Source organism: Bombyx mandarina, chromosome 11 (assembly GCF_030267445.1).
Source record: "Bombyx mandarina strain Sakado chromosome 11, ASM3026744v2".
Lineage (NCBI taxonomy): Eukaryota > Metazoa > Arthropoda > Insecta > Lepidoptera > Bombycidae > Bombyx > Bombyx mandarina.
In genome coordinates, this window is record NC_143218.1 from 8,778,964 (window position 1) to 9,022,756 (window position 243,793).

At 37.8% G+C, this 243,793-nt stretch overlaps 4 protein-coding genes and 1 long non-coding RNA gene across 8 annotated transcripts; 3 read left to right on the forward strand and 2 right to left on the reverse strand.

Moving 5' to 3' along the window:
* Positions 1 to 58,526: 58,526 nt before the first annotated feature.
* Eip63E (cyclin dependent kinase Eip63E) lies at positions 58,527 to 146,641 on the reverse strand. 3 transcript variants are annotated; one of them, XM_028173243.2, is made up of 11 exons: positions 146,383 to 146,641; positions 114,058 to 114,144; positions 87,030 to 87,188; positions 73,409 to 73,611; positions 69,913 to 70,004; positions 66,797 to 66,971; positions 66,034 to 66,158; positions 64,702 to 64,838; positions 63,880 to 64,019; positions 62,235 to 62,493; positions 58,527 to 61,640 (listed from the first exon to the last, which is right to left on the reverse strand). In XM_028173243.2, exons 1-11 carry the CDS (start codon positions 146,450 to 146,452, stop codon positions 61,573 to 61,575), a joined length of 1,515 nt encoding a protein of 504 aa, XP_028029044.2. In that variant the 5' UTR covers positions 146,453 to 146,641; the 3' UTR covers positions 58,527 to 61,572. The 3 variants fall into 3 exon arrangements, with proteins under 3 accessions (XP_028029044.2, XP_028029046.2, XP_028029045.2); XM_028173245.2 differs by lacking the exon at positions 146,383 to 146,641 and adding an exon at positions 134,290 to 134,427; XM_028173244.2 differs by lacking the exon at positions 146,383 to 146,641 and adding an exon at positions 130,528 to 130,974.
* A 91-nt stretch (positions 146,642 to 146,732) lies between these two features.
* ICA69 (islet cell autoantigen 1-like protein) lies at positions 146,733 to 153,039 on the forward strand. Its single transcript, XM_028173246.2, has 4 exons — positions 146,733 to 148,047; positions 148,241 to 148,477; positions 149,335 to 149,586; positions 151,536 to 153,039. The coding sequence occupies exons 1-4, from the start codon at positions 147,478 to 147,480 to the stop codon at positions 151,749 to 151,751; spliced, it is 1,275 nt and encodes a 424-aa protein (XP_028029047.2). The 5' UTR covers positions 146,733 to 147,477; the 3' UTR covers positions 151,752 to 153,039.
* A 6,860-nt stretch (positions 153,040 to 159,899) lies between these two features.
* Positions 159,900 to 188,601, forward strand: iPLA2-VIA (calcium-independent phospholipase A2 VIA). The gene is made up of 15 exons (XM_089730868.1): positions 159,900 to 160,040; positions 160,122 to 160,332; positions 170,418 to 170,508; positions 173,196 to 173,363; positions 174,010 to 174,141; positions 175,400 to 175,568; positions 176,944 to 177,379; positions 179,198 to 179,371; positions 180,814 to 181,082; positions 181,914 to 182,057; positions 183,334 to 183,457; positions 184,243 to 184,388; positions 185,942 to 186,057; positions 187,012 to 187,228; positions 188,201 to 188,601. Exons 1-15 carry the CDS (start codon positions 160,028 to 160,030, stop codon positions 188,215 to 188,217), a joined length of 2,427 nt encoding a protein of 808 aa, XP_089586994.1. The 5' UTR covers positions 159,900 to 160,027; the 3' UTR covers positions 188,218 to 188,601.
* Positions 188,602 to 188,749: 148 nt separating this feature from the next.
* Positions 188,750 to 189,820, forward strand: LOC149502005 (uncharacterized). Its single transcript, XR_016323775.1, has 2 exons — positions 188,750 to 188,887; positions 189,747 to 189,820. It is a non-coding gene; the product is annotated as an uncharacterized LOC149502005 (long non-coding RNA).
* Positions 189,821 to 198,863: 9,043 nt separating this feature from the next.
* cue (Low-density lipoprotein receptor repeat domain-containing protein cueball) lies at positions 198,864 to 236,829 on the reverse strand. 2 transcript variants are annotated; one of them, XM_028173268.2, is made up of 8 exons: positions 236,592 to 236,829; positions 211,461 to 211,839; positions 209,555 to 210,214; positions 209,188 to 209,457; positions 206,819 to 207,010; positions 206,404 to 206,512; positions 204,639 to 204,715; positions 198,864 to 201,686 (listed from the first exon to the last, which is right to left on the reverse strand). In XM_028173268.2, the coding sequence occupies exons 1-7, from the start codon at positions 236,656 to 236,658 to the stop codon at positions 204,686 to 204,688; spliced, it is 1,707 nt and encodes a 568-aa protein (XP_028029069.2). In that variant the 5' UTR covers positions 236,659 to 236,829; the 3' UTR covers positions 198,864 to 201,686; positions 204,639 to 204,685. The 2 variants fall into 2 exon arrangements, with proteins under 2 accessions (XP_028029069.2, XP_028029068.2); XM_028173267.2 differs by lacking the exon at positions 204,639 to 204,715 and having other exon boundaries at positions 236,592 to 236,801.
* Positions 236,830 to 243,793: the final 6,964 nt, after the last annotated feature.

Consider the following 243,793-nt stretch of genomic DNA (forward strand, 5'->3'; position numbering starts at 1 on the left):
GAAGGTATCATTTGACCTCGCACGGATAGGTACTACCACTTTGTCTACTTTTGCCGTGAAGCTGTAATGCTTCAGTTTGGACTCGATAATTTCATTTAATCAAAATAAAGCCTAAACTTTGTAGGAGATCGATTCACTCAAGTATGAAATTTTCTAAGTCCTTTTTAAGTTCAGATAAATGACGTGCCACCTGAAATTACAAACGCTTATATCAACCTCAGTTGAATCTCTCTCCGGTTTCAGAGTAGATTTTTCATCTAATCCCCCGTTTGTGTTCAATTTGTACATGTCCCTTAGTTATTTATCAGTCCGTCGCAGCGTCCACCCGAATAGCGTTTCAATATTTACACTGCGCATTGACGTTACATAGATTCTAAGATCTGGCTGAGCCCATGCTCGTCCGCCTGTTCTACTGAAACTGTAAAGACATCGGGGACACAGGTAATCCTTCCTTCCTAGTATTAAGTAAAAGTACTGTTGGTACGACCTCTTATGAGTCTACTGGTGGCAGGACCTCTTATGAGTCCGCACGGGTAGGTACCACCACCCCGCTTATTTCTGCCGTGAAGCAGTAATGCGTTTCGGCTTGAGGGGTGGGGTAGCCGTTGTAACTATACTGAGACCTTAGAACTTATATCTCAAGGTAGGTGGCGGCATTTACGTTGTAGACGTCTATGGACTTCGGTAACCGTTTAACGCCAGGTGGGCCGTGAACTCGTCCACCCATCTAAGTAATAAAAAATAAATAAATAAAAAATAAATAAAAGCGAATAGAATTTTGGGTTAAATATCCGGAAAAACTGTCTTATCTATTTTTATAATATATGTTACGTCAGTGTTACCATATCTCAGGTTTCGATTCTCTAAGGACATTGCAGGTAATTAAACTTTGGTCACTGCTCCTTCTGCCACCCTCTGAAGCTGATATTGTGGTTACAACACTCTCGCTTCTACAGTTTAATAAGCGAATAAAAAAATATTTTTTTAAGTTAAATACCGGGAAAAAACGAACTGTATTTTAAAATATTATGTCATTTTTACTAAACTCAGTTAAACAAATATTTTTAAATGAATTACCTAATATGAAATTGCACATTATTTATTTTTTAGACACATCGATAAAAACTTAATTTGAGCCTTGAAGTCGACAATTAATTCATTCAATTTAATTAGTTCATTTTTTGTTAAAGTTAACATAAATTCGTTATGGAACTACAGCTCAGTTAGTCCTTTCGTTCATTGCACGCGTTAATAAATTAGGATAGACGCTTGTGTTTCCGGAATTTCTGAAGACTAAATAAAAATATCAGAAAATGATCATAAGTTTACATACATATACATGTTCAATTCATTCTTCAGGTGGTACGCGATGCCAACAAAATTGATTAAAAATTAATATTCTATCATTAAGTAAAAAACGCGAAAAATATTATTTATCCATATTTTTTAATATATGTTTATCCGCTGAAAGAGATTTAAAAAAAAACAGTAACTTTACTAATAAATTTATTTAAATGACCGTTATGATTCGGTTTGCATTCGAAATATAACTAACAAAGAGAATAAATAAATCGTTTGACTTTCATGTTTTCGATTTGTAAACAAAAACTTTCATAAATTATCACCTAATAAGTTATAACAGTAATATCTAATCTAATTCTAGATGCTCAGTGACCTACACGCACAGCTTTATTTCGTCCTCGAGCTAGCAGACGGTAAACAATAAATTATTTTGTCATAAAGAAAGTGTTTTATTGTTCACGGTCCACAAGTTTTACATTTGATTTGGTACGAAAGTCCTTTATGTATTTCGTCCGCGCGGCGGAAATCCTTTGATATTATATCAAGACAAATAAAATGTTTTTGCAAAAATAATGAATATTTTTATTAAAAAAAAATTATAATGGATTTTTGTGATGAATGCCGTTTGTTGAATGGGATTAAAATCGTAAACAGTTGTTGGGGTGTCTTAAATGAGATTTCTAACCCGCAACTTAAGTTCAATAGGTTAAAATTTATACATTACACAGCACCGCTCTATACATCTACAATGCTAAATGTGATAAGTGCTTAACACTGACTTGGCTCCCACGATATAGAGGACAGATTAACAGATTAAAGATCAGGCGACATAGCCATATAGATCGTGTTTATGCAAGTCGCAAGAATTTTTTATTCTATTATTATTTACGTATTGAAAGATCAGCTTACGTTCCACTCAGTATTCAAGGGTTATCAGAGACATAGGTACCACAGCCTGATTATTAAAATCAAGAAAGGAAGATGCCTCTTGCCCTGCAGTGCAGATGTGGTATTAAACTATCCCATGCGATGGACCGACTATACCAAGTCTGCAGTGGGGGAACTTTTAAATGAGTGCCGCGGGATGGTCTCGAGTAGGGGGAAATGGCGGGACATCGCAAAATGCATCAATTCTGCCCACTCCAATGCAACATAACGATCAAGGTGAGACAGTGAAGAGTGAAGTGAGTAAGGATATACCGTAATGTATCTTCCAGTGTGACGAAAGTATCAAATAATATCAATACGTAATGTACATACGATAGGGCTATAAAGAAAATGTTGAAATTGGTTGCCGTGAATTATTTGGGCGACTACTTGTCCTTGGATGACACAAAATGGCTTCCTGATAAGATCGCAGCTGATTTATAGACTTATTATGTTCGAAATGGACGTCTAATAATAATGGGAATAGTAGAAGGACTCGAATCGATTTTTCGAAATAAAGGAAACAGGATAATTTAACAGAATTCGTGATTTTTCATTATTGACTTGGTGATTTACAAATGGTAGTTTTCTTACTATGTGTCATCCTTTTTTTCTTTTTTTTGTTGTTGCAGGGATCGTGAATATCTAATCAATTAACGAGTATGGACTTCCACCTAAATAAGGCGACAGACATTCGGGTCGTGGTATAGAGTGTCAAACATATTGTGTCCGTAGGTAACATGTATTCACGAACGATCTCCACGATGAATGAATAACATGATGTAGTTAAAATCCAAGCCTTAAATTGTTTAAATCTGTTTAATTATTGAATTATTTTAAGGCTGCACGGGCATCCGTATATTTTTATCGCGACACATATTATACGTTCTGCTATGCAGTAATATTTAGGCTGACCCTATTTCTCGAGATCTGTGAGTTCTATGGGATATGGACTTAGCAGTAATTAGACCGTATGCTTGTACACCTATGTAAATAACTTGCATAAATATGACAATATGCGGGTTGTAGCTGCCATCAAACCTACGTTCTCTTGAACGAGTGCTATCCACGATACCGATACACCGCCAGCACAACTTTATTCAGATTCACTATAAAAACACGAAGCAAACTTTATTTGCAGCTCAACGTAGCTATTTTGCATTTTTAAAAGCGCGTCCTCGTCGAGAACGCCTCTCGCGGAAATCAAGCTTTATTTTATTTTAAGTAAAGCTCAACTAAATCTCTACAGGCAACCATTTCAAATAAGAATAATAATGTTCCTTTTTATAATTTCAGTGAAAAACATTAAAAGGTTTTTTTATAAAACATACTACTGTATATTATGTCAGATGGTCATGCTCACTTTTCCTTCATATAATAACATTGTATGAAGTTATTTGAAGTTGTCGTTTTACAATACTGACCATTTGATACGTAATTTATGTCTATAAATTATAAATTCAAACGAACTTGATTTAATACATGTGGAATTTTATTTTGAATCTGTCATTTGTTTATTGATTATCAATATGGAACACGATAAAAAGGCTCTCAACATTAATGAGGTGTATGGAGTGAACACTGCAAACGAACACACAACTCTTTATCGGTTTAAATGCTTCCAACGTGGAAATTTTGATATAAAAATGAACCCCGTCGTCGCCCGAAAACTAAAGTCAACAACGACGAATGAAAGGCGATAGTTGAAGCTGACGATACTCAATCTAATGCTGAGTTAGAAATTAGAAGCAACATTCAACTATTGTTTTGATGGTAATCAAAATGATATTGGTCCATTTGCGTCAAACTAGCAAAGTAAAAAAAACATTACCAACGTTACGAACGCGTTAAGGGATAGTTTGCATTGCTTAACAGACAAAGAAACTAAGGGATTTTTAATTGCATTGTCACTTGCGATGAAAAACTGAATCTTGGTCATCATGTTGGTTAGACTCTAGTTCAGTGCCTAGGCAATGCCCCAAACCAACACTTACCCTTAAAAAGTTATGTTCACTGTTTGGTGATCGAGTGTCCGTTATAATTAAGCACAGCTTCATACCAAATGACACCAAAATCACTAGGGATGTGTAGTGTGAGGAACTGAACACAAGGATAGAGATGTTCACACATTTTCGGCCAGTCTTGGTTAATCGCTCGTCCCCGTTGCTCCTACACGAAGTTATTTTTATTGCTTAGACGAGAGGGTGGACGAGCTCACAGCCCACCTGGTGTTAAGTGGTTACTGGAGCCCATAGACATCTACAACGTAAATACGCCACCCACCTTGAGATATAAGTTCTAAGGTCTCAAGTATAGTTACAACGGCTGCCCCACCCTTCAAACCGAAACGCATTACTGCTTCACGGCAGAAATAGGCAGGGTGGTGGTACCTACCCGCGCGGACTCATAACAGGTCCTGCCACCAGTAATTTCGCAAATTTTAATTTTGCGGGTTTCATTTTTATTATACGATGTTATTCCTTCACCGTGGAAGTAAATCGTGAGCATTTGTTGAGTACGTATTTCATTAGAAAAATTGGTACCCGCCTAAGATTCGAACACCAGTGCATCGTTCAACACGAATGCACCGGACGTCTTATCCTTTAGGCCACCACGACGATAAGACATACGGCACATCAGACATACATATGTACCTACAAATAAACAAACATACTAACAGAATGAATAACGGACTGACTGACGGTAGTCGCTTCACTTAATATTACACACTTACAAACAACATACAACAAACATTAGTGAGAACCTTATTCTAATACCTATTTCAATGAAATCAATTGACAAATAAAGAAAGTTATTTAGTGTCTATTGCTCACGGTCCCCAGTGGTTATCTAAGCACATAGCTCATTTGTTACTGGTGGTAGGACCTCTTGTGAGTCCGCACGGGTAGGTACCACCACCCTGCCTATTTCTGCCGTGAAGCAGTAATGCGTTGCGGTTTGAAGGATGGGGCAGCCGCTGTAACTATACTTGAGACCTTAGAACTTATATCTCAAGATAGGTGGCGCATTTACGTCGTAGATGTCTATGGGCTCCAGTAGCCACTTATCACCAGGTGGGCTGTGAGCTCGTCCACCCATCTAAGCAATAAAAAAAAAAGGTATACGTTGAGACGTTAGGTCGAAATCGTAACTGAACTGTATTTAAAAATTTCAAAACTTTTTCCAGGAAGCTGATTGTTTTCGATTTAATTAAAATCTAAACCTTAATTACAAAAACAAAAACAATTTTGTACACAACTCAACCGTAAATTTCTCTAACAAAATCAATTATATTTAATATTTAATTTTCAATCTCTATTAACACTTTTGTGGTGCCCTCAACTCTATCAATTTTCATTAAACCGTCTGCAAACCCAAAGCAACGGTAGCAGGTAATTAACTGTGCAACACAGTACACTAGCCGGCAGTCGAACAAAAGCCATTAATTTCACTAATTCACCGCTATGATACTACGAGAGAGCGTCGGCACTGACATTTGTCGTCACGTGAATTCACGTGACACTTGACGTGTAGGTAAGCTCACGGGGCTTAAGCCGGGAGTGTTTCTAACACTGGCCCCAGCAAGAGCAGTGCTTCGCAGAATCTAACACCGGATCGGAAACGCGACCCACTGACAAGATCCGGCGAGAAACTCAGTGGGCTGTGTCTATGGGTTAATTCACTCGTCGAGCCCTTCGTCGTAAGCGACGGGTTCTACGAGGACGGTGACCAGTGCTTGTGGTAACTAAAAACACCGTTAATGGATCGGGAGGATCCGCAATGACGTGTTTAGGGCGACGTCGACTGTTTACCATTCGGTCTACAGGATCGAGTATGGTTAACCGCTATACAAGTCTTGATGAATGAGGAATCTCCGTGCAAAGAGTTGTACGATTGAGGTTGAGGGAAAGTTGTGAGCATTTCAATGTAAGGTCATTTTGTGAGCGGAAAAATTCGTTTTTAGTTGTACCGATTGATATTATAAAATTAACTATTATTTTTGGCTTTAACAACATGATGCGTTTGATTTTCTGCTGGATTCTAATTCTTCCCTGCTTACTTGTTGGTAGCGTAAGGGGCTATTCCAACTACGCGTGAACTAATAAGTAAGTTCACGGGACTTAATTTGAGAGGACCTGCTAATACTAGTCCTAGCAAGAGCAGGAATTCACTGAATTTGAGGAGATTCGGCGTGAATCTGTACTGTTGCTCAATTCGTGAGTGGCCCGTTACTCGTCTGTCGATAAACAAGTAACAAGAAATGACCGAGAGTATATAAATTTTAGCCCAATGAGTTTCTCGCCGGATCTTCTCAGTGAGTTTCGATTCCAAACCGGTGGTAGGTTCTGCGAAGCACTGCTCTTGCTAGGGCTAGTGTTAGCAAATTTCTCAGGTTGAGCCCGTAAGCTCACCTATCCGTTCGGGCGTAGCTTGAATAGAATCTTAGGCTACCAGCGAATAGGTAGAAAAAAAGCTATATTTATATAGCTTTTTTAACAATGATTTTTTAAAATCATTGTTAGTCTCATAAATAGTGGTGGTAAGTCGCATCGAGACACATAACAAATGTAAATAATATATTATTATAGCATAATTATGTATTATATTGTATGTATATTGAATCTAAAACAGTCATCGATAATTTGTCTACGCATCTTTTTTTCATAGTGACGTCAGCTCCTTTACTTGTTTAAGTGAAACTGTTTTTCAGAATTCTCGCTGTAACTAAAGCCCCGACCTAGTAAAGCGGCCCTCACACTATCAGGCACGTACTCAATCAGCGTATTGCTTGCGGCCGCGCAGTCGCTAGCTTTTATTTATTTTCTGAAGTATTCTACTACAATACAGACGTACGGAAATAAATATTTCGATTTTATTTTCTATAGTATTGCAGCGAGCATCGGGCGACATTTGATCTTGGCTCGCAGCGGATGGAATATATGTTTTTGTATCGTTTTTTGAATTCGAGAGAAATTGCTCGTTGATTTTTATATGCATTATTTTATTTTGCTTGTAAAATTACGATGTCAATGAACCAATATGGTTAATGTAGGTAATATTATGAACACGAAAAACGGTGAAGCGAAAACTGTTTATTGAATGTTTACTTATTTTAAATTTAAAATTTCAAGCTTTTACTTACTAACAATCATAAAAGAGTGTGAACTTATATCTATACAATGTCTGTAAGTTCTAATTTTACATTTTTATTAATAAAACCAAATGTTTTCTTGAAAAGACAAAGAAACGACATTCAAGGTCTTTCTCATTCTCGACATTCATTTTATTGTAATTCAGTACGACCATTATAATAATCATCGACAGAAAACAATTTACACAACACTTTACTTCCCTAAACGCTACTATTTGTTTTTTTTTTTTAAATGGGTGGACAAGCTCACTGTCCATCGGGTGTTAAGTAGCGGTTTAGCGGTAGGCAGCGGCTTGGTTCCGCGCTTGGCATTGCTGAAGTCCATGGGCGACGGTAACCACTCACCATCAGGTGGGCTGTATGCTCGTCTGCCTACAAGGGCAATAAAAAAAAAGTAGTTACCGGAGCCCATAGACATCAACAATGTAAATACCGTTATAGATGCTGCACCGGGTGGAAGCCGTCGCCTAAAGGGCCCGAGACGTATGCTCGTACTGTCTCCTCCGGACCCCGGAAGTACTGCCTCCTGCCTGTTCCTGTGATGACGCAATCTTGTGTTCAAATTTGAACGATGGAACGGTCGTATCAAATTGAGACTTCCACTTAGTGTTGAACTGCGGTAATAATAGCCGCGAGCCCCGACGATCTATTAATTATTTATTTTAATTTTCACAAGTCACTTGAAAGCGGCGAACAATTTATAAAATATCGTAATGTCCGGGCGTGAGGGCCATCGTTAGCGAAAGTCACGTACAGATGGACGCACAATAAGGAAGTTTTCTCGACCAACATACTTTTTGCAATTATACGACACGAAACTATTGGATTTTGAGTCTTATTTCTTAAACTGTTGGATCGTAGAATCGGAACCCGGTGATTTTAAGTCGGAAATGGAAGCAAAGGCCGTTGATGGCTTTTGAATGTCTAGACGAAATAGGATTTCATAATTTTATTATTTAATTGTATAGTCTGTCATTGTGGTCAGATGAACAATGAGGCAGTAAAAAACTCAAATGTACCTAGATGCAAGCATACATATGTATGTATCTATATGTGTTTTTAATTTTTCATAAGCATTACATATTTACTCGAAAATATACTTGAAGCTTTTGATGATGTGTTTTATACAAGAAGCTTTTAATTAGACAGGTGAATGAATTCACGGCCCTCCTAGGGATAAGTGGCTACGGGAGGCCCTACACATCAATGACCTAAATGCTTCTTATGACGGTATTTTTATAATCATCTTAAGACGGCTGCTCCACTATTCAAACCGCAAAGCATTATTGTTTCGCTGCTGAAATAGGTAGGGTGATAAGTCATACCCGTGCGGGCTCACACGACGCACTACCGCCAGTGTAAGTCATTTGTGAACAGGTTTAAATACATGTTTCATTAGAAAAATTTGTACCTGCCTGTGGGATTCGAACACCGGCCAAGTCGCACCGCTCAGTATGAACCGGGCGTCTTATCCGTCAGGCCACGAAGACTTTGAAACGACACGTACAGATAAATTAAGAATGATGTTGCAGGAAAGACGTTGTAGCTTGCAAAAATCTGATATCCTACTTTTTATATAGTTTTATAGTTTTATATAGTTTTTCACACACAAAGGGAGATATTTTCTATTTTCATATTCGTTACTACATACTTCGCAATATTAATATAGCTTCTTAAAATTATCTGCTTTAATTGATGAATAGAAAATAATGAGGATTGATTCTCAGGGGTGCACCTCTTTGTGGAATCGTTGGCAGAGCTACTACCATTTGCTATGTAAATTATAGACAGAAATTTGATTTAAATTAAAGTCATCTATTATATTTTAATGATAATTTAATGTACAACGATAATGTAAAGTGTAATCAAAGGTTCCCTTAACGCTAATGATAATGATGAATACTTCTACGACTGCCAATTTTAATTAGAATGAAAGATCTAATCAAAATAATAATGCGCTAAACAAAAAACTACTACATATTACAACTACAGTGAAGTTAGCGTTTTATTTCGTAGATGGCCTACGGGGTTACGACAGAAAGCTCTACGTAGTTTTCGTAGCGGATTTTCGCTCTACGTTTCGACTATTACAGTAAAAGTTTGTCTTCGATCATTAATTCGAATTTTAATACCGAAGCCGAATTTTAATATCGAGGCTTTCGTGACTTTAAATATAAATGCTGGAGAAACTGAAATAATTCCGACCCTACGCTTGATAGTATTTGTACATGTTTGATTTGATTTGATTTGATATATCTTATAGCAGGTACTTATAATAAACTGTTTGTACCACGATGCTCAAGAAGGGATGGCAGAATCATCGGAAACAAATCAACTGAGAATCTGTGCCGAGGAAACCATCGATATCCATGGACAATCAGTCTCTTTGTACAGGCGATAGTAGATACGAGTGATCCGTGAATTTCCACAATTCAAATAGTTCTCTTTAGTTTCAAGTCAAATGGAAGTAGTTCTTATTTTGAAACTATAAGATACTAATTTTCAAAATTCGGTCATGAAGTCTACTAATCTTTAATCAATAACTTCAATTAAAAAACTTAGTTTTAAGTGATTGCCGTGGTCAAATGTAGAAAATACTATTAAAGTTGTTTACGCTTCGCTATCAAAGAATATGAAACCACATAGTTTGTCATCACGACATGGTTAAACAAAATTAATAGATGCCACAATTATAAAGTGAAGCTCACTTGCCGAGCTGATGTGTATATCGCCACATTATATAAAATAAAAGTAAATGAAAATAAATAACTTTTCCTTTTAATTTTGCAGTATTAACCGACTGATACTAATCGTGTAGAGCAGATGTAAGCTGACCCCTATGGATCATATCACACGAGTAATGAAGGGTTTTTACTTAATTGCTCTTTTCTCGTTACGTATTCATACAAAAAACCCTATGATCCGATTTTGTTCATGTTTTTAAAAATAATATGTTGATATTTGTAAAAATTTAAATAAATATGTAGAGAAAAACCTTTATTATTTCAAACTCTTTAGTTTTTAAAAAGGATTTTTGTCAAGTGCCATTCAGTGTCACAGAGTGAAATCTGTCGTTGACTAAAAATAACGTTCAGTTTTGTTTAAAATATTAATTTTAAAAGATAATCTCTTTTAAAAGTTGTTTTCTTATTATATCACAGAAAACACAATTAAGTCTTTTATTATTTATTCATTCTAAAATACTCCATAAATCATTTTTATTTTTTTCAGTGCTCAGTTATATTATAATGCAATCAAGGCTGTCGTCCTGTGGTTTTTTTTGTTCCAACTTCAGCCTAACAATATAACATGGCTCGAGTTTTCGCGTTACATCCCAAATGTTGTTTTTATTTCAGAGATCCATACTTCTGCCAAGTTTTTGTTGCGAAAAACAGAGTAACTAAGGTACATACAGCCTTCCCGACGCCGGCTTAGAAAATATCCGACAGGCGTTATCTTTACCTTATTTATCACCATTTACGGGCTTAAAACGTCAATATAAATAACACGGGCCGTGCGTGCCCCCGAAAATCTGGACACGGCCTATAAATCAACGCGTCCAAAGATGCACCTGTGAAAGTTCGACCTAATTCTACACCTACGTTCGGATTACAGTTGTTATAGGAAAATAGACTTTAACAAGTAAGCCCAGGGAATGTTTTTTTGTTTTTACGTGTTACTTCTGTTCTGGCGGCTCGCCATTCGGGCTTCTGATATCCCTCGAGATAAATATGGACGTCATATTATTATATCGTTTGCTACGACAGCTATTCTCATTGGAGCAACTCGATATGTTATTGGTTTCAATGTACCAAATATTTAAACCTAAATTATAAAAAAACTCGTAAAATCATCGTCTTCCCAATAATTATTTAAGACAATTTTACTCCAATTTATTGGGCGCAATTAAAACTATTCAAGACATTGAATTGCGAAGGCCATTTTGTTATGGCGCTGTAAAACCAAAGCATATATCTGAAGTTTGATCTAGTCTCCCACCACTGCACAAGTCCGATGACACGCGTTAGCGCAGTTGTTAGCTCAGGGGCGCACGTTTTCAGAACCACTGCGGGGATACCGTCTGGCCCACTCGACTTATGGACGTCCACCTAGCTGCACACTGTGTGAAGCAGATCGTTTGGAGCCTCTGGGTCTGCGGAGGGACTTCGGTTCCGTCTGTATTTTGTACCGTATGTTCCATGGGGAGTGCTCCGAGGAATTGTTCGAGATGATACCGGCATCTCGTTTTTACCATCGCACCGCCCGCCACCGGAGTAGAGTTCATCCTTACTACCTGGAGCCACTGCGGTCATCCACAGTGCGTTTCCAGAGATCTTTTTTGCCACGTACCATCCGGCTATGGAATGAGCTCCCCTCCACGGTGTTTCCCGAGTGCTATGACATGTCCTTCTTCAAACGAGGCTTGTGGAGAGTATTAAGCGGTAGGCAGCGGCTTGGCTCTGCTCCTGGCATTGCTGAAGTCCATGGGCGACGGTAACCACTCACCATCAGGTGAGCCGTATGCTCGTCTCCCATGGACTTCAGCAATGCCAGGGGCAAAGCGAAGCGGCTGCCTACCAAATTCCATAGGGAATGCTCTGATATCAGATTCATTTATGAATTCCCTTATTCTATAATTTTTATTGCTCTATTAATCTCCTTGATCGTTTGTTCCTTTTCAAATAACTGTCCTTAAGCATTAATCCAGTAACAAGCAGACGGAAACGAAAGCCAGCAATCAAATTTATCGAAACTCGCTCACTCAACAAAAGGAAAGTACAAAAAATAGCGTCAAAACGCATTATTGTTAGGGCGGAGAGGGCCGTTTAAAATGATTGAAAATCTGATTGGAATGATTGGCGCGAACGCTCCACCCGCGTGGTCGTCTGTCGTCGATTTATTCAAGTAAATTGTTCGCATGTTCGGAATACCTACGTCAAAATGTTTGACGGACCCGAAGCTGTGTGTCGGTTTTGATTCAAGTACATTTATGTATGTGGTGAAGTCATACCTATGATTTATTTTAACTAAGCACTTCATTTATATTTCAAAGACTTTGAAAGGGTGCGTGTCTAAATGTACCTTAAGGCGGCATGCAAAATCATAAACTGCTGGCTGCCCTTCTGTCCTACCGGTCAGTTTTATTACATTTGCAGACAAAATAGCAATACAAATAAAACATAATTTATAAAACTGAAAGAAAAAAAAAAAATAACGAAATTTAATGTGTTACTCTCCTCACATGGATAAAGACAAAGACAGAGACAGAGACAGACTTTATTAACAATCTAATTTAAGTTACATTTTTTTCCATCTTATTTTAGTAACTAGGTCACTAGCGCGACACTGGTATTAAAAATGTAAATATGTAAGTATACACTTATTATCGAGTTTTATTATTCGGCACCGGTTCCTTGATTGTCTTGCTGTACAGCATAGGCCTCCCCAAAGGTTCTCCATAAAGTTATATCTTGCGTTTTTCTCATCCAAGTCGTTCCTGACACTTTTTTGCTGTCATCTTCCCTCCCATCTACATTGTTGTCTCCTTAGATTGGTATTTTCGAATAACCATTAACAGCTACCAGTTTTCTGAGAAGTGATTACCAAATATTATTGTCATACGTATTTTCCTTGTTTTTTTTTATGTTCTCGCTTTTGATCCTTACGAGAAAAGATAAGTAGTACATAATAGTAGTTGCGCTGCTTTCCCCGATTATTCGTAGATGTCTCTTTCGGAGAACGATGTTTAAGCGTGCAATGTATGCTGTAATAAGATTACATTTGTGAATATAAAATTAAAAACATTTTTTCTTGTTTCTTCTACTCGACTAGTATCGGTAACTATACATAATATGTTCATAGCGCGTTTGATGTTTGTTGGGTACTGGAACCGAAGTCACTTTATAGGAATGCTCCAATCATATTTCCGATGAGGGCGAAAACTCAAATAAATAGATTTGTAACGATTACTCTTCTACCCTCCAACCTGACCTAAAGATCAATGTTTTAAACAACTTTTTTGTGACCTAGCATTTTTTTTTCGGGTATCGCAATTCGATGACATTTAAAACTACTTTAATACGATGATAATCTCGAATTTTTATTGAAATATAATGTTTCGAATACATCACGATTTTCGAAAATCGTAAAAGCAGTTTTAATTATATCGTACTGACATGTCAATCAAAGGTGATGGAAGCCGTGTAAAACGGGGAAAGTGGTAATTAACCCGTTGACGGATTGCGTCCGGCTTTGACGTCACGAACAGATTTCATGTTACTTTTTTTTATATTTTTCAACTGGACCAAACGTGCTGATCGAAATAGGTTTTATATGAAAGGTAAACGATAAATTTTTGTATCAAATCGAATTTAGAATTTTGGTAAATGATCGGATACGTAGGTTTCGCTGTTCTTGTCAACCGAAAGCAGTCTTAGGTTTTCTATTTTTTTTGGATATTCAAAATCCCGCTCACGGTCTGACTACATTATTATACATATAACTAGCTGACCCGGCAAACATTGTTTTGCCATATATAAGATTTCTAGGGAATTTCTAGTGTAGAAAAAAAAACTAACTTATTGTAAGTGTGTAAGGATGTGGTAAATTAGTGAAAGAGGTATGTAGTGCTGTGAACGATGAGGGAATATATAATAAAAATAACAAAACCTCATTCAACCACATAATACCTCATTATAACAAAAAAAAATGTCCAAATAAAAAAATATATGTTAGGGGTGGACAACTCTAATCACTTAGGGGTATGAAAAATAGATAGTAGCCGATTCTCAGGCTTACTGAATATGCATAAAAAATTTCATGAGAATCGGTCAAGCGGTTTCGGAGGAGTATGGGAACGAACATTGTGACACGAGAATTTTATATATTAGATAATATATGTATTAAAGTATTAAAAACACCCACAATTCATAAAAAGTATATAATAATATTACTTTATTTATTAATTCTTAAGTAAATGTTCAATATTCTAGTAACCACTATACTGTACTAATGGTAGGACGTGTTGTGAGTTCGGGAGGGGCTGCCTCAAGGCGTGAATCTCGTAGTCAGGGATGTAACCATTGCTGTTCAATCGAAGCTTAAATATTTGGGCCTTGTGCTGGACAGCAAATGGAGATTCGCACACCATTTTAAAATGCTGGATCCGAGGCTGATGGGGACGGTGGGTGCGCTGACCCGCCCTCTTCCCAACAACGGCTGCCCCACCCTTCAAGGCGAAAGGCATTACTGATTCACGGCAGAAATAGGCAGGGTGGTGGTACCTACCCGTGCGGGCTCACAAGAGGTCCTACAGCCAGTAATGAACGAATGCTAAATGAATGTTATGAATGTATGAATGAATGTTAATAAATATGCGACTACAATGTTATGAATTTATTTATTTATTGGTTTTACTTGAAAGTAGAAAGGTTCGACCTTTTACGATTTTATGAGATGCTCGTAATGTTTGTGAACGAACCCGACATAACTAGACGGAATGGTGGAACTGAAAATGGTGGAACTATTGGTGTCGTCTCATAAGTCACGCTACCATTGTTTTTCAGTAGTTGAGTAGTAACTTAAGTGTATGTACAGAGAAGACAAAGCCATTTTATTTCTGTTTATTTCAACCATAGAGTTCTTTTAGTGGCCATATTCCGACGTAGTTTTATTATAAACATCGCACTAGAGTACTTGTGAAAAACACGGGCTATACGTTTGAATGTGAACGCTTGAAAATAAATAAATAAAAAGTGTGTGTGTCCGCTCCGACGCACGACTGGAGTTTACTGGATATAAAAAATTAAACGAAACAATACGAGAAATAGTTCTATATTACGACAACACGATACACTACAGATTATTAACAAATTAACGAGACACAAAACAAACGACTAACAAATATATGAAAATACAATAATGAGAGAAACGCGCGATCAGTACGAGGCTTTGTGGCGGACTGCCGGCGCAGCAGCCCGGCGCGCATTTCGTGTGACATGCGCATAACGCATTTCGTGTGACATGCTAGTACGATTTTGGTCCCCATAATTTTCATACCCCGGGCCTATATATGTAAATCGATTCTAAAGGAGTAAACTCCAAAATATGTTAAGTTTAACTGTGTGCATTAATTAGCATTGAAAAAATAATTAAATATAATAAATTGCTTAAAGATTAGTTTTATTACCGAAGAAATATTGCACGAAATTCAGTGCGGTACTCAAAATTTCACGATCATTTATGATTTTCAATTTTTGATAATATATTGTTTCGAGTTGGGACTTAGGATAGATTAAGCTCTTCACCGAGATACATATCAAAACTCTTATATAATTGTTACGACATTTAAAGGTAAACTTCAACTATCGTAATTCACTTCTTTCGTTTTTCTTCAGATGATCCTGTGGCGGGTAGCCGTCATACAACATAAGCATTCCGATAGAGGCACCCGTCACGTGCGGACGTGCTCATCGACCACTCGTTCGCCCGGTCTTTGTTCGCCCGGCTTTTGTTAGCCCGGCCATTGTTCGCGCGGCCTGTGATCGTGATACATCTGCCGACCAAGTGTTTTTCCTGGAAGCTTTTATTTGTTTCGTTTTAGTTATTTTTGTGTTCGTGGTACATTTGCCGACAAAGTGGTTTCCTGCAAGTATTTATTTGTTTTGTTTCTTTTTGTTATTTCTGATTTGTTTTGCTTTTTCTTTGTCCTGTAGTAATCGCGCCGCATTGCCACCTGTGTTCAATAGAACCGCTCAGGTCCGAGAAGTTGGGGCCTCGCCGCAAGGCGAGTGTTTTCAAGACCCGGGGCCGCCCCACCTGGGTACTCAGCGATCATGGACGCTGTATTCGCGGAATTCCTCCGACTTCACCACCCACAGCTCGCCTCAGAGTTTCTGGCCTTCAAGGCCAATCACACTGCGAGCCCTCTCGAGGACTCCGCCGCGCTCGCTGCTCCTGCGTCGCCTGTACCTGCGTGCAAAGCTTCTGCATTGAGCAACGCAGCCTCCGTCGTGCCTGCCGCTCCCGTGTCGCCTATACTGGCGAGTAAAGCTGCTGCGTCGTCCGCTGTGACCATCGTTTCAGCTGAGCGATCATCCGCGGCCTCCGTCGCGCCCTCTAAAGCACCTACACTTGCTCGTAGGTCGCCTGCACCCGCCTCCTCGTGCTCCGACTCTGACTCGGACATGGAGGTTGACCTCGCTCCCGCCTCATCGACGGATGGATTCACCCTGGTACAGAAGGGTAAGAAGCGTGCCGCGGAGTCCCGAGCTCCCGCGGCCGCTAAAATTAGCAAAGCCGCGAACGCGTCGCGCCCCCGCCCTCAGACTCCCGTTGCGCCCCCAGCCCGTGTCACTCCGTCGCCGCGCCCGGTGGCACAAAATAAAACCAAGACCCCTCCCCCGGTTATCCTTCAGGAGAAGGCAGCTTGGGATCGAGTTTGCCTGGCCCTTAAGGCTAAAAATATAAATTTCACGAATGCCCGTAACCTCGCGAACGGCATTCAAATTAAGGTTCAAACACCCGACGACCATAGGGCCCTCTCTTCTTACCTCCGTAAGGAACGTATAAGTTTCCATACGTATACGCTCCAGGAGGAGCGCGAACTCCGCGTTGTAATACGCGGAATCCCTAAAGAGTTAGATGTAGAGCTCGTCAAGGCCGATCTGTTAGAACAGGGCTTTCCAGTGAATTCTGTGCACCGTATGCACACCGGTCGCGGTAGGGAGCCATATAATATGGTTCTAGTCACCCTCCAGCCTACCCCCGAGGGTAAGAAAATCTTCAACACACAGGCCGTCTGTAGGCTCTCCGGTATCGCCGTCGAAGCCCCCCATAAAAAAGGCACTCCTAGCCAGTGCCATAAATGTCAACTGTACGGGCACTCTTCCCGTAACTGTCACGCGCGCCCCCGATGTGTTAAGTGTTTGGGCGATCACGCCACGGCCCTCTGCGCTCGCGACCAAAAAACCGCGACGGAACCGCCTAGCTGCGTCCTGTGTCAAACACAGGGTCACCCCGCAAATTACCGCGGATGCCCCCGAGCTCCGAAAATAAATCGCCGCGTCGCCCGCCAAAACCGCCTCCGAGCTTCCGGCCCAGACATCAAAGCCTCGGCACCCTCTGTGTCGCAGGCTGAGCCAGCGTTCGTTCCGGCGCCGGTGCCCAGTGTCTCGGCCTGGGCGAAACCGCTGCCGTATATAAACACGGCTACAATTCCCTCCTCCGCGATTCGTCCCGCCCCCGCGACTCGTCCCGCCCCCGCGACTCGTCCCTCTCCCGCGACTTGCCCTCCGACCGCGTCCGACAATCTCACTTTAGCGATCGACTTCTTTCAGTCGATCAACTTTGAGCGCGTTAACGCTTTGGGCGACGCCATTCGCGCTGCCTCCACTGCACAACACTTTATCGCCGTTGTGCAAGAATACGCCGACGTATACGCGTCATTAAATACGTACGTCCTCCCCTCACTCCGCCGGTAATCAATGGCGTATATAAGTAGAGTAAAGTCCCTATCCGTAACGATAGGATTTTTTAACGCTTACGGTCTCGCAAATCAACGTGATCAGGTTTCTGACTTTTTGCGTGACCATCAAATTGATATATTTTTAGTGCAGGAGACCCTACTTAAGCCCGCGCGCCGTGACCCTAAAATCGCGAACTATAACATGGTCAGGAACGACAGGCTCTCTGCTCGTGGTGGTGGTACCGTTATTTACTATAGAAGAGCCCTGCATTGCGTCCCGCTCGATCCTCCCGCGCTCGCTAATATCGAAGCATCAGTGTGCCGAATCTCACTGACGGGACACGCGCCGATCGTTATCGCGTCCGTTTATCTTCCACCGGATAAGATCGTTCTAAGCAGTGATATCGAGGCGCTGCTCGGCATGAGGAGCTCTGTCATTCTGGCGGGCGACCTAAATTGTAAACACATCAGGTGGAACTCACACACCACAACCCCGAATGGCAGGCGGCTTGACGCGTTAGTCGATGATCTCGCCTTCGATATCGTCGCTCCGCTAACCCCGACTCACTACCCGCTAAATATCGCACATCGCCCGGATATACTCGACATAGCGTTATTAAAAAACGTAACTCTGCGCTTACACTCGATCGAAGTCGTTTCAGAGTTAGATTCAGACCACCGTCCCGTCGTTATGAAGCTCGGTCGCGCTCCCGATTCCGTTCCTGTCGCGAGGACTGTGGTGGATTGGCACACACTGGGCATTAGCCTGGCTGAATCTGATCCACCATCGCTCCCGTTTAGCTCGGACTCTACCCCGTCTCCTCAGGATACCGCTGAAGCCATAGACATCTTAACGTCACACATCACCTCGACATTAGATAGGTCATCGAAACAAGTTGTAGCGGAGGACTTCCTTTACCGCTTCGGGTTGCCCGACGATATTAGGGAGCTCCTTAGAGCTAAGAATGCTTCAATACGCGCCTACGACAGGTATCCTACCGCGGAAAATCGTATTCGAATGCGTGCCTTACAACGCGACGTAAAGTCTCGCATCGCCGAAGTCCGAGATGCCAGATGGTCTGATTTCTTAGAAGGACTCGCGCCCTCCCAAAGGTCTTACTACCGCTTAGCTCGTACTCTCAAATCGGATACGGTAGTAACTATGCCCCCCCTCGTAGGCCCCTCAGGCCGACTCGCGGCGTTCGATGATGACGAAAAAGCAGAGCTGCTGGCCGATACATTGCAAACCCAGTGCACGCCCAGCACTCAATCCGTGGACCCTGTTCATGTAGAATTAGTAGACAGTGAGGTAGAACGCAGAGTCTCCTTACCACCCTCGGATGCGTTACCACCCGTCACCCCGATGGAAGTTAAAGACTTGACCAAAGACCTACGTCCTCGCAAGGCTCCCGGTTCCGACGGTATATCCAACCGCGTTATTAAACTTCTACCCGTCCAACTCATCGTGATGTTGGCATCTATTTTCAATGCCGCTATGGCGAACTGTATCTTTCCCGCGGTGTGGAAAGAAGCAGACGTTATCGGCATAATATAAACCCGGTAAACCAAAAAATCATCCGACGAGCTACCGCCCGATTAGCCTCCTCATGTCTCTAGGCAAACTGTATGAGCGTCTGCTCTACAAACGCCTCAGAGACTTCGTCTCATCCAAGGGCATTCTCATCGATGAACAATTCGGATTCCGTACAAATCACTCATGCGTTCAACAGGTGCACCGCCTCACGGAGCACATTCTTGTGGGGCTTAATCGATCAAAACCGTTATACACGGGAGCTCTCTTCTTCGACGTCGCAAAAGCGTTCGACAAAGTCTGGCACAACGGTTTGATTTTCAAACTATTCAACATGGGCGTGCCGGATAGTCTCGTGCTCATCATACGGGACTTCTTGTCGAACCGCTCTTTTCGATATCGAGTCGAGGGAACCCGCTCCTCCCCACGATCTCTCACAGCTGGAGTCCCGCAAGGCTCTGTCCTCTCACCCCTCCTATTTAGCTTATTCGTTAACAATATTCCCCGGTCGCCGCCGACCCATTTAGCTTTATTCGCCGACGACACGACTGTTTACTATTCCAGTAGAAACAAGTCCCTAATCGCGAAGAAGCTTCAGAGCGCAGCCCTAGCCCTAGGACAGTGGTTCCGAAAATGGCGCATAGACATCAACCTAGCGAAAAGTACTGCGGTGCTATTTCAGAGGGGAAGCTCCACACGGATTTCCTCCCGGATTAGGAGGAGGAATCTCACACCCCCGATTACTCTCTTTAGACAACCCATACCCTGGGCCAGGAAGGTCAAGTACCTGGGCGTTACCCTGGATGCATCGATGACATTCCGCCCGCATATAAAATCAGTCCGTGACCGTGCCGCGTTTATTCTCGGTAGACTCTACCCCATGATCTGTAAGCGGAGTAAAATGTCCCTTCGGAACAAGGTGACACTTTACAAAACTTGCATTAGGCCCGTCATGACTTACGCGAGTGTGGTGTTCGCTCACGCGGCCCGCACACACATAGACACCCTCCAATCTTTACAATCCCGCTTTTGCAGGTTAACCGTCGGAGCTCCGTGGTTCGTGAGGAACGTTGACCTACACGACGACCTGGGCCTCGAATCTATCCAGAAATACATGAAGTCAGTGTCGGAACGGTACTTCGATAAGGCTATGCGTCATGATAATCGCCTTATCGTAGCCGCCGCTGACTACTCCCCGAATCCTGATCACGCAGGAGCCAGTCACCGTCGACGCCCTAGACACGTCCTTACGGATCCATCAGATCCAATAACCTTTGCATTAGACGCCTTCAGCTCTAACACTAGGAGCAGGCTTAGGGACCTCGGTAACCGTACTCGTCGAACTCGACAAAGAGTTCGCCGTGCAACCTAACCCATGAATCAGCTCGCTGAGTTCTCGCCGGATCTTCTCAGCGGGTCGCGATTCCGATCCGGTAGTAGATTCATTCGCGAAGCAGCTACTCTTGAGCTGTTAGGTCTCCTTCGGAGGCGCTCGGGTAGCTGTTAGCAAATCCCACCCCTCCTGGCTGAGCCTTTGCTCGCCCACGTGTCCTGGTGAAACTGGAAAGGCCTCCGGGCCACCAGTAATCTTTCAATAATAAAAAAAAAAAAAAAAAAAAAAACAACAACATAAGATATTTGACAAATGCCTGAATCTCACTTACGACATTTCTCAAGATACGTTTGCATGTATACTTTTTTTTCCTACCTAAGCTGGTAGCCTGGAGCGGTTATTCCAGCGTAACCGTAACTAGTAGGTGAGCTCACGGGGCTCAAACCTGACGACGATGCTAACACGAACCCTAGCAAGAGCCGTGTTTCGCAGAATCTACTACCGGATCGGAAACACGACCCACTGAGAAGATCCGGCGAGAAACTCAGTGGGCTGTGTCTGAGAGTTAATTTACTCGTCGAGCCCTTCGTCGCAAGTGACGGGTTCGACGAGAACGGTGACCGGTGCTTGAAGTACCTAGAAGCACCGTTAGTGGATCGGGGGGATCCGAGATGACGTGCTTTGGGCGACGTCGACTGCTTTCCATTCTGTCCGCAGGATCGGGAATGTAGTTACCGGCGGCCACGATGAGAGGGTTCTCGTGCCGTGCCGCTTTATCGAAGTGGCGCATCGACGCCGAGGCATGTATACAAGTTCTGAACAACAACATTCGGACCACATCACTCCCCTCCCTACTCCTTATTTCCAAAATACGTTATTTGCTTTGCTTCGAATAAAACTAAATACTAATTAGCTTCATTTAATTTTTTTAACTGTCTTCATTCCGTCTATGCAACGCTTTTATAGTCGATATTGGTTTACATTTTTCCCGAAAATTTCTGAGAGTACTAGTTGTTTTGATATCAGTATCAGCTATTCGGCTGATGGCGTTGAAACAGTATGAAAGTTAATGCCTTATTGAATTTTTAATCTAAAGAAACGCGCATTGATGTAGTTTAGAAAAGCAGATTGTCGATTTTAAGAAAGATCATACAAAGGCTTGTTTTGAAAATTGCTTGGTTACTATACAGAATCGTGTGTTTCTATGTCCTCAGGTAAGGACGTACACAAGACCCGTCGATTCGGTAAATAACGTGCGGAGTCCTTCCTGGTGCAGTGACCATAAATACTTTGTACAAACAGGATGATGTATTTGCTTCGCTTGCCTCCAAGTTACATAATGTTAGTTTGGCACGAATGAAGCTTGAACTAACTCATCGTACCCTGTTCGTGAATAAGGGAATTCATATTACTAGTTTTTCATACTCATTATATGTTTTTTTCTTTTTCTTTTTTTATTGCCCGAGCAGGCAGACGAGCATACGGCCCACCTGATGGTAAGTGGTTACCGTCGCTCATTGACGTCAGCAATACCAGGGGTAGAGCCAACCCGCTGCTTACCGCTTAATACTCTCCACAAGCCTCGTTTGAAGAAGGACATGCCATAGCGCTTAGAAATCACCGTGGAGGGGAGCTCACTCCAAAGCCGGATGGTATGTGGCAAAAATGATCTCTGGAAACGCACTGTGGATGAACGCAGTGGCTCCAGGTAGTATGGATGAACTATACTCCGGTGGCGAGCGGGGCGATAATAAACACGAGATGATGGTACATTCTCAAACAATTCCTCAGAGCACTCCCCATGGAACATACGGTTCAAAATACAGTTTGAAGTATCTATTCAAATTTCCATTTATTGGCTTCTAGCTAGAAAATGCCAGGGACCTCGAATAAGTGTCTTATGTACGCATATAATAAGTATTTTTCACGAGATACTGAATTCGATCGGGAATCGAACTTGGATTCAGTCGAACACGTAGCACTAATCAGGGCCGCTACCGCATATATTAACGAGGCGATTAAATTATAAGACTAAAGATATTGTATTACGTTAAATGATTAAATTAGCTGATGTTCCAAATTACATTTCAAGTATATTTTAGAAGTTGATTTCCTGAAAATTGCCTGAGCCAGTTTTCATTAAGAGAACAATTAAATTATTCAATTTAAATTCAATTTACAAGTTGGAATCAAGATGAGGCGTGTGTCTAGTCTCATTAATCTTGTTGTGACAGGTGCTGTATTTGGCGTTTCAAATGAATTGAAGAATAGGTTTAGTGAAGATTTTAATGGTAGAATTTATTTGAAAAGAAAGATCAAAAAGTAAATACGCTTCAAGAAGCCGAAAATATACTCGTGTATTTCGAAATCGTCTTTGTATGTGAGAAGATAATAAATGGTGGCAAGCCTATTGACGCTGTTCATTTTTGGACGACTGCCAGAACGCGACAGGGCAAATGACATTGTAATTTATCAAATATTTTTACGAAACTGGAAAGAATCCGTCAACTACGTGAACTATTGACATAAAAATGGCGAACCGGTCTTATTTTGAAGATATAAGTAATATAGACATAATTACTTAATTTGCAATATTTTAAGTCTGCATTTTTTCGGATTTGTGTTCGGTCATTTAATTTTAGATTATTAAATAACAGTAACAATGGAGAACTTTTAAATAGTTTTGTGAGTATAATTACTTAGTTGTCTGACAAGGAATTTGTCAATTTTTTGCGTTATTTTGTCTTTTAGTTTCGTTAGTAATTTAAGCGCTCAGGGGCGAGCAATTGGAGAAGCCTATGTCCAGCAGTGGACTGCTGTAGGCTGATGATGATAACGAACATGATGATGATAGTAACTTAAAAATAATGATTTCTATTTATTGATATCTGTTTTCTATTAATATGAACTTAGGTATTAAAATCATTATGTAACCTATTTAACGAATGGCCTCTTGTTCTTGCATTTACGTCCCGTTTTACGAGTCGTCAGGGTCAGAGAGGTTCTATCAATTGGCACACATTTTCAAAGGCTGTTTTGTACGTAAGGCGCCCTGTAATCACGAGTGTGGTTTGCAATCTGCTCACTTTACTGATGATCTTTGCTTCCTCTGCGAACGCAATGTAAATAGCTTTGAATAATTTAAGAATAATTTATGAGAAAGGTCTCAAACTGCAATATTCCTTAAAGTGTTGACAATTCAACAAGATACATATTCTTTAGGAATTAGGTAAGGATATTTGCAAAAGTCAAAGTTAACCTATTATCTGACCAAACATTATTTATTTACAGTAATGATGAATTGTGTTTTAGTTCATTATTAGCTCCAATGAAGACTTCATTTATTGTGACAAGTATCAATATCTGTAAATACGTACCCGGAAATTGGATTCCCAAAGAGTGGTGTATAATGAAAACTAGTTTTACGATTTAATCTCGCGTTTTTTATTGTCTTTATTTTATTTTCGATATTTCTAATAATTTACAGTTTTCGTGGATTATTAACGACGTCATTATAAAAGTAGCTTTAACCGGACACCGGCTTTACACCACCGGTGGTGATACTTACCGCATCGCAATACTTTAGCGGTAGGCAGCGGCTTGGCTCTGCCCTTGGCATTGCTGAAGTCCATGGGCGACGATAACCACTCACCATCAGGTGGGCCGTATGCTCGTCTGCCTACATGGGCAATAAAAAAATAAAAAAGAACTTACGCATTGTTCGGAGCCTCTGGGCCTTCGGTTCTCTCTGTGATTGGTACCGTATGTTCCATGGAAAGGGCTCTGAAGAATTGTTTGAGATAATCCCATCATTTCGTTCTTACTGTTATACCGCCCACTACCGGACCATAGTTGATACATATTACGTTTCTAGGTAGAAACCTTACCATCTTACCTTTCTGGAGAGATAGCAACATTTCCGTAAAGACCAAAACCAAACTGGTACGGACTCTGGTCTACTCGGTTTTTTCATATGGTGCTGAGACCTGGTCATTGAAATCTGCAGACCGCAGACGCATTGACGCCTTTGAGATGTGGTGCTGGAGAAAGATGTTCCGTATTCCATGGACAGCATTTCGGACTAACGTATCAATTTTGCAAGAACTCAAAATCTCCTCGCGGCTGTCATCCGAGTGTCTTCGCAGAGTCCTTGAATACTTCGGTCACATTGCACGGAAGGACGAGGTAGTAATCACGAGGAGCTCATCGTGACCAGTAAGGAAGATTGGAAAAGACCTCGGAGGCGCAGCTCGATACGTTGGTCCGACCAGATCCGCAGCGCTCTTGATGCCACATTTCACAACGCCCTCCACACCGCCAGAGACAAGAATAGATGGAGAAAGATCGTGCGTGCGAAGGTGGTACAAAAGGGTGGTCACGGTCCTCAGCAGTGAGGAATAAGACGCAAGGAGGACCTTTCTAGGTAACTCCACTGCATTCATCCATGATTGAACTTCCCTCCTCGGTGTTTCCTGAACGATATGTTATGTCTCTCTTCAAACGAGGTTTGGAGAGAATACTCAGCCTTAGGCAGTGGCTTTGCCGAAGCTACGGTAGCCATTGAGCTACGGTAACCATTCAACGTCAGAGGGGTCATATGAGCATGTATGACAGCCTATACGGGCAAAAAAAAAAGTAGCACTACTAGTAGCGAACGGATATACCGTGTATGGAGGCAGCCTTTGAAATAAAGCAATTTTTTGTAGTCGTTCCAGTGAATTTGTAGATACGATGTATTATTGAATACGGTAAACAATAAACCCTCTTCACAAAACCGTAAACAATGACACGTACTGTGGATCCTATGATTGAGTGTCATAGTTCAATTGACCTACAGCAATATAAACAATAATACTTCGGTTTATTGTCTGAACGAAATTTGAGACCTCAGTCACATGATTGATGACTTTTGGGTGGGTCAAAATAAGTATGCCAAACATTAACATAGCACCAATAATGATAGATCTTGGATTGTTAAATCTAGATATCTAGACAATATATGATTTGTGAGAGTCAAGTTGGAGAATAATAGACAAAGTGTTGCTAAAATTCGTTCCTTCATCTGCTAACGCTTTAGATTTTTGGTTGATGAAGCAAAAGGAAAAAAAAAAATTTGTTGTTGTTTGTGTTTGTCCTTTTATGAAATGAAGATTAGATTAGCGTTAGAAATTTGTTATCAGCTCTGTGATTCAGAATAACGTGTTCTACTTGCACAAGGCAAAACAATCTGGAACTCCGAAGTAGGTGTTGTGAAAATTCCGCAGAAGTAGGGATGGTAGGAGTAAAAATATATTTCATTACAATACAGACAGCGCATGATTCGAATTCAAGATTAAATTCAAACATTTTATCATTTGAAAATCATAAAAAAATACATATTCGAAGCAAAACTGAGTTACTGAAAACTGCTACAGTTCGTAATATACTCATGGTAGTGTACACAATCTCATGGGGTTTGCCGTTCGACCCGCATTTGTGACGTAAATCGATGGGGGTGTGACTCTAAGCCCTCTTCTGAGCCTTATTATTATATATTTTCTTATGTATATTTAATTCCGGACTTGTTGTACAGGTCTGCAAAATCTTGGGATTGAACTATTCCAGGTTTGTTCTTCTTAATTCGGAGTAACATGATTGAAAATTTAATATTGAAATAACAGATATTAAGAAGATTTTCCTAAGGACTGCTAGAAAGCTGGTGAGTCAACCGCCGAAACTGAAAAATCAGCCATGCTTGAAGAGATATTTGATAAACTCCAGAAACGGAACACGTGATTGATTTGTGTATTAACAAACAAACACTTCCGGGCTTACAAAAGGCCCTGTCACTAGTACTAAGTAAGACAGGAATATCGTAAAGATACTAAAATACTACGCACGTACTGTGAGGCAGAAGTAGTAATGATTTGACGAGACTGGTAGCTCGGTAGTATCCTCTGCCTTGCGATTCGAGTAATTTAAAAAAAAAAAAAAGACTCGACTTCGAGTTTGATAAAGTGGACTTTATAGTCGGCTGTCTATTTTCTTTTTTTTTTTGCTTAGATGGGTGGACGAGCTCACAGCCCACCTGGTGTTAAGTGGTCACTGGAGCCCATAGACATCTACAACGTAAATACGCCACCCACCTTGAGATATAATTTCTAAGGTCTCAGTATAGTTAAAACGACTGCCTCAGCCTTCAAACCGAAACGCATTACTGCTTCACGGCAGAAATAGGCGGGGTGGTGGCACCTACCCGTGCGGACTCACAAGAGGTTCTACCACTAGTAATTACGCAAATTATTATTTTGCGGGGTTGATTTTTATTACACGATGTTATTCCTTCACCGTGGAAGTCAATCGTGAACGTTTGTTAAGTACGTATTTCATTAGAAAAATTGGCACGGGATGTCTTATTCTTTAGGTCACGACGACTTTAGACTATCTATCACTTAGGACAATTTGTACCCTTCTTAAGCAGTAAGCTTCGCAATAATTCAGTACGAATACCCCGAGCGTCTTGCCAATCAAATCAGGGACGGCTTTAAATTTAAATAACCGCTTCATTGATTATGAACAAACTTTTGTCTGGAGGGCATTCATATATATAGATTTTTCAGAGTTCAGTGATGTTCATTTACCCGGTTCAATGACGTGCGAGTTAATTGATTTCATTACTAGGAGGGTAAAGCCACCTGACATTCAGGCTGACGCGTCGACTCCTGGGGCCAGTACGAGGTCTACACGCGAACTTGTGTTGTGGTGGAATACAATTAAATTGAATACACGAGGCGTATGTAATTATTCCTTTACGTCAGCGGTCGGGGAACTTTTTTAATTATTTCCCCAAAATATTTTTGTGTAAGTTGATATTACCCCATGGCGAACTTTTTAGCATCTTTCATATCATAGCCCCCATGATAATTTTGAAAAAATATATTATTTTTTCGTATCGTTTCATTTCGTTTCATCGAGTTTGAAATCACAACGATTCTAAAGAAGTTTCACTTCAATATATACTTGTTGGCACACGTCAGGGATGGCTGAGCGGTAGTTTCGTCATTACTCGTATTCGATTGAACTCAGTTTAGTCAATAAAACTTTTCAATAATAATTATTGAAACTCAACACACACAACTTTCACAATGACAGGATAAACCGACAGTTTCGTTGCACATACCGACAGACCGACTGACTGACTGACTGACTGTCTGTCAGAGACTCACTGCTGAGACGGACGGAATCACTGTCTGACACGAATGCCACGACTCTTTTTTTTTTTTTTATGATTGAAAGTTTACTGGTGGCCCGAAGGCCTTTCCAGTTTCACCAGGACAGGTGGGCGAGCAAAGGCTCAGCCAAGAGGGGCGGGATTTGCTAACAACTGCCCGAGCGCCTCCGAAGGAGACCTAACAACTCAAGAGCAATTGGTTCGCGAATGAATCTACTACCGGATCGGAATCGCGACCCGCTGAGAAGATCCGGCGAGAAACTCAGCGGGCTGATGCATGATTTAGGTTGCACGTCGACCTCTTTGTGGAGTTCGACGAGTACGGTTACCGGGGTCCCTAAGCCTGCCCCTAGTATTAGAGCTGAAGGCATCTAATGCAACGGTTATTGGATCTGATGGATCCGTAAGGACGTGTCTGGGGCGTCGACGGTGACTGGCTCCTGCATGATCAGGATTCGGGGAGTAGTCAGCGGCGGCAACGATAAGGCGATTATCATGACGCATAGCCTTATCGAAGTATCGTTCCGACGCTGACTTCATGTATGTCCGAATTGATTCGAGGCCTAGGTCGTCGTGTAGGTCAACGTTCCTCACGAACCACGGAGCCCCGACAGCTAACCTACAAAAGCGGGATTGTAGGGATTGGAGGGTGTCTATGTGTGTGCGGGCCGCGTGAGCGAACACCACACTCGCGTAAGTCATGACGGGCCTTATGCAAGTTTTGTAAAGTGTCACCTTGTTCCGAAGGGACATTTTACTCCGCTTACAGATCATGGGGTAGAGTCTACCGAGAATAAACGCGGCACGGTCACGGACTGATTTTATATGCGGGCGGAATGTCATCGATGCATCCAGGGTACCCAGGTACTTGACCTTCCTAGCCCAGGGTATGGATTGACTAAAGAGAGTAATCGGGGGTGTGAGATTCCTCCTCCTAATCCGGGAGGAAATCCGTGTGGAGCTTCCCCTCTGAAATAGCACCGCAGTACTTTTCGCTGGGTTGATGTCTATGCGCCATTTTCGGAACCACTGTCCTAGGGCTAGGGCTGCGCTCTGAAGCTTCTTCGCGATTAGGGACTTATTTCTACTAGAATAGTAAACAGTCGTGTCGTCGGCGAATAAAGCTAAATGGGTCGGCGGCGACCGGGGAATATCGTTGACGAATAAGCTAAATAGGAGGGGTGAGAGGACAGAGCCTTGCGGGACTCCAGCTGTGAGAGGTCGTGGGGAGGAGCGGGTTCCCTCGACTCGATATCGAAAAGAGCGGTTCAACAAGAAGTCCCGTATGATGAGCACGAGACTATCCGGCACGCCCATGTTGAATAGTTTGAAAATCAAACCATTGTGCCAGACTTTGTCGAACGCTTTTGCGACGTCGAAGAAGAGAGCTCCCGTGTATAACGGTTTTGATCGATTAAGCCCCACAAGAATGTTCTCCGTGAGGCGGTGCACCTGTTGAACGCATGAGTGATTTGTACGGAATCCGAATTGTTCATCGATGAGAATGCCCTTGGATGAGACGAAGTCTCTGAGGCGTTTGTAGAGCAGACGCTCATACAGTTTGCCTAGAGACATGAGGAGGCTAATCGGGCGGTAGCTCGTCGGATGATTTTTTGGTTTACCGGTTTTATGTATGCCGATAACTTCCGCTTCTTTCCACACCGCGGGAAAGATACAGTTCGCCATAGCGGCATTGAAAATAGATGCCAACATCACGATGAGTTGGACGGGTAGAAGTTTAATAACGCGGTTAGATATACCGTCGGAACCGGGAGCCTTGCGAGGACGTAGGTCTTTGATCAAGTCTTTAACTTCCATCGGGGTGACGGGTGGTAACGCATCCGAGGGTGGCAAGGAGGCTCTGCGTTCTACCTCACTGTCTACTAATTCTACATGAACAGGGTCCATGGATTGAGTGCTGGGCGTGCACTGGGTTTGCAGTGTATCGGCCAGCAGCTCTGCTTTTTCATCATCATCGAACGCCGCGAGTTGGCCTGAGGGGCCTACGAGGGGGGGCATAGTTACTACCGTATCCGATTTGAGAGTACGAGCTAAGCGGTAGTAAGACCTTTGGGAGGGCGCGAGTCTTTCTAAGAAATCAGACCATCTGGCATCTCGGACTTCGGCGATGCGAGACTTTACGTCGGTCGCGTTGTAGGGCACGCATTCGAGTACGATTATCCACGGTAGGATACCTATCGTAGGCGCGGATCGAGGCGTTCTTAGCTCTAAGGAGTTCCCTAATATCGTCGGGCAGTTTGAAGCGGTGAAGGAAGTCCTCCGCTACAACTTGCTTCGATGACCTATCTAATGTCGAGGTGATGTGTGACGTTAAGATGTCTATGGCTTCAGCGGTATCCTGAGGAGACGGGGTAGAGTCCGGGCTAAACGGGAGCGATGGTGGATCAGATTCAGCCAGGCTGATGCCCAGCGTGTGCCAATCCACCACAGTCCTCGTGACGGGAACGGAATCGGGAGCGCGACCGAGCTTCATAACGACGGGACGATGGTCTGAATCTAACTCTGAAACTACTTCGATCGAGTGTAAGCGCAGAGTTACGTTTTTTAATAACGCTATGTCGAGTATATCCGGGCGATGCGCGATATTTAGCGGGTAGTGAGTCGGGGTTAGCGGAGCGACGATATCAAAGGCGAGATCATCGACTAACGCGTCAAGCCGCCTGCCATTCGGGGTTGTGGTGTGCGAGTTCCACCTGACGTGTTTACAATTAAGGTCGCCCGCCAGAATGACAGAGCTTCCCATGTCGAGCAGCGCCTCGATATCACTGCTTAAAACGATCTTATCCGGTGGAAGATAAACGGACGCGATAACGATCGGCGCGTGTCCAGTCAGTGAGATTCGGCATACTGATGCTTCGATGTTAGAAAGCGCGGGGGGGTCGAGTGGGACGCAGTGCAGGGCTCGTCTATAGTAAATGACGGTACCACCACCACGAGCAGTGAGCCTGTCGTTCCTAACCATGTTATAGTTCGCGATTTTAGGGTCGCGGCGCGCGGGCTTAAGCAGGGTCTCCTGCACCAAAAAGATGTCAATTTGATGGTCACGCAAAAAATCACAAACCTGATCACGTTGATTTGCGATACCGTAAGCGTTAAAAAATCCTATCGTTACGGATAGGGGCTTTATTCTACTTATGTACGCCATTGATTACCGGCGGAGCGAGGGGAGGACGTACGTATTTAACGACGCGTATACGTCAGCGTATTCTTGCACAACGGCGATGAAGTGTTGTGCAGTGGAGGCGGCGCGAATGGCGTCACCCAAAGCATTAACACGCTTAAAGTTGATCGACTAAAAAAAGTCGATCGCTAGAGCGAGATTGTCGGACGCGGTCGGAGTGCTGGTCGCGGGGGAGGAACGAATCACGGGGGAGGAACGAATCACGGGGGAGGGACGTATCGCGGGGGCGGGACGAATCGCGGGGGAGGGAGCTACAGCCGTGTTCGTGTACGGCAACGGTTTAGCCCAGGCCGAGCCGCTGGGCACCGGCGCCGGCACGAAGGCAGGCTTAGCCTTCGGCATAGAGGGTGCCGTGGCTTTGATGTCAGGGCCGGAAGCTCGGAGGCGGTTTTGGCGCGCGACGCGGCGATTTATTTTAGGGGCTCGGGGGCATCCACGGTAATTCGCGGGGTGACCCTGTGTTCGGCACAGGACGCAGCTAGGTGGTTCCGTCGCGGTTTTTTGATCGCGAGTGCAAAGAGTCGTGACGTGATTGTCCAAACACTTGACGCATCGAGGGCGCGCGTGACAATTACGGGAAGAATGCCCGTACAACTGACAATTGTGGCACTGGCTCGGAGTGCCTTTTTTATAAGGGGTTTCCACGGTGATCCCGGAAAGCCTACAGACCGTTCGGACGTTAAAGATTTGCTTACCCTCGGGGGTAGACTGGAGGGCGACGAGAACCATATTGTATGGCTCCCTCCCGCGTCCTGTGTGCATGCGGTGCACGGAGTTTACGGGTAGGCCTTGTTCGAGTAGGTCGGCCTTTACGAGCTCGGCATCTAACTCCTTGGGAATGCCACGTATGACTGCACGGAGCTCACGCTCCTCCTGGAGCGTATACGTATGATAACTTATACGCTCCTTTCAGAGGTAGCTTGAGAGGGCCCTATGGTCGTCGGGTGTTGCTACTTTTATCTGTATCCCGTTCGCGAGGTTACGGGCACTGACAAAATTTATGTTCTTGGCCTTAAGGGCCAGGGAGACACGGTCCCAAGCAGCCTTCTCTTGAAGAATCAACGGAGGAGGGGCCTGATTTCTCGTTTGTGCCACCGGGCGCGGCGACGGCGTGGCACGGGGACAGGGAGCGACGGGGGTCGGAGGGCCACGACTCTGTCCACGTACCGCCGTTTTATACTGTGGCGTTACGGAGTCTACCCTTCATTTTGTGATATTTATCAAAACAACATTTCATCATTTAAAATAATAATCAAAACCACCGTCTTAATATTACTAAAAGTCGTTATTCACGACAACTAAAAGTCGTTATCCACGACATACTTTTTACTCACAAAAGTTTCAGTTTTACCCCCAAAATTTTATTTTAACCCATTTGGGGTAATTTACACCGGTTCCCCGACACCTGCTTTACGTGAACAAAGACGAATTCCACGAACGTATTTCAAATGTTGATCACCATGCCATGTGAATCGATTATAATGATGAGATCTGTTTTGTAGTGGCGATTTATGATCTTGTGAAATATTAACTAACCAAGATAGCAATAATAATTACGGTAGTACATTTTGTGAGCCCGCAGGGGTAAATAGAACTATTCTCCCTATTTCTGCCGCAAAGTAATATAATACAAAATCGACTTTGACCTTTGTTTCAATGTCGGTCGAGGCATTTACGTTATGATCTTTATCGGCTCTAGTATTAATTTAGTACCACAGTTGGACTGACTAGCTTTTTTTGTATCAACTCTATACAAAGCAAATTATAGTGAATAGGCTAATTCGTAAGCGGAGTTGAGTTATAAGCGTAAGAGTGCAGGGGAGTCGTTTAGTGGGTGGGCCCTAAAATCCTTGGGCCCGCGGTCTGCTCTCAACACCTGCAGATCTTTGAGTCTCACATACCCCGCGCGCCCCCTAGGCGCGGGGACCTCGTAGGAGGTTCGGCCGCCGGCTCGGAAAAAAAAAATGCATTCTAGTGTGCTAACTACATTGCAGCAGCCAACTCGATTAACATAATTCAAAATCTAAATCTGATTACTTTAAATACAGGTATCAATTTAACTTTATTAATTTGCTATTTTTACCACAAACGTAGGTATTTTTTTGTTTTTTTTTTTCTATTGCTTAGATGGGTAGACGAGTTCACAACCCACCTGGTGTTAAGTGGTTACTGGAGCCCATAGACATTTACAACTTAAATGCCGTCACCCACTTTGAGATATGAGTTCTAAGGCCTCAGTATAGTTACATACTTATAGTCAATAGACCGTTAATACAGATTTATCTACTCTGGAAAGGCTTAACGTCGTTCGCAGCACATTTCGATGGATTCGTTTCACGACTGCGTCCCACATTCGAGGAATGATTGACGTGGGTACAGTGACGAAATTTTTAATAAGCCTGGGTCCTGATTTATTGAAAAGTTAGAAGTTATTGATACGTTTTGACGTAGGTCATATGAAAAATGGACTATGTTTGTCACTGTCACTTAGCCTTAGTCAAACCAGGCCAAATCAGGTATATACTACGTGTGTATTGCATGTTCCTAAAAATTTCACAAACCGGAAATCTATTTAACGAATAAATCCAAGCTGGTCTTCATAGTTCATATAAATAATAAATAAATAAATATTTACTAACAATCACGCCACGTTAGCTGGTCCCGTGATAAGTTCGTAAAGAACTTGTGTTACAGGTACCAGATAACGAATATAAATGTAAGATTTTTATTATACACATACATATATTTAATATACATCCATAACCCTGGAAAATACATTTATATTTATCATACAAATATCTTCCCTTGGCGGGATTCGAACCCGCGACCCCCTTGTGTAGTGACCATGTCACTTACGAATTTTTACGATTAGCTTAATCGGCGAACTTACTCAACTTTAGCCGTAACTTCAACCGGTTTTGAGCTAAAAGTTAATGTCGTGGAAATAAACCATTTTGAACTCCACAACATACACTTTCAAGCCACACAACATATCTCATGTTTATTGCTCGGGTCCTTCACCTCACTAATGTACTCGTATGAAACAGATAACAATAATGGCGAGGCTCTGTTAAAGCAGTAGTAATCCAATAAAGGGCCTCGTTAACTCGGTGTTCGAGGTGATCACGACTCGTTTTCCCCGACCGCTAACAATTCACCCCGTTATAATGAGAAAAATAAACGTGTACACGCCAATGATTGACTGTGGCAATTTTATTTTCGCCCGTTATATATTTTTTTTTGGGTTAAATGTTATAACGTTAGCAGTCTCCGCTTCTTTTGTATTGACATATTGATGGTCGTATTTCATGGTATTTACTATCGAATAAACCTTTTTTTTTTGCTTTTAAGCGTTTCCACCTGGATCTAGTTTGTTTTACAAGTTCCATCGATAATAAGGAGAGATGACTTTTTCCAAAAAGTATTGGGAATGGATGATTTGTTTATGGTTCCAAACTCATTTATTTTCTTCTTGTTGTTGGATTGGCACAACTGTTTTTCTTTTTGGTACGGAGTTTGAGCTACAGGTGTTATTTAGATTAAATGTAGTGCTGTTTTAAATTATATCATATCTAGTGTATATGTATATGTATTTTTTTTTAATTGCCTTTATAGGCAAACGAGCATACGGCCCACCTCATGGTAAGTGGTTACCGTTGCTCATGGACTTCAGCAGGCACAGAGCCAAGTCGCTGTCTACCATTTTGCCATATTATTGCGAATTTCATTATGGAATAAATCGAACAAATAAATTTGTCTTAAATTTTGTATCGAAAATGAAATTTCGTGTACGGGGTCATCAAAAATGTTACAAAAGACTTACGGTGAATCAACTTTATCATAAACACGTGCTTATGAATAGCAAAAAGCGTTCAAAGCAGTCGAGAAGTGAGGGAAGATTTGCCTTACTCTAGTAGGTCATAATACCTGCCCACAGCAATGATACTGAATGACGACCACGACCACTTTGTCAAGAATTAAACGACAAAAGAGAAAGAGTAAGAGTAGGCCACCAAAGAGTTAATCCGTGCCATTTGAAATATTCACTAGGGATGAAACTGGCTAGTGCTCGGCTGATTTCAAGAGATCTGAATTTTCTCCAAAAACTCGATTGCATAAGAGTCGCCAAGAAAATACTAAAACGAGTCAATTCCGATCCAACATTCATGAAACACTGTTACTGGTGACGAGAGGTGGGTTTACCACTTTGACACGCAAACTAGTCAACAAGTATTGGAGTGGCGCCTTCCAACTGAACTGAAACCGAAAAAACCACGCCAAGTTGAAAAGTCAAAGGAATGTTGACTGTATTCTTCTATCGCGGTGTGCACTCGGAATTCTTGTCGAAAGGTCAAACGGTAAATAAAGAATATTATTTGAACGTTATGAAGCATTTATGAGAGTAAATTCGACAAGAAAGGCTTGATTTGTGGAAAGAAACTTCTTGGCTTTTACACCACGATAATGCGCCTTTGCATAAGGCTATCACTGTGAACGATTTTTTACCAAAAACTCTACTGATACCATCAAGCAACCACTTTATTCATCAAATAAGCCACTTTTTGAAGTTATACTTCTTTAGGCACGTTATGAAAAATTGATGAGAGTGAAATTTATTATTTAATATAATTCATACTAAGTATTATTAAATTATTAACGTTAAATATTAATTATTAATTATTTAATATTAAAAAAAATAAATAATAAAAATAAAGTATAACTTCTTACGCGCGTACATAAGTACACGCATCCTTTTTCTTTTTCCTAAACTCAAATTATTACTTCGTGGCATCCGTTTTTATTTGCTAGAAGACGTAAACGAGAATTCGCGGCAAAACTGAACTCAATTCCGGAAAAAAACGTTTAAAAAATGCTTTGATGATTGGATTATTCGTTGGCGTAAGCTTGTCATTACTGAAGGAGCATACTTTGAGGTTGATAAATAAATTTTGATGAATACCTAACATTTTGTGTTATATTGATCTTTTTCTGGTACTTTCTTGACAAATAAAGCAATAAAAAAAAAAATTGTATGTACTTAATGTATATGACCTAATTTTACAACTACGAGTATTATATAAGTGCAATAATATATTTTAATTTATCTTGATTTAAGTGCTGTATCTGTATTCTTTTCATTGTTTTAGATAGGCCGTCGAGCTCTCTATCCAATTGCTGTTAAGTTGTCACTGAAGCCGATATACCTCACACCGTAAAAGGCCTTGGAACAGGCCTTAGCCTTAGCCTTAGATAAAAGGTGGAATTCTTGATTGCATTGTATAACAGCTTTATCTCTCTTCAAAACCTTAAGCTACGATGCTTAAATCAATATTTAAAAGTATCATGCAAGCCCCTCATTATCTCTGTGTCTTTATTTTATTTCATTCCAAAGTAATCGAATTAGCGTGACTGATTGAATAGTAACCGGCGTATCTACGTTCGTGTATTTGTATGTATATAAACATGAAGAATTAAGGCAGACCTGCCGGGTCTCGGGGGAAGGACTCGACCTACCCGTTGTTTTATTACATCCTCAAAACACGGTACAAGCCCGAAGAACGTATTTTCAAACGTACTACGAAACTAGCTGTCTGTTTGTTGAGCGTAAATTAATCAAGCAACGCCTAACATTTGAATTTTATATGCTTAATTGAAAATTTAAGTGGACCGTTGATGTAATTTTCGTATAGTTTTATTTTTTTTGTGATTGAAATATATTATTTAATGCGATATTAAATACATGTTTATCGTAATTCCATTTATACATTGGATTTGATTTCCGAAAACGAAGACAAATAGCAGCCGCAACTGTCTTAGGCGCTAAAATAAAGGTCATCAATAAAGGTCAAGATCAACGCCTTTTCAGTAAGGATTTTTTGTATTTTTTCCGTTTAAGACCCGCTTCACGCGTAGGTGATTTAGGCCCAGTTCTTGGCCTAATTGCTTGAAATGAGGTGAACTCGACCACACTGCCTCAGTCTCATTAGGCCGGTTTTTGCTTGGCTCTAGTCTACTAGATCCTCGTTTGTGCAACTTAAGCATATGAGACATATGTATGTACGTAAGTGAATACACATAAGAATTTCATAGGTTTTTCAGTAGATACGAGTAGATCAGAGGGTCTTCGGTTCTATAGGGAGTTCTCTGAGGAATTATTTGTGATGAGCCCGTCATAACGTTTTTGTTATCGCACTGCCCGCAATTAGAGCAGAGGTCATCCATGCTACTTAGAATCATTGCGTTTAGACACAGTGTATTTCTAGATTCCGAATACCAATCGAATTAACCAATTAAGAATGGCAACCGAATTCGGAGTTATTCATTATCTTATTTAAATAATTCTCGTAACACGTTTTAAACTTCAAATATAACTTTGATGACAGTACGTCAATACTTTTATCCAATGAAAAATGAAATTGCAATGAAAAAGTTAAACTACTTATCGGAAATATGTTTGGGATAAATTACCATGGTCAGAAACAAAGTTAACACATTGCATTCTTATTTTATTTGTCATTTATAGTTGTTTTGAATATTGATGCTTCTCACGCGACAACGTAATTAATATATAGACTTGAGAACGTACATAAATATGAATTATATTGCTATTATGAAAATCAACATTCAACATTCATAATTTTTACTGTAAATGATTCACCATTCATAGTAAGTGAATTAATAAATAATAATTAAGGACCACTGGTGTATTATTGTGTGTTTATAAGGTTCAGCGAATTTACAAAGAAGCTAAAACGTCCTTTGTAAATTTGAAGACTATGAATCACTCCATTACGACTATGGGATTTTATCACGCGATGTCCGCACGACCTTAGACATAAGGCGCGCTACAAACGGGTATTTTTTCTTACCGTATTATGAGATATTTATTATGTATTTTAAATACGTATATGTTTTACATATACATTTTAAATAACATGTGTGTCTCAGAACTAATAGCCTCCATGAGCTATTAATTCGTTTGCTCTATGGCAGACGTGACGAGATGAGATTCGGATCGAGATTAATTGATTCACCCCTTCCGAAACCAATGTGAGTGAGTTGTGGTTGCGGTCTGAAGTTTTCTCGCGATGAAAGACGGCCAGAATCTGTGCCTACTGGAGTAGATGACGACCATGTCTTCGGCAAAGACGTTGAAAAGTAGTTAGTATTAAATATACTTTGTCTAATAACATATTATTTTATCATCAGCTAATTATTAGATAGCCTTCTAAAAGAGCTCCAAGTATTTATTTGAAATATCCTCCAACATTAATTTAAACTCAATTTTAGGTTAGAGCAATATTTACAGAAATAAAATTCAGAAATAAAATTCAGAAATATTCAACAGCTCTTAAACAATACTAAAAAAACGGTACTACAATTGAGTCAAAGCCGAGCTATTATTATCAAACCGTAATCAATTTAGTTAGGAAGAGAAAAAACTTACATAAAAAGTCATACCTCTCTGACTTAGTATTTTGCATGCACAACACATAATTAATCTATCCATTAAAGCTTTTTACTGTCTTGTGTCATTTTTAGTACAAACACTTAAATTAAATTTCAATTAGATATTCGGTGGTTAGATATAGAATGTGGCACACCTAAAACTATTTATACGATATTAGCATTCTCCGACGAGCCCACGGTTTAGGGTCAAGTGCTTTGTAACTTAACAAGCTCGCTTTAAGTTGCGCTCGTTATGGAAAGTTTTCGTATTAAACACGCTCGGAAACATCGTTGTCTGTAACTCATAACTTAAGCTGAGGCGAACAGTATCAACCAACTAAAAGTGTGCTAGCTGTGGGTCGTATTTTAGGGGACTATTGAAATCGTATTAACCAAAATTTCAACTTTAATTATTTCGCAGGGTGAGTGTAACCCAAATGATCTTAAATTTCCACGGGTGTGGCAAAAACAATATTCTAAACGCACGTTTTAAAGTTATCGATTAATTACGAGATTTACAGTAGTTGGTGGAAATGAGACGTTTCGGGATTTATACTATAAATGCTAGTGACTATTGTCGCACATTGCTTTCCAACTCGAGCAGCCGAACGAGGCGGAGCTCTCTGTTGTTATTGTTGTACGCTTGAAATTAAATAAATGACATTCATTGGAAAAGTGAGTCTTAATTACTGTCACTATGGAAGCAATAACAACAACGAAGAGAATGACGTAAGCGACGCTGGCGTCATCATTTGTAATAACAACGCGCCGACATCAGTCACTGAAGTCTTCGGCAATGGTGACGTCATCATTTTAAAAACACCATGGAACCGGTCACTCCGTCATATATAATGATACAATAAAACTATATGTTTTTGACTATCACAAATGGGGTGTGAAGTGAATCGTTTGGCTTTCACAACAAAGTACTGGCTGTTTTTAGCAAAAGCGTGCCGATGTTAATTATGGTATTTGTATGTTTACAAAACAAGATTATAGTCGAATGCTTTGAATGCCGTAGTCATTAATAACAACTTGCTCCACGAATGGCCTTGACGATCGCTGTGAATAATGTAACGTGACCTTCACAAGTCGTGAACAACATGGCGGTATTCCGTGAGGAAATGAGATTGCATCGCATTTAAATATTACACGTGATCGTTTCAACAGAGAAGAAAAAAATTACATAAAATATTAAACGGGAACAAAACAATATAATAATATGGTATTATTATTAGTAATAGTTTACTTTGAATTATTATTTATTATGTCGGTGAAAGAGCTCTCGGGCCTTGAGAATTGGAAATCGCAATTTGAATGTCGCGGCCACATTGATGGACCATTGATGGCGACATGATCATGCTTATTATTTGCCATGATGCGGTCTAGTTTGAGCGGCATGACAGTCGTTATAAAATACAATTGATACTAAACGACCTTGTTTTCAAAAGGTCGAACTTTTTGGAAAGGTCAAGGTCGTATATTCAAGGTAGTTCGAGGCGTTGACATCGTGATAACGGTTCGGATGACCACTTAACTTGTCTAGTGTCAAATTCAAATTCACACTCTAAATTTATTTAATTATTTAGCACCGTTAAGCCAAAACACTTGTAATTAATTCATGGAAGCCTAAATATATTTTTGTATAATAACAGCTACAAATTAAACATTATGGAATATTTCCGTATAAGGAGCACAGTTAGTCTGTGCTGCTTGTGTTATGTGTGGCGGTACACAGCATAGAACAAAACATATTTGACACATGCCTGAATCTCACTAGTGACATTTTCAAGATCAGCTTACATACGAGGGCGGCACTGAAAATTTCGGGAATTAACGAAGTGACACAACATTACTATTTAAAAATGTATTTATTGCTTTTCGAAGTATTCTCCGCGAAATTTTACACATTTTTCCATACGATGGAACCAATCATTGAAGCAACCATTCCATTCGGAAGTTGGGGTCTCCGAAATTGCCGTTTTGTAGGCGTCCACAGCTTCTTCAGGTGATGAAAATCTCTGTCCACGCAATTTATTCTTTATTTTAGGGAAAGTATAGAAATCATTAGGGCTTAGGTCGGGGCTGTACGGCGGATGGTCTAATAATTCTATGTTTTCTTGCTCTAAATACTCTTTTGTTCTGTGCGCGGTGTGAGAACTAGCATTGTCGTGATGGAGGATGATGCGGCGGTTGCAGTTCTCTTTACGGAGTTCAGAAACGACCTGTGGCAAACAAATGCTAGCATACCATTCTGCATTAACCGTTCTTTGTCCCTCAAGAGGAATAGACGTAACATGGCCGGTTTTGGAGACAAACGTGGCCACCATTTTTTTGCAACACTCCGTGAACGAACAATTTTTGTTGGCTTTAACTCATTTTCGAACACCCAAACTCGTGACTGGTTTTTTGTTTCGGGTTCGTACGCGTATATCCAGGATTCGTCACCTGATACAATGTTGTATACAGCATTTGAGGATCCTGCGTGGAATCTTTCGAGAGTTCTGACGCACCAAGTAACGCGAGCCGTTTTTTGCTCTTCACAGAGCGAATGCGGTATTCATCGGGAAAACAACTTTTTTACACCTAATTAATTGTTCATGCAAGATTATTTGTATTTGACTCATGCCAATGTCTAAAGTTGCCTGAATTTCGCGGTATGTCACATGTCGATCTTCCTCAATCAGCTTACGCACAGCATCAACGTTTTATTGGGTGACTGCAGTTTTTGGACGACCTTGACGGGGATCATCACTGAGGTTGACACGTCCACGTTGAAACTCAGCAAATCAGCGATAAATTGTGGTTTTGGATGGAGCTTCATCACCAAATGCAGAAATCATCCGGTCAACACACTGTTTTTGTGTTAAACCACTTCGAAAGTCATAATAAATCATCGCTCTTGAATTTTCTCGAGTCAATTCCATTTTCTCAACGACTAAACAAGTTTGACAAAACCTCGTGACAAGACCGAGAATCTTTTTTTAAATAAATAAATGGTATTCGATTTTTAAAACCAAGGAGTTTTCAATTAAAAAGATTTTAATATGACAGGAACAGTGGAAATATTCCATTCCCGATACTTTTAGTGCAGCCTGGTATCGACGCTTGAAAGGCAAACGTGACTAAGCGACAATGCATGAACTTTACAGTAGACTAATTGAAAGTTGAAATACCTGAAAAAAAATTATTTTAACGAATCTAGCTGTAGGATTGAAATGATTTTAATAGAACTAGAAATATATTTTTTTTGCGCATCGAATACGGTTATTGCCTATCAGTTATGTACAAATCAGTTATTGTCGCTTAGTCACGTTTGCCTTTCAAGCGTCGATATAGATTTTCCGAACAACATCGTTTTTTATCATCGGTCTACCGAGCAATTTCACCCGTTCGGTGGAAGATCTTCCCTGTGGTGTTACCTCCCGAATGTATTCCCTGTGTTAGACTTCCCGTGGCATTTTCCACGAACAAAGTTTTGCAATAGACTGTGAAGTAAAGATTTAATTACTTACAATCAAGTCACTTCAGTGCACCGATGCTATCGAACGAGACTTTTGAAGTTCTTTTTGTAGACGAGAATCGTTAGCTGTTAACTTTGTTTGCGAACTCCGGAAACGTATTTTGTTTGCTGATCACAGTTTGTTTAACTGTTACTTAAAGTTTTAATACTCAATTTGAATAAAAAAAAGGTTTTTTATTTTTTAACTTGTCTTAACGTGAATTAAAGTTTCATTAGGTTTATGCTTGATGTATTTTAAATATAAAATTTGAAATATATTTAAATTTAAATATATTTAAGGTTAAGGTATATATTTAAATTTGTTTTTTTGACGACATTGTGAGGTTAATAATCCAATGCTTAGTGAAGTATTTTACGATATCCGGAATCCATTCCTGATCGAAGCCGGTATGTTAGTGAATTTATTTGGGTATGCGGGATCTGGACGTGCATGTGTCTCTTATTTACAGCATCCGCAACACAGACTTATGCCGCTGAATTGACTTGAAAGCCCTTACTCCTATAGGTAAAATTATATTTAACTCTTTTTTCAAAAATCCTTTAGTAATATACACTCAGATTAATGAACCATACAAAGCTTCAGTTTTCAAAATAATAATACAGAAACATAATTCCATTAATGTCTTCTAGGTTCTTTTCTTTTCGATAAAACAAACAATAACACTACAAAAGGCGACAGGAGCCCAGTCCAATAAAAGAGAGCTTTAACAAAAGTAACAATCAATTAACGGGGACCCACCCTTAGATCGTTTTCTCCACAATTCCATTTTAACGAAACGCAAAAAGACACTCTAGCGTCCCGAGTTTAAAGTTCAATACTAAAAATCACGAAATGAAAATTAAGATAATTTTATTCATTTAAATTGATCGCCACTGTACTGTAAAAGAAATTTACACTTGATAGGTACTGAGGTTAACGACCATTCTCTAATTATTTGAAAACCTCACTTTTGAATGCATAGCTTTTAACCGTGATTTCACTGCTTGAATTACAATACCTAGTAAAGTTACATATCGAGGGGTGAAATGCTATTTGGGTTAAGCGATATTTTTGAAACAATAGAGGAGAGGAATATATGTTCGAATCCCGCAGGCGGGTACCAATTTTTCTAATGAAATACGTACTTAACATATGTTCACGATTGACTTCCACGGTGAAGGAATAACATCGTGTAATAAAAATCAAACCCGCAAAATTATAATTTGCGTAATTACTGGTGGTAGAACCTCTTGTAAGTCCGGAAGGGTAGGTACCACCGCCTTACCTATTTCTGCCGTAAAGGAGTAATGCGTTTCGGTTTGAAGGGTGGGGCAGCCGTTGTAACTATACTGAGACCTTTTAGAACTTATATCTCAAGGTGGGTGGCGCATTTACGTTGTAGATGTCTATGGGCGCTAGTAACCACTTAATATCAAGTAGGCTGTGAGCTCGTCCACCCATCTAAGCAATAAAAAAAACTTTTAAAATTTGGAAAAAATATCATAACTAATAAAAAACTTCTTTAGCTATTTCTATGAAGTAAACTTAATTGAAGTTCTATTAAAAACATCGAACTGCTAATCCCAAATAAAACGCATCTTTAATTTCAAAGATAAATTTCGCATATTAACACGTTGACTACGAGACTATTTGAAGGATTTTTAGCTAGTGCTTATGAGGTCTTTCCAAGGCAAGATGGACTTGTTTACGCTATCAGACCTTATAGGCCTCAAAAATGTTTTCGAATATACCCATACTTATAGCAATGTCGACTTGTCACCTTAGGCGCCAAGCGAAAAGTTTTGACTGTGGTATCAGAGAATAGTCGCGTGTGGAACTTTTAAGTCTCATAACGCAGTCAATGTGTTAAGCAAAATGTCTCTTAAACCAAACAGCATTTCACCCCTCGATATGTATTTATAGTTCTTTGAGTGCTAAACTTTAAATGTTTTTTGAAATATTAATTAATAATTTGCCCCGATCGGACCACTTTATGGAAAGTGTTTGACTAGTAAGAACTAACTAGAGTAAAAGTACTAAAGTAAAATGTTTGAGGGCATTACGAAGCAATTGAACCCTCACACTCACCGGCGGCCGAGTAATCTGAAGTAACTAAAACCACAGAGCCAGCGTCTTGTCAACACGCTTTGATATTCTAATGTTAGTCAGGGAAGTCAATTCCAACTATATTCGCCTAAAATAACACGCTTTTCGGTAATTAGACGTATGTATAACGGTGAACTTGAGATTTATAACTATGAAATGATTTCTTGTGTCATATAGTTGTTAATTATAACGGTGCCTCGCAAGACGTTTGACGATAGCTGATTCATCTTGTATTTGTTTTATTAAAGTGTTTATTTAAGTAGGTATTATGTATTATTATACATATATCATTTTAAGTTATTTGGTTGTGACTATTGTTCTGTAATTTTTTGACTTCCATGCTATTTTCTTTTTGCGACGTACCGGCTTTCGAATGAGCTCCACGGTGTTTTCCGAGCGCTAGGACATGTCCTTCTTCAAACGAGGCTTGTGGAGAGTACATAACGGTAGTCAGCGGCTTGGCTCTGTTTCTGGCATTGCTGAAGTCCATTAGCGACGGTAACCACTCACCACCAGTTGGGCCGTATGCTCGTCTGCCTACAAGTGCTATAAAAAACTTTGATATCTTTACAAGTTTTAGGCTATTATCTTTTTTTTCGGCAATATTAATACGAGGCGAACAAAAATTATACTAAAAAAAAAAATTACGCTTATATTCGAATATTTAGTATAATTTTGGTTGAACCATTGTTGTTCACTCGCCCGTGACAGACGAAAACGAATGTTAAATTAAATTTGATCAAATAAGTAATTTCAGTCACGTTCAGTCTCTATGTAACGTTCCCAAGAATATTTGTGTTGCGGCAACCCTAATTTTTGAATAAAAGACTACTGAAACGATGTACTTATTATATTCATTCTATTTCGGGTTCGCAAATTACGGAACAACGTTTTCTTTGTCTTGAGAGTTTGCCGGGATCCTCTTATTTATTCATTATGTTCTTTCTATACCGTCAGAAATTGTAGACAGATCGTTACGAAAAAAAATAATACCTATCTGTTTACATTTATTGTGTAGGTCGTTCACATTTATTGCGGCTCGAAGGAACATAAGAACAACTATAACGCACCAACCGTAAATACCAATTACAAGTCCCCAAAGATAGTGTTTGAGAATCGACAGAGCCGTAAAGACGTCTTTAAATACACTTTTAATAAGCCTATATAGGCGAATGATGCATGGAAATCAGAACATTAATTACTAGGGTTGGGACACATTGTACCTAATTGAAAAAAAATCAAGTGGCTATGAACGAAAGAGGTCATATTTAAAAACAGTAACTATAATTAAGAATGATACGGTTAAACGAAAAAAAAAAAACAATGAAAGAGGTAATGTTCACTGGTCCACTGAAATCGATAAAATCTACAGGATATTGTGGATATTATTCGTCTGTCCAGACTCTGCAGCTTGAGTGAGGCTGTGTTGATGATATTTAAATGTGTATTATTAAACAAATTTATTGTATTATTGACATAATTTAGTTTTATTGAGATTTCTTCATTTGAACTACTTCTGAGGTTCTTATCAACGTTGGCTAGGTAAGGAGAGGAATGCGGAGAATGGAGGTGATCGTAATGCGCATTGATTGGGGCCCCTTTAACCCACACCAGGGTTGTAAGTCCGCTAGCATTCTTCGTATAAATTCCTCTCTGTGCAACACGATGGACCCGGCAACCGCACGGTGAATGAAATTACACGGTATTGATACATTCATAGCATATTAAGGCATAGAGATTAGAGCTTTAAAAAAAAAACATTTCGGCTATTCTTAGCTACTTAGATGTTAAAATATGTAGTGTTTCCTAAATAATTCTTCGTTCATATAAAAATAAAAATCCCCAAATATTTTTCATACATTCATTCGGTACGCGTTGTTTCGTTAATACGACATTAATATTCGTATCACTCAAGGACTTTCATATGTAAATTCTTTCGAACCATTGGATCGCAGGGGCGGTCTCCTGATGTAATAAAATGCAATAAAAACGATTTACTGCACTTTTTCCACCCTTTCGAACACTCTTGCTTACAGTGTTAAGCAATGTACGAATTCTCAGTGTTTTAGTAGAAATACAAAGTAAATATCAAAACTGTCGTTATTAGTAATAACATCTATCGTATCTAATCTTTAATAAAATACATAATAGAAATAATACATTAAGGAAATAAAAATATTATAATAAAAATATTGTAGCTAATGAATACAGTAAAATCTTCTATCCCAATCCTAAATATAATCAGTTAATTTACTTTTTACCGACCTCTACCCGTGCGTACTCACAAGACGCTCTACCACCAATAAGACTAATAACAGAAGCAACTTTACAAATATTGTTTTCCGGAAAATATTTATAAGAATAATTTCCTTAAAAGTTAGAAAAACAAATTTACAAATCTGGTAACACTATACGCTAACACTCAGATATTTTGATTATTGTGATTTTTCATACTTGATCGCATGCGGGATTTATTTGGTAAAGTTTCACCGCGGGCGTTTTCGCATATATCACGGGATGTTAGCAATCCCGCAGATACACGCAGAGCGTTGAGATATTATTTAAGCAGCGCGTGTTTTCGTTTAAAAAAAGCTAGACTAAGTTTGCGTAATATTTTGGATTGGGAGACAGTTTTTGTGTATTAATTAATCAATGAACGATGAAATTTATGGAGCTTTTAATAGTAAAAAGAAGAACGTATTGCGAGAACAATCTTTGTTACTAAATAATTAAATCAGGAAAAAATATTATTACAAATAGAATATTTAATACTTCTGCCAAAATTGTTACACTTGTCTATGGTAACCAGCGGTACGTTTAACAAAAACAGGCGGGCTACCTGTCGACACGGACGCTTCTTTGCAATGTTCCGAGTTTCCGTCCGACGAATCAGAATAGTGTTGATATTCATATATTTTAAAATTTCAATAATTCTATTTCTCTTCTCTTTTCTTCGATGGTAAAATTACAAATTAGTCTTCCAAATATAAACATTACCAGCACCCGGCTTCTTAATATTTTAGCACAAATGTTTCTCTCGCCTAAATGATTTACCGACGGCCTGAACTCAGAAGCTTCCTCAAGACTATAAAGTTTCCTCGACTTATTTATTCAAGATACACTTCCTAAAGTTATTAGTTTGTAAATTACCGTAAAATATAACGAAAACGCTTTTTGAAAGCTCATAAATGTATCTACCGGACTGGAGATCCGTGACTTTGTGAGTAAAAGCGAATTTTCATGCTTAATATGTAGTATTTTGTTCTTATTTATACCTCAATTTTTTGTAGATTTGGTAAAAGAATTATAACAAAGTAATAAAACATTTAATTTTATGAATTAATACGAAAACATAAAAAGGGTGCGTGTACTTATGTACGCGCGTAAGAAGTTATGCTTTATTTTTATTAAATTTATTTCTTTTTTTTTTAAATAATTAATAATAAATATTTAACGTTAATAATTTAATAATATTTAGTATGAATTATATTAAATAATAATTTTGTTATTTATATTACTAAAAAATGAATGCTAATAACACTTTCTTTTACGAGTGTACATGCGCGAAAGTTCACCTGCGGCTATATTCAGACTCGCCAATTTACGTCGGTCGTATTGTAAAGAGCGATTTAATGGACAACTTCATTTCTGTTAATTTTGTGTCACGGTGCGCGCGCATCGTAAAATTTCACTCTCATAAATTTTTCATAACGCGCCTAAAGAAGTATAAATTCAATACAAACGTTCTATTTAATATATTACACGAAGTATGCCGCAGAAATAATCTTAAAATGCCTCGTTGCAGCGAATTCCAAAGGGGTACCAAAATACTGCAGCCACTCGAAAATAATGATGCAAAATGGAATTTTATGCACACGGCAGTCTTCCAGACTGCCTTGCAGGACAGATAATATGAAATATCGAATGCACCAAGATACGTGGTTAGGTCGTAAGAGACCGATACGATTACTTGGAACGTGTATTATATATTAACATAAATAGTTTGACGATAAAATAATAATATGGCAACGACAATACTTAAAGCTAACTAACTAAAATAACATAACCAATGAACTTGGTGTGACGAGAGAAAGAAGTTACTCTTTTTCAGCAAATTTTCCCTCCACATCGGAACAAAAACGATAGTATACAGTCATCAGTCACCGAAATGTCTCATTAAGTAAGATGGTAAGCATTAAACAAGCATTGCTTTTTTTTCATACCTATTCGCTGGTAGCCTAAGAGGCTATTCCAGCTACGCCGCTATTCCGGACGGGTAGGTGAGCTCACGTGCTCAACCTGAGAGAATTTGCTAACACTAGTCCTAGCAAGAGCAGTGCTTCGCAGAATTTACCACCGAATCAGAACCCACTGAGAAGATCCGGCGAGAAACTCAGTGTGCATTAAGCAAGTATGGTAGGCAGCGAGTTGGCTGTACCCCATGGCATTCCTGATGTCCATGAGCGACGGTAACCACTTATCATCGGTTGGGATATATGCTAGTCTATCACAAAAGCAATAAATAAAGAAAAAGATCATTTCGATTTATTACAAATATTTCAAAAATTCCCTAAACTGACTGAACTTCGTAGGAAAGATTACTACCCTCCAATCAATGACAAAAATACAAACGAAACCTAAAATTTTTTTGAGAGAAAACCTCATAAATTGAGGGATCCCTATAATGAATTTATGCTCTTGAACAGCAATTGTGACCTCCTTGGGCCCTCGGCAGTGAAGAAATTTGTTTATACACAGTATTGTAGGATAATAACACGATTGTAAGTTTTGTTTGATTGGACAATCCAAAGGCTTACTTCGAATTGGTGTCTTAATCAAGAAAGTTCACTAAGGCAAAATAATTTTTCAGTGACATTAGAGAGTCGCTGTTCTTAAACTAAACTTAAATAACGTAAGGTATTACCTAATTTTAAGTGGGCTGGCCACGTAGCACGACTCGGGGATGGGAGATGGACATCGAAAGTAACTGCATGGGACGGTCCACAGGACAAGCGGCGCGTCGGTAGACCGTACACGCGTTGGGATGATGATATTAGAAAGGTTGCTGGACCACACTGGATTTATGTCGCCAGAGACAAAGCAGAGTGGAAATCTTTGGAGGAGGCCTTTACCTGAGAGGGGTCCATACATATATTATATAAACTAAATATACAAAAAAAAAGGGTAATTGCATGGAATAAATGACTTTTTTATTTATTTATTTATTTTATTTATTACCTAATGAAGTTCTTAAAAATGTCTTCGTGTTAGTTTCAGATTCATTTTATTATATCGTTAGATTTGATCGGACCTTTTGTCGTCTCACGAATGCCATCGTAGCGCGGCATTGTGAAGCTATTCTCAAGATATTCATGAGACTCTCAAAAAACCGTTTATTATTTCAAGAAAGACGATTGAGAAATGTAGTATTTTTGGCTTAAATTTCACCCTGTATTCTTATTGTATGTTGTGATTTTATAGATAATGGAAAATAATTTGTGAATATAGGCAAAGAAAAAACAATTAACAACCATTTTCAACCACGTTTATCATTCGGTTTCACCTTTTTTTTGTTAATAGACGAACTGTAGTTACGAATCAATTTTTTTTACGGTAAGGAATCGCGAAATAGAATTCTACCAAGCGAGTGAAATTGCTCGGCAGACCGATGGTCCAAAAGTTGTTTGTTCGGTAACTTGTATGTAATCTTGTGTTGCAAATATTGTTAGCGCAATTCAGTAATTTGTTAAATATCTTCTGGTCCACAATAATTACCGTCATATACGAAAGACAGTTTAAAAATCTTGAAATAAAAAAGATAGCTCATATATATCTGGCGATCTTAGTGATTGATAATGTTCGTATTACGATCACTGAGCGAACATTTTAACAAACCTGTATTCTATTTAGAAATAAATATACGAAGAAGCTTCTAGAGGAACTCCAAAACGCAATAAAGGTGAAGAACAACAAAAAACTGCCCTGTCTAAAGCACCTGGTGGAACGCAGGTTCAAAAGATTTTAATTAAATTTTTATTTTACTTCTTTGAAACACAGCAAGCAGGTATAAAACGAAACGAGTGACGTTTTTATATTTCCCACTTTAACAGAGCTATAAACTGGGGCCGGCATTAGTGCAATCTCATGCCTGTGTCGAGCCATCATACTGTCGTCGTCAGGAAATTCTTGAGCCCCTCACCACCAGAGGAACCACCTCACACCATTGAGTATAATAAAATTGAAAATAATACTAAAACTTGTCGCATCTTGTGAGTTTCATTGCAAGAGTTTTAATCGTGTGTCATGTATTTAAGGAATTTCCATTGATTTTGAATGAAAGTATCACATTACATTTCCTCCATTTATAAGTTGTTTTTGTAAGTTGTGAGAATATCTAAGTATTGTATTGTATTACAAAAAAACTATTAAAATTTATAATACTATGATAATTTAGGCTTATATTATATTATTATACTACGCAAATACAAACTTTCAATTATGACGCAAAAACCCTCATCATTTATTTCATTGACAAATTGCAATTTTAATACCATCACAAATTACAATTTTAATACAAGTTATTGCATGAAAAACAGCGTGTAGCTGCCAATTTCAGAAAATACAAATAAAAAATAGAATATTTTAGCAAAAAAAATTAATGCAAAAGGACTTCTTATAGAGAAAATTTATTTTAAGCAAACTATCTCATTGCTTTGTTTGTTACTATACTGAAACCTAAATTCTGATTTCATTAATTGCAATAATTCAAATCTTATGTTTGAACAAAGTTTCATAACAATCATTCAGGCGCAGGTCGGCCTGCAACAGCAATAACTCGTATAAGATTACTAAACGTACAAATAACTGGAAAGATATGTATATAATATTATGTATGTACCTATGTAATCCGGCTGCGCTATAACAATTTGTTGCAATTTTTCCTTTGTTTGTTGAGTTTCTATACAATTTATAGTTCATCGAGCTTAAATCTCACAAACAATACTTGGATAATGCCGTGTCATGGTACACTGTGCACATATAAATATTTTTAATGTGAACATAGTACTTATATGCAACGGAAACCTCATTTTATTTTCGATATTCTGAATTAGTTTAGACTTCGATCTAATAAGGCGAACGACTGCATTCTGAGGCTTTACTAACCTCTTATGAACATAACCTATGCGTTTGTATGTTCATCGACAGTCATTAAATAAATGAAGTGCTCTTTAATAAAATACTAGAGCAGTTCTAACGAATTTTAACCAATTCCAGTTACACTAACTATTAAAAGTAGATTATGACCGAGCTTTGCTCGTTTTTTTTTTTTGATAACGCCATCTTGTTGTGTCTTTAAAGCGGTTAGTTGCCCTCAATTAAGAAAAATAGTATTATTATTCGCCAATAGATGTTGGAAAGAGTCATAAAGTTGGTTATCGATAAAGTTGATTATTGAAAACATGAATAAAGCATTTTCTGAAAATAAATCTTAGCTAGATCGATTTATCGCCCCCGAAATCCCCTAAATTTTATGAAAATCGTTGGAGCCGTTTTCGAGATTTAGATTATATATATATACAAGAATTGCTCGTTTAAAGGTATAAGATAAAAAACATTACCGATCGACACCTTTCGACTAAATTATACTACAATATTACAATACCAAATGCACGTAAAACCCTTGTAATGATTCACCATATTCCTTATAATACATAGAGGACCAAAAATTCGATATCAATATTGGAAAATACGTCTTAAGGTTCGCGATCGTAGTGCGCCAGACGTCTAGAAAGTGAATTTCCTGTCAGAGATCGTTTCGGCAGATGAATCCAATTACCTATATAATATGCTTGTGCCTAGACGAAGTTGTATGTTTATTAAATGAAATCTTCGATCTCACGCTCCGATACGTTTACAAGGATCCGCAATTTGTATACTGTTATTGATAAATGTATGGAATATACTTTATTTATAAAAAAAAATGTTTTTCTCCTACCTATGTTGATAGCCTTGAAAGGCTATTTCAGCTTCACCATAACGTTTGTAGGTGAGCTCGCGGGGCTCAAATCGGAGAGTTGCTAACACTGACCCTAGCAAGAGCAGTGCTTCGCAGAATCTACCACCGGATCGGAAACGCAACCCACTGAGAAGATCCGGCGAGAAACTCCGTGGGCTGTGTCTATGGGTTAATTCGCTCGTCGAGCCGTTCGATGCAAGCGACGGGTTCGATATATATACGTAATCCCTATTATAACACGGTACTCTTATAACGCATTTTCATATTACGCGATTTTATTCCCTCGTATAACACGGGTATTCCCCTATATAATGCGGGAATTTCACACGATACATTTCTGTACATACTGTGAAATTTATAATTTGTGCAGTTCATTATTAATTTCGCGTACCTTTGCACATTGTGTCAATTGTGTTGTTATAAAATGAAGTTAAATTATTTTATTAAATTTGTGTTTTAGTTTTTGAATTGTAAAAATCGTATTACATATGTATATATATTATATTTGTACATAACGCGTTATATGAGGCCATAGAAAATCGCTGTGCGAAAATACTACTACAACGCGTTTCCTATACCGCGGAACCAATCTACCGTGTTATCCCCTATAACTGTATTTCTCTATATTGTTATTAATGAAAGATATTTTTGCTGCCTAACATTCGGCTATGGAAAGAGCTCCCCTCCAAGTTGAATTTCAAAGCGTTATGACACGACTCTTTTAAAAAGAAGGTTTTTAAAGAGTAGTAATCAGCAGACAACGGCTCAGCTATGCCCTTAGTATTCCTAATGATCATGAACATCGTTGACCACTCACCACTAGGTACGACATATGTTCTTTTATACCCTCAAACGGAACGCGAAAAAGTATTTCATTGATTTTCTGATCTATCATGAGTTATAAAGTTATGTTTCTAGAAGATTTCGAATAATTATATTAAACTCCGTTTTGACCGGAAAGGACGCTTCGTAGCGTCCCGCAAACGGAAGCAATTTTTATTAATATTGGACGCTGCTTTCACGAATTTCGTTGAGAGTCGGAGGCAAAGAGAGATCAAATACTACGGAGTATTTCATGAAAAGCATTTTCAGTGGAAGCGAGAATTTCGGTGCACGGTATACCCTACCTTTTATCGAAAGGGATTTGCAAATTTCCGATACTTGAATATAGTTCGAATTACTATTTCTATATTCCTGATACTGTGTAGTATTCATATTCCTATACTAGGTAATATGTATGTCTCAAAATTTTGTCTTAAACTAACTGAAATATGTCTGCATTCCGTTGATGACAATTTTAAATTTTATTGTATTTCTACTTTAAGCATGCTGTGTGTTGATGCTTTATTTGAAATAATATTAAAAAACTTGTAAATAATAATGTGGACTTAGACTTTTAAGCCATTTACGGTGACTTTAGACTGTTTTTTAGTAAATAATAGTTTCGGAACAATCTGGAACTAAGCTAATAAACCTGATTTTATTGATATTTGTATCAAACACGACACGCCTATTTGTTCACAAACAGTATAACAGAGAATTTCAATTTGAATTTGTAAATAAAATTCTGTAATCTACAAATTCACATTTAATCTTATAATTCAGTATTAATCTCCTACGGCTACAGAAATACATATTATGTATGTATGTACCTTAACGCGGCAGTAATTATTTTACGAATATATTTATTTACAACAAATAACTAAAATTATGACACTAAATTATAGCTTTAAACTCAACCTCTCAGACTTCTGTTACAAATAAACGCGGTTTTTATTTTACTACTGTTTTTATTTCATGGATATTAAAGTAGGTGTGTCCGAAAAACACCCGTAGACCAAACGACCAACTACGAACAGAATCATAAATATATAAAGAGTGCCCGAACGTAACCCAGTCGTTTCATGTTACATGCACTAAAACCAAGCAATATTTGTTTTTAACAACCAATAGACGGGCGCATAGCTCATCATCAAGTCTTCGCTTAAAGAAAAACAGATACTACATGACTGTTGAATCCATCAAGGTGAATTTTATGACTTGTATGAATTCTCACACCTACTGAACATCCTCATGACTTATGAGTGCTCAGGAGTGCTCAATGGGTGCTCACGCTCGGGTTATGGAACCCGAACTTCCAACTGTATAAGAACAATGGATATTTTGCATTTTTACTTTACTCTTCAAACAGCAAAGCACTTTTTTTTTTAGAAAAGGGCATTCATTGGGTTTCAAAAAAAAAAACCCGAAGGGACGATCATGATCTCTTAAAACGCATTGTTGTTAAACGCAGTGGCTCTAAATATAACGCAATATGTCGGGATCATCTTGGAAAATTGAATCGCACGGTTGTAATGATAAAGGCTCTGTAATTGCTTCAAAGTTCTGTGACTTGAGTAAACAGATCCTAAGCAAATTATAAGCTATGGCATTAGTATTAAAGTTTACTTTAAGTTTGCAAGTTTGTTTTGCTTTGACTAGTTTCAACTAAATTTAGCGACCTAAAGTTCGGAATTACGATGTTAAAGTGAAAAGGAATTTACAAATTTTCTATTTTATTTATTCGAGGTAATTTTTTCAGAAATTTTAAACTGAAACTGGTTTTCTCTGATACTCTGGCGATCTAATTATAATTTTTAAAATAAAAAACATTCCATTTTTAGTAGACGTTTTAAAACTCAGTTTTTTTGGAGTTTACTCCTTTAGAATCGATTTACATATATAGGCCCGGGGTATGAAAATTATGGGGACCAAAATCGTACTAGCATGTCACACGAAATGCGTTATGCGCATGTCACACGAAATGCGCGCCGGGCTGCTGCGCCGGCAGTCCGCCACAAAGCCTCGTACTGATCGCGCGTTTCTCTCATTATTGTATTTTCATATATTTGTTAGTCGTTTGTTTTGTGTCTCGTTAATTTGTTAATAATCTGTAGTGTATCGTGTTGTCGTAATATAGAACTATTTCTCGTATTGTTTCGTTTAATTTTTTATATCCAGTAAACTCCAGTCGTGCGTCGGAGCGGACACACACACATTTTTTATTTTTTATTTTGCTTAGATACGTAAATATACTTTCTTATCAAGAATTGTTACAATGGACATAATTTTACTATCTATATTTATTAATTCCAAGTTACCGAAATAAATGAATAAAGTATAGAATTATAGAGTACGTATCTTCTTTGTCGTCAATTAAAAAGTGAAAATTACGCTTTTTTTTTCAAGGACGAAAGTTATCTTACATAAAAGCCGAACTCGTAATTATTCGTAGAAGTTTCATCGTGTCGGCCATTTTATGGATTAATAAGAGGGGTGCTAATTGGGGCGGAATATCATTTAACGTAGATTGTCCCCGGTTTGATTGATGCCAATTTTCTCTTAAACGTAGACGTTTGCGTGAATCAAATCTCTTTCTTTAATCGTCTCTAGACCGTAATTATAAAGTACACAATTTTGGAGTTTTCTCCGCGAGAAAACCACTCTGATCAATATAAAAGTGTGAATTTTTTTAAATAGACGATAAGTATATAATACTAGGCACGTTATTATACATGGAGGCAAATGCTAGCTTACGCATGTGTAAATGTTCTGTGTTTGAGAAATCCCAATCCGACACGTGTCTTTTAAATTGACAAAATAAATTTCTCGTTTATCGTTTTATTTTGTGAACCCACATTTTAACGTTTTAACTTTTACGTATAGGTACATCGAAATTTCAAGAATTATGCTCCGAATGCTAGCAAGCTTGGCGTTGCGCCAAAAACTGCGTGTTATAAAATGCAGCACGGGCTTATTTCGAAGCTTATTCCCGTTTGACAAATAAAATTGAAGATCAGTAACAATTAAGGTAATTATACAAAACTAGCTGACCCGTCAAGCTTCGTAGCGCCTAACAGTCAATGAATGTCGTGTTACAGATTAGCTGAACTAAATATTACTTTGCCAATAAAGCAGCACAAACCAGGCGTATCGTAGCTCGACATATTTTCCTTAGTTTACACAAAATAAATTTCTGATCGCACGCATAAATATTTGACAACCAATATATTATGTCAATCTTTTTTCACTACCGACATTATTCTATATAAAAAAAATCGAAAATGCGCGTTTATATGAATTTTTTTTTATTGCCCTTGTAGGCAGACGAGCATACGGCCCACCTGATGGTGAGTGGTTACCGTCGCCCATGGACTTCAGCAATGCCAGGGGCAGAGCCAAGCCGCTGCCTACCATGAATACTGTAGATATACGAGTATATCTTGTCGATTCGAAAACTTTATTTAAATACGTTTTTAATTTAAGGGGAGAATTTACTGTATAAATGGGTAGTACTTACCGTATCTATGGAACGAACTATGTAAATGTTTGACAGTTACGAAACCCATGAATATTTTGTATGGGAAAATTATTATTTTTCTTTTATTTTATTACTGTCGTAAATTTTCCAATGTTTTTGATTCTGCTATTCGGGGCAGAGACAAATACAAAAAATTTAAAAACCATAAAAATTGGTACAGCCTTTCTCGAGTTATAAGTTTTCGAAGAAACCGACTTTGTTGAACCGTTAACTGCTACATTATACTGTTACTTTTGTTTTTTTTTATTGCTTAGATGATTGGACGAGCTCACAGCCCACCTGGTGTTAAGTGGTTACTGGAGCCCATAGACATCTATAACGTAAATGCGCCACCCACCTTGAGACATAAGTTCTAAGTTCTCAGTATAGCTACAACGGCTACCTCACCCTTCAAACCGAAACGCATTACTACTTCACGGCAGAAATAGGCAGGGTGGTGGTACCTGCCCGTGCGGACTCACAAGAGGTCCTACCACCAGTGTTACTGTCTGGGTTTGATTTTTAACAACGTGCAAAACATTCGTATTGACAATTGAGTATGTATTTAATTAGAAAAATACCTGTAATAAAAGTACCTGCCTGCGGGATTCGAACATCGGCAGTCGCATCGCACCTTACGACACCGGCATCGGCTACATGTCCCTTGACTCAATGCGAGAAACCGTATTCACATTACGGCATGAGTAAATCGACCCTCCTGAGCGACATATATCACTGGGTTTTTTATTCCACCTATTTTAGTAGCCTCGAGGGGTTATATTAGATTCACAGAACAAGTGAGCTCACGGGGCCCTAACCTGATGACGTTGCTAACACGACCCCTAGCAAGAGCAGTGCTTCGCAGAATCTACCGCCGGATCGGAAACGCGACCCACTGAGAAGATCCGGCGAGAAATTCAGTGGGCTGTGTCTGTGGGTTAATTTACTCGCCGAGCTCTTCGTCGTCGAGAACGATTACCGAAGCTGTATTGAGAGGTATCTCTATGTATTCTAATTACTGAGCCGACTATGGCTTAGTGCTTGGCCTCAAAAAGTATTAATTACCTACAAGGGAATAGATACAGTGCATGCAACCTTAATATAACGAAACTCAATTTAACAATATCCTCGATTTAACTATTTTTTCGTAGTCCCCTTGAATTTTCCATAAGAGTCAATGTAAAATATACCTTTACATTGCAAGACTTCTTGCGAACAACCTCTTTATAACGAATTTTCAACTATAAAAAAAGTGTAAATACCTCTAATTAACTAATTTGGCAAACCAAAACCTTTATATAACGTTCCCACCAATATGACCCTTAATCCCATAGAATAGTCTCGACGCGTTTTATTTGCGGTGTGTTTTGTTTGATGGGACGTAATGTAAATAGTGCTGATCTAGTTGATTTTTTACCTTTAATTCGTGAGTTATGTTGTGCGAATCTTTATAATTAACATTAAATTACCTACATAATGTATGAACCCACCTTGATACCTACTTACATTTACGGACTTTGTGGCATTTATATAATTTTGATTAATCAAATTTTATTAAGGGATTTTATGACCTGGTAACTAAGACCATAATAGGTCAAGTCTTATTTTAATTGTAATGAACTTTTTTATTTGAAAAATTATATTATGAAATGAAATGAAGTTCTTTTTAAGAAGCATGGCATGAAATGAAAAAAAAAATGTTACCTATTTGTTTTTAAATAGTAAATACATAATGTAATTTGATAAAAATGTGTTATCATTTATTACTAGAAGTTATTCGCTATAACAAGATGAGTATGTACGCAGTGTTGAGGTGAATAAAACTTTTTTTTTTTACCTCGTTATAACAAATGGTAGACCAACCTAACCTTAATATAACAAACCTCAGTTTACCGAATTACTCGATATAACGAATATTTACTTGCTCCCTTCCGATTTGTTATATCGAGGTTGCACTGTACATATAGCTTAAAACAATAAAACAACAAAGTCATTAAGAAATAAAAACTTTTATTATTATCAGTTCAATTATCATATTTACATTCATTTCAATGATTAAAAGCACATTGTTTATACACAATACAAAAAAATAATAATCACTAAAAAAAAAATTGAATTCGTAATAAGCAATGTATTCATTATTCATTTATTTATTATTCTACGAATATTGAAAAGAAAACATAAATCTTGACTGAGCTATTACTATTATGAATCATTTAAACAGCATGGCAACTTATGTGAGACTGAAAGGATACTAAATAAAACGATTTTAAACTAAACGATTACAAATATTTACATGTCGGACTTTCAAAGAGTTGAACACGCAAACGGATTGGCAGACGGCCCATCCGACTAAAAGTGGCCGCCCTCACCGTGCCGTCCCGTCCTACCGTCGGGGACTCTTCTCAAGCCACGTTTGAAGAATGGCACGAACAACAAAATGAACAGAGTTTAATCTCAATGCGTCGTGTCATTTCGTCACGATTATATAAACATTAAACTTGGATCGGCACATAAAAATGTAAAATTAAACATAATTTCACTAGTAACAGAATTATAATGATGTTTTGTTTATAAATGCTCCGATTTTTATTTTTATTTTCTAACATATCTCTTTTCACATATCCCTAACAATGATGTGTTACAGCAAACGCTTTGTGCGTTAGGTGCCTGCCTCTCTTCAACGGGTGATTTAACGTATTCACTTTCCAAATATTTATAATTTCAATAGAATCGAGGCCTCGGATTCAAATCGGAACTCATCTAACGCGTGCCGACCGATCGAACTAATTATGTTTTACCTTCTACGCAGAAGATGTTCTACGCAGAAGATATTCTACGCAGAAGATGTTCTACGCAGAATATATTTCACGCAGAAGATCGTCTACGCAGAAGATCTTCTACGCAGAATATATTCCACGCAGAAGATCGTCTACGCAGAAGATCTTCTACACTTGTGCCCGAGAACCAAGACCCGACTCGAAACAACATACAAACAAACTCAACAAATCATTTACAATCCAAACAAAATGAAAATTATGCGTCAATTTTCACATTGAAACATTTACATTTTTTTACGTACTAAGTGTTTGGTGTTCGGAAACGTATTGATTAATTTAATTACATTTATCTACAATCGTATGAATGATAATGGCGGCACTTAGTTTCACATTTTTTATTTTTTAACCAATTTTAGTATTGTTATTATAATATGTTGACGATTAACTGTAATTACAGTTTTTACTGACAAAGTACTAAAAATTTACAATCATTTTACAATTAAATATTACCGCTGCAGTAACATAAAAAAAAAAAGCATTTATTTACTTTGTATAAAGTTAATTAAATTAGTTGCTTAAAAAATTGCTTAGATCAGTGAACGAGCTCACGGCCCACTCGTGGTTACCGCCGCGGCCCACGGACAACTCAACGTGAAATCTACTTTGAGATATGAGGTCGAAATCTGTTATTAACGATGGTACAGATGTGACCACAGTACAACCAAACACGAGTAACTCAATGGCACGAACAAGTGCCGCCTTCATCATCGAATTAAAATGTACTAAAGCTCGGTACACAAAGGTGTCTACCTAAGTTGTTCTACGCTAACTATTAGTACCCGTGCACACTGACAACTCGATACTAATAATAATCGATTTCATTTTCAAATAATCGATTTTATTGGCAGTGATATTCACGATATATTTAGTGTAGTTCTCGAATTAATATTACTAATATTGCGTACGAATATCGATAAAATGTGCGTTTAAAGACCATTTATGATTAAAATATTTACCCACCACACTAGCCGATGCCTACAAAGATATTGCCTCTAATTGGTTTTAATCTAGAATACAGTTTAAGCCTACCACACTATTAGACGCTGTTTCATTAAGCATTCATAATAAACGTTGGCACAAATTGGTGTTCTACAGTTTCGATACGGCTAAGACTATTACGAATCACAGACGATCAGCTAAATCTAATCGAGACGAGATGTTTGAGATATCGATATTTACTCTGGACTCTCTCATACAAGTTGCCAATGCGCCGGTGCTTCCAAGTAAGATACATTGCTTCCCTAACCTTACGCCGCGAGGGACCACTACGTTTCGCTAAACAGTTTAATTTCACTAATCTTTTAGTCTAGACGGAGCCTAACGTCCATTCCCTACCCTTCTCATCCACAGATAATAAAAAAAAAAACTCTAGTACTATAGTAATAAGTCATCGAATCACCTATCACTATATAATTTACAGTAGGACGGTCCCGCACTCCGATAATAATTTGAGATCTGTCTTTTGCTATTAAACAATTTTGTTTGTACGGATCAATTCACGTCGTATCACTCATTCGCATTACTGAACATAGATTTATGATGGATGCGCGGATGGAATGCGTGCAGTTACAATTAGACAAGTTTAATTACAACGATACTCGATACGGAAACTATTCGATACGCACGTATCGATATCGATAAATCGAATAGTCATCCCGGAAGAAGTATAGATAAAATTTCATTATCGTATCGCGTGCATCAGAACGACAAATAATCTCTAATGCGAATTATAAATAAACATCTTTAAAAATTCATACCAAAATTATGAGCGTATAAGTGTTTTCACAGAATAAAAATATTTTTTATTTATTTTTTTAAATTATAAGTCATACTCTTCTCGATTATAGATATAAAATGGCACTCTGCTCCGTTCATTATACATTTACAGATTTATGTATATATATATATATATATATTCACACACTCGTCACCTAACTGTTACCTTGTCACCATATAATAATTTATAATTGAATTAAATGGATGGATATTCCGTCGGAAGCTTAACAAGCGCTAGTCACGGGGAGCGATCCGAGGGGGGGTCCGGATGGGGGCGCCTGCGGGGGACGCCGCGGGGGCATTCGATGCCCATCTTTTATTCTAGACGAGAGAACTAACCCGAGTTTGGTCCGCGGAGACGCGTCGGTGCCGTTACGCAATTAAGACTATAGGAATAGGAGCGTCCCTTGCAGCGGGCGCTCACTTGACGGCGCCGTGGCGGGCCTCCGCGTGCAGGCACACGCCCTCCACGGTGAAGATCGATACCTCTGCAACAATATTATCATTTTTAATGCACTTTCCGTGACAATTTTCCATCACTTTTGGTTTTTAATCAGAACACACAAAAAATATTCTAAATAGCCAAGCAAGATGAACGAACAATCCTTCGGACATCGGCAATAGCGGGATCAAAGAAACTTTATCACCTAGAATAACCTAGATAGTATAGATGAACTTTGCTTCAGCGAAGGGTGTTGCACTAGTCAAGTAGACGTGAAGGAGTTTTCTTAGAATCTTATTTACACTACACTCCTTACAATACACAATACACTTACGAGTCCGCGCGGGTAGGTACGACCACCCTGCCTATTTCTGCCGTGAAGCAGTAATGCGTTTCGGTTTGAAGGGCGGGGCAGCCGTTGTAACTATACTGAGACCTTAGAACTTATATCTGAAAGTGGGTGGCGCAATTACGTTGTAGATGTCTACGGGCTCCAATAACGGCTTAACACCAGGTGGGCTGTGAGCTCGTCCACCCATCTAAGCAATAAAAAAAACTAGTTAAATGTATCATTAATGAAGAATGCTTAGAAGATAACTAAAGGATGTTCGTAGTGTAGAGTGGAGCGGGGTGGAAGTACCGTCGGGCAGGTCCCGTATCCTGGGCGGTATGGATGCGAAGTATGCGTGGTGTATGGCCCGGTGCGCGGGCAGCCGCCGCGCGGGGTCGGGCTGCAGCAGCGCCGCCGCCAGCCGCTCGGCGTCGCGCCCCGCCTCGCGCAGCAGCGGGAACGCCGAGCTGAGGGGGCGCGCGGGGGAGGGGCCGCGGGACAGGTGCACGCGCGCGCCCGGCAGCCGGGACACGCCGGACCAGCTCTCCTCCGTGGGCGTGCCCACCACCTACAACGAACGTTACCCGTTATGTCTCTCAAAGCGATTCAAAATTCTCGTTCCATGAAGTAAATTACTGGTGGACCTCTTGTGAGTCCGCGCGGGTAGGTACCACCGCCCTGCCTATTTCTGCCGTGAAGCAGTAATGCGTTTCGGTTTGAGAGGTGGGGCAGCCGTTGTAACTATACTGAGACCTTAGAACTTATATCTCAAGGTGGGTGGCGTATTTATGTTGTAGATATCTATAGGCTCCAGTAACCACTTAACACCAGGTGGGCTGTGAGCTTGTCCACCCATGTAAACAATAAAAAAAAATGTAAAATATTAAAAACTTATATATTTTTGGATACATTAAAACAAAGTTTGGCGGGTACCAATTTTTCTAATGAAATACGTACTCAACAAATGTTCACGATTGACTTCCACGGTGAAGGAATAACATCGTGTAATAAAAATGAAACCCGCAAAATTATAATTTGCGTAATTACTGGTGGTAGGACCTCTTGTGAGTCCGCGCGGGTGGGTACCACCGCCCCGCCTATTTCTGCCGTGAAGCAGTAATGCGTTTCGGTTTGAAGGGTGGGGCAGCCGTTGTGACTATACTGAGACCTTAGAACTATATCTCAAGCTGGGTGGCGCATTTACGTTGTAGATGTCTATGGGCTCCAGTAACCACTTAACATCAGGTGGGCTGTGAACTCGTCCAACCATCTAAGCAATAAATAATTTGCGCTACAATATAGTATGTTAAACCCTTAACACTCAAGATCAAAGGACTAATATCCATGATTGCAAAGTGACCATTTCAAATTCGTATTGATAGATACACATAGATACAAATTGATGAGGTTTATGAGGACAGGCATCATCACGACGATCACGACCTTCAACATTACAGTTCGACGCAAAGAAGAGGAAACGAGATTTATTTAAATATTTCATCTAAAAAAAATTATAAGCTAGAAGTCGAGATTCAAAAAAAAAAATTTCATACAAGTATACCGATATTATAGAGCGGTGTTTCTCAACGTGGGCCCCACGCCTCACAAGGGAGCAATTTGATCAATAAGCAGGGTAATCGCACAAAATAAATATAGAAAATTTGTATTAAAATGATTTTGAATTTGAATTTCAGTTTTCTATTATATGTTTTGAAATATAAGTTATTGTACTGTGTGATAATCTAGTGATTTCTTCCTAAAACCTATCATTTATGTTTCTTAAGTGAACAAATCAAATTTTTAATGTTAAAATTATAGGTGAGGGGTATTAAAATTTTTAGAAACGTTACAGTGGGGCATGCCACAAAAAAGTTTGGGAAACACTGTCGGGGTGTACACGCCGAGTAGTACCGAATTGCAACAAAGGAAACGAGTCGGTCTCGTACAGGCATACCTTGAATATTTTATCGAGCTGGTCGTGGGTGTCCCTGATGCCGGGAAACGTCGGCACGCCGCAGATCATCTCCACGAATATGCAGCCCACGCCCCACATGTCCAGCGACGTCGAATACTCCGTGCTACCTAATAAAACGTCTGGAGACGAAACCAACACGTGTAATTAAAAAAAATAACAAAACAAATTGAAAAAAAAGACTCAGAATTAACAACGTTACATCTTTTTGAACTACCTATTTAGACCGAGGGTAGTTTAACATTCTGTACAGTGACGTCATTGTTTAGCAGCGCTATACAAACGACGAATTGATTTGACGTTGAACTAATTAAATGTGACGTTTATAAATTTCGACTAAAAAATATTCGCATTAAACTGTTGTTTATCGTTTAGTAAAATACATCTTTTTGTAAACGTCCCTATTATTTTATTATTAATAACTACCCTATAACTCTTGATATTACAAACGAACGTAGTCCCACGATATCCTCAGAGTTTTAAGGTTGGCGCTCATTACTATTTATTAACTGTATGAAACCTATATCAGGAAAAGGAGGAATCATTTTAAGTATTGTGGAGATTAACATACAATAATGTACAGATAAAAGTCTAAATCGATATACATGTTATATATTTGAATGTCCGTTTTATGAGTCCGCGCTCGTGGATACCACAACCTTGTCAACTCTGAAGGGCGGGGCGGACGTTACACGACGCCATTGAAATTTCGACCTTACGCTTAAACGTGTGAGGTAGCATTCACGTTGTCCGGGCGTCTGTCCAGCTAGATAGAGCACGAATAGAATTTGTAGTTGTACGAACCTGGTGGTCGATACCATAGCGTGACCACTTCGTGCGAGTACGTGTGGCTCGGGACCGACTTGGCCCGCGCCAGACCGAAGTCGGCCAGCTTCAGCTCGCCCTGGGCGCTTATCAACAGGTTCTGCGGCTTCACGTCCCTGTGGAAATTATATTGTCAACTGGATTGTCTGTCACGTTTTAATGTACGTGTTCCGAAGTTTCCAGACGTAGTTTGGGAGCGAAATCTCGTACATTAAACAAGCCCGACGGAAAATTTGGTATGGTTTATATTGTACACGATTTGTATCTTTTGCGTTGAGAGTCAGTATAAAAAGCTATGGGAAGATAAGTCTAGTGTGAGATACACGATTCAATTAGTCCGCCTTTATAAACGATTATTATAATTATTTTTAGGATTTAATCCCACGATATTCTTTGTCATTACGTTATTTTGGACGTTTTCTTGAACCCGAACCACAATATGTTTAAGATACTGAAAATTATTTTAAGAGTCCCTTTCTTTTTTTAAGTTCTGGACTAGAGATAAAAGACTATATCCCGATTAGGAATAAAAATGACGCACTACTTTATGCGTTCTTAGGGATAATGAAGCAATTTACGTCTGAGTTGCTTTTCTATTTGAATGGCACCGCTAACGAAGACTTATAAAACGTACATGGGTTACATCATGAATGTCCCCACCCAGATTAAGACATGAGGTATAATATACAATTCACAAACACTCTTGTGTGTTTAATTAAACTAGACGACTTGGGAACACTAAGCCGCTAATACCTTCAGCCGAGCCGAGCCGAGGAGGAAAGAATACCTTCAAAAAAAATTAACCGACCATTGAATGCCTATTTGCATACCGCGAAATTCCTACGTTGGACCAAAGACTACATTACAATATAAACTCAATTATTTGAACAAAATTACTCCTAAATTAAAGGGAGATACATAAATATATTTTTTTCTGCAAATCGGAACAAATCTTGATGGAAAAGCGCATTACTATCGCTGTGAAGCGCTCACATCTGCGAATTTAGTTTAAATCAATTCCAAAACATTACATAAATCCAGGAGCCGCCTTAATACAATCAATAACATCATTTTAAACATCCAAGAATGACATAAATGTCAAATTTTCTTCAACACACACACTATTTAATTTCTTTTTACCAAAGAGTTACTGCTTAAATAATTAGCTCTCAAATTAAAACTCAACAACAATTAGATACTCGATATCAAAACAGTAATTATAGTATTTCTGTTCAAAATCGTATGGTAGGTTTTAAAATTGATATGTGAGCACTGATGAGGGTAGACGACACACAGAAACGGTAGTTGTACCTGTGTAATACTCTTCTCCGATGACAATACGAGAGTCCCCTCAGCAGTTGGAACATGAATAGCCTAACGTTGTGATGATTCAGTCCTCCGGGATGCCTCTCCATGTATTGTGAAAGATCCGTATCCTTTTATGAGAACAGAAAAAAAATATCTTTATTTTAACATTATTTCACGGACATTGTGAAATGAATTAAATTCACCCTTTCCACTAAATTTTCATATCAATATTTCCAAATATCACATGTGATGATCTATGTAGAATTTATTTTAATTTCAACTTCATTATTAGTACTGCATCATCCTATGGACAACAGTCCATCCCATCAGTACAGCAAACTCCCATCAGTACATTTGTTGCGATTTAAAATCAGATTGCAATTAATTTGCAGAATTAAAAACAGACATCCTGTAATTGAAGACATGAGTGGATGAGGGGGTTAAGTACCATTTTTAAGATTTTTGAGGCTTTACATGGAATGAAGGTATTATGTGCTTAAAAACCATATTAGACCTTAAAACTCCTAGTTTAAAGGCTATTTTCAGAAATTGCATGTGATGAAGGAGTTACGTACGAAAAAGTACAAGTACCTAACAAAAGTTTGTTGCCAGTTTTCTCAAAATTTACAAATCGTATCATATCCCCTTCGTCCACTCATGTCTTCAATTTTAATACACAGTAACACGAAAATCAGTCTTCTAGATTATCTGTCGTTACTGCCAATCGCAAAACAGGTGTGTTATTAAAAATTTCCTGTGAACTCACCACAAACTCGAAGACGAACGTCAGGGTCTCCCTAGTGTGAACTATATCGTGTAACGTGACTATGTTCGCGTGTTTCAGCTCTTTGAGGAGCGAGGCTTCCCTTATCGCGGTGAAGGGCGCGCCTTCCTCCTCCTGCAGTCTGATTTCTTTGAGCGCTACCACTTGTTGCGTTAAACTGTTGACAAAAAACGTTATCTGTTTAATAACCGTGTCTGTGTTTTTTTTTTCTTCAATAAATCATCAGCTATAATTGTTTGTTGATAAATAAAATTTGGGATTTCTCATATTGATGTTGAATCAATGAAAATTGGATTTGTCACATTGAAATCGAAAGTTGTGTAACGTAAAAGGCAATCCGAAGCGAGTGATTCATTATTCCTATCAGCACTTACACTTCTCGAAGATAGATTGTCGCTTCGAAACTTAATTGACTCGATACAGAATATTTATTATCTAGATTCGTTCATTTATTAGTAAGTACACTTATAGTAAGGGATCTGGTTTCGGTAACTAACGCAACCATGACAGGAAGGAAAATGTTTACTATTACTGACTTATAAAATAGCAGTAATGTACCATAAATAAAAACCAGATGACACGCTAGGTCAATGTAACTGCGCGATGCGGGTTGCCTGTATCAAGTTTAATTTCCATTGCTGGTTCATTAACCATTATTGTCTTTTTGTGTTGAGATAATGTATCATTAATTTGTCACCGTTGTCAGTAGCATTGTTAATAGCTAATAGCTGAGAGCAGTCATGAACGTTGTTGCATAATTTTAAATTCTAGACTAATATTATTCAAATGAATTAATTTAATAGCTTGTGCGTTATGATTTTGACATTCGCGATATTCTAGCTATTTATAGTTTACAGTGTATTTTTTTCCTGGTAAATATTTCCCTTATGCCTAAACACGAAGACAAATATCAATTTAATGTATAAGCAAATAGCTAAACTTAAATATTCAGAATCAATCGATGCGTTTTTAGTTTGGGTTTAAAATCGTTAAGCATCGCGCTTGGGGAAAACCTTGAAGTGAAATTGCCGGAATCGGTTTAATGACGCAACTTCTAGAGGTTTTCGCTTGATACGAGTAAACCTGGTACCTTGAATTTTTGGCCACGATGACTTTTGAAATAATAATGATTATTATTATTATAAATTATTAATAATTATTATTATTGACTTGCAGAAGTAGTGTTTCACAAATATCAAAATCCAATCGTTTTGCGTGATACTCGAACGAACAAATATAAAATCAAATAAACAAAAACAAATTAAGAGCGATCGATACACGTTTTGTTCATAAATTTTTTGCAAATATACCATCAATTTCTGCTACAATTTTGTAACAATATTACATACAGACAATTCGTAATGACGGTAATTGATAGCTATCGTTCGTGCCATCAATACAACCGTTCATTAAACAAGGCGAGATTCATCAAGTTTCCTCTCTGAATCACGACCGACAAATGTCTCGCATTCGATATATAAATCTTACACATAGCGAATCAAATTTAAATGAGTCGACTAGTATCAAAGCCGGCAATGTGACTTTTGGACAATTACTGGTAAATCAGAAAAACGAATTATTGACTTTGTATTCCATTGGCAGTCACAAAACTCTGAACGACATCTTAGATAAATAACAGGTTAAGTATTAACCTTTATTTAATGCAGGTTTTGAACCGTATTCTTTGAAGGAGACGATTATATTCAAATCAATCTGTATTGACATATCAATAACATTTTTTTGTCCAAATGCACAGATTGCCACCTTTGATAATAGACGACTCAAATATGGTATTTGCAAGGTAAAAAAGGTCTTATTCGTAACAACGTAATACACAAATCATTTACCTCTAAAGTTTCAACGAATGCATCTGTACCATAATTACCGGTAAAGCCAAAGTGGATGAAGTAATTGAAATACAAAATTCTCGAAAAGTGAACGGTAAAATCGTCCACTCGACCTGACCTCACTCTGTGAAACCGCAGCGAGTTTCGACAATTTGATTTAAACTTTAAACAGGTCAGTTCAAGAACGAAATTCGTTTAATAAGTTAATAAATACATATCATAATTACTATTTCGTTCGTTTGAAATTTATTCAGTGCATAATTAAAAGTTTACGCCAATTATTTTGTTTTAAATGATGTATTGCATGTGTGAAACTTACACAGGCACGCAAATGTTTTGTAGTCTGATTAATTCGTTTCAAGTTCTTATCGAATACTTGACCAATGAAGTTGTTTACACATTCTTTACTACTTTAACTGGTAGTATTTTAGTAGTTTTTTTTAGATAGTTTTAGTATTTTAAGTGTTAGTATTTAACTCGCAGTGGGGGGTTCCCCTATTTCTCCCCGTTTCTCCCGCGAAGCAGTCATACCTTTCGGTACTACCAGTGGACAGTAGCTATGATAAACACTTTGTGGTAAATTTGATAACTTTGCTAACCACTAACGCTACCTGGCCCATTTATTGACCCACACGTGGCCTAGCGGTATATAAACGCCCATAACAAAAAAAAAATGTGTGTCAGAGTATTACGACCTTTTCGATCACGGGTTTTTGCACTTTACTCAAGGAAATGTTCTACAATAAAGTACGAGCAGGCACCGATAAGCTTAGTTCAAACTATTGCTGCCCCGGTACAGTGATGGCTTTCAATTTGGGGACCTTATGTTTCAGGAAGCCTAGCGAGACGAGCTATGAGTATTGAGTATTATTTTGAGATATGAGTATTATTTTTACTGGTGGTAGGATCTGTTGTGAGTCCGCACGGGTAGGTACCACCACCCTGCCTAATTCTGCCGTGAAGCAGTAATGCGTTTGGGTCTGAAGGGCGGGGCTGCCGTTATACTGTAAAAACTGAGACTTAAAACTAATGTCTCAAGGTGGGTGGCGGCATTTACGTGGTAGATGTCTATGGGCTCCAGTTCGGCTGTGAGCTCGTCCACCCAGCTAAGCAAAAAAAAATATATATATTATGTTCGATGATTTACAACCACCGAACTCTGTTTAATCTGTGAATGTTTGACTGAATATTCGTCGAAGCCAGTGTAAGCTAAGCTAAAAAACAAAATATATAAGAAAATAATAAACTTACTTGCTATAACCTTTATATACTGTAGCGTAGGAACCCTCACCGAGCTGCTCCAGTTTAATGTAAGCTTCGGATTTACCGAACGGAGAGTCACCCTGTTAACAAAAAAAAACAATCTTTAATGTAAATTTATTAACGTACCTCCGCTGTTTAAACGCGTACTAAGAGTGCCGCAATGAAACGCAAAGTTTCGATCATCGCAAGATAAACTATTTTCAATAACGTGGGTGGGCAAATAAGTTCATCATTTTTGAAGTTGTCGTGGCCTTAAGGATAAGTCGTCCGGTGCATTCGTAACGAGCGATGCACCGGTGTTCGAATCCCGTAGGCGGGTACCAATTTTTCTAATGAAATACGTACTTAACAAATATTTACGATTGACTTCCACGGTGAAGGAATAACATCGTATAATAAAAATCAAACCCGCAAGATTATAATTTGCGTAATTACTGGTGGTAGGACCTCTTGTGAGTTCGCACGGGTAGGTACCACCGCCCCGCTTATTTCTGCCGTGAAGCAGTAATGCGTTTCAGTTTGAAGGGTGGGGCAGCCGTTGTGACGATTCTGAGACCTTAGAACTTATATCTCAAGGTGTGTGGCGCACTTACGTAGTAGATGTCTATGGGCTCCAGTAACCACTTAACACCAGGTGGGCTGTGAGCTCGTACACACGGCTAAGCAACAAAAAAAAATCGTATTCAGCGGTTACCAGAAGTCAAAGCGCCGCCCATTAGTATGACGGCTTTTCTTCTCTTAGTAAAAAGTTAGCCCACTGAGGTTCTCGCCGGATCTTCTCAGTGAGTCGCGTTTCCGATCCGGTGGTAGATTCTGCGAAGCACTGCTCTTGCTAGGGCTAGTGTTATCAAATTCTCTCATGTTGAGCTCGTGAGCTCACCTACCCGTCCGGGCATAGCTGGAATATCCCCCTAGGCTACCAGCGAATAGGTAGGAGAAAAAAGTCGAAACAGGGCAGACAGTTTGAGGTCACAACATACCCTACTTAATTCTGTTATTAGCTTTGACGATTTCAACTAGAATCCTATCAAGCTTTTCGAAAAAGAAAAAAAAAGATGTACAGATTCGAATTAAGAATAAACGTTCCACATCTTTAGTGTGACAACCAACTTGGTTTAAAATGAAAACAGTGGAAAATTATGACGTGAACACAACTCGAAATAGAATATAGAGATGTGTCGCGAGCACAGTTCGAATCGAAACACGCCACTCGAAATATTCGAGTTTCGAATTTAGCCACAGTCACCCGAGGCAGTATATACCGATTAGTTTATAAAGTATCGTCTGTTCGGTGGAGCTACATCGTTTCGCTTTCTTCGGGCACTCTCGAGCCGCGTATGTGCCGTCTAAATATTTGACTTGACTAATGCGTTCTCCGCCGGTTCGTCTGCCGATGCATGCGGCTCGGTGTGATACTTTCCGGGTTTTAATAAACAAACGTTAAACTTCTTTCAATTGCACTCTGATGTTCTGGTTTTAATCAATACGCCCGCGTTTTCTTCAGACGAATCTATTTACAACTGAAAATTTAAACTTATATTTTTGTCTCATGAAAGGCTAAGCATAAATATATCAACGAAAACAAATTAAAGTTCTCTTCAGTAATAACAAGGGTATAACGAAAGTTTTCATTTAATGCTGGACAGAGCATATTACATTGAACAATGACGTCAATGTTCATATCCGCTATACAAAATCTATAGCAAAACTATTGTTGCAAAAAGCATAAAACGTTGTTAGCTGATTTAATTTACTGAATAATTTAATCAGTATGAATATTCAATTAAAGTATCATTAAGCTTAGCCTAGATGTAGAATGACGTAGAATGCCATCAAAGATTCTTGACGTCACGAAGTTGAACAGTCAGCAACCACAAGCCATTTGCCAAGAAATAATAAAGCGGTCCGTAATATCTTAATTTGTAGCACGTCCTTGCGATGACTGAGGATTGCCTTTCCCATCCCGCGTCATCTGTCAACGTCGCGATGACTCCGTTCGCCTCATTTGTAAACTAACAATACTGCGCGGCTCGACGCAACGCCGAGGACCAATGAGGGATTTATATCACTTCTTTTATTTATATTACGTCTCGTTTTCCCAAAATAAAACGTAATAAGAATAACGGTCAAGTCGAAACCGGTCAAGTTGGCGTCAGGTCTATTTGAAATATGATAAAATTACACTCAAATTGTAAACATACTGGACTTACGTTTATATCAATTTCCTGGATATCTATACTAATATTATAAAGCTGAAGAGTTTGTTTGTTTGAACGCGCTAATCTCACGAACTACTAGTCCGATTTGAAAAATTCTTTTAGTGTTAGATAGCCTATTTATCGAGGAAGGCTATAAGACTATACTTGAGACCTTAGAACTTATATCTCAAGATGGGTGGCGCATTTACATCGTAGATGTCTATGGGCTCCAGTAACCACTTAACACCAGGTGGGCTGTGAGCTCGTCCAACCATCTAGCAAAAAAAACAAAAAAAAAGACCATATAACATCACGCTAAGATCAATACAAGCGGAGCACCAATAACGAATGTTTCAAAATCGGGTTTTTTTCCCTTTTGAGAGCTTCCGTTGCGTGCGCTGCAGAAACGGTTAAAGTTTCGCTAAAATAATGTATGACAGAATTGTTCGCCTTTAAAAGATCTTAAAAAAGTGCGCGACAGCATAATAATGTCTATATAAAGGTTGGCTCACTATAACGTTTTTTATGTTAAACAAATTTGTTCCAAAATAAAGCATTATTTGTGAACTATTATTCCACGCGGACGAAGTTGCGGGCTAAAGCTATTGAAGTATAATTTTGTTGACAGGAACTTTATACGGATTATTTTTAAGTTTCTTTATTATTATTTTTCTTTTCTATTTCTTCTTTTTCTATTTTTTCTTTTTCTTTTTTTCTAATTTTGTTTTTGTTTTCAATTTCCAATTTTGTTTATATGAACACATAATATTGGCATTTTGTATTATATTTTCAGGTATGCCAATATCGGGACCATTCAGTTGATTAATAAAGAAAAAAGAAAAAAATCTCCAATTGTGTTTGTTCAATTTGAATTTTTGAATAAATCACAAAGAAACAATTCACAGCGGAGTTTTAAACACTCCTCGAGGACTTTGTCAAGTGTTCTACTTTTTTATACTTCCTTTCTAATAATTTATTTTCAAATTACATGTTTGAATCAAAAGTTTAAGATAATTGGAAGAGGAATTCAAATAGGGATTACTGAATTACGTAATATAAGTGTCTATTAAGATTGAATGATTGGGATGCAGTAGAGGTACGTGCTTTGCTAAATTGTAATTTGCGTAATTACTATACAATTGAGATAATAGACCTCAAGTCTCAAGGTCTGTGGTGGCATTCAGGTTATTATGTGTATGGACTCCGACTTGATACGTGGGTCGTGGGCTGCGCAATCAATAAACAAAAATGGTTGAAATCGTGATGGATGCAGGAATGCTACTAACCCCAAAGGCACTAAATCGCTTGGTGCGTCTACTGGACTGCTCGTGAGGCCCGAGGAACGCTTCACTCTTGGGTCTAGGAGGTCGCTTCGGCCTCATGACAACTCGCGCCTCCTCCCTCGCACCTTCGTCCAGGAGCTTCGAATCTGAAGAGACTGACAACTGTCTTCGGACACGGTATTCACCGTTGCCACCTTCGCTCCACTCTACAACAAAATATAAACGTGTCAAAACGACCCATTACATAAGTCTTATTTCTCTTTAAAATTAATTCAAAACCTAAAACGTCAATCAACTAACAAGCAAACTCATGTGGTTCTTTTTTGCATAACAAATCCCCCTCAAGCGTAAACTCACTTGAAGAACGCTCACAGAGAAGCCACCCACCCTCGAAAACATTAAATAATATTCGTTTGCGTAAATAACTTGAGCAATATAATATTTTCTAATGTTTCCTTTATAAATTTTGTTTGAGAGGCAATTTAATGTTTTTTGACAATTTCCTCGGCTCCCCTTTTACATTTCATACTCGAATTTAAACGTAGAAAATTTACATGGCTTCTACCTACTTATAGCATTCGCGATACGAACGTTGCTGCTTTGCAATGCAAACAACCACTGAGAGCTTCGCGATTGACAGAATGAGGATCCTCGTGGAATGTCTCCGGCAAGCACTTAGTGAGCAAATTAATGAACGAAAATATAAAAATGTTACTTTGAAACGACGTCGTTTGAAGAAATCGTTTTGAGCGGCATCGGTATTCCAATATTCGAGGAGCACTCGAGGAAGCGTGTTAGCGTTACAAAGGTTCGATATCGCGACGGGTACGTCTCAATGCGAACGCGAAACGTATAAATCATTCCCGAACAACAAATCCGTAGATGACGGAACAAATCGATCACGAACACAATTTATCTTTTAGATTAACGAGGAAATGAAGAATTAACGATGAATGTTAATCGATGACTGCCGTTTACTTAAAACTTGTTTGCATTTGATTCGGATGTCATATTCTCTTGTCAAATTGTAAATGATTATTTAGTTTTTACTGGTGGTAGGACCTCTTGTGAGTCCGCGCGGGTTGGTACCACCACCCAGCCTATTTCTGCCGTGAAGCAGTAATACGTTTCGGGTTCAAGGGTGGGGCAGCCGTTGTAACTATACTTGAGACCTTAGAACTTATATCTCAAGGTGGGTGGCATGGTAAATGCACGTCGTAGATCTCTATGGGCTCCAGTAACCACTTAACACTAGGTGGGTTGTGAGCTCGTCCATCTATCTAAGCAATAAAAAAAAAAGATCATTGAGTATGATCGGTCGGTACCGTCTATCTGTGTATACAGATACCTTACTAAGAATAAGTAGGTCAGAGGGTGGTTACGGGTGTGTTGCTACTTCCCTCGTAAAGGGACTCTAAAAGACCACGGGGCGCCACACTAATTTTATTGCCTAAATTCCCATCCTCGCTTTTTTTTAATAATTCCGTACAAATATTGAATGCGACACAATCATTCAGTTACAAAATGCGAATTGGGTTAAACATGAATGTTTCATTAAAAGTTTGGATCGTTTGTTTGTTTCCTGTTCAAACGTATACAATATAACCTGCAGCGAAATTTCAACAATTGCGCATGACATATGTGGTTAGTCGGCAGCCTTATTTTTTGTTAAAAGGCCTATACAGTACACGTACTGATCCTTATAATATATGTAGGTAATTTCAGTCCCGAGTATTTCAAATGTCATACAAGGTAACAGTTATAATGTATTAAGAATATATAAGCCACGTCCACATAACCATTTTACCTTTATATCATGAATACTTAGGGGAGCAGTGTCGTGTACACAAAATGATCGCGTTTTATGATTACAGCCGTTTCATAGCCGCTGGATGCATTACATATTGGTGTATTAAATTTTCTGTCATTTTTCACGAAACGCGGGACATAAATGTTTTACTGTGCAGTAAATTTCCTTGTTATTATGACCGCGCCTTTGCATTACGAGAATGTATGTATGATTAATACTGACAAGTCGTCTTTCGTCCTGACGGGTGCTGTAATTGCCGTAAAAACGTAATTGTTCTATAGCCGGTTCGATTAATGAATGTTACACATTGACACATATTGTATCTGTCCCAAATACTCTTTTTCTCTCAAAAAAAAAAAAACCCGTAAACATTTAATGAAAAATGTTTAATTGCCATCAAAGGACATCAACAATTCCAGGGGCCGATCCATGTCGCTACTTACCGCAAAATGCTCTCCTGAAACTGCGGACTATACTCTTTCCACTTGCTAGAAGGATTATCGTTTTTTGTATAAACGCGCGGGTATATAATGGGCACTACGAAATGGAAAACTATGCGCTAGTTTTACCGATTTGAAATACAAGTTAGTCGCCACTTCTATTTCAATAAGTCTTATAGTTGTGTATTGGATTAGAGAACCCGACTGAATATCCAACTTGTTTTTTTTATATCATCAATTGATCAATAAGTGTAGGTTAAATTCATATTAATTGCTACTTTTCAAAATTTATACCAGTATAGCGATGAGATTATTGAGCTTTTGAATAATTAAGGGTAATTAAATCTGTGCTATAGCGTTAGACGACAGGCTACATGACCGAATTAAGGAACTTTTCGAATTATCTGGCAACAATCCAAATTCACATTGTTCCACAATAATATACGGCACCTTCCAACCTCTAATGAAAATTAATTCACGACAGAACGCAAACGAGTTTGAACATTTTTGGGTATCCGACGGTGATTTATGAAAATGCGTGAAAAATTATTTCCTTTTTATCGTTATGCAGAATTAAATGTAAACTGACAATTTTTTTATTATTTTCAAACGGACTTACGAAAATTCATCCCACCTGGTATTTAAGTGGTAAGTGAAGCCCATAATTACCTCAATGTGAAGTGACAAGATTGAAGTTTCAATTACATTATCTATAGGTATATATAAAAATTAATTGCTGTTCGTTAGTCTCGCTAAAACTCAAGAACGGCTAGATCGATTTGGTTAATTTTGGTCTTGAATTATTTGTGGAAGTCCAGAGAAGGTTTAAAAGGTAGATAAATATGAAAAATGCTGGGAATTAAATCAAAATAACAATTTTGTTTTTCCTTTGATGTCTCCCCCGTCGGGCGGATTCCTTTTGTTTGTTTTAAGTTTATTTTATACAAAAGTTTAGGTCTTTTATTTATCGATTGAGGCACTACGAAGTCTGCCGGGTCAGCTAGTTATTAATATTATCCTGTACTCTCAAAGCAGAATATACATATGTTTGCATACCTTCTGGTTAATAGCTCCATTGGTCCAATGCTAGACATATACCTCTCCTAATATTAATAATCTTTGAGCTCGGTTTTCGAATTATTTTTACTCACTTCATAGTACGCACGTAATAGTGATTTAAAAAACATGTACGTACATTCTCATTAGTTTTTTGAGTCAAATTATCACTTATTTAGTAAATTTCGAATTATACGTCTAGCATATATTCTTCAATTATTCAGGGCACAGTGACGTTCATTATAATAATTACCACAAGGATCTTGTACAGCAAGGTTTCCGCCTCAAGCGTTCCTTTACACACAACAATTTCTACGACCAAATGTCGGGCGGAATTAGTCGCCGGGATCGAAATTGAGCACAAAAGCGCTATGTACCATTAATTACCGTACAACTGGCGAAACCCTCTGGGATAACGGATATCAATCAGCGATTTACGTTATTATTAAGGTCGGGGGTTAGGGTAAAGCTACCCTCACATCAATATTAAAAAGAAAAGTTATCCCAAAAACGTTTCTTAAGAACTTGCTACTACTTGTTACTGGTGGTAGGACCTCTTGTGAGTCCGCGCGGGTAGGTACCACCGCCATGCCTATTTCTGCCGTGAAGCAGTAATGCGTTTCGGTTTGAAGGGTGGGGCAGCCGTTGTAACTATAGATCTTAGAACTTATATCTCAAGGTGGGTGGCGCATTTACGTTGTAGATGTCCATGGGCTCTAGTAACCACTTAACACCAGGTGGGCTGTGAGCTCGTCCACCCATCTAAGCAATAAAAAAAACAACTTGCACGAAGGAGTGAGTACTCACCGTCAAATCGGTTTGCAGTGATTACAGCATTGCATTAGTAGCATTTTTTAATTACGAATCAATCGAGTTGTGCGTTCATTTGGTCCGTACCCTTTATAAAAAAATATATACCTGTTATTTGTACAAGAAACGTTATGTATTGGATAAGCTTGTGTGACACAGGCCTTACGCCACAAGAGAAATGTCAACATGAGTCGGAACGGCCTTATAATTATGTTACGCGAAGTCGCTGAGGACAAAGCAAGATTTAATTATGCAAGATATGGATCGTTTGAACAAGATTTTAGCAATTCATCAAAGAATATTAATGTGTGATGTATTCTGTTTCTATACTAAGACAATTTCTGTGCGCAGATATATGTCTGAACATTTGATAAGTAAGTTTGTAAGGACATTTAATTATAATATTTTTATTTCTGTAAGCTGTAAGTAGCAGCATATACATGTAAGTAGTATTCCATAGCAAATGGATTTTGGGTTCAATGACGTTTGCAGGTATATTAATTCTTGAAATTTTCGTTTGAATAACGTTCAAAGCGCGATCGGTCTAAATAAAACACATTAATAGGCATTACTTTATTACTACTTACGAAAACTGCCGAATTTACATAATAATATGTTATTTTTGATGTGACATGTGTAGCTATAATAACATCGCCTAGGGCTAAGAGTAGTCTTTATTTCTGCGAAATATTCGGAAGGATTGGAGAAATTCCAGAAATATACCACATAGATATGTACGGTGCGTTGTGGTATTTGTGCGTGGACTGTATTTATTGTACCCTTATGTGACAAATTAAAGACTTAATACAAGTATAAGAGAAATATAAATCGGCGCATTGCTCTTGGCGGCTGGATTTGAATGAGCTTCGGTATCACGGTAGACGGCGCTCGCTGACATTTTGACAATCAGAAACTGAACAATTACAGCAACGATATATGCCGAAAGTTTACTAATTTCAAAATTTATGGGAATAATAATACTGTTACGGCAGTAAGAGTAACGCCATCTATCGCCGAATGGCCAAACGAATATCGAAGGATCTAGTAGCATCTAGAACGCTCGAGAAGTACAACGCCATCTATTGACAGATAGCCGAAACACATATCGAATGTACTCGACTTGTGAGGAATGTTCTCGACGATTCTAGGGATGTCGTATCGACTATAAAAGCGTTGCAGAGATGACACGCACAGTTAGTAATCGGAACTACTCGAAGCGAAACAGCGAACAGATCACCTGAAGCGAAGCGGAAGAAGTGAATTAAGAAATTTAAAGTGTTCTAAGTGCTAATACAGTTATTAATGTATAATTCGATAGAATTTTTAGTTATCCCTATCCCCAGCGCGTAACAATACTCAAGATATATTGCGTTCTCTCAATTCATAACATGTTAATCTATAAAATACTTTGTAAAAACAAACACGAACGTCATAATATTATGTTATCTTTACAGCGATGAGCTGCCCACGTCCAGTCCAGTGCAAACAGCCAGATTACTCGTTTATTTATTCACGACGTTTCGTACAACCCTAAGGGATTGTAAAGCGAAACAATAACACGTTTGCATACAAAATAGCGTTGCATGTTCGCTTTGACCTTATCTTTATTAGGGTTTCTTGTACTAACACGGAGATGGGAAGAAACTTTTTTTTTTAAATTGCGATTGAATTTACTCTTGCCTATGGACACGTAAACATCGGCAACGCCAGAAGAACAATCAAGTTGCCAACTGCATATTCATTACCCCCGCATTTAACTTATCTAAGATAAAGCATCCCGTAAAGATATGATAATCAAATTGTACTTACGTGTAATGATTTTACTATACCTACATAGACATTATAGTTGGAAAATTTGTCAATTATCTGCTTTTCCGTTGTCAGGAGGTCTTGTGAGCCCGTACCGGTAAAGCCACGCTGCCTATTTCTACGGCTAAGCAATAATGCGTTCCTCATATCTTAAGGTGAGTGAGTATTAGCCTTATGACGTCTATGGGTTTCTTAAATCACTTAACACCGAGTTGGCCATAAGCATCTTCATATAGTATTTAGCATATATAAGTAAGAAAAGAACTTTGTCTGCTGTAATTTTATGAAACGATTTTTTTTTTATAAATCTCTTAATTATGTAATTATGTAATATATACCACCAAGCAGGACTCGTTCTATTCGCCAAAAATATAATTATTACGCAAATTACCTTTATTCTTTGTGATAATTTTCTTAAGTGTATTGAATCGTGTGACAAGTGGTTATGCTTATCATGTTCAAGCGAATAAATACTTTCGGAGATTTAAGCCCCTCTGTCTAAACGATCTGGATTGTGAAGTGATGCCGCGAACATAATCCCGCTCGGTAACAAGTTAAAATGAATCAAGAACCCATACATCTTATGAAATTAAGTTATCAAAGTTACCCAAGACTTAATGTAAATTCAAAATAAGTTTACGAGCTCGGAGATTTACTCGATACTCGGATAATTTCGTTGTTTTGTTTACGAAAGTATACTTTCCGATTACGATTTGAGTACTTTAATGTATTTTCTCTAAAATATTGTTATCAGCGTATTATTGTTACCTAGTACTTTCCCGATCCACCTGATAGTAATTATTTAAGTTCCCTTAACAGCCTGGCCACGGGACATTCGCCGATACGAATATTCGCGCGGTGCGAACGGCGAAGCGTCTAGCGACTAAAATAAGAGCATAGAAATGTACCTAACAAGCCACGCGCACCGGCGACCGGCGAAGCGACCGGCGGAATGTACCGAGCGAATCGCGCGGGCGACTTACGATGCTGCGGGCGAGCAAAACAAATGCATGATTATGGACGGCGCAAGCCACGGAGTCGAGCGGTAGTCGCGGCGAATAGTGCAGTGATTAAATGAGTTTAGTTGTTTTCGCCGCGAAAAATGAACGCCGAAATTTTTATACTTTTTATTTTATATTTTTAAAGCCGTCGTGGCCTAACGGATAAGACGTCCGGTGCAATCGTATTGAGCGATGCACCGGTAGTCGAATATCAGGCGGGTACCAATTTTTGTAATGAAATACGTACTCAACAAATTTTAATGTTCACGATTGATTTCCACGGTGAAGAAATAACATCGTGTAATAAAAATGAAACCCTCAAAATTATAATTTGCGTAATTACTGCTGGTAGGACCTCTTGTGAGTCCGCGCGGGTGGGTACCACCATCCTGCCTATGTCTGCCGTGAAGTAGTAATGCGTTTCGGTTTGAAGTGTGAGGCAGCCATTATAACTATACTTGAGACCTTAGAACTTATATCTCAAGGTGGGTGGCGCATTTACGTTGTGGATGTCTATGGGCTTCAGTAACCACTTAACACAAGGTGGGCTGTGAGCTCATCCACCCATCTAAGCAATAAAAAAAAATGTAGCTGAAATATTAGCTAGACCAGCTATTTGGAAGTCTAGCCACCCAAAGTATTTCTCGTACTTCTTGTGGAATTCTCCATCTATAGGTATACTCCGATTCTTATTCAAATCATGTACTTCACAATATTTTCCAAATAATAGGTCCTGAACCAAATACTATTAATTTGTAAGCAATATCGAGATAATTTCGATATAGACATTTCGCTGTCGGACTTCCTTACTAGTCGCGGCGGCGAACGTGAGTACCCGTGGCCTGCAAACGGTGCTGCGCGAATGGTCGCCTCGTCCACCGCTTCGCTGTTCGCACCGCCGATCCCCGTGGCCAGGCCGTAAGAGCCCAAAGATATCACAACTAGCTGAGACATGACCGTTGCCGTCTCAATTCAATTTTTGTACGTTCTTTTAAACCCAAATTATTGCCTGCTTTGTGGCAGAAATAGGTTAACTGACCGTCTGCACTCACAACACGGTACATTAGGTAGTTTCGCTTTATAAGTTGTTTGGATGATGTTATTAAATCATGAACATCATGCTTTTTTCCTCTACGTATTCGTCGGTAGCTTAAGAGGCTATATTCCAGCTAAGTCCGTAGGAGTAGGTGAGCTCACGGGCTCAACCTGAGAGAATTTGCTAACACTAGAGCCCTAGCAAGAGCAATGATTCACAGAATCTACAAACGGATCGTATTCGCGACCCACTAGACTAGAAAACTAGGCTAGAAACTCAGTAGGATAGCATCGTGTGTGAACACGGGTCAGATACATTTAATTGTTAATTGCGTTACATTTACGCTCGTGCAGTTAAAGCCATATGAATAAATAAATGCAAAGTTATGCCATGTTAAAATCGGAGCGATACGTAACAAAAAATAAAGCAAAATGTTTCTCGTTTGTACTGATCGGCGTGTAAACATTTACCGTTTTTGCGTTTATTTACTCTTGTCAAAAGCCGAAGCGAGCTTGTCACGAGCTTCGGGCATCGTGCCTTCGTTTAACCTGTATTTATTTTGACTGCATGTCCGCAGCGAGTGTTCTTTACAATGGCTTTGTGATTAGGAAGTTCTATTTGTCTGTTTATAAACACAGTCGTACCTATTTGCGTCGCTAAGCAGCGGTGCGTGCCAGTTTGAAGGGTAAAATAGTTGTTATTCCAATGGAATCGTGACTACGGGTTTTTATTTTAAGCTGAGTGTAGGAGTTCACGTAGTGATATCAATGAACTTTGGAGACTTTTAATCATTCAATAGACCATTACAGCTGTTCGGTTTTACTAGAAAATGTAGAACCTAACAAACTCCCTTCATTTTTGAAAAAAAACAAACATCTCACTACGTCTAAGCTTTTTTCATACCTGAAAGAGTCAAACATTCACTTAACGGTGTGTTTACGTACATTTTCCCTTTATTCAATACATCAGCTCTATCCGTACATGTTTCATAATAAAGATTCATTCGATACAAAAGAATATAAACCGTTTTACTCTCCGTTTCATAAAACCAGACTTACAAGACAGTACGGAACGCCTTTGACGTGAACGCGGAATCCTTCGTGAATTCATAGTATTTACTACATAGTATAGTATTCTTTACACGAACGACGATGAGTTCCCCCGAGGAAATATGATCATGGAAACTAAAGTGAAGCCATTGTTCGGAAACGTTATTAGAAAAGTAGACATTACTTGTGGAAACACAAAATACATTGAATACAAAGCTGCCTAAAAGTAGAACAAGAAAGTTTGTAAGGAAAACGGGGCGACGAAAGAAATTCTTGAACGAAACCTTTTCAGTTTTTTCTTTTGGCAAAGGAACCGACCCGAGGTGTCTTCTTGTTTTATTAGTTTCCAGAGGGCATGTAAAAGAGTTGTTTCCTACAAAAGATAATATTTATGAGAGTTTCGACATGTATGATAAGTTAAGATATCAGTCAAGGATAGGCTTTTTACGTATATTATTTATTAATAAGTTTAAATAATAAGCATATTACCTTCCATCGAAATGTTTATTTATTTTTATTGCTTAGATGGGTGGACGAACTCACAGTGCACCTGGTGTTAAGTGGTTACTGGAGCGCATAGACATCTACAACGCAAATGTCGCCACCCACCCTGAGACATTAGCGGTAGGCAGCGGCTTGGCTCTGCCCCTGGCATTGCTAATGTCCATGGGCAACGGTAACCACTCACCAACAGGTGGGCTGTATGCTCGTCTGCCTCCAAGGGCAATAAAAAAAAAAAAACCTGAGTTCTAAGGTCTCAGTATAGTTACAACGGCTGTCCCACCCTTCAAACCGAAACGCATTACTGCTACACAGCAGAAATAAGCGGGGTGGTGGTACCTACCCAGTGCGGATTCACGTGAGGTCATACCACTAATAAAAAGCAATTGAAACACAAACTATTATAATAAACATAAAAATTTAATATGTTTTTACAGTCATTTTTTATTCATTACCTTTTCGCTTACTGTTCATTAATATCATTGAAAAGTACTTTGTTAACAAGACACGTTACAGTTGATGTGACATTACACCGCTTTTCAAGCGTAGCGGCCCGTAATTGTGTACATTATAATGCAAATTGTTGTTTACTGCATCCATTAGTGTGTGTGTAGAGTACTCGACTCGATTACGTCCTCTGTCCGCAGTGCGACAGTACCTTCAAGTGTACTAGAAATCGCTGTCAGCTGATCGTTGAGGTTGAAACATTGTTTCGACATAGCCAACTACGTATCCGTGCCGCTCTTCCGATCCGGCGGTAGATTCTGCGAAGCACGGCTCTTGCTAGGGATCGTGTTAGCAACGTCGTCAGGTTTGAGCCCCGTGAGTTGGTGAACTAGTTAAGGTTCCGCTGATATAGCCTCTCAAGGCTATCAGCTTAGGTAGAAAAAAAAAGAGATGGGTAGCATTATTTTAGGGTTTTCAGAGCCATGTTTGCAAAACGTAAAGAATGTTCACTGTCTGAATGTTGTCTGGACCCAAACTGGGATTCTATGTGTAATATGGAAACTATGGGATATGATTATACCTGTGGGGGGCTTAAACGACGAAGGTAAGACCTTCCACCGAGCGCATGATATTACTCGGTAGACTGACGGTCGGACTGTTTTTATTCGGAACTTGTATATATGCAAGCTTATCTTGAAAATGTCGTAAGCGAGATTCAAGCATGTGTTTCATTAACACCGAGACAGAGAGCAAACAAATCTATTCGTCACAAGTATGTATTCCCAATATGGTATGAAACCTTGACCCGATCAGCACCCAGGGGCACTACCACCGCCACCGAGTCACTCGGCTAAATGTTAGCTTTCTCGTTTACCAATGTCGACTACTGTAAAAAAATCAACAGTCATAGTTCTAGGCATTTATGGATAATATGCTTTCACTATACGTGTCGGTAAAATTTTGAAAGAAGAAATTTGGCATTTATTGCATCGGACGTGAAACATTCTTCGTGTTTTTTTTTTTTTTTTTATAACAACTAAGAAGCAAACGAGCAAGACACCCGTCTTCACCTGATGGTAAGTGATTCACCGCCGCCCACAGTCACCAGCGTTTACGCCAGTGCGTTGCCTACCTTTCAGGTAAGAATATGCTCTTTTCTTGAATAACCCAATGACAAATTTCTTGAATAAATTTATAGACCCTGTGTTATGTTTTTTTATGGCCATCGTAAGCAGACGAGCATACGTCCTACCTGATCCTATCTATCGAAAAAATTAGTGTTTGTATTTCTATAAAAAAAATACGTTATGAAGTTATTTCGAATTGTATACGTAAAAGTTTTAATCTTCTGAAGAGATGAAAACTAAATTAAGTAATATACGATTAATATTTCTTAGGCTCACTTCTATTGTTTGTACTTTAAAATCTCGTATAAAGTATTCCTCGTTCGTTCAATAACAATGTTATAGTTTATGATGATAGACAAACCAATAAAGGAAGCTAATGATCTAAAACCTATTGTTATATCCGTAGTGTATCGAGCACAAATTAATTATTATTACATTCCTAAGATATCACGGAAAACAATTAATAAGTCACGAACGGTTTTAATTACAAAACACAACAGTTATAATCAAAATAGTTTTGTCTTTTACACGTGCTTCCTACAAAATTTTAATAGCTGGCTTAATTTAAAGTTGATTGTAATAAAGATGTAATAAAGCCGTATATTTGAATTTATTTATGTATTAGACGAGCTCACACCGCACTTAGCGTTAAATAGTTGTCGAAATTTTCATTAAATTTGTAACAGGTTTACGTTTTCGCTATTTAAGCTGAGCTTAGTGCGAGTTTTTTAACGTTCTCGATGTCGTAAAAGTTAACTTAAATTTGTATTGAGTTAGAACGTATGCCTTCGTTTGCCGCTAGAGACGCTGTTCCAGTTGAATACAAATTTGAGTTAACTTTTACGCTATCGAGAACGTTAAAAAACTCGCACTAAGCACAATGAACGGTACATCTATTTCTCAGCAGAAAACTTAGCATGATGGTATATATTCGTGCGGACTCATAATACGCGCTAGCAGCAATAACGTCGGTTTGAAGGACGAGAAAGCAGTTACATAATGAATCTTCAAACCCTATTTCACGTTCCGGTGTCTTATCACAACGTGAATGTGGTCTACGGTATTGACTTAATATCGAGTGGGAAATAAGCCCATTTACCCATCTATAATCAATAAAATATCAACATATCGTACCACTGTTTGAACAAAATATGTATTTTCTTCTAGACATGTAACATTTTCGAGGGCTCTCGCCATTACTTTTTGTATATAGTTTAATTATTTTTTTCAAATATTCAAACAGAATCGAATTTAACTTTTGGCACGTGTTGCACAGATTCACAGATGTGCCTATAGAAACATAGTATTAAACTAAATCCGTTGCACCACATGTCCGAAAATGTGTAAAGAATACAGAAAATCTTTGATTTACGAGCTACAACAAAAACCAAATATAGTATCAGGCCGCTCAGAATATCAATGTAATGTAACCGTGCGGGCTTGTGTTGGCCGTTGTACTATTTCTTATTTATTAGATTGTTTATTTTTTAAAACGAAACCAAGTATTAGGAACACATAAAAGTTTTATATTCACATCGTACAGTGCAAGTGTTATTAATTAAATTACGCATAATGCGGCCTATACACGACCCTAAAATCAGTTGCGATATCGGGACAGTGGTGGGAAGGACCCTAAACCGTACCCTAAATCACCTCGTGTATAGGAAAATCGTAATCCGATTTTTAATGTTTACCCTAAACTCTAAAATCGCTTCGGGCAAGCTGACGATTTAGGGACGATTATCCCCACCACTGCTGTCCCGATATCGCCACTGATTTTAGGGTCGCGTGTAGGCCGCATAAGTATAACCTCATAGACCAATTAATTTAGTTAAAAGTGTTAAAACCACTTGAAAATTTGATAAGATTCAAATATACAGAGTTAAAAGCCAATTGTCGACAACAAATAGAAACCATTAAATATTAAGAGGGAAGTAAAACCGAAACAATTATGTACAAAAGTTTCAAGTTCCGTGAAAGGCTTTGATTATTCGACTTTCAAGCCGTCGCGGCGTCGTGTCAAAGGCGTTGGTTCGGTGCGTATTCCGAGACACAATTCCACATTTCGAGAAGAATGACTTCGAGCTGCGAATAAATTCACAGACAAAGCATATTTTTTTGATTCTTGTCAAAATGCGTTAACATATTGTCACAGTTGCGTGCTTGGTTTTTTAAAGTTCTCGATAGCGTATAAGTTAACTCAACTTTGTATAGAGTTGGAACGTTTGCCTACGTTTCCCGCTAGGGGCGCTGTTCCAACTGCATACAAATTTGAGTTAACTTTTACGCTATCGAGAACGTTAACAAACTCTCACTAAGCACACTGACGTAGGCGCTTAACGCCGGCCATGGGCAAGCACAGTACTACTTAAATGTCGCAGCACGACTTGCTCTATAAATACAATTTTCAATAAACACAACGGGTGTTTACATACACCGACATAAATGATCTCAAAGCATTCTCAGCACACTAAAAGCTAGTATTACAATAGAACTCCGAAAGCTATACGCAATTAAGTCGTAAAGGAAATGACCTACCGTAATGGGAGTCCTTATCATTAGGTATATTTCCGTTAGGCTCCAGTCGATCGAGACACTCTTCAGAGTATCCATTGTAAGAGAGCTTCCCCCGGGCCCCGCCGTTCTGCTGTCGCCCTCGACATTCGCCGTTGTCGCCGTCCGACTCGTCTTTCGTTGCTGAAACGTGAAAACCGGCATTACTTTCAGGCTAATAGACTATTGTACTTTATAACGTCCGTCTGGTGTAGTGGTAAGTGACATGGTCACTACACTAGGGGGTCGCGGGTTCGAATCCCGCCAAGGGAAGATATTTGTATGATAAATATAAATGTATTTTCCAGGGTTATGGATGTATATTAAATATATGTATGTGTATAATAAAAATCTTACATTTATTTCCGATATCTGGTACCTGTAACACAAGTTCTTTACGAACTTATTACACGGGACCAGTTAACGTGGCGTGATTGTTAGTAAGATATTTACATTTATTTATTTATTTGCAATGATCACTCGAACGAGTTGTATCAATACAAACTTTTCGTTAGCCGACTTAACCTAATAGGTGTATATGGCTCTAATCACTACATAGTATAAAACAAAGTCGCTTTCCTGTCCCTATATCCCTATGTATGCTTAAATCTTTAAAACTACGCAACGGATTTTGATGCGGTTTTTTTTAATAGATAGAGTGATTGAAGAGGAAGGTTTATATGTATAATAGCCTCCATTAAATAGTGTAGAAATCTATATATATATATATATATATAAATGAATTGCTGTTCGTTAGTCTCGCTAAAACTCGAGAACTCGGATAATTTTGGTCTTAAAATATTTATGGAAGTCCAGAGAAGGTTTAAAAGGTAGATAAATATGTAAATGCTCGGAATTAAATAAAAATAACAATTTTCTTTTTCCTTTATCCCCTGTTGAACGGATTCCTTTTGTTTGTTTCAAGTTTATTTTATACAAAAGCTTAGGTCTTTTATTTATCGACTGAGGCACTACGAAGTCTGTCTAGACAGCTAGTCAATCATAAATTACAGTTTCCGAAGCGAAACGTGTTAATTAATATAATAAATTTATCTGGTCAAATGCGTAATGAGTTCTGCGGTCATGACGAACGCTTTCATTTTAAGTCCGAAATGGATAAGTTGATTGATCGTAAATGTAGGCACATCTATGTAGTTACTCATAAGCCTTATAACATTTACGAAAATTAACTAACTTAATTAAAACGATCGTTTTTTTACTTTGTAATTTGTAGTTTTACTTTGAAGCTATTTCAGAATTTACCACACCATAGTTGAAGAGTTTGACTTTAAAATCTCGTAACACAGACTATCTAGATTCTAGATGGTCACGTGTACCGGATTTTGCTATAATTACTTAGTTCCAGAGGAAACATTAAAATTATTATTAGTATTGTCATTCTGTGAACAAAATTCTGAGAAACGATATATCCAATCCGGAAGTCCTGTATATCTTAGAAGTTTTGACTTGTTAAAACGCATGACAACAGTTATGAGTTAACGAACAATCCGGTTTTAGTTGAACTAAACTTTATGGAAGCCCCTTAGAACAGCACAGCACAGACTACAAAAGTCGTTGTATTTTCGACAATAGTCCTTACCCTAATAAGTATGTCAGCTATTAAATGCAGAACATCGTAATGAGGGTAGTTAACTTTTGAAATTTCTAGTGGGAAACTTAATGAGAATTATAGCGGCAGACCCAACATTCCAATTCAATGTGGATTCATTAGTAAAATATGAAGCGATGATAAAAAGGAAGTCTGTGCCAAATAGACTTGACCTGAAAAGATAATTTACAATTTTTGAACTCCAAACTTTAAGTTTTATTAAAATTTCTTTTCTAAGCGCAAAAATAACGCTGTTTATAAAACAAGAGTTTCTAATAGTACTGGTATTACTCAAATGAAGTTTATGACTTATGAGAGAAATTGCCCATTAAATGTTGTCAACTGCAAGTATAATTTATAATTATAACTTCACAGTCACGAATTTAAAATGTGATATAAAAAAACAATTTTACAAATTCATTTTTATAAATCAATCTGCTCACAGTTTTACCTGTGTTTTATTTAGGTACATGATCGTAATGTGTACATATCGAGGGATGAAAGGCTTTTTGATTTAAGCGACATTTCGCTTAATACGCGACATTAATCTTTGTAATTAAAGGTCCGTTTCATTTGGTAATAGTATCAACAATCCGATGTTTTTAATTGAACCTCAATTAAGTAATGGAGTAATCTATATATTAATGCGTGAAGCAAAACTTTGTATCCCTTTTTACGAAAATTGCGCGGACGGAGGAGTATGAAATTTTCCACACTTATAGAGTATATAGAGAAGAAGTGCGCAATGCTAATATTTTTTTAAAATAATGCATATAAGATACATTAAATCAATAAAGAAAACATTACACACACTACATACCATGTATTTGACGCACACACGCATGCATACTATTTATTGTCAAACTTTTGTTCTTGACGTCTGTGGTCAAATTGAGAATAGATTAAATATTGTTTGTCTTTACTAATATTTTTTTATAGTGTAGCCTTGGCGAAATTTGTGATCATAGAAGTATAAAATACAATCGTAATAGTGTACAAACTTATTATATAATTCCAATTAATTATAGTGGAATTTCGACTACTGCGGGACCTCTATTATTCTTAATTTCCCATTTGACGGAAGGAATTCCGAGTGCACAACACCGCGATAGGCAAAAAAACAGTCAACATGGCTTTAGCTTTTGATCGACTTTGTCGTGGTTTTTTCGGTTTCAGTTCAGTTGGAAGGTGGCACTCCGAAACTTGTTAACTAGTTTGCACGTCAAACTTGTAAACTCGCACCTCGTCACCAGTAACAATGCATATCATAAATGTTGAGTCGGAATTGACTCGTTTACGATTGAGTTTTTGTGTTTCATACATAAGTTTTTTTTTATTTTTTTTTATTGCTTAGATGGATAGACGAGCTCACAGCCCGCCTGGTGTTAAGTGGTTACTGAAGCCCATAGACATCTACAACGTAAACGCGCCACCCACCTTGAGACACAAATTCTAAGGTCTCAGTATAGTTACAACGGCTACCGCACCCTTCAAACCGATACGCATAACTACTTCACGGCAGAAATAAGCAGGTGGTGGTCCCTACCCTTGACTTTTACTATACGATGTTATTCCTTCACCGTGGAAGTCAATCGTGAACATTTGCTGAGTACGTATTTCATTAGCAAATTGGTACCCGCCTGGAATTCGAACACCGGTGCATCGCTCAACACGAATGCACCGGACGTCTTATCCTTTAGGCCACGACGACTTATAAGTGTGGCTCATAGATCGTGATTATTTAAAATGGTACGGATCAATTCGTGAGACATAGAGAGTTCGGTGGCTATCTCTCTCAAACTGTAATGAGGTTTTTGTTACAATTTCCTTAACTTTTGTGATGTTAACTTTAGTTACAGACGTTGACGGCCTGCCAGAGCGAGGCATATTAAATCGTCCATTTTATCTCGCCCGTTTTTGAACGCTTTGTATCATTTATGAGCACATATTTTTATAAAGTCGATTCATTGTAAGCCTTCTGTAACATTTTTGTGATTTCGAACACGAAATTCCATTGATGATGCGAAGTTTAAGACTAACTCTTTGTTCGAGGTGTTTTTGTCCGTTATGAAATTCGCAGTACACACAAGATATCATATAACTAATAAGCAGAACTGTGTTTAATCTAAATAAACAAATGCAACTCAAACTCCGCGTCAAAATTGACAACAGTTGGGCCAATCTAAAAACAACAAAGAAGTAAAAAATTAGTTTCCATTTCATTCCATTTCAGGTACTTTTTTGACGAAATGTATGTTGTAGCAATATAAATATTATATAAGTATGTAGATACAGTGGTAAAATACAAGTGCAAGTTAAATTTTAAATCTAAAAATATCGACAAAATCGATTCAATAGCTTTTCTGTAGCGCTGGAAGAAGCAAATAAACAACAAAATCAGATATTTTTTTCAATGTCCAAACAGTCACAATCCTATTATAATTTTACAGATAGAGCTTTTATACTTTGAGTATTAGTTTAACGTGGAGTTTTTGAATATACATAAATCAGCTCGGTTTCTTAACCGCCGTCTTAATAATTTGTCAAGTAATTTACATTCGAGAGTGTTTGTGAGCCGTCCGAGCTTCTAAAGAGCCCAATGAGAGTAAAACATTTGAAACAGCTACAGCCGCTCGGGGAGACCGTAACTTTAATTAGTTGCAACCCCTCAACTAACTCTTGTTGACGTTCAGGCCAATACGACCTGTTTATACAGATTTAATTTTCCTTTCAATAAACTAAATTTATTTGTATGGACTTGTTTATTTCATCGCTGTGAAAGTGAGAGAGAAGACGCATGTGACTAGGAGATGTATCGAAATGGTAGTGCAAGGTAGAAGGGGAAGAGGTTGACCGAAGAAGACATGTATGGAGTGTGTGAATGACGATATGAGAGTGAGAAGAGTGAATGTTGAGATGACAGCTGATAGAAGAAAATGGAAGAGAAAAATTAGCTGTGCGACTTCAGCTAGTGGGATAAGGTGGAGAAAAAGAAGAAGAGGCTTATTTATTTCAATTTTAATAAGCTCCGTACAGAGAATCGAAAAACATAATAAATAAGAATTTTAAAATATTTACGAGTGAATGACTGAAACACGTCACCTGACAAAAATTAAAACATTTAGAACAATGTAAAACGACTTTGCGTTAACCTTTCACGGTTGTCATAAATTATTATTATTGATATTGTGTTAATAACAGATATGTTATTAACACGATTTCATATGCATATAATAAGTTTCACTGAAATTACTCAGACAATTTAACGGCGTTTCAAGCGTTTGAAATTAGTATATTAACAGAGTCCGAGGTACGTACAAAATTAATTATGCACTCCCAACAGTTTCGAACATCTCCGTCCGAAGTTACTTGATGCGGAAAACTCAAATTGATTACACATTTTGCTCATTACTATATATTCATAAAACGGAAAATTAATTACAATTCTACTCTACTCTACTTCTTTAACTGGTGGTAGGACCTCTTGTGAGTCTGCGCGGGTAGGTACCACCACCCTGCATATTTCTGCCGTAAAGCAGTAATGCGTTTCGGTTTGAAGGGCGGGGTAGCCGTTGTAACTATACTGAGACCTTATAACTGATATCTCAAGGTGGGTGGCGCATTTACGTCGTAGATGTCTATGGGCTCCAGTAACCACTTAACACCAGGTGGGCTGTGAGCTCGTCCCCCTATCCAAACAATAAAAATAAAAAATAAAAAATTCTTTTTTTAAATGTGAAATTCGTAACATTTCGATACTATAATAACAAAACAAAAAATTGTAATGATTTGTAATGTCAATATTTAATTAAATAAATTATTTAAATAAAACATGTCATGGTCTGTATCGTTTTTATAGAATTAAACTCAGGTAATTTTGAAATTTATAACTTATTTAATTTTTGATTTTTTAATCTTTTGTAAATTATTTTGATATAACTTGATAACCGATTAATTTTTTTGTATTCGGCTAAATGATAATTTTAGTTATCGGGTAACATCTACGAATAATAGTTTTATGATTTATTATCAAATAATTATTTTATTAATTTTTATCAATTTATCAATTAATAATAGTTCTATAATTATTCGTAGGGTAATACCGATTCGGTTTGCGTTTGTCATGGCGATCGAACGTCAAGTCATTCTACCTATTGTATTCTCATGTTGATTAGCAGTCGCACGTGGTGGTCATTGACATACCCATTGGTTCTAAATCACTAATTACTCTTATAATCTCTGATTGTTTTAGTAATTTATGTACAATTAAAATAGTTAAGAGTCTACATCAACATTTCCTGCAGTTCAACGCCCTTCGTGGGTTCTACTGTTAAGTAGTTTACGGATCAACAATCGTATGCGACAATCCGGTCTTCCGATGCCCCGATATATTCCGAAATTATATATAATTTACTGGTGGTAGGACCTCTTGTGAGTCCGCACGGGTAGGTACCACCACCCCGCCTATTTCTGCCGTGAAGCAATAATGCGTTTCGGTTTGAAGGGTGGAGCAGCCGTTGTAATTATACTGAGACCTTAGAACTTATATCTCAAGATGGATGGCGCATTTACGTCGTAGATGTCTATGGGCTCCAGTAACCACTTAACACCAGGTGGGCTGTGAGCTCGTCCATCCATCTAAGCAATAAAAAATATTTATTTTTTAAATAAATTAATAAATAATGTGTCTAATAATAACTGATAGGCACGTCCTGGGTGTCGTGGTACATTGATCTCGGTATCCTACTAAAGTCACGTTAGAGCTCTATTTAGGGCAAGAGTATCCCGGGAAAAGCAAGAGGAACGATGGTCAGTGATTGAAACAATGCAACGTCATCCCGTCCCCGGATGGATCCCCTGTTCGGGTTCAGGATCGGCAGAGATTAGAGAAAGCTTCAATAACGAGGGAGGCAGGGATTAGAGTTTGTGTGTTTAATAAAACTGAGTATTCGACGATTGAGTATTTCGGAAAGGGAGTGGCAGCAATCGCGAAATATCCGGAATATTTTATAGGTCCGCTAACCGCCTCTGGTAATACAAGAGATAGTCGTAAGCTTCATTCTTCGTCATTAAAAAGTACCACAGCTTAGAGAAAATTGGTTTTCCGTTTATTTTTGTGAAACTATTTTACGTCGCCTCAGTGAGATGGCAACGGCTGCCTTGAGGCGGTCGAGTTTAATTAAGACACGATTGTGCATTCCTCGTTCTCAAACAAAACTACATAACTTTAAACTGTATTTACATCTCACAATAATATTTAATTCGCAACGTACCGTCCATAACGAGGATGCCGCTGCAAATCTGAAAGACGGTTACTAAATATACTGTGAACGAGAACAGTATTACAATGGAAAGAGGAGTTTTCACACGTGCAACTCCTTGAATCACCACATCGCGACTAACTCTGTGCAATTTTTGAGAGAAAACATTAATTATTGGTTTTTCCGGGTAGGATTATCGTTGGCTTAGAAAAAAAAACATGTACTGCGATAAGAATACTTAGTTTTGAAAACAATGACTTAATACGAACGCATGGAGCTGTCGGGTTCCGTTTTTTTTTTAAAGCTTTAAATAATAATCATTTCAGTTAACATCAAACCAATTTTCGTTCTGACTGAGAGTTATTCAAACAAATAATCGATTTTTTGAGCTAATGTACCAAACGATCGTGTTCTGTGAGACGGAATCGCACTTTGGTGAGGGGAAAATCTTAGTGAAGTAAATTAATGTGGAGTGATTGGCAATCTGCGACACTTTGAATTATGTAGGGGTCGCGTTTGCGTGGGCCGCCCTTTCCTTATAGCCGAATTATCATTCTCATCAAGACAGCAATCTCGCGTTAACTCGTACTCGGTAAAGGCAATAAAGTTTAGATTCCCTTGCCGCTCACGGTCCACCGACAAAACGACCGTTCCGACGCCGCGTTATTGCCGCCTTAGCATGAGAAATGCCATCGCATACAAAGAACAACCCTTTTCTTTTGTGGATTCATATCTAAGACCTAAACTTAAATTTAATGAAATCGCAAACACCCGAAAATTGTCGCGATTTCATTGCAATTGCTCATTTAAATTTTACTATTTAATTTGTCGAGCTTACGACCAAGTGATTACTTACAATATATACCGGAGCCATCGATACCACAACAAGGTTCCGCTACCTACCTTGAGATATGAAGTCGGATTCTTAATCGTATTTCATACATATATGTTGTCTCACTCTTCCAACCCTAACACATGACTACTTTGCTGCATATATAGTAGGCAAGATAGTGGTATTTACTCAACCTCTAGTACTAGGAGCAGGCTTACGGACCCTGGTAACCGGACTCGTGCAACTTAACCTAATAATGTCATCATTAATTACGCAAACCCACAAATTTTGCGGATTTAATTTTGATTGCACGATTATTTTTACAAAAAAAAAGTTATTTATTTATTTATTATCAAATTTCAAGTTCACATGACTGTTTTTCGTTTCTGTATATTGGACACAAAAATATTTGTGCCCAACTTTCCAAAGACTATACAGGTAAGTTATAAATAGACGTAACGCCTATTAAGCTGAGCACAGTTACTGAAGTTGAGTAGACTAAGCGGAATTAACATTAACTGGAATTCATATTGAATGAGATGATAAATGACCATAAAACGACGACATTGCATTTTATATTGGAAGGTGTCGTATTACGGAAATTAATCGTGTGACCGAAGACGACCTCGACTGCCGGCTTCTGTGGTTAATAAGTGCGCGGATATAATTTTTTATTAAATTTTCTAGAAAATATTTAGCTACCTTTTTTATCTTTATTAAATGATACAAGTTGACAAGACTTTAAATACCATAACTGACCCTACGAGATGTTTTGTACTAGGTTACAAAGCATTTAAATAAAAAACATTTTGTATATCGTCGTTGTCAAACCAAAATCTGCTATTTGCAAAAACTCTACTTTGAATTAACGAGTAAAAACTTTTTCGTGTAAATTTTTTTAAGAAGGTGAATTTTAAGTAATACATATATCAAATGAAAGCCTATAGCATTATGAAAGCATTATATTATGCATAAAGTTAATTGTTTTCTAGCCATAAAGATTTAATAATTTATTTATTATTTTAAAACTAGTGTAAATTGTATAATAAATATAAAGAAGCTTTAACAATGTTGCTATTTGTTTAGACTAAACACATAGCAGATTAATGTTACGTCGTAATTGATAGTTGTCAAATAAAATATGCTATGTAGCAGTGTGTCACATAGCAGATTTTATTTGATAAAAATCTAGCTGCGGCACATAGCATATTTTAAAAACTGGTCGAAGATCGTCGTCGTACAGGGCTCATAGACACATAACAGTTTTTTTATACGGTAGATAGGGCAGTGAAATATACGAAAAGTTCAAAAATTAAAAATCTCAAAAAGTACACATAAAAGTTTTTTGTTTGACAACGACGATATTTATAGTTTTTACCAAATTCCGTAGTCTATACTAGTTTAATCGTTTTATTCCAGAGCAGCTGTAGATGACTCGACAAAGTAAATTCAAAAGCTACAAAGGGTATGAACAAAAGCATATCAATATTAAACAGTGACAGTTTCAGTGGGTTGTAAAAAGTGATAAGGGTTAGACGCACGCCATGACCGCAAAAATGAAGAGTCAACTCTTATTACAAACCATGACATAACGAATGAATATGACGAATGTATAATGTGACGTATTGTATCTTATCTACAGATTGATCGATAGGCCGGCCGTAATGGGCCGTATTTGCATTGCATAATGACATCGTGGATGGGACCGGCGAGGTCACGATGTCATTACAAAGGCAGGTGTGATGAATCAACTTCACTGTCGGCAGGTTCAAAGCCTTCGAGCGTGGCTACGGCTGATCATAACGAAACTATGCGATGTACCGAATAAAGTTGACAAGGGTTCGATTCGCAAATCTCGAATATTTTTGTTAGAGCGCTTGAAAATGTTGTTTGATTCGGCTCCATTTTCAGAGTAAAGTGAAAAGTTTACCTGGGGCTTGAGATTGTTTGATCGCATTCCCATGGACATAGTTTTGCTTGTTTAGGTCGAAGATTTACGTTACCAATATTATTTATGTTTCGGATAACAGATGCGTGTGATTGGAAAAGTTTTAGTATTTTGTGCTGATATGGGATGATTTAGGACGCGTTGGGCATAAGATTAGAAAAATATTACTTTTAAAATTGGTCATTTTATAAATTTTAATTTATCTGTGACACCATTTTAGGAAAAAAATTCGGTAATTAAGTATCTATTTAAAATTTGTTGTACAGAGGTTGAGACACCAATAAAAAAATATATATACACGATTACGATACACAAAAGTATTTTTTATCAAAAGGAAGAGCCGACCTTAGCTTATTTTGTCGCAAATTGTGAATACAGATCTGTTTACATTCGGCATAACTTTTGGTACTACGAAATGCTTAATACCTTATTCTTGGTACGCGAAGACGAGATTCTACTATACTCTATTATAAAAAACTATGACCAAGATGTCTCTTGTCTAAGCCGGCGTCAAATTTGTAAATAATAAACGTGCAATTTAGATTGGATGATAAAATATAATAGCTGTAAAACTAGAAAACTGTAATCGATTTGGACAAACAAAGCTTCATAGTATTTTAGTTTTATCAATCAGTGGAATAGAAATGTTCGATAATATGTATAATAAGGAAATTATAAGTTGTTCGTCGTTCTACAACGACTATCTCTGGTGACAACTTCACTTTTAGAAAAGGTATTTAATAATTTGACAAAATAATTTCATATTGTAACATAAAGTTTATTCCTCTTTTTTTGGTGTCATCAAAAACACTCTAAAACAAACGATATGAACGCGAAGTATATACTTAAAAGTTATTATTAGCAACAAATAGTACCCATGGATGATTATGGAATCCTAAGTGCAAGCATTTAAATTTTAAAATCGAATAATTTTTAATACGTAAAAAGTTATCAATCGTACCAATAAATATTCCGAGTCTACAACCTATAATATTGAAACGAGAACAAGGCAATAACGGATTCTACCAAGAAATGTAACTGAGCTATTTTCATAAAAGGAAGCCAGCGAAAAGGTTAAAATCCACAAACGTCGCTTCGGATCTTACGTAACGAAATTATGGGCTCCGGTACAAAAGCAAATTAAGATCGCATTTGTGATCAGGCTTGTGAATTTTGAGGTAAGCTCAAAGTAACTTGCTTTTATAATGTATATTTATATTTTTTATTAATTTTTCAAATTGTAGAGAATCTAATTGGCTCACTCAATAAGGACAAAGACATGGATACATGCAATCATTATAATACATTTGTGAAAAGGATACAATTAAGGTTATTCTGATTGGAAAAGATTAAGATTAAACTTTCTGGGGTAGATAATAAATATATCACAATGATTTATTTTTTTAGTGGCCTAATAGGTAATATAAAACCTAGTCGACGTAGTCGTAGTTGTGTGATTATGCTGTGGTTCGATCCAGTGAGAAACCTACCTATTCTTTTAGAATTTTCTCAGTATGTAGCGAGTTTGTGTTCACAAATAACTTCTAGACTAAAAGAATAGCATCCTGTGATAACTCCGAAAAATATAAAACATACAAATATATACTGGTGTTAAGAAGTACTATGGGACCGCACAGGTGGGTACGACATTCCTGTCTATTTATGCCACAAAGTAGTCGTGCAGTCTGGTCAGAAGATAGGACAGCCGTTCAATTGAGAATTTTACTCGCATCGCAAGGTTGGAGGCCGCATTCTTGTTGTGTTGTCTATGGACTCTGGTAACCATTTAACAACACGTGGGCCTTGAGTTCGTTCCCTCGTTTACACAATAAACAAAAAACTTTTCATCATATCATTTGAACACAAAATAATCTTGAACCCCAGTTCGCTGCCTATCTACGGTTTGAAAAATAAAAACAAATTATCACGTTTATTCTGTTGGCCACGTAGAAAAAAAACAATATACGTGTACTAATTAATATCTAGAGAAATATAATAAATATTATAATTAAAATGTCTATTTCTAATATCAAAATAACAGTATTTTATTAATGAATTCTAACAAAAAAAAACGCTTTTTTTCTGAATACTTGTTCTACGTAGTCTCCGAAACGGCTGGACTGATTTTAACGGCACTTTAATTGGCAGATAGTTATTATTAGAAGGAATAGTTTAGGCGGTTTTATTATTAGAAAGAATAAAAAGGGTTTCGCACCAAATATTTAAAAGCCATGAAACTGTGAAACTGTTTTTGTGAAACAAAAACCGATTCAAATAGTGAAGTTATTGATATCGGACAAATCCACAGCAAAGCGTGTTATATTTAGATGATAAGAAAAGAAAATGTAAGAACTAGACCAAGTCAATAAATATGAAAATTAATTTATCAAACTCACTGTCAGTATCACGCGTAAACAATATGATAAGATATTTAGTTCAAACACTGTCGCACTAGCTTATAACGTAAAATTATTTCCTAAATATGTATTTTTTATTTCTAAGTCTTTTTGTTTACTCTAGAATACTAGACTTTTGTACTTTGCATTTAGCAAAACGCAAAGGGATCTACTCAACTCAGCAAGTGAGCATAATAGCCACTAACCGTCTACATAAAAATAAACATAGACTACTATCGATTATTTCAAAGGTCAACTACACAGTTTACACGTGCAGGTCAAAGCGATTATATTTAACTACTATCAAACATCGTTCACTGTAGAAGTTTATGAGAAGTACATAGTCAAACAAGCTTTTAACTCAATTGATGTTAAACGCTTACTGGAGCAGTCTCTCAAGTCTTTGAATTTCTAATAAATAGCCGGACAAATTATTGTCATGTAAGATCTATTGGCCTCAGTTTAGATAAGATGCAATAAATTTTATCAATGGCATAAGTATTAATAGCACTTTAGAAACAATTATAGCTAATGGTGCTTTAGAAAAATTAATGTTGGGTCATTATAATTATGTATTTATAAATGTGTAGATTCGTTATGTGTTCTTTATCTAAACATTCTATTATGGTTCCGACCATATCTTTTGATTTTGATGTATATATTATATATATATATTTTTTTTTATCCAAACATGACTCTGAATCACTAATCAAGTGTTTTTATTAAATTAAATAATCATCTAGGGTTTAAAACATAAATATATGTTTGTTTCAACAGTTCTTCTCGGGTCTACAGCTTTCTTTGGAATCGGTAGTAGAGTTTACATGTTTTGAAATTTAACAAGTATGTCATAATGAGAAGTTCATTATAAACATTTTCTACATACTTCAACTAGATTGATGGGAAAGTGTTCGCGCTCGTAATTAGCAAGATGTCAAAATAACTATCTAGGACATTACGGGGACGGTATGATTAGACAGCGCATAAAGTGGCATTCCTTTCAGAAATGGTGTCAACAATCTATACGTATAATAAGTATCTTGTGAATTACGAGGAAATCAGTGACGATCGCCGGTGGCTGCAAGCAATTTGTCGTATGAGAAAAATTTTTTTTATTTATTTTTTTATTTATTTATTTATTTATACATTTTGGAATTGTAGGCGAAGAATCATATGACCCACCGGATCCCATTGTACAGCCAAAACGTTGCCTAAAAATTCTGGATATTTAACTTTTGTGCTGGGTAATTGAAGCACTGTAACCAGGATTAACACTAATTTTCTAAAAAAATAGAACTATAACAACATTTAATTTGAAATAGGTTCATTGAACTACATACGTTGAATAGAATATTTGATGCAACGGATTGTTAGAAGGGTTGTTATACCCATTATATTCAAATGTGAATAAATCAACTAGTGGCGATACGATAACAAATACGAACAAAGCTATGAACGTTTTAAATCTACTGGTCCGCAACAATCGGTTGACAATTGCACTTTATCATTGAAATTACATATGCATTGTTAAGATATTCTTTGAATGATTGTTTGAAACGGACTGTAACCTTCACGGAGCAAGTTAATGCGTTAAGTTATAAAACAATAATCCTATTTAACATAACAACGTACTTCGATGTTGACGTTTTTAAAGGACACAAAATATCTTGAACATCATGTTTCTCGTTAGAGGCACGAACGCTGTATGTTGTGAGCACATCGAATCTTGTTGCATACATTACAATCTTATGTAATTGACTAACGGTTGAGCAACAGACAATTGAGTCAATAAAACTGAAAATGGGTTCTCAAGTGAGTGAGATTTACTATCATTGTAGCATTAGGGTCTCGACATGTGTGATGTAATTGCCGTAAATAAACGCCGCCCGTAAGTACTATATTCAAATGGCAGGGAGCATAGCAGGCGGGTCGATGAATATTATAAAAACGTAGACGCTTTTTACAAACGCATTTGAATAGGTTGAAGACAATGGACCGGGTCGACAAAAGGCCGTTCGTCCAGACTTCGTGGTGGATCTGCGGGAAAACAATACAATGTTCCTGTGCGGTCGAGTGACTCTACACGCCCGCATTCTCTAATTTTATGTTATCAAAGCATGTATTTTTCCTATCGCATTAGACAGAATCTCAGTGGGATTTTTTATTATATTTTTAGGATAATATTTTAAACTTTACATGGCGCAGCGTAGCTTATTTTTTTTGTTCTAGATAATAATTATCTAAAATTTTCATATGTTAATTTATTTATTTATTACGTAGTTAAGTGAATAAGCTCATGGCCCACCTGGAATTAAGCGGTTACCGGAGCTCATAGACATCAACGAGTTGTAACTCTCCGTTTTTATAACCAGTAATATACCGACCAGTATTCACAAGACGCCCTACCACCTGTTTCTCAATTATGTGTTTTTTGTTTGTCTTTATCAAATCATTGATAGTCAGGGTTTTTTACAAACAATAACTTGAACAGGAAACATTTATTGTTACAGAAATGTAAACACAGATGCGAGTCGCAATCTGATATAGCAGTCAGGAAACCAATAAAAGAGAAGCGTATTATATTACTTCAATGACGACGTAGTCTCGTCATCCAAGTAGGGCAAATAGGACAGATAACTATATCAATGGGCCGCACGGAAGTCTGTTATCAATCAACGACCAGATAATAGAGATGTTGAACCCCCATGACATACGCCGGAAGCTAACGTTTTGTATGTAATGGACAAATTTGGGGTGGCGTCATTATTAGCGATGGGCTGATATAAAATAAATAAAAATAAAAGTGTGTGTGTGTGCAAGTCACACACGGTAGAAGTGAAACTTATAAAAAATAAGAATAATCGCAAGGGTCAACCACCAACCACTCCGCAGTGCAATGGAGCAGCCTCAGGGAACCGCGTGTATGATCACGGTATATCTGCGCCAGATAAGTATGATTTAGCAAGAGAAATACGAGAACGTGAATTGATATTTTAACTTCACGTTTCATTTTTTCGTTTCATCGAGTTTGAAATCACACCCAACGATTCTAAAGAAGTTTCACTTCAAAAAACCACTATAGCCCTTGGTTAAATTTATAAAATCAATATTTACTTCGTTGTTCGTCGATACATTTTACGACCATGAACTAAACACTGAACGATTGCAACATTAACGGTAACGTCCGATTGAAATGCAAATCCTCGATGTCCTTTTAATAAGGTACCGGAGTCAATGTCTTTGGGAGGCAAGATATTGATGCAAATGACCATTTTAAGCAGAAACAAGTCTAGGCGTAGAACACAATGCTGACTCATATTCGAAGGTCGCTCCCACTACAGCGTTTCCGTAACGAATTACGGATTACTCATTGTTTTATATTCCGTTATTTTGAAATTAGTAAGCTACAAATAAAAAGGGGGTTACTTGTTTTAGTCTCAACCTTGATTTTTACGATGTACTCAGAAACAAGTAAGGTCAGTACTGTTGACCTTTCGAAATATTAAAACACCACATAAAGTGCAGTTAGTTACGTGCTAAATATTAGTGTCTGCTTTTTGCGAACTGTACTTAACGATTGTCACTTTTATGGGCAATAAGCATATTTTCAAGATGGTGATTCGCTTCCGTGTGAGAGAATACATCTGTGCAAAACGTTTTGTAGGTAGGTAGGTAGTTGCATTAGGTGCGCCGTGCGTGACGGGAACAAGCCTTGTGTTACATAATGAACGTGATTCATGTGAATTACGTATCCCTGAAGCATTTCAGCGATCGATTTGATTCACGGTAGCCAATTTGATATAATATTTATAACTGCTACGTTATATGTATATGTAAGTGAAATCAATGCCTCCAAATTTAAAAGTTAAAAACTAACGAAATATACTATCTCAAACAATGCCTCAAAGCGAATATTTACGTGGATAGCGGCATTTATGTTATTAATGTCTATGGGGTCCGTAGACCACTTATCACATGGGTCGTTTCATCATGTACGATAGATTACGTGTACGTTATCTGACATTTTCCTTTTTTACGGTCCGTTTAAGTCTAAAAATTGCTACAAATACACATCACCCTATTCTCCAGTAAAAGTGAAATGGCAATAAATGAGATTTCTTCGGAAATACTTCACATAAAGCGCTCTCTTACCTTTGGGATCAACATTTATACATGCCACTCGGCTTACTTCAAAGTAGAGCTCTGCATCAAAGACGAATACAGATCAGAGGAAGAGCTAAACATAAATATTATAGAGATGAACATTTAAAATGAATAGTTAGCTTCCTGTTATATCTAATTTACAATGTTAGCACATGAACGTGCTCATGACTGATAAGGGTTAGGTGTGGCCAATCAGCACGTTACACTGATTCCTAATCGATCCGCTTGTCGATAACAATGATGTAATACATGATTGTATTCTACAACTGTCACTATCAGTAGGTGTCGAAACAATACGTTTCGTGACGGTATTTTAAAGGATAAATAATTTGAATATCACATTTATTGTCATTTGACCAGTCCAAATTTCGAATTGTTTTGAAAGCGTTTTTCACGAACATCATTATGTAACTTTTTATAAAGATACAAACGATATTGACGTAGTACTAATAATACTAAAAGCGCCACTAAGCCTTCGTAATCCAGCGGATCTGTAAATACTCCAGTCAACTGAGGCAACTTATCGTTATGCAAACAACACTACATTCGCTTTAGACTAAAATTGGCTGTTATTGTAGGACGCATGGACGACTTTATGAACCTTTATGTCGTGATTTATCACATTCGTGTTAGTGAGACGAGCAGCAGCTGCGGGATGCTTTCGGGCCGAGTTCCGGATGATGTATGTGTCATTCATTTCACGTTAAATCATATCATAACATTGTCATATCGGTGAAACTAAGGATTCACCTAATAACCGACTAGCACCAAATTTCAAAACAAATATTTGGAATAACAAAACGTTTACGCTACTGTATATAGTGGACGAATGGATTTTGTCGTAGGAAATAACGGATGTTCCGTGTATGTCAGACGCGGAAAGAATTTATTTTGTTTGAAACATTAAAGAATGTAAAACAAAGACTACTACGATAAAATTTAAAATTTGCTTCATCATTACTACTCGTCTGTAGTACACACGAGGAAGATTATTCAAACGAAATATTGTGAAGAGTCCTTGAAGTCGTCATTATGGTGGAGTTGTTTATATCGCATTAAATCTTAAAAATCGTTCCAAGTGCGAAAACAAAAAGCCGTTAGTTGTAATAAAGGTAAAAAAAGATTCCCTAATGGCTTTCACAGATAAACTTGTGTTGTTTAAATCTCTGGGGTAAATGGCCCTTTAAGGAAAATAGCTTCATCGAACGACTAAGGGGGAAACCTTTGAAGGAGCACGAATAAGGATAGAGTTTCGTGTAAACATTATTACTTGGAGATCGGAATTACTTGCAGAATAGAAACGCCGCCGTATAGGAAAACAATATAAACAAAATTATCCAAGGCACTGGGATGATCCTCTTGTAATGGTAATAAAATCCAATGTTGAACTAACTGTCAAACCACAAGATAATGTTAAGTACTTAGTTCCCCCTGTGTGCATAGAAACGTGTATTAATAAATCTTATCTTAACATGGTAATTAAAGCTTTATTCAAATTAGATAATGTTTTTGACAACGTCTTAAGACGACCGTGACCTTGGACCATTGAACGTACAAAAGCAACGTGAGATTAAACCGTAAAAGTGTTTACGTTGAACAATGATAATGTAAGCGTTTAATCTACGTCCGTAAATGTATTCGGGATAATTATGGGAAATTTCTTTACAAATAACAATCACGACAAAAGCACACATAATAACATCTAACCATACAAAACTAAGCCGTGAACATACAATAAGATAAATTGAATCATGTGACATACAAAATGTGGTATGGCAAATGTTTACACGAAACTGAATGCAAAAGAATGTGTACCAAAACGAATAATTTTATTACTACCACTACATTTAAAATATCAAAGATAATGAAAAACAACATTATTTTCTTTAAGCTTTGCTAATAAAGTATTCAATAATGCAAAAATAATAATTCATATCTTATACCTTTAAACGAGCAATTCTTGTATATTAATATATATGTATATAATGTGAATCTCGGAAACGGCTCCAACGATTTTCATAAAATTTAGTATACAGGGGATTTCGGGGGCGATATATCGATCTAGCTACGATTTATTTTCAGAAAATGTTGTTTTCAATAATCAACTCTTCCCGACATCTATTGGCGAATAATAATACTATTTTTCTTAATTGAGGGCAACTAACCGCTTTAAAGAAACAACAATATGGCGTTATCAAAAAAAATCATCTAGTCATTATTAAAATACTAAAACAGACCTAGATGCAACATAAATTAAAACGAACAACAACAATATTGTAATTTCTCCTATTTTTAAGAGTTGTACATAGACATATTTTAACCCATTTTTACGGTTCTACACCCTTTGGGTTTTTATTGTCATTATATTATTTACGACGTTTCGAATATTTTACAATTTTCGTCGTCTAATTTACGGGCTACATTCTATTTTTAGGCTTTGGAAACGGGGATAAGCGTGACGCGGTACTTCATGCGTTCCTAGGGATTATGAAGTTGTTTACGTCTGAGTTATGTCTATTTGAACGCACCGCTAACGAATAAAACGAACATTTAAACTGCGTTACACAAATTAAGATATTCTATGCATATCATTATGCTAGTTTTACACGTGTTCAGCTACTTTCTGTTCAATTTTAAAAGTGATTGAAGTTCATTTACTGTTTTTATTAAAGTAGGTGCGCAAATGTGAGTAGACAGCTTATTTGTTGTATAGCAGCTGCGGCTGGTGGTGGTGTTAAGTAACTGAATTCTTAGACGTATTGAATGCGCCCGTCTTGGGTGATAAGATCAAAGTTTGAATTGCACACTACCCTAAGCTTCAAGCCACAACACATGATTGTATCGAGTAAGTAATCAACAGAACCTCAGAACAAATCTGCGGGTAGATATAAAAAAAAACAAAAAAATAATAGCCTAGGTCCAGAATTACCGGAAAGGGAACCCTGTGTACAGTCCAGTTATAAACGCTTTATTGACGAGACAAAAACGAACAATAATAATACATCTGACGATGTATTACAATACGACACGTACTCAACGGTAATATTACATCTGAATTGGGAACCTGTCATTTTCATTATATGAATATTCATTTTTTTGCTTTTCGCGCCATTCATTAAATATTCTTGTGATATTAAAATTGAGATATGATAAAGGGAACAGAGTTGCTATGACTGTATAACCTAGTATGTACGGAACCAAGTGTAAATTTTAAACTTACAATCCGCTTGGTATTTGTCGAATGTACCGGGCTATTGATAGATATTATGAAACATCCTCTGTTTGTGACAGTAAAAGTTTTAGCCGTGCACGTAATATTCGTAATTTAGTAGGCGATTAAGTCCGAGATCCAGTTCAAGATCAGTGGAGGAAAGAGTATTAATAATTAGTACTTACAGCTAGTAAGAATCGCACTGGTCCTTACTTAACGCGTAATTTAAAAATGAATGGGTTGGTCAAATCAAAACCAATTAAAGCAGAACGACTGGGTTTATTCTCAAAACTCTATAGAAGCTCTACACAATGTGGAAATTGTCCGGCTACAGTGCTGGTTTTATAGTCTAGTCAACAAGTTCAAAAACGTGTTAAATAGACATAAAGCTCCTAAAAATATGTACGATAGCTCATTGGATGCGGAATGATGTCTACAAAAATGTTTTTTAAGGGCTTATTAGCACATAAAAAATTGCGATTGTTATAAACAAAATAAGATTTAAAAAAAAAGGAATTTGGTTTTTCCTTAATAATTTCTAAAATAATGATATTTAAGGAATTTTTAAAAAAGATCCTGAAAGAGGAGGAAATTTCCAATAAAAAAGTCCCAACTCCCGGAATTCTATCTCTATTATTTATAAAAAAAAATAACGCTGAAAATAGCGCTCCGCGAGGTCGCTACGGCATAGGCGCGCAGTCTAAAAAGCCGGTATATCGCCTAAAATATTTTTTTTATAATATTAAATAACAATTTAAAAATTTGAATAATTTATGGTGTAATCTAAACACTTGAAGGAAAAAAACCTCGGTGAAAAAAAAATTTTACATCGATTTTTCAAAAATTTACACCATTGTTAATTAACTAACTTTTTTCCAATCTCTGTTTTTATAAATTACGGTATAAAAGTTACAATAATTCATCTATAATTTTTTCCCTTCGTGGAGCTCTTATCATTTAAGTACTTAATAAAGTTAAGCAAAAAATTTTTTTTAATCTTTATTATTTTGATAATTATAATTTTTTTTAATTAACAAAAAATTTAATTTCTAAAAAATGTTATGAAAAAAAATTTTTTTTCGTAATATCTTAATATTGCTGTTTTTGCATCTACCATAGGTTTTAATTAACATTTAAAAAAAAATTTTTACGCTATTTGTTAAGAAATTGTTTATAAATAAATAGACTATTTTGGGATTTAAAAAAAAAAAGAATTACCGTCTTATTGTATAGGTGAAATAAAGATTTAGAAAAAAAAAAAAAATTCTTAAATAAATGTTTTAATTGTTTAAAATCGTTTTTTTCATATTTCAATTGTTCAAATAATTAGTTAAGAAATTATTTTTTTCTTAAAAATCATCATTGACTCTTTTCAGCGGATTAACAAAGAAATACATTTTTTTATAAATAATTTCATTGTTTATTAACTTAACAATTTGTTATAAAAAATTAATATTAATCGTTATATTTTTTTTCGAAAACTACAAAAAATTATAAAAACAACCATATATATAAAATATAGAAAATCGCTATTTGTTAAGAAATTGTTTATAAATAAATAGACTATTTTGGGATTTAAAAAAAAAAAGAATTACCGTCTTATTGTATAGGTGAAATAAAGATTTAGAAAAAAAAAAAAATCTTAAATAAATGTTTTAATTGTTTAAAATCGTTTTTTTCATATTTCAATTGTTCAAATAATTAGTTAAGAAATTATTTTTTTCTTAAAAATCATCATTGACTCTTTTCAGCGGATTAACAAAGAAATACATTTTTTTATAAATAATTTCATTGTTTATTAACTTAACAATTTGTTATAAAAAATTAATATTAATCGTTATATTTTTTTTCGAAAACTACAAAAAATTATAAAAACAACCATATATATAAAATATAGAAAAAAAAAATTGTATTTTTTACAGCATTTTTAGATATTATATGATAATGAAATTACAGCCGTTACATAATTTGTCAAGCTATAATTGTTATAACTTTTAAACTATAAGAGATACGGTAAAGGACACTCAGGTCATTTTTATAAAGGATTTATTTATCTTTAAAATAAATTCAAAATCGATCCTGTAACTATTGTTTATCAGTTATAAGCATTTGTTTATAAAAAATTATGATTTCTTTGATATTTTTTGAAATTTCATAGCTTATAATTTGTTGAATAATATAGATACAGCTACGGACCCAAAAACTTTTTTGTTCTATGATAAAGTATCTTTCTAATTACGTATAAATCATAGAAATATATAATTTTGTTTAAATAATATACTAGTTTTAATTTATACTTACCTCATTTACATTCTGCTATCGATCAGTTTTCATTTATTTATCAAATGCTTATAACAACTGATAAACAATAGTTACAGGATCGATTTTGAATTTATTTTAAAGATAAATAAATCCTTTATAAAAATGACCTGAGTGTCCTTTACCGTATCTCTTATAGTTTAAAAGTTATAACAATTTATAACTTGACAAATTATGTAACGGCTGTAATTTCATTATCATATAATATCTAAAAATGCTGTAAAAAATACAATTTTTTTTTTCTATATTTTATATATATGGTTGTTTTTATAATTTTTTGTAGTTTTCGAAAAAAAATATAACGATTAATATTAATTTTTTATAACAAATTGTTAAGTTAATAAACAATGAAATTATTTATAAAAAAATGTATTTCTTTGTTAATCCGCTGAAAAGAGTCAATGATGATTTTTAAGAAAAAAATAATTTCTTAACTAATTATTTAAACAATTGAAATATGAAAAAAACGATTTTAAACAATTAAAACATTTATTTAAGATTTTTTTTTTTTTTCTAAATCTTTATTTCACCTATACAATAAGACGGTAATTCTTTTTTTTTTAAATCCCAAAATAGTATATTTATTTATAAACAATTTCTTAACAAATAGCGTAAAAAATTTTTTTTAAATGTTAATTAAAACCTATGGTAGATGCAAAAACAGCAATATTAAGATATTAGGAAAAAAAAATTTTTTTCATAACATTTTTTTGAAATTAAATTTTTTGTTAATTAAAAAAAATTATAATTATCAAAATAATAAACATTAAAAAAAATTTTTTGCTTAACTTTATTAAGTACTTAATGATAAGAGCTCCACGAAGGGAAAAATTTATAGATGAATTATTGTAACTTTTATACCGTAATTTATAAAAACAGAGATTGGAAAAAAGTTAGTTAATTAACAATGGTGTAAATTTTTGAAAAATCGATGTAAAATTTTTTTTTCACCGAGGTTTTTTTCCTTCAAGTGTTTAGATTACACTATAATTTATTCAAATTTTTAAATTGTTATTTAATACTATAAAAAAAATATTTTAGCTGATATACCGGCTTTTTAGACTGCGCGCCTATGCTGTAGAGACCTCGCGGAGCGCTATTTTCAGCGTTATTTTTTTTTTATAAATAATAGAGATAGAATTCCGGGAGTTGGGACTTTTTTATTGGAAATTTCCTCTTCTTTCAGGATCTTTTTTCAAAATTCCTTAAATATCATTATTTTGGAAATTATTACGGAAAAATCAAATTCCTTTTTTTTTAAATCTTATTTTGTTTATAACAATCGCAATTTTTTATGTGCTAATAAGCCCTTAAAAAACATTTTTGTAGACATCATTCCGCATCCAATGAGCTATCGTACATATTTTTAGGAGCTTTATGTCTATTTAACACGTTTTTGAACTTGTTGACTAGACTATTAGGGCTGTCAGCTATTAAGAAGCGACTGAGTCATATTTTACAAAAAAAAATTAAAATATTGGTCCAGACCCTGTTCTGGAGAGACGATTCTTGAGAACGTGTTTAAGCTATTTAAAAACGACATATTCGTTAACCAAATATGGTCTTTTCAGCAATACTCAGGAGCATCGGGTCAAAGTTTGATCCACATAAGCTTGGCTGCAAGTAAAGTGACAGGAGGGAATGGCCGTCGTACCTATCTTGTACCGTACTTGTAGTGACTATGGCACGGTCTAAACGGCACAATGATTTGGATTCCCTAAAACATTCCACAAAATTGACGGTGGCTAATTTTCCCATGGATAACGAGTTTATTTCAATCGATTACTCGCCACAAAAGATTTTAAGGCTAACACAGTAAAAAAATTTGAAACAAATCATTAAATTATTTAATAAAAAGACGTATTACATAAACGTAACTAATTCAAACTGTAACCGTTTATCTTTTATTTAAATAAAATAAACGCTTGGGGAATTATATTTAATGTTCGTAATGTTGATGTCTGAATCAAAATTTAAAACGTTACGACAAATCATTCTATATGTAGCATTGATCATTTCATCATGAGATGTGTGAACATATAATTGGAGAGAACGTGTCACCGTATGCTATTTATACCTTTACAGAAATAATTTGTCCATTAAACATTACAATATTTTATGCATGCAAGCGTCACGTATGCTATTGACTTACCAAAAATAATTTGAGCAAATAAACTTTAGCTATTTTTAAACGTCTGGTTTTGGATATTCCTTCATGATTTAATGTTTGTATTTATCATGTTTGTATTTATTAGGGAACAATAACGACATATGATGACACGCTTCCCAGGATAATACTGATTAGAACTGAATTAGAACGTAGATATAAACGCAATGTTAATATTTGTGAGGTTTGTAAATAATATTAAGTTTATTTCTACTCTCTAATGTCATCAAAAAAGTTGTTACCGGTTGTCAATTATAAGTATTAGGGTTCCGGCCAGTTCAGTACCACTGTTCAGGAAATGTCTTCCACGAAGCAATTTTATAGTTCAGTTCAGTAAGTTAGCCATTATTCTAAAGCAAGAATTGTATCCCAAAGTTGACAGCAGCAGCTGTAGGAATATCTATTGGCTTCGAAATTTTTTCTGATCATCCACGCAAATAAAGAAAGTTGTGTAGCAACTCTGACTCTATGAAATATAATCGATAGATAACTAATCAATAAAAAATCATAAATAACCGGAACTTAATAAATGTTTTTAAATAAGAGCGGTGCAAATAATGTCAAATAGGTTTTTTCCGATTTCCGCTATGTTCGATGTGTTCTAGAATTCTTGTAATTTATTACATCAATATTTTTATTTATTTATGTCTATTTCTTTTATAGGTGGTACTAACCTTACTAAAACCTTATATCTGTTGCCCAACTGGAGACGTGATAACGAAATTTCATTGCATATAGCATTGGAACGATGTCAAACCGTTCCAAACGGAATGCAAGAATGCTTCGCGGTAAAATATGAACACAATAGTACTGAGTGGTACGATTACAAAACAAGTTAAAAATACAACATTTCATAATACGTAACAATAAACCTTAAACTTGCCAAAAATTCAATTATTCCAACAAGGCGTTCTTTTTTAACAGACGCGAAATAAAAAGAATAGAAAAGGAATGGAAATAAAAAGAATGATAAAATACACAGTATTAAGTCCCGTTTGAAGAAATAATATGTGACGTATCTTGCCGGAAATGATGGTAAAATGTGGTAGCCATGGGAGATGTCTATCGTTCCTAGTTTTAACAAGCATTAACACGCTGCACTATTGTGGCTTTTTATCTAATTAATGTTTTAGTTTCAATAATAACTGTACAGCTGTGCGTGTTTTTTTTTTATTGCTTTGATGCGTGGACGAGCTCACAGCCCACCTGGTGTTAAGTGGGTACTGGACCCCATAGACATCTACAACCTAAATGCGCCACTCACCTTGAGACATAAGTTCTAAAGTCTTAAAAGTATAGTTACAACGGCTGCCCCACCCTTCAAACCGAAACGCATTACTGCTTCACGGCAGAAATAGGCAGGGCGGTGGTACTAACCCGCGCGGACTCACAAGAGGTCTTACCACCAGTACCATCAGTAATTACGCAAATTATAATTTTTCAGGTTTGATTTTTATTACACAATGTTATTCCTTCACCGTGGAAGTCAATCGTGAATATTTGTTAAGTATTTCATTAGAAAAATTGGTGCATCGCTCAACACGAATGCACCGGACGTCTTATCCTTTAGGCCACGACGACTTCAGACTGCAAAATTTTACAACTTATTTTCTGAAGACGAAGGAATTAAAATAGTACTTTAAAAAATTAAATTTTTTGTGCTCCACCAATGATAAATGTGTATAGTCGGATTTTTTATTAGACGAAGTAAACTGACGTTTACTGTGTTGTCAGTTTTTGATGAAATAAAAATAGTGTTGTGACAAAGTGAACGATTGAAAAAACTCCTGAATTAATGAAATTGCCTCGATTGTCTAGTGAATAGTTAGTGTGCCGAACTGCCGATATCGGGCACGGGGTTCGAATTTTAGCCGTGCTTTGTACATACCAACGAGTTTTCGACGAAACATTATGTTCCTATGGTATCTACCTGTACTGAATACCGAGTGTTTTAAACATTAAGAAAAACATTGCGAGGAAGCTTGTAAGACTGTCCTATTTCCAATGCATCATATAGTTGAAACTATAGATGTATAAAATATAACAATTATAGGTACATAGGTAATGAAAATAAAAAAAACTGATTGTAGTTACATACTACTAGTAACATATTATTATATTGGATCACTTTAATACAATTTTATTGTAAAATATAAATAATATTCTTTTATAGTTTGAAATTAATGAGTAACTCTTCACACTCATTGTTCATTTATGTGATTGAACGAGAACTGAACGCATCACTATTACTTTAAATATAGCAACATTATTTCACAAAGTGACATTAGCTACTGTCAGCTGGCTTCGTCTAATTAAAAATCCGACTATAGTTTCATAGTCAATAATAAGCAAACGTGGTTACAATACATTTAGTTTATCAAACAGCTGCTAATTTTCAGTTAGCGCTTATTTAGATAAATAATTATAACCTATATGTCTACTAATATATTTTATTTGCTGAACACGTGCTTAAAGTGGAAATATTACAATATTGGATGTATTCGATTAAAAGATCACGTTGGGTTCAATTGTATTATGTGAAATTTATCGTTTAAGGATATATGTATATATAAACTGGCGTAGCAAACTAATAAACTCATAGATATTTCGTTTCAAAATTCTTTCTAAGTTAAGTTAAGTTTTAATATAAGGTTTCAATAGACTTTAACCTAATAGCCAATAGTAAGTAGCACTCAGAAGTAAGAAGTTTATTTTGAGTGTAATAGAGTACCTAACATTTACGAGATTTTACTTTTTAGACCTATATATCTTTTAAGGTAAGTACAACAAACTCTTGCTTAATAACCATTTTTTATAATGTTGTATTACAGATTTACATTGTCCTTTAAACACATCAAGACGCTTACCTTTTTCGTTTCGTACTAAACTTGTTAAATGTACGGTTTAATGTACGCCATAAACCATCTTAATTTTTTAACGCTCATTAACGGATCAATAAACTTCCTCTGTGGAATTAAACGTACCGGTCATCAAAACCCGTCTAGTGTTTTTTGCGTGAAATTTGAATAAATTAACATATTATTTCAGATTCTTCACTATTCGCCAGTGACCAGAGATAATTATGGTTATACAATTCGATACTTACATAACCTTCCGAAGCTCAAGGACAGGCGCTTTCGAAGCTTTTGCATTTTGCTCATAGCGCCGCCCCTTTTCTCTCTCATTGTCACGCCTGTAAACAAAAAAAAAACATAACATAAATATCTTTAACTTAAAACATTAGATTGTCACATGATTGGTTTGGGCGACGATAAATAAACGACATTAAACAACGTTCTTTTTTTTCTGCGAAATAGGGGAATACAGGCTCGGGGTTCACCTGGTGTAGTGATTACCAGAGATCATAGACATGACAACGAGAATGACCTCTCAATTGAAATTTTTAACGGCAGTCCCACTCTTCAAGCGCATGACCGCTTCGCAGCAGAATTAAGCAAGCTGGTGGTGTATAATAATACTCATAGAACGTTGCTGCCCATAATCAGGTGTATTTCCTAGCCACCTTTAACGAATACGGGAATAGATGAGATGGTTTCTGTAATATTATAGGCCAACACTACACAGTCAAGTGTCGCGTCGTTCTTCAGAATAGTTTCCCAAGTAACTTTATACATCCGCTAGGAACGCTAACGGTAATGAAAGATAAATAAACTTTTCGGTAACACTATACCACTATATTTTATAAATAATTAAACACGTATGTGACTGTTATTGAATTAGATGTTTTAATAAAATCAATCAGTGTCGGCATATACATACATTTAGGGCGGACTAACCAAACGTTCGTGAATCAATTAATTGAACTGATGAAACTCGAATACCACAATATCGATAAGCTTATAATTGGCGTTCGGCATAATTGTTTAGTTCACGATAAATTACACGCACATAATTAATGGATATATACCTATAATACGATTTCATTGCAAAATTGGACGAATTAATTTCATTTAGATAAACAGTCGTCTTGGACCTTGACATTCCTGATCCTGCGGACCGAATGGTAAACAGTCGACGTCGCCCAAAACACCAAAACACGTCATTTTGGATCCTCCCGATCCACTAACGGTACTTGTAGGTACCCCAAGCACCGGTTATCGTTCTCGTCGAAACCGACGAAGGGCTCGGCGAGTAAATTAACCCATAGACACAGCACACTGAGTTTCTCGCCCGATCTTCTCAGTGGGACGCGTTTCCGATCCGGTGGTAGATTCTGCGAAGCATGGCTCTTGCTAGGGTTCATGTTAGCAACGATTTGAGCCCCGCGAGCTGACCTACTAGTTCGGTGAATCTAGAACAACCCTTCGAGATTACTAGAATGGGTAGGGAAAAAAATTGGACCTTGAATTTTTATTCTGTATTTGAAAACATTAACGATTTTAATGATTTGGTCAAAATTTTTCCAAGGATCTCTTTTTTCCAAATGGTCTAAATTTTTCCAAGGATCCTCTTTTGTAGATTTAGTACAATTATATTTTTTCATGGCTCAAGGATTTTAAAGAGTCGATGTTTTGGGCAGCTGTTTGTCCTCAAATACCATGAATAGTTATGAAAAGATTATGAAAATGAAGAAATGTGCAAACGAGTTCACAGCCGATCTGGTGTTATGTGCATATCCGTCACCCATCTCATAAGAAGCAGTCGAATTCACAATTATATCGTATAAAGACTATCCTGTCCTTCGAAACAGAACACATAATGGCTTCAAAGAAGAACTAGGCACGCAATGCGCACCTTATTGCAATAAGAAACTCCATCTAAAACAACATAGCCAATTTAAGGCGAAGTTATTAATAAGATATTTCAAAAGCAATATCGGCATAATTAAAACTCCTTTTACGGTTTAGTCCCGCATTTCTTACTCTCATTAAATTATTTCCGACGCTTTGAATACTTTTAAGTTTGCGTGGTCACAGACGATACATCGCGTTAAATATCTTATAATATGAAGAACATCACCAGGGAAGTATCAACATTACGAATGACAATTAATAACATATATGTTATGAGCTCCGGTCACGCCATAGCTGTTAGTGTGATGTTACACTAAAACAGGCAAGTAATCGGTACGAGTTAACGTGTTCGTGTGTAAGAGAAAATTCCGCGATCTAATTAACTTGGAAAGTTTTCTAGAAGGCGCTATTGTAAGCTGACGCGATGTAGAGAACCTATGCACACACGAGGCGGCATGACGGACCGTGACTGTGTGAATTATGTGGATATAAGGTGTAATAAATATTGTGTACTCAAATAATCACTTTACGTTACATACGTGATGGACTGATATCGATAGAAATAGTATCCCTTGAGTATTTAAGCTACAAAGGGAAATTAAAATTTCTAAAATTAAAAACCGCATGCATTCATATTAGAGCATTTTAGAATGATAGTTTGATAGTGGAACCATTTTTTTTATGATTGAAGAATTACTGGTGGTTCGGATGCCTTTCCAGTTTGACCAGGACAGGTGGGCGAACAAAGGCTCAGCCAGGAGGGGTGGCATTTGCTCACAGAAGTGGAACTGTACTAGCGTCGTAAAGCATTAACTTTGATCACTATTGCGGCATCCGTATTACTTGATGATGCTGAATGATGTGATTGTGGAAATGTTTCTTGGAAAATATTCACCGGAAATTTATACCGGAATTAACCGTTGACATTTTCGACAGTAAACAGTAAATGTTTACTCGGGAGTGGATATTATTATTACTAGTATGCACTTTTAATGCTGTTGCTAGTGTAGTAGATACTAACTTAACAAAAAAAAAAGTGCGCAACGTCAATTACAAAACGTAAAAATTAAAAAGGTATGTAATATGTTTTTTTTTTTTTTTATTGCTTAGATAGATGGACGAGCTCACAACCCAATATAGTTACAACGGCTACCCCACCCTTCGAACCGAAACGCATTACTGCTTCACGGCGGAAATAGGCGGGGTGGTGGTACCTACCCGTGCGGACTCCCAAGAGGTCCTGCCACCAGTGATTACGTAAATTATAATTTTGCGGGTTTGATTTTTATTACACGATGTTATTCCTTCACCGTAGAAGTAAATCGCGAACATTTGTTGAGTACGCATTTCATTACAAAAATTGGTACCCGCCTGCGGGATTCGAACACCGGTGCATCGCTTCATACGAATGCACCGGGCGTCTTATCCTTTAGGCCACGACGACTTCAATGTTTTCGCAAATAATTCACAAATAAATGCAACCAATGCATTTGAGTATCCGTCAAATCAATACGTAAAGTTTAATACACTAAGGAATTCAAATCTGGTTTTCTTCAGCGTTTTGGCTCCACTCCGAATGCAAAACGAGACAGACAGAAGTACGCAACTATTACCCGGACACGACTTGCATCGGCCTACATAAAGCAAGTTAATAATCTACACAAACCCACTTACGGCGGAGCACTTACTGAAATAGTTAAATTTTATCAACCAGTTAAATTAGCGAATTTATAGCTGCACTCAGCTTTTCAATTTATTGGAATAGTCAATGCGGTTTTACATCGATTCAGATTGAGTTTCACATTCCAAGAGTATTCATTTTATAAGTAGGAAAAGAGGAAATTACCTAGGATATAAGCCCGTTTACACAAGTGCGGAAATCTACCAGTCTTATTATCTAGAGCAGGACTTATTCTGTTGATTCAGATTCAAGGCGACGTTGTGTGTTTCTTAATACTATTATTATTACTTTTGAGTAAGGTTCAGTATTGGATGGCAAAATATTGCAGTTAATTCGGCTCCAAAAAAACGCATGTCAACGGCCCTTCAGACTGTACAAACAAAACGATCATAGACAAACATTAAAGCTGTCGTAGCAATCTAATCTGGAAACCAACGGGTAAAAACTTACATAACGTACGTAGTCAAAACTAAATTAAATTCTGCTCGAAAATGCTTATAGCGTGCTCGATCTCACGCGATCAGATAATTTTATTTATATTAATTCTCACGGATAAATCGTATTTGTATAAAATGGCGTCACGACAGTAAATTTAATCAATTTCAATAATTTACTAATTCATAATTACAAATTTTATATCTTTCGTAAACAAACACGTTATCTAAGAATTAGGGTATCCACGGGAACTCTCTCAACGATCATGTAATGCTTGTTTAAGGGTCGTTCATGAACTTTACGAGTCATAAATCAAACGCAGCGAGTAGTCGAGTTTAATGAAACATCCTGGTCGTGCATGAGCTAATATTCGAAACTAGAGATAACACCGGGACAGATGGTCGGAAACACAGAATCGATAGTGTTTGCGGTCGTACACAAACATAATTGAAGAGATGAGTGGATGAAGGGGATATGATACAATTTGTTAATTTTGAGAAAACGGACAACAAAATTTTTGTCAGTTGTACTTTTTCTTCGAACGTAACTCCTTCATCGCATGCAAGTTCTAAAAATAGCTTTTAAATGAAGAGTTTTAAGGTCTAATATGGTTTATAGGCACAGAACACCTTCGTTAAATGTAAAAATCTTAAAAATGGTACCTAAAACCCCTTCATCCGATCATGTCTTCAATTGAATTTGCTAAAACGTGTTTTCCACCACGCAATCATAATTAATCACATTCCTTCGTATGTTATTTGCAGGAACATATTTAACCGGCTCCATGTAAAACAACCCTAGAGCGAATAATTAATTTTATAAAACAGTTCCGCGTGCCGAGTGTGTCCATTGAACTCGTTCCCGACGCCCACGCCCTGACGTCCGCATTACAAAACGACAAATATCAGAAAATCAGAATAGCCAACGTTGATAATAAACCTGGATTCAGAGAAACTGACACAACATTTTGACGATATATTATATTACTGTGTGATTAACAGTCAAAGTTATATATAAGTATTTTATCGGCGACACTACTTTTCAGCTTAACCAAAAATATATAGATTCACTTTTGAACTAAATCGATACTAAGTATCACTGAACGCGTATACATAATCAAAACATCAACACAGTATAAAACGATAACACAAAAACAATATATAGTATTTACTAATAATATTGAACCGTGTGTATTGTGAAACGTGTGGGAAATATTACAGAGATGTTTCATCAACATCTGTGGGAGTTTGACCTTAATTCTAAGAAATTTATATATCTCTACGACAATCGCATACGTCGAGTATGAGTTCTGACACGAAAAGTCGTCGACAATTACTACGTGGGAGACGCGAAATATGCACCCACACGAAAACCTTGAATGTGACCAGCGTTTTTAATTTGACCTTGAATATTTGACAGGAAATAGAGGATATCGCCCACAGGATCGGATACTTAAAAAATAGAACAAAACAATGCGACTGCATCGGCACAGACGATTGAGCAATGCGTAGTAGGGTACAGTGAAGCGTTCAATTGCAGGTGTAGCAACCGAGCTTGACTAAGTAAGCCAAAGCCGGCAACTGTAACAAAACCAGATCGGAACGGGTTATCGTTGGGCCGAACGTGCGAAAGTCGTTCGTCGACCTTGCAGCTAGCGGCTGTGCGCCCGCGCATTCGGCTGCGTGCCATTCCATCAAAAGAACTCAGTGTGCTTAGTGCGAGTTTTTTAACGTTCTCGATAACGTAAAAGTTAACCCAATTTTGTATGCAGTTTGAACAGCGCCCCTAGCGGTAAACGTAGGCGAACGATCCCATTCCATACAAATATGAGCTAACTTTTACGCTATCGAGAACCTTAAAAACTCGCACTAAGCGCACTGACGTAGGCGCTTAACGCCGGCTATGGGCAAGCACACTAAGCACACTGGTCTGTTTTGCGCTGTACATAATATAACTTGTCCCTCGAAATAAACATAGTCATTGATTCAATACAAAATTGTGATGCAACATTGTTACAAACATCATAAATAAATGTTTCGGCTCTTACATTTGTGAAATGTTTGAATTTGGCACAATAATATATACCTGTTTGTAATCGAGATGCAGGTCTTTAATCTGAAGCTTGTTAGTGAAATTATTTTTTTATATTTGTATCATGTATCATTTACTATGTTCTATTTTATGATATAATACTATTTATTGGTTTAAGTTAAATGTTATATATACTTAGAAATAATTATAAAATGATGTAGCTAGCTAGCCATGAACCAATTAAGTAATCTTATTGCGTCACGGACTACCGGAGATCTATATTTATCACTTTTGTAACAGACAAATACATAACTTTAAAATGAACAAGGCTATCGCTTTATTTTATTTTTTATATTTAAAAATAAAAACACTTTTCATAACGTTCTTGTAAATTGAATTAATTTTACAAAATCAATTATTAATCATTGAAGCGTGAATAATGATAAAAATCCCCGAATTCAAGGAAACTTCTAAAATAAACTTTTTATTTATTGAATTGATGAGCGGGCGTGCTCAGTGCTTCCCAGGTGTTAGTTGGCCACTGGAAACAACATAGGACAACATTAGTACCTTTCTATTTCGGAATCCAGAGAAATATTTCATTGAACATTTTTATTCAAATTTGTTCAATCAAAGTATGTAACTTATTGTTTTTGTCGGATGTCAGATTTCACGACAAGTTATTTAATTATTTCAAATAAGAATTTTAGTACTGGAAATCAATTAATTATCTGAAGGCAGTTTGGACTACTTTACCAAGGTTATCCCGATAGCAAAATCTCTAAAACTCCGAAAGTCAAAATTAGTTGGATAAATTTCTGGACTTACGGAAGGTGACGGAGTATTTTCAACCATAGTTATTTTCTATTACGACAACTGCCTATATTGTTGTAGGAGGTCGAGCCGTGTCTTGAATTAGCAGTGGTCTAAACTCTAAATTAAACCAATCTAGATTTAAAAATGACAATACAAACCTGAAGTAATTATCTGACATAAACTCAATCAGTACACAGAGCACCAATATCTTTTCGCGCTTTTAAGTCAGCTTTCGCTGCAGACAAAGTTCAGGTATTTAGAATTTAACCATTCCGATGAATATTTATGATTTTTATAAAAGATCCATTGTTTTCGCAAACGAAATATTAAGAATCGCCTCATTATTGTGCCGATGTGTGAGGTAACGCGACAGATGCGACTGGACTTTGTTAATGGGCAAATTAATTTCATCATCAATTGACGCGGAAGTTATTTTCCAATTCTTTTGTCAATCCACTTGTTTTGTCAAGGCTATTCGCTAACTCAGAAGAAGTTTGAGATGAATCCACTTCTACTATCTTTTTCGATTCTTCTTTCATTGAACAAATATTTCTAAGACGTTAACGTTATTACCATAACGCACCATGTGTTCGATAGCGGAGGCTGGCCCGTACACAACATTGTTTCTTTGAACTGCATTTATAGCGCTAGGACGCTAGTATTAGGCGGATTATTATATATGTCGGAGTATCAGTGGAAATAGCTGTGATATATTAGATTGGAAACGTCACGTTAATTACCTGAGTGGAATCGGAAATGGAAGATCGAACAAGATCGAACAGCGCGAAAAATTATTACTAAAAAGAAATTCTCTTTGTTAGTTTCATTTAATACTAATTTAATTGGGAATTTTAAACAAAGAACATTTTTTTTTTAATTCAAAGGTAAAGGTACCTACCTACCTATACCCATATACATAAGTCGATGCTTTTACGAAAAAAATTAACAGCGCAAACACTTAAATTCTGACTACGATTATAACGCCACGTAAAACTGAAAACTTGAAACAGAATTAAGCTAAGACCGACTGTATATCCAATGGCGATCGTTTGAACGCTCCATTGAACTGAAGCCAAGAATATATATAATTCCAACTGTTGTAGATGAAATAACTACGTTACTTTATTAAAGCGTCTAGGATAGATATTTACGACATTTGTTTACGTCTTACTTCGGGAGTGCTCAGCCGAGAATGACTCATTGTAAGTAAGAATTTCAATGCTGATGTAAAATCCAAGGCGATTTCAAAACAGTTGAATAATGTGCTTGTGAGAGAGCATGCTACGGAATTCCATGACTCCCATTTATATACGTATACATACGTTTTATGATTGACGAACATCAGATAATGAATTTTTGCTAAACATTCTATTAACATTATATTTATGCATAGTGAAGTATCTTCATGAGTGTTTACAATTTGTTCACATCGTTAATGCCACGACAAGGAAGTTCCTTTAAACTCACATTCAACTGTCAACGAATGCTATAATTACAATTAACCAGAGGTTGCCGAATGCTATAATTACAATTAATACTAGTCGTCGTGGCCTAAAGGATAAGGCACCCGGTGCATTCATATGTATTCATAAGCACCGGTGTTCAAATCCCGGAGACGGGTACCAATTTTTCTAATGAAATACGTACTTAACAAATGTTCACGATTGACTTCCACGGTGAAGGAATAACATCGTGCAATAAAAATCAAACCCGCAAAATTATAATTTGCGTAATTACTGGTGGTAGGACCTCTTGTGAGTCCGCACGGGTAAGTACCACCGCCCCGCCTATTTCTGCCGTGAAGCAGTAATGTGTTTCGGTTTGAAGGGTGGGGCAGCCGTTGTGACTATACTGAGACCTCAGAACTATATCTCAAGATGTGTGGCGCATTTACGTTGTAGATGTCTATGGGCTCCAGTAACCACATAACACCAGGTGGGCTGTGAGCTCGTCCAAACATCTAAGCAATAAATAAAAAAAAAGGACCCGCAGTAGTCGAAATTGGACTATAATTAATTGGAATTGTAAATTTGTACACTATTATGATTGTATTCTATACTTCTATAATCACAAATCTCACCAAGACTACACTATAAAAAAATTAACAAAGACAAACAATATTCAATCTATTCTCAATTTGACAACAGACGTCAAAAACAAAGGTTTGATAATAAATAGTATGCATGCGTGTGTGCGTCAAATACATGGTATGTAGTGTGTGTAATGTTTTCTTTATTGATTTAATGTATATTTTATGCATTATTTAAAAAAAATATTAATTAGCATTGTGCACTTCTTCTCTATATTCTCTATAAGTGTGGAAAATTTCATACTCCTCCGTCCGCCCAATTTTCGTAAAAAGGGATACAAAGTTTTTGCTTCACGTATTAATATATAGATTAATTAGTGAAATTTGGATTCCGACAATCGATAAAAAAAAAACCTGACATTTTCAGTTTCATTTGTAATTAAATAATTACTTACACAGCGTAGATAGGGCACCATCTTACGTAAGCCAATGAATCATACCTTTTAATCATCGATTGATTCCCTACAATAACAGGCAATGAATGTACTTCGTTTACGTTTCCGTAATGTGTAATAATTCTCCGCGTATTTGTAATCAGTTTCACACATTAGTAATCACATTATGAGAATTTCAACAATGAGGAAATTAATTTTGTTTTTCTTTCCGAAATCAATTTAATCATTTTCAATGATATTAAATGTTTATCATTATAACCAATATTCCATAACTCTTACAATACTAACCTTTAATTTGAGCTTCTGATTCAATGCCTACCAGATCGGAAAACTGTTTTTTTTCCTTGTATATTTCCTGAACTACACAGACACAGAGCTACCGTTCTTATCTTAAATACGTATATTATATATGTAGAAACGTGTTAGAAATATATCATTTTCATTTTCAACATGTAAAAATAGTTAGTTTAACTTAAAACAACAACAAATACAAGTAAGTTGAAAATATTATTGCATTTAGCTTATTGTTTACTTTGTGCAAACACTGACGTCTTTCAACATCATTACATCTACACATAAATCGTCTTGTTTTCAAAATACTTGCCGCTATCATTGTATTTCGCTGCACAAATGTATATTACATTCTCGTGAAATACCTCGAGTATAATTGTTCAACAATTACATTATAATTATCAATTCAAGGCCTTAATAAGTTTACACTGGCAAAGCTAATTTACAGAGGAATTCAATTATGTCTGAGAGAGTTTGTAATAGATAAATGAACATTGAACTTTTGAAATGTTGCAAAACGCTCTCTCTCTAGACATCAATGTTATTAATTTATAGAAATACCTATGCTGATTATAACGAAAGGAACTGGCCCTAACATTATTAAAAAATATTTAATATGTACTTCGAAACTAAGACGAAACGAGTAGCGTTTCAAGGAATCACTACAATTTTGAGAAATAAATCTATATACAAAAAATATCCGAGTTTCTTAGTCGGGAGCGTTTCCTGAATTTTAATTGTGGCACGTTTTAATTTCTGATCGCACTGCAGGTGTTTCAAAGGGGCCTCACATTCGAATCGTCTTCGTTTGAACCTGACGAGAATACTTAAATCAAATTTGGGCTGAACGAACGTCGGAGAATTCGAATGGTCAACGACCGTCTGGATATTTTTATTTGTATTCCAAAAATTATATATAAGGTCATTACAACAACTAAGAAACACATTGAGAAACGAGTGCTCACAAGTCATGACCTCGAACTTGTGAACTTCCGCGCGGCGCGAACAATTGTAATGCTAACGTCGATTTAGCCCAGTGCGCCTCGCTCACGCCGGTACCAATTGTTACTTTCAATATCTCGAGACTCGTTCAACCCTAAAATACAGTTTGTGTATTTTACAAACAACACATTTCTAGTATACAGTTAGGTAGCAACTAATAAATTTTATGATATTTATTATAAAAAAAAGAACACAATATTCCTAACCTAAAAGTACATGTTATTATCCGCAACATGCTTCGTCAGATTACAGAAATAAAGTTATCAGCAACATGCTTCGTCAAAATTAGAATTCATTCGTTCCCATTGAAATCTTGTCACGATTTAGCGTGATTTTCTATAGATTTATAAGATACGTTCAATCCTGGGCAATTTATACGCCACCCTTTGTTATTTAGAAGTACATATTATGCCAGAAATCTTCTCTGAACGTTTAAATACTGTATTAAACTGAACGAATTTTTGTTGTGTACTTTAACAGTAGATCACTTCATAGTTATTGGAGCTCGTAAAGGTCATGACGTGAATTTACGGCCTATATTAAGATATGAAGTCGAAGTTTAAATTCTATTGAAACAATCGCCACGATTAACCGTGTCCATCAAAATGAAAAAGTAAAACAGAAATAAGCAGGATGATGTTACACAGTAAGTATTAAAGACACAAACAAACATTGTTTTTATGTATTAATTGCTGTACAACTATACTAGATAGGCAATGTATTTAATGGATGAATACTTAGATGATAAGATAACTCAGTTTGTATGGTAAAGTTACTTTATCAGTCTTAATTAGAAAACGATGTCATTTTCGAACGCAACGGATTAGTTGGCTTCGCACGAAATCTGTCGAACTTACAAACAAACACGCATCAATTTGAAATCAGCACAAGTCAACGACTCAGTGCTAACGTTACTGTTATTAATCACGATTCTCAGAAATTACCTTCAGTTCAAGTACTATGCAGTAAACCAGCGAACAGTGTCTCAAATTAAAGTTAAATACGACTTCGTGACTAGCTTTGATACAGCTTGAAATTTATTTTATTGTAAACGATCCTTTGTGTTATAATAAGATTTACATTAAACTAGTGAAACTAACACACACTTGGCTACGAATATAGATAATTGAATGAAAAATATGGATTTTTATTTTTTTTATTTAATTTTTTTTTTTTTTAATTTATCTTTCGGTGATAGTAAGTACTATGACAGAAACCTTACATAGTGCCACATAACTATTCTGAGGTTCATCAGTATCAATTAAATGCTTAAGAAACGTCCAGGAAACAAACATTTGAAAACAAAAACGATTAAATATTGTATGTATATACCAAAGTTGAACTTTAAGCTTCCAACTTTATTAAAATTGTACAACTTGCAGAACTTGTAAATAGACCTATATAAAAATCACAGTCACTAACCGACAGAAAATCAGTTAGGAATTATTTTAATGATATTATTTGTCGCTGTTATATAAATTACAAATATTTAAATGTTTTACAATTTAACATGTTTTTCAACTGTTTAGGTTTTGTTTGGTGAGTTCCCGATATTTTCGAATTTATGAACTTTCTAGTTATTTTTCTATGTAACAATTTATATTTTTACATTTCTATACCATCAGTTAATACTAAAAATACTGTCAGTGCGTATTGTTAGGGCATATCATCCAGTTTCCAGGGTGATTGTAAATTTTGAATCGCGGTGAACCCGTTAAATAAAAACATTTATAATACAGTTTGGGGTTGAGAGTGCTCATAATTCAAGTATATAAAACTCTGCACGAGGTTTACAATTTTACGCCGCTGGAAGTCATCGAGGCGTGATCAAGATGCATTTTTGTAGCCAGCAGAGCGTTCTCTCTCTCCCAATGGGTTCCGCTCTTATGGCTTTATTACATTCGGTCATCAAGCTACATAGACGTAATGTACTTTTAGTATTAAAGACTTCCAAGTCCGCTTCCTTTAATATTTTTAGGTTGTTCAAATGTCCACACTCCTTTTCGCTGTTGCTACGAGTGAATGAGCACTCAGCCGACCTGATTTTAAGTGGGTGCCCGGCCCATAAGCATCGCGTTTTCGGATATACGGTCGAAGTCTCAAATTTATTGGATTTTTTATTTATTGCTTAGATGGGTGGACGAACTCACAGCCCACCTGGTGATAAGTGGTTACTGGAGCCCATAGACATCTACAACGTAAACACGCCACCCGCCTTGAGATAAGTTCTAAGTTCTCAGTATAGTTACAACGGCTGCCCCACCCTTCAAACCGAAACGCATTACTGCTTCACGGCACGGGGTAATGGTACCTACCCGTGCGGACTCACAAGAAGTCCTACCACCAGTAAAAAATGGATAATGGCTGACCCAACCTTTAAGCCGGAACCCGTGACAAACGAGGTGGTGGAGTTCGTAAGAGATAGCGACTACTAACCATCAGGTTCGCCGTTATTCAACTGATTATTTCACAGTAAAAAACGATATCCTCGTCTCACTATTGAGAATAAGGTTCTAAAAATAAATAAACGCTTACTTATCTTATGTATACTGACAAAGCGGACAGGTGAGCTACATCGTACTGGCGATAATATAAACATTACCTACAGCAGATTAACGCGGATCCCGTTATGTAACTCAAATATAGAAGTACAGTTATAAATACTACGAATTATGCGGTTACGTCATCACTCATATTCAGATGTCAGATTCAGAAGAAAACGAATTATATGTATACAAATAAAAAAACAGCCGTTGATACTCATGTTCAAATAGATAAAAGCGCTTAGACTCGTAGCCAGGGTTGGATTTGGGTAAGCTGAAAACGGTAGCATAAAAAATGTAAAAAGATAGTATTTATAAAAGATTATAGTACACGTTATTAGTTTGAATTAAAAATATCAAAACATTAAATCAACGAGAGTTTACATAAAATTTAGTCCTTTTCCAAGTTTATCAGTTCTTCAATATTAGTATCATCCTCAGAAATCTTAGAATTTAATCTTATTAACATATCCTCAGTAGGAATAAAATCAGTACAATTCAAACCCACTTTTGCTACTGTCTTTGACAGCGTTACAAGATAACCAGATAAAAGAATAATATAATTAAAAATTATTACCATAAAAATAATAATTAGACGTACTATTAGACGCCTATGAACTCTATTACCTACTTCATAGAGAGCAATATACAAACTTACTGTTCGATCGTATATAGTACAAATACTATAATTATTGTATGAAATTCAACCCAGTTCGTAGGTCACATTAATGTAAACCGAATAGCAGTGCAAAGTTAAACAATAATTATCGAAGTTTAAAATCAGAATTGACTATAGCTAATTATTGCAACGGTTTATTTCCAAGTAAATTAATTATCGTACGCTTAAATCCTGTGCGGTATTTTTAATACGAAATATGTGAATCCTTCGATTTCAACTACGCTTAATCTGTAGGTACTTCAATAATAATAAAATAGAAAAGAAAGTATGTACATTGGTACGATTAGATAAAATTAGTAAATCTAAATTTTAACAAAAAGATATGTGGAATGAAACGATATTGATTTGGACACCGTAATGGATCGATATTATGCATATTTTATTATCTGTATGTATCGGGTAGGTACTTTGGATTTTAAAACTCCGTAACAACTAACAAATACTACGAGTATTAGACTGAATGTAGTTTGTTACAAGAAATTCATTTATTAGACTAGTACTTAGTTACTTACTACTTACTTACTTAGTATTTAGTTTTTCAATAAAATTGTCATAGTTTCTATTCAAAATTGATATTACTTTTTAGGAAAACTATCCGTTTAATTGATCATTATGATGGTAATAATGGTGGTTTAATTGATCATTATGGCCGTTATGGTGGTAATGGCGAGATAGTGGTACCCACTTACTTATACGTACGCGATTACACTTACGGCATTAACACCAGTGATTGACGTTTGAGATAACCCTATACTGGTAAAATACTAAGATACTACTACTACCCATACTCCAGTACCAACAACGATCGTTCTGACTTCTGACCCAAAAAAATCATCCCTTGTTGGCCCTTAACGACAACGACGCAAAAAATAGGGTCGTGCTATTTATTCTACTTAGGTCGAGATCACAAAGTCAATTTAGTTATAAAAAGTCATCGTAATAAGCGGTTTATTGTAATTTTAAATGTTTCTTCCAATTGCATTACGGATTTATATATTAATTGAATCTTTAAACAAATCAAGTGGTCTATATTGCATCTTAAACAAAGTATTTCAATAGTCTACTAATAATAATCTCTAATTTCAATGTCTAATTTTAAGAAAATATTTGAGTCTTCTATATTACACCAACACACACACACACAACACATCTTCGATTTTGGCTACGATTGGAATTTGAATGATGAAATTAAATGAAAAATATTTTTAGTTTTCTTTTTTCAATTTCAAAAACATTTTCAAACATTATTCATTTTGTATACATATTTATTAGTTTAGAATCAAATCGCAGACAGAAAAAAATAATGAATTTTTCCGATCATCTGACTAATTCATAACATGTATTCTTAGGTATGTACATACGTGTATACAGAACATTCATGAGATAATTCTCACGCAGAAGCCGCATAAAATGCGTTAAATTAGTCGAGCAATTATTCTAAGAATCCACTGAGATATTCACGTAGTTCACTACTATTTATAATGTTCTTTAAGAGTAATAAACTCATTCACATGTGCCTTTATGTCAACAAAATGTCGGCCTGGTTTTTTTTTATTGAATGTACCGAATCACAATAGATCCCCGGTCGGCGACCTCCTTCGGTGTCGTACTCTTACACCTGCCAATAGATTCTCTATGAGACGGATGCCACCAAGGTCGCGAGCCTTTTACACCCTGACTCACGCACTCAAGTTTAAGCTCCGTGAATATTCAGCGCTATTTAATAAAATGAAGAAAGCGTTAACTCGCCCCGCGTCCGCTGAAATTGTTTGTTTCTGACAGATAAAGTCCATAATGAATGAACGTTGGCTAAAAAGAAAGTGTACTTTCACAGACACATCTCAGTGAGCAACATCACGAGAATGCAGCAAACGACGCTAACTATAATATACAACATCTGCTTTACGAAATGAATAATGACGTGATATTTTTCATGCTAATTTCGTTGAGAGCATCTGAGAATTGATTACATATTAAAAATTTGACCTTTAAATACAAAAAAAAAAACAGGTAACATTTTATTAGTTGCTGTTAGACTATAAAGTGTTTGTATTGTTTAAGTTCTTCATGCCTTCTCTTGTTTTCAAACAATTGTTTAAGTCTGAACTTAATGGTCGTTATCCCGATGTGATTGACTTAATATTTCAATTTCAGTTCAGATGAATAGCTAGGCATTGTGCCCACTATACCTACGTTCCACTAGCCAACTAACATAATGTACAAACAATCAATGCCGGTCAATAAAAAGTATAAACGCAAGTAACATACTTTAAATCGTCGATATTACTCGTAATTCGTTCACTAAGTGTTTAGTTACAGAAAATTCAATTATTTTAACAATCTATTTTAATAGTTCAAACAACTGTTAAATCATACGAAGTATCCTCAATCTATAAACATTGTGAATGCGATTATGAACAAAACATTCCTGCTCATTATAACGATTTTATACGCAGTTTGATACATAATACATGTAATAAGATAAATATACACATCGCTTGCGTGAATCACCATAAGTGCAGTTTAGTTAGTTATCTTTTTACAAAACGGGGCTGGAATACTTGTACGAATCTCGATTTTGGCTTTGTTTAATTCGAGCGATTAATTTTTATAAAAGGTTATTTAAGGTTGCGCAAAGAATAATAATTTCGAAACGATAGAAACGTTATCCAATCCAATGCATTAAAATACATTTTCTGATAACAGAAATGATTGAACGATTACTTTTAAGGAAATAATTTTATTAAACACACGTGAGAGGTTACACTCGTAATAATACGTGATTTCATTATATTATTACATGACTATACAATAGCGATGACAGAGTTTATTTTGATTATAAGCAATGGTTTAGAATTACCTTCGGATATGGTGGGCAGCACGTTGACAAAGTTAACAATCCCAACGCCTGTTAGCTGACTCATTCACAAAAACTAAAACTGACAATTTCCAAGAAATCCGGGCAGCCGAGTACGTTCACGAAACACGAACGTGCAAAATTAAATAAAAAAATTCAAAACAATACCGGTCACTCACTTGACACTATCACATAGCCCACATAGATAAGTACACTGAATTGAATTTTTGGCACATCAGATTTTTGCAGCTATATCGTTGGTACGAAACCTAGATTCGAACGAAATCGTTACAATTGTTAAATCAGGATGGTCACAGTGCACACTTCTTCCGTAACAAGCGAAGGGAAACGGAAAACTATGACACGAGAACGCCCTAGATAATATTATTATAATTTGTGGCGTCGGATGCGCGTACGCCGTTGATTCGTCGCGAAGCGCCAGAGCCTACTGCTTGCCGACCCGGACCCGCCGTCGCGCAGACAAGCGAAGCCAACGCCCGCTCACCAGTTCACCTACTCTTATCTTCCGATGCCTGTGTATGTACAGTCGGTTACTTGTTCTCCGCACTAACTTGACCGGTTTCTTGGGCTGCATTGAATGCACTTTATTCTGTACATTGCAAGTACGTAGCTGCGAGACGAAAAGAGACCGAGAATGGAAAAGTTGTTCCACGGCACATTTATTAATTCCGTATTCGTTCTTAGGACCTTTGTTAATCGCGACGTTGATAAGAAAGGAAAGGAATTCATGATTGATAAACGTACGTACAACTGATTAATTTGGTTTGTGCTTTAATATTATTACGAAAACGATAAATATTCTGTTGCAAGAACAATGAAGAGTTAGAAAATTTGTTCCTGATCACTGTTTACGTGTGAATAGTATAAATTAAGCTGTTAAGTAAGTCTTCCTATAAAAGCTAACTGAAAAACTTTTACTTCCTATAATACACAGTTTACCATAAATTTTATCGAAACAAAAAGGAGAGAGAGAACCAGCGATGAGAATAACATTTTTTTTATTATGTGGATAAACCACAAAGCGATTATTCGAACAGAAGGGTTATCATGCTAAATGCTTTTGTACTATAATTATCGCTAATCGATAAAATGAGGTCATGATGTGACCAGTCATAGACATGACGTTCTAATAATGCACTATAAATATCGAAGTATAAATAGCAAGGCACAATAATGTAAGTGTGACGCATTCTAACGGTAATAGAGTTTACTAGGTGTGTCCCACCTAGTAAGTGGTAATTAATGATTAGATTTGTGGTTAAATTGTTGTCCCAACGTTATATTTTGAATACATAATATTTTATGCGCTTGGTATTGAAGATTGATTGCACTTGGCTCTATAATATCATGAAATGTTAATATGTTATTTTATGCCCCCATACTAACACCTAAGTCATATATCAATTCTTATAAACACATAATGTACTCTAACTCTTAATTCCTAAGTACTTACTTATTTCCTAATGTTACTAAATCATTTGTATATTGTTTACCTTACATCAAATTTTCATTTGTAATTAGAACATTAGTTAGTATCTATTCCTTTCACGTTAGTAATGTCCTGTCTACTGCATCATTTACTAATTGTGTTGTTTGGAGATCCTAAATATGTTTACCAATAAGGTTCACAGTCTGAATGATTCATTTGCTAATCGTTTAGTAAATACTATTCATGTACCTATATATTCTCTTTCTCCTTAAAACTCAGGAATTCGAAATCAATCTTCAAGCTTATAACATCCTAACTGTATTCGTGTAACATCAGATTCTTGTAAAGGATAAATAAATTGAGTGTGTATTAAAACAAAGTATTTTTTTAAAACTACAAAATAGATCACCACGTAAAGCTTATACTGCTGGGTACATAAGAATATGGTAACATCACAAGATGTAAGTTATTTCTTACCTTTTTATTTAAAATTATTACGACTTCCATTTCATACATCGAGTATAACCGGTAACCACTTTGCGTTAGGTTAGTCATGAGCTCGTCCACGCAACTACGCAATAAATAAATAAAATTATGATTAACCTTTATCTTACCGATGGTAGGGCGCCTTGTGAGCCCGCACGCGTAGGTACCATTACCCTACCTATTTCTGCCGTGAAGCAGTATTGCACTTTTGGTTTGAAGAGTGAGGCAGTCGTTGTATTATAAAAACGAGACTTAGAACTTATGTCTCAAGATGGGTGCCGACGGCATTTACGTTATTAATGTCTATAGACTCCGATAACCACTTAACGCTATGAGGGCCCTGAGCTCGTCTACCCATTTAAGCATTAAAATTAAAATACAATAAAAACATCGAGTTAGTGGCTGTTTAAATTCGATTTTAAATAGTGAACTATGGTTTTTTAAATTACAAGCTCTCTCAGTATGTAAGGTAAGTACTTACTGGCTTATAAAACAATAGTCGATTTGACAGAACAATTTTTACTGGTGGTAGAACATATTGTTAGTCCGCACGGGTAGGTACCACCACCCTGCATATTTTTGCCGTGAAGCAGTAATGCGTTTCGGTTTAAAGGCTAGTAAGGAACGTTGACCTACACGACGACCTGGGCCTCGAATCAATCCGGAAATACATGAAGTCACGTCGGAACGGTACTTCGATAAGGCTATGCGTCATGATAATCGCCTTATCGTTGCTGCCGCTGACTATTCCCTGAATCCTGATCATGCAGGAGCCAGTCACCGTCGACGCCGTAGACACGTCCTTACGGATCCATCAGATCCAATAACCTTTGCATTAGACGCTTTCAGCTCAACACTCGGAGCAGGCTTAGGGACCCCGGTAACTGTACTCGTCGAACTCGACAAAGAGGTCGACGTGCAACCTAACCCATGCATCAGCCCGGTGAGTTTCTCGCCGGATCTTCTCAGCGGGTTGCGATTCCGATCCGGTAGTAGATTCATTCGCGAAGCAATTGCTCTTGAGTTGTTAGGTCTCCTTCAGAAGCGCTCGGGCAGTTGTTAGCAAATCCCACCCCTCCTGGTTGAGCCTTTGCTCGCCCACCCGCCCACCTGTCCTGATGAAACTGGAAAGGCCTTCGGGCCACCAATAATCTATCAATCATAAAAAAAAGGTTTAAAGGGCGGGGCAGCCGTTATACTGTCAAAACGGAGACCTTACAACTCATGTCTCAAGGTGGGTGGCGGCATTTACGTTGTAGATGTCTATGTGCTCCGGTAACCACTTAACACCGTGGGCCGTGAGCTCCTACATCCAACTAAGCAATAAAAAAATATTACCAACCTAGTTTTAAGCGGTAGCCTCATTCCATGACCAGCGTCCACTACTATAAAAAAAAACCGGCCTCTTTGAGACATGGAAGTAAGCCCTTTATTTTATTAAAATAACAACTATCCGCTTTAAAATACCTATTGTATATCTAATGAAAACACGAAATTATCTTCGGACACGTCGATATGAACATGTATGACGATAATAGTAATTAATTATCAAAAAATGCAATCTTGCATAGTGTCCAACGAAATCAGATTGCATAAAAAAATTATCTCAGAGACGAGCGTTAGTAAAAATTTTCAGGACGTAAATTGTGTTTTTCAAATTACGAGTACATAAAACGTCTTTGAAATGTATTTACTTTGTGATCGAATAACTGCAAAAATGTTCATTTTTCAACAGTCAAGTGCTCGAACAGAACATCAAAGTTGATCGTGTTTTTCGAATAAACAATTTGGACGTAAAGTAATTTTATAGCACCATAAAGAATACTCACTTCTCTTGGAAGTGCCGAAGCCATCTTCATGGCCGTTGCACGTCCTATCTTCATCGTACTCATAAACCTTGAAAGTTTCGAAGGAATACAGCTTGGCGCCTTTTAAGTACTTCTATTCACTAAATTTATGACTAAATTAAAAGTTAATAATATTTTCTGCAGCGATTGTTCTTTCTGATGACGTTTTTATCACACTTCGTTTCGAAATGCACAAAACACTTAATCGTCAAACAAAATTAGTTCAACAATCGTCCCACTGCTCCCCCAAGAATTTCGAATGGGTAACTTTTGTCACCTCGTAACGACCGCGAGGGGAAATGTTTACAATCACTTCGATAACTTACAAAGATAGTATCGCGCTTACGCACGTCTCTATTGTTCCGGCGAAACAATAGCGCGAGTCTTTATTAATTGTCAGACTGACAGCGTGACTTTCTGAAAATTTTCGAAGTTAAGGTATGCCGATCGTCGAATGATCAGAGGGCGAGTCGGGCAGGAGTGCTCGAGGAGGCGACCGCGTGTCGTCTGGCTGGGCTGCAGTGCCGCTAACCGCCGCGCCGGCGCCCGGAACTGTGTCAGCAGACGGCGCCCAAAGCACCCCGGCGCACCCCGGCTTTTCATCCACACACACCTCTCTCTACGCTTGACGCATCAATACATTTGTAGCCCGCATGCACGTAACAATGTGCAACAACTATTGCCGCACCAATTAATGTCTCAAATGACTTCTTTGTGTTGTATTCTATCCTCATGGTCTATATACAATATTAAACCACTGATTTCCTCATTAAACTTATTCTAAACCAAATTTTAATTACTTGGGAGATTTTATCATTATTTAATCATTATTTAAAGAACAAACCTTTAAACTACGATTAGCCGGGATAACTCGGCTAAAGCTCATTTCGTAACTTTAATAATATTTATGTAATCGTTGAATATATTACGTCACGTCATATGACGGTGGAGGAAAACGACAATAACTCAAATTTAGTTAGTCTAGTTTACTGAGAAATAAAATTGAATTTGAGATTAAAAAGGGTGAATTATGCAGACGGACTGATAAGCTACAATGCACATCGGATCCCATATAAGAAGAGAAGAGGCGAAAACTATAACCGGAAATTTCGTTCTGAGATCAAGTGTCTTTATTGTAAATTTAATAATAAGTACTGTACAAAATGTAATGAGTCCCATTCCCACGTGTGTCGTGATATGCTACACAATTCTTCCATAAAATATTTTATAACCTACTTACAGATTATGTACATTTACGTTTTATTGCACGATGTTGTTCTTACGTCGCGGTCGTCGTTCGTGAACACAGGAATCTACCTTAGAATCGAATCGTAACAGAATTTAATTCTGGGGCTACACTAAGACTCTGTTATCTATTAGGCCCCCGACCAATTGACACATGTATGACGGAACAAAACTCGACAACGGCTCGACCAATTTGAATGGTCTCTCCTTAGTAAAAAACGCAATTAAAATGGACAAGGTTCGTCTGGAAATATATATGTACTTGAAATATTTATACGTTTAGCGACAGACACGACAGAGCGTAACCCAGTTTCATTAGTGATAAATATACTACAAAAAGTCATTTAATATGATGATTCCAAAATGTTTCTACAATCATATTTCGAAGCTTTCGCGTCACACCCTTTTCATATTTTATTTCAGTATTTTTAAAGGGAATGTATTTTAATTGTTGTGTTTAATCTCAGTTTTCGTTTTTATTAAACAGCCGTATCTATATATGGACGGTTTATTTTGAAAGTGGTGTAAGTCCATTTTTGAGAAAAATGAGCTATCACGTTATTCATTCTTAATTTAATGGAATTTTTTTATATATAACTAGTCCGTGTTTAATTTCTCAAAAAGATCCCATGTTTTGTACAACTTAAAATCGGCCGGTAAATGAAATTGCATAATCATCGATTATGAAAGTGGTGTAAGTCCAATTGACAGAGGTCGGTGGCATAGCCAGATCTCATATGATTTGCCTGTATTTTTAAATCAACAAATATAGTAACCTTTAATTTTCTCGAAACAAAAGAAAATGGACTTACACCACTTTCAAAATAAACGGTCCATATATAAATACTTTTCCTGAATGTATCAAAAGCTTTGGAACTTGATGCATTACTTGTACTTTGAAAATTGACGCTTTTTAATTTATAAGCATGCACTAAGGAAGGCTTTCTTGAAACTTCACCACCAAGGTGCTCAAAAAAGGGATGAACGATTATATGAAAGCCAAATTATGTACCTACTTCTTCTTAGAATTGAAGGAATATTTTTCTAGAATATTCGTCACTTTCAAAGAAAAAGACGAGTAATTAAATATCATATTTTTAGCAACGGCTTAATAATTTAAATAAATAAAAAAAAATACAAAAGTGGGTAGGAACGATCGACACAGAATATTAAATCTAAGACAAGTGAACGCTGCGCGCGCTTCCAGCAAAAGTGATCCGAGGTGGCGTGATGTCCCCGCTGGTCGGTCGGTTGCCCCTCCAGATGACGTCACGAGTCCACGTGAGTGCTCGTCGTCAATGGCTCCGCCCATCGACTTTGACTTAAGAGGGAGTCGCCTCTAATACGGCCTCTCCTGACTGGTGGACGTCCACGTTCACCTGGATGTCATGACCGTCTTCAATCTCTGACGATGCAGGACTCACTCTGTGCACAGCGTTGCTATCGGGGTGTTCTATGATATCGTCATAGAAATAGATTGTTTGCATTACAATCATGATTTTGGTACCATGAACCATTAGTAAAAGTTAGTAGTTTTTGTGAGCATTTTACATCACATTTCAGTGTGTTCATGTATAGTAGGCTCTTGTTGAGTTACGTTAGATGTACTGACGACACGGCACTGTTACCATATCGGGTGTATAATATACTGTGAGAGTAAAGTCTGGTTGACATGGCCAAGTTAACATGTCAAGCTAATACACTCGTAACGTGAACTGCGTTACCACGTCACACCTTTACGTGAACTTTGTTACCACGTCACAACATATACGTGAACTATGTTACCACGGTACAACATCTACGTGAACTATGTTACCACGTAAATCTCTGCGTGAACTATGTTACCACGTTACAACATCTACATGAACTATGTTACCACGTAAATCTCTGGAAGCATGCAGTCAACCCCAAGAATGTTTGACATTACGCGTCACTGGTGACTCAACTAGTGCCTGAACCCTACGAGGACTCGGCCTAACCTGACCTCCACCAAAAATTAAATCAAATCGTGAATCTGTAGACTAGCGTTCGCGAGTCAACCAGAGGGCCCATTATGCCCCGTATCATTATTAAAGTTCCGAGTTTGTCAGTCAGAACTCTGACCATCTTAAGACAGAGCAACGATCTCCTGGCGCACTCGACGTATGAGGCAAAGCAATCTGATGCTAATTGCATAGCATTATAAAGAATATTGGCATACTCTAACTTTCGCGGACACAACGGCTTAAAGTCTTTTACGAAGTTACCCCACGTCCGGTCACTAGACAATCACACGTGTAACCAAGTACGCTCATCACTCTTAAGACAGCCCAAAACTCGTGACAAATACTCAGTGCCTTCCCAGTTAAGGATCTAACCCATTCTACTTCCTTACACATTGTGTCTATCTATTGCACGGCAGGGTAAAACTTAGAAATAAGGTAACCATGAGCTCGATCTGAATTTACGAATCTAATAGATTCGGTTAACTTCCGTGCTGATGTGGTAGTTGCCTTTTTATTGTCACAACGCGTGGTGGAACTATTTTACATCTATTCTCAAACGCGGGTACAATCGACACGGCGATGGAACAACACGGCGTCCCGTTTGCATGATCACCGACCTGGACAGTCGGACTGTTGTCTAATTGACGTATTGATGGAGTTTGCCGACTAGTAACATTTTGAACCCTTCGAATGCTATTTCCACCCACCGAAACTGAGCATTCAGTCTCGAGCATGTTCTATCGGGTCAATAAAAATAGACCGTAAGGTCGGTTGTGATAAAGTCGTTGAGCTAGTTACTTGGTGATTTATTACATTTCATAAGAGGGTATCCGACAAAAAAAATCTACTTCGCACCAAGGATCGATATCATTAACGCTGGGGTCAAAATTAGAAATATAAAAATGGTTCGACCTTACTTTGGACAGTGCACTTAATGCTCCGATGATCCTGTCTGTAGCGTCGTACGCGCGGGACTCTGACGGCGGCGGTGATGTGATTCCCAACGCCACCACGGGTCCGGCGCCACCACCGTCCGCGGTCGAGGGACGTGCGTCTTCTATCTGCGACCCTAGCGGGCTCGACTCACGCGCAACGTTCACATTTGAGTTTTAAGCAATTAAACGCGCCAATATTATTCTCCAATATTGGTCTCGAACATTCGGCGAATGCGAGCGTCCTCCTACCCTGCTTCCAGTTACACGTATATCGGTCATTACTTTGTTAATTTAATGCAAATTTTAAAAATAAACTGTACGCCAGGATAACCCAAAAGCGGATAGGGCACAAGCCCTATCCCACTTCTGATTTTAGCAACGGCTTAATAATTTAAATAAATAAAAAAAAATACAAAAGTGGGTAGGAACGATCGACACAGAATATTAAATCTAAGACAAGTGAACGCTGCGCGCGCTTCCAGCAAAAGTGATCCGAGGTGGCGTGATGTCCCCGCTGGTCGGTCGGTTGCCCCTCCAGATGACGTCACGAGTCCACGTGAGTGCTCGTCGTCAATGGCTCCGCCCATCGACTTTGACTTAAGAGGGAGTCGCCTCTAATAATATATTACTTTTATATAGATTAGGAAAAAAGTAATAAGAACAAAACAAATACAGCTATTATGCACTTTCAGAACAAAATACCGATTCGGTTTTCGGTTTCGGAGAAGGGTCGAGGAGAATCGTGACTTTTGTGCACAAAATCTGTGGCTATGACTAAAACATTCCAAAACAATTATAAAAACCTCTATGATCTTAAAGGCTTCATTCTCTTTGTGGGTCAAACGACTTTATGCTTCCGGATTGTAGAGCAAAGTGTAGAGATACATGTATTATTCATATAATAAATGAGATACCAACTATACATTTGAAAACAAGAAAACTCGCTCTCGAAAGTTCTGTCTTCAAGAGACTCTTTATCTGTGGAACAATCGGGATAGATTGGCATATTTACTTTTGTTTTTGTTGAATGTATGTTCATTCTTTTATCAAGCCTTGTATGCTTTATCAGTCTCCCTAAAATAAATTAGAGCCAATCTGTTTTTTCGTATTTTCAAAATTTACGTGGTGTGCTGTTTTTCTTGGTTAGATCTTCTTGCCGCATCTCAAATATACAGCGTACATATATTTTTATGCGTCTATATGTGCAAATAACTTCAAAATTAATTTTAATGTATATATCTATACAAATAAATAAAATCGGATGGTCTGTTTGTAGTAATAAAATAACCACTTTTTAATAAATGCGTAGGTATGTATACCACAGTACATATAACAAACAATATTTTTGTTTGTTTGTCTGTGTGTCTGTTTGTTCCGGCTTATCTCTGGATCGGCTGGACCGGTTTTTTTTTTTTTTTTTGTCAGTAGTAAATCGCCGGACTTCCGCCCTTTTCTGGGGATACTGGGCGGGGTATGTCAGAGTCGAACTGACGAAAACCTCCTGTCGCTCAACAACCAACGTCCAAACCTCGCATGAGACAGAACTCATGACAAGGCAAAGGGGGAAAAGTGAAGCGTTTAGTGCGGAGCACATCTCTCCCATCACCCTCCCCCTCGGGACGCCGGACTGGCGGTCGTCGGCGCCACGACCACCAGCCCTCTCGGTCGGCAGACTGTCCGAGGCCCGCCTAGATGGCGCCGGTTAGAGTGTGTTACCCTACGGAATACCCCGCTGGGCCAGAACCAGCGTGGGTCGAGGATAGCCGGCCTTCCATCACCCGGATGCTCTTGCGTAAATCGCGTGCAGAGCAGCTTGCACGTCGTCTTCTTAGGCCCCCTTCGCCGGTCCCCAGACCGACATATGAAGGGGACCCGAAACACTTAGAGGGCCAGGGCTTGGGCGAGATCCGCCTCCCTGGCCCCCGCTCGACGGCGGCGGGATTGTGCGTCTCTCACGCGCCCCGCCGCCTCCTTCTGCGAGATGGTGCGCAGAAGTCGAGCATCGCCTTCCACGACTCGCCGTCGCCGAGCATCGATGCCACAACACTCGGCAACGACAAGTCGTTTCCTATTTTTGCGACGAGGACACGGCGCCACCCCTCCCATGCGGGGCAGGCGACGAGCGTATGCTCTGCCGTGTCCAAGTCGCAACCACAATGGTGGCACTCTGCCGTCGGCTCGGCTGTGATCCGGTGCAGGAACTCACCGAAACAACCATGCCCAGTGAGCATCTGCGTGAGCCGGAAAGTGAGGCGTCCTCTGTCACGATTCACCCAATTCACAAGGACCGGGCGAATCGCCTCGACGGTCCTACGACCAGCCGAAGGATCAGCCAGCTGTCTGGACCATGACTCCAGCACGGACCGCCGAGATTGGGCCCTCCGCGCTCTGACCACACTGGGGCTGGGACGCGCCACGCCCCAGGCACGAAGGTCAGCCCGCCACTTATAGTCAGCGGCGAGCGCCTCCGCTTCCAGAACCCAAGGCGGCGTCCCAGCCAGTACACACGCCGCCTCAAAGGAGATGGTGCGATAACCACGGATGACCCTGACCGCGATGGTGCGTTGCGGCCGTTGCAGCAGCTTCGCCACCCCCACGGCCAGGGACTGGCCCCACACGGGCGCCCCGTATAGGGCCATTGATCGCACCACCCCCGCATAGAGACGGCGCGTCACCTGGTCAGGCCCCCCGACGTTGGGCAGAAGCCGGCTTAACGCGCCGGCCACCCACAACAAACGAGGGACCAGGTTCTGAAAGTGAGCACGGAAGGTCGACTTTCACTGATAGGTAACTTTTCTTTGACTAGCTAGTTTCGCTCCGCGGCGTCACCTGCGGTACGACAATAACCGCGGGTAACATCGCGGAACTCAGCTATCAATAATAAAATTTAATGTTTCCGAAGCGAAGCGAGGGCGGGTCGCTAGTAATTAATATAATTTTCTCATGCAAATTATTCTTGAAAACTACACATTTTTAAGCTATTGCATAGCTTTTATCGCGCGCCTTGAGCGCGGCGACCGAATCATAAAATTCCGTAACGAAAAAAACCTAACACCACTCACTCCGCCTACCATGTAGCTCGCGTTCAACACATTCACACGTTGCGCTTGTGTAGTGTTTGTGAATAAGCCAGACTGCATGCGCATCATGAAAAGTCTGCCCATCTCTCTCTCACGCGGTCTAGCTTATGAGTGTGAAGGGGACAGTTAAGGTTTTGTTTTATTAATGTTTAATATAGCGTGGTCTTGTTTTATTATTGTTTTAATATTAAATTAACATTGTCTAATTATAATTGCATAAGTTGATAAAAAATGCTATGCAATAGTTTTACCGCGGCAGTTCCCGAGTGCCACACGTTTTTTTAACACACACGTTAAACGATACACAATTTGTATGACGAAAAATATAATGCATCGACCCGGTTTTCGCAATAAACCTGCTAACCCACTTCAACCGCTATTGGCTTATCAAACATCGACGGAAATTAATTATTAGCAAGCCACTGCATCATTATTTTAATTAATTCTTATTGGAGGAGCTGAATGCATGAGCTCTCTAGTTCGTCTAGTCATTTTTATTCGGTTACTGGAACCCATGAATAATGAATCTATCTGGTCGCCCATTATGAGACAACAAGTCTCATCTCCACTAGGATAACGATTCTACTACTACCCTTCAGACCCTTGACTATATTGTTAATTGCTGTGTTTGTCACAGATATCGGTCTGCAATTTTTATTTTTATTGCCGTATAGGCAGACGAGCATACAGCTCACCTGATGGTGAGTGGTTACCGTCGCTCATGGACATCAGCAATGCCAGGGACAGAGCCAAGCCGCTGCCTACTGTTTAACACTCTCCACAAGCCTCGTTTGAAGAAGGACATGTCATAGCGCTCGGGAAACACCGTGGAGGGGAGCTCATTCCAAACCCGGATGGTACGTGGCAAAAAAATACTCTGGAAACGCACTGTGGATGAACGCAGTGGCTCCAGGTAGTATTAGTAGAAAATATTAGTAGCAAATTGATAAATTTCACGATTTTTATTTTTACACAAGTATCTTACGTAAATACCGACGCCGTTTTAAAATTTTCCTGAAGACATCATACACCCGAACGCTTTAATTACACGAGTACATAAAAGCGCTTCTAATTTAGTGTCTAAGGTTTTATAGAGCAATCTAGTTCTATCCGCAGTGGTAATTAATGGATAATTACTTTGTAGCCAATGAAATTGTCTGTTCGTGAGAATAAACCACAAACGACCCGAAAGCTTTTACGAACTTACACGAATGTCTTTATAGTTTAAATCAAATTATACCCTAGCATTAATTCTAGAATTTCAATATGATTGACGACAACAACGTAAACCCTTGCGAGTATTATTCCTTGTCCATGTAAAAATTCAGGACAGATTATTCTTCATGGTAATAAATTAATTTGTGACTCAACAACGGGCTGTCTCGTGGCGAGGCAAAACTTCGTACATCTGATATCGAAGTCTCGACCTTTGACATTTTGGCAAGCGAGTATAACAGGCCACTAACCTGGGAAATGTCGTTTCGATTTAGGGCAAACGGGTTCCGTACGTTATGAGAATTACATTTATTTTAAAACGAACAGCTGACAAACAAATTTTACAATAAATCAACATTGTCAATTTTGGTCATATTTATCAATGCACGGTGGATGAAAGTAAACTGAAACGATTATTCTGTGATCGCATGAAAACTTATAATGTTCAGGACATGTTATGAATCTGCAGTATTACGTTCATAAACTGTAATAAAACTATTTCAACGTACGTTAAATTCGAAAATTAAATTAATTAAATCTTTAATTAGCGTTTAAAGTGGTCTAAAAACGTGTCTAACGCAATAATCATATATCGTTTCTTTGCTACGGCCGCAAGGTCAGCGGGTATTGTTTGTCGTTCACATACTTACTATACATAACTACAAGAAGACACATCACTACATAGGTACCTACCTCATTTATTTTTTTGAAATTAGATTTTTGTTGAGCTTATTAGACTGACTTGTGGAGAGTATTAAGCGATAGGCAGCGGCTTAGCTCTGCCCCTGGCATTGCTGACATCCATGAGCAACGGTAACCGCGTACCATCAAATGGGCCGTATGCTCGTCTATCTGCTCGGGCAATAATAATAAAAAAAACTGAACAACGAGTTCTTTGTAAGAACTAATTATTTATCGTTATTAATGTGATATTGTAGATTTGTCTGCATTTTGAATAACGTGTACATTTATAAAACACGTATACGTGATTTAACTTATTCCACCATAAAATATGAAGACAATTTCATGAACGATTGAGTTCATGAAAAAACCATTGGTTCGAGTCGTCGGTTCGTCTGCTTTACTGCAAATTTTTTATACTGTTGCTTTCAACCATGTACATATAAGCTAATTGACCGTAAGTTTTTTTTTTTTTTTGGGAGCGTAGTGTTTTACTGGACGTTATGTCGTTTTTGACTCCGCAAATGATGGTACTACTATCCCGCATAGTTCTGACAAGAAAAAGTTATACGTGACTTTGAAGGTCGAGGTGACCACTGCAATTGAGACTTTCACCTTTAGGTGATGGGCGGCATTCAATCGCATCTTATCTCATGCTCGTTAGGACGTCAAGTCTAAGTATCAATTGTATACAACTATGTATACAAATTCATATCGGAACGCTAGTGATTCGCCGCATCAATAGACAGGGCGGTGGCATCTATCCGTGCGGACTCGGAGGACATGCCACCAGAAGTACAACCAGGTTGACCGTATACTACATTAAAATACGTGCTTCATTGTCGGTTTAACTCATAACTTACAAGCGGTCTTGATCGCAAACGGCTCACGCACTTACCCCTTAGGAATTTCTCCCTTATTTATAAAGATGAATTCTGAGTAATTAGTATCGGCATCTTGTTCAAATCCAAAACATTTTAGCTTGGCTTAGCATCATAAATTAGCCAAAAAAGACTTGTTTAATTATTGAATTAAATAAAAGCTTAAAAAATTAATGGTTTTTTTTTACATTATTGCATTTTATACAATGCTTCGTTCCGTTTATTCTCATGTGTTTAGTACATTACCTTTTTAGCTGACGTAATGAATGGTGGTGTGGTGTCGCGGCACTGATTTGGAATATCATGTGAAAAGTCTCGTATATATTTAATCGATTTAATTCATTTATTTAAGCGATTATGTAACATGACCGCGAAAGCCCTACGGACGATTATCGACTTTAATTGTTCCCACGATGGTTGCCATTACTCTAATCGTGTCATATGAGTATTCAAGAGCACAGTAATTAGGTGGCTATGGTCGACTATTGCGTATCCTGTATCTTCCGTATGCGTATCCTCCTCGGCTGCGGCTTTTCCGCGGAATGTTTAGTTCAGGCACGGAACATTGCTTAGTATCTTACCTTGTATGAGACGAGTAAACATTTTTGGAACACAAGGCTATAATAATACACGTTGCAAAATATATCTTTGAATAAATTTCGATTGTGTGTTAAGTATCTACATTTGGCTCTTTTGGTTGCCGAGGACTGCAGCAGACAGATACATTCCTGACATTTTCATTTACGTAAATTAGTTTTGATGTGAAACATCTATAGCCGCACGTAAAACCGATTTCTGGCGTGGCGACGCGTCGCCATGCGCAATCAACTGTGCGATTCTCTCTGTGTTTTACTTGAAAACAAATTATTTTTTCGTAATATTTTATTTTATAATTATGACATATTTAGTTCCTATCACGATCTGTTCTTTTCTGCATATTACTTTTACAAAATAATGTCGATGTTTCACATCTGCCAGGCGTCCCGTGACGGCTCACATTTTTTTTTCCTACCTAAGCTCTAATAATTGCTCTAATGGGTGGACGAGCTCATGGTCCACCTGGTGTGAAGTCATTACCGGAGCCCATTAACATCAACAACGTAAATGCCGCCACCCACCTTGAGTTCTAGTTGTTCCAGTACAAAGGCTGCCCGCCCTTCAAACAGACACGCGTTCCTTCTTCACGGCAGTAATAGGCAGGGTGGTGGTACCTGCCCGAGGGGGTCACAAACCGCCCTACCATCAGTAATTACGCAAATTAGAATTTTTGCGGGCATGATTTTCATTGCACGATGTTATTTCTTCACCGTGGAAATCAATCATGAACATTTGTTTGTACGCAGTGAGATTCAATGTTGTCATTTTAATCAACAAAATATAAATTACTAACCGTAAAAGTAGTTTTGTGTCTATAACTCGCGAAGAAAATACCAAAAATCACTAATTTAAATTATAAGCTTTTCGTATTGTACTCTTTTTGTGAACTTTTAATGACTTACCTACACTACATTTGAAAAAAATATCAATCACTAATTTATTTCTTAACATATTTAAAAGATATTAAATTTTATATCGATCAAACCAAACTAATTCGATAACAAAAACATAAGGTCGTATATCAGAAAAATGAAGAACAACGAATTGAACCGTATTCATAGGGCCGAAAGTTTGTTTTAAGTCCATCCGTCATTTCTGTACATACAGTTCCCAAACAATAACTGATAAAAAATATTCAAAACTATTGAACTATATTTTTTCTTCATATTATGCCTAAGCTTGCTGTAACAATTAATGAACAGTAGGGATCTAGTTTAGGCACCTTCGTTTGTTAAAAAGTTTCGAATTCTATTCTCAATTCATATCACTTATTCGAAAGTTTCTCTTCACTTTCAAAACTTTTTTAAGCCTAGTCGAAGCAGATTACCTTTATAAGATCCTCTTGCAATATTAAACACATAATAGCAGCAATTTTAAATAATAATATAAACAAACTTAAATATACCGATAATTATAACCTGTAAAAAAAAACAAATTTGATCAACGACAAACTTACCATCTTTGACGTTTTTCGAAGATTGCGAAGACGATACCCCGGGAACATTTTTATCACTAGCACAGTACATTTTAATTATTATCACACTTTTGTGGCGGAACAGTGGTTCTCATCTAACAAAATAACACATATTATTTTCGAAATAGTTTGATAAACATTAGATTGACGGACACGAAACGCGGCAGCCATTCCAAATTCCGGTTGTAAATATCATATCATAGACAATTTTTCACTTGGCTTATCATTTTTAATTTAACCAGAGCAAAGGTTAGCATTTGAAAAAGCTGTAATACTATAGAGATTTCAAAGAAAATTCATAATTCAATATAATTATTAAACTGGATGTAAATTGAACCGTAAATTGACTATGACCAATCAGATCTAATCTTTTCGTTTTTTTTTGTTTATGGTGCCAATGTTAAAACTGGCTAGCAAACAAATGTCTAATAATTATTTTAGTGTGCAAGTAGTTTGTCAACATATATTTTAGGTGTAAAATATATTATTTTATTGCCCGTGCAGGCAGACGCGCATACGGCCCATCTGATAGTGAATTAAGGCAGTGGCTATAATAATAGTACCAAGTATGGACGAACTCTACTCTAGTGGCGGGTGGTGCGATTGTTAAAAACGAGACGATGGTATCATCTCAAACAATTCCTCAGAGCACTCCTTTTCAAGATATATCGGTTATAAATAACAAAAACTTTCATTCATTCCAGAATGTTCAAGATCCACTCAGCCTTTTAGATGTTTTTTTTTTGTTTGGTATTGAAATAGACAATTACCAAACACCATTGCTACTGTTGTGTATCATATAATGAAATCAAATATAATTAAAGCTTTGTTGTGCTTTTTATCGTTGTAAATTAAACTTTTATTTTTATGTGCTGTGGATCATTGCTTGTGCATGGGTACGATTGGAACATAAAAGTGTCATTGTCAGTTTCTGTTATGTGCATTATCTATGGTTCCTGTCATTGCAAATGACAAATGATATGAAAATTATTGATAATATTTTATTTTCGGCAATTTCAAAAACTTTTAATTTGTGATAATACGACAGAAACAAATCAAAGTATCAGTACAGTGAAGATGATGCAGCATCAATATTGGGTTACTAAAAAGACTGTTCTGAAAAAGCTGGGAACTAAAGAAGACGAATGTATCGTTTCTTCCGACGCCGAACTGGACGCGAAATTAGAGTTATTCCGATCAATATCTGACAGCTGTTTGCAATTACAACGCGTATTAGACCAATACCAAGAGCGAATATGTATTCTGGCTCAAGAAGAAAATGCTTTGGGGAAATTTCTCCGAGATTCTGGAAAAAACGCTGACGCGTCAGGGAAACACATGATTTCCGCTGGAAAAGCGATATCATACTGTGGGCAGCAGCGGCTATCAATTAGATCGCCATTGCTAAGGCTTTATCATGAAGTGGAAACATTTCGAGGTCGAGCTGTGAGTGATATGCGAGCTACTGTGTCTGCCATGGAGAAGGCGAGATTAGAGTATCGTGCAGCATTGAGTTGGATGAAATCGACAAGTGCTCAGCTAGACCCTGATACAGGTCGTGGCCTCGATAATTTCCGAAAGGCACAACGTCAAGTACGTGAGAGTAAAAAAATTTTTGATAAATTGACACTTGATGTACTGCAAAAGGTAAATTAATAATCAAATTTACTACTAAATAATTATCTTTTCTATGTAAATTATTGTAATAAATAGTTTTGTTGCAGTATTTTTATTACTTAAAAAAAATTAAGCTTAAATTTTTTTTCTTTCAAATTTTTTATAACTTTGTGAAGTTACAGCACTGAGTTTGTCTTTGAGTATATATTATGAATCTTTACAGATTGATCTGTTAGCAGCAGCACGATGCAACATGTTTTCACATGTGTTATCAAATTACCAAGCTTCATTTGTAACATTTGTTACTAAAGTATCTCAAACTTTAGAAGCAACAGCAGATTCTATGAATAATAATCCACAGTATGAATTCTGCATACTAAAAGAACTTTCACAAAGTTTGGGAGAGAGCGAGACTAAGGAGGTGGTGCCCCAAGATAAAGATCAGATGCTGTTTTTCCAGGTGAATAGCATGCTTTGCGATATTTGTACTATTTAAATTTCCATTGTAGATCTATAGTTTTATAAGTTAGCCTTATTTATCAGATTGCATAGATATATGAGATTTGACGTGATACTGAGGAGTAAGTAATAATAGTTTATTTCCAAAAAGAGATACTTAAGCTGATAAAAATCTGATTATTGATCATTTGATTTTTAATATAAAATTCCATAACTTTATCTTCTAGTTGTACTTGTACCTGCTACTGCATTTTTATTCTTATTTAAAAAATAATATCCCTCAAATATGCTATTGTTATTGTCTCAACTGTGAAACAATCGGTTCCATCGTTTTGTCACTATGATGCAATTTAAGATGCGTAACACACTAATGGAGGCTTTTAAATTGAATAATGACAGAGGTAGAATTGCTTTGGAAAATTCTCATTTCAAGAAAGCAAAATAAACTTTTTAATTTTATAAACTGATAGAACACATGTTTATAAGTTATTTGAATAATAAATCTAATTTTCTTTAAATTTTTGGTAAAGCCCCTTCAATTCTAAATATGCGATAATCATAAAATTGATCACATAATATTTTTGTATAATGAATGACATAATTGTATTAGTGATTAAATATCTTAAATAAATATTTTTGAAAAATAGCTGTGAGACATATCCTACAACTAACTTTATACACAAACTAAATTCTCAATAGTAAGTAATGTTTCTACTAAGAACATTGTACAATAAAATAAAATAAATATAATATTTATATATAATGTGATAAAATAAATATCCCCAAAACTGCCTTTACAACTATTTAACCATCTGCAGTTTACAACCAAACAATACAGAATATTTGTTTTAATTTCAGGATGAATATAAAGACGAGAAACCGAAAAACGTGAACTTAGATAAGCAACAACTTAAACTTTCCAATGAAAAACCATCAACACTTGACAACAAAGAAGGGATCGCTTCTGTAAATCTGGTAGATACAAATCTAGTAAATACAGATACAGAAGAAAATGTAGGAGGAACACTTTCAGATTTGGCTGGGTTGCATCTAGGCTGTGGTGATGGACAGTCCAACTTTGGTGCTTTTATGCCATCTCAACTGTTGCAAGTGAGTTTTTTTTGCTTAGATGGTTGGACAAACCTACCCGATGTAAAGTGGTTCTAAAGTGCTCTTACACTGCTTTTTTTTTTCTTTTTCCTACCGGATCGGAAATGCCACCCACTGAGAAGATCCAGCGAGAAACTCAGTGGGCTGTGCCTGTGAATTAATTCACGTCCTCGGTGACCGGGGTTACACTGCAACGATTGCTCTACCCTTCAAACAGAAACTCCTTACTGTTTCATGGCAGAAATGGGTGGTACCTGCCTACCTGTGCGGGCTCATAAACCTCCCTACCACCATGAATTACACCAATTATAAGTTTTACAGATTTGATTTTCACTACACAATGTTATTTCGTCACTGGCATTGAATGAATTAAACACCAGCATAATTGCATCACTCGATACGAATGCATGGGGGGGTCTCATCTTTTTGGGCCACAATGACTTCTTTTGCATATTTTTTATTAAATTAAACTTTAAGTGTTACTGCACTAATCTGGCCCCATCAAATTTATTCACCTTGTCTTTTTATGTGGCATCTACTTTGCTGTTTAGAGGAAGAGACAGCCATTATATAATACAATATCATAGAGAGTTCAGCCTCTTGTACCAAGGTATAGTAACCGGCAAACATCGTGAGCAAATGACCTTGGCTGCGCAGAACCGAATTTTAGATCACTTTGGTGGTGAGAGTGAGGCGCGACGGCAGGGGAAATCGTATCGAGCGCGTTATTGGTAGATCAGTCGAACCTTGCGTAAAGTACGCTTGCGTACAGTGAAAAATCTATCGTTATTAATCGTTAAGTTATATTTTATTATAATTGCTTGTTGACTTTGTTGCCATTGCTATTTGTTGAGTGTTTGTTGATTTTTTATAAAAAATACACTATGCTGCGACAAACTGGTGGAGTATTCCAGAAAGAAAGGGTAGAAAAATTGTGTACGACGTATATTGCTTCATTATAAAACAGGGGAAGAATGATATTATGGAAAAAGTAAAACAGACTTCGGAAGCAACAAAAACATCAGTGAGTACTGTTAGGTGCATTATTAACGAAGCTAAAGGCTCTGGCTTGCTCGCCGTGTTTCGGACTCCGGGTAAGAAAAGATCAGGGAAGAAGAAAGTTACCGGAATGGATAGTTTCGTTCAATCTGTAATAAAAAGGCTTCGAAAATTTTAAAGAAGATATACATTTTAATGGCTCGGAATGAAGTTTACGACGAATTATGAAAGAGCTAGGCTTCAGATGGAAAAAAAAAACAGAAAATAATCGGAAGCTGGTAATTGAAAAAAGTAACATTCGATTACTACGAATCGAATATCTTCAAAAAATAATTAATTATAGACAAAAAAGAAGACCGAACCGACCGAGTCGTAAACTACACCGATGAGCCCTATGTCGACTTAACACGATGATGGCGACTCGGGTGATGAAAACAGTGATGATGATAATGGTCAAGATTATGATAACGAAAAAAAAATTACAAATACCAGCTTCGCTTCAACTGAACGAAGACCTGGCAACAGCTCTAGTTTTGACTTAATAGAAGAAATATCTATTTTACCCCAAGATTAAATTATTACAATTATTAACCTATATTTTTTGTTGATGTTCTAATAAATATATAAATAAATACATATGTTGATTTTAATAATTTAATTGCATTATGACGCAGAGTAAATAATATTTTTGCACGTGAGTGTACCATGCGCAAACTTACCCCCACTACGTCAACAAATGCTCAAGAAGTTTGCCGGCTATTATAGATAGAGTTAGAGTCATATATGTCTATGGATTCTCATAACTACTTAACACCACAGCTGTGGTTTTTTTTATTATAACTATATTTATGACTATGGTTGATTTAAATGCACAATTAGAGTTTTGTGTGAATTTAAAACAGTGAATCGTCATTCATTATCGATTTGACAACTAAACATAATTTTTCCAGGACTTGACTTCTCCAAATATTCTGCAAGGACCATTAGCACCGACCAGCACTAACAATAACCAACCAAAGAACGCAGATAACATAGTGAAACCTAATTTACCAGATCCGAAAAAAAGTGATAAAGATGCATGGTTTAAGCTATTTGCTGAATTGGATCCACTTGCTAATCCTGACAATTTACCGGGTACAAATAGCAACCAGAGTCATGCGGCTTAAAATCAATTGTTTAAGAATTTAAAGGGTGCATTTTGAACACATTATATTGGCGTGTATTTTGGAATCATTATGAATGCTTGATAAAATACATGAGGTTGTTACAAATTTATCATTTCACATAGATAATTATCCCTAATCTATTATACACATTTATACAACCGAGTATCTTTTTTCCCGAGTCTTTGATGAATGAAACCTTATCTTTTGTTTGGACAGCATTCACAATAATAACTTTATTTTATAAAATATAAGTTCTAATTAATATAATGCCAATTTAGATTAGGTTATTGACCAATTTATTTGGATATAAATACCTACCTTGGATATAAATAATACCTAGTCTACATTTTTTAAAGTCTGTAATGGAATTCAACATTATACTTTCTTATCCGTCCTGCTTGCGAATGTCAATGAGTAACAACGTGAGCAAGACTGAATGTAAAAGAAATCAGTATATTAATATTTTACAAAACATACCAAAACCTTTAGTAAAGTTATATGGATGTATTGAAGTTACCAAATAATTTTAAGTATGCTATATCTACTTATTTATAAATTGTACTGTTTTATAATATAATTGTGCTAGTTTTGGATGGGTATGTTATATCAATAATTAATTGGTTTCTTTTATTGTGTTCTACATGCTATTAAATACTTTAAATTTAAATGCTTATAAAAATGTATATGGAAAATTATCATGCAGTAGCATGCTATATTGAAAATATAATATTTTAATCAAAAATTATTAGTTAGCATTAATCGATATTAGAGAGCTTGACTATACTAATAATTAATGTGTTTATTTATCAACCTGGACATAAAATTGACTTAATAGTGATCATGGTTCTTTCACTACTCCAAAAGTGTTTCAAAAAAGAATCGAAAACGTAATTATTTTAATACAATTTTTATTAGGGAAATTTAATAGAAATCAAGATTAAAAAATATATTAAATTATGTAGGTAACAAACTGCATTCGTGAAATGTAATTTGAAGTCATTCGATTTCCAATTACATAAATAGTGAATGAAAAACTGAAAAAAATGTATGAATGATATGCATACCTACATGTACCTATTTAGAAGAAAAATAGTATTAAATTTGCACATTTATGCTAGTCTTATTTCTATGTTTAAATATTCATTTTTATGGATTTTTTATTTTAGTTTTAGTAACTATTTGCATTATATTAATATTATATTTGCTAGTAGAAACTTGGATCTGTCATATTTTAATCCGCGTTTGTCTTATCCCTGTTTGTTATGAGATAAAGTTGTATGCAACAAAATTATATAATTTTTTTAATTTCAATCACCCAAAAGCCGTTATTTAAAGTCTTAATGAGGTCAAAAAGAATTAATGTAATTCTAATATTACAAATTGACAATATTTTTCTGTCTTTCGTTATTGTTATTATATTCTATATTTTACATATTTTGGCTCAAGATTCACGACACTGAAATTTTATGTCATCACACCAGTCGCAAAATGTTCATAATAATATTGTTTCGCCGGTAAGAGTAACGCCATCTATCGCCGAATAGCCGAAACGAATACCAAAGGATCTAGTAAAGATGTTACTAGAAGTACAGCGCCATCCATTGTCAGATAGCGGAAGCACCCATCGAAAGTGCTCGACTTGTGAGGAATGTCCTCGACGATTGTTGGATGTCGTATCGACTATAAAAGCGCTGCAGAGATGGCATGCAGTCAGTTAGTAATCGGAACTACTCGAAGCGAAACAGCGAACGGATCACCTGAAGTGAAGCTGAAAAAGTGAATTGAGAATTTTAAAGTGTTCTGAGTTCTGTGAGTGTTCTAAGTGATAAATACAGTTTTAAGTTGTACTTTGGTAGAACATTTATTTATCCCGGACCCCAGAGCGTAACAATATGTATGACCTGATTGAAAATACACTAATTGGCCGTTTCATTCAATTCACTGACATTTTTTTGTTGAAGTATTGTTGAAGTTTGTTGAAGTTTTCAATATTTTTTTGATCTACATGATGATGATGATTCATCCGACCGATTTCGGCCATGGCGACCACTTTGACTCCTATCCGTCGATTTGGCGCTCGTGCGCTCGAAGATGGCTTATATAGCCTATCTTCGCGGCAAAACTCCTTGCGCATTGAGGGCACGTAAGCACGCCGTTCTCATAATTATAGGTTATGGCAGCAGGTGGGCGGGCCTTCAACTGGTCGCGTTTGTAATCAAGGTCAGCTTTACGCTGATCCTCGAACTCGCGTACTTTGCTGTTCACCATCCTGCGCCATTCTGGCCGCTGTGCTGCCAAGCGCTCCCATTGAGAGGGCTCTATATCACATCTCTTCATGTGTCGTTTCACGACATCCTTGTACCACAGTAGTTGTCCGCCATGCTTTCGCTTGCCATCCTGCAATTCAGAGAAGAAGATGCGCTTCGCCACTCTTTCCTCCGTCATGCGTGATACATGACCGCACCATCGAAGCTGCCGACGCATTAAATAGGTCTCAATGCCACCAACATTGGCACGTCGCAAGACTTCGGTATTTCGCACTGAACCATCTGATTTTCATGATGGCACGAAGGCATTTAAGGTGGAAGCGATCCAGAATGCGAATGTGGCGGCGGTACACACACCACGACTCGGAGGAGTATAGGAGGCTTGGCAGCACAATTGCCATGTAAACTGAAATTTTAGTGGCCAACTTAAGGTCGTGTGAGCAGAAGACCTTGGAATATAGCTTTCTAAATGCTGCAGCAGCGGCACCGACCCTGCTATTGATCTCATCATCAAGGTCACACTTGGATGTTAAAGTGTTCCCCAGATAGCGAAATTTATCCACCTTTTTTTTATTTTATTTTTATTGCCTAGATATGTGGACGAGCTCACAGCCCACCTGGTGTTAAGTGGTTACTGGAACCCATAGACATCTACAACGTAAATGCGCCACACACCTCGAGATATAAGTTCTAAGGTCTCAGTATAGTTACAACGGCTACCCCACCCTTCAAACCGAAACGCATTACTGCTTCACGGCAGAAATAAGCGGGGTGGTGGTACCTACCCGTGCGGACTCACAAGAGGTCCTACCACAAGTAATTACGCAAATTATAATTTCGCGGGTTTGATTTTTATTACACGATGTTATTCCTTCACCGCGGAAGTCAATCATGAACAATCGTTAAGTACGTATTTCATTAGAAAAATTCACCTGCTTCAAAATATCCTCACCAAGCTTTATGGTTAGTGTCTCGTGACCGTGACTGTCCAGGGACATCACCTCCGTCTTATTGACACTAATCTTCAGGCCGAATTTACGGCAGGCTTGGTGAAAAACGGACATCAGCTGTTGCAGGCCGTCTGGGGATTCTGCTAAGAAGCACAAGTCATCGGAATAAATGATCTCAGTGATCAATGCATACGACACTTTGGTGCGAGCCTTAAGTCTAGCCAAATTGAAAAGGCTGCCGTCCGTACGGAAGCGGATGCGGACTCCTTGGGAAACAGTTTGTAGAACCTCTCTAACTACGACAGCAAAGTACAAGGCGAACAGAGTAGGCGCTAAGACGCATCCTTGCTTCACCCCACAGGTAACGGGGAAGAAGCCCGTCTGCTCACCATCTACAGTGACGCAGCATTGCATGTCGTCATGCAGGAGTCTAAGAAGCGCCACAAACTTTTCCGTGCATCCGAGTTTCCGTAACACCAACCATAAGGCTTCGCGAGGCACGCTGTCAAAAGCCTTCTCCAGGTCAACAAAACAGAGGTACAGCTGACGACCCTGTTCTCTGCTCTTTTCTTGTAGTTGACGCACAGAGAAGATCGCTTCGCATGTGCCTCGATCCGGTCGGAAGCCAAACTGAGTTTCGGGCAGGATCTTTTCAGATAAGTCCTTTAAGCGGTTTAAGGGGCCGATAGGAGCGAAATACCGCGGTAGGAGTCGCAGTTAGATCGGTCGCCCCTGTTCTTATAGAGAGCAGTTATGCGCGATACTTTAAAGCTATCCGGAACGCGCTCTTCCTCCCACATACGAACAAACAGTTCCCAAACCAACGTGTGCAAATCCTCTCCACCGTACTTGATCAGCTCTCCTGGTAAAAGGTCAGCGCCAACCGCCCTTTTATTTTTTTGCTGTCTGATGGCAGTAACAACCTCGTCACGCAATAGGGGCTCGTCCAGCTTAAGGGCAAGAGGGAGTTGAGGCGTTAAAGCGATGCTTTGCAGATCTGCTGATCGATCCACATTCAGCAGGGCATTGAAGTGCTCTGCCCAGCGCTTTAGTACATCCTCCTTGCATGTTAAGAGGTGCCTACTATCTAGAGCCCTTAAAGGAACCTTTGCATGGTTGGATGTACCCATCAGCTTGCGCACCTCGCTATAGAACTCACCGAGCTGGTTTGTGTCAGTGAGCCATTGCATATGAATGGCTTTGTCCTGCCACCACTTGTCTTTTATTTGTCGAGACAGCTTGCGCAATTCGAGGTCACTAGCTTTGACCGCCGCAACGCTTCCTTTACGCCTTCTGTGCTGTCGCAAGAGATCACGGTGTTTGTCGAGTGCCGCCCGCAAAACCTCATCATTTCCATCAAACCAGTCTTCATTACGACGGCATTTCCTACCCAGTACAATTGAAGCGGTATTCATGATATGAGATGATAAAGCTCCCCAGTCAGCATCAACATCACCTGTCTCATTAACTGGCAACAGCTTCTTAGACAAAACTTCAGCATAGTTCTTCCTCACCTCAGGATCTCTTAGCTTCTCTATGTCCAAAGACGCAAGCTTTTTCATAGGAGATCTACGCGGGCGGCGGAGGCGGAGTCGTAGCTTAGTGACAATAAGTCGGTGGTCAGACCAGCAGTGCACACCACGCATAACACGGGTGATCTGCACTTAGCTGAAATCTTTCTGCCTTACGATAGCATAGTCGATCAAATGCCAGTGCTTGGATCTTGGGTGCATCCATGTTGTCTTGTACTTAGCGGAAAGTCTAAACATAGTGTTCGTAATTGCTAGACCGTATTGAGCACAAAGACTGAGCAGCAACTGACCATTGCTGTTCATGTTGCCGACTCCGTTTCTACCCAGAACTCCAGGCCAAGCCTCATAGTCCCGACCAACCCTGGCATTGAAGTCGCCCAGCAATAGTACCTGCTCTCTGGCGTTTATGCTGTCAAGGCAAAGAGTCATTTCCCCATAGAATTTGTCCTTAATGTCATCAGACTTGTCAAGCGTTGGAGCATATACACTGATGACATTAAGGTAATTGTCTTTATCCAGGTGAACTCGCAGTGTGGTAACGCGGTCCGAGATATGTACAGGGTACTCCTCTAATCGCTTTACTAAGTGATTCTTGATGGCAAATCCTACACCTGAATGTCGCGTTTCAGAGGCAGCGGTACCTTTCCAGAAGAAAGTATAACCAGCACCTATTTCCACCAGCTCTCCTTCATCGGCAAGATGTGTTTCGCTGAGAGCAGCCACATCTACGTTGTAGCGATGAAGTTCCCGAGCTACTATGGCGGTCTTGCGTTCAGGGCAGGCGTTGCCATCTCGATCAAGAAGCGTTCTCACGTTCCACGCGCCAAATGTCATGATAGATGTTTTTATAATATTTCTTTTGCAACGTCGACCACGATTTGACTGATGCAGTGGCAGCCGCGGTTACTACCACTTATCAAATGGGACGAGCAATTTTTAGGGCACCTTTTCTAGCCCCCTCCCCGGCTGAGCGGGGAAAGCAGTGCCTCCCTAAACAGGGCTGCTTTGTCATCTCGGGTGCTGCCGAACCCACGCTGTCGCCCCAAACTCGCAGCGCAAGAACGACCACGGTGTGTACTCACACCCCCGAGACCGCCTGTGTGCAGGTATCGGACAAAGCCTAGCTTACATCAGGCTAGACCTCTCTACTTCTACCCATCGCCACAGGACTTTTGTTTATTCGGAGTCCTTTAGCGGAAGCGGTCAGATACGCAGGATATATTTAGGTGCGCAAACGTTTGCGCTCACGCAGGCGCACACCCTCGTCCTATCCCTTCTTGGATCAGTGGAACGGGAAACCGCTACGACTGAAGAAGGGGTTGGATGTTGTGTCTGGCCGACGGTGACTATATGCCCTCCACCATCGCCCTAGGCCATCCACCTTGCCTTGCTGACCTGCCCAGTCCGCCAAGTCACGTTGCATATCTGCGTTGTGTTGCCTTCCTCACCAAGTCAGACTTTGTGTGTTAAGCGGGAGGGAGCCGCGTGTAGGGATGGGTATTAAAGAGATGAGGAGAAGAGGGAGTTAGGAGTAGGAAGGACAGGATACTGTAGCCACGGGAAAGTAGGTTGTGGTCTATAGTAGCTCAGGGAAGGCGGGATCGCGTGCCCGTGCACTCAGTAATATACTACCGGACAAATAGTATATTTGAGGGCGCCTGCCTTCAATCTACATAAGAAATACATAAGAATAGAATCTACATAAGAATAGATCTACATAAGAAATAATTAGACCGTATAAACGCACTTGTAAACAAAACGCTAGTAAATATGGCCATTGCCAGCTGACTGACAAAACCAGTGCATGCGCAATGTAGGCGTGAGGTGATAGTTTCATCATCAGCCTGTATCTCTCCACTGCTGGATGTAGGCCTCTCCGATAGTCCGCCACAATGAACGATCCTCCGCCTTCCGCATCCAATCTCTCCCAGCATATCGCCGCAAGTCATCGGTCCAACGGGCAGGGGGACGCCCAACGCTGCGTTTACCGGTACGCGGTCTCCAGTCCAGAACACGTCTGCTCCATCGGCCATCGGTTCTGCGACACGTATGTCCGGCCCATTGCCACTTCAGCTTGCTAGCATTTAGGACTATGTCGGTTACTTTGGTTCTTTGACGAATTTCATCATTTCTGACTCGATCCATCAAAGAAACTCCGAGCATACACCTTTCCATAGCACGCTGAGCGACTTTGAGCTTACGGACCAAACCTACGGTTAATGTCCACGTTTCAGCGCCATATGTCATGACCGGCAGCACACAAGCGTTAAAAACTTTTGTCTTTAAGCATTGGGATGTAAGGGGTGGCAATGAAATCACAGCTACTCAATAGCCAACCTCACCTGCCCGTGGTGCATCCTGCTAGCTAACAGACGAGGCCCTGGCGACCGACCGATGCCGGTATAACCATCCATAACCAGCTATGTCTCTAAATAAAAACACATCAGGACATGGGCAGCAGCATGCCCTGAAGAAAGGACATAGTACTGCGGTCACCAACCCGCCTGCCAAGCGTGGTGACTACTGGCATAACCCTCCCAATGGACAAAGCAAAAAAAAAAGGTGATAGTTTGCTAGATATAAAATACATAATTAATAATTGGGAATTTAATTGTTTTTATGACCGAACAATCACCAATAGTCATCGAACAAACGATAATTGATAAAAATGAATTAATCTCAGCGATAAAAATAAAGATATCTAGTAAGGAGGGGCAACTTACGGGTGATCATTTGCTTAATTAATTACAAATAAATAAAAGACGAACAAACAATTTTTACAATTTCTAACATTAACGAACAAATAATTAAAAATTAAAAAAATCAGAAAATAGAAAAAAGGGGGGCCAAATTCACTGAGCCGTATGTAGTATACCTATATCTAAACAAATTAATCTTTGACAGATCACAGAGTAGTATAACGTAAGGGACTTTTTGGCGGGAACGCGAGGAGTGAAGTTGTGTGATTTGTGTTTATTTTGTCTATTTAGTGTTTCTTCAGGTTTAAATGTGTAATAATGGTGGTTTATTAACTGTTTAATATCTGTGAAAGTACACAAATGTGGGAAAATAAAACAAAGCCGCTGGACGTAACTTCTCGGGATCCTCCAAAAGTTCACTGAAAAAATCTTAGTAAATGACCATCATTTTACTGAGATTATATTTCATCCTATATCATCTCAATTCATTTCATTTAATTTCATCCCAGATGATTAATGTCTCAAATTAATCATCTTCATTTCATTTCAATCCATAATATCATTTTTCATAAAAATATGAATATAAATTAAAATAAGAGTAATAAAGACCTGGTAATAAAAGGTCTTAGTTACCAGGTCATAAAATCCCTTAAAAAAATTTAGTTTATATAACGTAAATGTCACTAAATGTCACACATCACCGATCTGTCTGTCTGTCGTGGTTTGTCGTAAGTTATGGTCTGTGTTTACATCATTTTTTCAATAACAATTCTTAAACTTTAATTTAATGAAAACCTGCGGTACACAATTTGAATAAAACAGATCACAATGCTGAATTCATGTGAGTATTATAAAATTTATTATTATTTTTTTGTTTCAAGTACCTAACAATTATAATGAAATATTAATAATATTTTATTAGTTTTTCGTGGTCTTCTTCGTACCGAAGAGCTGCCGACCAAAGTCCTCGACGTGCGATCAGACAACTACATCTCACGACCAGTTCACTACAGGGAAGATAGTATGTTATTGTATGGTCCGAAAATACCGAATGACGGTAAAAATCCTAAAGATAAATATTACGAAATCGTTCTATACAAACCGTTTACAGAGAATTTACATCAAATGTACAGGTCAGTTCATAAACGCGATTATTAATTTTTAGTTGCTATTTTATTGAATTCTTATTGTGAAAAAAAGCTTGTTGTTGCTTAAGTGTTCATAAGTACCTTAACGAAAACTGCACCGTTTAACCTTCCTGCGATTTTGGTGATTTAAAATATTTCTTTACGAAAACCTAATTTCATTACATAATTTAATTACAATTCTTAATTTTTAATTTTTAATTTATCTTAGGATAAATTCTTTATGTATTGATAGATAACAGAATTGCACAGTGTTCTTTCAACCATCTCAACTTCGTATTTTCTCAAAATTTGTGCAGCTCATATTTATTATAAAAAAATTATATTAAGCAGTAAAAAAAGTAAACTTGTCCTGATTTATAACATGTAATTCCAATTTACAATTCAAAACTCAAATCAAAATGTAAGTCTTCTATATTAATTACAGTCAATCAAGTGATTGTCACTTAATTAGTGGGTATCCAATAAGTAAGATGATGCTTACTCCCCCTACCTCTTCCAATGTCAAAATGCTTACTTAGTTTTCTTAAATAGTTAAGTTTCATTTATTGTTATAATTTCAAAGATAAAACTGCACTTAAAATCTGAAATTTTTTATATTAAAATTAATATCATTGTTGCATCTATTTCTTAGATGTATCTTGAGGTGGCCAAGAAAATGAAAAAATACGTTTACTTCTTCAAATACTCATTATATTATTTTTAATTATTTTAAAAATATAGCATTGAAATGCGCGTCCATCTTTTATCTTCGTGTTATAATTTTTTTAAATTTTGACAATTGGTGTCACTATTGCGTTTCCTGTTTTGTGATTGGTTCGTGCGATATGACGTCATCGTTGGCCAATCACAGCCATTAATGTATGACACGACCTTGATTCGTTAACATGCTCCCGGCCTTGGAAGCACCAGGTTCCAACAATTGGAGATGATCATTCAGAGACCCAGCAGCTGCTATCGTGCGTAATCATTCTTCATGTAAAGGAAGCGGACAGATTTTGGAGAATGCCAGTCTCACAATCCCATCCGCTTTGCGAATATCAGCCACATGTGACAAGCTGTCTTTGCCTGGATATGTTTTGATAATTCGTCCCAAGCTCCATTTCAATGGCAGTAAGTTGTCATCTTTTCTAAGAACCAACATGTTTTCCTTGAGCTCACCCTTATGTTGGTACCATTTGCTACTGGTTTGCATCTCTGACACGTATTCTTTAGCCCAGCGACTCCAGAAGTGCTGGCGGATCTGTTCAATTCTCTGGTATCTGGTAAGTCGACTAGCCGGAACACCGTGAAGGTCATCAGGTACAGGTGCAGTTAGCGGACGGCCAACCAAAAAATGAGCTGGGGCAAGTGGAAGAAAATCCTATGGATCTGAGGACATAGGGTTTAAAGGTCGGGAGTTGAGGACAGCTTCAACCTGCCATAGTACTGTGCTCATTTCTTCAATGTAAGGTGTGCGTTGCCAACCACATGCCGCAAATGATACTTCTAGCTTCTAACACCAGCCTCCCACAAGCCCCCAAAATGACTATCATAACACGGTATCAATCTAAAATTTATATTTTGAGAAATCGCATATGCCTTAATGTCATCTGAACAACAATTTAAAAACTTTGCGAATTCATTCATTGCGCCTACAAAGTTGCGCCCGTTATCGGAGTATATTTCGATAGGTTTTCCTCGACGTGAAATGAACCTCTTCAGTGCCAACAAATAAGCATCTGATGAAAGGTCGGTCACAAGCTCGAGATGTACGGCGCGTGAAGCAAAACATACAAATAAACATATATACGATTTTTGTAATCTTGCTCCCCTACCCCTACGATTTAAAATGAACACTGGTCCTGCATAATCCACTCCACAGTGTAAGAAGGGAAAACCTGGCTGCAGCCGTTCTCGAGGCAGATTCCCCATTATGGGATCAATGCACATAGCATAGCGCGATATGCGTATGTTAATTTGTAATGATAGGCAAGAAACAAATCGATCCCATGCTTGCGCGACGTCACAAGGAACCGGTTCATCCCAATTAAGCTTCAACAGCCAACATTTTTGTAATAATATCTTAGCGATAGTAATAACTGGACTAATTAAACCTAAGGGGTCATAAATTTCAGATAAAATAATGCGTTTCGTAATAATGTTGTCATCATACTTATTTTGCGTGTAAAAACTTTATTCACCTAACTTGTTATTCCATCCAATACCTTTTTTTTTTTTTTGTCAGGAGGAAATCGCCGGACTTCCGCCCTTCACTGGGGATGGAGGGCGGGGCATGTCGGAGTCGAACCGACTTAAACCTCCTGTCTCTCAACAACCAACGTCCAAACCTCGCATGAGACAAAACTCATGAAAAGGCAAAGGGGGGAAAGTGAAGCGTTTAGTGCGGAGCACATCTCTCCCATCACCCACCCCCTCGGGACGCCGGACTGGCGGTCGTCGGCGCCACGACCACCAGCCCTCTCGGTCGGCAGGCTATCCGAAGCCCGCCTAGATGGCGCCGGTTAGAATGGTCTATCTTACGGAATACCCCGCTGGGTCAAAACCAGCGTGGGTTGAGGATAGCCGGCCTTCCATCACCCGCATGCTCATGCATAAAACGCGTGCAGAGCAGCTTGCACGTCGTCTTCTTAGGCCCCCTTCGCCGGTCCCCAGGCCGACATGTGAGGGGACCCGAAACACTTAGAGGGTCAGGGCTTGGGCGATATCCGCCTCCCTGGCCCCCGCTCGACGGCAGCGGGCCTGTGCGTCTCTCACGCGCCCCGCCGCCTCCTTCTGCGAGATGGTGCACTCGCAGAAGTCGAGCATCGCCTTCCACGACTCGTCGTCACCGAGCATCGATGCCACAACACTCGGCAACGACAAGTCGTTTCCTATTTTTGCGACGAGGACACGGCGCCACCCCTCCCATGCGGGGCAGGCGACGAGCGTGTGCTCCGCCGTGTCCAAGTCGCAACCACAATGGTGGCACTCTGCCGTCGGCCCGGCTCCGATCCGGTGCAGGAACTCACCGAAGCAACCATGCCCAGTGAGCACCTGCGTGAGCCGGAAAGTGAGGCGTCCTCTGTCACGATTCACCCAGTTCACAAGAACCGGGCGAATCGCTTCGACGGTCCTACGACCAGCCGAAGGATCGGCCAGCCGTCTGGACCATGACTTCAGGCCATCCAATACCTAAAGTTTTGTTTTGAACACGTTATCTTCTGCTAGACCGAGTTTTTTTGTAACATTTTGAGCATCGTCATTATCAGCGCAGTCAAAGTTAAAAATCCATTTACGTAAAATTAAACAAGCCGATTTTAAAACCTTATCAGTTCCTTCGCAAATTTAATTTAATCTTCAAATACTATTTGCACTGCAAATTAAGTCGTCCACGTAAAAATTATCATTAATAGTTTCTTTCACATACGGAACCTCATACTCTTGCGCTAATTGTTTTAAACATCTACAGTCTACAGCTTAAAAACGGTGCCGAAGCGGTACCATAGGTAACAGTATTTAATTGATATACCATGAGTGGTTTGGAAGGATCGTCTCGCCACAGGATCAGCTGATAATCTCTTTCATCATCTTCTATAAGTACTTGACGATAAATTTTCTCTATGTCTGCGCAAGCCATATACCTGTTTTCTCGAAATCTAAGTAAAATCGCGATTAAGTCGCCTTGTATAGCTGAACCGATCATCTGCAAGTCGTTTAATGATAGCCCCGAAGTGGAAGCCATACTAGCTACTACTCGAAGACTACACGCAACTGGTAGTAGTGAAATGTTCTCGAAACACACCGTGATGAGGTAAAAAGTAATGTGGTGTTTGATAACTACACTCGGGTGCAATGAAATCGCACATCTGTACATTTTTTGAAAAATATTATTTACTTCTTTTAATTTAAAAAAATACATATATTTTTTAACATAGGGTTAAAGGTTAGTTCAATACCTATTCAATGATACCATATAAGTGGAGATAAGGTTACTTTCTTGAGGAAAATAAAATACAACAACAATTTAATCTTTATTACAAAATGATTACTCAACTAAACCGTTTAAAATTTGGGGATTAATAAAAAAAAAACAACAAAAAATACTGAAAAATCATTTATTAGTAACAAGTATTGCCCCCTCTTGCCCGAATTACAGCTTCACACCGATTCCCCATCGACTCTATCAAGTTTCTGATAAAGTCTTGTGGCATGGCATCCCATTCCTCTTTGAGCGCATTTTGTAGCTCCTGGAGATTAGCTGGAGCACTATTTCGACCTCTAATTTTTCTTTTTAATTCGTCCCACAAGTGTTCAATCGGATTAAGGTCCGGGCTCCGAGCTGGCCACTCCATCACGGGTACATTTACTTCTTGTAAGTATTGTCTCACTATCGCAGCGGTATGAGGTCTTGCATTGTCATGCATAAAAAGGAAGTTACTTCCAATTAAACGGCCAAATGGTACGACATGTTCTTGTAGAACTTCCTCTATTTATCGTTGAGATGTTAGACCTCTTGTTTGTCGCCTAATATTGGCCCCAACGATGAAGACAAGCTCTGTTTTTCGTTCGAGTGAGATACCTCCCCAGAACATACACCAACCACCGCCGTATGCTACACGTTCTGTGATGCAACATTGGGAAAATCGCTCTGAGCGCCTTCTGTAGACCCTTCCACGTCCATCATTATCATGAAGACACATTCTGGACTCGTCTGAGAACAGGACTGCTTTCCACTGTCCGGCTGTCCAGTTGACGTGTTCTTGTGCAAATCGAAAACGAGCCCGGCGGTGAGCTGGCGTCAATTTAGGGCCATTTGCTGGCCTATGCGCAGTCAAACCACCTTCGGCAAGTCTCCTTCTGACTGTCCACCTGCTGACTACCACTTCACGCACCTGTTGAAGCTGCTGTGCAAGTTCAACGGCAGTCAAACGACGATTTCGCAACGCTGTCGTTACAAGAAATCTGTTGTCGCGCTGTGTTGTAGCTCTTGCTCGACCAGATCCTCGTCGCCTTTCAAAGCCACCAGTCTCCCGATAGCGCTGGTACACACGACGAACTGAATATCGGCTGATATTCAGTTGTCGAGCTAAAGCACTCTGGTTCTGGCCCGCTTCAATTAGAGCGACGACTTGAGCGGCTTTTTCCGGAGTAGTGTCCATCTTTTTCAGACAAATGCAATTGGAGTCACTAGAGGTCTTATCAGGTTAAGCGTTGGCTTGCAACTGATGACGTTTTACACAAAACATGCCTTTTTATACCTGCAGTTGGTCTTGCAAACTGCAGTGAGTTGAGGGAGCAATTTTTGGAGTTTGCTGTTGTCGTTTTGTTTCAGCAGGCAGGTAAACTTATCATGTCTTATATGGTATCATTGAATAGGTATTGAACTATCCTTTAACCTTATGTTAAAAAATATATGTATTTTTTTAAATAAAAAGAAGTAAATAATATTTTTCAAAAAATGTACAGATGTGCGATTTCATTGCACCCGAGTGTATATACAAGACTCATGTGGCCTAAGTTAATGTATTCGTGTATAAAGTCGATCTACATTTGTTTGTAAGTAGGATTGCGTTGCAGCCTTTTTTCTAAAGCATAAAAACGACGTTCAGTTTGTGTGCGCGTGTCACCTAGTAACTTCGGAGAGTGCTTAAACGGAAATTGAACCTTAAGCCGCCCGTCGGCCGTCCGTGAGGTTGTTTTAATAAAGTGCTCGTCACAGGCGCGCTCCTCGTCACTTAACTTAGGAGAATTAATTGGTAATTCTTCAATTTCCCAAAAATTGCGTAATAATTGATCTAATGAGCATGTGTCACTGTCAACGGTTTGCGTAAAATTTCAGCTAACATGTCTTTGTTTGCGTGTAATAGATTGAAATGAGCCCGATACTATCCAACCAAGATGCGTATTTTGGAGATAGGGGCCATTTTAAGTCGTATTTTACCTTCTCTAACTAATTCCCAAAACAAACCTCAATCGGCTGACTATCATAAAACGTCGGATCTGCAAGTACAATGTTATCCGGTATGGTAAACAAATTAACGTTATATGTCTTCTTAAGTAAGTTTGATGTTATTTGTGGTAGAATTAAACACTGAATGCGTGCAGTATAACTACCAGTGCGTGATTGGATCTCAATATCACAGGACTGCGAACACTGTGTTATTGTATTCCCTACGCCGTGGATTTTTTGAGTGGACTGTAATATTGGTGGATTTAATTTGTCACAAAGTGTTTGTGTGATGAATGAACGTTCGCTGCCACTATCGAGTAGAGCGCGCGCTTGATGGTAAACACCCGACTGGCTACGTATTTCTACAATAGCTGTGGACAGCAAAACTGGTTGCGCTGGATGCATGTTATCAATTGTGTCAGTAGATTGCGCCTGAAAAGAGTGTGAGTTCGAGTTATCTTTCGTATTAGACGGGACAGCTGATTGTTCACAAGATGCCAACGTAACTTGAGGAAAACTATGATCATAATATTTAATTACATCGCAAATTAATATAACGAATTATGTTTTTTATCACATTTTCGACACGGCCCGAACACACAGGTGTCAACAGTAGGTCCTGGACGCATGCAATTAGGGCACAACTGTTTAGTTTGGATAAATTTTTATCTATTTTGTACACGAATATGTTGACATGAATATAGCGGATGTAAATCATTACACATTATGCAGGGTCTGTAATTACGTGCATTCTTTGCTTGTGATTTATTATTATTTGGTTTATTTCAAACTATAATGCAATGAAATTTGGATGTTAACTGGTTACTGAATTGCTTTTTATTATTGTCTGTCGCGCTATATAAGCCTGCTTTACTATGTGATACTATAAATGTTTCCAAAATATCCGCCCTATTCCTGAGAAACTGAAGTAAGTCATTTAGTTGAACTACAGTTTTGGTGTTATTGGTTGATGTAATTAAACTACACTTTTGCTGTTCCCATTCCCGTTCGGTAATGGAATCTAATTTTGTGACAATTATGTAAATGATTAACGTATCCCAATACTCTGTAGGTTCCCCTAAAAGCTTTAAAGCGCGGAGGTTTTTTAAAATATTATCAATTAATTTGCGTAATTGCACTGGTGATTCTTTAGTCAACGATTGCATGGTAAACATGGATTTGACATGGTTATGTACTAATAGTTTCGTATTATGAAATCGATTTAACAATAGTTCCCAAGCAACTTTATAATTATTAGCAGAGAATTCTATGGAATCTATGACCGATTTAGCGTTACCGGACAAAGACGATTTGAAATAACGAAATTTTTGAATTTCTGTAATTGTTTCACTATTATGTATCAATGACAAAAATGTATCGCGGAATTCTAACCAGTGCTCATATAAGCCGTCAAAGGTGGGGACAGATATAGTGGGTAATTTAATGCTTTGGGAACTTGTAATCGGTGGTTCAGACATCATACCTTTTGAATTTTCATCAGCGGTGGTCAGACATTCAGCAAGGGCAAGAATATTTGGCCCTGTACGGTGCACCTGTGTGGGCTGAGCCGCGCAACCGGGCCACTATGGCTCGGTTCCTGGGCCGGCCGCAGCGCACCGTTGCCATCAGGGTTATCCGCGGATATCGCACCGTCTCCTTCGAGGCGGCGTGTGTTTTGGCGGGGACGCCGCCATGGGAGCTGGAGGCGGAGTCGCTCGCTGCCGACTATCGGTGGCGCAGCGAGCTTCGTGCTCGGAGCGTGGCGCGTCTCCCCGAAAGTGAGCTGCGGGCGCGGAAGGCCCATTCTCGGCGGTCCGTGCTCGAGTCGTGGTCGAGGCGATTGGCCAACCCCACGTGGGGGCTACGGAACGTCGAGGCGGTTTACCCGGTCTTTGATGACTGGGTGAATCGTGGCGAAGGACGTCTCACCTTTCGTCTGGTGCAGGTGCTGACCGGGCACGGATGCTTCGGGAAGTACCTGCGCCGGATAGGGGCTGAGCCGACGACGAGGTGTCACCATTGTGGACACGACCTGGACACGGCGGAGCATACGCTCGCTGTCTGCCCCGCGTGGGAGGTGCAGCGCCGTGTCCTGGTCGCAAAGATAGGACCTGACTTGTCGCTGCCTGGCGTCGTGGCGTCGATGCTTGGCAGCGATGAGTCATGGAAGGCTATGCTCGACTTCTGCGAGTGCACCATCTCGCAGAAGGAGGCGGCGGGGCGAGTGAGGGAAAGCTCTCCTCACTACGCAGAAACCCGCCGCCGCCGAGCAGGGGGTCGGGACCGGGGTCGTATCCGTGTCCTGGCCCCCTAAGAGCTAGGGGTCCCACCCGTTTTGTGCGGGGAGAGACCCAGACGTGGGGTGGCGTGCTTGGCACGCTCACCCGCAATAGGAAGCCGGGTGATGGTAGACCGCGTTCCCCCGACCGCTCTGGGGGAAGGTGTAACGCGGCGCCATCAAAGCGGGCTCTCGGCCCGCTGAACGAGGGAACTGGTGGTCGTGTCGCTGGCGGCCACCGGTCCGGCGTCCGTGGGACGGTGGGATGGATGTAATGTGCTCTGCGTCAACCCTGTCCCGCCGTTTCAATAGCCCCGACTGGGCTCCGGCCCGGTCCGAGGTAGGGCGCCGGTTGTGAGCGGCAGGAGTTTTTAGTGGGTTCAACTCCCACATACTGCCGCGCGGGTGGGGATCCGGCGATTTTCTCCTGTGGAAAAAAAAATAAAAAAAAAGGGCATGAATATTATAATATTTTTGCTCGAAATCTTCACGCGATTCTTACTTTTTCTATACCAATTTCTACACTAATGTCTTCTATTTGAGTCTGAACGAGGTTAAAATCATTCATTAAACTTTGTGTTCCTGCCATCTGCAGTTTTAGCTCGGTACGTTGATGAACAGTTAATTCTACACTTTCGAATGAATTCACTTCCAAAGTTAGTCAAACGACAATTAATAGATGCGCGTTTTCTTTTAAGATCTTTCATCAATAATTCTAACTTATGATGTAGCCATTGTGGAAACAAGTAAATGGTGGTGTACTTACAGTTTTTAAATAATTAAACAAAACAGCTGCTCAATATTAGCGAAAGTACGTACGTTCGCAAAAATGCAAAGCAAAAAAGGTTTAAAAAAAGCACAGTACTATATACGCGAAGGGGAAAGGTTTAGCATATTTTCGTTAGCACGCCTTGCCAAAGCACTGTAATCTTGCGAATCTGGTGAGATTTTCCGAATTTTCCTTTTCAATGATCGATGCGTCTCTCAAGTAAGCGTCTGGTTCAACTTAATTGATGATCCGGTGCTGAAGGTTCAATAGAAATAAAAAAAAAGGTTTGAAATATGCACAGTACTATATACGCGAAGGGGAAAAGTTTAGCATATTTTGGTTAGCACGCCTTGCCAAAGCACAGTAATCTTGCGAATCTGGTGAGATTTTCCGAATTTTCCTTTTCGATGGCCGATGCGTCTCTCAAGTAAGCGTCTGGTTCAACTTAATTGATGATCCGGCTCGAAGGACCAATGAAATGTTGCGTCTATTTCTTAGATGTATCTTGAGGTGGCCAAGAAAATGAATAAATGCGTTACTTCTTCAAATACTCAATATATTATTTTTAATTATTTTACAAAATTACAAAATTGACATGCGCGTCCATCTTTTTTCTTCATGCTATAATTTTTTTTTAATTTTGACATTTGGTGCCACTATTGCGTTTCCTGTTTTATGATTGGTTCGTGCTAGATGACGTCATCGTTGGCCAATCACAGCCATCAATGTATGACGCGACGTTGATTCGTTAACAATCGTATAAATGAATGATCATGAAATGTATAAAATGTAATTTTTTTTATAAAAAATGGTAAAAAAATTCAATGGTGTTATAATAATAGACAGGGTTTTTGCTCATAATATAGATTTCGACTGGGTCCATAGCATTCTTATGTAGCAAATATGCATTACACCAGTATTTTACGCCTCACTTTTCTATATGGTGGGCTGACACACTGAAAGCCGGTATGTTTAGAAGGGTTGAAGGAAATCAAGAATGCTTATTACAGTAAACTTGAGTAGTATAAAACTTTAAGCTGGTGATGAAATGGAGGATTATAAAAATTTGTCTTTAAAATTGTTTTTGATTTCAGTTTACTTCGGTCAGAAACTCTTGAGAGTGCAGAAGAAAAGTTCATAGTGTTCAAAGAAAGAATACCCATTTTTATACAAATTACCAAAGATGTAAGAATATTTTCTTATTATTATAAATTGAATTGTTTGACACCTTTAGGGCAACACTGTCATATGAATCACACACCACATCTAATATATAAAATTCTCGTGTCACAATGTTCGTTCCCATACTCCTCCGAAACCGCTTGACCGATTCTCATGAAATTTTTTATGCATATTCAGTAAGCCTGAGAATCGGCTACTATCTATTTTTCATACCCCTAAGTGATTAGGGTTGTCCACCCCTAACATATTTTTTTTTTATTGGAGTTTATTGGAGTTTACTCCTTTAGAATCGATTTACATATATAGGCCCGGGGTATGAAAATTATGGGGACCAAAATCGTACTAGCATGTCACACGAAATGCGTTATGCGCCTGATTGGCTCCTGATTGCGTGATGCGTGCGCGCGCCAATCAAAATCGTACTAGCATGTCACACGAAATGCGTTATGCGCCTGATTGGCTCCTGATTGCGTGATGCGTGCGCGCGCCAATCAAAATCGTACTAGCATGTCACACGAAATGCGTTATGCGCCTGATTGGCTCCTGATTGCGTGATGCGTGCGCGCGCCAATCAGGAGCCAACGCGCGGCCGCGTTATCGCAGGTGACGCCGGGCTGCTGCGCCGGCAGTCCGCCACAAAGCCTCGTACTGATCGCGCGTTTCTCTCATTATTGTATTTTCATATATTTGTTAGTCGTTTGTTTTGTGTCTCGTTAATTTGTTAATAATCTGTAGTGTATCGTGTTGTCGTAATATAGAACTATTTCTCGTATTGTTTCGTTTAATTTTTTATATCCAGTAAACTCCAGTCGTGCGTCGGAGCGGACACACACACTTTTTTGGACATTTTTTTTGTTATAATGAGGTGTTATGTGGTTGAATGAGGTTTTGTTATTTTTATTATATATTCCCTCATCGTTCACAGCACTACATACCTCTTTCACTCATTTACCACATCCTTACACACTTTCAATAAGTTAGTTTTTTTTTCTACACTAGAAATTCCCTAGAAATCTAATATGTAAAATTCTCGTGTCACAATGTTCGTTCCCATACTCCTCTGAAACCGCTTGACCGATTCTCATGAAATTTTTTATGCATATTCAGTAAGCCTGAGAATCGGCTACTATCTATTTTTCATACCCCTAAGTGATTAGGGTTGTCCACCCCTAACATTTTTTTTTTATTTGGACATTTTTTTTGTTATAATGAGGTATTATGTGGTTGAATGAGGTTTTGTTATTTTTATTATATATTCCCTCATCGTTCACAGCACTACATACTTCTTTCACTCATTTACCACATCCTTACACACTTACAATAAGTTAGTTTTTTTTTCTACACTAGAAATTCCCTAGAAATCTTATATATGGCAAAACAATGTTTGCCGGGTCAGCTAGTAATTATATAGTTTATTCAATTATTTGTACTTAAATATTATTAACACTATTAAAATAACTAGTTAAATAAAATCATGACTTTTCCATCTTCAAGATGAGGAAGTTCCTAACATTAAATTCGACTTATACCTATAGGTAAAGGCAAAATATTTGATGCCCTTATGGATTCATTTGTAGCTCATAGTACTTCGGTGTTTTCACAAAATCACCGAATAATATCTATATCGTAATTTATCTTTAGAGTACCCATATTTGTTCAGATTTAGACAACATAGCCTTCCTGTGCTGTTGAATTTTTGGCTTCGTATTTATTTTTTGGTCATAAACGTATTGTTATCCATATATGGTATCCAAAATTGTTAATAAGCTGTAAAATCCAAAAGATTTTCTTGTTCAGAGCGAATGATGTTCACAATGACTCAGCATCTGCTCGTTCAAATGGAATAATTTCATTATGAGGTTCTGGAAAATTTTAAATCCAGCTGTTTAATTGGTAGGTGTACTTGCATCAATCAATGGTTACTCATTTATATAGAATTTAATAAGTCATGCTATTATATTCATGTAGATTCTTGAAAGTTTAACAATTATGAACTTAGAATTAATTTACTGTTATTATTGAAGTAAGCTACTACTAATGAAATAAAAAGAATACGGAATTTTCTTGAGGTGTGAAGCAGTTATTGTTTTACGAGAAATTTTAAACTCAATTCAAATGGCATTTTATATGAATTTGGCTGTGTGATGTCATACCAGAATAGTACTTCACTATCATTTTCCGAGCGTTATATCAACGTATTACCATCACAGCCCAGCAGTTAAGTGAGGCGTACTGTAAGCCTTGATTATTGATTTTGCCACGAAGTACTCATGTGTTTCAATTTGATGGCCGAATTGTTGGTATACAATACTATTCAGAACAGTCACTTTGTGATGTCAATGACAATCATGCTCTTTTTATGTATACATTTATTTCAATGTGCCGAAGTGTGATTGAATTTATGTCCTGAAATTGTCTCCGAGATGCAGAGCTACTTACTTTAGGAGTCAAGGTAATTAATTTATCGACGTAGCACGCCTTTAAGGCAAAAATTATTTATTTTAATGTATATCAGTTAATAAAGTATTATTTTAATGTGCCTTTAAAAATACGTGTCCAGAGTTGATTTCCCAGTGCCTCTCAAAGCGTGCACCAGCAGTGTTTATGTAAAGCTGTCGCGACTAGGTCGACGACACAGATATGAAGTTTTGTAAGAAACAAAATATTTAGTATGGGTCATGTATTTACAGTGTACCGTTTCAACCCTACAAAAATTATGCGATATTTTATCGGAGCATCAGTCGTGGACAATAGCGCATTTGATAGCGCACTTTGGCCTGTATGAACACTTGACTCATGCGGCGGTAAAGAAACACATCAATGAAATCGATCCCATCACGGGAGCCACGCCTTTGATGGTGAGCCAAACGACCTATTCACATTGAACGAAATGTTTTAAATGGTTCGTGTTTTTATATAGCTTTATTAATCATATTGGTCTTGATATACACGTAGTTTCATGCAAAATATAATGTTAAATGATTTTTTCATTGATTTCCAAGGCAAACGAGCGTCCTGTCTGTCCGATGGTAAGTTGTTACCGTCACTCATGGTCGTCCGGAATGCTACGGGCACAGCCAAGTCTCGGCCTGTAGCTAAATAAAGACATTAAAAAAAGATGTAAATTTTATGCGCTACAATAAATTTAAGCTCCTGTTTGTCATATTATAAGAGGAGGTTCAGGACAAGAAAAAAAGCGGTAGACATGTGGTACAAGAACTTTTTACTGGTGGTAGGAACTCTTGTGAGTCCGCGCGGGTAGGTACCACCACCCCGCTTATTTCTGCCGTGAAGCAGTAATGCGTTTCGGTTTGAAGGGTGGGGCAGCCGTTGTAACTATACTTGAGCTCGTTCACCCATATATGTAATAAATAAAAAAAATAAAAAAAAACACAGTTCAAAGTGGAAATACTCTTTACATTAGTAGGAGAACCCACTATAGAAGTATTTTTAATCTTTTATATACTTTTTAAACTCGGATAATCATCAAGTTGTACGTCACAGGTGGCCCTGAAGACATCGTGCTTGCGAGTCGTACAATGTTTGGTGTCGCATAATTGCTCTCTGGACACGATTGATGTTGATGGGAACACAGTCTTTCATTACGCGGCAGCTAGCAACAAGGAGATAATTAATGTAAGCATTGAAGGTGTATTTAATTAACCAATTACCGTTCATTTGATTTGTATAGTCGTTTGGGATATTTTTTATGAGTTTTGGTCATTCTGCTCATTTCTGGAATGTTGTTTTTGTATCACGATGGAGTGTCAGCGATCACTATTCCGTGTTGCTTTACACGTGTAGGTATAAGAATAGAATACATACCGGCTGTTCACAATTGTTCGAATTAATTTCGAAACTTCCTAGTGATGTAATCGAATGTGATTCATAATTCGAATAAATTGATCGCTAAGACATGAATTTCTTTTTTTTTTCGGTCAACTGATCCTACGAGGTGTCCGCGCCTAGGGTGCACGCGGGGTATTTGGGACTATGTCAGCAGACACGCCCTACTCTATGATTTACCATACAGTCTAGTCGAACCTTTTCGAACGTTTATGCTATAAGATCGGATCTCTACTATTGTCTCAATCGTCGTTCGTCTCCTCCGTACTAGATGGCGTTACTTGTTATTGTCATTTTTTTTCCAAGAGGTGGAAATGAGCGACGGATTTGGGCTTGATGCCGCCCTAAGCCTTGTTTATCGCGCCGTCCTTAATATTAGAATAAGTTTTATTAATTTTGATCCAATATTTTAATTTAAAATTTAAAATAACTTAATAATATTTTTTTTATAAAAATTAATCTGAACACATTTTCAAAGGAGTCTTTATTGTTTTACGTCTCTGATATTTCTTGCCTTTTAAAAAAAAATGTCGCTCTTCAATACATGCCGCCTTAAGCCCGGGCCTCACGAGCCTAGATGTGAATCCATCACTGATACCATGGCACGACTTGTAACGTTTCCATACCCTAATCCACTAATCGAATTCATAGTGAAACGTAATGCCACGTACATTAGTTTTGTGTTTGCAAATAAGTAACAATATAGCTAATACAATGAACGTCCGTAATCAACGATGTCATTTAGGAAACTAGATGAATGCAGTTCTGACAGTTGTTTTCGTCAAATTGCATCATCGTCTTCAGCCAGCTCTTCGCTGTTACTGAATAGTCGAAGGAATCTGCCTATTCCTGCCGTGAAGCAGTAATGCGCTTCGGTTTGAAGGGCGGGGCAGCCGTTGTAACTATACTTAAGACCTTAGATTTATATCTCAAGGTCGGAGGCGCATTTAAGTTGTAGATGTCTATGGGCTCCAGTAACCACTTAACACCAGGTGGGCTGTGAGTTCGTCCACCCATCAAAGCAATAAAAAAAACGTGCATCGCACAGATCCTGGCCAGTAAAACGTCTGCGCCTCTGAACGTGTACAACCACCAAGGCTACACGCCGCTGCACATGGCTTGCCTCGCGGACGCGCCCGACTGCGTGCGCGCCCTCATGCTGGCCGGCGCCGATGTCAACCTCTCCGCCGCCAAACGTTCTACAAGCACCTTGCCGGGTATGTACCTCATTCCGAGATCTTCATTTGTGACCTTCGACGAACATTGCTTCAAGTATAGGCACGCTGGTGAATGATGCTATCAATTTTTTCCGTCGACAAGACCTTACTATCAGCTTTAGGGTATGTATAGACTGCTCTTGTTTAACTTTTAAAAGTCGTCGTGGCCTAAAGGATATGACGTCCGGTGCATTCGTATATAGCGATGCACCGGTGTTCGAATCCCGCAGGCGGGTACCAATTTTTGTAATGAAATACGTACTCAACAAATGCTCACGATTGACTTCCACGATGAAGGAATAACATCGTGTAATAAAAACCAAACCCGCCAGATTATAATTTGCGTAATCACTGGTGGTAGGACCTCTTGGGAGTCCGCGCGGGTAGGTACCACCACCCCGCTTATTTTCGCTGTGAAGCAGTAATGCGTTTCGGTTCGAAGGGTGGGGCAGCCGTTGTAACTATACTGAGACCTTAGAACTTATATCTCGAGGTGGGTGGCGCATTTACGTTGTAGATGTCTATGGGCTCCAGTAACCACTTAACACCAGATGGGCTGTGAGCTCGTCCATCCATCAAAGCAATCCGTCGACAAGACCTTACTATCAGCTTTAGGGTATGTATAGACTGCTATTGTTTAACTTACACGGTTCTGCAGCCGAATTCTCGATCTTTCTATAATGAAACTACTGGATTATACGATTGCTTAGGAACAGGTATATAATAAGTAAGGCAGTGTATTCAACACGAAAAATGGGGCAGGATTAATAACTTAACTGGGGATAGGGCTTGTTGTAAGCTCGCACAGTATATAAGTAAGTATATACCACTATCCTGTCTATTTCTAACGCGAAGTTGGCAAGCGTTTTGGTTTGAAGGGTGAGCAGTTATTAGAGATTTATATGATTCGAGGTGGGCGGTGGCGTTGGTGTTGTGATGTCCATGGACAACCACTTAAAACCAAATGGATCATCAGTTGAATTATAATAGGGAAAATTTGGTTAATATATTAGACAATACGGATTGAGACAAGTCAGTAAGTAGTTCGAGATGAGGTAAGGTATTTTTTTTTTATTGCTTAGATGATGCTTAGATGGGTGGACGAGCTCATAGCTCACCCTGTGTTAAGTGGTTACTGGAGCCCATAGACATCTACGACGTAAATGCGCCACCCACCTTGAGATATAAGTTCTATGGTCTCAAGTATAGTAACAGCGGCTGCCCCACCCTTCAATCCGAAACGCATTACTGCTTCACGGCAGAAATAGGCGGGGTGGGGGTACCTACCCGCGCGGACTCACAAGAGGTCCTACCACAACATTTGGCATCGTTCTAGATAAAATAGATTAATTATTAAATCGGTTCCGTGTCCAAGGTATCGTGGGCGACCTGTTGCAAGACAACCAGCCCAAGCTGTACCAGCAGGACATGAAGCACGGCGGCACCCCGCTGCACTGGGCCGTCTCCAGGGAGGTCATCGACGCGCTGGTCGACAAGAACTGCGACATCAACGCTTTGAACTTCGACGGCCGCACCGCCCTGCACGTGATGGTGCTGCGCGGCCGGCTCGAATGTGCGATCGCGCTGCTGTCCAGGGGCGCGGAGATATCTGTAGCCGACAACGAGGGAAACACGCCGCTCCATTCGGCGGTTAAACAACCGTACGTGATCACTCAGGCGCTGGTGGTCTTCGGTGCTGACCTGGACGCGAGGAACAACGCCGGCCACACGCCCAGGCACGCCGTGCTCGCAGACGCCTCCAATAACTCCGACAAGATTCTCTATGTTCTGCATTCCGTCGGAGCTAAAAGGTAAGGTTTGTGGGTTTATTATTGGAATATTTGTTGCCTTGTGGAAGCCCTGAGCCGTTATACCCAACTGTTAATATGAATACAGTAATGCAACCGTCAGTTTTAGATATGTTACAAAATCAAATACAGGGTTGTCAAAAGAAACATTTTTATAATATAACCTTAAATAGCACGAGCACAGTTCAAACCATTAAATACAACTAACGAGACAGAAGAACGAAGAACGTGGAATAGAATCATTCAAGTTCCAAAACTTTTTATTTAGTTGTCACTAAAAAGTTAACCTAAGGGACGCGCCCTGGCTAGCTGGTGCGATGATCTCCGAGCGGTGGCCGGCAAGAAGTGTATGAGGAGTACCGAAGACCGGACTCAGTGGTGTGGATGGGAGAGGTCTAGGTCCAGCAGTGGTCGACTGTGGGCTGATAATGATAATGAAAAAGTTAACCTTAGATCATTACTTAATTATGTTTATTTTTCTTATATGACAAACTTTTGACACGTGTAGTTAGATACATCTCTAGTGATTATTTTTCACTTTTAGTTAGTATTTTCATCCAGTTCGGTTTTTGGTCGCATTTTTAGTGCTTAAATGGGCCAGACGAGTTTACGACCCACCTGTTACAAGAGTCTATATACATAAATATATAGATTCAATATCCGATATCGAGCATCGATATATAGATACAATTCGATACGCGGCAAAACCGATATTACCCACACCTATTAGAACTTAATTTGATAAATGAATATCCGACGCTACGTCTTACATCTATAGTCGACGCAATTTAAACTGAATCGTCGGTTACTGACAGTAGGAACGTAATGCAACCCGTTATCGATACTTAGCTACGATCTATACAGTTTCTCTATGATTGATAACATTTTATCTTACAAATTAAATTTATTTTCAGATAGCGAAAAATTATTCCGATTAATACATAACATAATTGAGCATATCGATCATATCTAATCCGTTATCGATATGCACCACTACAATTCTTACGCACATCACTATAGTAGAATTATTTTGTCCGTGCAGTTTGGGCCATAAAACATAGCCCGGCTAGGGCGGTGAGCATGTTGCTCGAGCGCAACGCCATTATCGATAAAAACATATGAGTCATCGAAGGCAGGTACACGGCGGCGGGGTGGTATACGAAGGGTGGTGATACATTGTTATGTTATGAGTTATTTGTACTTACCTGCAAATTATAGTACATTATGTCGAAGAGAAATGTGTTTTTATGCATTCGTTGTCTGAATTTCTTTAGTGACACAATGGTTACTCCTTTGTTTTGTATCAAAACGGCAGAATTTATTCAAAATAATATTCGCACGTGTTGTTATCAACAATGTGTTAAAAAAATTCACTGAAATAAGAATAGATCCCGAAAAGTTACAAAGTGTTAATTTCTGCCGTTCTCGTTAACTTGCTGCGGCGATATATGGTGTAAGTGTTCGATTAGTGATTTTTTCTTTCATTTTTATCACTAACCCACAAAATGACAAAACTAAATACACTACCGATAACGCTTATCGACAACAATAATGCGCATAACTATGCCCGTCCATAAGGCTCGTGAGTGGAAGAGAGAACGAAATACTCGCTTCACCGTTCCGATTTTGACCCAAACTGCACGGACAAAATAATTCTACTATATACCTCACCATAAGACCTGTAAGTGCGAGCGAGACAGACAAATCAATATGATTTATGACCCGAAGCCTCAGTTCATAATGCGTCGACTGTAGAAATAGAGCTGAGCAACGAATATTTATTTTACGCTTCGGTACTTGAAGTTGAGGTTCGTTTGGCAGGTGTCCCCCCGAGCAGGGGGGCTGCGGGCCGGGCTGCGCGGCGCGCGGGGACTACAACGGGGTGCCGCCCTCCACGCTCAGCCCCCCGCCCGCCCGGACGCTCATTAACCACATGCTGTCCGTGGCCGCCATGGAGAAGGCGTCCTGCTTTGATCCCAGTGAAAAACAGGGCCGGTTAGTATACGGGTCTTTTGACTTCTCATTCTTTGAAGTATGACATTTGATTTCTTGCGAAGCCATTGTTATAAAAATTTGTCATACTTATAAAAATGTTTAATTATAAAATACGAATATATTTTGTTATATGAAAAATGATATTATGGAGCGACATAAGATGAAGTTGATTTATATTGAGACTGTATAATCAATTGGAATAACATTAAATCAAATGAGATAGTATGATTGATTATAATTATGACATCATCATCTTATTATATGAGATAAAGGCGTTGTGATGTCTGTTGGCTTCCACTGCCCTCCATCCGAGCCGTAAAGTGGGTTACGGACCGAGCGCTATCAATAAACAATAACATCGCAATTTATCTTTACGAAGTTTATCTACTTGATCTACTTATGCTTATTAATTGAAATAATCGCGCATAATAGCAAGTCTCATAATACACTAAAATCTTTATTTATTAGGTCACGGAAATAATAAACATATAGAGAAATGCATGATCTTAATTAATATCTGTGCTCGCCGCCTTCGTTACATACGTGTGGGATTTGCTCAAAATAAATAGCAGTTTTTTTTAAAAGGAACAAAATTTATTAGGATAACAATTTATTAGGATCAAAGGCTTTTGCTTTATAAAGCACAAGTCCGGCCTCGCGTGGAGTACTGCTCCCATCTCTGGGCCGGACCTCCCAAATACCAGTTTCTTCCATTTGACTCCATACAGAGGAGGGCCGTTTGGATTGTCGATAATCCCATTCTCACGAATCGTTTGGAATCTCTGGGTCTGCGGAGGGACTTCGGTTCCCTCGGTATTTTGTACCGTATGTTCCATGGGTAGTGCTCTGAGGAATTGTTCGAGATGATACCGGCATCTCGTTTTTACCATCGCACCGCCCGCCACCGGAGTAGAGTTCATCCATACTACCTGGAGCCACTGCGGTCATCCACAGTGCGTTTCCAGAGGTCTTTTTTGCCACGTACCATCCGGCTATGGAATGAGCTCCCCTCTGCAGTATTTTCCGAGCGCTATGACATGTCCTTCTTCAAACGAGACTTGTGGAGAGTATTAAGTGGTAGGCAGCGGCTTGGCTCTGCCCCTGGCATTGCTGAAGTCCATGGGCGACGGTAACCACTCACCATCAGGTGAGCCGTATGGTCGTCTGCCTACAAGAGCAATAAAAAAAAAAAATAATAACACGTCGTAATCGTTCACACTCTTACTATGCCCGATCGCCATCTTGACCATTTCCCGTCCGTCCCTTTCTTCCTCATACATTCATCCCTTTCACTCGAAAACGTTCCGTTTTCCCACGTATGTACCGTGTACTCGTCTGATGATCCGTGAATACGTACCTAAGTCCTAGGCACATACCATCAGATAGGACAAGATACTTAATCCACAACCAACGGTCTTTGAGATATTCGAACGCAATTCCAGTTTGCTGTGCCTGGACGGCGGCGGCATCAGGGGCCTGGTGCTCGTCCAACTGCTCCTGAGCCTGGAGGAGGCGGTCGGGAAGCCCATCATACACTGCTTCGACTGGGTGGCCGGGACCAGTACCGGGGGCATCCTGGCGTTGGCGTTGGCCAGCGGGAAAACGTTAAGGGAATGCCAGCAGCTGTACTTCAGATTGAAGGAGCTCGCGTTCGTTGGCATGAGACCGTACCCTTCGGAGGCGCTCGAGAACATCTTGAAGGAGTGCTTAGGTAAATAACAAGTCTTATATACTTTTAAGAGCTACCCTACTGGTGGTAGGACCTCTTGTGAGTCCGCGCGGGTAGGTACCACCGCCCTGCCTATTTCTGCCGTGAAGCAGTAATGCGTTTCGGTTGGAAGGGTGGGGCAGCCGTTGTAACTATACTGAGACCTTAGAACTTGTATCTCAAGGTGGGTCTACGTTGTAGATGTCTATGGGCTCCAGTAACCACTTAACACCAGGTGGGCTGTGAGCTCGTCCACCCATCTAAGCAATAAAAAAAAAATAAAAAAAATTTATAACTGTTGGTCGGTATAAAGAGTCATGGTATATTCGGTTGTGGTTCTTCTGAGAACTGTTGCTCTAATTTTTTTTAAGTAGTGTGCATATCGTCGTTCGTAAAACAAAAAAAAGTTCACCCCGGGAAAAAAGTATAAGTTTCCAATCTGCGCTGTATTGTCTCCATAAACGAGCGATTTTTTTCCATTTAAATGTATTATTCACTAGCTGACCCGGCAGATTTCGTAGTGCCTCAATCGATAAATAAAATACCTAAACTTTTGTATAAAATAAACTTAAAATAAACATCAAAGGAAAAACAAAATTGTAATTATTATTTAATTCCGAGCATTTTCATATTTATCTACCTTTTAAACCTTCTCTGGACTTCCACAAATAATTCAAGACCAAAATTAGCCAAATCGGTCCAGCCGTTTTCGAGTTTTAGCGAGACTAAACGAACAGCAATTCATTTTTATATATATAGATAATAATGTATTTTTGTTCAATCTGTTAATTACTGGCAATTTTAGTTTTTTATAAGACGACAAAATATTTACAGGTACAGAAACAGTAATGTCGGATATAAAGCATCCGAAGCTGATGATCCTGGCCGTGCTCGCCGACCGGAAGCCGGTGGACCTGCACATCTTCAGGAACTACAAGTCTGCTCATGAAATACTCAGCGAACACAACGGAACGACCGGTTAGTACGAATATTGTCGTACTAAATTTTTTTTTAATTTTTTTTTATTGCTTAGATGGGTGGACGAGCTCACAGCCCACCTGGTGTTAAGTGGTTACTGGAGCCCATAGACATCCACAACGTAAATGCGCCACCCACCTTGAGATACAAGTTCTAAGGTCTCAAGTATAGTTACAACGGCTGCCCCACCCTTCAAACCGAAACGCATTACTGCTTCACGGCAGAAATAGGCAGGGCGGTGGTACCTACCCGCGCGGACTCACAAGAGGTCCTACCACCAGTAAATGTACAACTTCTAATAAATAAAATGTAAGGATGTCGTTGCAAACGCACGATCACTCTTCAATAAACGGTGTTATGCAAAAGTGAATCAATAAATATAATGTTAAATTTCCTAATGACATTCTTGAGTTTGGACTGGTTTGAGGTTCAAATTCAATAGCAGCTACTTACTGTAAACAATAAAACTGAAATTATAATAAAAAAATTGCGTTAACTACATAACTTTTTTTTCATAACGACTATTATCTATACCAGTGATTCTAAACTATTTTTTGTTGTGACGCCATTTAAAAAAATGACACTAATACACAAAGAAAAGATAAGTATAACATTTGTTTACTTGTATATATTACACTGTAAAATAGTGTATGATCATAATTTTTATGGCGTACTTTATAAATTTAACGACACAAAAAAGTGCCACGGCGGTGGTTGAGGAACATTGATCTATATAATCCTAGATTGGCTGTCACAATCGGACATACAAATGGGATAAGTACGTAGGGTTCTGTGGTTACGCAGATCTAAAAGTAATCTATGTATTTAACATAATAATTCGACTGACTTGTTGCCGCAGTAGCGTCCCTTACTGCTGGACCGAGGGTCGTGAGTTCCTATTCTAACATTGAGCAAACGTTTACGTAACGCACAAGTTTTGTTGGGTGTCTAATATAAATAAATATAAACAGATACAATGTCAGATGAACTTATGGGGTTTTGTACCTGTTTTTTTTTCCACCTAAACTGATAGCTTTGAGAGGCTATTTCAGCGTAATCTTAACTATGAGGTGAATTCATGGGGCTCAAACCTGACGACGTTGCTAACACGAACCCTAGCAAGAGCCGTGCTTCGCAAAATCTACCACCGGATCGGTAACGCGACCCACTGAGAAGATCCGGCGAGAAACTCAGTGGGCTTGTACCTGATTATTTATAGATTTATTTAATCTTGTTTTGCTATGCTGGTTTCTTAACGAGTGCACTGTGCCGTCAGGTCCGGCGGCGGGCGGCGGCGACGAGTCGGCGGCCCCCCCGCCCCCGCCCCCCCACCAGCAGCTCGTGTGGCAGGTGGCGCGCGCCACCGGGGCCGCGCCCTCCTACTTCCGGGCTTCGGGCAGGTACGGCACTCGCCTCTCACACTGAACGGAGGTCGTAGCACGCGACGTGAGGCTTCAAGTGAACGGTCTCAACGGCAGTCTGATGTACCGAGAAATATCGTCAAACTTCATGAACACAACATAATACATAAAACGCTACAATTTTGCTAAAACTTAACAGATCTAGTCTGGTTTCGATTATAGTGCGCCACTGTTGGTATATTTACACATAGATATTTAAAAAAAATATCGGTATGAGCCTTCGAGTAGAGCCGAATCTGAAGGCTAACTTCGAACCGAACTCTACTATGCTTTGGTAGATACGCAAGCAAGGATACAAAATTTACTGGTGTTTAAATTTTTTGTTTGTCACTTACGAAATACCAAAAAAGACTTTGACGCTCTTACAAGACGTTCGATTTAATGTTATTTTAGGTTAGTATACGTGTATTCTTATTATTCCGTTATAGTAATATAATACTAACTTTTACCCCCGGTTACATTCGTATTAATTAATTAATGAAATTGAAACTTGAGATTTTTTTCTCTATTTTGTTTATTTCTGCTCTTCTCATATTTGACCCGAAGCAGTAATCCGTCTAGTTCGACAGTTGAGACTTAGACTGCATGTCACAAAAGTGAGTGGCGCTGTTCACGTCAGTCATGTCTCTGGACTCCGGTAACCACTTAACATGAGGTGGGCCGTACATTGGTTTACCCGTTAATGCAAGAACAAAATCTATTGAGAATTATAATGGCTTAAAATTTGTCTGCCCTCCTGGTTAGTTTTGATAATTCGCTCGCAGGTACCTGGACGGTGGGCTCATGGGCAACAACCCCACCCTGGACGCGCTCACGGAGCTGGCGGAGCTGGGCCTGGCGCTGCGCGGCACCGGCCGGGGCGAGCTCGCCGCCGCCTGCGGCCTCAAGATAGTCGTGTCCTGCGGGACAGGTGCGTGCCCACACCGTACACTTGCATGGGTCGCTGAATGTGACGAAAGGAAGATCTCTTACGTACCCGATCCTGTAGACCGAATGGTCAATAGTCGACGTCGCCCAAAACACGTCATTACGGATCCTCCCGATCCATTAACGGTGCTTTTAGGTACCACAAGCACCGGTCACCGCCCTCGAATTAACCCACAGACACAGCCCATTGAGTTTCTCGCCGGATCTTCACAGTGGGTCGCGTTTCCGATCCGGCGGTAGATTCTTCGAAGCACTGCTCTTGTTAGGGCCAGTGCTAGTAACACTCCGGCTTGAGCCCCGTGAGCTCATCTACACGTTAGGGTGAAGCTGAATTAGCCTCTTAAGGCTATCAGCATAGGTAAGAAAAATAAAAAAAGGAAGATCTCCCACCGAGCGGGTGAAATTGCTCGGTAGACCGACGGTCCGAATGTTGTTGTTCGGAACTTGTATATATGCAAGCTAATCTTGAAAATGTCGTAAATGAGATTCAGGCATCTGTCAAATATCTTGCGTTCTGTAATGGTTACCGCCACAAACGGAACGTGTTTTATAACCAGAAGTCACATTATGTCGAATTCAACTTAGGGGACGCGCGGGTATGTGAGTCTTGACGATCCACCGTTTCTGGGAGGTGACTGCGGACCCAAGGATATCTTTAGAGCCTTACCCATTAAAGGACTCCACTTGCACTCTCTCACTCGACGTTCGATCTCTGCTCGAGGTCGGAACCCGGCAGAGTAGGGGACCCCGCGGTTAACACTACAATCAGACTCGCGGAACCAGCCTGAGCCCGCTGATTGTCATTCCAACCTTCTGGTGCCGGCGCGTTGGAGTGACGTCGATGTTTGCGCAGACTTGACCTCTCAGGTCAGCCCATGACCACCACCAGTAGATGTCCTCGTGACAAGGGTCGGGGTTGGATGAATGCCCCCCCCTACGACCCCCCGGATCGGTGCGGAAGAATAGCTCTTCCTGTGCCGTTCCGCCGCTTAACTATGGAAAACGGAACCTAACCTAAATTTTATCAAAGGATTCTTGTTGATCATAAAATGAACTGTAACAAAAAATAATTATTCCGCTGCGCGTAATTCGTTTTCAAATGATTCTTGTCCGCCTGATGGTTGTCTGGAAGAGATCGTTCTTAGCGATAAGACCGCCTATTGTACTTTTTTTGTATTTAATGTATCATTATTTTTTTGGTGTACAATAAAGAATACGTTCTCTCTCTCTTTTGTAGCGTAGACTATGCTTTATTGTACACCAAAATAAATACAAATGCAAAACATTAAGTACAGAAGTACAATGGACGATTTTATCACTAAAAACGATCTCTTCCGAACAACCATACGCTGGACAGGAATCGCTTCAAGAAAGAAATTAACCACAATGTACTTATCGATTGATAAAGAATATAATATTCATAAATATCAATACTATAATGATGAATTGTGGTTAATATTTATTTAATAAATCACCCAACCATCTGTGAATGTGTCGAGTAATTTTCCTGCGAAAATATTTGCGTTTGATTTTCAGGACAAATCCCCGTAACGCCCGTGAAGGACTTCGACGTGTTCAAGCCGGAGAGCCTGTGGGACACGGCGCGGCTGGCCTGGGGACTGTCGGCGCTGGGCAGCCTGCTGGTCGACCAGGTCCGACCTTGAAATGTTTCGTTTTTTAAACCTAGCCGCTACAGATAAAAATCGAAAAAAAAATAGCTTTTTGGCGGGAATGCGAAGAGTGAAGATGTGTGTTTTGTTTTATTTAGTGTTACTTCAGGTTTAAATGTGTAATAACGGTGGTTTATTAACTGTTTAATATCTGTGAAAGTGTACAAATGTGGGAAAATGAAACAAAGCCGCTGGACGTAACTTCTCTGGGTTCTCCCAAAAAGTCCACTGAAAAAATCTCAGTAAACGACCACCATTTTACTGAGATTACATTTCATTCCATATCATCTCATCTCATTTCATTTCATTTCATCTCAGTTGATTAATGTCTCTAATTAATCATCTTCATTTCATTTCACTCCATATTATAATTTTTCATAAAAATAAGAATCTAAATTAAAATAAGACATGAATTAAAAGTCTTAGTTACCAGGTCATAAAATCCCATAAAAAAAGGATAAAAAAAAACATCTGTGCAATTCACACATAGTAGAATTGAAGTCTTCAACAATTTAGGGCTTCAAGATAATGAGAGATTTTAGTAATTATCATAATATTTTTTTTTACTAGCGGTAGAACGTCTTGTGAGTCCGCACGGATGGGTATCACTATGGTGGTAGGACCTCTTGTGAGTCCGCGCGGGTAGGTACCACCACCCCGCCTATTTCTGCCGTGAAGCAATAATGCGTTTCGGCTTGAAGGGTGGGGAAGCCGTTGTAACTATACTGAATTCTTAGAACTCATATATCAAGGTGGGTGGCAGCATTTACGTTGTAGATGTCTATGGGCTCCAGTAACCGCTTAACACCAGGTGGGCTGTGAGTTCGTCCAACCATCTATGCAATAAAAAAATATCTCAAGGCTATCAGCATACGTAGAAAAAGAAGTAGTTTAGTTGGTAGTTTTAGTTGATTGCATAGGTTGTGTCTCGTGCAGGCGACGCAGGCGGACGGGCGCGTGGTGGAGCGGGCGCGCGCGTGGTGCGGCGCGGCGGGCGTGCCGTACTACCGGTTCTCGCCGCCGATGTCGCGCGACGTCAGCATGGACGAGCGCTCCGACGAGAGGCTGGTCTGCATGCTGTGGGAGGCGCAGGCCTACATGCGCGACCACCGGGACGAGGTCGCCGAGCTGGCCGCCTTCCTCGCCGACGCCGGTCAGTCCACCCTCACGAACACTTAGATATTCATAACACGATTTAAGTAAAGCATTGACAAGGACTGGGGATCGGGATAAATAAAAAAAATTATACCGAAGTACAAATTAACACTGTATTAACACTTAGAACACTTAACGAACACCTTAAAATTCTCAATTCACTTTTTCTTCGAGTAGTTCCAATTACTAACCGCTCCGTGCTATCTCTGCAACGCTTTTATAGTCGAGACGACACCCTTAGATTTATCAAGACCATTCTGGGCAAGTCGAGTAGCTTCGATGGGTGTTTCCGCTGACAATAGATGGCGTTGTACGTCTCGAGCTTTCTCAAAGTTTCAATTTCCTTTGATAATCGTTTCGGCTATTCGGCGATAGATGGCGTTACTCTTACCGGCGTAACAGTATTTATTAATCATCAAACGCGCACTGGACGAGATACATATATATATAAAAATGAATTGCTGTTCGTTAGTCTCGCCAAAACTCTAGAACGGCTGGACCGATTTGGCTAATTTTGGCCTTGAATTACTTGTGGAAGTCCAGAGAAGGTTTAAAAGGTAGATAAATATGAAAATGTTCGGAATCAAATAAAAATAACAATTTTGTTTTACCTTTGACGTGTCTGTCCCCCGTCGGACGGATTGCTTTGTTTTTTTTATGGTTATTTTATACAAAAGCTTAGGTCTTTTATTTATTGATTGAGGCACTACGAAGTCTGCCGGGTCAGCTACTAACTTTATAAATGTGGAATGATAACTAGTTTTGTTGCTGAATTCCTAGTTATGAATGTAGAGAAATATCTAATTTGTTGCTTTATTCTTGGAATAGAAAAAAAAAACCATCTGTTGAAATATATGAAAGACTTACTTCCACGTTATAATGATAATTATTATTGACTAAATAATGATGATGTCACGCAACTTTAAAATTGTTAATGTGAGCTCAATAATAATAGTAGTGTTTGTTTCAGGTGAAAATGACAAGTAAACTATAACCGTACCAATGCAAGCTGTGATCGTATTATATAACAATATATACATAGGTAAATAGGTAAATGTGCAGTAATTGTAAAATTTATTCAGTAATGTGTATATTAGTAATGTTATGTTTGCTTCACTTTGGATCGTTGTAGAAAGAAATCGTTTAATATTTTGTTACTCTAATGGAAAAGAACAATTTGTTGATGAGATTTTTTTTTAAACAAAATATATTACACGGTTGTGCGCGCGTCTAATAAAGTTCTATGATTGTATAAAGTAGACAAAAGTTATAATATTACGGTTTTACATAACAATAAAACCGATATTATGTGCCGAGAAGGAAAACATACAGCATTGTATTATGAAGAAGCAGTGTGTACTTAGCTTAAATTCCTTGTCTATGTCCAACCATAGACAGTCAATTTAGTTCCATCTTTAGCCGCTAGGTGCTGCCAGCAAGTATAAAGGAAGCGCAGCCATCTTTGATCTTCATAGTCTTCACCAGGAAGAACTTCCTGTAATGCTGTATGTTTTCCTTCTCGGCACATAATATCGGTTTTATTGTTATGTAAAACCGTAATATTGATGTGCCTTTGGAAAACATACAGCATTGTATTATGAAGACGTGTTTGTTATCTGCTGGTGAAATTATTAAGCACAACGCTATGATGAAATAGGTAAGCTATAATAAAATTATGAAGCGCAATGATAATGTTCATAAAACTTTCATGTTAATTCAATAATAAAAAAATATTTATAAGTTTGTAATAAACATTTTATCTTGTATATACAAGAAAATGTATAAATTGTATAAATGATGTATATACAACATGAGTACATGATGAGTAAATGTTTTGAAAAAAAAGAATCGTGAGGATCTTTAGGAAGCTCTATAATTCGGCAATAATTATTGTAAACGTTTGGATGATTTGCAATTGCCTCTAGAAAGTATTTCGTCCATTGGTTCATTATCAATCCATCTCAGAGGCTACTGCTGATCTACAACTTCTTAGAGATGGGTTGATGCCACTACCTCGTAAGGTTGAACGAAGACCAGTTTCCACTTACAGTACGGTATGCCGCTTTTGTGACAACACACATAGTTAGAAAAAAGTCCTTACGAATCTTACTGGGCGTGTCTTTAGTTTCATGTTTAGAAAGCACTTATGCAGATTATTGACGAAAATGGATTTCAATTTTAGACCCAAAGACTGGTATCAGAAAGATGTTTTTCTCTGTTATCAAAGAAACTGTCTTTAGAAATGTTGAGCAAAGTAAGGTTATTAACTCTGCGTCCAGTAGCCAGCAACATGGTTGTTGGTGTCCTTCAAGCTACCTTGAGGCGTGATCTGGTGGCTGGGTTTGAAGAAAACCAATTTAGAACTATTCTCGGATCTCATGTGAATGGGACTATACTTAGTAAAGTTGTAATAAGTAGTTGAATTATGTTTAGTTATTCCGATGGCTTTTTTAGAATAGCAATTTTTATTAGAGAGCTTGAGAATGTTTGCTGTCCTACATGTATGTTGTCCACAGAAAGTCGACAGCGCTGCTTTATGCAGAAGGATTGTTTTACAGGCAAAATTTTCTTTTTGGAAAAGAAAACAGAATTTGGCAACATCTGCAGACTTAGGATCAATTTTAAAACTGTAGCACCATATGCACCATCTTCTAGTTGCTGGTAAGTATGCTGGCAAAGTGGATTGACACCAGCTAATTTTCAATAAATCTTCTCCTGTGTAGACCAGTCTATTATTTGTACAAACCCCCCCCCCCCCCTCTAAGCTTTCAGGGTTAATGTTAACCCTGTGGAGGAGGCAGGTTTTGGATTTCGTGCGAGTTATCTAGCGTTCGGGATGTGAGGGCTTGGAAACCCAAATGCTTTCGCTCAGTCTGGAAACACTACCAGGTAGGTTCCCTAGACACTGTTGAAGTGAGTCAGTATTCTGGGGAAAAGGTTGAGAGGAGGAATTCTCCATGCTAGTTGCATCCTCTACGGTCTGCTGAAGGTATCCAATCTTGGTCGGCGAATGGGTTTATATCCGGATGACCCCACTTTCGAAAAACTTTTGTGGTCACTTGTGGTAAAAAGTGCCATTTCGCAGGTTGATTTCCTCGTGATAGCCTATCGCTACGATGTTGTATCTCCCCGAGAGATTATAAGCTGACAGTTATCTTGAACTTATCGCTTAGTTTAAAAATCGAAAGGTCAACCGCTAGTGAAATACTTTCAGATTCATTTTGATTGTCACTACCATTGCAAACAGCTCTTTTGTGGTTGAGCCGTTTCAGTTGTTGAGCTGACCATAGACAGGACGTTAATATTTTGTCTAATTGTAACCCCTACCCATATCCGAAGCTTCCGTTGCCAGGAAATGGTTGGTTTTGTGTCTCGGCAATGTTTGACATGTGGCTCCGCGTCAGCACTGCATTTAATTGTTAACACATGCAGGATGGCCTGTTTTTTACGGGGGTGTTTTTTCTTGAAACTTCGCAAGAAAATTTGCAAGTTAACATAGAGTGATGTAATTCCATCAGAGTTTGAGCTAGAATGTTGTTGAGTGGCCACTTTATTTCTCGCAATTTTTCATCGAATCCCTAGCCATGTCATCTCTTGAACCAGTGTACTAATTGATTTTTTGTAAGGCTGACTTGGCAGCCCAAATAATCAAAGAGCTTCACAGCTTATGTGGTCTGAAGACTCAACTTGGACTTCTTTTGATGGACCAGGAGGGATTTGCGCAGGTGGGATAACACTCAACATCCCTTTGCACGCAATGTTTCCGTGACTGAGCATGCTATGCAAGCAAAAAAGGTGTATTTGTCTTCATGGACCAAGAGAAAGTCGCGTAGGTAGGTTAACATTTGACTTCCCTATGTACGTAAGGTCTTCGCGACCGAGCATGCTATGGGAGCAAAAAAGTTTATTTGTCTTGGTGAAACAAGATCAAGTCGTGTAGGTAAGCTAGCACTTCGACTTTGCACGCAATGTCTCCGCGACCGAGCATGCTATGGAAGCAAAAAGGTGTATTTGTCTTCAAGGACCAAGAGAAAGTCGCGTAGGTACGTTAACATTTGATTTCCCTATATACGCAAGGTCTCCGCGACCGAGCATGCTATGGGAACAAAAACGTTTATTTGTCTTGGTGAAACAAGATTAAGTCGTGTAGGTAAGCTAGCACTCTACTTTGCACGCAATGTCTCCGCGACCGAGCGACCGAGCACCCTACATAATGGAAATTGACATGCTAGCCCAGATAATCCAAAATCTTCACGGCTTCTGCAGCCTGAAGTTTCAACTTGGATTTGTCTTGGTCGACCAAAAGGAAGTCGTCTAGGTAGGCTAGCACTCGAGTTCCTTTTGCACGCAAGGTCTCTGCGACCCAGCATGTTATGGAAGCAAAAAAAAGTTAATCCAAAAGCTTCACAGCTTCTGCAGCCTGAAGTTTCAACTTGGATTTGTCTTGGTCGACCAAAAGGAAGTCGTCTAGTAGACACTAGCACTCGAGTTCCCTTTGCACGCAAGGTCTCTGCGACCCGCATGTTATAGAAGCAAAAAGGTGTGGCTCTGAAGCCAGACCGAAGGGTAGGCATGTCATTTCATACTAACTCATAAGAAGGTACCGATTCCTTCCTGAAGGTACTGATACTGGTACCTTGGTACTGATCCTCAAGAAGTATCGACGAAATTTTGCGACCGATACTAGAAAATTATTCCTGAGAAATGTTCAATTTTATCATCCAGTCCCCTGGGTGGAGAAAGTTTGGTACCGAGTGTCCGAAAACAGTTAGGTGTTTTATCTTTACGACCTTGTTCAACTCTCGAAAATCGAAAATTGGACGCATTGATCCGTCGCTTTTCTTCCGCAGAAAAAACATTTTTTTTTTTTTTGTTTTTTTTTTTTTTTTACGGTATTTGGTAATCATACATGGTTTACAAATTATTACAATTTTGGTGGCACTTAGTGCCTCCCGTCGGTGTCTTCAATTGCCCCCTCTGGATTGTGCCAGATGTTACAGACTATAATTGTTTATAATGTTTGGCTTGCCTTTTGTACGAGGTTGTGACAAATAGGATTGTAGCCCTCCGAGGGACTGAATAGATTTCAATTTAGTATTATCAAACAAAAATTCCTCAATGAGTGGTGCGTTGGCAACAGGATACTTTGTTAGAGATCACGGAAATTAAACTTTGACGTCTTATTTTTATCCTTACGGCCCTTTTTTCCGCATACAATTTAATACGCTTTTACTTGTACGACGATTTGCCAAAGTTTTCAGTAATTATGTTACAAAGATTATTAGTTTAAATCTGTTGTGTTTTTGTCAAATTTTCCGTATTGACGAGATCAATTTGTTTACAACAATTTTCGTTACATTCAATTGTTACACACAGTTGATGCATTATTAGATTTACAACGTCACTGACCTGGTGGGATAACGAGCCGATTCGAAGATCGACCGTTACCTTTGAATCCCGTCGTTTCTTACGCAGATACTCCTTTTGTTCTTTTTCGCTTGACGAGCTGTTCGAACGCGAGGCGTCTCCATCGCGTCTCGCCTGGACATCTTCCCTCTCGGAAATTATGGAGCTTGACTCAACATCACCTCCAACAGATGACGCGTGATTCATGGCGTCCGATGATAGGATTGGTAAATAATACTCGTAATGATTGCAAAATAACACTCATAGAAACACAAAATAAATATTTTTTGCAATTAATAAGAAGTCGAATAAATATTTGTGGACTTGCGACTTCACAGTACGAAAGTACACAACGCTATGAAGATCATTTTTTTTTTTATGATTGAGAGATTACTGGTGGCCCGAAGGCCTTTCCAGTTTCACCAGGACAGGTGGGCGAGCAAAGGCTCAGCCAGGAGGGGTGGGATTTGCTAACAGCTGCCCGAGCGCCTCCGAAGGAGACCTAACAACTCAAGAGCAATTGCTTCGCGAATGAATCTACTACCGGATCGGAATCGCGACCCGCTGAGAAGATCCGGCGAGAAACTCAGCGGGCTGATGCATGGGCTAGGTTGCACGTCGACCTCTTTGTCGAGTTCGACGAGTACGGTTACGGGGGTCCCTAAGCCTGCTCCTAGTATTAGAGCTGAAGGCATCTAATGCAAAGGTTATTGGATCTGATGGATCCGTAAGGACGTGTCTAGGGCGTCGACGGTGACTGGCTCCTGCATGATCAGGATTCGGTGAGTAGTCAGCGGCGGCAACGATAAGGCGATTATCATGACGCATAGCCTTATCGAAGTACCGTTCCGACGCTGACTTCATGTATTTCTGGATTGATTCAAGGCCCAGGTCGTCGTGTAGGTCAATGTTCCTCACGAACCACGGAGCCCCGACGGCTAATCTGCAAAAGCGGGATTGTAGGGATTGGAGGGTGTCTATGTGTGTGCGGGCCGCGTGAGCGAATACCACACTCGCGTAAGTCATGACGGGCCTTATGCAAGTTTTGTAAAGTGTCACCTTGTTCCGAAGGGACATTTTACTCCGCTTACAGATCATGGGATAGAGTCTGCCGAGAATGAATGCGGCACGGTCGCGGACTGTTTTTATGTGTGGGCGGAATGTCATGGATGCATCCAGGGTGACTCCCAGGTACTTAACCTTCCTGACCCAGGGTATAGGTTGGCCGAAGAGGGTGATCGGCGGCCGAAGAGGGTGATCGGACTATGCTATGAAGATCAAAGATGGCTGCGCTTCCTTTATACTTGCTGGCAGCACCTAGCGGCTAAAGATGGAACTAAATTGACTGTCTATGGTTGGACATAGACAAGGAATTTAAGCTAAGTACACACTGCTTCTTCATAATACAATGCTGTATGTTTTCCAAAGGCACATCAATATATAATTTGCAATAGAGCATGGTGTTTGCTAATAGCTTAGAGATGCTACTCAGCAGTAGTGTTATAACCAAAGAATAGGCTAGAATGTGGTGCTCGACTTTATCTGCCTATTTCGTGTTTACTGCTTGTGACGTAAAATTTTAAATTTAATTTTAATTGTTTTTTAATTTTTTAACAAAGCATCTAGTTACCTGTTTATTGATTCAATATTCTTATTCTCAATATAATGTAATGGATTCGATCAGCGATGTACAACTTTCCAGAATTTTATCTTTATATGGAACAGTATCTAGGAATAATACACAGGGAGTGTTTTTTTTAAAGAACATAATCGGTAACCGACTAGCGTAATGGCTTTTTTAGATTTGATTCCGTAGCTCGTTTGATTATTTCTGAATACATATATTTACACGCACACTTCACCCCTTATAACTCACGCTCATAACATGATCTTACAATAATGTGGTCTTGTAACAAGTATAACTTTAAAATTTATTATAAAATAGGCATTATTAATATTTGTATTGTGACTGTGCACAAAACAAAATTCTTCGTAAACTCCATTGTTGCACTTAGCGTAGCATTCCATTTTTGTTGTGTTGTGAATAATTATTTTATATTAGTAAATTATTAATATCATTCTAATTTGAATAATTATAGAGTTAGTTTTTTGTACTTTCTACTTGTAATATAAATTAGTCTAATATTTATTTGTATACCACACATTAGTAGCTTTTCGAAGTGTGCAACACTCAATTATAATAATACAAAAATAACAATAAATTCAATTTAGTCACAAATATATATAAATATATACTTATATATTATATATGATACGTAACTTTTTTGTGGCGCATGTTGAGAAGTTCTCGTGCATAGTTATACTGATATACGTACAGTGTTAGTTGCGCTAAAAACGGGTCGATTTTCATCAAAAAAATACGCACACTTAATCAACATTTGTTCGAAATGCAAACAAATAAATGACATCGAAAATTACAAATGATAAAAAGGCTTGAGAAAGTTAAAAAAAACTATCAATAAATTGTCAGGTGCTTTTTTCTGCACGCAACATAATGCAATTAGGAATGAGTTGTCACCTGGGGTCATTGATCTCGTGTCATACAGACTACCCTTTGTTAATCACCTAAGGCAGGGGTCAGCAACCTGAGGCTCGCGAGCCACATGTTTTTTTTTTTTTTTATATAAAAATGTGGCTCTTTAGTTCCATACGCAAAAATTATTTATTTTATAAAAAAAAAAAACATTTAAAAATTGTTCTGAATCGACTAACGAAGATTGGGCACCATTTCTATCTTTCAGCCCATTGTTGTAAGTAAATGTTCGTTTTCATTTTCTACTTAAATAATAAGTGATTATCCAATAATACCATATATATTATCTAAGCTGTTGTAAAAAATCACTACTTATATAAGAATAAATAGATATTTTTCTTATGAATTATTAGATTCGTTTTTTTTTTATCAAAAATAATTAATTTATGCAAGAACTATTTATTGCTGGCAAGAAAATTTGTTGTGGCTCTGTAAAAGATTTTGAAAATTGTAATTTTTGGATGTTCCTACTCAAAAGGAGTGTGGCTGTGTGGATAGCAAAGTTGACTAAATTGTTGAGTAGAGCGTATCTGGTTCGACCAGCGCATTGGACTTTTGCCTCTGGGCCCTTCTTCAGCTTACGTTGCTTGTTACTAGCAGCTTCTCTAAATTTTCAACTCTCATTAATACAGTATTCTGTACGTATTAATTAAGAATATCGGAAATCATAATTGCGATGTATATGTATTACACGCATTGCGTGACATAATATATTTATTTAGTGTTAAATACTTTGTATGTGATACTCTGTTGTTTTGAGATTTTAGTACCTAGCAAGTACATACGTATATTTGCCTATATATGTTTATAATAGTTGAAAATGCAATAAATTTTAATATTAAATGTATAATAATATAACTGTTTACTTAATATTAATTGAAAAAAATTTTGTGGAGTTAAATGGCTCTAACGTTAATAAAATAAATAAAAGATTTTGCAAAAAAATGTGCGTTACCAAAAATGTTTTGTTCTTATTTTTGTCCTTTTGCTGTGTTCATACTTTTCCCTTGATTGAATTCGACGCGTCAGTGTACATAATGCGAGTTTTTTAACTTCTCGATCGCGTAAAAGTTAACTCAAATTTGTATGGATATAAAATTGAGTTTCAAGCACACTAATCATAGTTGTGACTTGAATTCCACTACCGGTTCTCATAATCCCAATCCTTGGCTATTGTCTTTTTTTTTTTTTATTGCCTTTTTAGGCAGACGAACGAGCATACGGCCCACCTGATGGTGAGTGGTTACCGTCGCCCATGGACTTCAGCAATGCCAGGGGCAGAGCAAAGCCGCTGCCTACCGCTTAATACTCTCCACAAGCCTCGTTTGAAGAAGTACATGTCATAGCGTTCGGGAAACACCGTGGAGGGGAGCTCATTCCATAGCCGGATGGTACGTGGCTAAAAAGATCTCTGGAAACGCACTGTGGATGACCGCAGTGGCTCCAGGTAGTATGGATGAACTCTACTCCGGTGGCGGGCGGTGCGATGGTAAAAACGAGACGCTGGTATCATCTCGAACAATTCCTCAGAGCAATGTAGACTATTCAACCCATCATATCGGGTTCTTACCGTGATATTCACACGTAATGAGTCCCCGAAATTTTGTTGTAAGAATCCTTTAAATAATGGTGTGTCTAATGTAAGTAGATAGCTACGAAATTTTATTCGAAATCTATGACCTATGATGAAATTTAAACAGTTTTTTTGAAGTGAAACTTTTAATGCTACTTTTTTTTTATTTTTTTATTGCTTAGATGAGTGGACGAGCTCACAGCCCACCTGGTGTTAAGTGGTTACTGGAGCCCATAGACATCTACAACGTAAATGCGCCACCCATCTTGAGATATAAGTTCTAAGGTCTCAATTATAGTTACAACGGCTGCCCCGCCCTTCAAACCGAAACGCATTATTGCTTCACGGCAGAAATAGGCAGGGTGGTGGTACCTACCCGTGCGGACTCACAAGAGGTCCTACCACCAACAAGGTTGCGTTAAACGTTTAACGCAACTTTTTTATTAGTATGGAAAAGATAAAAATACGAGTAATCATGGACTACGAGTTCTTCTGCGGTAGCAACGCTGTAAAAAGGCTCTTAATATAATGACTTGTACGGAGTGAACACTACATATGAACGTACGACTCTGTTTTGGGTTTGAATGTGGAAATGTTGATCTTGAAAGATGAACCCCGGCGTCACCCAAAAACTAAAGCCAACAATCACGAATTAAAGACGAATGTGAAGCTGACGGTATTCTACGTACCGCTGAGCCAGCAGCAGTTTTGAACGTTATAGTCAAAACAATATTTGTCTATTTGCGTCGTTTGTGTAAAAAGGTAAAAAACTAGTGTGTGCGACAAACGCGTTAAGGTATGCATTGCGTTGCTTAATGGACACAGAAATGAAGGCATTTTAAATCGCATTGTCAGTTGCGATGAAAAAAGGTTCTTGTTATTTTAAGCAGTCTTCATGTTGGTTACCACCCAGGCAATGGCTCAACGAAAACTTACCTTTAAGAAACTCACGTTTGCTGGTCAGTATATTTCATCACATCTTATTACCAAATGGCATCAGCATTACTGCGAATTTACTGGAGGAAATGGACACAATGATGGAGAAGCTCGCGAATTTTCGGCCAGCCTTAGTTAACTGCTCGTCTCCGCTGCTCCTGAACAATGCTTGACTTCAGCACATCAAATTCTCTAAACTACAAGTAGCGGCGGAAGTTTTGCGTCATCCACAGTACTCACCAGACCTTGTGCCGACAGACTTCTACTTTTTCCAAAATTTTACAGAATGCCTTTGAAGAGTTTGTGGGCTCTCTTACTCCTGACTTCTTCAAGAATGGGATTGAAAATTGCCGTTAAATTACCACTGCGCTGGCAGAGATACGATTTATAGAGATAAAAAATGTATTTCTGTATACTAATCGGCAATTTTATAAGTAAAGAGCCAGTAGTCAATATATAGTCCCACACTCCAAAGTGTAGCGAATGGCTTCACGGTACCAATAGATTTTTAAGGTTAAGGTTACGGTTAAGAGAAACGCTCCTACAATCTGCCCTACCAACACTTTAAAGTCGTAGTGGCCTAAAGGATAAGACTCCTGTTGCATTCGTATCAAGCAACGCAAGTGTGCCGGTGTTCGTATCTCGTAGGCGGTAGGTAGGTACCTACCAGTTTTTCTAATTAAACACGTACTTAATATATTTTATGTTCACGATTCCACAATGACTTCTAAGGTGAGGGAATATCAACATGTTATAAAAATCAAAATCCATAAAAAAATATAATTAGCGTAATTGCTGGTGGCAGGACGTCTTGCGAGTCCGCACGGGCAGGCACCACCACCCTACCTTTCTCTGCCATGAAGCAGTAATGCTTTTCGGTTTGTAGGAAGGGGCAACCAATGTATTGTAAAAATGGGACCTTAGAACTCATGTTTCAAGGTAGGTGGCGGATTTAACGTTGTAGATATCTATGGGCTCCGGTAACAATTTAAAACCAGGCAGACCGTGAGCTCGTCTATACATCTAAGCAAAAAAACGGTCATTTTACTTTATTGGAACTGTTTAGTTGAAATTTCTATTGACTAATCAATTACGTGATGTAATCAATTTATTTTAGCAAACTGTTGATGTTTGCTATAATTTGATATCAATAAAACCAGACAATTTTGCAAACCTCTTTATTTTCATATTAAAACTTACGAAACTAATGGATCCTTATACAAAGACTCAATAATATCACATTTCTGATGTGGATATTATTAATCCACTGACTAAAGCTAATTAAGTACTATAATCTAAATTATCTAACTACTCAGCTAAGTACCACCAATATATTGTAAGGCGTTTGTGTTAGTATACTTGTGCCTAAAAAGTTAAAAACAAAAATAATGAATATATATAAACTGGAGGGTAGATGTGAAAAGCATCAATTTTGTTTGAAAAAGCCAAAAATTTGAATAGCGTCACAATCAATTTTTAAGTAATAATAAATAAATTTAGTATATCAATATTTTGAACTGAAATTAATTACTCTTAAGTTCATTGATAATTTTGCTCTTTCCATTTGATCTTTATATTATGAATAAGGTAGCCCTCCTCTACCTGTAGCCTCCGCCCAAACGACAAAGAGTAAGGCATTAGTTGGTAGCCATAAATAATATTGAACTTAATTTGGAGATAGTTTCGGTATGCAAGATGTCAAAAAAAATAAAAAAAAATTGACGTATTTTAAAAAAAACAATGTAAATCTATTTGTCACTACTATTGTGAATTGATACTAATATGAATGTATATATTTATCAAAATTGTAATTGGACATAAGTACGTAAATGGTTTAAGTAAATTTGGTATTTATAGTACAAAATGAGATTCTACTAAATAAATAAGATGTCACAATCATGTTGTTAGATAATAATTCAAAAAATGTTTCAATTTTACAATATTTGATTAATGTCAATAAATTTAATATAGAATCACATAAAAATATGAACGGCATTTAAGTTTGTTGTTGCAGTTTATATTGAGGTACTTTGAAAATATGAAATTAGAAATTATAGGAACGTAAATCCTTACACTACTTTTTCATAAGAACCCTCGGTCACACTTTGTTAGAAACAAAAAAAAAACTCATCTCGAAACTAGAAACATCACCTACAAAACATAAATAAAAACAAAAAAGTGTTAATGTTACTTTAGAAATCAACAAATACAATTTTATTTCATTATAAGAGATAAAAAATACAACCTTTTGATAGTTTCAGTGTCTTCTCCTCTTACTTCACGCAAGGAAATTTGGTTTATATTTTGCCTTCAATTAATATGACTGTACGAAATTAACCCATTCACTAATAACCATCAGAATGGCAAGTAAACTTGATAAAAACTAAGTAATAATAAAAGGTAAGTACATACAAACCGCTTATGAAGTTTTTATAGCTGAATGTTGACTGTATATTGCAATTTAATAATGTCACGAATATAATAGTATTCGTTTTGCGAACGAACATAGTCACAGCATTCCTTTCTTATTCCAGCATTCTATAGTGCATTATCTATGATTCTTTCACCATTCTGACGACTATCGTGTATGTACCCGTCGCAAACGAAATGAGACTGAACAGCCCCTGTTGAGAACTTCCTTCTTCCTTTAGATTTGAAATAGGTTAGAACCGAGGAACATCTAAGTTGAAGCAAGAGGACGCCACGTAGGTATATATCAGGGATAAAAATTTATGACAGAAACCGTTTTTCTCACTCGATTCATACTTTACAAATAGTCAACAAGTCTTATCCGCTTATTATTAATTGGAACACATCGCAATGTTAAATTAATACGGCAAAACGGCATAAGACGTTTAAACATAAATAAATTAAGTTGAAATATATATTGTTTTGTAAATAGATAACGAACAAGTCAATTAGATCAAGCTATGTCCAATAATGAAACGCCAACAGAACGTCACTTACATAATCTTTTTTGGTTCAATAAATAAAAATAAGAAGTTATAAATCTATACAAAATGGTACACTATTTAAATAGTTAAATGCTCTTTAAAAAAAACTATTTTTTTTCTATTCACACATAATCAGTCACATTAAATCTGCCAAATGTGCAGCAACATAAAATGTGATCCATGTGAACTGATTAATCTTCCATAATAAAAATTCAGTTAATAGTTGGTACGTTGCGTAGCGGCTTGGCGGTACCCTATTTATTGTTTCATTTATAGCTTTATTTACGTTGAAGGCACGTTGTGAGTTTAATAATCATGCAACACTGAGGCATATTTCAGCAACACTAAGTTTTTTCTTAAACTTGTTGAAATCACATACAAATTTTTCGAACTGTGAGTTCACCGAAAGCATTAAGCTTTCATTGTACATTGTGTACTTACTACAATATGATACGTTTCGATTGCTTTCGATTTAGCGCGCGCAATGTTCGTACTATTAAATTTAAGAATTTTCACCGATCGCAATGATTTAAGACCGATACAATAATCTAAAATGTTTTTTGTTAGCACAGCCCTTTTGACATTATATCGTTGTTGAAAAATCCATCACATTATGGTCCTATTAAATATCACCATACAACCTTTGGCACAATGAAAGAAATTCCTTGTCTCGTGTCAACAATTAAACAATTAAAAGTAAACATCGATGCAAAAAAGTGAAACGATCATAGTCTAAGATAATTGTTTTGATTTCACTTAGCTCCGTTTCAATAACACATCAACTAATAGAGTACTTTCAATTATAAATTGATTACTTGTCATTTCTTCAATACGTTTTTTATCGGCAGCTAAAACTGATTTTAAAATTTTGTTATGCCTTCTAAACTTTGGATTTTACACATTTCAACTAACTGATATTCTATAATTAATCTTCTGGGTACTCCATATGTGAGATTAGGTTCTTCTTTTCTTCTTTACCTGGCTTTGCGTCGAGAAGGGAAGGGCGTATAGTTGATCTCGGTTCGAAACAAGGCTGGAACAATAGAGATTTTATAAATTACGCAATTTTCGCAATACCTACACGGAAACGATGACTAATCTTTTTACGGTTTGACCTCGCGTTTCTCTATATCTTCTCTAACACGCGGGATGTTCTAATCGTGAATACGAGACCCAAGTTGATCAAAACTGAGAGATCTCCGAAGTTCAGTCACTGGACAAAGTAATGAAACTTTAAATGAAAATTATGTTGGAAATTGTAAAAAAATAATATAAAAGACGCGAGATTAAACCGTAAAAGTATCTTGGACGAAGACATTGGTAGAATGTGACTGCTTTTAACCTTCGCACCTTAAATACTTATTGTTAGTAACATTATTCGCTTACACGTCATCGTCTTACGAGTGATAAGCTTTGAGCAGCTGAATTAGTATAATAGTATTATTAGACTAGTAGTAAAGTAATAATTGTTAAGAAGCATGTTGAGCTAGCTTAAATTACATTCACTCTAAGCCTGGTCTACATTTTTTATGAGTGTAGAACACGAGAAGTTTCAGTTTCGATCATAAGATTGTACGTAACACTATCAGTGTGCTTAGTGCGAGTTTTTTAACTTTCTCGATAGCGTAAAAGTTAACCTAATTTTGAATGCAGTTGGAACAGCGCCCCTAGCGGCAAACGTAGCCAAACGATCCCATTCCATACTAATATGAGCTAACTTTTACGCTATCGAGAACGTTAAAAAACTCGCAGAAAGCACAAAGATATTTTTTTAATGTTAAACACGTATTTCGAGTTACATCACACACAAATAAATTCTCATTATTTTTGAAAAGTGATATAAATTTTGAAGTGACTGTCAGTACGTTTTTTTTTATATCATGACTGGTCTAATACCAAACAGAAAAATAAAATTTTTGTGGAGGAGATGAATACACAACATAAAAAAAAACAGAAAAGAAATCTAGGCTTGGTTTTTTTTTTCTAACAATAACATACGACAAAGTACCTGAAGTAAACATGTTTGAATTACTTTTAATTATAATCTTAAAAGATTTAAAACTTTAAAATGTGTATAAAAACTATAAATAACTCCACAAAGTTTTTGTGCGTCTTGTGTATAGCTTGTGTATAGATAAGTAACAAACTGAAGAGATATGAAGAAGCGGGCTTTGACTCTACCGCATGCACGTGTTTTGTTTCTAAGAATTAAAACTTTAAAATGTGTTTTGTTGATTTTGTTTACTTCATTAAGGACCCAAAAAATCGATGCTACCACAGGAGCTGCATTAAATAATCGATATACAATTTTCTATTTTACGAAGGCCAGTAGTGAGCGTGTTAAAATTCAAATCTAATCTCTGTTAGATAATACAATCCATGCAAATTGTTTATCGCAGTGCTTTCAGCGGTGCGTTATCCAGTTAAATATGTCCACGGGCAGCTTTACGTCATTGTTGAGTCACGATAAACTAATAATATCGGGTAATAAATAGTAATATAATAATAATAATAATAATAATAATAATTAAACCCGCAAAAAACAAATGCGTTTGTACTGGTGGTAAAACGTGCTGTAAACTAGCACGGCTACCACCATTCTACCAATTTATGCCACAGAGCAGTCATGTGCTCTGGTTTGAAAGCTTAGACAACCGTTATACTACACAATCGAGACTTAGTATTACATAAATATCGGTATTCCGATTGTAAAGTCTATGAGCTAAAATCACTTAACAACAAGTGGGCCGTGAACTCGTTCACGCATAACCGCCAAAGCGCTCTTGTGAGAATATCATTACAATTCGCTTAGTGATATATACAAGTAGTATTTAACGAACTGCCTGTAAATTTTGCTTAGATCGATACGACCACACAGAATGTGTTTAAAGTACTTAATAATTATTAGTAAATATTAATTACTATTAAAGTATTAATTACATGTTACCGTCACCGCCAGCGAACAAGGGTAAATACCTATAAATAAATCTAAATAAATCTAAGCCGTCAAAAACGCTTGACAAACAGACAGAAAACGAACTGAGCCGTTTTGACTTTGTCTATTCGGGTAAAATATAAAAATAGTATGTTTAAATTCTATTTAAGATAAAATATGAGTTTAATGTATTGTTATCTGAATTGCAAATACTTGTAGTATTTCATGATTCAAAAACGGCCATCTTACGTAATAACGCTCACGCTGGGCCTAAGTGCATTTGTAACTGGACGTAGGCGCTACGGGTCAGCTGCATTGTACTCAGAAACTATGATAAAAATAGCCTAACAGCTGTTGTCAAAGTTGGTGCTGACTATACTTATAAATGTATAGTATCATATTATAAACACTATTCTGATCGCGGATAGATTTCTCTAATCTATGCTCGAAATGCAATTGAAGGGAACCGTGACTTTTTGGCGGGAACGCGAGGAGTGAAGTTGTGTGATTTGTTTTATTTTGTCTATCTAGTGTTTCTTCGGGTTTAAATGTGTAATCATGGTGGTTTATTAACTGTTTAATATCTGTAAAGTGCATGAATGTGGGAAAATGAAACAAAGCCGCTGGACGTAACTTCTCGGGATCCTCCAAAAAGTCCACTGAAAAAATCTTAGTAAATGACCACCATTTTACTGAGATTATATTTCATCCCATTTCATTTCATTTACTTTCATCCCAGTTGATTAATGTTTCAAATTAATCATCTTCATTTCATTTCACTCCATAATATCATTTTTCATAAAAATATTACATATTATAAATATTATAATATTAGATCCCGCGCTGGTTTGATCCAGCGCTGCCTTGAAGAGATCGCTGAACGCGATAAGATCCCTCAATCTTGATAGATACCATAACCTCAAGTTTTGGTTTGTGATGGTCCCATAAGTCCTTTATGATATTTAGTAGGCTTCAAGCAACATTTAAATGTTAGTAAGCGGGTGCGCTATCGTCATGCAAGGCAGGCGGTAATTTTATAAAATAGTGAACCTTTAGATTGTGCAAAGGCGGTAAAACAGCATAATGACCCCTAAGATTTACTGGCGAGGAGACCAGGGGTCATCGACCTGTATGAAAATATTAATATTCACTACCTTCATTTCTCTATGTATGTATGACACTATTAAATTTCGGTGTTTTTATTATATTACTGTCTTCGAAAATAGATGAGCTAATTTCGAAAATAATTAATAAAATTATTAATTAATTAAGTTAAAAAGATAAGTCTTCAAGTCCAACTGGAAATAAAATATTTAGTTATTCTACAAGTGATATATGAAATCAGTCTTGAAAAAACAATTATTATTTTTTATTGAATTTGATTTATTTATTTACACTTGTGCACGAAACGTGATGAATTCGTTATGGAATAAAAATGACACATCAAATAATCTACAATAATTAAAAATTAAAAATAATAGCGTGAAAACCCACATATATCGCGATATAATGTAAAAAGTATAAAACAAAATTTGTCAATTAATATTTTATTTTATAATACTCGTAGATAAAAAAATTACGAACGCGATGTTATTTTCAAGAAAAATTTGTCGAGACGATAATATGAATATGTTTCTTAATTATTTTTTCGTTTACAAAACCTGCAAGTTATTTGTTACGCATGTCTTAAAATATAATCATCACAATTCGTCCTTCGTCATCAAATACTCCTCATCACAATAATAAGACCTCCAGATACTCTCGCTGTACCAATTTCTAGAGGACTATATTGTTTTTTCTACGTAATTGGGCCAATATCTATTCGGGAGAGAATTACGGGATGTGAAGGTATAATAGTTTTAAACACATTCCTAATATTGTAGTCGTTATTGATTATCAGAATTTAGATTACCCTCATTCGACCTTATGTCCCAGTATGTAAAGTCCAATGTTACGTAATAATATATATATTTTTATGACGATTCTTCAGTTTCTATTAGATACGGTCACGTTTCAGAAAGTATTTCTTTTTTAGTGAAACTGATCGTATTTAAGTTTTTAAACTGAACAAACAGCAGCACCTTCCTTATTGACTTTTTTTGTTTGTTCAAATGTTACGTTTTATTCACCATATTGCTTATTATCATGTCATTAATAACGACCGCAGAGTCATTGTTTTGCTAACGTGTCGCGTTTATTTCCTGCTCCGGTATAATATAAAAAGGCATTTCTAAGAGACTCCTTGAGTTCACGCGGTCAAAGTCGCGGGTACAACTAATCTGAGATCGTTTATAGATTTTACATACTTTTTCATGTTTCAATACAACTCATGTAATTGTGCAGTACCAGTATAAATTATTTGCCGGAAATCGATAACTTTCCATAAGCTCCTATTTGAAAGATGAGATATCCCGGAACTATAACTAAGTTATTTTTAAATGAAATATGAAGAAAAAAAATAACGTATTATCTATAACAAAAACTTTGATTGAGTCTTTAATTAGTCCAGGGAAATATTAATTAACAGCATATTAATTACTCTTGATAGTACAAATAATCGCTTAAACGTCGGACGTGTGGTGACTTTCAGACTAGTTTTAAATCATAGTCTCGAATCAACAATACCCCTACAACAACGAACCCTTGGCCCATGAGCGCGCTAACAATTCCGCGATTCAGACACTGATAGTGAAATTAAATAATACTCAAGCAAACTATGAAATCTTAAAAAAAAAACATTATTCTTTCGACATTCCTTCATTCCGAGGGATGCAAGTGATTATATTAGACAATGTTTGAAGTTGATTCGACTCACCGTCTCACAGATGTTCATATTACAACAGTTCTCGATGGTTATCTCGCACTGGTCGGGGCGCGCCGTCATTGGTGTTACATTCTTGTTCACAATGAAACGCTTCTTTATTCTGTAGACGGAATGTAACGCAATCTTAATGTGTCAACATCGTAACAAAGCGACTAATCTAATGGGTAAGACTTTCGGCGTATCGGATAATACGTTTACGCTGTGATTTAAATACTAAAGACAAGTAAATTCTTTTCTACATGAATACATATTAATCACGGATGACTTGGACGGCAAAAGAATAATATCAAATATCTGCTAAAGATATCTTATAAACTCGTAGGCCTGAGGAAAAGCTAAATTATTACGTTAACATAATCTGTAACTAAGATTTTATATTAGAAAACAGTCAATAAGATAAACGTACCTTGGTCTCTTCGTCAGCTGCATGATTTTAGTGATGAGCATAACGCAAGTGATGGCCAACACCCCGCATATCACGCCCAATGCTATTAAGCTTCTATCGACGCCGGAGTCGCCTGAATCTACGAATTCTCCATCACCGTTTGCCATCCTTTCCGATTCGAATGCGTCAGTGGCCGCCCGGACAGAGGTGCAACTGGAAATAAAATATTTAGTTATTCTACAAGTGATATATGAAATCAGTTTTGAAAAAACAATTATTAATTTTTATTGAATTTGATTTATTTATTTACACTTGTGCACGAAACGTGATGAATTCGTGATGGAATAAAAATGACACATCAAATAATCTACAATAATTAAAAATTAAAAATAATAGCGTGAAAACCCACATATATCGCGATATAATGTAAAAAGTATAAAACAAAATCTGTCAATTAATATTTTATTTTATAATACTCGTAGATAAAAAAATTACGAACGATGATATTATTTTCAAGAAAAATTTGTCAAGACGATAATATGAATATGTTTCTTAATTATTTTTTCGTTTACAAAACCTGCAGGTTATTTGTTACGCATGTCTTAAAATATAATCATCACAATGTTCTTATTATTATGACGATAACAAGTTACACGTTGCCCGTACTAAATCGGTAGCGCCCCACAGACACAGCCTATTGAGTTTCTCACCGGATGTTATCAGTGGGTCGCGATTCTGATCCGGTAGTAGAATCAGCGAAGCACTGCTCTTACTAGGGCTAGTGTTAGTAAGTATTGTCAATTTGAGTCAGCGCGTAGTTGGAATAGCACCTTTTTTTTTGTACAGTAAAACACTCGATCTTCCCCCGACCGGCAGGTGGGGTATGTGGGAGTTGAACCTCACCAAAATTCCTGCCGCTCACAGCCGGCGCCCGACCCCCGGACCGAGCCGCAGCCTAGTCGTGGCCATTGAAACGGCGAGACAGGGTTGACGCAGAGCATATTACATTCATCCCGCCGTCCCAAGGACGCCGGCGACACGACTACCGGTTCCCTCAGGTCGACGTGCCGGGAGCCCGCCTTGATGGCACCGCGCTGCAACTTCCCCTGGAGCGGTTGAGGGAATGTGGCCTACCATCACCCGGCTTCTCATGACGGGTGAGCGTACGGGGCATGCCGCCCCACGCCTCCTCGCATAAAGCGGGTGGAGCCCGAAGCTCTTAGGGGACCGTGTCACGGATGAGACCCCGGTCCCGACCCCCTGCTCGGGGGCGGCGTTTTTCTACGTACTGAGGAGAGCTTTGCCTCACCCGCCCCGCCGCCTCCTTCTGCGAGATGGTGCCTTCGCAGAAGTCGAGCATAGCCTACCAGAACTCGTCGTCGCCAAGCATCGATGCCACGACGTCAGGCAGGGACAAATCCGGTCCTATCTTTGCGACCAGGACACGGCGCTGCACCTCCCAAGTGGGGCAGACAGCGAGCGTATGCTCCACCGTGCCGTCCAGGTCGTGTCCATAATGGTAGTACCTCGTCCTCGGCTCAGCAAGCTCCGGTGCAGGTGAAATAGGCCCTTAGACTATTAGGTATATTGGATTTTGTATATTGGAATTATTTGAATATGGATTTATCGTTTTATATTTTAATACGTCGCAAAAATGCTACAATTAAACAATATTAGTAAAAATACAGAATTATCGTGTTTTATTGCGTTCTTTTTATACATGATAACACTGATCATTAGAAATTCAATATTTATATAATTAGATTAAGATGGTATAATGCCGAAAAAACAATGATAACATTGAAATTTATCTAACTGCGCATTTCTAATTTGCATCGAATTCCCGTTTTAATCTTTTTTTAATTTTTATTGTACAAACTCTAGACTTTACTACTACTACCCTTAAATATATGAATTCGCATCTTTTTATTGTTTTGTTTTTAAATAATGTTTACTCATTACGGTTATCTTTATTATTAGAATTATGTGTGTTCTATGATTTTGCAAACTTTAGCGTTTTTATAAAAAAATTGCTGTAACGATCCATGATAACCCTTATAAACATATGAACAGTGAGTCTTGTTAACAAGACAATCCTGCCCATACCACATGCTTCGGTTTTATTTAGATTTACAGAAAATGTTGATATTTTTATCATAAAACTGAAATAAAGACATATCCAGATCCCGTATCTCCCGGCTATTCGTGACCACAAGAACAAAACAATCGAGATGTTGAAAATTGTAACGCGAATAAAACAAATGCGATCGATATCTTATTATTTAAATATGTACTTCTTTTATAATTTTTTGTTAGGCTCCATGTAAAATAAAACCTTAATTTTACATTTAATAGTCATAATTTAAAAAAAAATCTAAAATATCACTTACTTGCAATTATCGCTTGACGTGGACGGGATTCTTGGTAAATCACTAGTATTATATGTTTCAGCTATTTCAATAACAGTGCTTGTAGTAGACTCAACGTTTTTGCTTGTGGTCGTGGCCCGTACATCGGTTTCACATCTAGAACCTTCGTGTCCTGGCTGACATTTACAAATTGGCTTCAGTTTATCATCCACAGTACAGGCACCGCTGTTCAGACAGTAACCGCGACAAATATTGATTTCGCATCTTCTACCGGAGTATCCCTCTTTACATCTGTCAAGAAACAAGAGTTTAAGTAACGTATACACAGTACTTATATTTCAGCGTTTCTTTATCCAAAAGCGATACATTAAAAATCGTTGCTACATACCCGCATTGTGGTTGTCCGTCTTTATTGAGTGTGCAGTCTCCATTAAAACAATAGTTCATGCATACGAATTCTTCACATTTCTCCCTATAGATTCCTTCGGGACATTTGCAACTGAATCGGTTCTCATTTGTAGCATCGTGTTCACAGAATTCAGTGTAGTCGATAGCCGGTAGAGCTGTGGTCGTCTCTTGGATGCGTTTGCTCTCCGTCAAATTCGACAGATGTTGACATTCCTCGATGTTACGAATTTGATCCTCGATTTTGTAATGAGCAAATATATCGATTATTTCGTTGCTGGATTTGATCAGTTCATTACCGCGATCCGTTAAGGTATCGGAGTTCTTTGGCAGGGTCCATATGGAGTGTGTAGCTTTGCTGATCCAGTAGATATAATCTTTGGACACCGATATAGCGATAGGGTCGTGATGCGTTGAGGCCGTGAGTAATATGTTCCTGTTTGCGCCGTCTAAATCTGAGCTTTCAATAGAATAGTTGATACCTTCTGAGTTAATCCAGTAAATTTTCTTCGTCTGTTGATCTAAAGTTATAGCCACTGGGGTGTATCTTATATTGCTAACGATCGTTTTTCTGTCTGTACCGTCGAACTTAGCCCTCCCAATCGATGGACTGGAGAGATTCGTATTGGTCCAATAAATATACCTAAAATCGTAAAATATATTAATTGGTGGACTTAAAATGCTGTTTCATTTTTAAATTTGGTTCTGAATATCTTAATCGATAGTCGTCTTACAATATTTTTTTTTGTTATCATCGGTTCTCGATCGCTGTCCTAAATTCAAATTTAATCTGTCATTGAAGGGGCCTAAAATCGCGGTCAAAGATTCCGTTACATTTATAAACACATACATACACATAAGCGAATATAATAAAAGCGTTTCAAAAATAACAAGTTTCGGTTCTGTATTCTGTATGACTGTTGATTTTGTTATTCTATAAACACACTTAACGGAAGTGTAATGAAGTATACTGGTGGTAGGACCTCTTGTGAGTCCGCGCGGGTAGGTACCACCACCCACCCTATTTCTGCCCTGAAGCAGTAATACGTTTCGGTTTGAAGGGTGGGGCAGCTGTTGTAACTATACTGAGACCTTAGAACATATATCTCAAGGTGGGTGGCGCATTTACGTTGTAGATGTCTATGAGCTCCAGTAACCACTTAATACCAGGTGGCCTGTGAGTTCGTCCAGCCATTTAAGCAATAAAAAAAATCTTAACTAAATTAGATACAATGAAAATCGAACGAAATAATTGTGAAAATAGCATTATGGGGTCTGTTGCGTAAGTCTTGGATCAGGCAGGGTTTTTAAGTCCGTAACCGGGATGACTATGTCCAATTTCACACATACAGCAATTTATTACACAAATACTTTTATAAACGATTAGTAGGAGAAGAGCAACAAGCACAAGCACCAGTACAGTTCACAGCCACGGTAGGAGAGAAGTCTAGGCACAGAAGAAGATATAAACTGTATGCATTAAACATTAAATATAATCTTAATCTCGACGTCGCCCAAAACACGTCATTACGGATCTTCCTGATCCATTAACGGTGCTTTTAGGTACCACAAGCACCGGTCATCGTCCTCGTCGAACCCGTCGCTTGCGACGAAGGGCTCAACGAGTGAATTAACCCATAGACACAGCCCACTGAGTTTCTCGCCGGATCTTCTCAGTGGGTCGCGTTTCCGATCCGGTAGTAGATTCTGCGAAGCACTGCTCTTGCTAGGGCCAGTGTTAGCAACACACCCGGTTTGAGCCCCGTGAGCTCACCTATACATCAAGGAGAAGCTGATATAGCCTCTCAAGGCTATCAGCATAGGTAGGAGAAAAAAAAATCTTAATCGATCGAGACAGGCGTATGTGGTCGGTAGGTGACGGTACTCACCCTCTACAGCTGTCCACGGCGAGCGCTTCGGGAATTTCATTTTCCATTTTGAACAGAAGATTTCCATTTGTACTCTTCGAGCCGGGCTTGACGGATGTCCAGTAAATACTCTTCACCTGGGGTTCGCTCCAGAATAAAATTCTCTTCGCCGGGTCGAAAGCCAGATCAAACGTTAAAATGTTTGAGTTAACCAACTTTGTACTTTGCTTTGTTGGTAAATGGTAACTGTACGTGGAATTACTATACACGTCTACAAATAGGATATTGTCATTTACGCTATCGTAGTCCAAGACAGTGGGGTGTCTGCCGTTCATGTGCTCTGTTGTTTTGGTGTTATTCACATAAAAATCCAACTGATCCTTTGTTGATACAACAAAATCTGTAACAATAACAAAAAAAAATCAACACGTTAGATTCATAGTTTAATGCGATTTTATCGCGTTCTGTATTAAAATTTAAAACCAGAAATTAAAACAGTGCGACTCCCGTCTTGCATTTTATGGTATGTAACAAAGGTAAACACTTAACACCGGATGGACTGTGAGCTCACCAGTACAACTACAAAAGCAAGGGCTTAAAATTGTCTAATATTTATTATCATATGAAACCGTTCCATGGTTCGCTGTGACTGTAGCCGGTTATGAAAATTAGTAATAATTAGGAAAACTTTTTCTAAAGTGTCAAAAACAATCGTGCGAATTTCCAGATTAATAGTGATGCGATAACACTGATACAATCAACTTACAAATTTTGATAAACGTATTTTTTTTTAAATGTAAGACTTGCATTTTTATACAACAAAAGTCACCGCAGATTTTCAAAATAGTTTTGAGTTGGAATCGTAGCGTGGTTGATATTATTTTTGGCAGCTTTTCTATGCAAAATATTGTACAATTTGCATTGAAGGATTATTAGTTTTTAATGATTCAGTTTGAATAATTGTATAATTAATTTTACGATACAGTAGGTACAAAGGAAGGAAACATGTGTTGGCTATAATTTTTAAATTCTTATTTATTATTGAATATTTAAATTGTACAGAATAACCACTTACTCCATATTTATTCTGAATATTTCCTTATTAGAATATAATACGATTATGCTAATGTGTAATGTCAAGGTTTTTCTCATTTTGTTAAATAAAAAACAACAAATAATTTTAACCACTATCATTGACCGTGAAAACAGAAAAATCGTGAATTATAAAATGAACAACAGACATAATAAAAAATATATTTAAGGTTTAATCGCACGTTTTTATTGTGATTATAATTAGTCTGGCCATAAATACTGTAGGTACATATTATTTACGACGTTTCAAACTTCACAGTTTTCTTAGTCATGGACCACACAGCCTGAAACTAACTACTAAACCGTAGAAGTAGTTGTATGCATATTATTTATTCTAGAAACAATATTTCGGATTGTTTACAAATTATTTAAATTTGTAAAAGTTTCGGTATTATATGCAATAATAATAATACGCAATATATAATATGGTATAATAGGCATTAGCGAATTTTATCATATTTTCGAAAAAAAAATCTTCCTTGACGTTTAATTATTATTTTAGGTCTATGGTTAATTTGATGATTGCATTGTTTAAAAATGTGACAATTAATGTTGACACAAATGCCACAATACACAATACAATGACTAAGAGTTCGATCTCCAAATGAAAAAATTCACGTACTGTTTGTTAACCAGGGACTGAAAAAAAAGCAGAATACTAAGTGCCAGAGTAATTTTACAATTGAGAATTCAACAAAATAAGATACCTACTACTAAAAGAAAATTTTAGATACATCGGCCACCTCTTAAAATATCAGTGGAAAAAAACGAAAAAAATTAGTATTAGATGATCAGTATTAAAACTATCCAGCTTTCCTTGTTTTTTATACAGGGTGTCCCAGAAAGAATGGATAATCCTGAAACACCTTATAGTAGAGCTATTGGGGACATAAATTAAAAAAAAAATTCTTAGTACCCAAATTAATTACCCAGATAAAAATATATTTCATGATTAATATAATATTTAAGTTCGGATTAATTTTTACAAAAAATTACAACAGCTACTTATACGCTTTAGTGCATGTCCATTGGTATAGTTCATGTAGAATGTTATAACACAAAAACCCTATGAATTTCATATTATGTTTGTAGCTGTTGTATATTACAGAAACGCGCATTAGTATGGTTTTTTTTTTTTTTTAATACGTAATTGGGTTACGACGTTTTTTTTTTTCCAATAGCTCTACTATGAGGTGTTTCAGGATTATCCATTCTTTCTGGGAAGCCCTGTATATTGTTTGTTAACGTACAAGAAAACTATAAACTTGAAAAGTCACTTCTTCATTATTCCTAATACTTGTAAATATTAATAAAAACATGAGGTATTTTGACGTTGCATATTGCGTAGAAGCTGTTGATTATAATTAATATGCCATGAATTTGGTTACGTGTTTTTTTCTCTAATCTACCTACCTCAAAGGGATGTCTGTTCTTAATGTTGTATGTATTTGTTAAAAATTTAAATCCCCTAAAATACATTTTTATTAATAAAACAAGTTATAATACAAAAAGCGTATACCTCGATTTCGAAGCGTCATTGACGGTTTTACGGCCATTAATATCTTTAAATTTGCTCCAATTTCAATAGGATTCCTAGGATACCGAGAATCTATTGCTTATTTCATTAAAATTATAGATTTGATAAAATTCATAATCTTATCATCCTGTTTAATCTATACTTCTATACTAATATTATAAAGAGGAAATATTTGTTTGTTTGTTTGTATTGAATAGGCACCGAAGCTACTGAACCGATTTGAAAAATTCTTTCACTGTTTGGAAGCTACACTATTCCCGAGTGACATAGGCTATAATAATCTTTTTTGAAAATAAATTAGGGATCCTTACTAAAACTCCAATAATGTAACCCAAGGTGTAAAAAAATAACCTAAAATATTCTTTACATCGCGTGCCCTGCGAAAACTATTCATGATAGAATAAAATATGTACGACTTTATAGAGCACATTATTATTTACAAAAAGTGTCGCGACAGCATATGTTTAACTATTATAGTTATGCCGCAATAAGTGTTCTTTTATTTAAAAAAATAAAACAACGTCAAATATCGTTGAAATTTTTGTTAAAGACCCGAGCGGAGCCGGAGCGGGCCGCTAGTATAATATAATAATATATGTGTGGGTACTACTTTTTTGTATAAAATCATTTAAATAAATAATGTGTGACTTTTTTAAAATATATTGATAGTTTTGCTAAGAAGCATTATTGTATTTGCAGCGTTACTAGTTGCAGAGAAATGAAAATTAAAAATTAAACTGTTGGTTACAAAAAGTAAAACAAGGAATTAGTACAGCCCCGCTGTCAACTGTGAAGCCTAAAATAATATATAATAAATAAAGAATAAATCTTCTTCTTCTTAGTCGAATACTTCATTGCTGAAGGTCGTGTCCTTGAAAGCCCTTCGTGGCTCTTTGTACCCTCATCTTCCATTTGCTTCGGATTTCGGGTTCTCTCAAATAAATAAATAAATAAAATAAAATAAATCTAACAATTAATAAATTATAGAGGCAATGCAGAATTAATAACGTCTTTTCAATAATGCTTCAATCCCCGATTGGAATTCATGTTAAGTACAGTGTTTCAACGAATTAAAAACCTGTCCCGTTTTACGCAGTGTTTCGAGAAATCGCGCAAGTTTATTTATGTTAATTTTATTATTTTTTTAATATGATAAAACCATATTGCGTTGATCAGTAAAACTCCGATATTTTTTGTTTGCAAACGACCACGCACTTGTTTATTTAAAGTCTGTTATATGGTGACACTTTTCGTGGAATTTAATGCAATGAAAACTAATCGACTAGATTATTAGTAAATATATTTTTTGTTTATTCTGTGTTCGCTCTGGCCACAGTCTCTGTTTAAGTTGTTTTTTTTTTTTTTTTTTCGAAACTTAAATACTAATTTTAAACGTCGTATGAAGAAAGACATTTTATAGTGTTTTGACTCAGCTATGTTTGAGGAGGGGAGAATTTATACTTTATACTGTTACATTGTAGCCTTATTTAAACTATAAAGTAATTTGAACTTATATAAACGAATGAAATAAGTATTATATTAACTAGCACTTTTTCGTTGTACATATACAAAACATACTCAGGTGTTTTTTTTTAATTATAAAATAACATTCACACTACACCTTACTACAGACAAATGCGCTATCACTGTATTCATTCAAATGGTTCCTTTTGATATTTCAAGTCGGCGCGGTCAAAGACTCGTACATAAAAGTCATGTTTGTGAGTATTCATGCTAAGTTGCTTCTACGTGGCAAAAATTATGAATGAAAAAGCAGCGATTCTAGTTCTTAGAGATTAAAACTTTTAAAATAAGTTTAATTATTCATAAATAACGGGTACAACTAAGCGTAGTTAGAAAGTACGGTTTTGCTGCAACATAGTAGACGCAAATTACAAAAAAAGAATCGTATTATGTATGTCAGTGTTAATCGTTGACCATGATTTTGACCATGACGAAGACGTATCTATAAGGACTATAACATATTGTGGAACTACGTTTAAGTAATTTTTGTAAGAATGAGCTCCCGTTGGTGTTTCGGCGGCGATGTGTACATATCTTTCATCCAACGAGATTTGAATAAAATACTCTAAGCCTGCGCTTCTCAAACCTCTTTTCGTTCTCCTTAATATGTTTTTAGCTATTGTATAGCTAAAAAAACCTAACACCCCCACTCCGCCTATCATGTAGCTCGCGTTCAAAACATTCACATGTTGCGTTTCTTTTAAGGTTTATCGGTCTGTCTGTTCTATTAATTACATAATAATATGGTAGACATAATATATTATCATAATATTTATTTAACCGTTTTAACTTCTCAGTATTTCCGCTATTGCCATTACAATTTTCACTTAGCCTGAATAGGACACTGTGTAACGCCAAAGGTACGCGTACCAGAGATTGAGAATCGCTGTTCTAAGCGGTAAGTAGCGATTCTACTTTACTGACACTCAAATGGGCATGAAGAGAGCCTTTTTTTTTTATTGCTTAGATGGGTGGACGAGCTCACAGCCCACCTGGTGTTAAGTGGTTACTGGAGCCCATAGACATCTACAACGTAAATGCGCCACCCACCTTGACATATAAGTTCTAAGGTCTCAGTATAGTTACAACGGCTACCCCACCCTTCAAACCGAAACGCATTACTGCTTCACGGCAGAAATAGGCGGGGTGGTGGTACCTACCCGTGCGGACTCACAAGAGGTCCTACCACCAGTGAATTAGCCTGTCTTATTTGCTTCGCAACGTCAATTCATTTTGACGTAAAACTGTTTACTAACACCGAACTAGGTAATTTACGTTATATACTTTGTAAAGGGAACGAATTTCCTAAAATATATAAATACTAATATAGTAAATATGAATGTTTTCTGTTTTTTACTTATTGTCGTAAAATGCCTAAACGAATTGGGATGACATTTCGCTCTAAGATAATTTTAACCTATATTAATCCATCTGATGCGTTATACTATGGTAAATAACGTGACAAGTGCTTAGTGACCTTGACTAGTATACTACCACAAGGTCGGAGTCAATAATTTCAGCATTTACTGCTCAATTACATAGCAAATAAGCCTGTTTGTCACACGAATGTTTACCCGAAGTGGTAATCGAACTCACGACCCTCGTCCCAGCAGTTAGGGTGCTAACTATTACGTCGCCATGTCTTAAATCATACTAATGCTACTTGAGGCCTGGATGTATATGTAATTCAAAAAATCAAACCCGGAAAATTATAATTTGCGTAATTACTGGTGGTAGCACATCTTGTGAGTCCGCACGGGTAGGTACCACCGCCCTGCCTATTACTGCGTGAAGCAGTAATGCGTTACGGTTTGAAGGGCGGGGCAGCCGTTGTAACTATTCTGAGACCTTAAAACTTATATCCAGGTGGATGGCTCATTTACGTTGTAGATGTCTATGGGCTCCAGTAACCATTTAACACCAGGTGGGCTGAGAGCTCGTCCACCGATATAAGCAAAAAAAAATGTCTCGTATGTGTGTTTTCGGCATACATAAACGTGATCTTGCCGACATGATGTTCGATACATTTAATGGAAAGATTTAGAAGATTCAGCTAGAAATTCGATTGAGCTATTTTTAATGGACGGCGCGATGACGTTCTCCGCTATTACCATGCAAACGACAATTGTTTGAAAATTTGCAAAGCCGTCGTACAAGGTCGTTTAATTAACCAATTTGTTCACAAACTATCATTGCCGTGGGTGGCGAAATTACGCTGGTGTAGTAAAGTGTATACAGGTTCTATATATGTAATCATGGTATTCCAGGCCATCACGACTATTATTTATTATCCTAGATGAGTAGACGTGGTCGCTTAGTACTAAGCGGAAACCAAAAGCATCACAGATAATTTGAGACATTAGATCAAGTCTCATTTACTCAATACTAGGAACAAACACAAGCTTGTTGTGCCGATGAGTAGGTTACATAAGATACGAAATTCATTCGGGTGTTTGTCTGTGCGCCTGTACAACAAAATCCCACATGATGTTCAGAACCTACATATACATAGGTTTAAGAAAACTATTAAAGAACATCTGTGCAATAAAGCTTACTATAAAGTCAATGATTATCTAGAAGATTGCACAAAGTTGGAATGAGTTGCTCGCTCCAGGCATTTCAATATTGTAGTAATTGTTACGTTATAAGACTCAGTGTAAAAAATTCATATTTAAAAAAAATCTAATATTAAAAAATAAATAAATAATAATTTTATATATAAAAAAAAAAAGACATGCCCGCTGAGTTTCTTGCCAATTCTTCTCAGGACGGAGGCTAGTTCTTGTGAATGGGCGGTAGTTCTTTTGACGTTCAACAAGTATGTAATTTCATTTATGTTGAATAATTTTTTTTTGATTTGATTTGATTTGATTTACGTTGGAATAACGACCATAGCTACCGTCAAATTAAAACTCATTATTTATTTGCGGCAGATATAGGCAGAACGACGCTATCCCATGTGAATCTGTCGTTAGTGATTAATTGAGTCAAACGATACGGATCAAAAGAACCGCGAGAGCGAACGGTGAGAGATTCATTTTTAAATGGTAGTTATTAAAATAATCGACCATTTCATATCTATGGACTATCGGCAAAATATAAAATATATAAAATTGTAACGTGAATGATCGTACAAACCATGGATTACATCAATTGAACGAATGCACACTAAGTTTTTTTATACATTTTTTATTTGATCTTTTGTAAATGAAAGTATGTATGTTTAAGTATATTTGATACTTACCCGTTGGAGTCAAAACGTGTATCCCTATCACCAGTACCATTTTGATTAAGGTGAGCAGGTCATACAGTTTGGTTGAAACTAGCATAGTAATATGATTAGCAAACACCCGCGGCTTTACCCGCGAGCTCAAGGAAACGTGTCAATTATTTTTCTAAAGTATCACGTAATTTTTCTAAACATAATAAAAACAGTTTTCCGTGGGATTTATGTTTTTTCGAGTTAAAATAATATAGGTTATAAGCGTGAAACTATCAATTTAAAAAAAAATACATGTAAATTCGTTGCTTCCTTTAGGCGTAAAAGAACAAACACACTTTCCATATTTATGATAATAAAATAAAGTATGAAGAAAAGTTGAAGTTGGGAATAAAATAAATAATATTTTTATGAATAAATGAAATCAATTTTAAATGAAACGAATGCAATTCGCGCTCTTTTCCATTAATTAGAACCGGTAATTCATTACGTATACACGATTTACTTACAACATAAATCAAACATTAATAACGCGGAACTAAATATACCGTGTCCTAGACATAGGTACGGAGTTGAACAGTCGGACAATTTATGCCATACGAGAAGCAAGAAACACGAATATAAAGTAAAAATACTATGATTTTTGTTCAACAAATTTTATATGATGAGTTTACGAGCTAAGAGGTCGTTCACCTTACGTAAAATGCTATCATTAGTGTCACTTCGGGACGCACTTCTTCCATACGTTTTATTCTAAATTGGAACCGGCAGATTGATTGATTTTTCATAATTTCATCCTTATCTAACGTTCGCGATAGAGAAAGATAAAATATATGTTTCGAAAAGATACATCATATTCATATTCTTCCGACATCATGGCTGGTCTATACGACTCTTGTTCGCGGTGCCATTGACGTAGTTGACCTGTGGCTTATCGTAATAAATTTAAAAAACGGATGAAGACAATGTGTGTGTGTGTTCCATTCATACCATATCTTATTTAATCAGCTAAGATAGACAAACTAAAAGCAATCTTTTACTAATTACCATTGTATAACTTCTGATATATGAGCTTCCCTGTGTAAATTTCAAGTTGAAATTGCGTGATTGATGATTGGATAGGAGACAGAGGGACAGATTGGATAGGAGAGAGTGTAATATGGTAGGACATATAATATGGTAAGACCGTACGGGTTGGGAACTACTCTTTTTTAATTGAGTATTCAACTTCTCAATGTAGGCCGTATTTATGTTTTGATGTCTACAGGCACCGGTAATCAATTTTTTTTATTGCTTAGTAAGGTGGACAAGCTCACGGCCCACCTGGTGTTAAGTGGTTACTGGAGCCCATAGACATCTACAACGTAAATGCGCCATCCACCTTGAGATATAAGTTCTAGGGTTTCTGTATAATTACAACGGCTGCCCCACCCTTCAAAACGAAACGCATTACTGATTCACGGCAGAAATAGGCAGGGTGGTGGTACCTACCCGTATGGACTCACAAGAGTTCCTACCACCAGTAATAAGTCCATTTCCACAGTAGATAGATATCCGGTAAGCCGGCACCTCCTGAGAGGAAGAGGGCGAGAAGAGAAGGACCGAGGTCCTCCACCCAGTTTACGAACGTTGCTCTACCCTATTAATTTAATGACAGTGCTATTTTCAGAAGAAAAGAATTATGGTATTTATTTCGTTTAAAACCACATGGATAATCAAAAGTAGGAAACGTTCGTAATAACGTGACTATATTAAATAACTATAGCGTTTATTGTAACAACTATTTTCCTGTAATGCGATATTAGGATATATTGTGGTTTACCTATTTTGCTATAACAGCATATAAAAATCCATTGTCATCTGCATTACGTGGATTTGTGATTGTGAAATAATCGAAATGCGACAACACTGATCACATCTTATTTCAACTATAATATAAAAATAAAAATTCAAAGTCCATGACAAAAAAAAAGTGTGGCACTCGGAGACTGCCGCGGTAAAGCTATTGCATAGCATTTTTTATCAACTTATGCAATTATAATTAGACAATAATAATTTAATATTAAAACAATAATAAAATAAGACCACGCTATATTTATAAACATTAACAAAAGCAAAACATTAACTGTTCCCTTCACATTCATAAACTAGACCGCGCGAGAGAGAGATGGGCAGATTATCATGATGCGCATGCAGTGCGACGTCACGCCGTGTGCTTATTCACAAACACTACACACGCGCAACGTGTGAATGTGTTGAGCGCGAGCTACATGGTAGGCGGAGAGGGGGTGTTAGGTTTTATTTTCGTTACGGAATTTCTTGATTCGGTCGCCCCGCTCTAAGCCCGCGGTAAAAGCTATGCAGTAGCTTAAAAACCTCAACATTCTATTTTTACAGGGTTGGGCACAATGCAGTGGTGTCGAAAATGATTTAATTTGGTACAACAAATCTATATGTAGATATAATTTTAAGACAACTTGTAGTTTTTTATAAAAAACAATTCAGGACGGTATCTTTGTTAATTAATTCAGAGAACATATCGAGCGATGAAAGACTATTTGGTTTGAGCGACATTTTTGAAACTTTACAGGAGAGCCTTTCAAGTTTAAAATTTGGAAAAAATATCAAAACAAAAAGTTCTTCAGTTATTTGAATGGGGTAAACATAATTGAAGTTCAATTAAAAACATCGAATTGTTGATACTAATACCTTTAATTATAAAGATAAATGTCGCTTAAACCTTTCACCGCTCGATATATTAATATGGCTAAGGGCCCCATTAACGATGACAGGGGTGTCTCAGTAAGTAATGCGGACGATGCCGTCGTCATGCATCTCCGTTCTCAATTTTGCCAACATAAATTCGGGTTAAAGAACTAGCCTCTACCTTTAAGTTTAAATTATTAAAAAGAACAAAATAATGAACATCGGATTAGCATTATAACATAATTTATCATTATATCCTTTGAAAGTCACAGTCAGAGCTTCGGAGATGCTTTGCAAAATAAAACACGCTCGGTGTAATGTAGGATTACTTACACCGGATTTTTATACAGTAAACTTAAAAAGCCATTAGTTTTTGATTCATAAATTACTTTCAATCAAAGTAGGTAGGTAGGTACCTACGTAAACGTGTCGGTACGTTTATTATTGGTCATAAAAATTTATTGAAAAACTGATTAAATTCGATTTCCGGAAGTTTTGTGTTTCCAGACATAAAATGAAATTTTTTATTATTACATAAAATATTGATGTGAAAATTGAAAAAAATTAAAATTTCGCCGTAAAGAATGCACGAATAGTAGTAATCAAGTATTTTTAATTACTCAGATTTTAACAGATCAATTACTCAGATTTTAACAGATCAATTACTTTAATTTGATTTTATATCTATTTATTAATACGTGAAATTTCCCACGCTTATAGAGAACATAAAGAAGGAGTGCAGAATGTTAATATATTTTTTAATTATACATAAAAAAATACATTAAATCACCTAAAAACACATTACACACGGTACCATGTATTTGACACACACACGCATGCATACTATTTGACTATTGTCAAACTTTTCTTATTGCTTATAGTCTGTGATCAAATTGAGAATATTATATTAAATATTGTTTGTCTTTATTAATATTTGTCTTAAGTGTAGTCTTGGCGAAATCTGTGATTATAGAATTATAATAAATAATATTTGACGATAGAATCATAATAGTGTACAAACTTATAATTTCAATTAATTATAGTCGAATTTCGACTACTAGGGGACCACTAGTACATGTAAAGATTTCTCGTTGTGGCGTCTGTTTAGTTGTTTTGCTCCAGTATCTAATTATTTTGTCTGACTGTGAACTCCTATACTACGAGTAATATACGTTAAGAAAAACTGCCTTTTTGTTTTAATTAATTTCCCAAGGATTTAATTTTAACTTTTTCTCTACCTAATCGCTATTAGTCTAAAGGGCTGTTCTTATCACTTACGATGTGACGTCACGGGTTCAACCTCAGAGAATTGCTAACACTGGCCCTAGCAAGAGCAGTATTTCGCTGAATCTACTATCGGATCGGAATCGCGACCCACTGAGAAGATCTGGCGAGAAACTCAGTTAATTGGTTTTAATAAAGTTCGCGACAAATACACAATTAATAAATTATTCGACTTATGGAAGAAGAGAAAAATACATTCTATTACAGGCAATTTTTTTTTATATTTCTTTTATTGCTTAGATGGGTGGACGAGCTCACAGCCCACCTGCTGTTAAGTGGTTACTGGAGCCCATAGACATCCACAACGCAAATGCGCCACCCACCCTGAGATATAAGTTGTAAGGTCTCAGTATAGTTACAATGGCTGCCCACCCTTCAAACGGAAACACATTACTGTTTCACCGCAGAAATAGTCAGGGTGGTGATACCCACCCGTGCGGATTCAAAATACTAGTAAACTACAGACGTGAATTCAGTTTTCAGTGGGACAAAACTTCCTTCATAGTTCGTATCGATCATATCAGAGTGGCGTACGTGACACGACCCACGTATGGAAAATGAGCAAATTCGGCTTCATCTTTCAAAGAGCGGCGTTCAATTACACTTCGTTTGCGATATGTACTCTCGCTTGTATTCGTTTCTTGTTTACTCATTAATTGTCTGTTGCCATGTCTTTTGTTCATTGCAAAAGTGTATTAGTAATTTGATTTTCGAATTGAAGCAAATTATTATTACGAGTATTATTCACTTCTACTAAGAAGGTTGCCCATGGTCCATTAATCTGTAATGTAATATTTTGATGTACAATAAAGCACACTAAGGTTTCGTAATAATGTCATAGACAACTGCGCTTAATCTGCTATAAAATTGTTATAAATTTTTTATACCTGGTCTACCTGAATAAATGATATTGGATTTTAAATACAAAGTGTTCTGATCCAATTGAATCTTAATCAGTGCACATCGTAACCACCCTACTGACTTTCTATACTGCTTCAATACCTGAACTATGATTTAGCAATTTTCAGTACCTACTTGGAGTCTGAAATCAATAATATAATACACAGCCTTTTTTTTCTACTTATGCTGATAGCCTTGACAGGCTATGTCAGCGTTACCTTAGCGTGTAGATGAGCTCTCGGGGCTCTAATCGGAGTGTTGCTAACACTGGTCCTAGCAAGAGCAGTGCTTCGCTGAATCTACAACCGGATCGGAATCGCGACCCACTGAGAAGATCCGGCGAGAAACTCAGTGTGCTGTGTTTATGTAGGTAATTTACTCGTTGAGCACTTTGTCGCAAGCGACGCCGTGACGGCTTCGGCGACGACGGTGACCGGTGCTTGTAGTAAAAAGCATTAACGGATCGAGAGGATTCGTAATTACATATTTAGGGCGACGTCGACTCTTTACTACACAGCCGTAGTAGATGTGACTGAATTTGAGTTGTTAGGTCTCCTTTGGAAGTGCTCGTTCACCTGTTAGCAAATCCCACCCCTCCTGGCTGACCCTTTGCTCGTCCAACTGTTCTGGTGAAACTGGAAAGGCTTCTGGGGCCACCAGTAATCCCTCATACATAAAAAAAACTATTACGACATACAAACACATACATCTATAGGGCCCAAAAACATATTTAAATCTGCTTTAGACTTTGCCATAATTCAACTTTTTTATATTTTTCATAATTCGATTTTTCATTCGTGAAACGCTTATATTAAAATAAACGGTTCGCTTCATAAATTATACATCACGGGTTTTTGTTGTTGTTGAGATTTTAAAATTAATCATGGAATTTTTACGAATTTTATTAAAGGATTATTATAATGCTTTGTATTCGGAATAAATACTAATCCTATTTAAACTATTTTCGAATCTGTGCACTGTGAGCTTACTTGTTCTATTACCAACATTGTTGCTACCATCCTGCTTTTTTATAAAGAAGATTCTGGAAAGATTCTGGAAAGATTAGAACAGCCGTGATGCAATACAATATTAGGACTTCGTTTTCATATTTATATAATATGTATCTACATAATAATATAATATATTCATATGGACGACGATTTCATTTTGCGATCTTCATAGGTTTCCGACTACTAAACACCAGCGGGTGGAAAAAATCCGATCACTTTAGCTTTCGAACTTATTCGGTTTAGAAGGTTGTGTTTAGGTAAAATTATTTGTAATGTAATGTATCAAGGCACCAATATACGATAAAGTATATAACATAGGACCTTTAAGCAAATTGTGCGCTGTTTAAAAACAATAAAGCTCATTTTAAAATTATTTTTCAAGTAGTTCCTTAGATGTTTTTCATTCAAGGTGAAAGAGTCCCCGGTCCTCTTTGTGGCCTCTCCGAACTAGCTACCGGGGCTAAATGTAAATTTAAAACCTAAGATTTAATATTGTATATTTAATTTGTATTTACGCAGGTCTTTAAGGGGAAATTGAAAGCTGCGTGCTTACGTTATTCAGTTTAGAACTTCCGACTTTTTGGAAACTGAAAAAGTAAGATCGAAGATTCGAATACAATTTTACAGTCCGTCGTAGTGTCATTTTCATTTTGATATCGTAACTACGCCTCACAAAAACCTCAAAAATTAATTTATTATGTATTTTTTTTTATTATCTCACAGAACACCTCCGTTGTTTACATAAGATAGCTTATCAACAAAAATAATTTTACTGTGACACCACGTGACCTTTGAAATTTATAGCTTTAGCTTCTGAAGAATCTGTTATTATTCGAGAATAAGAATTTATTCAATGATAGCAAAAAATCGTTTCGTCTGTATTCGAGAATATTTTTATATTCAGGTTAGGTCGGGTCATGTCGTATAATGAGACCGTGAGTGAATGGATGATGAATGCAATGCCTTAATGATACGACGTTATGGGTACACCTCTTTTTCCGCTTCTACAGGATTCCGAAACTTTTGATTTGTTTTAAATGCCACACTACCTTTACGTTACCTGGCTAAAAAAGCTTCGTCATTAATAGTTGTTGACCACGAAAACTGCATACGGAACATACGAAATAATATAATGGCAATCAAAAATCGCAAAATTTAACCATAAATGTAGTTTTGATTTTGCCTACGACTCGCGGAAGCCGGAGGAAATACATCATCGACTTCATCGACTGTCACGTCATTGGAAGCCAGAATGAACGATAAGCTAGTTCGAAATAAATTACATCTTACATTGGGGTCGGTATATAACTTGCCGTCAAATTCGCTAAAAAAATGTTAAAATTATTAACTAGTGATTTGAATATAAAATAATAATGAAAATTGTAATTGAATGGTCCTTTCTATTTAATTAAAAAACTTTATCATCAACAATTTCAAGAGGTCTTTTACAAATTAATGTTCCAATCAACAAAATTGGTATCTTCGTCAGTCTACTGTGCCAAAACACCTTAAAAACTTTATTCTAAAGATATTAATTAAATCCCTACGAATATACTGTGATATGTCTCGCTTAAACATTTATCTCATAGATAAAATTTGCTTATTTTAAAAAACATCAAAAATGTTTTGTGATTAAAATTGTAAAGATACTATGGTATAAATCATATTTTAATTTTATACCTTTAAACGAGCAATTCTTGTATATATATAATCTGAATCTCGGAAACGGCTCCAACGATTTTCATAAAATTTAGTATACAGGGGATTTCGGGGACGATAAATCGATCTAGCTACGATTTATTTTCAGAAAATGTTGTTTTATCCGTGTTTTCAATAATCAACTTTATGACTCTTCCCGACATCTATTGGCGAATAATAATACTATTTTTACTGCTTTAAAGACAACAAGATGGCGTTAAAAAAAAACGAGCAAAGCTCAGTCATCATCTAGTGATTTAAAAGTTTGGATTAATGTCACAGATAAAATATTGTTACGAGTGAAATGTGTTTGAGTAAGAAAAAAAATGGCGGTAAGGCGTGATGTAATAAAACCAGTACAAATAGGTGCCCGTGCGCCTGCCTCTACCCGATGATATGCAGGCAAAGTAAAATGTCCCTTAGAAATAGTGATAGTGGTTCGTCAGGAACGTCGACCTCCATGACGACCTGGACTTAGAGTCCGTCAGTAAGTATTTGCAGTCGGCGTCGATGCGCCACTTCGATAAAGCGGCACGACACGAGAACCCTCTCATCGTGGCCGCCGGTAACTACATTCCCGATCCTGCGGACAGAATGGAAAGCAGTCGACGTCGCCCAAAACACGTAATCTCGGATCCTCCCGATCCACTAACGGTGCTTTTAGGTACTTCAAGCACCGGTCACCGTTCTCGTCGAACCCGTCGCTTGCGACGAAGGGCTCGACGAGCAAATTAACTCTCAGACACAGCCCACTGAGTTTCTCGCCGGATCTTCTCAGTGGGTCGCGTTTCCGATCCGGTGGTAGATTCTGCGAAGCACAGCTCTTGCTAGGGTTCGTGTTAGCATCGTAGTCAGGTTTGAGCCCCGTGAGCTCACCTACAAACGTTAGGGCGAAGCTGAAATAGCCTCTCAAGGCTATCAGCACAGGTAGGAAAAAAAAAAGCGCCTGCCTCTTTCTACGTCGAAGTAGTGTTTCGTTACAGTTTGAAGAGTGGGATGGTCATTATACGATACAATAGAGACTGCTACCTCGTGACTCTATGTTGGTGGCGGCATTGCAGTTGTGATGTTTGTAAGCTCAGTTAAGTATGTCCATATTTGATCAAGGCGCCTTCGCCCAAAATATGTCTTGTCGGATCCCCCGGATTTACTCTCAGGATTTACACTTACTTTAAAAGGAGGACTCCCGAACTAACCCATAAACATAGCCAAATGAGTTTTTCGTCGGATCCTCTCAGTGGGTCGTGATTCTGATCCGGTGGTAGAATCCCCGAAGCACGGCTCTTGCTATGACCAGTCTTAGCAAATTGTCTCAGGATCAGCCCGTGTGCTCACCTACCAGTCGTCCTACTGATCCTTTACCTATCCACCCTAAAAATCAACACTCGCCATTTCGACCCATTTGATTGTGTTTATTTGTATTCAATTTGCAATATAATACCTTTTTTATGTGAACAGTTTGTGCACTTCTAGGAGTATATACGTGCGTGTTGCTCCTTTTTAACTGCTATTCTCATATTTTTGATATCTTATCTTGTAATATCAAAAATAATTTCAATGTGATAACGAGACATGATTAGGTACTGTCGCGAACAAATTTGGGCCATTGCGGAAAATCAGCAAGATAAGTTTAATGTACATTTTTCAAAACTGAAATTCTGTAGCCGAAAGGATAGAGGTCGTAATTGTATAGAATAAAGGGTTCACCGCGCTTCGAACTGGAATGTACAACTGCTTCGCCATAATAATAATATGTTGAATGCTGGATACCACAGACCATTGCCGGCTAACATTACGACCCTACCAACAGTAAGCGGAGATGGTCAACTATGCTGATATATCTTTCCCAGGACATCGCTGTACTTTCTCCTGTGAATATCTTAGTAGAGTTTTACGAAATCGGTGGTAAAAGGTGAGATAGTGTCATTTTGTATGAAAGCGTTCGCATCAATTTCGAGAGGTTAATCATGACTCACTTATTTGTAACTCGTAAAGCCTGGACTCGCTTTTTTTTTCCTACTTAAGCTGAGAGCCTTGAGAAGCTATTTCAGCGTAACTTTAACTAGTAGGTGAGCTCACAGGGCTCAAACCTGACGACGTCTGCCTGTCCTGACCTGAGGCCAAACCTAACACGAACCCTAGCAAGAGCCGTGCTTCGCAGAATCTACCACCGGATAGGAAACGCGACCCACTGAGAAGATCCGGCGAGAAACTCAGTGGGCTGTGTGTGTCTGAAGGTAATAACACGTCCTGAACATTAAAAGTTTTTATGCGATCACAGAATAGTCTTTTCAGTTTACTTTCGTCCACCGTGCATTGATAAATATGACCAAAATATATACGAGTATATATATAAAAATTGCATATATAACAACAGCTTTACATATTTGCATTTAATTGATCGAATACATGAGGCCCTGAATTATAGGGCACGAACATATGTATTTTATTTGTTTATGTTGGTGCCATCGCGTATACACAGATGTATGAAAGAATTTAGATTGATACTACATGACAACGAATTGGGTGAGATAGATGCTGAATTTTTTTTACCACCATTAATTTCTCATTTCAATTTTATCAAATTGTTTGATTTCAGCACATACTTCGTGTGCATTTCTTCAGGAAAGCTGGTCGGTTCACAAAACTTATTTTATCAGAGTAGCTTTAATGTGAAAGAAGACTTGTAATAAAAGTACTATTAATATTTTATTCATTAATTCGTCATACATTACATTGACCTGATTTTCAAGTTGATATTTGTTCGTGCTACATGTTGGAGGCAGACAATATTAATAATAAAATACGTACACACATGTACACAAACAACTTCAACTATAAATAACATCGTGTAAGTAAAATATGAAATCCGCAAAAAAATATTTTTTGGATAATTACTGATTGTAGGGCAACTTTTGAGCCCTCACGGGTAGGTGTCGACAAGCTGTCAATTTCTGCCGCGATACAGTGATTTGTTCTAGTTTGAAGGGTGGGACAGTTATTAGAAATTTAAATTCAAACCTCATTCCTGAAGATTGCTGTATCCACGTCATAATGTCTATGGACTTCGGTATTCACGTAATACCAGGTGGGCCGTGGCCTTTTCACCCATCTCATCATAAAAAAAAACTCCTACTTCTTCTAGGCGTTTAAATATACAATTTCAAATTTAACGACCCCCAAGGTAGCTATGAAGTGGAATTGCATTGGTCACTTATTGAGAAAGTTCGATACCCACCTATCAAAGAGAGCACTGACCTGGAAAGTGTCTGGCAAAAGGAATAGAGGCCGCCCTAGAACTTGGCGTCGCTCGGTGGTGCAGGAGCTAGGTGTCTTGGGCATGATGTGGGAGGAGCTAGAGCAGACAGCCCAAGACCGATGTAAGTGGAAGGATTTGATTCGAGCCCTACACCCCAGCAGAGGGTAATAGGAAAGAATGATGATGATGATGATGATGAAGGTAGCTATGATATGGAAGGCGGAAATTCAACATTTACCGGACAAGAAATGTTAGAATTAGAAAAGGTACTGACTAGGAATAGAATCCGGACCGGCAAGGACTAGACAACAAAACAACAGATAAAGATCGCGTTTCAACCCATTTCAATGTACATAAAGAATACATTGAACTGTCCCAAATGTTGAAAGCAATATTCGTTAATTACCAGTAACCTCTGCTACCTATTGTCGGTTAACTGGTACATGGCCATTGAATAAATCGTTGTCTTTTTGCTGTTTCGATCTTGTACTAATTTTTTTTATATTTATAACGTGAGTGGAACAAGCATTCACTACTGCGAGCTAAGTAAGATATGTCTAATAAACTGTAATTATTTTACCAAGAAATAGAATGCCTTAAATCTTTGTTTTGCGGCAAGCAAACTCAATTCATTCATCATTATTAGTACATTTCTTCAATAATCAATATAATAAAATTTATCTTTTCTTTAAAACCTGAATTCATTATAGACGCACGACCGATATAGGGAGGTGGTGGGTAGTAAATCATATTGACTACATTGTTTTGAAGACTTCACAGTCCGAATTCACGTGTCACAAAACTCCGCTCCACACTCACACTAGGCACTGAAATTTTTACCATTTTTTTTTATTGCTTAGATGTGTGGACGAGCTCACAGCCCACCTGGTGTTAAGTGGTTACTGGAGCCCATAGACATCTACAGCGTAAATGCGCCACACACCTTGAGATATAAGTTCTAAGATCTCAGTATAGTTACAACGGCTGCCCCACCCTTCAAACCGAAACGCATTATTGCTTCACGGCAGAAATAGGCGGGGCGGTGGTACCTACCCGTGCGGACTCACAAGAGGTCCTACCACCTGTAAACACTGTTACGTTTCACATCACTGTTACGTTTTACACAAAAAAAAAAAAACATTTTCAACGTTAAGCACGATTACAATTGCTCTGTCACGAAGACAGGGACTATATTATGTATTATATGAATTAACATTGTGAATGACTTAGTGTTTGTACGAGTGTTAGCAAAGAAGTATTAGCTACGGAACCTTAAGGGCAAGTTCATCGTGGACGTCGTAAATACATGGCAATTAGAAAAATATTTTTAAAGACTCAACTCAAAATTTAAGAATAGAATCCTTTAAACACGTACAAAATAATCTTGATTAGTGTCTATAAAGATCTGTAATGAAAAAAAAAGGTTTTTTTTCTACTTTTAAATCAGTTAGATAATAAGTGCTATATAGAAATGTTTATCGGGCTAAGTAGTAAACGAAATAAGCAAAGATCGGTCATTCTAAATTCCTAAATACATAGGTGTACTCTTTTTTAGGCGGGAAGCTCGCAGTCCACCTCGTGTTCTATTTTTTCAGCATGGCAATTACCATTGTTGCCATCGTTGAGTTTATAAAATCTTCGATAATCTATATATATAAAAATGAATTGCTGTTCGTTAGTCTCGCTAAAACTCGAGAACGGCTGAACCGATTTGGCTAATTTTGGTCTTGAATTATTTGTGGAGGTCCAGAGAAGGTTTAAAAGGTAGATAAATATGAAAATGCTCGGAATTAAATAAAAATAACAATTTTGTTTTTCCTTTGATGTGTCGCCCGTCGGACGGAAGTCTGCCGGGTCAGCTAGTTATGATGTATAAATAGTTAAAGCGTTTTTTTTATGAATCTTGAAATTATCAGATTCCGACTCACTGGCATTTCTGTTGTCGTTTATTATGTTTTCTACCACACCTTTTATACAAATTCATCGAATATCTCGTACTCAAAACTATTCAGTCGACAAATAAACGTCAAAAATCAAACGTATTTTATTGTTATTCAACGAAAACGCCGCTGCGCCGCGCCGTGACGCGATACATTAAAACAACATTAACACAGTCACAATGTTAATGCCCACTTTTAAAATTACCGGTTCACCGTCGACAGTTTATTCTCTTTACAAGTAAATTGACATTTGGTTCCGTATACATTCTTTCCGGTGTAGTGACCTTCATTTATAGTTTTAGAGATAAGATAATTTTCGGGAGTAGAGTAGCAAATCTTTAGAATTTTTTTTCTTAGATTAATATCACTCGCCTCCGTCGCCCGAAATATTTTATTCTGAATTAATCAAAAACATGATAATTTTTTTTCCAAGACTAAAAACATTAGTAAGTTTGTCCGCTGTTTTTCAAATAAAGCCTAAAAATTTAGATCATCCATAAAACAAACAGTTGGGGCACCGCGTCAAATACAGTATAAAAATAACAAATCATTAAAATCGATCCAACGTTATCACGAGCACGTGATAAACCGACCATTAATTATCTCACGAACCAACGTCCTAAATGCATTAGACTAAGCTTGTATTAAATATATGCCAAGAAGAAACTAACAAATAAACGTACGCCAGTTTTTTTTTTTCAATAAGCAAATTAAAAGCACAACATAAGATTTCAACTTTCGAAACATCTCTGTGCGCCGCGCCGTTGAACTGTGATAGGAGGTTTTAATATGAATGCAACAATTCAATCGTAAAAACAATTTCGTTCTTTTTTTTTTTTATTGCCTTTGTAGGCAGACGAGCATACGGCCTATCTGATGGTAAGTGGTCACTGTCGCTCATGGACGTCAGCAATGCCAGGGGTAGAGCCAAGCCGCTGCCTACCATCCGCCTTCGTAACAGTTTCCCTTTTGGTAGGTGCACTGAATTGCAGACGACTTTATTAATATAATCAGTTTAATACAATGGAATAATTTAATACAAAATAAGTGCAAAAGAAATTGTACGAACGAAGAAGTTCTCAAAGAAACATTTTCAAGCAGAGGTCTACAAAACGGAAGAGACAAAAAAAATATTATACTAGCCTTTTTTATGGAGCTCTGAGGCCTTTCCAGTTTCACCAAGACATGTGGGCCAGGACGGGCTCAGCTAGGAAGGGTGGGATTTGCTAACAGCTACCCAAGCGCCTCCCAAGAAGACCTAACAACTCAAGAGCAGCTGCTCCTTCCAACTACGTTACGTTCCAACTCCTTACAGTTTGAGTTAACTTTTACGCTATCGAGAACATTAAAAAACTCACACTAAGCACAATTGTAAATTTAAATTGACACGGCACATTTTAATAATAAAATCATTCTTCTTTTACTCTTAATTGTAATGACGTGCTTATTTGGATAACCACTTGGGGATAGGGTCGGCACAGAATGTATCTGTGGAGTTTGATTTAGTAATTATATGAAGTTTAGACAATGATGTACTTATAAGTATTAGTGAATTATTCGATATTTATAGGGGTATATGGGTACTTTACTGTCTTCTGACAAAACTAGAAATTTTGAAGATTGATTGGCAAAAAGTACAAGTTATATGTTTTTTTCTGATCTTTATACTAAATATTGTAATAGGTATTTGTCCTATTAAGTATCGGTTTTTTATTTTTATTTAAAACAATTTGTAATTTTATTGTATTTAATTGCCGTTTAGATAGCTTAAACTACATATATGTAAAGAAGGTTGACGTCAAGCAGGCAACCGGTCGTGAAATTCCTGTGCACCATGATAATAGGATATGTTGAGCCTACCGTACATAACGTGGTATAAGGGCAAAAAGAAGAAGAAACTACTCGCATAATGAAAACTGAACTTATCGTTGATATATTCTCCCATTTATTTGAAATGTCGGGAGCATTTTCATATTTATATTTTAATATCATATCGGATTTTTGCGACAACTGGTTTAAACATAACATTGACATTATACATTTCCAATTTATTTGAGGGGTCAATTTAGAAAATAATACGAAATATTCACGTGTTTATTTTTAGTACACTAAAGATCATCCAAATGAATGTACCGACGGACAATATTGACAGGCTTTATAATTTTCTGAATTTCTTGTTATCGCGATTCAGGTTTTTGCCAGATTACTTTTTAATTTCGTTACACTGACAGTACGAATTCATTCGTGCAACTCAACCGAGGGGCAATTGACGTCATGGTGCTAACTTCTTGAACGAGATACAAGGCTTCGTTAATAATTCATTTGCATTATCGTCGTTTCAGAGAACCAGCCCGAAGGGTTATATCGGAATATCGCGTCTCGCTTTGTGGAATTGAATTTTAAGCTATTGCATAGCTTTTATCACGGGCCTTGAGCGCAGCGACCGAATCATGAAATTCCGTAACGAAAAAAACCTAACACCCCTCACTCCGCCTACCATGTAGCTCGCGTTCAACACATTCACACGTTGCGCTTGTGTAGTGTTTGTGAATAAGCGCGTGGCGTGACGTCACACTGCATCCGCATCATGAAAATTCTGCCCATCTCTCTCTGGCGCGGTCTAGCTTATGAGTGTAAAGGGGACAGTTAATGTTTTGCTTTTATTCATGTTTAATATAGCGTGGTCTTGTTTTATTATTGTTTTAATATTAAATTATCATTGTCTAATTATAATTGCATAAGTTGATAAAAAATGCTATGCAATAGCTTTACTGCGGCAATTCCCGAGTGCCACACGTTTTTTTTTTCAATTGAGCAAAAGCAACTATTGTAATTTAAAAACAACGAGTAGAATGTTCTGCTCGTATGAGAAGTACTGAATTGACGTTTAGAAGAACGTATAGTACACGTGGACAGACTACAGTGTGGTTAGTGTGAGTTTTTTAACGTTCTCGATAGCGTAAAAGTTAACTCAAATATGTATGCAGTTGGAACGTTTGCCTACGTTTGCCGTTAGGGGCGCTGTTCCAACTGCATACAAATTTGAGTTAACTTTTAAGCAGACAGATTAAAATTTACAGATTGCGATACTCAAATGTGCTTTATTTTATTTTTATTATCACATTGGTAGGTGAACGATGCTGACGACGCACCTGGTGTTCACTGGTTACCAGAGATCCTTATATTTGGTATACCCAATCTAGGATTGTTTTCGACTTATATGAACTCTTGAGGTCGTTTATAAATAACATGTACGTATTGTATACATTTCAACAAATAAATTTTAATGACATTTGATTTATTATTTAAGAATTCGAAAGATCGAAAATTCATTCAAATCAAGATGGGGCCGTGTTTTGTGAAGTATAAACTTGGGATGTACTGTCATAATCTAACACGGTCGTAACAACGACATCAACATATTTTACTTAAAGAACAATGGCGATTATACTCGCAATGATTGCGATGAAATTCATTTTCACTTCATTACTTCGTAAGTAACTTGAAGTTTTTACAATCTTTCAATTTTGTTGATTAGTGTTTTGCTGATTACATTGCTAAGGTTGATTATTAACGACATACCATCCTATATATTTCGGCAGCGAAACAATCATATTGTTTGGAGAATGAGAACTGTTCTCAAAATGAATGGTTCTTTGTAATTAGTCAATTAATTAATTAAAATTGAATCCAATGTCAAAATTGTAAAAAATCAGTCGACTATTCCGTGCACCTGGTCAGTTTTCAACTCTGTTTAGAGCTGCCAAATATTTTAACAGGAAACATAACGGTTCAAGAACGCAGTAATGTGACCTAACACATAATAAATTTCTTAAATTTTTTCAAAAGAAATTGGGCCATTTAGTTGTAAGGGAAGCCCGCGGTCACAACTACTTCAATATCGCTTCTGACCTTGTTTACCCTTCAAACCCTTTGCGGCAGAATTAGGTTGGACCTTGGTAGGTATCTAGAGGTCTCAAATTTTGGTCAGTATTAAGATAGGAAATAGGAGTTAGGCACAAAAATAGGCGCGGCAAAATATACGAGTGATGACTGTGAAGTTGCGAGTGGCATTAGCTAATGCGGAGGCTAGGGTTGTACTAATGCCAATGCGGAGGCTAGGGTTGTACTACCGTATCTGCCATGCTGTTCCTGACTGGATCATTATAGTCGTGTATTTTTATTGTGTCAGAGAATTGTTTTTGTAGCGAGTGCCAGTACACCAGGCTCAAAACCAAGCTGCTCCCTATCTCTACGTCCAAAATATCCTATTAATTACAAGCGAAATGATCAAAAAGGTCAATTAAAAATATCATCTACTATTTCTACTTTCTAAAAAATTTTTTAGCTAATAGGCCTGCAATTCGGTCTATTTCAATTTAACGTTAAAATGTTTGCCTAACTGAATTATTTCAGATCCTTTCAAATACTATAAAAAAAGTTTATTAGTAAGAGCTATTATTATTTATTAAGTATTTGTTTGTTTACTTTTTTACTTCTGATTAAACAAACACGTGGAATTCTAACCTGTATTTTTTCATCAAAGAAATGAAGTATGAAAACAGATCTGTTTTAATTAAAATAAGATGCATGAAAAATCACCCAATATTAGGCGACTGAGTTTCATAACTGCGATTTTCTCACAACTTTCCGTATTTCAGTGCTAATAGCCCTTCAGATTTAAAGCGGTTACATGTAGTCTTCTATTTAGTTGGATATAAGCGCTATACAATTCGGTCGCGTATACATAAACCGTTTGTAGTGGCCTACGTGACTCAGAGTCCCCGTGCAATGGCGTCGCCGTGCCAAGCGAATAACCACCTTATCGACATCGGTCGCCGACTCTCTTCTATTAATTTACGAAACGTATTCATTTACACTTGACAACGTATCTGTCAGCGTTGTGTAGAAAAAGGAATTCGTTATATAACAGTAAAAAATAGCACGTGCCCTCGAGTCAGGGATCAGCTGATTTTACTCACCCCAGGAGAACGCGCGGGCCGCGTTCACCAGCAGCGCGCTCACGAAAAACCATTGAAACTTCAACATTTTATTAAACGAACGATGCGTTCTCAGCTTTGGATGCACGTTTATATTGAAAATTTTATGCACGAGTTTCAGGCCAATGTCGTGCAGGCAACGCGAGACGCGACCGCACCGCTTGCGTGTTAAACCGAAACTAAAGGCAAAAGCTGCCGGTTTGCCGCGTCAAACCGAAATCTAAATAGGTTCATTGAAAAATATTTCGCGCATGCCCGCCTGCGTTATCAGGTTTATCATCATGCGACGTAATTTTGGCATGTTCCGTAGTAAGTGCCCTTGAAACATACCTAGTTCAAAGTAATTGATTCCCAATAGTCGGTGTCAGCAGGTACATGAATTATACTGCTAACTCAGCATTTCGATTAAAAAACTTTCAAGTACGCTTTATTGCAAGGTTCGTTTGAAGGGCAAAAGATTTCAACGCAATACCCTTTAATGTATTAAACTAGAAATTTTAAGATCTTAGCTATATTATTGTCATAAATAAGCATTCATATTATGCATCTTATTAAGACATTAAGCTAAATCATTTTTTTAGTCAGATTAATTTGGACAGAACTTTAATTTTTTTTTTATGACAAAATAAAAAGTATAATAATATAATAATATTCTTTACGCACCCAATAGCTACGAAATTGGATGTTTTAATTTTACTAATAAAGGTATCGCAAAAATTGGCCTATCTTTGGCTCAATAGATAAAATAATATGTTTTCATCTTTATTTGTTGAGTTTTGCTGTATAAGGGGATAAGTGTGATACCAACGTGTTTTCTCCTACTATTAGTTAACTTGATAACAAGCAGAATGTATTTTTTACAGGTAGGTACCATTAGCTGCTCGATAATGTAGGCAACAACATTTCTTTTGATAAGAAGAGTCAATAAAGGAAGATAGCTTAACTCGCGTCTTACATTGTAGGTATACGTATCAACGTTATGAAATGTTTATAATAGTAAATAATGGTGTTTCGCCCCCGAACAGATCTGCTTTCCTCTGAAGGTAAGTGGATCAACGATCTCGTCAGATCTTCTCAGTGGGTCGCGATTCCGATCCGGTGATAGATTCTGCGAAGCACTGCTCTTGCTAGGGCTAGTGTCAGCAAATTCTCTCAGGTTGAGCACGTGAGCTCACCTACCCATCCGGACGTCGTTGGAATAGCCCCCTAGGCTACCAGCGAATTGGTAGGGAAAAACAATCCGCTTTGTAGAGTTGGGACAGCCATTGAACTTATAGCTTACGACGAAGGGCTCGGCGAGTAAATTAACCCACAGACACAGCCCACTGAGTTTCTCGCCGGATCTTCTCAGTGAGTCGCGTTTCCGATCCGGTGGTAGATTCTGCGAAGCACGGCTCTTGCTAGGGTGCATGTTAGCAACATCGTCAGGTTTGACCCATGAGCTCACCTACTAATTCGGCGAATCTAGAATAACCTCTCGAGGTTACTAGATTACATAAGAAAATAAATAAATAATACAAAAGCAAAAGCCGCTCCGACCTCATGTCTCAAAGTGGGTGGTTGCAGTTAGGTAGTGATGTCTATGGCCTACTGCTACCACTTTACACACTCATAATAAAACACTCATTTGAAAAGGGTTGGCCAAATCAGGGTTCTAAAAGCAAGAACTTCACTTTAATTAAGTAGTTTATACTTTTCGTTGTCACAGAAAACTATAAAGTAATCGAAACAAAGGGATATTTTATTATTATTTAAAAAGCATGTTTTTAAATTGTTTACAATTACGTTCAGAACGCATGACAATCTTAGAAACACACGGAGGCAGGAGATTTTTTTTAAATCTAATTGAATAAATAATAAATAAATATTTACTAACAATCATGCCACGTTAAGTGGTCCCGTGCTAAGTTCGTAAAGAACTTGTATTACAGGTACCAGATAACGGAAATAAATGTAAGATTTTTATTATACACATACATTTATTTAATATACATATGTACATCCATAACCCTGGAAAAGACATTTTATATTTATCATACAAATATTATTATCTTCCTTTGGCGGGATTCGAACCCGCGATCCCCTTGTGTAGTGACCATGTCACTTACCACTATACCAGACGGACGGACGGAGATCAAGCTGTCAATTATATTGTTGACTAGCGACCCGCCCTCGCTTCGCTTCGGAAACTGTAATTTATTATAGATTTCTCCACTATTGAATGGATGTTATTATACATATAAACCTTCCTCTTCATTCACTCTATCTATTAAAAAAAACCGCATCAAAATCCGTTGCGCAGTTTTAAAGATTTAAGCATACATAGGGACATGACAGATATGGGGACAGAGAAAGCGACTTTGTTTTTTATACTATGTAGTGATAAGCTGCTCTCTTTAAATTACGTCGAAGTTCAACTGTAATTGCGCAATTTATCAGTGAATTCGATCCTGTGGTAGATTCAGCGAAAATTGCTCTTGCTAGGACAAAAAGTCTCTTAGGCTGAGCTCTGTGAGCTAATTACTTGTCCTGAGAAGCCGGAATAGCCCCTCGAAGCCGCCGTCGATTAGGTAAAGAAAAACTTTTCTTCGGCAGAACTATAGGCACGCGATTGGCACTTAAATCTGAAACAGAAAGAATAAGTGAAAATCGAAACGATCTTAAACTGCTGAACAACTAGGTCAATAACATTACGAACAATATTCGCGAAGTCTAATTATATATCTACTCCAATGTATTTCAAAACGGATATTTCAATTAAATGTAATAAGAGGAAGTGAATAAAACAAGTTAGGGTTGAACAATTGGACAGGTTTTAGTTTATAAAAAGATTTAATCTCTGATTTAACCTTGTAGGTTAATTAGCGATGTGAGAACTTTTTTTTTAAATTATTAATTAAAATTTAATATTAGCGGGACAGTTCCATTGTCCGATGAATTTTTTTTATCAATTAAATGTGTAAAAGTTCCATTATTGGCTTTATATATCCGTATTAGATATTGATAGAAAGGATACCATCGCTTTTGAAGAACATAGGTCAAGGAAGAAAGTAGTACGAATTATCGTTGTGACCGTTGAAACTGAAGCGATCAAAATTTATTTTTCAAAATTGCCGCTTATGTTGTGTTCAACCATTCATTACGAGTGACGTCATTTGGGTCCATGATTAGCGACGAGGTAACTACAGAGTATAATATGTACATACACTAAAACTGAACGTTTAGTGACGTCGCATAGACACAGCCCACTGAATTTCTCGCCGAATCTTCTTAGTGGGTCGCGTTTCCGACCCGGTGGTAGATTCAGCGAAGCACTGCGCATGCTAGGGCTAGTGTTTGCAAATTCTCTCACGTTGAGCCCGTGAGCTCACCTGCCCGTCTGAGCGTAGCTAACAGCGAATACGTAGGAAAAAATTTTTTTTGATATGTCACATCACGCATTGTTATGTTAGATTACAATCATAAGGATGAACATCCCTTATGACCACTTTTTGATTTTGTTTTTGATGTTGTGTTGATGCATTATGGCTGACAACGTTTTTATTCCTTTATTGCTTAGATGGGTGGACGAGCTCACAGCCCACCTGGTGTTAAGTGGTTACTGGAGCCCATAGACATTTATGACGTAAATGCGCCACCCACCTAGAGATATAATTTCTAAAGTCTCAGTATAGTTACAACAGCTATTCCACCCTTCAAACCGAATCGCATTACTGCTTCACAGTAGAAATAGGCAGAATAGCGTCGGAAGCATTCTCGTGTGCTTCGTTAAGAGATGTTAAATGACATAACAATCTGGCTTATATCGTGTAAGCAAATATAAAACATATGTAAATGCTGAAAAGATAGAGATTCCTTTAATTTAAAAAGAAAGTCATCGACAAACGGAAGTAGATTAAACTTGTGTATTTACAACATTTTCGTGGCTTATACATATTTTCAAATTATTATTATACTGCGCATTCAGGAGCTATAAAACTGTCCTTAATATCTTCGGCGTGCTGTTTTTGACTAATATCAGTTACTTCGTTAATCATCGCTTATAAATTTTAATGTTTAACGTTGTCATGACCATTATGAAATGAATACTTAACACTTACTTAATATAAGTTACCTGTCCTGGTGAAACTGGAAAGGCCTTCGGGCCACCAGTAAACATTCAATCATAAAAAAAAAAAAAAATATAAGTTAATAATTATACCGAACTTCGTGTAACTGTGGTTTTGATTATTTTAACACTTTCAACATTGGGTTTATATTGAAATGTTTGAGACATTACTTTGATCCAACGAAGTTGCTGAGGGCGAACTAGTTTCTTAACTTAACTTTCTTTTATTACGGCCTGGCCACGGGGATCGGCGGTGCGAACAGCGAAGCGGTGGACGAGGCGACCATTCGCGCAGCACCGTTTGCAGGCCACGGGTACTCACGTTCGCCGCCGCGACTAGTAAGGAAGTCCGACAGCGAAATGTCTATATCGAAATTATCTCGATATTGCTTACAAATTAATAGTTTTTTGGTTCAGGACCTATTATTTGGAAAAGATTGTGAAGTACATGATTTGAATAAGAATCGGAGTGTACCTATAGATGGAGAATTCCACAAGAAGTACGAGAAATACTTTGGGTGGCTAGACTTCCAAATAGCTGGTCTGGCTAGTATTTCAGCTATTTTTTTTTTTATTGCTTAGATGGGTGGACGAGCTCACAGCCCACCTTGTGTTAAGTGGTTACTGGAGCCCATAGACATCCACAACGTAAATGCGCCACCCACCTTGAGATATAAGTTCTAAGGTCTCAAGTATAGTTATAATGGCTGCCTCACCCTTCAAACCGAAACGCATTACTACTTCACGGCAGAAATAGGCAGGGTGGTAGTACCCACCCGTGTGGACTCACAAGAGGTCCTACCACCAGTAATTACCCAAATTATAATTTTGAGGATTTCATTTTTATTACACGATGTTATTCCTTCACCGTGGAAATCAATCGTGAACATTTGTTGAGTACGTATTTCATTACAAAAATTGGTACCCGCCTGATATTCGAACACCGGTGCATCGCTCAACACGATTGCACCGGACGTCCGTTAGGCCACGACGACTTTAAAAATATAAAATAAAAAATAAATAAAAAATATAAAAATTTCGGTTTTAATTTTTCGCGGCGAAAACAACTAAACTCATTTAATCACTGTACTATTCGCCGCGACTACCGCTCGACTCCGTGGCTCGCGCCGTCCGTATTCATGCATTTGTTTTGCTCGCCCGCCGCATCGCGCGATTCGCTCGGTACATTTCGCCGGTCGCTTCGCCGGTCGCCCGTGCGCGTGGCTTGTTAGGTACATTTCTATGCGCTTGTTTTAGTCGCTAGACGCTTCGCCGTTCGCACCGCGCGAATATTCGTATCCGCGAATGTCCCGTGGCCAGGCTGTTATACCAAAGGCGATGCTCATAGGAATGAAGTCGTCGTGGCCTAAAGGATAAGATGTCCGGTGCATTCGTGTTGAAGCGATGCACCGGTGTTCGAATCCCGCAGGCGGGTACCAATTTTTCTAATGAAATATGTACTCAACAAATGTTCACGATTGACTTCCACGGTGAAGGAATAACATCGTGTAATAAAAATCAAACCCGCAAAATTATAATTTGCGTAATTACTGGTGGTAGGACCTCTTGTGAGTCCGCGCGGATAGGTACCACCGCCCTGCTTATTTCTGCCGTGAAGCAGTAATGCGTTTCGGTTTGAAAGGTGGGGTAGCCGTTGTAACTATACTGAGATTTTAGAACTTGTATCTCAAGGTGGGTGGCGCGTCTACGTTGTAGATGTCTATGGGCTCCAGTAACCACTTAAAATCAGGTGGGCTGTGAGCTCGTCCAACCATCTACGCAATAAAAAAAAAAAAAAAAAAAAAAAATCTGAAGAAATATAGGCCGTTTTCCAATTACATCAGAAGAGCGCATTATGCGGCATAATGCTCAACTAAGCTTCAGCATAATTCGGCATTGTGCGTCACTGAGTCGCATTATGCTCTGTAATTAACTACAGATTAATTTCTACAGATAATTAACTACAGATTAATTTCTACAGATAATTAAAGAGCATAATGCGACTCAGTGACGCACAATGCCGAATTATGCTGAAGCTTAGTTGAGCATTATGCCGCATAATGCGCTCTTGTGCTGTAATTGGAAAACGGCCCTAGTCAGTCGACAAGTTCAGGCGATAAAGATTATTTAAATAATTATATAAATATTTATGTCAAACGTCTTAAGCCAGGACACTAATCTCACTTAATCTCATGATTCTACCAGAATGAAAATCTTACGGTTCTTCGGTCAAGAAATGTGTACTGTTACGTGTATTATTTATACATTATTATGTACATCGTAATCTAGATCACGAAGCTAGTGATAAAACGCGCACTGCGGATATCCGGTTCGACTCAACATACTATGTCTTACCTACTTCCCCCTTTGACACGTTTTCGTGATCTTTGAATATTTATGTCAGTACTGATTAAGATTTTCTATCCTATGTGTCCGGTTGCTTCAGGGCCATTTATGATCGATATCATGGAGGCGGCTGGAACTGTTTAACTGACAGCTACAGGAAACTATATATAACACCTATTACTCATATTACCCTATGAATATCAACAATTACTACATATTATACTACCTATTACGTTATGCATTTGAATTTTCTTAAGGAGGGGCTGACATTCATAGTGTGATTGATGTCTATGGCAAATATTTTTTAATTTCTACCTAGTCTAGTAACCTCGAAGGGTTATACTAGATTCTCCAGGCTAGTAGGTGAGCTCACGGGGCTCTAACCTGACGACGTTGCTAACACTAGCCCTAGCAAGGGCAATGCCTCGCAGAATCTACCACCGAATCGGAAACGCAACCCACTGAGAAGATCGGGCGAGAAACTCAGTGGGCTGTGTCTGTGGGTTAATTTACTCGCCGAGCCCTTCGTCGCAAGAACAAGAACAAGACAAGTTGTGTTCGACAAGAACGATGACTATAGGCTATGGTTACAGCTCAGCACCAGCTAAATCGAGAATTCATTTATCCATTTTGTGTAATAAAAAAGTTATAAACCATCTGGTGTTAAGCGGAAAATTGATACCAATTGATACCCAAGGAAGAATTCTTTTGTTCTAAATTAGGTTGAAGA

Excerpts from the sequence above, each read along its gene's own strand:
- cue (XM_028173267.2), bottom strand. The coding sequence starts at position 236,658 with ATGTTGAAGTTTCAATGGTTTTTCGTGAGCGCGCTGCTGGTGAACGCG. Across the intron at positions 211,840-236,591 it reads GGCCCGCGCGTTCTCCTGGG|ATTTTGTTGTATCAACAAAG; the intron begins GTGAGTAAAATC and ends TTATTGTTACAG. Across the intron at positions 207,011-209,187 it reads ACGTCAAGCGATAATTGCAA|TTGCACCTCTGTCCGGGCGG; the intron begins GTAAGTGATATT and ends TTTTATTTCCAG.
- iPLA2-VIA (XM_089730868.1), top strand. Across the intron at positions 174,142-175,399 it reads GCAACAAGGAGATAATTAAT|ATCCTGGCCAGTAAAACGTC; the intron begins GTAAGCATTGAA and ends TGCATCGCACAG. Across the intron at positions 177,380-179,197 it reads CATTCCGTCGGAGCTAAAAG|GTGTCCCCCCGAGCAGGGGG; the intron begins GTAAGGTTTGTG and ends TTCGTTTGGCAG.
- Eip63E (XM_028173243.2), bottom strand. The coding sequence starts at position 146,452 with ATGTACTGTGCTAGTGATAAAAATGTTCCCGGGGTATCGTCTTCGCAA. Across the intron at positions 64,020-64,701 it reads GCTATGGTATCGACCACCAG|ACGTTTTATTAGGTAGCACG; the intron begins GTTCGTACAACT and ends TTTCGTCTCCAG. Across the intron at positions 61,641-62,234 it reads GATACGGGACCTGCCCGACG|AGGTATCGATCTTCACCGTG; the intron begins GTACTTCCACCC and ends ATATTGTTGCAG.
- ICA69 (XM_028173246.2), top strand. The coding sequence starts at position 147,478 with ATGATGCAGCATCAATATTGGGTTACTAAAAAGACTGTTCTGAAAAAG. Across the intron at positions 148,048-148,240 it reads CACTTGATGTACTGCAAAAG|ATTGATCTGTTAGCAGCAGC; the intron begins GTAAATTAATAA and ends GAATCTTTACAG. Across the intron at positions 148,478-149,334 it reads ATCAGATGCTGTTTTTCCAG|GATGAATATAAAGACGAGAA; the intron begins GTGAATAGCATG and ends TTTTAATTTCAG.